The 209,613-nt window shown below is 43.6% G+C and overlaps 7 protein-coding genes across 10 annotated transcripts; 4 read left to right on the top strand and 3 right to left on the bottom strand.

Moving 5' to 3' along the window:
- Window positions 1–5,140: 5,140 nt before the first annotated feature.
- Window positions 5,141–30,444, bottom strand: nup210 (nucleoporin 210). 2 transcript variants are annotated; one of them, XM_062392016.1, is made up of 40 exons: window positions 29,820–30,444; window positions 28,828–28,967; window positions 27,177–27,308; window positions 26,531–26,627; window positions 26,173–26,323; window positions 25,663–25,795; window positions 25,018–25,176; window positions 24,698–24,766; window positions 24,477–24,583; window positions 23,992–24,132; window positions 23,727–23,864; window positions 23,357–23,512; window positions 22,711–22,909; window positions 21,481–21,626; window positions 20,333–20,551; window positions 19,987–20,160; window positions 19,465–19,657; window positions 19,097–19,203; window positions 18,666–18,770; window positions 18,084–18,185; window positions 17,755–17,883; window positions 17,379–17,506; window positions 17,138–17,273; window positions 16,987–17,049; window positions 16,390–16,569; window positions 16,211–16,291; window positions 15,989–16,120; window positions 15,550–15,708; window positions 15,229–15,320; window positions 14,948–15,122; window positions 13,635–13,810; window positions 11,797–12,017; window positions 11,082–11,218; window positions 10,296–10,410; window positions 9,609–9,755; window positions 8,725–8,975; window positions 8,418–8,622; window positions 7,625–7,750; window positions 7,045–7,122; window positions 5,141–6,392 (listed from the first exon to the last, which is right to left on the bottom strand). In XM_062392016.1, the coding sequence occupies exons 1-40, from the start codon at window positions 30,002–30,004 to the stop codon at window positions 6,289–6,291; spliced, it is 5,688 nt and encodes a 1,895-aa protein (XP_062248000.1). In that variant the 5' UTR covers window positions 30,005–30,444; the 3' UTR covers window positions 5,141–6,288. The 2 variants fall into 2 exon arrangements, with proteins under 2 accessions (XP_062248000.1, XP_062248002.1); XM_062392018.1 differs by having other exon boundaries at window positions 7,625–7,747.
- Window positions 30,445–38,947: 8,503 nt separating this feature from the next.
- On the top strand, window positions 38,948–62,117 carry LOC133956465 (fibulin-2-like). Its single transcript, XM_062391528.1, has 17 exons — window positions 38,948–39,059; window positions 41,144–42,593; window positions 48,482–48,596; window positions 49,214–49,343; window positions 50,775–50,976; window positions 51,677–51,895; window positions 52,594–52,707; window positions 53,218–53,319; window positions 54,053–54,184; window positions 56,885–57,022; window positions 58,299–58,439; window positions 58,579–58,707; window positions 59,273–59,398; window positions 59,830–59,946; window positions 60,057–60,185; window positions 60,608–60,731; window positions 61,077–62,117. Exons 2-17 carry the CDS (start codon window positions 41,261–41,263, stop codon window positions 61,432–61,434), a joined length of 3,609 nt encoding a protein of 1,202 aa, XP_062247512.1. The 5' UTR covers window positions 38,948–39,059; window positions 41,144–41,260; the 3' UTR covers window positions 61,435–62,117.
- A 24,624-nt stretch (window positions 62,118–86,741) lies between these two features.
- On the bottom strand, window positions 86,742–94,879 carry LOC133957337 (protein Wnt-7a-like). The gene is made up of 4 exons (XM_062392871.1): window positions 94,514–94,879; window positions 93,672–93,898; window positions 90,947–91,218; window positions 86,742–88,422 (listed from the first exon to the last, which is right to left on the bottom strand). The coding sequence occupies exons 1-4, from the start codon at window positions 94,582–94,584 to the stop codon at window positions 87,940–87,942; spliced, it is 1,053 nt and encodes a 350-aa protein (XP_062248855.1). The 5' UTR covers window positions 94,585–94,879; the 3' UTR covers window positions 86,742–87,939.
- A 709-nt stretch (window positions 94,880–95,588) lies between these two features.
- Window positions 95,589–100,929, top strand: fbxw12 (F-box and WD repeat domain containing 12). The gene is made up of 10 exons (XM_062392392.1): window positions 95,589–95,770; window positions 95,859–95,896; window positions 96,001–96,167; window positions 96,798–96,922; window positions 97,893–98,099; window positions 98,186–98,350; window positions 98,494–98,704; window positions 99,185–99,366; window positions 99,475–99,605; window positions 100,421–100,929. Exons 1-10 carry the CDS (start codon window positions 95,672–95,674, stop codon window positions 100,518–100,520), a joined length of 1,425 nt encoding a protein of 474 aa, XP_062248376.1. The 5' UTR covers window positions 95,589–95,671; the 3' UTR covers window positions 100,521–100,929.
- A 59-nt stretch (window positions 100,930–100,988) lies between these two features.
- On the bottom strand, window positions 100,989–104,715 carry ptpdc1b (protein tyrosine phosphatase domain containing 1b). Its single transcript, XM_062392391.1, has 9 exons — window positions 104,573–104,715; window positions 104,015–104,180; window positions 103,773–103,853; window positions 103,505–103,623; window positions 103,288–103,425; window positions 102,236–103,206; window positions 101,499–101,681; window positions 101,295–101,405; window positions 100,989–101,213 (listed from the first exon to the last, which is right to left on the bottom strand). Exons 1-9 carry the CDS (start codon window positions 104,616–104,618, stop codon window positions 101,082–101,084), a joined length of 1,947 nt encoding a protein of 648 aa, XP_062248375.1. The 5' UTR covers window positions 104,619–104,715; the 3' UTR covers window positions 100,989–101,081.
- Window positions 104,716–108,286: 3,571 nt separating this feature from the next.
- LOC133956478 (protein bicaudal D homolog 2-like) lies at window positions 108,287–150,953 on the top strand. 3 transcript variants are annotated; one of them, XM_062391559.1, is made up of 11 exons: window positions 108,287–108,854; window positions 125,666–125,878; window positions 135,133–135,285; window positions 136,147–136,361; window positions 136,454–136,700; window positions 138,063–138,320; window positions 138,468–138,671; window positions 138,785–139,327; window positions 139,894–140,045; window positions 145,216–145,447; window positions 147,059–150,953. In XM_062391559.1, the coding sequence occupies exons 1-11, from the start codon at window positions 108,615–108,617 to the stop codon at window positions 147,104–147,106; spliced, it is 2,505 nt and encodes an 834-aa protein (XP_062247543.1). In that variant the 5' UTR covers window positions 108,287–108,614; the 3' UTR covers window positions 147,107–150,953. The 3 variants fall into 3 exon arrangements, with proteins under 3 accessions (XP_062247543.1, XP_062247542.1, XP_062247544.1); XM_062391560.1 differs by having other exon boundaries at window positions 108,288–108,854; window positions 148,720–150,953; XM_062391558.1 differs by having other exon boundaries at window positions 145,216–150,953.
- A 5,035-nt stretch (window positions 150,954–155,988) lies between these two features.
- Window positions 155,989–209,307, top strand: fgd (faciogenital dysplasia). Its single transcript, XM_062391849.1, has 19 exons — window positions 155,989–156,226; window positions 189,037–189,207; window positions 191,766–191,955; window positions 192,197–192,767; window positions 195,501–195,590; window positions 197,104–197,240; window positions 197,942–198,098; window positions 198,209–198,347; window positions 200,160–200,218; window positions 201,014–201,160; window positions 201,277–201,369; window positions 201,457–201,536; window positions 202,198–202,228; window positions 202,974–203,078; window positions 203,459–203,512; window positions 204,657–204,758; window positions 204,897–205,025; window positions 206,410–206,550; window positions 207,693–209,307. The coding sequence occupies exons 1-19, from the start codon at window positions 156,205–156,207 to the stop codon at window positions 207,936–207,938; spliced, it is 2,664 nt and encodes an 887-aa protein (XP_062247833.1). The 5' UTR covers window positions 155,989–156,204; the 3' UTR covers window positions 207,939–209,307.
- The last annotated feature ends 306 nt before the right edge of the window (window positions 209,308–209,613 follow it).

Below are 209,613 nucleotides of genomic sequence, written 5' to 3'. Positions count from 1 at the left end.
GGCCTTTCATGAAGAGAACATTTTGCTTAGCAACTATCAGAGTAGTAGTAGCGTCACGGAGAGCGGCTTCTTGTCACTTCCTAGATTCCTTTACAAGAGGCTGGGGACTACAGCTGTGGACCAATAAAGGAGAACCAAATTGATTTGCGGTGACTCCCCTTCAATCTTTCATAACCAATCGTATTAAATCTACTGTTATAATTATATCAAACCCCTTTTGTCCGGGGCCATTATTAACTACCTATTGCTTATTTATTTAGCCTAGGCTGTGATAATTGTCCATGGCCATGTTGTTCATTGCCTCTCAATAAACTCTTGAATTGGATTAGTCCGGCTCTTCTCATATTAAGGATAAACCAACACGCTTAACAGCACACTGAGAAGGTCAACAGGACAATAATGGTTCCCTGTTATTTCCATCACAGCTTAGCATGTTAGCTTCCATTGGCTAATTAGCAACAAACACAAAGTACAATTGAGTCTGAAAGAAATGTCATTGGTTTTTCAAGTATTCAGCTCTAAACCAAAGTATCGGTATCAAGTTTAAATATCTTTCTTTAATCAGAAAAACAAACCAGCAAACAGACGATCAATAGATGACAACAGATCCATCCATTTATCCATTATCTGTACCTCATATCTTTTGAGGGTCACAGGGGGCGCTAGAGCCATCGTGGACAGGTCGCCAGCATATCACAGGGCCAAATAACGATAGATGCAAATCAATAATAATCTCTGACAATAACTGAAGGATGAATAACATAATGACAGCTTGTATCCTGTGATCGGCACCCTCACACTTTAGAGCATGTTGTCAGAAAAACCCTCCCGACAGCTCGACCCCTCCCACGTCTCAAGAGACTCCTTTTCCTTTTGATCCATTTTTCCAAAAGTTTAGATGAGGTTCTGTTTCCCTGGATGCAGCTCAGCCTGAACGCTTCATCCATGACAATGAGGGCTCTCCCTTCATGATGTGCCACCTGAAGGCTGCACTCGGATGATCTGAGATTACTGGGAGAACCGTGGGGAGCAGTGTAAGGACAGAGAGTGCAGATGGAGAACATTAGGTTCCTCTCTGTGGCTCCCTAATCCACATGGCAGTGGACCAAGGAGGGCTGCAAGAGGCTCAGAATGGCACCCAGAGGAACGTGCGGTCCACTGGCAAGAGGCACAGGCTGATGTCCCCAAATTCTTCAACACACAATCGATCTTCTCTCTCTCTGCTGTGGGCCCTTCAACGTCAAAACCGTCACACTCTCCGAGCAGCGCTTGAAGGATCGGAGACCAGAAAGACAGGAAAAGCAGGAAACGGGGGTAAAAAAAAGAAAGGGAAAAGAAAACCACAAAAATATCAAAACACACACTCAGATTCCTCTTAACCCTGATATTGGCATATTTTTCGAGTGCACAATTACACCAGCAAACCACGCAGCTCCATCATCAGTCATATACCTAAAATCTGAGTGTTGGAAAGGCCGGGACTGGTGACTTGTGGAGGAGGAATGTCTGCCACCGCAAGAAAACAGATGACTTGTCGTTACTCTCCTGGGCTCTGTCCTTTTCTCTCTCTGGGTGACCAGTCACGCCGGTGCCAGCGCGGGTGCCAGCCGGGGAGATTTATTTTGTGAAATCGCTCATATATTTGCACTGAGGCCAAACCGCTCGGAAGCGCCTGCAAAACATTTGCCAACTGTGATGGAAGAAAGGCTCAAATCATCTAACCGGCAGAGTGGAAAACTTTTTTTTCTCCCCTCGGAGGATGCCAAATAATCTCTGCTGAGCCAAGAGCCACCTCGTGTAAGACGTGCCTGTGTGTGTGTGATGGATCTGAGCTGAAGCACAGGAGGGGAACTCTGCCGGCAATAAAGTAATTTACTAAATTTTCGGATATTTATGGTCTATAATACATAATTAAAGTCATAAATACCGACCACAAAGAGGGAAGGGAGTTTCCTCAGTGTAGAAACAAATCCAAACAGCAACAATATAGAGGGAGTGGGAGCAGGTTTGTGTTGACTTGTGTTTTTATAGTAAGACTGGAACTTATTTCCACACATGGTCACAAGCTTAAGCACTCAACCTTACAAATCTGATAGAAATCCACTGGATGTGAGTTCATTCACTTCTCCCAAGGAGGGAACGGTCTGATCAGTGTTTGTTTCTTTGTGGGATTATGTACAAACTACTGGGTGGATTAGCAGGAAACTTGGTGGGAGGTTCCACTGCCAGGGTTTGTTTGTTTGTTTGATCGATTGATCGTTGGCAGGATTACGCTTAAACTACTCAAACAATTTCCATGAGATACCGTGGAGCGGTGGGACATGACCTAAGGAAGAACCGGTACAATGTTGTTGCACATTTGGATCAGTGTATGGATCAAGGATTGTTTTTTGTTTTTAAACTTTCTTAAACATTGTGAGATCTTCCTTTTCTCAGAGAGTAATTCACGGATCTTGATGAAAAAAAACAGGCACATTGTAGTACCTCTGATTTTCCCTCTAAACTGAGAGACCGGTTCTCCAGGCAGAGCTTCTCCCACCGTCCTGGAGAACCGGGGAGAGCTCTCCCTCAGCGCCCACCTCATTGATCCCCTCCACTGACAGCACGGTACGCCATCTGGAACAGTGTCGAGCTTTCCCTTCAACCTCAGCTCGAGAGGCTGACAGGTGGGGGGGGCTTATGCAATCCGTGTGCCTTAATGGAGAGAATAAATTGAGTGTCATTTCAGCTTAACGTGGATGAACGCCTTAATGAGCTGCGTTCTGTACGGTCATGTTTAAAAACAAATTAATGCTCCCACATGCCTGTCGTCTGACGGGAGTCATTTAAAAACAGGCATTTCCACTTGTGGGTTTCATCTCATTCTAACTGAGGCAGACACTAAATCAAAACTACTGCCTCTGCTGCCGCTGGTCTGCCCAACAAGCAGCTGCTGGATTAGAGAGTGCACACAACACAACAGGTTTTCTTTCCCTTGGCCTGCCAGCATCTTCAGAATACCCCCGAGCCGTTGTTGGGGCCGCAGCCTGAGCTGTGCATCTGCTGGTCTTCCTGCTCATAAACACCTCTGGGGCATGAGTGGAGCCTCTGTCTGCCTGACAAACCCCCTCTGAGGAATAAAGGGCTGCTGGGAAATGATGCAAAGGTTTTCGATGCATGTTTGTGGGTTTTACATGCCTGTAAACACAATTTCCGAAGATTATCCACGATTAATAACACAGGAGCTGAAATGATTGGTCAATTAATCAAGTAGTTGATCGACCGGGAAACTAATTTGTCACAATTTTTTTTTTTTGTTTTCAAACAAAAAAAAAACAATGATGAAAGATTGTTTCATCTTTGCATCTTAAATTGAATAATCTTCATTGCACTACAACCTTGGTTCCCAAACTGGGGTACATGTACCCCCAGGGGTACGCAAAGTGGTTCAGGGGGTACATGGGGAGAAAATTGTATTTGCATTTTCAAAGTGAAAAAGGCCATTTACATTTTCAAACTGAGTTATAAATAATCATGCAATATTAAATAGTCTAAATAGCCAAGTTGCATTGCCAAAAATACTCATGTATACCCATATTCAGCAAAATAATTACACTGCCAATAAAAGTTACAGGTAGGTTAGTGACTGCTAGTAAAAACGAGGGATGGGCATAATTAATCGACAATCGATTAATTGATCCTTAAGAATTTCCTAGATGACATTTTGTCATAGACGTAATTCTGTTGCGTTCTGTTGCGTTTTCACTGCATTTTACAGAGCCTATAAATAGTGCATTTTAATATAAAATATTAACGATTAATCAAAAATCGATCTTTAATTCTCCCGACAATCGATTAGGAACTGACAATCATGATTAACAACTGATTGATAACTGACAATTGATAGATAAACTCTGTTTGATCTAAACTTCCATCCGAGTCCTGAAATCCCTGACAATTTTAAAGTTTCAAGTGTTATATACTGTATACGTGCGTCGGAAGGGGTACCAGACTGTAAAAAGTTTGGGAACCACTGCACTACAACATTGAATATCTGCATTATATATTTGATCAGTTATTAATATTAGAGTATTTTATATTTTGATTTGCTCCCTCTGGTTTGAACCTGCGTTAAGTGTTTTGTTAAAAGCACCATATAAATATGTTTTTGTATAATTATTTAAGTTAAAATAATAAAAGTAATTTAAACATTTCAACATAGGCATTGAAAAAATTGAATATTTAAACTATTTTCACAGTTTACATACAAAAAAAGCAAATACAGAAATGTTTAATAGTAAAATATTCAATGCAGATGCAGTGAGAATCAATGTTAGTCAAACAGCCGCAGCCCTGAACCCAAAGTGAGGCTGTGGGATTCGTCCACGTTCCACTCGGCTCAGCGGCTCCAGGTTGTGCAGCAGTCGCTGACATGCGGCCAGATGCTGAGGGCATACAAACGAGCTCAGTGACTGGGACCCACCACAGCGCACCCCCGAGCAGTGTCTCAGACAGATGGGAGATATTTGATCAGTGGTCAAAGACCTTTACTCATCCTCAGGGAGCAGGAGGGAGAGAAAGACACCCCCCCCCCCCCCCACCACCACCACCTCCATCATCATACCCCTCCGTTTGTGTGTAATACCCAGTGGTGGGATCTGTGTGTGTGTGATTGCTTTTGGATGCATGGGAGTTCAGCCAGTGCCAACACTGAGAATCACCAGATTCTATAAATTGGAGCTTTAAATTTACACACATGAACTCATCTTGTTTCCTTAGCTGCAAACAATGTTTGCTAAAATAATCTTGTTTGAACTATTGGAACTGGGCAGTTACGTTGGTTTGTGACATTATTAATGAATTTAAAGTATGTAAATATATGAGCCATATGTGACTGAAAGTGCAAACTGACATTGATAATACTGAACAGGATAAAAATGACCCTTCTACAAATTGTATCGAGGCAAACAATGTGTAAAAGAGGAGATAAATGAAACGGCAAATTAATTCAAAGACACGAGTGAAGAAGATTTCTGTTTCACTCTTCTTCAGTCAGACTTCTCTGCTCAATGGACAGTCTGTTGTGAAGCAGTCTGTTATTTGTCAGTTTACTGTGATTTTGTGAATTCTAGCTAAATATAAACTTTTCAAAGCAGGAGCATTAAACATAAAAAGTAAAAACTTTAATTAGCAAAAGGCAAGAGTATATATATACACACACAGAAGCGCACACACCTGTGTCTGCATCTTGTGATATGATTGTAAGGCTCTATTATGAACACAAAAACAAGTGAAGACAATTATAATCACACACGCACATTCTCCTCAGTAAAACTGAATTTCAACAGAAAAAATAAATATTCATGATCAACAAGTGTCTTCAAATACAGAACCTTCTCGTTTAAAACAAAGTCACACTCGTATGTACCAGAAAGTCAACAGCGCTACAGTGAACTCTGGAAACGTGGGCAGGTTTAAGTGCAAACATAAAGAGAACCAGAAACCAGGCCACATTGTGAGTGCTTTTGCAAATGAAGCAACACTGGGATAAAAAAAACTGAATAGCTCACACTTCATAACCGTTTCACATTGATGAATAAGATGGGAGCTGCATGTACAGTGGCTCACAAACTCAGCTATTTGAAATAATCGGGAAGTTAGATTCCACGAGAAAATGCCCCAAAAACCAGAAATGAACAACAAGTTTCCCAGTAAGGATTCTGCACATTTGAAGGGTTCATCACAGAAGAGAACGATGAGTTCAGTGGTCAGTATTTTCACATAATGTTGAATAACAACAAAATTACGGAGGGTTTCTGTTCAAAAGGATAACAAAAAAATGATCTTCAAGTTGTTTGCTTTCTGTCACATGAGACTGTTGAGCATCCTGAGTTATTCAATTTCACATCAAATGTGTTAAGTCGCACACAAGTTAATTTCAAACACAAAAAAAGCATTTTTCTTCAGCGCAATCTAGTGATTTGTTTTTTAAACATTCCTCAAAAGATAAGTAGAACAGAGTGGTCTTGTATAAAACCTTTTTCCATGGCAAATCACAAAATTCAAATGTATAGAGGACACAAAAAGCACACACAACAAAAATAGCCCTGTTGTCACCGTGAAGCTCTTCACGGATTTTCTATTCTCAACAATACTTTTTTTTTAAAGAATCTGTGCCAAGAGGATGGAGTTAGGATTTCGCGGTCATGTCCAACAGCATTCATCCGGAGTGACAGAGGCACATTTAATATGCATTAACAGCCTGTGGTGTTGTACTTGTGAAGAATAGAGACCAGACGGAGCGCTTCATCACGACTTGTAGTCTGGAGAATAGAGCCGCGACCTGGGGCTGCTGTTCGGGTCCGTCCTGTGTAACGTGTGGTTGAAGGAATTTCCTACTGGAGTGTTGAAACCTGAAAAAGAGAAAATAAATGTAGGTAAATTAAGCATTGAGCACATAAGTCACGTTTCTTTAGTTTTTAAACCTGTCAGTGCAAACTTTCTCTTCAGCAAATTCACTTTTTTGTGCCATTTGATGTGTAAAGGTCTTATCAACTCACTTTATGAAAAGATATTATAAACGTTAATTGAGCAATATGTGAGAATAATAAAAAAAGGGAACATAACTTGATTTAAAAGTCTCAATCAATCACTCTGATTTGTATTTATAAACATGAAGCAGCGAGAGCAGAGGCTGTAAATTGTGACATAAACACTGCAGCTTGAGGACTGATGAAACGCTTTTTCTTGCTTTGACACTCAGATAATCTTTAATTTATTACGGGTGATATGGGCGTTTCTTCAAAAACACCATCCTGACTCATGTAATTGTCCTGGAGGTTATCAGACACCTCTCCCATCTTTTCTAATTGATTCTCAGCGGAGCTTTACGGTCGAGTGGCTTCACAGATAAATGGGTTGTTAAGACTTCTACTTACTCATTAGATCAAGTGAAAACAAACAACAAATTGCTGCGACCTTCAGTGGTTTATCTGTCTGACTGTTTGATTTAGTGATTACTGAAGTAGCTGCGGTGGGAAAGGTGTTGTTGCGGGGGTGTCCTACCTGAGTTGGGTGGTGGCGTCCTCTGGATGAAAGCTGGGTTATAAGTTTGTTCCTTTGGAGAGAACACTGTGTGGAGCACTGCAGAGATAAGAAATGAATTTCAAAACACGTCAACATACAGAACAGCTCAATGTAAATAATAACATCTTGCAAGTCATGAAATTCCTTAAATTGTGACAAACACAAACAGATTTTGTCAATTTATGAGAGTGCTTATTTTTTTGAATAAATCTGTTGCCTTCTTTCTGTTACCAGAGACAACCTCAGTCAGCACTGCCTTGAAATACTCTAAGCTCTCCTTTTTTTAATTCTTTCATTTTTTTAATATAAAGATTGCATTTTTTAGGTGACACATTCAAAAACATTCATTATAATGATCGGAAATAAAAGCCTGTCTTGTATAGTCCATTCTTAAACAAAGAATGATATACGATTTTAAATAACTACAGTAAATTCAAACTTTTCCCAGTGCAATGTTTTCATTATCATATAAACTTATTCAGGTGTTTATTAGTATGACACCTCCTCTAACTACCCTGGGCAAACACAGCAATTTTCAAATCAAGTTGAGGTGACGCACCGATGATGATGATGGCTGTACCAGCCATCAGGGCGAACAGGGTGAAGAAGATCATCTGGTAGCAGTTTATGAAGCTGTGCAGGGAGTGGTCCCCCCCCTCCAAGCTAACAACTGGAGCAGCAGCTGCTGGGACAGAGCGGTGGAAGAGATACAGGCTGTCAAAACCTCTTCAAATTACAGACAACATATGACACACTAACAAATGTTGGCTACACCTCACAGGGATAAGGAGGCTTGTTACAGTGGTGCTGAAATGGTTTCTGAAAACATGCCTTGACTGTCAATGTGCTTATGTCCTACAGAAACAGATTATTGACTGTTTTGCTTGGGGGTTATGAATTGCCTCGCGGGGCCGGATCAAACTATTTTGCAACCAGACTTTGTCGACACTACTACGGATATTTCCCCTCTGTTTTTAAATCGCTCAAACAAGCATGCCAGGCCAATAGGTGGCGACAAAGTCTACTTACGTCAAACCAGTATGTAGATGACATTGTTGTTGTGGGTTCTGGTAAATGGTGGTTTGTAAAAATCTCAGTTTAGAGAATTAAAACACTGATTATGTCTGGATGGGGAGGTCCAAACAATAAGAAAAAAGTTAGTTTTTCAAAATGTCTGCATTAGTGTGAACACGGTCACTGTAATCAATGGAAAATGTGTGTATAAAGGTAACAATGCTAAATCTGCGGTTTATTGTTGGAAAGTCTGTTCAAACTTTCCTATATAAGGTGACTACTAACCTACACATAAACAACACTCAAAATGACTGTGTTGCATTGAAAGCACTTCTGACCTTGCATCGCAGCGCTGGGATCCGACACGTGAATCAAAGTGACTGGGATCAGGAGACTCTGGCCTGAGGAAGCGCTGCTTATGGAGATCGAGGCAGACACTGCTGCCTGAGGGTCCACGGCACCGACGGTGAACTTGGAGAAACTGGGAAAGTCTTGGTGCACCTCCATCTCTTGGACAGCAATGTTGGGAGAAGTAGACACTACCTGAAGACCGATAAGTAAATCAAACTTTTTTTCTTTAAACAATCATATTAACTGTAAAAATGTAAGAATTAGACATGATATTAATATCAGGCTCCACGAGACCTCCATGCTGGAAAGGGTGGCAGTGGGGCCGTAGACTGTGAGCTCAGCTGATGGATGCAGGTTTGAGAGCAGCAGCTCAGTCTGGTCTGAGTAGAGGCCCGGCTCCATGGGCAGTCTGGCACTGACTTGTTCCCCAGAGAAAGCACTGCCCTCTAGCCCTGCTTTCACCAGCAGGTTCGTCATGGACATGCTGAGCACACGGGTCTGCTGGTCAGACATTGGCTGCAAGGTCACGGAACATGCATACAGGCCTGGGGAAATAGAAACGAAAGAGGTTAAGTTGATCGTTCAACATATAATATTGATGTGTGTATTTAGAAAAAGACATGTCTAGTTCAGTGTGTGATTTAAGTGTCTCTGAAGTTGCAATGAATCTATATTCTGACTCTGTTGTCTTAATTTGTCAATCACAGTCTCCCAGGAGGACCTCAGTGGGATTCAGCTGAGTGGTTGTAGCCTCGCAATCACACAGTGGATTCCCTCCAGAGATAAGCCAACAACTGGGGTGAAGTCCCAAACCCCAAACACAATTAGACCAGTGCTTTCAAGCAAGTGTCCTCAGTTTAATATGTCAGCCAGACACCTTTTAGAGCCCCTACTAAATTCATTCAATGGCCAAAGCAGGTATTGATTATGCCCTTGTAAACAGCATTTTCCTGCCCCTCGTGCTGTGCATACATATGAGATCTGTGCCTATGTTCGGTTATACAAGGGATTTTAAACTCGATACTTGGTAGGTGAAAAGTTAAAAGATGAAAAAGAAAAGGAGCGTTCATTTTATACATTAAACACTAACTTGTAAAATCAGTAAAACTTAGTGGTTGACCATGGTTCATCACCATGAAGGTGATCTCCATGAAAGTCTGAATTCAGATGAGTCTTACCAATGCTGGGGTCAAAGCTGATGTGTGTGTTGAAGACATCGTAAGCAGGGAAGTCTATTGCGTCGCTGGTGAAGCTGAGATGGCAGCTGACTAAAGTTTCTGGCTGCAGTTGAGGAATAGCCTCAGTCTGGGTAGGGGAACAGGTTCCTGTAGGGAAGCAGACACTTAATATGTGTGCTTCATTACACAAATCAGTGCTTTACTGAAGACTTTTTTAACGTATGTGTTTTTACATTGTGGAAATATGCTTTTGTTTTGACAAATGAAAATATCAATACCAATCTTAAATCTGTACATAAAATAAACAAATAGTCAGCTAGATAGCTTAGCGCAGGACTTAGGAGAGCAGAGGTAAAAGCTTGCACGACTTTGCCTAAGGTAAAAAAATCATTTTACACCCCCTCCCTCAAAAGCTGACTAATTCAAAATCCAAAAATCAAGAGTGGAATATAGATTTTACATTTTTGTCTTTGTACAGATTAAGAAAAACAAAACAATCTTCATATTAGTGAGCTTTATAAGTAAGGCAGGCTAAGCTTATTGTCTCCAGCTTCATATTCACCGCACAGATATGAGAACTATCGATCTTCTCATCTAATTCTTGGAAGGAAAGCGAAAAGGAGTAGTTTCCAAAATGTAGAACTATTCCTTTAACTAAAGTCAACTATAACTGATTCAGGTCAGTACCGATGAGGTTGGTTCCACTTTCTCTGGTGTTGAGTAGGACTTTTGTCTCCTTGCCGTTCCTGATGGGTGCAGGCTGTGCCGTGGCAGTCGTTCTCGTTGCTGCCTCCACTATTATCTACAGAATCACACAGCAACAGGAAATAACCAAACAAGAACATCCAGGTGTGTGCTTGTTAAAATCACATTAGAATATACAACCACAACTAATTGTTTACATCAATCACGCCAGACTGTCGTGAAAGAAACCAATTGAAAGACAGCCGAGTGTTTAATACAACATTACTGCTTCCTCGATCAATGCCGGAGTTTATTTTGTGTTCATGCATAAAAGCCCCTTTCTGTTTAAGATTGAATACAACGCACCAGATCTCATCAATTCTCACTCTGCCCAGAGGAAAATATTTGTATAAAATTGGTTTGCATTCAGCCCTCGTGCAGAACGGAGTCGAACACAGTGACACTCCACTGCACGCTCCATCCCGTTTGAGACCAGCAACAATGGTAGTGTCATGCACAAAATGTTGCTGAAACGTGATGGATGCAATAAACACCTGCTGCGTTTTTTATGATGTTGATGATGATTGTTGAGGGATTGATAAAGTCTCATGCACGGGAAGATAAGATTCAAATCTCTGGAGAATTTAGAAGTGGAAATAAAGAAAGCCGGGAGGTGTGCTGCGTGTACAATTACTAAACTCTGAACTTGCTTCTCGTAGCTCATTCTTCACACCCACAGATAAAAGAAAAAACTGATAGTCTGGGAGTCACTATCTACAGAGGACATACCTCTCTGTAGGTTTTCAAAACACCAGGTATTTCATAGTACACGGTGACTGTCCCCGAGTCTCTGGCTACGGCTGCACCACTTCTCGGATCCACCTGAAGAACCCCATTAGCTGAGGAGCTCCAAGTACCGTGAGCACCTGCAGAGAAGGCAAGATTGTGTCAACTTTAGAACAAGATTTGTACACTTTGCCAAGCTAAAATGGCTTTTTATATGAAGGTACAAATATAGGGCTCTCTCCTCTGCCAAGAGAAATACTAGAATTCCCTTCGACTAAAGATAAAAAGCTGCTTTATCCTTTAAAAGAAATTCAATAAAAAGCAGAGCATGACAGATGCTGATAAGGAAAAACCACAGCAGATACACAACTAGAGCGTCATCATGAGGGTGCTAGATCGAAAGCCATCTGACGATTAAAGTTAAGATGTGGTCTTCTTTCTTTGCTCAAAATAGCTTTTCTTAAAAGTTTGATACACATACACAACACATTTAACACTGTTCTCTTTTATAGAAGGGATGGAGAGGTATAGGCTGCGCTGTGTTGAGGGTGATTTGGGGGTGGGGGGGCAATATTGTACCTAGTGTTCATCTGAGTGTTTTGTTTTTTGGTGTATTTGATGATCTGCATCGATTCATGCTTCTACTTTACGATGAAAATGTTTGACACACACATACACAACACATAAGATCTGTTGCGTAAACATGTAAACCTCTCACCATCTGGGCTGGTTAACTGGGCGGCAAAGCAAACTACATCTCCCACCACAAGTCTCTGGGCCTCCTGTGGATAGATAGCATGCTTGACAGCAAGTGGAACGTAGTCCGCGACTCCCGTGTTTTCACTGTCCCACACGGCGAGGAGGGTGAGGCCGGCACTGACCGTCCGCACTGTCAGTGAGTGGTTACTGGGCCCAACCCCAACCTGCACCAGGTCATCTCTGCAGGACAGAACAGAATGAAAGCTTTTATGTTATAGAATAAGTACCTATCATTATGACCAATTATAATTGATTGTTAAGTGCTACTCTTAAACAGAACCATTTGAATTATGTCCACATAAAGTGATTTGTATGCATTCATTGATGCACATTACTGCTGCCACATGATTAGCTGCCCGAATAATTGCATTGTAGGTGTGTAGGTGTTCCTAATAAAGTCAGTAAGAGTAAACATCAAAACAAATATTATAGAACGCTTGGTAGCTGTAGTTCATGAAGGAATAATTAATAATTAAGGGGTAATTTATTCAGGAATTTCATTTATACGGTTCATCAAAAGGGGTCAAACATGGCCGATATAAAGTTTTTGTAACCTGATCGAATTTTTCCCTCAGATCGTCACTGCTACACTCTGAAGTCCATCCTTGACAGAGTGAGGGTTCAATACGTTTAGACAAGCTTAAAATAACCACTCAACAATACATCAAATGCCTAAGTGTTTCATATCCTGCTGCAATAGTTCAACATCAATATATATTATTTTGTATACCTCTAAAAAAAAAAAAGACGTCTTTCTTTTCACCTCCATCATCGAAGCATCTGGTGTGAACAGATTAACCCAAAGTGCTCAACATAGACGCCAGTAAAATCCACCTGGCTCCTCTGAGACTCAATAGGATGTAATCACAGCCTGGTTCTGTAAGTCCCAGGACTATCAGCCCTTTACTACTCGGATTTTGATACTTTCCCCCTAAAATGGTCTGCCAGCACCCGGAGAACAAGGTAATAGAATCAATTTATTGTGCAGACAGACGAGGGAGCCCCTCGTCGGGAGCGTGGCAATGCTCCGCCCTGCCCGACATTCCCATTAATTTAGCCCACTCACTCGCTCAGGTGGAAACTAGTCCATCTGAAATGAGGAACAGCCCAGTAAATGAATGTTGTGTTCTCCATGTAGAGCCTGCCTCTACACCCCGTCATGACCTCAACTAAACTAGCTGTTGTATTGGGATATTGGTGAACACGATCCAAACAAAGAGGAAATATATAATGTATCACAGCACCTACAGAGGGGAAGGAAAACATTAGGATTTCCAGAGTTATTGATACGTGTATCTAGCATGGATCAATATCATTAAACCAGACAATGTGGTATATATGCTAACTTAATTTTCAAAAAAAAATCAATAGTGTCCAGAAACCACATTTGCCATTTTTACATTCTCTCTGAAATTAATTTTCTGCTTAGCTGGTGGAGGGTGAATAGCTTGTGGGTTGACATGACTTGTCTGGCAGAATCTGAAATGGAAGTCATTAGGTTACGCAAGGCTGAACGAATGGACTACTCAAAAGAAAGGCCCTGATGCTCTCTCTCTATAAATAGCACACAACAGCAGGATAATGGCTTCTCAACCTTGGGGTACGAAGCAAACTGCAAAAACAAATCCTCCTCGCTCCTTACCCCTCTCTAGAAGTCATGTGTCCCTCACAGTGTCACACAGAATGCACAAATCAATGAATGGACAAATTAATGAATGCATAATTATATTAATAAATGACAGCAGTTTATGAAATATAATAATAAGTGTTGAAGAACCTATAGAATGTGCAACCGACCTGTTTGTGGAAAACGTAAGGTGAGAGCTGGAGCTGTGCAGGGCTTCTCCAGTGCTGGCATGAAAATGGACACTGAAGGTGAGTATTACGCCCAGAGGGAAGGCTTTCAGGCTCTCTCCCGTGTGCGTGTAGAGCACTGGACTGGTACTGAAGCGCACGTATGACACAGGCACCACCTGAGGAATTAAAAAAGGAACCAGTGTCACATTCGGTAGCTGCAGAGATAACGTCAGCTGCTATTTCAGGTTCAATACAACTGTTAAAAAATCTCAGTGGCCATATAACATAGGACACTAAACATTAGCCTGTAGCAGATGCAACAACACAGCTCAAAGTTTAGTTTAAGAGATGGTACACGGTTACCATTTGATATACTGATGACAGTCACACAGATACGATATCAAAATCAGACAGAATATTTTCTTGCTCTCTAGAGGAAATAAAGATTGTTCTCATATTTATTGAACCCTCTTTTTTAAATAATTCTACTGTGGACCCTGAGACAAGCTGCATTTTTAATTCAAACACTACCTTTTCTATCGAACATTTGATAAAAAGATCTAGATCTAGATGAGAAAGTTCCACTGCTGCAGGATGAATCCCAAGTGCTCCCTTATTTCCTTAAACTTTTAAAAGAAATGACAGAACTGTGTTACACCGCGTGACGATTTGTTCAAAGGAAGGCAGGGAAGATTTGAAAACAGATCATATATGTGTGGCATGGTGAAAATCTGTGCTTCATCTAGGGCTCAGCACAAAAACAACCACAACGTTTTAAACTGCTATCTGCCATGGGGGACTATTTTCAATTTGTTATTTATTGTGACATTTAGTTGAAATTGCACTTTTAGCTCAACTGAACAGCTCTTTGAGTTTTATAGTTTTGTTTTTGTGGATCTTTGTCAGTGCATGTCTGTCTTTTCTTTTGGTCTTCTTTTACTTGCCTTAAACCAAATTGCCTTCAAAATTGATAAAGTTGCATTGTTTGGTAAACAAAAAGTGAGTCAGATAGATTATGAAATGCCGCTGCTTTGTGCAACTTAAAATCAGTTGGTCACTCTCACTAGCATATTGGTAGTTACGCCACACTTTGACTGATTACGAGGGAAGAATAAGTAAATATTCCTCTGCTCCTTAGCTCTGCAGAACATATCCTCATGTATTCTAATTGTTGCATCATAAGTTAGTGTTAAACCCAGTGGCTTATCAGAGATGCATTAAGAAGGTTTTAATAGTCAGTATTTGTGGGATACCACTTTTAAACAAAAAAGAAATCTAAAAGACTTCTCAAACAGTGGCTCTGAACAACTGACCTTCACAGCAAGGATGAGAGTTTGATTGACGCCAAAGGTCTCCTGTGATGTGACCATTAGAGAGGAGATACCAGTCAGAGAGCCAGAGGAGAGAAAGCCCTGATCATCCACTTGAGCCGTAACAAGCTGGTCGGGGGAGTTCAGCATTCGATAAGAGAGTGCACCCACACCATCCCTGTCAGAAAGGAAACAAATCTCATTCAGGTTTCTCTAAGTGGTGCAAATGTTTCTGACATTTTCAATCATGCAATTACAGCATCTTGCAGCAAGGGGTAACTCACCTGTTTGTTTGGAGTTTGAGGATAGAGTTCGGAGCCATTAGAAACTCCCCAGCTTCGACTTCAGGGTTGAGCATGTGCAGCTTATCATAGACCTTGATCAAAGCGAAAAGTCGAAACTCACAATTATTAAAGTTTTATTCAATCTTTCATGTTTTGACACTTATGAATGCATTCAGCTCCAACTTATCTGCAGTCTTATCACTTAACAGAGTTAACAAGTCCAGATATTACAAAGCTACGCAACTTTAACACTGCTGCCTTCAATGTGGATGCAATGTTTTTCAGTTTTATGCCCAGTAAGTTGTAGCCACAGTGCTGTACCTGGATCTGGATTTCATCTTTGAGCTCCTGAAGCTTCCCAAACAGCTGCCCAGCCATTGGGTTTGTAACTCTGAGCACCACCTTCAGCCCTGTCCTCCCTCTAGTTCTGCCAGTCACCCTCATGCCAAAGTTGTGTTCTGACTGGAGCTCCACGTTAGCCTGAAGGAGACAGGCACTAATATGAGAATGGCAAAAATAGCAGCAGCAAATCAAATAAAAAAAGACAAGAGTGATGAGGAAGCAGGGACGAGGCAGAGGCTGACAAGGAAGTTGAGACAAGGCAGATGCTGGTTCCTAATCATGCTGTTATGCAGGGACAGCACATCTTAAATCAATTTGATAAAAGAATCAAGGGAACAACAGGAAGCAAAAATAAGAGTGGCAGGAAGTGTATGTGACGTAAAATACAGGAGTAAAAACCCTGAGTAGCGCAGGGTACCTCAATGTGTCTCGACTGCACATCCAGGATGTCTCTCTTGGTGGTGGACCAGTGGAATGTCAGCCCAGGCAAAGCATTGCCAAAGGAGAAGGGTGTTAGACTATTGGTCAGACCCATCACATATACAGGCATCTGGAGAAAGAAACAAACTGTGAGTACAATATCACCCAGAGAGAATTTGTTTTTCCCGGAAGTATTATTTGAAAAATCTAAAAATCATACCTGTGCTCCGGTCTTCATTCTTGTGATCGGTGCTCTAATGCGAATGCCTGTCAGAAGCACAACCTCAACTTCCACTTGATCCTGGAAGAAGACAATAAAGACATCATCTGTCAAATTCAGCCAAGCATTTTTCCACATCACACACACACACGCACACGCACACTCACACACACACTTACCTGAGACACGACAACTAGCTTTCCACTTTCGGCATCAACAGCTTGGACCAGTCCAGTCACGGTGACGTTACCAATGGCAACTCCCCTGACATGGCCCATGCCGTTAACCGAAGCCATCTCTTCATTGGAAATTGAGAAGAGGATATTGGACTGAGGCTGAGGGCCTCCCTCAGATGTGATCTGTAAATGAAAAGGGAAGGGATTGATGGAGAAAACAGACACACAGGAGAGAGACAGCGACAGTCTAGTCAGTTGCATTCATCAATGAACAGTTCAATAACCATTTGCTGTAAGCGATTATACTTTGTGTATTAAACTACTCAAGATAATGAAATTGGAAATTCAACAGAAATAATGTGCAGTATATGTTTGTTATTAAGTTTAATGTTCAGCAATAAGGATGCTTCTTGGATAGATGGTAAATGCTTTGTAATTAGGGCAAGAGTTGAAGCTAATTAAAGGAAAGCTGGATGTTATAACCAGGAGCAAAACTAGGCTAATGTCATCTTCCAGAAAAGTCCTGGCAGATGCTCTTTTGAAAGATAAACAGAGGCCAGCTGTTTCAAAACAGAGCCTCACTGTCAATGTTGTACAAACCTGCATCATTGCTCCAATTAGCAGAGTGATTTTCCTTGGGATGAGTTTGAATGGTGGGAATACCTACAAGTTAGAAAACAAAGATTCAATACCTGCAGCCTATGCAAGAGTCCCAATATAAACTGCTCTAGAAAGTCATACAAGAGCATACCTCAATTTGCTGAGGCGGGGATGATATTTTTCTCCCATTTTTATCCATGACAACAGCCGACAGAGTGGTCTGACCAATAGAAGCACCTTTTACCAGGAAGACGGCTGTATCTATCTCTGCAGACTCTGCTAATGGACTGCAAAAAAAGAACAAATAAAAAAAGACATTAAAAAAACTTAATTAAATAATTATTATTTTAATTTAATGTTATTTAATCTTTCAGAAATGTCCCATTACTCACGTTAAAGAAACTATTGCAGAAGCCGCCTTGAGTTTTAGATTCATGAAACGGAAATAGCTGGCCGGGAAGGGCTTCTTGTTATCGTCCAAAACTCTGACATACGCTTTCACGGATTTGCTAATCTCCACCTGTGATGGAAATAAATGACACCCATCATTAGGAAAATCATTTTTTGCTCCACAAGCAGGGCAAACCATGTGATACCACTTCAAAACAGACCATCTTTCATGAAAAATGAGAAGGGGAATATGAGGAGAGGACACCCATATTAATTTCACTGAGGTATTTCAGAAATGTGCGGTACTGATAATAGGGATCAACTAGTCAAGCATTGCCTTGACCTACAAAGATTAGGATCATGGGGATAAAAACTGACCTTGTCAACCACTCTCACATAAACCTCCAGGATGTCAGAAACGTGTACTGTGGCTTCTGCAGGTGCTGGAAAAGCCAGACAAAGGTCGTGAACCATCACCTTCACCACTCCTGGGTGATCGGGAGAGACCTGAGCAGACAGAAAATCCAAGGAAATCTCAATTCACTGCATGCAACGGGTTGATTTTGAGCAATGATTTATTTATATATTATCCACCTGAGAAAAACAATCTTCTTTAAGGTTTCTTTAAAATTAAAATTGTTTTAGTCCTGTTGTGTATTCCCCAGAACTAATCCCTCACAAATCAAAGTCCAGATGTTTCTTCTTACCTGAGCTGCTCCTTGGGTTTCTTGGAAGACCACATCCACAATACCATTAACACTGGTATTGACAAAAAAGTGTCCTGAACCCTCCCGCAGGGCTAGACTCGCCTACAAGACAAAATACATCACTGCATTGTCAAAGTGCTGAACATGAATGGAATGACTCAAATAACTGCATATCCCATATCTGAGGAAAAAATTTTCCAGTTCATGGTCATGTTTTTGTGACATCAAAGAGGCCCACTGCTCACACTCAGTCTGTAAAATCCTCTTACACAGGTCACTAGCTGTTATTTAACCCCCACACCTGCCAAACACTGCTCCTATATCAAATAGGATTAGCAGAGGGAGGCCCACGGAGCAAAGTTTCCACTGTGTCAGGTGCAATGAATATTAAGATTTGAATTCTTTCTTATAAATGAGGTCGAATTTAAAAGGTAAAAGTTTCCCAGCAGAGTAGTCTGAATACTAAAACTTAATATGTAAAATACAGCTATACTTTTGGTAAAACAACAGTTTGTGTCAGCGCTCACACTTAACGCAGGCACATGTATGCAAGACCACAACACTGATGATTTGGTCTCTTACCCGCACATCCGGATGGTTGTATATCGTCAATGCGTCTGGAGAAACTTTCACATCTTCAACTAACAGGAGCTCCAGAGTGGCAGAGACAGGGGTCAAGGGGTCGTACTGTTAAGAAAAGGAAGAGGGGTTGAGGCAGGATTAGTGGTATGGCTGCATGTGTAATTATTATGTCAACTGAATATACAGTGTGCTGCTCCTGCCTGAAACTAGGGGGAAAAAGCATTACAACAAACAGAAAGAGCTTATCTGTAAGTGAACCACCTAAACATTTATAATCTGATAAATAAATAACCTTTATTTAATCTCATTGAGCCCATGTGTTAGGGTTTAAAACTATGATTGTTTTGAATAATGTTTCATTTAGCTGCTTCTGCTTTTAAAGAGGAAGTAAAAATAGTTTTTTTGGTGGTTGAGTCATTGTTTTCACTTACCGGACTGGGAACATTGGCTGCAGTGAGATGTGAAACCTGGTAACCCAGAGCTGTCACTGTAATAGCAGCAAAACCGGTCTGCTGATGGACAAGGACTGTCTGACGTCCTGCCAAAGATGACAAAGAAAATAATAATTACATGAACCAACTTTTTGCTGCACCAATCTATAAAAATACACAAGAACCACATTGGAAATTCATTCCCAATGTATAACTCTCCATCTGCTGCCAATGTCTCAGAATCAAATCCTGTTTTTGCTTCATTCTTTTCCAAATGTCTACAAACCTATTTAATAAAGCCAACAACCAACTCAAAAAGGAAAGAAAAGGCAAGCCAAACAGGTTTGTGCCTGGTGGTGAGGCTTTACCGTGAAGTTTCATCTGTGTGTTGCCATCCTTGAACAGCTGAAGCTCCATGGGCACCGTGGGTTCAATACTGGCCAGCGACACTTTAGACGATTCCCACAACATGCTCAGAGAGCTGAAGTTGTCGAACTTCCTTCCTTGTTGATCAAAAGCAGCCAAGTCCAAAATAGGGTTACGGTAATTTGACACAGGGACCTAGAAAAAAATAATGTTTTATGAACAAGTCAATATTTGACTAAAATTATGAGGATCAGGACTAAGCTATGGCAACTTTCAATAACTATGTTTTTTTACTCCAATAAAAAATTAAATTTAACTATGCATTTCTTTAACGGCAGCTGTTGCTTTCTTCATATGGCAGGTATCTAATTAAAACAAAACTGGCTCCTATCTTTCAAAACAAAATTCCAGTGTCAACAGCTATGGATAAACTTAAATAATCACAGTTGAACAAATACCAGTATAAAAACGAAGCTAAATGTACACAGGTAGGCGATCCTTATTACATCAAATCAAATTCATACCACTTGTTTGTTCTGCTGCAGCAGCGGGCAGGTCAGGTCCAGCTGGGGGCTGGTATACACCGGGACCAAGGTGAGGCGAGACGGAGGAGCACATACGAACTTGACTTTTGCCTGCTCCACAGCAGGATAAGGATTGGTTACACTGGCCTTGTTCCCGACCATCACCTCCAGCACCTGAAACATACAGAATGACATATCAGTTGAGAGCTGGTAACAAGGATGCAGCCATATGCATTAAAGATTAACATGGAATTGAATCTTAAAGTAAAATAAATTAAGTTATTGAATCTAATCATGCAGTTCTATATTTGATGAATAGAAACAGCATGATGTTAGTGGACCCCACCTGCTCTCCCAGGACCCTGCATGTTGCTCTGACCCAGTGCTGGTTATAGTTGTGAGATGAAGGACTGGTCAGAGTCAGGGTCACACTGGCCTCATCCTCAGCAGCCAAGTTGCAGAAGAACTTTGAGGGCTCTAAAACCCAAGGGCGTGGCCCGCCCTCGAACAGCATGTCTTTAGATGATCCCAGAGTCACCACAGCAACAGATACAGGGTCAATAGCCTGCCAAATAAGACTTTTTATTTTTTTAGAAAATGCAATACTTAATGCAGTTACAGTCAGACACACAGAGACCACTTCAGGACTAAATGCTTTTAGAGGCAGCTTTGAGTGACCAAAATGTTATTACACAAAAGATATTTCAAATATAAATGAAAGCACATAATGGTTATTCTAGCGTCAAGAGGAACTTGGCTGAGGGAACGTTACCATTATACACAGCTTAGAAACAAAAAGGGTCACCCTTTAACCGCGAGAAACATCAAACTATGATAGCACGTCTATCCTATAAAACACAATCAAATGATTTAGATACAAAGCCCAAGAAGGGCCATCAAACAGCACCTTACTTAATACTAATATAATATGTAGGAAAACTAAAGCTACTTTTATCTGTGGCTCAAAAAAGATTAAAAACAAATTAATGACAGGAGATTTGATCACCTCATCATATTGTTGAATTTAACTCTCCACAACAACAGTTGAAGTCAAATTAAATCCTCTGCAGTATTATCACCCAGGCATATAAAGCAAATCAGTGTGGCAAGAGTAAAATGCATAATTAAATGCATGGAGCACAGAGAAAACCCAGTGGGTGAACATTTTAACACTCACTGATCATTGCAATTCAGCTTTAACTGTAAGGGGAGACTGTGTGTATGAATTGTGTGTGCACGAGTAAGTTTGTTTCCTTATGGAAGACTACGGCTAATTGGTGCTTTGAGACTAGTTGAAAGATTAAAAGCAAATCGCAAAACAAAGACTTCAAGACTATTACACTTTACAGCGGCCCCATGGCATTAAAAATCTGAGGTAGACGATTAAATATACAACAAGAATCCCAAAAGGGAATTAGTAGTTGGACATGAATTGTAGAGGCCTCAACGTTAATGGTGAGCAACATCCTGGAAAGACAAGACCTGTGGACTCACTTTGAGAGGAAGATAGGCAGCAATGGTGATCTTGGCACTGAGGTGAACGTTCCCATGGGTGTAGCTGACAGTAAGCATGGTATACCCAGGGGCCAGGGCCTTGGCTCTCACCCCACTGCAGTGGCCCTCGCCTGGGGCCAACCTCCCTGGATAAGGAAAAAGAGAAGTAAAAAACTTAAAATTTCAATTTTCCATTAAGTATCATCACCATGGTGGCCCAATATATTCCAAGTTTCATAATGAACCAAAAAAAATGCAGTTCATATAATGACAAAAAAGATCTTTAAGTTAGTGTTTGGCTCCTTTTATTCCTTGCACGGCTGTCTGCTATTTGCCTCATGCTCGCTCAGTCTCACCCTCATTTAGCATTTTAATGTCCACGCAGACAGCCAGACCTCCTTCTATCAACTGCAGATGTGTGCATGGCCGTGAGTGGAATTCAATGCAGTTCTCACACACAAGAACTTATCTTTCAATTAACTCTCTTGTCTGCGTAAGTGTCACTCAGAGCGAGCTGCACCCGTGCTACCGCTACAGATGAATACATTTTGTGGGAAACACTGAATAACCAGGGACATCTCATTTTCACTTCCTGTCCTAAACCCCAAAGAAAATACTCATTTGTCCCCGCCAAATCTTCTGATTAATAATAATATATTTCAGAATGAAGGCCACTAACAAAAGAACTTTCAAAGAGATAAACTTTGTAAAGACACTCTGAAAGCCTTAAATAATTGAAAATGTTTCTGTGTAATAGAGGATTTCGCCCAAACGGTTTGTCAAGCACAGTCGTCTGTTACCCTTTGAATTACTAATACAGATTACAGTATTTGTTATATCTTTAATATTCTTTCCGTGATGTGAAACTGCAAGAGGAAGTGTAAGACTTCGGGAAATGACTGTAATAAATTATGTTTTTATGAGTTACAACTGTAACAGCTACACTGAACAAAAGGCCTGTACCAATGTAAGTAGCCTACATATTATTAATTAATTAATTATCGAACTGAACTCCTCATATAACCCAGCATCACTCCAGCATGGTTGAATAAACCTCTACCACAAATTATTTTCCTGCCAGTCTATGCTTCAAACAACCATCCCCAGGCCAGGAGTCATGACCCTAATTGACATTAAAAACAGTGATTAATGAATGAGTCCTTTGAGTTATGACCCTCACTGAACGCTCTTCAACGTGGGCTGCATGAATGAATTAATGAATGAACTCACCCTCCAACAGCTCAAAGACTCCCTGGCTCTCCTCCTCAACCTGCAGGTCAAAGTGGGAGCAGTCGCTCAACATAACCCGCTCTTTCTCGGCCTCCTCCAGCAGCCCGAAAATTCTGAGAGGCAGATCCAGAACCTGACCCACTGTGGCCTCGACTCGGCAGGGAGCGAAGTCCATGGCCAAAGGGTCAACAACAAATACCTAAAGGGGGAAAAAGAATGGGAAAATTACTCCATACCACTAATTAATTAGCTAAAACTCTGCTTCTTCACTGTGGGGGTGGGGTTTCATCACAATATTATAATGATAATTACATATCAACCCACTGTTATTACAGCTGACTTGCATTTCTTCATTTTGAGTCCCATCACTCATAATAGGAAACCACTTCAATATTACTTTTGAGAGCTTTAACGGTAAAGAAACAAGGTCCACAACGTCTGTAGTTCCAATAATATGCCTCTTAACATACATACTAGGAGCATATTTGTTTTAGCCTGAACAAAAAAATAATTAAGCCTCTTTTCATTCCTCTGGTTTATAATAAAGATTTCAAAACAGATAAAAACAATAAAGAATAATCACTATAGCTTTCGTTATAATATGTAACAGGTGTGTTATTATGTGATAGAATCCATGACAACTTACCTTCATTTGGCCAAAGTGTAGTGGGTTGCGTAGGTCATGAGCGTAAACTACACTCACACCTATGTCACTGACTGTTGTCATCACTCCTTTCACGGTCAATGTGGCAACAGCTTTATTAGAGGAAGACCAGCTAAAGTTTCCACTGCCTCCCGTAGCCTGTCACAAGCAACAGAGAAAAGGAATCATTAACTGTACCAGAACGACACCCCCCATTTTTGATCTACCATTCAGACCCAGTGGTAAAATGAAAAAAGCCTTAATTAAGACTGAATTTGTATTAATTGCTAAAAACAGTCTCGTACAGAAGGTGTCCAATGATTGACTTCTGCATTAGGGAAAACCATTCAACAAGCAAAAAAGGAATAACTACCTTGATTGTGTACTGGTATGCTCCAACCTTGGGTTGCCATGGAAATGTGAGAATACTGGGACTCAGTACTATAGGGTCATAGATCTCCACATCCTGTTCGTTGTGGACCGGGTTGGCGAGAGCGTGGACACTCCCGCTCTGAAACAGAACAGAAGCCACGGGAACTGATCAAGCTCCAGCGGACAAAATGGGCACAAGGTAAATGCAGTAATGATGCTCAAAATTAAACAAGAGCCTTATGGGATAACATCGCTGTTTGACTCACTTCATCCACAACAGATTTTAGGGTTGCATCAATGAGAGTGAGGCCTTCTTTGAGCGCTCGGACATGATGGTACGATCCATTCAGAGACGAGTCCAGAAGTTCAAAGTACTCCGAAGGAAAGGCAGTGACAATACGGACATTCTGCAAAATAAACCACAAAGATGTGTAAACTAACGCAGTGAGCTTTGAATCACTGCAGATAGATGCCTGGTTTCAAACTTTAACAAACTGTAAAAGTATAAAAATGTGGGTAACAGTAGGCGAGAGGTCAGGTCTGGACAGGTTACCAGCATATGAGAAAACCAAGCAAAAAAACAAATTATACACCTCACAAAACTACAACAGAAGCTTATTTGTGCTTATGAAATGTAAAACTTTTGATTTTATCATCACAATGCTGTTCACAGGGTGCGTGTCATAAACATTCTCTAGTTACACATTCCCACAGACATACAAGTGATATTATTATAAATTCGCGCACTTACATCAGAGAGGTAAATTTTGTTGCCAGACTTGTCAAACACTTCGATGGAGATATCATATATTCGGCCTGTTTCGAGAACCCAGCTGTCTCCGGGATGAATTTTAAAACCTACACAATTTAAAAGAGAAAGAAACTGGATGAGTATTTTCTGAAAATAATAAATAAATAATTCACTTTAAGATACGTCTCATTATGTTATTAACATAAGTGCAAAAAACAAACCTAGGTAGCCTGGTTCTACCACAAACAGAGTGCTGTTGGGTAGGCGAGACACTCCTTGCATCCGAAGACCTGAACAAATTTCACTAAGGAAAATTAAGTCAGATACATTCAGAGATAATGACACCTCCAAAGTTTGCTATTTTTATCAAAATGTTTAAACTGCTCCTAGTATTTTAAATCAGATTATCTACACTTAAAAGTATCAGTGTAAAAACCCTTGAAATCAACACATATTTAGTCAACTGAAAATGTCATGGCAAAGTGCATAACATTACAACACATTTAAACCTCCCGATTAGTGTGATTTGTCAAAAGGATACTCTTATGGTCCAGCACCACATTGATGTGTCCCAGCTGAATGGCTGTGACTGTGGAGATGCTCTGATCCAGACTGGATACAGCAACATCTGGGTTTCCATTAGGGCCGACCACACTGTTCTGCAGGTGCAGCTCATACTGATCACAAGGCATAGAGAGCTCTGGATAAACACAACACAAACATCAACTTAAGAGATGGCATTTCTGCACAAAGGAGAGATTTGAATTTGAAAAGGAAATAGGACAGCTTCCGCTCAGCTGGTCACACTGATTGACGTCAATGATAAAATTCTTTAACTTTACCAAGGACGTTTTCGGTGCTGTTTGATTGCAAGTAAGATTATGCAGAAAAACTACTGGACGACAACCACAAAACTTGTTTCAAAGAATGTGGTCAGGGAAGAACACATTCAATTTTGGCTCAGATCCAGGATTTTTTATATACATGCCATAATTAGGAGAGTAATTGTGTGTGCAATTTGTTGCAGCTTGAATGAATTTAAGGAACGTGTTGGGCCTTAATGTATGTTTGCCCTTATAGTAAAGGCTGTCAACTCATGCTAGTGCTGGAAGCTTCTTAATGCACCGTAATTCACAGCATAACAACAGTTAAAGTGAACGTAAAATGATAGACTTTAGAGTAAGACCTGCGATGGAGCCCTGTCTTATCTTCAAGACTTTGTATCGGATGGAAGTTCCCGCCAACAAGTAGACATCATGTGCTGGGCTCAGCAGGATGTTCTCTAAAATGAGCAGTCGCACCTCCGCAGCACCCACATCCTGAGAAACAGAAGCCATAGTTACAGAGCAACACAGCTTCAGCTTCCTGCCTAAACAAACCACGATGAAAAGCTTTGAGTGCTCAAAAATAATAAAAGGAAATCAAACCAACAAATCTAAACTGTTGTTTTTAAAGAGAGATTCTATATGATTACTTAAAATATCATTTCTCACAAGCTTATTTTGTAAGATAAAAGGTTCTACTGATGAAAAGAAATGTGAGCAACAAATTCCTTGACAAGACATAAATACAACTTAACTGCGATTACTGCTGTGTCATCTTTTAAAAGGAAGGAAGGAGCCATTACTATGTAATATTTAGTTACAGCTGCCAAGAGTTAAATATATATAATGGTTTGTACCACTTAGCGGCTTACCTTGTATAATGGCTCTTGTATTTTGGCTTTCAACTTAGCATGTCCCGTTTTCATTCCTGACACCAAAATAATATCGCCCTGTTTCCCAACACGCTCCATTTCAGATATGTAACCAGGGGGCTTGTACGTGGACTCAGAGAATTTAAGTACCCTTGAGAAGAAAAAAAGAGACAGATTAAAAATTACACTACAAACCTAGACATTATATCTGACCTTAAAGATTATTATTTCCAGAGGAGGAGGGTATATCAGTGTCGGGAGAAACATTTCTTGTCAACTTCTGGTTTGCTATAGAAAATTTCATTAAACCAGGCTTGTCAGTAAAGTTTGAAAGATGCATTAAGACAATAAATCTTACCGTAATGAATTGTAAGAGTCCGAGAATCCATTCACATCTACATCTTTCACTAAGGTCCAGTCAAACACTAGACCTGCGAGAGTGCTGAAGGTGTTTCCTGTTGAATGAAAAATAAGTTTAGCATGAAATCTTAAATATCTACATAGAAAAGTTTCAACGTATAATATAAGCCTGGGGTCACTACTGCATGTTGGAGAGTATAATGGAAGCTGAGCACAAAGCTCCTGGGAGTTAAATTAGTTTAAACAAAACCAATAGGCATTTCATTAAAGGATGCAGGCCATCCATCTGCAATCTATTCCAAGAAATCTAAAATGCACTTTTTAGGCCAAAGCAAACAAAAACAAAAACACCAGGCCCCGAAGCCATCATCAGAATGAATCAGGCTGGAGCTACAGCTCATTAAATTAAGTGTGTTTGCCCTAAATGGAACCAGTCGAACAGAACAAACAAAGCTACCATACAGCTGCAGCCGGAGGGAAAAGAAAATGTTGCCTAGAGCCAGTTCCGTCATTAGGCTGAGAAGTCTTTAGAGAACCAAATAAACAATAGGATGTGGACTGCTTACAGAATCAGGATGGAGTAATATCACAAGTGTAAAAAGAGAAAATTTAACACAAGCAGCCAATAAGCTCGTATAAGATACCTTCAGAGTCCAGTGCTTGTATTTTGAGAGCCAGTGGTGAGTCCTCGAGATGGAGTTCTCGGGTGGTCGATACTATTTGGATATCACTGATGATGTCGACGATAGCATCACAGCGCAGTACTTGTCCTGTAACTGCAAATGGAAGAAAGAACAAAACATTAACAAACAAGTACACGATAAATGCTGCACTTTCTCTTAAAGGTTCAGTGTGTAGAATTTAGTGACATCTAGAGGGTGAATATGCATGTTGCAGCTTAATACCCCCAACTTAGACACTGAACCTTAAAGAAGAAGAGGCTAAAAAACAAAAAATGTCAAGATATTCTAAAAGGAACAATAACGTTTATTGAGGCACAGAAATCTACTTCCTGATAAAACCACTTTATTATGAGTAAACGGAAATGGCAACAGAGATTAAAAGCTCCAAAGCTTCCTCTGCTCTTAGTAGACCGTACTCTGCGCTCAATCAAGTACAATGTGTCTTTCCTGGTCCGCTAAAAGGGCTGTTGCATGAAAGACAGATTATATGAGATTATGTTTTGATAAACCTATAACAGCTGGAGCAAGTTCGCCCTCATTCAAAGGTCAGTGACAATAGTCTGAAAAGATTTTATTATAACAAAAAGCCATTTGAGACGGATCTGGAAGGAACGATGTGTCTGATTATCCCGATTACAAAGCAATTGCTCACAACTGCTGGTCGTCCATGACAGGCCCACTGGGCCAAGGGCAGCAGATGACAAAGCATTCTGTCCCACAAATGTGTGTGTATATTTGTGTGTGTGTCTGTGAATATTTGGCACTAAACTATTGAATTGTATTTTTCTTGAAATTGTCATGTATAATTTCTGCTAATTTCATCTAAAACCATTTGAATATATTATATATACTTTTCAGATTTTCCATTCTTTGAGATTATTCACCAGCAGATTTTGATCAGAGTTGGTATAACAGTACGGATATGACTATACTCATAGTGTATATAGTTATAACCTGTTGTTGCTGTAGCTACTATTAGCTTTGACAATTCCATTGTTGTGTTTAATAGTTCTTCATATTATAGGACATTTAAAAAATGTGGCCTTCAAACAACTGAGTGATTCTGAAACTGAAAGAAAAAGCTCCTGGAGGTTCTAGCAACTCCAAAATGAACACGTAGTGAGAAAAAATAAATCAAAAAGTTAAATTCAAATTAAGTGTTTTACTATAACTGATAAGAGCACAGGCTGATATGCAAAACTAGCCATCGGCAGCATCAAACCTACCGACCAGTGCCCTTATGCAATAATACGATGTGCATGCGACCAAGGGACATCATAACCGATAAAGTTAATTTTATAAACAGTGGTAATTACAACTTTGAGCTTATCTGCTTCTGAACGCAATATTATTGCCTCATTGGAGTTAATTCTCAGCAACAAAAAAACGAAATAACAATACATAAATGTTAATTTCAATAACAAAATCATTCCCAGGTACATTAACTATCTGTAATTATCAAAGTGTTATTTCACAGTTTCATATAATAATAAAAATAATAACAATAATAAGTAGTAGTCCCCAATATTTGGGGTTTTGATTTCCTAATCATCATTTCCTGTATGAGCTACTTGAGTTGATTAATTGTTGGATATTTCATCACTGTACTTACCGACATCTTCAGCCAGAATGATGCTGGTCAGTTTGGAGGGCTGCGTGGAGAGCGCCTGGAGAACAGCTTTCCTGGAGCAGCCGCTGCCGCTCACCTCATCCACAGCCTGGATACTTGCCACCTCTGGTCTTGTGGACGACCTGGAAGAACATGACCAGAAACAACTATGTAGTTTGAACTGTTCATCCTAAAACATTGAGTTGCAGCTTTACTGCAGACTTAAAATAAATATCAGATAAAGATTCAATGTAATGAAAAAGAGAAACAGTTCCATTATATGTTGCATTAATTTAGTTTCCCTTTCATTTTTATATATTGCATGTTTCCTATTCTTGCTTTCCCATTTGCTGCTTTAACAAGGCAGATTTCCCAATTGTTGGACTAATAAAGGATTATCTCATCTTAAAACCAATCACATGTGACTATTTTTAACTTCTTGAATAACTTCCACTCATCCCTAATTATGTCAGAGGGAAATACACTGATACAAACGTTTATATGATTATAGTTTTGCTTAGAAAGGTTAGAAAAGTAATATACACCTACACCATCCTCCAGAAAATACTACCAATGTACAGTAAACCACAGACCACTTTGGATTTGACTGCCCAACCTTCTAAACATTTATTTTTAATAACTATCATATATTGTAGTTTTCATGATTATCCATATGACCCAATATCAACAATGTAATCTTGATTTACTTTGCAGCCATAATCTCTCTGCCCTAATTAATTTAGAAAACTAAATATTGATGTGAAGTTTACATGAAGTTTATTACTTTATTGAAAATGTAATAAACACCCAATCCTTCTTCCAGGGAATATAATCCCTGCACAGGTGCCTGCATATGAATTGACCTGTAAGTCAAATGTTGTTGTTCGGTGGTCTTAGGCCCCACACGACAGCCATGAGGTCAGTCCACAGCTTACAGTATAACTGTGACATGTGACCCTCCTGCACCAGACTCGAACACCCGCCGCTTCACTCACCATCTGTAGCAGCCTTCCGTGGTTTCCAGGGTGAAGTTGATCCTCGTGCTCCTGGTGAGCGGCAGCAGCACTTTGGGGATGTTTAACTTGGAGCTGCCGTTCACTTCACACACACTTATTATTATTAATAATAATAACAATGATGATGATGAGGAGGACAGCAGCGACACACACAACCGAGTCATTTCCGCTTCTCGAGACTGCGCGGACTTATTGGCGGAGAGACCGACTTTGGGTGAATGAATGAATGAATGAATGAATGGAGGCGTTAAAGAAAATAATTCGCGAGCTAGCTAAAAACTTCCTCCGTCACATGAAGTTAGCAGCGGGTTCAAAGTCGCAGGTGGGCTAACACCGCTACTTCTCCGCTCGGTGACTTCCTGTGAGCGGCCACATGATGGAAACAGGCGCCTTGTCCTCACTTGTCCTTTGCTCCGCTTCTCGCCCCCCCTCCCGGGCGGCTTCAACACACGCGGCGAGTAGAGGCCTGACAGTCGCCGGTTTCTGCGTCACTGTGCGCGGCTAGCGGTTAGCACGTTAGCAGGCTAAAGCTACACACAAGCATGTTTGGTACAAATACCCGCCATTAGCGATAATTGGACTGGAACGAGCATGCCGGGAGACAGGAGACGTCATCGAGCAGGCTGCGGCCGCTGCGAGGATGACGCGCTTTCTTAAAGAAACAACACGCACATGTTGTTTTGACATGGGGTGTCATGAGAGGTGAGCAGGGGCGGATCGATAATTTTACTGTTGGGGGGGACGTTTCACAGAGACACTTCTCAAGAGCAATTCCTGGAGGGGACACCAAAGGGGACAACTGATATGTATAAATAATGGTCAAGTAAATATCCCTTATCGTTTTATTAAAGTTAATCGTAAAGGGATAGTTCAAAATCCCCTCATTATCTACTCACTACTATGATGATGGAGGGCTGGGTGAAGTGTTTGAGTCCTAAAAACCCTTTTAGAATTTCAGGGGTAACAGCGTTGTAGCCAAATCAAATACAATTGGAGTAACTTGGTATCAATTCTTCAAACGTTTAAAAACAACCCCCCCAAAAAACATAAAATGCCTCCATACTGCTTCTGTGGTGTCATCAAAGTGTCCGTAAGTCCCGACATTCAAATTCAACTCGTGTTTTTTGCCTAAATAACCGCTGTGATCCACAAACAAACGCGGCTCCAGTGAAGAATCTTTTTTTTTTTTCATACGTAAAATGCAGCTCAAAGTGCTTTACAATAAAATCAAAGACAAGAAATAGTATCAATAAGAACACATTACAAACCGTTGGTGCATAGCAAGAGAGAAGCTGCTTCCCCAAACTTTTTATAGTTTGTTGACTATCAAACATCACAGATATGTTTGCAGAAGTGATCAGTTGTACTGCTTTTAAAGGATATTTGGTGGAGGCAGGTTGTTTGGTATCGGCCCACACACACCAGGGCTTCAGGACCAGTTGGCAGAACAGACTCTTTGCTAAAGCCTTGACGCTGACGATGCCAACAGTTGAACAGGGATTATATGTTAAGAAGATTTGGCTCATATTGCAGCTCCATTTCACTTCACTGTAGTATTTGAAGTGAATAGTTATTTTTCTGATTTTAAATCCAAATGTGTTTTGATTAAATCATATATTTTAGTCCCTATGCTACTCCCTCATAATCTGGCATGCCAATGCAGTCAAAGGCCTTTATGAAATCTATTAAACATCAAACATTCTTATGTTTGTTAATGAGAGTGGTGAGGGTAAAGTTACGGTAAGATGTGTGATGGTTTGGCATAAATCCAACCTGACTTTTATGTATCATATTGTGGTTTCTGAGGAATTTGACTGTACACCAGCTAATGATGCTGCAGAGCTCCATCCCATACAGCTGGTAATACATTTTAAATCTCCCACATTTTAAAATATCCCACAATCAATTCCATATTTGGCAGTGTTTAAAGTACTTATGAGTTAGAGATTGTTGGCTTAATAGAGACAGAGCTCCGCTGGTCCCAGGATTAGATTATACACTCCATTCAAGTAGCCATTATTGATTCTGAGTGCTGTTTATCTCTTTGGTTTTCACTGTATTTTTTAATGCAGGATTATTTTTGAAATAGTTTTCTCAGGTTTTTGTCAATTTTCTTTAGTTTGAACTGTACGTGATTTCAATAATGCTTTATTTGAAGATAGTTTACATTTTGGACAGCCTTGTAGTTTTCAGCAGCTGGAGGGCAGGGTTATTCTCTAAACTCTTATTTTAATAATTCAATCCCTTCACTGTTGCTTGCCTCTTGGCGTTACTCAGCACTGTCTGGGGACCATGTGTTGTGGGTGTGTTCAACAGCGTGATAGTTTTTGATGTGTGTGAAAATCTGTTCTAGGAAAAGGGAGATTCGGTTGTGGTTTAAAGGCCAATTAGAGTTCTGGTGAGTTGGTGCCATTGAGTCTTAAGGTCTTTATTCTATTTGAGTTTTTTTATTAAAGTTCATAAATACAGTTTATTCCAAACCAAAATATCTTAAACTCACCCTGTCTTTCAGAATTTTCTGTTTTTATTGACACTGTGGTGGACATTGGTCTTTACTGTAGATTTTAAGACCCTGCTGTGGTATTGGATTGTATATTGAGAATTATTTCAGGTACTTATCAAACTTATATCTGTAGTGTCATACGTTATACATTGTAAGTCAACACTGTCACCAAGTAAGGCCTCAAAAATCACTGTCAAGTTAAACCAACACTCCTCTAGCACTATGTATTTTCAGAGCTGTCGAGTTGATTAGAATGTAGTTTGCACAGGTAACTTTTCTGTCAATTCTTGCTCTGTGGCAGCCTATTAAGTGTTTGTAGCTAATATATGACTACCAGAACATGGACTCCAGCCATTTGTGAGAAATGAAAGCAAACATTAGCCTGTCAAGACATTTCTGCTGCGTGAAAAGAGTGAATGACTATAACATGCAAGGCTTATTGGTTAGCTGGTTAATGTTGGTAGCTGAAGAAAATATGAACCATGTACAGTATGAATTTGCTTTATCAAGCCACAAAATTAACCTGGATAACCGGAAACCAGTATGATGGACTAGAAGGGCACATACCTCCAACAAGGCGCAACAGTCTATAAATTATTCTCTGGGAAATCAATTCAAATGTTAACGAAAGGGGGGAAACTCCCTGGATCCGCCCCCTGGTCTGTATCAACACCGAAACTAAATGAGGACTTCCTCAAATGAGGACTTGTAATGGAGATCGTTTCGAATAGTTTTTTCGTAAACCTGATCACAAACAAACAGAGACTTAAAACACTATGTATATTTAACAGTATGTGTTGTACAGTGGGCGGTGTGCTGTGTTATTTTAGAACATAATGTGTGCTTTGTAAGTGAACAGGTGAAAGCCAGTATTTATTCAGCATGTTATTCCCTTTCTGACAGCAGATGCTGTTTGTGTACACAAATTTCCTTTGGGAAAATAAAGTCTAATCTCTCTTATAAAGGCAACCTTCACAAATGCCTGGCCGCCATTATTGGATGTTTTGGACCTATCCATAGTTTGGCTGGATCTGGATCCTCAGCATTTTATTTATAGCATGCAATGCACAACTTTTCACCCCTAGGTGTCACTGACAGCTACTTTTACATTATTCTCACCCAGGCATTGAGTGGAGTAATTATTAGTGGTTGGGGTCGTGTTTATTTTTGTGACTGGGCAAAGAAGGGAAATGTCATCAGTGGCCTTTAAACAATAAACAGTGCAGTGTAAAACAAAAGCACTGTGTTTGAAAAGGTCGTGGCTGAGACTGAGCTGAAGGGCAACATGTTTGAGGGAGTTTTGCAAAATTAAAGCACAAGCAAAATCCTAAAAGCCTCTGAAATCTAATTTCCCCTTTGGCTGTTTATGAGGTAGATTGCTTTCTGGCATTTAAACGAGTTGTGAGATAAAAGATGGTTTGTGTACAGAATGTTGATCGTGCATTCTGAAAACTATTGGCGGCATTATTTCTGATCCGTCCTCTGGTCTGCTTTGAAGTCATGGCAGCATCGCTCCTCCTGGACTGTGCTTCTAGTTTTGTACACACAGAGAGATCCACAGCTTGATTAGCAGATACAATGTGCTTGTGAAGGCTTTTACATAATGCTGCTATGTTGCCAAATGTGACCTATTGTTTGAGTCAGAGAGCATTAGGGATAAAAGCCCACCACTGCCTGCTGCTTGTTCCAATAGGCTGGTTTTAATAACAACCATTGTGACTACAGCATCTCACACATAAGAAATCTTCGTCTTTTTCAAGTTATTTATATTATATCTCTTTTGTACAATGACGGCAGTTGAGAATGAAACCTGACGAGATGGTACAACTTTCATTTATTTTGTACAGGCCAATCTTCAGTCCTACATTTATTTTCACCTTCGTACCCAATCCTTGGGCAGTGTGCGTACAATTGATGTTAGGAGTGAATGATGTCACGTCTGAGAGCATGGAAAACAATACCTGATTCCAATGAGGCTCGAGTCGAGGAAACAGCAAGTACAGCACCAGACTGAACTCGGTCAAAGAGAAGAGTCGCTTCTTATGGATATCCTCAGTCCAGAACTGGCTGCGTCGTAGGTAATTTTTAACTTTTACGCTGCGACACGTATTAGCTACTAACTGTACTTTATACACGACTACATTCTCAAAATGTATTTTTGTAAACAATAATAAGACTCAGAAATTAATTATTATGACAATACAAGTGTTTTCATTGGCATCATCTGCAGCATACTATGTTAACATGATATGTATTATCATTGTATTGATGCAGTTGGCACAGTTGATATAGTGACTGTTGCATAAGGGAATAGGTTACCCTTGGAAAGTATTTTTAACTTTTAATACTTTCATTTTTAATTACATTTTAATACTTTTAAAGTACTTCTAAGTATATTCAAAAGCATGCACTTAATTACTTTTACTCAAGTAAATGTGGTACCCATACTTTTACTTGAGTTTTTGACTACTTTATTGTACTTTTACTTTTAAGTAAAATGTTTGAGTACTTCCTCCACCACTGAAAGGTTCCGATTGTGGTACATCTATTTTGTCCTGTCAGATTTCCGTTTGTTTTTTATAATGGATACCCTCTCCGATATCAGGCAATAGTGCAGTGTAAAGCCAAATACTGCAGGAAAATACTGTGCCACTATATTATGTATTCTGCACACACCTGAAACCATCAGAGCGTTTCTACTTTCGTGTTATGCTGAAAACAACACATGCAGCCCCAGCACCACATGTGTTGCACATAAAATATTTTCCTATATCACAAATGGCTACAGCTGCTTTGCAATTCCATCCAGTGTCTCCTCATCTGGTATGCATCAGCAGTCACATCCTTCCTGGTGCGAAATGGGGAACTTTTCTTGGCCACCATGCTTGGCTTGGTCCAAACAAGAGGGTGCACAGGGTCGTAGCACTTAACTTATACGCTTACTCAGCGGCAATGTTCTCAGCTGGTATAGGTCAGCTTTCACCAAAAGTCTAATAGGCTTTAGAGGGGTCACTGCTTCAAATAGTTTGTGAGGTATACAGCTTAAAGGCCCCCCCTCTAGGTGTCAGGCACACTAAAGGCTGCTGTAGGTAGGCATGTTAAAAGGTGTTACTATCCAGTGGAATCAGCGTTTTTGCCTCAGGCAGCTATACTTTATGTGTTCCAAGAAATGTAAAGGAGGAGCAGGAGGTTGGACTGGCTGGGATGATCACTGTGGTAAGACTCTGTGATGAGACTGCAGGCGTCCAGAGGGTTTTCACTTATTAATTAATACATAAGCATATACCAATGCACTTAAAATTTCATATTTTCCCTTAAGCTGTAATACACATTTTCCCTTACAGATTAACTTTGTGTGCATGAAGTAAAACAGGGAGAACAGGGGGGAATCAACAGAGCTGCTCTAAGTATTAAATCCCTTTTCACATTCTATGACATGCTTTAAATTCCCTTGCCATTTCCATGGCATGGGCATTAGGTGGGTAGAGCTGGGTGGGTTTATATGTGCAGCTCTGTGCATCCAGGATCATGGACAGTGGGAGAGTATAGTGCTTCTATTCTCGAAGAGCTTTAGACATAATTTAAACTTAATTAATAATCACATTCTTTTGGCTGGTTTGGGACATTAAATGATCTTAACTCCCTCTTGACCATTTTATTAATACCACAGACTATTCAAATGTGTTGAATATTCAATGCACAAGTTATAATGTTGTTGTCCCACAGCTAAACCTGAAACAGTTGCCCCATGGAGCTGCAGCCCTCAGCAGACATGCTATTTAACAACAGCCTGGAAAGTCTTTACAAGGCACAGGTGGGGAGTCACTTTTACTACATTGCATTTGGGGGTCTTATTTCCTATACTGTGGCCCCCCCATGGAGCAGCAGTGCCTTTCGCCTTTGCTGGTTTACTTTAAAGACTCTCTTTAATGCAATTACGAAGGAAATTTGAATCCAAATGAAAAAGATTAAGTCCACAACATGGGTTGGGCCTCAGCAACATGTGAGGTTTATTACAACACCATTATCAGTGGATTTCTACAGATTCGTCTGGGATTCCTGCAGAAATAGCTCAGTGTTATTGCATGATGTGTCAGGAGGATCCACATTTGCTCCTGGAACAAAGAGACACTACACTGACATACACAATATGTCAGTGTAGATCACCTCACATGCCAACTCTGAGATCTAGCAAAGGCAACAACAGACGCTGTGTGCACCTGTTTAAACAGAGACAGAAGAGCAGGACAGTGCATCACACAATTAACACGTGCTGCATTACGAGGCCCAAGAACACAATGATGTCACGATCGCAATCAATTTGAATGAAAGCTCTGAAAGACTGTTCAATCTGTGGCGTCATCAAAAGAACTGAGGCAAGAATGACTTCACTCTGCTCGGAGGAACAAATAATAAACACTGCGTGTTAAACTTTAAACTTTAATTCAATATTCCTTGTCTAAAATAGAGAAAGCACCCATTAGGTAGATTATCACAGGACAGGATTGCAGTCAGTGGACTTGGGCAATTACTAGTGGCATAAGTCACCATTCAAACATGCATGAATGAGAAATTACAACAGTGTGGGGTGCAATTACCTCTCCCAAATCAGAGCGTGTCAGATGACATTATCTCGCAGGCTGAGAGCCATTACTGCACTCAGGCTTTCTCGCCCCAAAGGAGTAAGAGGAGGTCAACTACTGTGGAAGGCACCGGCCATTTGGTCTCTGCCTGCTACATTAGGACATCTCTCTGGACTCACGCAGCCTCAAAGGCTCCAAACCCACGAGGCATGAGGCACTTAAGGATTTATTTCTGAGTTTTATTCCAGCGATGACTTTGTGGTAAGACGAGTGTGTTGAAAGTACACAATTCACAAACGAAAGCAGCATCCACATGTGTTGAAATGGCACAAGGGATGAGATACAACTGAAGTGGTCAGTTGCCAAATTGTTAAGAGCATTGGGACCGACATGTAACTGCAGGTGGTCAACGGTAATTGTGTGTTACGTAATCTTTGTCCTCTGTACAACTTCTGTGGAAGGAGTCTCATGTCATATTTGAATTCCTCGGATGGTGATTTCAGTTTCTTACCAATCTGAGGATCAGCAGCTGACGGGTGGATATTAGGTGCTGAATAGCAGGGCAGGGCAGCACAGAAGAGTGACAACAACTTCTGCAAGGATTAGTCAGTTACAGGCCCCACTTAGCTGATGTATGAAGGTTTTTATTACCGGCTCCAAGGAGGTTATGGTTAAGTCTGCAGTTGTTTGTTTGTTTGTTAGCAGGATTACGCAAGAACTACTCAACCTATTTCCATAAGTTTGATGCAGATCTGGATCAGGGGAGGGATCCAGTAAAGTTTTTTTTTCACTAACATTTTAAAAACATTTTCATTGATTTCTCAGAGAATAATTCATGGATCATGGAGACTGTTGTTTCTTCCTATGAGTCGCTCAACTGCATGCTGAATTTGCTTTCAATTAATTTGTGCCATGGAGTTCTGCACACACATTATAGACAATGTATAGTAGATAGGTGGTCACGCAGAGCAAGTTGTGTGTAGTTATCAAGATTACACAAAAAACTACAGGACAGATTCCCTCAAAACACATGGTATGGGTCAGGGAAGAACTCATGATGGATCTTGATGGAAAAAAGTCAAAATATTTTTGAGTGTGTGCAATTTGGTGCCTGATTCGAATAAAAGATCAGGGAGTGAATTTGAATTTGGTTTCATAAGAGGCCTTGGTGGAGGAATGTATGAATTGCAGTTTGGTTTCTGTATGAATCTGCACCCCCTGATCCGATATCTAATTTAGATTGGACACACACATATGTAAAATAGGATATTCACATTGTGTGACTTGTGCAGTCGTGTGTGAATTTGATAATAGAGATCAGGCAGAGCTGATAATGGGTTCAATGGCTCATCTCTGTCATTGATTAGTCAAGGGAGACCCCTGAAACAAAGTGGCCAATGGCCCCACTGCCCCTTCTGCCTTTCTGATCAGTGGATGAATAGCCACTGAGGCAGCTGTTGTTTATATTTATCCTCACTATGGCGTCTCAATGAAAATGGATAAATAAGCTTTGGGCTTTTGAAAAGATTAAATTCAGTTTGTTTTGAGGAGGCACTTGGGTAAGTGTGATTAACCCATCCCAAAGCTCAGTTGATCACAGACATGGTGTGATGCTTAATGATGCCTGATATGAGTTTGGTTTATTAGTCTGGCTTGTTGGCCTCTCCTGCAGTAAACACAACAATTGCCACCTGGTGTGAATCTGTAAATATACTGAGCTCAAACATTAATAATTGAGAAAATCCAATTACTGCAGTTTGAATAATGAGATTTCCATGCAGTTGTAATAGTCTTAAAAGATCGTATGACCAGAGGCTCCTTGGAAGAACTTGAGACCATCACTTTAATTTCCTCAGATAAGCGCCTGACATCATTCGTTTCCACTGACGTCGCTGCGTGTTAAGTCATTTCTCGTATTTGGGCTCATTACGATGCAGAAAAGGGGAACAAAGGTCATTTCGAAAGAGTTGCAAGTAATTCTATGGAAGTTTGTCCCGCCCTCCCCCTCCTCCGAAAAGAAGAGGGGATGAGGGCGCTCCCAGCAGCCTCCCAGGTCCGAGTGAGTCAGGGCACAAACTTTACGCACGAGTTTTCTCCCGGAGCGCAGCAGCACTGAACGATCACAGACCCGAGGTAGGAAACCATAACTTTTCATGAATATAAACTGTACAAGTTATCGCACGAGTTAACGCACGGAGCATTTCGATATCCACTTGACGAGTCCCTCGGGACAGCTCGTGGGACAAATATTTAGATTAAACTCTCTGTGAAGTGGATTTTAGATCTTGGATCATATTTATTTTTTAAACGTGTTTTAAATCTGGTTTATTTAACTCAGGTTCTGACGTGACAACCCAGGGAATGAAATGAGCCTAATTCCTACATGTCTGATGCGAAGTTCACATGCTGAAGTCACATCGTCTTTTTTCCAACACGCTGAAGTGAAGTGAATCTGAAGTTTATATGTGCGCACTTTCCAAGTTTTTATTTAATTCATTTCTCGTTATTAAAATACTCAGGAATTGAATGTTCAACTTGTTTTGCTCTTGGGTTGATCCCCAAGTAATTGGTAGTGCACGTGTGTATGTGGGTGCGTGCGTGCCGCCGTGCGTAAAAAAGGATGAAAGGTCATTTTTTTGTTTTTGACAAGAGGGCACACAGTGGCTGTTAGAAATACTTTGCAGGTCATAACCTGATCTGAACAAACAGCACCACACGCTCTTTTTTTCATTCACATAAAACAGACCTGTCAAGTTAGGGAAAGTTCACACAGACCAGTCCACATGCATGTTCCTGATCACCTACTGGCTCCGTGTCTGTGTTCAGTGTTCCTTTCACTTGCTCTGGATGTTACAGAGAGAGAGTTTGGGAAGTTGGTGCTTCTTAACGCTGTTAATGCTCCACAGAAAAAAGACTGGAGCTAGATCTAGTATAACGATTTCTTGCCCACATTCACACAAAGACATCATTGATTCCCTAAATGGAGCTGAGGTGCAATTGAAGACACAGTTGTTCTGTGGCTTCGACTGGATTATGAAAGAAGACTTTAGACCATATTGGTGACCTCTATAGAGTTTTATTTTGACTTTCAAATAGAAGCAGGAATGGTGATAATAGATTCCCCCAGACCCATTCACTAGAAATAACCACCTTAGTCTTAAGTCATATACCTGAGTAGCTGTACTGTACCTGCTGAAGCAGCGTCGCTACAATTCCTGTTTCTGTTGAAGAAAACGTTATCTGTGAACAGCTGCTCTTCTCTTGGTGGGAGTATTTTTCCAAGGGCATGGAGTTTAGGACGTGTTTGGGGAAATGTGATAACAAAAGAGGCTGCGGAAAGAGCACTGAAAATATTTAGACACATTTCAGAAGGAAATGTCTGGTTTGTCATGCAGATTTTGAATTAAGCTGTATATTTTTTTTTGCATGAAATCTCACAGTCTCTTGGCAGAAATAGAAGCAGTGAGGAAAAACAGGAAAAGTGAAATAAAAAACATCTGGTTTTCAATATTCTCTCTGTTTTGAAGTCACATCTCTTAAACTCACAGGATGAGGCCTGTCACATCATGACTGTGCATGACAAGAAGAGAATAGATACAGAAATCCAATTCATCCAATGCATTTATAACTATATATGCTTTGTTTTACTTTACACACTATTCTGTGTCAGAGTTGATTACAATAACACCTCGGTTAATTCATGCAAAATGTTATTTCTGCGAGAGAACCTGAAACAGTTTCTGCCTCACCAGCTTTTCTTCAAATGACTGAACAGTAATTGTACAACATCTCCACCAGATTCCGGGGAAGTAGACAATTCTATGACAATGCACATGCTGCAAATAGATAACCCGTATAAGCCTTTCTGTGCAGAACACAATCAACACACTGTTTCTGTAAGGCCAAGGATAATATTGTCCTAAAAGGAAGGGTTTGTTATTTCTTCTCTGTTTTTTCTTTTTTTTTTCACCAGCTGATGATTTTGTTATTATTGTGCATATTTCCATCAGCCAGTCTGACTTATCACTAAATGTCCATGTGGAATCAAATCACAGCTTTCATTCCCTTTTGTGCAAAACAATTAGGCGTGCGAATGTGGTCAAATGAAAGCAGACAGGTTATTAAGTTAAAAATGTTTGTTTTTGATATAAGCTCTGAAAAGCTAAAACAATGACCAGTTATTACTCTGCATCATTAACCACTGTTTACCTCCACAGGCTGAAAGACTCACTTATTTCTCATCTGGAGTAAAACATTTCGCCAGAAGCGAAGATCACTTTGAGGAACTAACTTGGAATACTTCTTCTTTTTGTGTGTATATTTTTAAATGCAAAATGAACATTCAGAAGGCCACTTTGTTTTTATGTTTGGTGACTCTGTGCATGGATTTCTGTCTCAGCCAGAAAGACTGCACAGGAGTGGACTGTCCTGTTCCTCAGAACTGCCTTGAAACGGTTCTGGAGGCAGGTGCCTGCTGTCCCACCTGCACACAGACGGGCTGCACCTGCGAGGGTTACCAGTACTACGACTGCATCCAAGCAGGCTTCCGGAAAGGGAAAGTCCCGGAGGGGGAATCTTACTTTGTGGATTTTGGAAGCACCGAGTGCTCCTGTCCCCAGGGAGGGGGGAGAATAAGCTGCCATTTTATCCCGTGCCCAGAAATTCCCCCCAACTGCATTGAAATTTTACAACCTGCGGATGGGTGCATGCAATGTGGGCGAGTCGGCTGCACCCAGGGCAGCAAGAAATACGACGCAGGACAGTCTTTTCAGAGGGATCAGTGCCAGGTTTGCCACTGTCCAAGTGACGGTGGAAGGTTAACGTGTTCACCGATCCCTGGCTGTGACCTTCGTAGGGTTAATAAGCCCATGGGTACATCCATTGAAAACAACAACCCCATGAGAGACATTAGCGGTCGTCATGGCGGCCAACAAACCAGTGCTGTGGAACCTCTCTCCAAGCTGGAAATGGGAAACACTCTGCCACTGTATAAGCAGGACCCACCCAGTTTTGGCACAGAGGATTATGACTACACAGTGGTTGAGCCAACATCTCCCACAATCCAAGATCTGGCCCCAGCGCTGGAGTCTACTACAGTACCACCAACTCCTCCAGAGTCAAGCTCCACTTCCTCCAGCTCGCAGGACGACAGGAGACAGGAGACGAGAGGAAAACAGAGGAGCCCGACTCCAGCGAGCAGCGGAGAGGATGAAGTCACACACAGCGTTGATCCAACCGCGACCAAAAGATCAACATTGCAAACAGCCACAACCACACAGAGAGTGACCACAGAGAACCACAGGCTGCCACAGGAGGTCGGAGAGAGGACCATTAGACAAAACAGAGTGGTGCAGGACACTTTGAAAGACACAGTGAACACCGTCCACGCTAACAAGGCGGGCAGGCACTTCGGCCATCACAAACGTAGTCAAGACGGTCACACCACAAATCATGGCGGCCCCGTTTCTGCCGGCAATAAGGGACAAGGACAAGCCCCAGTGGAACACCAGCAGACACCCGGCAGAGAGGAGCAGGGCTCATACCCCACAGTCCAGTTCAGTCCCACCAGCAGGGCCCCGGTCCGGATGAGAGAGGATGACGATCAGCCTCAGAGACAGGCGCAGACCCTCCACAACTACCAGACTCAGGATGTTGGAGACTCACAAGGTAAGTTTGACAAAATCCTGAACTTTTATGATCAGCAGTGACATGAATCAGCTGAAAGCAGGTACATTTAAAAGAAATCCGAGATGTAAAACCTTTATGATTAATTCAGATCCCACATCATAATACGTCACAACAAGGATGATATATGACCGAGTAATAACTTGTGTTTGGCTGCTACGTTTTCAGAAGACATCTTCCTCTCCCTCCTCTCACATCCTGTGTTTTGAGAAAGAATTCATAATTACTCCATTCTTGCTGGCAGTGGTCCAGGAAAAACAATTATCTGTGGAAAGTCTGTTTTCCCCAGATAGCATTTATCCACCTTGCTGAAGAGAAAATTACTATACTTAGCGTGGATTCATTTTCATGCACTCAAGTTGAGAGAATGCGATATTTATTTCTCTAGAGGTGTGCAACAGCAAGTTATACTGGTGAGACCGGTCCCACAGTTACAATATTGTGTTTCTAATATGTCTAATAAATCCCCCACTTTGCTCCAGCGAGGTTATTTGGGGTTTTACCTCCTGCCATGTTTTTCATGTGATTATCTGCATGTTCTCGAACAGGTATGTCCATAAATACTCATGGCAAATATAGGCCAATATACTGCAGGCAATGGGATAGAAAGCAGATGATGAGGTGATTATTAAAATAAGTTACACTGCAAAGGAAACTGAGACTTTTCCATTTATCTTCCCTATATTAATCTCATACAATGCCATATCCCAATTTTGGTTGCTTAAATTCTAATGAAGAGTCAGATTTTTTTGCATTTATAATAAGTGTTAATGATTTATAACTTCCTGCCAACGAAAACTCATTATTTTGCCTTAATTTATAGCCCTAAGACACAAGGTAGTCTCATTTTCCCCCCAAGTGAACTAAATTATGAATGAGTGAATGTATAAAACCTGTCGTTTCATCCTGGTCACCACTTTAGAGACTGAATTACTAAAGAAAAATTAGTGGGATTTTGTTGAGCAAACCACAACCTGGCAGAGTGTATAGTTAACCTGCTTTACAACTGTCTGATTGTTGTTGAGACCTGTCAGGACTTTTCTCTCCTTTCAGCAACTGGCCACCACAGGTATGTATAGTACACGCATGCTGAATGCATCCGTGAGGTATGTCTGTGGGAGTGAACTTCAGAGGCACCCGTCAAGTTAATTCACCAGCGTGAATAAGGTTAGAAACTGGCAAATTATTTATTCAGGGAGAGAAAAAACAGATTTGCTCTGACAGACATCCTCAAAGGTTTCCCCACACGATCCATAAATGCATTAGGATGAAGTCCAGCTATTCATATCTAAGTTATAGCTTCACGGTGGAAGGTTGGAGGAGGATGGATTTTCCTCCAGGAATAATGAGCTTAAACTATTTGGTCTGGCGGCCCAGTTTGAAGGTTGGAATGACACTGGCAGGGTTCACCGGTGAAGGTCATTGGACAAAGTGAAGCTCTCCAAAATAAAGTAATGTTGTAGCACAGACAGGAAAACTCCAGCTGATAAGGCCCCTGACTAATGCCTGTTATCGCCATTAGCTGAGTCCGCCAGAGTTATTTGAAGAGGAAAAGAGAAATATCAAGCACAAAACCATTTTCATCAATATATGAGTTGCCTTCGCTGTGGAACAAAGTCAATAAGTCCTTCTCATTAACCCTCGCTCTCTCCAAGCAGGCGCAGTGTGTGCGTGCTCAGGAGGGGGATGGGACTGTTAAGGCTTTCTGATGCCGGGCTGGACCTGGTATAGGATTTCGTGGGGGTTGTACCTGCGAGCGGCATAATACCCATGTGATGAATGAGACCACTGTTGTGGCTTGATTGCCAGACGCTACTCACTGCTCCCTCACGAGCCGGTGTGATTACCCGTCTCCCGTGAGGCCGCCGGCTCCCCAATCTTCCTGGTAATCACCTCATCTGAGAAACACCTCTCCAAGCATGCTATTCTCAGCAACTTCCCTCCCTACTTAACCAACCGTAATGTTGAACTGTACCAGAAGGATACTAGATGGGAATAAGTCGATAAAACACACGGCTGTAGCATAATTACCATCACAAGCACTTGTTTTTTACCGACAGCACTGTCACGACATGCTGCATATGGGAGTGGGATGAGGAGATGTATAATTTTCCTTAGGATGAAACACAGGGTGAATTCCCCGGCGAGGGCCATGTGACAGTTCACTCCAGTGCACCACTCCTGTGAAGATTAATTTGAAGAGCATAGATCATTCTGGTTGAGGGTGCCTTCCGGGTCATTTCCAGGAAATTTGTACCGTCTCCTGCATCTGCAACATGTCCTTAGTGAAAAACCGCCTGGTCCACATGTCACCCGCACTTATAAATAAAAAAAACATCTGCTACAGAAGCAGGAAAACACTCATAAAGAAACCAACTGTGTAAGTAGAGATTGGTGATAAACTGTAACCCAAAAAAAGATTTGCCTCTTGCACTCATCTAATAGCATTAAGGAAAAATCCAGCTGTTTTCAGATGTTTTCAGATCTGTGACACAAGCAGTCGTTCATGTTAACTCTGAAAACAAAATACTGGAAACCTTTATGAAATATACTATTCTATTACGGAAAAACAATTAATTCTAATGGGACATATGAAACTTAGGTAACTTCATTCCTCGTGTCCAAAGTCAGTATTTCTCCTGGCAAGAAATGAGCAAATTTCCTGTGTTCTGGTGTGTGAACAAACCCTGCAATAAATAAGGATTAATAAGGCAACGGGAATCAGGTTCAAATTACAGGACTGGGGAGAATAATTGGTCCGGGGCGTGCAGTGGGCTACACTCTAACATGTTTACTATGCAAAACAATTCTGTAATGCAGATGTTGCATGGCAGAAACTTGCCTGGGTGTGTCAAAGACGTGCGCCATCTTTAGGAAACAAAAACTATAACTTGCAGTAATTCAATACACCATTAGTGACAAGTCCGGACAGAGTGTGTTTCAGTGTTTCAGGTGATCTAACCACAGAGAGGTGTAATTGAAATGGATGTTACCATTTAAAACCATCAAAATACCCAGGCAAGCCTTCAGGGGCTTGCATCAACTATAACCCCGGCTAAGACAGCAAAAATGTGGATCACACGATTGTCGGCTTACAGTCTCAGTGAGATCAAGACAAAAGTTGTCAATAATTGAACCCGGGATCGGACGTTTTGGAAATGAAGTCATGGTGATAGCAGGGGAGGCCTCCCTGTTATGTCACAGCCAGCTGTTCTCGGGCCGTGATTATGTGTTTCAGAAGACACGATATCTCTGCAAGTACTCGTGTCGGAGGTGAGAAGAACATGGTTTTACTCCCTTCTCTACACACACACACACATTCTCAAGCTTTCAGCATCAATCATCAAGTTCAGCCACACGAGTCTGTATGTGGGAGACCCTCGCCATGTGTGCTGTTATCCACATATCCTGTTCTCTCCAGCCCACCTGTATTGTAAATCACTGCCACAAAGTCCACAAAAGAAAAGATACATGAGCCTTCATTAGTGGCAGCACACTGCTCCATGACACCTCCAGGCATGTTGAGAGTTGCCCGTCTTTGTTGTTATTCTAGTTCCATGTTTTCAGAGGGTACAATGTCCCCAGTTTGGGATTTGGACGAGACAAAAGCATCTGGTGTCCAATGGACAGATATAATGACAGGTCTGGAACAGAAAGATGCTCCTCAGTCACATCAAGTGTATATTTTAGATTCCCCAGGCTCAATAAATCAACTTGGCTAATTGATGCCATGAAGGCGATCTGGTTACACTCAAGTATAACTGGGGCCAAGATGGTTCATCATTGTTTTCATCCCCAGTAGATAATTTTTTGAAACATAGTCTCTCTCCAAAGTAATTTCATCCACTAAATGCTTTATAAACATAGTCATGAAGTGCATGTACTTTACCTCTGTATACATTCCACATTCTGGAAGGACACATGGAGAAAATTTGTGTCCTCATAATGACAAGTGAGCTGATACCACCTGGAGAAAATGAGTAGGAGGCAAAGGAAGGAGGATGAATAATCATGCTCTCTGTCTTTTAATATACAGTCACTCAGGCTGGAAGGGACTTGTTTAACTGCGCGGCTGGCAGAGATACTGTAGTTTTGTATGAAAGAGTCATTGTGCTTCTTGGAGGTCGAGACTTTCTCATTTCTAAACCTTTAAATTAAGCAGACTGCGGCCGTCATGCGCTCGGCTCTGAGTAACGGCTTTGATCTCAGTGTGTATAGGTAAGTCGAGGAGAAGTATTTCAACAAAAATAAATGTCTAAGTTAAAATGTGAGCATGATCTTGGGTCCTCGCGCTCTCTGTGCTGTGTGTCATTGATTTAGAAATCCAATAAGATATTTTCTTGATCTTCCCTCGGTGCGGCCTCCACCCTCTTAGGGCTTACGCTGGAAGAGCCCACTAGATATCAATCAAAGCTTTTAGAAGGTTGTTTGAGTTACACAGTGCATTGCAGTGTCAGTTGGTTCAGACTGACACACTGCAGGATGTCAAAAACTAAACAATGAACTGACATGGAATTGAATACAGTCATTCCTGGTCCTCAATATGAAGTCTACTAACTAGGAGGATCTTTTTTTCTGTTGCCACCATGAGGTTGACATTTTTGGTTTTGAGCCAATGGAAGAAATTCATCTGCAAAAAAACTGTCAGTTGAACTTTTAGTGTCAAGTCGTAAATAGCAAATGTTACTATGCAACCCAACTAAACTAAATTTGTAGGCAAGGTCAAGATTACTTGATTAGCTTGATAAAGTTGTAATTGTGTTAGCATACAGACATTAGCATTTAGCAATGTCTCTATTGCCCCAGCCATCCCCTATGAGACAGTGCCAAGAGTTTAGATAGAGAACCTGTGTGTTCAAGTGAACATCCTAAAGACTTGTAGTTTAATTGTTAAAGTTAAAAACACTATGCAATGTCAGGACACAAAGCAAAACAGGAGGTTAGACCAGAGACGTGGTCAGAGTCACAACATCTGCAGCACCAGGAGAAATCCTTCCCCTGTCGGTGACTGTTAAAAGTTCCATAAAGATTTTACTGTCCTCGGTTGGCAGACAGAATTGGGTATAAACCCAGTAAATAAGGCTTTTACTGTCTGCCAGGCTCCCACCTCCGACAAGATAGGCTCCCAAAAAATAAAACAAAAATATTGGATAATTTCATTTAGAGTTAAAAAGCTCAGCAAACACTTAAGGTTCTCGATGACAAAAACATATTGTGTTTTGTGTACATATAGATGTAAGAGCATAACATCCTTTGAGGTGTGACTTTCTGAGAAGTCATGAGTTGTCCTGGGTTGTGACCTCTACTGTAGCACAGGAGCCACAAATCAAAGCCGGAATGCGCTTGCCTGTTATTGAAGGAACACATGTATTTCCCCTGTTAACTGGATGGTGTGTTTTTGCTTTGTCTGCTCCTTGACCCAGTTTGAAATGAAGTGCTAATGTGTTGCTCCTTCACTCCGCTCCAGCTCTGATTAGCCTGCATGAAACGAAAAGGGACAATTTTACTCTGAAGTTTATCGAGTCTGGGCTTTCATACCTCTGCCTGCCAATGAAAGTGAGAGCAGAGACATGGAGTCTGAGAAGAAAAACACAGGTTGTACCTGCTATTCTCAACATGCAGTCTCCAAAACAAGCTCTATGTCTATTTCTGTAACACAAGCCTTCCAGGGAACATGAGATTTAGTTGCTCTTCAAATTTCCTGTTGCCACATTAAACAGCATCTCACTGATGTTATTCTCTGATGGTGTAACTGTCCTGTTCCAGTTCAATTCACATTGTTTTCATTATTTCATGTGATTCCTCTGAAACGCTGGCACTTTACTGACTGGGAATAAATCTGGATCTGGGTGTTTTGTGTTTCATGGCAGTGTCTGCCAAAGAGCTGGTGAAGACCTGCTGTGAGACAGGGGAGAAATGGGCTTCAGCTAATGGTCACTGCAACAACATGGAGCCACCTGCAGGAGATAGACACTCCATCTGCTGGTAAGGCCATTATTAAAAAAGCAGGGTATTGTTAATGTGTCATGATTACGTTGAGGGATACAATTTTGGTGAGGGTTTAAGTCAATGGTAAGTAACAGGGATAGCTGTGCAACCTTGCTAGGGTGTGTGTGTGTGTGTGTGTGTGTGTGTGTGTGTGTGTGTGTGTCTTAAATTACTTCAATATAAAGACGATAGTCTTCTCCGACTGGGGTATTGCACAGTGCGTTGCCCCTTCTGGTGCTTTTCATTTATCTTAGTTCTCGTAATTTAATCACACACACTGTAAATCATCTTCAGTCAAAACTTAATTTACTGTCGATCTTTTTAACTGGACTTAACAAGCTAATTTAAAGATATATTACACTGTGTTCACTCATAGTTAAGTTCTCTTTTCTCTGGAAACACTGAATGGTCCCCTGAGGTTCTCCTTATAAATTATTAAAATTCAATCTTATTTCCCCCCCCTCCATAATTAAATTCATAGAAACTTGAAGCAGTTCAGTCAGGTCAGTATCAGCTCTCATGGGAAGAGCTGTCAGCCCACTTGTAGTTGTAGGGCCACAGCTGTAATCCAAACACTTCTGTACTTCTCTCTAATGTTTCCCTCCCTCTGCCAGGACTGCTCAACAACAATGCTGCCGCAGCTCCCTGAGAGACGGCCGGTGTTTGGCTGGAATGAACGCAGCGCGAGGAGGGAGTACGTGTGAAGAGGACGCCGGAGATAAATGCAGGATCGATTCCTATAAAGCAAGTATCTGTGATGAGATACCACGGCAAAGGCCAAACTGAGTTCACAGCCAAACCTAATGACCATTTCTAACTGAGCCTAATACAGTCGCAATTAGCGGTTGAAATGATATTATTCACTTAAGCATTGAAAACATGTGTTGGTGGTATTTCTCTGTAGCCGTCTGAGTAACTTTCATTCTCCATGTCTCCTCTGAGGATTGCTGCTGCGGTGCCAGTTCTCTGTTATTTAATTACCTTATTTAATTTAGACAAAATGATTTAGTTCCAATTACAACTGAAGATTCCCACAGTCCTGATGCTTCAGGATCTTCAAAGCCGCCCTCAGCAGTTTGAACTGTCAGATGTCGGGCTTTTCTGAAACCGGGGAAACATGAACGAATAAGTAATGTGGTAAAACAGAAGCAGTGGGATTATTTTCTTTTACTGCTCAAGTCGTAGAGACATGTAACTCTATCATGCGTAACTCTACAGTGTTCGTCATGAATCTGAAAACCACTCATCCTGACCTTTGTGTTGCTGGATACTTACTCACCCCCTCCGAGGCCCTTTAGCGGTGTGGGGGTCATATTGACTTTATGCCGCAGTGCAGCTGTTAAATATTGGCTTTCACCACCTTTCTGTGGGACCCCTGTAGATTAAGTAACATTATGCCATCTATAACCACGCCACATCACAGCGGCCATTACTACAGTTTTATGTTTCACCGTGACCCACGTTCTCTCAGAGGTGATCTCGCTGAGAGCTACGGGGAAACAGAGCGAGAGCCTGTGAGCAAGAGGACACTGTTCTTATATCAAAACTTGTAACTAAAGATGGAGCCACAAGCAATAATAACATGTGGATCTAGGTAATGTTTAGTTCGGTGTGTTACCAACGCTAACACCTGCCAATTCGCACCGAGAACAAAGTATAGCTCAGCAAATTATTGAAGTAATGATGGCGTTTGATGAAAAGTCACGTGATCACCAACGTTTTTACCGTTCATTCTGAAATAAACATCAATTTCATATCTGCTTTGATTTGAGTCAAAACCCCAAAAGTCAACCTCATGGTGGCGCCAGAGGAGAAGTCACCCAAAGGATCAGCAATGACGTTATGGTTCGTCCTCTGGGAACCATGTGTCAATCTGTCTCATAGATGTTGTTTTCCTGCTTGAGTCGAATCTAAATATTCCAGCAATCCTCTTATAGAAAGACATGTCAGTGCAAGACAATGTCAGCCTCAGGGTGGCACTAGAGAGCGACAAGGGAGTCACTGAAGGCAGCTATCTCCTTTCCGCTGCAGACCAAAATGTTGTCATAACATTTCATATTAGTCCATTAAACTGTTTCGGGTTGGGCAAAAGCTTTTTTTTTAAGCATCGCAGCCACTCTGTAGATGTGCACGATCCAGGAAAACGTGTTAAGACTCTAACTGTGCCACCGACAGGAGTGCTGTGGCTGCTGTTCACTGGGCCTGCAGTTCAGCAGAGAGGGACATCCCTGTGAAGCCCACCACTTCCTGGGTTACCACTGCAGACACGTCTTTCTGAACTGCTGCAAGGGGGAGGAGCACACGGCCGGGAATCAAGATGGCCGGCACACTGTCCGTGAGAGGCCCACCCAGGTTTCCAGTCCGCCACCTAAAAAAGGTACACTCAAATAAACACTCCCACTCCTGGACAGATAGTCCTGAAATGTCCGTTTCAAGCTGAGGAGAGGGATGCAATGCAATGAAAGAACTGATTTATAACAAAGGCAATCAATTTTCTTTATAGTAGCTGTTAAGAGGAAGCAAAGTTCACCCTGGGACTGTAATACATTCACTTCTGTTTCAGGAAACCACTTTATTATGTGAAGTGCTCGTGTAGTGATTCAGTGCGGCTGCTTTTTTCTGCTCTTAATTCACCTTGCAACGGTTTTGTAAGTGATCAGCTGTGGAGTCACGAGTGATCTGGAACCTTGTATCAGGATGTTTTATACTTTTGCGGTAACTTGGTTTTACCACCACCATCCCTTCCCATGAGGTTTTAAACTGCTCAAAATGACACATCAGAAATTACCAGTTACAGAAATACAAGGTCAAAAATACTATTTTATCATACCTTGTGCTGCCATCAAGGGAAGTGCATTGCAAAGTCATTTAGTATAGGATGGATGTAGTGTGTGTCAATGGTGGATGCTACGTACTTATCTAAGTAAAAAATAGGACAATAAAAGAGAAATCCTTCGTATCATTTCTGCCATCGGGTCTTCCCTCTCACTGCTGAAGCTGTTTTCCTTGAGGGAAATTGATAAAGCTATTTTAATGCAGCTTTCCATCTCATCAGCCACTCTCTCCATGCTCTGCAGTATCTGACAGCCCATACCCCAAGGAGGCCTTCTCCATCGGCGAGGAGAGGGACGTGGAGAACGCAGTGGAGGGTCCTGTTGAGGTGGAGGACATGGACGAGTGCCTGATATACCAAGGCAACATCTGCCACCACAGATGTGTCAACACGCCCGGCTCCTTCCGCTGCGAGTGCTTCCCTGGATACGTGATGCAAGAGGACGCTTTCACTTGTGCACAAGGTGAGGTGGAGCCCGCCGGAATTATTTCATGACGCATGTTCTGCCAGAAGGTCTTTCCAGAGATGGCCTTGCACATTTTGCTCTTTGAAACCTGATTTACAGTCTGCGTTCGCGTCAGGAAGACCCCATTTTGTCGTAATTTGTCAAAACATTCACAGTGTATTATTTCCCTGGTCTCTTTGAGTTCCTTCCTGTCTGCAAGTCCTGATACTGCTTAATAATAGTTATTCTAATCACACACGTACATCCGTTCCTGGAGTGACAGCCCTGCTCCTAAAATCATTTCTCTTTTGTATTCAAAGAGAAAAACTCTTTCACCTGCGTTTGAAAGTCGTTCCCCACTCAAACTAAAGCTGAAGGTTTCACCCAGATGTTTACTTCCGATGTGTTTTCAGGTGATGCCGTGCACCAGGTTTTAATCTGCGGTGGCTTTCACCAACACAAGCTTGTCTCAACAGGATACTAATGTCAGAGCTCTCAGGAAATTACAGTGATGGGATGGAGCTCACGAATAAAACCAAATGTTTGTCTGCAGGCAGTGTTTTTTCCTGTCTCACCTTCACTGCTATCACAAATGTTATCTACGTGCCCTACATCAGTGGAGGAAGATGAAGGAGCTGCACATTCTGAGACTGAGACCGCAGCAGATGAGGAGCTTGAATCCTGAATCTAAGCTGAAATCGTTCATGTTTCTGCAGAATCGGTGGACGAGGAGAACAGACTGAAGGAGGATGACAGAGCAGCAGAGGAGCCCACCTCGCCACTCCCCTCGCCTCCCTCCCACGCCACTGTCCCAGTCGACCCCTGCGAAGGTTAGAAACACGCCGCGGGGCCGTCAGCTCCCGATGAGCACTTCCATTCATCCGCACGGCTTAATCAAATGGGAGCGCTCATCTCGATGTGTAGAGGAGGAGCGGGCGCGGGCTGATACAGACTGACATGTTATTAATTCAAACTTAGCATTTCCATAAAACGCAATTGTGCTGAAAATGTCAAACAGAAGCGGGGAGATGGTATCAAAGGCTGGTTTGATTTCAGCATTGTCCGCTCCAAGTCTGCAATAAACGGCGCACGGTCACATTTAGTTTCTGTTGTTTGGTTTCCATGACCCCGGGGTGGAGGTCCAGCTCACTGTGGGCCAGAAGCAGGAAATACAATGTGAGCAGGTCTGGGGATCGACCTGGGAAATGGGAAATGAGAACATGGCAATGCATTGACAAGTTTCTTCCCGTGTCCCACGCAGAACAACAAAGCTCTCTCTGTTTCACCATATATAGAATTTATATATTTTCCTTGACCTCACTATACAGTATTATTTCCAGGAAACAGCCCCTGTGAGCAACAGTGCACCCCAGTGGGCGGAAGGCCACAGTGCTCCTGCTCGCCAGGATTCTCCCTCAGGGCCGATGGACGCTCCTGTGAAGGTAAGAAACCCTGTTATAATGCAACCGTGCCGGGTAGCACCTGGACATTTTGTGCAGGTGACGGAGGGCCCTCATCTCCGTATTCGTTTTCAGCCTAAAGGAGTTTGGTTCCAGCTGAGGAGAGTTTCTTGGCGAGACTGCCTGCTCCTGATCTGGTCTCTTTCTCTGATCAGCGCCTCTAGATGTGCAGAGGAGATACAGCCCTAATCCCCTTCACTCTCAGCAACACGCCGAGCTGCAGACAAGAAGGAAAACACAAATGGAATACGCTGTTTTTCTATCAGAGGGATTATCCCAACTATCCATGCATTGTCACCGTCTGCGTACCACATGTGCCCCTTTAGTTCCACGCCACTCAGAATGGCTCAGTGGTTATCATGAGGCTGATCAACTATTCTGCTCTGTGTGTCTCGCCGGGGATTCATCTTTAAGTTTGAGCCATAACCGCTGGTCTGTCTCCTGCTTGACAGTAGCCAACTGTGACTCGAGGAGCAGCTGAGTGTGGTGACAAATTTCTCATTGTGTGGAAGTTAGACCCAGTGGCTCTGCCCTTTAACTTTCCCCCAGAGGAAGGTGTGACCTGTCCCCCTTTAATCGGCGCCTTATGCCGACTGCTACACTCACATGTCCTTGTCTGCTCTTCATTCATCCAGCACCCTTTTCTCCTTTTAATTCTCTTTCTTCTCACTCACACATTTGTCTTTTCTTCTTCTTTTTTTTTTATAACATCCAGATATAAACGAGTGTTTGTCCGTGCACGCCTGCCACCTGGACGAGCTCTGCGTGAATACTGCAGGGAGTTACATCTGTCAGAGACCGATCACCTGTCCCCCGGGATACCACATCAACAATGACATCTGTGAAGGTACACCTCACCTCCTCAGCACTGAGCCACATCCAAGTGTTCCTTTTTAGCAGTAGCATAAATATCAGCAGAACAGTGTTTGTGTTATTTTGCGCTCACAATGCAAGGAAGCCAGGTTGTTCAGGCAAACAATCGCCTTTATTTTTAAAGGAATGAAAATGTTTTGTTTTTTCACATCCAGTGATTATGTAATTTCACATGCGAGCACACTGACAAGAGGGAATAATGAGAATTGTGACTCCAGAGAGCGACTTCCATGGTGTTTGCTCGCAGTTAACTCTCAGTCTGCAGAGCTGCCTTGCTCGCCCTTTATGGGTGGCGCCCAACTTCCAGATACAATAGTAAGACACCCCGATACATCTCATTATTTCCATGCATCATAGATTGTTCCTTTTTAGAAGTCTCATCCACGAAGCAGCAGCGGCAGCGATTTTCTTTGGGCCCAGCCGAGGAGATTCGGCTCATTTGCGGCTCCTTGTGAACGTAAAGAATGTTCAATCAGGCAAAATGAGAACTTAACAAGGACGTATGTTTAGCGGGAAGCCTCCGAGCAGCTGGCACATCAGGAGATCCGCACAGTGAGAGAAAAATACATCTTCGTACTCTGCTACCTCTCCCTGTTCTTCTAAGAGCCTGTAATGAAACTCTCCCATTGCCTCCTCTCACAAATGAAATTAAATCGCCGGGAAAAAACTGAATTGTCTTCCTCTCCCTTGTCTAAATAAAATGCCTCAGTTAAGAGCAGGAGTTTATTGTGCAATCTTAACTCGATATTCCGTGTCCTCCCTTACCCGATAGTGTAAAATCAGTGCAAGCTAGTCCAGTCGATTGTCTTTCAATTCACAATTACAGTAAATAAAAATAACTGGTTGTAGAGCGGCTGTGGCCCAGGAGGTAGAGTGGGTTGTCCACTAAGCAGAAGGTCGGTAGTTCAGTCGCAGAAGTGTCCTGGGGTAAGATACTGAACCCCAAATTACCCCTGACTGATGTACCGACAGTGTATCAATGGTGTTTTCTTAGAAAAACGTTTGTGTTTAGAAGCGCTGTGTATATGTGACTTGTACTGTAAAGCACTTTGAGCGATGGATAAGACTCAACTATTTAAATACAGTCCCTTCATCAGAGTAAAGGCAACACATACAAAATATTTGGTGAAAAATATATAGGCGACAGCAAACTCAATAACTCATGGCAGCATTACACTTCCTGTTCCTCATCCAAAACACATTAATGACACACTAAACAGACTAATAATATTCACATTTAGAGAGTGTATGTCTCTACCATGGTCCAACAGTCTCCTTTACTAAACCACATTTAAATTCACTCTCTCCAGATTGTAAAATTCATAGGAGTCCATTTCGCAGGACAAGTGAAATCCCTGTAAATCTTTCATCTACTCTGTATAAATATATATATATAATAAACGTATGGATAAGGAGCTAAAGTGATAAGCCTGTATATAAAGGCAATGGAATCGTGGAGTAAAAGACAGGCCTGGGGTCACGGGTTAAATCCTCCCTGTGTGTTAACTCTTTGACCTTTTCTTGGTTCCTTGAGCTCCGTCCCTCTCCCTGGAAGCTCACTGCCGGTCTCCCACACATTTCTTCAGCTCCCTGGCTTTTCTCTCTCAGTCTCCCTCTCTCAGGTGTCAGGCTCACTCAGCTCCTGCCGACTCTGCCAGGCTTGTGTGAGGAGCAAGATGCTCAATCACTGTGTGCTGTTTAGAGACTACTGTATCCGCGGGGCCCTCTGCCAGAGCTGGTTATGGCCTCTACGCAGCAATTATGCTGGTGAAAACCTGCGAACCTGCTTGAAAACATAAAATACTCATGCATTATGCACAGACACACACACACACACACACACACACACATATGCACATTATTTTGTGTTCGTTCAAGACTGCACTGTCCCTCCTGCTTGGTTCATACTGATGGAAAGGATGTAAATCCCTGGACAGGCAGGTGTAAAAGACTCTGGGGGAGTGGACTGAAGAGTTTGCACAGGAAGCGATTCCTGATAGTTTCACTCATTAATCTAAATCAGATCTATTTTAGTTCATACGTTTCCTGCCAAGGATTTTGAGAAGCACTTTGTAACCTTGTTTGTATAAGTACTATTCAAATAAAGTAATATTATTATTGTTATTATTATACAAGGTGGGTCATTTGGGTTTTGTTGCAGTTGCTCCAACCACAAGTAGAAATATATAGAGACCAAGACAATACAAATAATCGAAATACAAAATATGGACTTCAAGCGTTTGCATTATAATACAATATGTAAATGAAGATGAATAAGAAAAGAAAAAAGCAGTAGGCCCAATTTTGGCTGAAGGTAATTTATGTCCCTGCAGGTTGAGATAAATCCAGCTCTTAATCTGTAAATTAGCAGACCTTTAATTTATACCAAGATTGATTAAACAGATAAGCTCTAATACAATTATTTCAGTCTTGATAAACCTCTGGAGTATTGACCGAGGACAGCGTCAAGATAAAAAGCAGAGAAAGTGACTCACTGCACAATCTGCCATTTAACCACAGTGCCATCCAGTGGTGCACTGTGATATCACATGTATGCGTTGAGTTAACCTGCAGTGGATTATTAAACTGTTTTAATAAAAACTTGAACTGCCTGTTTTGCAGTTTAAACTCTTCCTCGTTCCTCATCAGATCCTGTATTTGTCTTCTACCACAGATATCAACGAGTGTGAGCAGAGGAGCCACAACTGTGGGTTCGGGTTTGAGTGTGTGAACACCGAGGGCTCGTTCAGGTGCAACCCCAAACCTCAGTGTCCTGTGGGCTTTACCCATGATGCACAGGGCAGCTGTATAGGTAAGAGGAATTACTCTTAAATGACATGTTTATACTATTAATAATTTCCCTTTAGAACGGTTTGTAAAGTTTCTCAGTCTTTGGCAAGAGCCGGAGAACGGAATGCATCAATTTGTTTCATAGGGATTACATCACTTCTTCTCACTGATACAGGAAATAAACTCATAAGATGTTTGTTTGGTATAAAACATAAATATCTATAAAGAAAACTCTTCATCCTACCACCTTTATCAACACATACATACACACAACAGATAAAAAAAGTCCCACTAAACACAAACTTAGACACTTTTAAAACCTCTAAATTTAATAAACCTCTTAAAGTGTAATTGCTAGTTAAATACATAAACAACTGGAATGGCGCTCAGTAGAGTGCTAACCTCCAGCAGGGCCCGACGCTCCCATCCGAATCAATCAAGCTGCACCAAATTTCACACATGCATAGATATCAGTTCTGTGAATGTTCATGAATTGTTTCCAGGGGAATTTGTGAAAACTTTGAACAACTTGCAAGTTAAAGAAATTTAAGGAAAGTTCCTGGTCTGCTCCCTGATATGGATCCACTCCAAAATTGGCCGGTTTCTTTTCTGATCCACGTCACATCCTTCCAAGTTTTGTGGAAATCTGTTTAGTGTTTTTTTACGAACAAACAAACACACAAACACTATTAAAATACAGAGGTAATGAGGGGATACAAAAGCAGTTGTGTTTGCATTACAGTCAGTGTTGTGTTGGGTTGTGTAGATTCCCAAGCTGTTCTGCAGCGTGCAGGTGAATCAGTGACACAGGGGTTAAATGCCACACAGACAGGAGATCAGAGCGGCTGCTGTTAGGGGCTGCAGAGGGGTGGATAAAAGCCAATCCTCTGTCCTCCTCCAGTACAAACTGATGCTGTGGAATTAGCCCCCAGGGGCAGGAACTGGGGCATGTCGAGGCAGCCGCCACCACTGGGAGAGGAGTGGAGAAGAAATGCTCTGAGAAATGAGAAAATGGAGAAAATGTCACAGACGCACACAGACAACAAAGTTATCCAGGGGAGTGCAACTGTGTGATGTGTGTTCGCTTTGAAATGTGTGGCAGAAGAAGAGCTGCCCCCCCCCCCTCCCCCACCACCCCGGTCTCTCATACCCTGCCTCTAGTGCCGTTGGGTCTTTCCTCCTCTTCCATCTTTCTTCACCTTTATCTCACTGACTGTGTCTCTGTCTCTCTCTCTGTCTCTCTCTCTCTCTCTCTCTCTCTCTCTCTCTCTCTCTCTCTCTCTCTCTCTCCGTACCAGACCTTGATGAGTGTGCTGCTGTGGCCCAGCCGTGCAGCCCAGCGTTTAACTGCATCAACACAGCCGGATCCTTCGCGTGCCAGAGGAAGATCATATGTAGCCGTGGTTATCACCCCAGTCCTGATGGATCGCGATGTGTTGGTGAGACCAAACATGAACATGTCTTTGGACACAGCCAGCAGTTTATTTTTTCTCATGCCCCGTTATATAAAACCAACAACTATGATCAATAATAGCGTTGTTTCCCCTTTCTCTTCACATTCACGTGTGTCTCCTGTAGACGTGGATGAGTGTCAGAGCAGCCTGCATCGATGTGGAGAGGGCCAGCTGTGCCTCAATCTGCCTGGTTCCTATCGCTGTGAATGTCAAACAGGCTACCAGTATGACTCATTCAGGAGGATGTGTGTAGGTATGTTGGCCGACGCACACGTCGCCCCGCGTGGCTCAGCAGCAAAGTTTCAAAAGGACAAAACTGGAGATTTTACTGTTATTTTTCTTCGTCCCACTCTCCTGCTCATTCTTTTCCCTCCTTCCTCTTCGTCCTTTCTCCCCACACTTACTGTCCAGCTACCTGTTCTTTGTCTGCCCACTCTGCTGCTCCTGTTTATTATTCTGCGGTGGCAGTGCTGCTGCTGTAGTGCTGAGCTCTACAGGGCTACCAATCACGTCTCCTGCCGCAGAGAGCTCTGTTCTGCTGCTGCTGCTGCTTCTCCCTCTGTTTGTGATTCACTGTGTTGTGACTCTCATAATAATGGATTCTGCTCAAGTGTTTAGACTATCAGCAGGCAGCTGGTGTGTGCTCACATCGCACTCTCAACGACTCGCACACAAACAGGCACAGGCATGCACGCGTATACAAAAAACCCACACATGCTTGGCTACACACATGCACTCGCGCACATGGGTGCAGACGAACACAAATTGCAATACACACTGTACACTGTATGTGTAATGATGCTGCTTCTTCCCCTCAGATGTAAACGAGTGTTGGCGCTACCCGAGCCGTCTGTGTGCTCAGACCTGTGAGAACACCCCAGGCTCCTATGAATGCTCATGTACCTCTGGCTTCCGCTTATCCGGCGATGGCAAGAGCTGTGAAGGTGTGTGTGTGTGTGTGTGTGTGTGTGTGTGTGTGTGTGTGTGTGTGTGTGTGTGTGTGTGTAATGTCTGTGTCTGTGGGTGTGTGTACATCCATGTGAGCATGTTGATGCATGTCATTGTATTTTTTTGTGTGAATTTGCACATGAAAATATGCCTGTGGGTGTGTGTGTGTGTGTGTGAGGTTCTCACACTGGGCTCATATTAAAGCTGACCACTGTGCAGTTTATTGCTGAAGAGGCCTGGCTGTTGGAGGTGTAACTGTTTTGTATTGTTTATCATGATGCCAGTGCCTTCAAGAACAAACCAGTAAAAAAAATGTAATCGGCTTAATAACGACCTCTTCCTTACATGTTGTGTTAAAACCATTGAAAAGCCCTCGATCAAATGGGTTGTGACAGTGACGAGCTCTACCCTCTCACCTCATCTCCAGACGTCAACGAGTGCTTGTCCACCCCGTGCAGCCAGGAGTGTGCCAACATCTACGGCTCCTACCAGTGCTACTGCAGACAAGGCTACCACCTCCGGGAGGACGGACACAGCTGCGAAGGTGCTGCCCGCTCTGTGTATACATCACTGACATCAGATCTGTGCCCCGCTGGTGTCTGGGCCAGTTCATGAATCAGTCTCACGGGGATTTGTTTCCCTCTTGCCTCTCAGACATCGACGAGTGCGCCCAGAGCATCGGCCACCTCTGCACCTACAAGTGCGTGAACGTGCCCGGCAGTTACCAGTGTGCTTGTCCGGAATACGGCTACACCATGTCTCCAAATGGACGCTCCTGCCGAGGTGAACCCCCCACTCCCCTCCCCTCCTCCCAAAACCTGGCACACTCTGCACTCTCATTGCTCTATAGAGAGTATTCCTCAGCGAGTTCTGCTGTGAAATAGATTTTAAAGAATTGCTCTGCGGCTGTTAAACTGTACACAGTGTGTAAGGTAATTGTTTTGCGCTCAGATAAATATAATTGGTTCTTTTTCAGTGGCTCAGTATTAACATGGTATATAAAACTTTATTGGCCTAAAAAAATCTTGTCTCACTAATTTTTAATTTTTTTTATGGGTAGTTTTGCTCCCCCGCAAGGACCACTTCCTGTCGTACATGTTTCCACAGCGGGGCTTTCCCTCAAAGTTCAATTGTCCCTCGAGTAACACACGTTCCCTCGTCTCCGGGCGGTAAAGCAGTGCTTGAGAATTAACTGTGTGTGTTAGATATCGATGAGTGCGCCACGGGGGCCAACAACTGCTCGCTGGCTGAGACCTGCTACAACATCCAGGGAGGATACCGCTGCCTCGCCCTCAGCTGTCCACCCAACTACCGCAAAGTGTCCGACACGTAAGTCCAGGCTCCGGATTAAAACCTGCACTGATTGTTCAAAATGATGACTCGTTGATTTTTGTGTCGTGTCTTTGTGATTAATATGCGATGGCTCATTTTAGGACGATTGTATTTTTTGAGATTTAGCTTTTTAAATGTGGTTTCATAAGGGGACTGTTGGGCCATGCTGAAGGTTTGCATGCTACCAATGTAGTTATCACTGTATTTGGAGATATTTGATTCATAAATGTTTTAAATACCATGTAGAAGTACCTGTCTTTATAGCTGTAGGGATAAATATCTAAAAGTATGGTTATATTCAGGGTTGTAATAGTTTCTTCTCTTTATGTCTGTACCACGCAGGCGCTGTGAGCGGATCAGCTGTCCCAACCACCTGGACTGTCAGAACTCGCCTCTGAGAATCACCTACTACTACCTCAGCTTCCAGTCCAACATCATCATCCCCGCGCAGATCTTCCGCATCGGACCCTCGCCCGCCTACTCCGGAGACAACGTCATCGTCACCATCACGCAGGGGAACGAGGAGAACTACTTCAGCACCAGGAAGCTGAACGCCTACACGGGGGCCGTGTACTTGCACCGGCAGGTCGAGGGTCCCAGGGACTTCCTGCTGAACGTGGAGATGAAGCTGTGGAGACAGGGGACCTTCACCACTTTCCAGGCCAAGATCTACGTGTTCATCACGGCCAACCCGCTCTAACAGCTGGAGCTGAAATTGGACCTTCCAGCTCACAAGGACTTTTCATATCACTGTTTGACAATGTCCTGAGATAGGCCCCTGCCTGTCCAGATTAGTTTAAACCTTCTTATGTCCAGTTGAAACTTTGCTGTAGAGTAGTCATGTGAATGTCAGTTTCCATTTTCGCTGCATAAATACCTTGTGTTTCATATTTGAACTAGAAAAAACATTCAACTACTTTACTTTCCTAACAAAAAAGACATTCCTTTTATCAGCTTTATCAAAACTGTAATACAAAATAACACGTATAGAGATATAAGGATATTTATAGAACTGCAAGAATGACCTTTGTTGCCATTGTACTGATGATCTCACCCAAATGTGAGTAAAATATAAAACAGTAGTTATTGCTTAAGTCGTCCTGTTATCAGATGATGTGTAGTTTAAAAACTAATCGTGAAACCAAGAGAAACAGTTTTGTTAGAGTTTCAATAACGGTGCCTGAATGACGGTGTCTGATTTTATCCTGCGCTGCTGTTTTTGTTTTGTCTTCGATAAATTACTAATTTAACGTCACTCTACATGTTGTATTTTTATATATATATATGTCCTGTAATCACACACGTAATAGATGGATGTATCATATTTTTATGCTTGATTTGTAAGGTGAAAAGTATTTTAGTAAAATATATATTTAAAAAATATCACTATGTTTCTGTGAGTATTGGCTAATGTGTGTGTGTGTATGTGTGTTTTTGTTTTATAATCATTTACCTTCAAGTTTCCCCTGTCAAACTTGTTGTGCACCAGTTCTTGTTAATACACAGTAGATGGAGAAGTGAACATTAACAAGCGAAGTTATTAAAGTATATAATCCAATAATCCACTCCTGTCGGGACACGTCAGACAGTAAATATCTAGAACTTTACATACCTCCTCGCACCTTTCTCATGAAATTAGTGTCCTCCGCTGGCACGCCTCGGTTTGACGCATGCACATTTTATTACGGATAATAAAGACGATTATGATGCAGAGATATCGGCAATAAAATTAGTATACTCTTCTAATGGTTGTGTGTAAACTGCAAAGTTGAACTCCCATTTGCTGCAGTTTGTAACATAGGAAGAGTTACACTCCCACCTAGAGGAGGGATGCAGCCCTGCACCTTGAAACGTTTGCAACAGCAGTGCCATAAACAAAACAACAGCCTCCAAACGCTCAAAGGGAGCTACAGGGAATTCTCATTGTTTGTGGAGAATTTTTTAAGTATCAAAACTTGATTATCAAATGAGTTTAGTTGATTTTCTTTCCGGACAGTTTTAATTGGAGCTCTAAATTGACCTGCTCTGGGTTCAGAGATCCTCCCCCATGGAGAAAAGTTGTTTTGTTTTGTAATGATGTCACTAAAGTGGTCTGCTCCTGTTTGACAGAACCTGGCCCGAAGCCAGAGCAATTCTGAATTCTGAAACCAAAGGGGCCAGAGGTGGTCCAAATTTGTTTTCTGCTATTTGGGCCAAATTCACCATTTACCACATGGTTCACATCCAGACAACACTTTGTCTAAACCTGCATGTTTGCCAAAAAAAAGGCCCACATTTGTTTTGGAATATTCGAGCCACAGTTTCTGTCTTACAAGAGGGCAACTTTAGGCCGACCTCAATTTTGTGTGGGCCACTTGTGTGGGCCACTAGAAGGCCAGAAGTGGCTCATCATGCCTGAAGCGACCCACATGCGTGTATATGTTATCTGGGCGGCCTGGGCCTGCTCTAATCATCGGAAAGGGCGTGAGTGTGTCTGTGACAGCTGTATTAATGCACGTTGCTCGTCCTGCTCGCCCGATTCATGCTCCCTCGCCTGAGTTATTCTGTCAAAGGTCGTTTCAGCGGACGACACTGATTTCAACAGCTTCTGACTTGTTGAAAATCAAACCAGCTGGTTAGTCCCAGAAACGATCAATACGGATTTCTTTTTCCTCTGAGACTTTCCTTCTGACACAATAATAGCTACGTGTGTATGAGTGACTCAGTCTCTGGAACACACCCAGTGGCTGAGATGCCACTCTCGGTATGTACGATGCAGAGCGAGGCCCCAGACTGTGATTGATGAGTAATCCCCCTAATTAGCTTTATCTGCTCTTCTAGATTGGGTGGTGCTGTGTTTCAGGGGCAGTGAATCACGCATCCAGGACAGGGGAAGATACACACATCTATTATGGGTTATGGGGACATTGACAGGAAGTTTCGACATGACCTGGACGGAGGAAGGGAAGACAGAAAGAGGATCATCGGACTGGACGGTAAGACAAGAGACAGATAAAGTGTTGACAAATGACATATTCATCCACTGGAATAGGGTAAATTACATATAGCTCACTACGGATAAATCAATTTACTTTTATATTATCTGTACGTGTCCCTTTTTTTAAATTCTAATATGTTTGAGATCTGTTTGTATCACATCTTATATATTTTACAATTCAGTTTTAAACTCTTTACTTAAATGGCCAGCGTTTATTTAAGTATAGTGCTTGATCTTCCCACGTAAATCACTTTGTAAACAAGCTGATTATTGTCATTATTGCTGATGCTGTTAAAAATCATTCATCCTCGGCCTGGAGGGCAAGTGAGAGACATTCTGGGAAAATCTGGGTGAGGAAACTGAAGGGGGAATGGTCTCCCTTCATTTTGTAGTAAATGATGACATGGCCTTGAGCAAGGCACGTTGGAGAACCTTTGTACCTGGAAACATGAGACTGAGCAGAACAAACATCACAAGGTCAATAAAGTCAAAAATGCAGAAATGCATTACAGGATTAATTTATAACCACCAGCAATGTAAGAAAATAGATAACCGAAGTCTATAAGTTGTAATTTTTATATTGCCTTAAATATATTTCACTCAAAGTGTGCAAACAAGCTCTTTTATAGAATTTATTCTGTATTTGTGATGTTCTATTGATCGTTTTATCGCATGAGCCAAACTGCATCAATTCAGAATAAGTTTTAAATTCTTTAATAACACATTTAATGCCCCCAAATTATAATAATAAAAGAAAAAAGTCAAGTCAGTTTTACGTACATATCCCTATATCATAAATCACAAATTTACCTCAGGGGGATTTACAGTCTGTAAAAATACGAAACACTTTGTCCTAAGACCCTTGATTTAGATGAGTATAAGCTTCTTGAAGGGGGGGGGGGGGTAGTATATTACAGTATTAAGTAGTTTTCTGTAAGTGTAAATCTATATGTGATTAAACAAAGAAAAAAAGTATATATTATGATGATGACGACGATGATGATGATGATGATGATGATGATGATGATGATGATGATGATGATGATGATGATGATGATGATGATGATGTATATAATCGAATCACTCTTTCAAATGCCTCTTATGGAGTCCAACATTGACTGTACAGCCTGTGGAGGTCGGAGGGAGCGAAGGCAGGTTAGGGATGGAGTGTGATGAGAGGGGGAGGACGTGGAGGGAGGAGGAGGAGGAGGAGGAGGAGGAGGGTGGTGTTGCAGACACACTTGTCTTTGATAGCTCAGGTGGTCATCACCCGAGGGGGAACAGGAGCGTTAATGGGCATTCTCAGCAGCAGACAAGCTCAGGCTAGCGCTCCCTCTCTCCCCGGCTGCCATAAACAGGGGGAAGTATGCATCATTAGATAAAGGCTGGAGCTCGCCCTCCTCATACAGTAGCTGCAGGAGCAGAGTGCACTAAGTCAACCTCCGAACTCCCGCTGACCATTGGCCCGGCCGGACGGGGGCCACGGAGCACTCCGGTGTGATTGGTCGGTTGTGGAGTGATCAGGAAGTGGCCCATTTAACTACGTTTTAGCAGAGTACTTCTCAAACTACTCCTCATCTTCTCCATACACAACAAAGTCTTATAAAATATTCCTAACAAATTCTAAAGACGTATACTTGGTTGCTCTTTCTTTAAACATCATTAATTGTCGACTCAATCAGGTGAATCAGGCAGCTTCTTTTTAGACATAAGACGTAAATTTCATTGGTATTAAATCCTTTAACTTTCCACATTATTTTGAAAACCTTTCCTTGTCCTAGGCTAATTAATGGAACAGTGGTACAGTGGGGGTAGGACTGGTTCTACTAGACACATTTTCATGCTGATATCCAGACAAAAGAGGTTGTGGGTCTTGTTTTGTCGTGTGTGGGGAGTTTGTTTATTTGTTGCTATATGTGTTTTTACATTGCTGAAATATAAAAGTAATAAAACTTGAGTCATAGTAATGATGTTCTAATGTTATAGTTTTGTATTTGGTTTACTTTGTTCTCCTTCTAAGTGTTTGGAAGCCTGTTGACCTCAAGGGGTTTATCCTGTGACAGTGAATTTCTTAGTACATATGGGAGACAATAGAGCTTCCTATGAGAGCTCAGTTTCCTATGAGAGCTCAGTCCGTTGAAAACCAACAGGAGCGTTGGATAAAAGGTAAAAACACCCTGCAGCTGATGTGATCTCGACGGGCGTGTCACGCTACTTTGGAACGAGTACGATAACACACAGGGGTGAGCACAGGCAACGTGTCAGCAAGGTTCCACCTCGACTATAATAAAATAAAAACCAAAACACTCAGGATAGAGAAGAAGAACAAAATATTTATCTTTGTCTTCACAGAAAGAAAAGGCGAAAACAGAGGTGAGCTGAGACACTCAGAAAGAACGACAGATGAGAGAGAGAAAGAAAGAAAGAGAGCGAGAGAGGAATTTGCCTGAGAGGTGAATGAAGGAAGGTATGTGAGGTTGCCTGTCACTTTGAGGAGCGTGATAGCTCAACCTCGGTGTCATCTTATCGCACTGGAGCGCACATTGCTCTATATCCCTGATATTCCACCTTTTTTCTAAAAAGCACTTGATCAAAGTGTGCATAAAAAAACTCAAACCAAGCAAACAGGAGAAAAACAATCACGTCATGTATCCTCCGGTGTGACCTGTGAGAAGAGGCCAGGGTAGAGATCCAGGTTGGGGTATGAGATTTCACCCCCGGGCCACACGGAGAGGAGAGCGAGGCTCATCCCTGCAGGAGTGGATTGACCCGAGGCGCAGCTCCTCTCCGAGCCTCCCTGGGTGGGAAGATTTACTGGAGTCTTAATCACAGGTCGACACCTCGGCAGCAGGTTCTCAGGCCAATGGGAGAGGAACGGCAGATGATGCGCTGCCTTGTTAACTGCCATTTCTGACAGAATGTAATGCCAGACATCTTTGGCATGCGTGACTTTTGACACCACTAACCGTGTTTTCTGCTTTCGGGATCTACTGTATTGACTCCCTCAGAATTAGGATCGCACTTGTCGGACTGTGTGAACTGGATCGTTACAGGGTCAGCTCATCCTAATCACACAGACGTAGTTTCTCGCTTGCGGCTTCGAGCCACGCAGATGGTTTTTGGTTTGTTAGTCCAGGTTTTCTAGATATTCCTTGAGCTGTTGTTTTCAGAGATGATTACACTGATGAAGTGAACATTAACTTGGCAACCCTAAAAAGTGCATGCTCTGTTTTTCAGCGGATGATGTGGCTCTGTTTGGTTTCATCAGTCCGTGACCTCCATTGTGCACTGGGGCGGTTTGCAGCAGGGTGTGAAACGGGCTGGACCGGCAGGCAGTTATGCAGGTGTTGCATTGGACAGTTGCTGTGATGAAGGACATGAGCCACAGGACAAAACTTTGTATTTACCAGTTTAGTTCCAACCCCAGGGTCGACCAGAACTCGGCTAGGGTGATGGGAGTCTGGAATACCCTACTTGATCGGTTAGCTGTGTGACCCAAGAGTAAGACAATATATGGATGGGTGGATGAAATGTCTTGGACTTTAGCCATATAAACATTCATCATTATTAACATTTAGGTATGTTAAATGCTATTTTATACTTTGTATTTCGTGCTAACATGGTAAACCTTACCCTCTAGATGTCAGCACCTCTCAATGTGATCACAACTCTGCTGTAGACTCTCTAACAACCAGATATGAGACCAGGCTTGAGTTTCTTTGACTGATCACAATCCTAAAAAATAAAGAAATGAAGAAAACAAACACTGTAAAGCTTTTGCAATGTTTGCTTTTCTGTTCAAACTGATATTTATCATTGTTGCCATTTTACGGCTCAGACAACATTTACCTAAACGTTATAATTAAATACCTCTCTGCAGATGATGACGCTGATAACCGGGGTGAGGATGCGTCAGTGGACCAGTGTATCTCCGTCGATCATCTCGAAATCCAAATCACCTCTGTTTATCTAACCGTATCATCCGAACCCTCGTGTTGTGCTGTAAAAAAGGGCCTCCCCAATTTAAGTGGAGAAATTTCACAATATTCAGCAAATGAATTTGCAAGATGCAACAGGCACTGCGCTGCTTTCATGGCTGTCTGCATACCAATGTGACCGCAGTCTAACTATTACTCTCTTTATCTCTGCCCCCTCCGGCACCAGGGTAGATAAAACCCTCTGTTCCCCTTCCAAAAAAAAGCCCTTCTTTAAATCCTCCGTGGGATGTGTACATTTGTTTGTGTTTACCCCTGCAGCAAAGGCTTTTTTATGACAGCTCTTTCATTAGCAGAAAGCAAAGATAATACAGGATTCAATCTTGACTGATCCCGATTAGATGGGGAGGTGTTCACGATATCTGTAAAGACAACATTCTGCCTCGGTTTGCCCGTCGCCCGAACGCGGGCTGGGAAAGATTGATGCCTGTGTTGTTTCCTGCTGAACGTGGCTCAGAGCATCTTCGCCCTGACTGACGGCTGCTCCATATTCTTATTCACACAAACACAAGCAGCAATCAGCATAAATCACGTCACTCGCTGCACTTTATTCGCTCGGAGAAATACTTTTTTATTTTAACGACGGCTTGATTTGTTGTTATTTCTGTCTAATTGTCTTACTTGTCACTGATGCACACGCTTATGACTCGCAAGCAACACGCCCACTTAATGGTCTCGACGCAGTGGGAAATTTCCCCAAACTCTTCGCAATATCTTGTCCCAAACAACTGAGAGGGGGGGGGGGGGGGGGAAGAAGACTTCACCTGACATAAAGTCGTTTCTCTGGCTGACAGGAAGAGGGGAAAAAAAAGAAGACAGAGCACCAGTGGAAATTCTCATCATGTTGAAACAATGTCACGGCGAAGGTATGAAAGAGGAAAAAGTTCGGAGTCCTGTCAGATCAGTTTCCCTCTGTGACGCAGAGTGGACAGTCGGCATCCAATGTTCTGTGTGAGTTCACCACGATGAATGGAAGTCAATACAAAGTCATTCTGTTTGTCTTTATTATTCTTTTTTAAAACATTAATCTCACAATGACAGGAGATGATTTATGCCAGATTCAGCTATCAGCTTATTTCCATCTGCTGATGTCATTTACTTTTATTATTATCTTAAGACAGCAGAGATCTTACTGACTGGTTTCTCAATAATCTCAAAGATATTTAGACAGGTGAGAAAATACACAACCTGGTTCAACTGCACAATTTCAGGTGATCTGACACAACAGGTGAGACACACATTTTTTTATAGCGTTGTTATACTGCCTGGTTACATTTTTTTCGTGTGCTTTTTCCCCTTCAGCTGGACTGTGGATAATATATTAACAACAAATTAAAAATAAAATAAATAAAGACTATGAATTAACGGACATGTGAAAAGATGGAATTACTTTTCCACCCACTCAGCATCTGTGTGTAAAACCAATGAGTCACCATCTTTAACCTGCTCTCTAAGCACAGGTGTCTCTCCTCACCACCTCGGCACGGTGCACCTGACCCATCTGGCCCTGATGTCACACAGCTGCTTCAGACACATGGACAAGACATTTCTGAATGAGTACTTTCTTGGTCTTATCGGTGCTGATGCCATTCTATCTTTTAATGGAAATGATGTGACCTTGCTTCGAGCTCCTAATGTGTAAGTGGGGAGGAGATGGCTGCGATCTGAAGGAGGTGAAGAGGAGTTGAGAGAAAGTTTCAGTCAAATATGGAGTGTGCTTTATCTGATGAGCGGATGCATCCGACATGTGTGATAATGACTCACTCTATGACAATGACATTCGCCTGAGCTTACATGAGAGCTCTTGTTACGGGGGGGACGGCCGCTGAGAGCTTGGCACAGGAGCTGCAGATGGAGAGTGATGGTGAACACGGAATCTGACCACGAAACACAATCCATTTTAAAAATCTAACTGCCGCACGCTACATGTCTCCATCTTCACTGGAGCGTCCATTTTGAGTTTACACACACAGGAAGTTTCCACATCACACTTGCGTGAGTTGCACGCTTGACCACGATAGGCCTCCAAACCAGTGATGTCACCGAATCAGCTCGTACCGACACGTCTTCAGACTTGAGGCGAGGACAGAGAAAACATTTATAACCTCAGTTATGGAGTTATGTTTTCAAGCCTGTCCAATTGTTTCCCGTTTGTTTGTTTATTTGATTTAAAGATTACGCAAAAAAACAAAGGACAGATTTTATTGAAACCTGGTGGAATGGATCCAGTTTAGGGGCGGATCTTGGTGAATTTCTCAAGAATGAATACAGAGAATACTAACATATACGATCAGGTAAAATTCAGTGCATCATCTGGATAATGTAATTTTTTGTTTTGAGAATTAAAAAATGTATTTTTTGGGACCTTGAATATCCTGTACGGTAACTAATGTTTATATCCAAATCTGTAGGTGAGGGAGGTAAAACATTTGAGGGAAGTGACAATAAGTAAAACAGAGGGAGAAATCAACCAAACACGTACATTGATATGTCTCTTCAGCAAATAGACGTAATGATCGGGCAGCACAGGTAACCTGCCTGCACCTCATTGGTGAGAATGAGGTCAAGTTTTCAAAAGAAGCCTTTTTCTAACCAAGCTCCTCTCTGGATAAAGGTGGACACGTTACGTTATGGAGAAGGAAAAAAAAAAAATGCTGAAAAATTCCTGAGATAAAAGTAGAAGAAAATGACATCTCATGAATGTGATCATTGTTTCCTTTCCTTTGGTGTTTCACATCATAAACCTCCCGGAATGCAGCTGCATCAGCATTTGAGCTTTGACTAAATCCATTCAGACTCTTTGTTGTGCAGTCATTCAGATCGTACACACACACACACACACACACACACACAAAAACACACTTACACAACAGCACACCTCACTTATCAGTCATCTACTATGCCTCTGATAACCGTCATCAACACAACAAGACACGATTCAATCTACATGCAAGCTACAGCCATGCAAGCAGCTCCTTTCACTGTCAGTGTCTGTGGTCACGTTATTTCCCACAATGCATAGAGTGGATTAAAGATCTAAAAGTGACCTGATGTCCTCACGGTCAAATGTCACACCTTTACTGGAAGATACAGCAGAAAAACACAATTTTCATTTGTCTTCCTACAGAAACATGGAGGCCAGTGCTGAGGGAGGCCGCTCAAAGCACTAATTCAGCCGTGTATGTGGAAAGAGCCCCGAGTGCGCTGTTCCGCGGCGTCGCCTTTGAATCCGGCGAGGTGTTTAGATCATTGCGGCTGTAGGAGCGCTGTTAGTCTGATCAAACAGCTGCCAATATGAAAAGGACTGCCATATCCTCTCAGCGCCCCCGGGCTGTGTGAAATGAATACAGCCTCTCTGGTTTCCCTCGCTCGCAGACACCTCTCGGGGCTGGAAGCATTTTTTCATAATTGCATTTAATTCTACGTTAGGTGTCCCACGCGGTGCCACTATCCAGGTTAGGGCTAATCTGCAGAGGCTTTTCAACCTTTGTCATCTGGGCTCTCTGCCCGTCTAGAGGCAGCGGCATCGATCTGGCGCTGAGAACACAAGAAAAGACGCGATGTGTAAAGTTGTATCCCTGTTATTTTCGATATTACCGCCACTCACACGAATAGCCTTTTTAATTGAGCGATAATGTGGAATGCCCCTTGATGAATCAGGCTGCTTGGAAAATGGATCTTGTGTGAGAGTCTTTAATGAGAGAGGTAACTCTCAATTTGAAATCCTGAGTCTTTATTTCATTATAGTCTTTCATTAGGTCTGTTTTCGTCTCTCTGCAAAGCTTAAGGAGTGAAGGCTCATTAAAAGCGGTGACAGTGCCTCCTCCATCTCACTTACAGCTCTCGCAGGAGGGTCTGTCGGGCTGCGGAGGTTTCGGTTCGGCCTGATTTCACCGGTAAAGGCAGCGCTCGTCTTGGTAGGTCAGGATTTGGACAAACGCAGCTGAAGCACAAGCAGCGAGCCGACATGTCAGAAACACAGAGTCACACTCGTGCCTCCACTTGAATTCCATGTGTTCCCATACACAACACTCGGGAGAGGGAGTTCTTCTTTCGACTTCAAAATTAAAGGACAGATTCATTATAGGATTATAAAGTCAGCTCAGGAAGAAAAGAATCAACGTTGGGTGAGATTAGTATAGAATCTTCGCAGAGAATAACTAATGACGGGGTAATGCATGACAATAACATTACAGCAATTACACAGTCAATTAAAATTACCCTATTATTATCATCAAATTTCTAGCGATTACTATTTGCATGTTGTTGATCATTTGTTGATGATACCATGAAAATCTAAAAGAACTTGGAGGTGGGCCATGGCGATACAGTTGCGTGTGTGTGGGAGCCCCTAGTAGGTGCTATTCGTCTCCTTCCCTGATCTCCAAAAACATGTTCGGTGCAAGCTAAGGCCCCAAGGCGAGCTGAGGGTACATGTGCATTCCTTTCTGCCTGATTTAAAAGAGAGGTTGCGTCTTTTTTATGCACTTAGTTGAATCGGAGATGAGCACGAGGCATCCCTCCATCAGAATCCTGACTGTAGAAAAAAAACTCAGTTTCTTTCAACACTGAGTTCACACAGTTTCTGCTTCTCAAGGGAAAATGTACAAAGCTTTGACGTTTCTACCGTTTCTCTGCTTGAACTTCTCAATTTCAGCAATTGTTTTAATGCACGGTGCAAGCAAAACACGCACAAACACAAAGAACAACACACACACACAGACACACACACGTGCAGAGACTCATGCACAAGCAGAGGTATGCACACAGAGGGCAGCTCTGAGCCAACAATTCAGGGGAAATGAAGCCCTGCACTGTGGCCCGAGCTTGCAGATGCATATCTACCCTCAGAACCCTGACAACACCTGATTGCACCGATATTCACATGCTGAACATTGTGAGTGACCAGAGAACAGATGGCTTAGACGAGCAGAAACACACAGGAACGTTTGACTTTCTTATTCAGCATCGATCACGTTGTACTTTATAAAACCTGAACTAAGCTGCAGTTCACGTACTGTATGGATGGTTTCAGCAGGTTAGTGTTACAAACTGCTTCAGTGTTGTTTTGGCAAAATAGGACACAGTCTCACTGATGCAAAAACACGTGAACCAGCTGCATGGGAAACCGGTATCCTCCAGTTGCTGAGCTGCCCAGTGAGCAGCTTCAGACCTGCAGCTCCGGGCCTGCAGCTCCACTCAAACCTGGCTCACCTGAGATAAGGAACGTTTACACCTGAGCCAGTGTCCAACATCTCCAGGTAACAGCATCTACAGTTGTCAGACTTCTGCCACCTGCAGGCAGAGTGTGTGTGTGTGTGTGTGTGTGTGTGTGTCTCTGTCTACTTGTACTTGATCATTTGGAGCATAGACCTTACGGATGGAGGAAAAGTGAAGACATGAGGTCATTGTCCTCACTTTTTCAAAGGCTTGTTTGATGATTTAGACCTGGTTTTAGGCTTAGGGTTAGGGTTAGAGTTCGGTTTAGGTTAGATAGAAGATAGAAGTAAGATCATTTGTGTGACTGTGTGTGTGTCTGTGTGTGTTAGTGTGTGTGCATGTTTACAGATGTGCAGATAGGCTTTGTTACCTTTAGCTTCTCCTGGCGAGCTGTTCCAGACTGTCTCCAGTCTCTGTGCTAAGCTATGCTAAGCTGAGGTAAATTAAGGTAAGCACCTTTCCTATACGTCACATTGATGTGCATGAATGAATTAGTGTTTTTATTTGAGTCAAAAAAACTGTGGTGCAGCATCCTGAGACAAAGGGTTGATGCAGGTGTATAATTGGCACAGTGGTACAGTGTTTAGCACTGTCTCCTCACAGAAACCAGTTCCCCAGTTTGAATCCCGTCCTGGCAGGAGTCTACCTGTGTGGAGTTTGTGTGGGTTCCTCTTGTGTCTCCGGTTTGCCCCTTTGAGTCTGAATCGTTTATGAATTGCTGAGTCAATGATTGTTTGTGTCTATGTGTTAACTGGGCCTGTGATACCCAGATGACCTGGCCTGTGTGTAACCCGCCTCCCGCCCAGTGTCAGCTGAGATCTGCTCCACAACCCGATGGATGGATGGAAAGGTAAGTGCTGATAAAACCCAAAACCAACAGAGGCTTTGTGACTATTGAGGGAGTTTTCGTGAGATGCTCTGTATCAAAAAAGAAACGAGAAAATAACAACATGGTGACGCAGTCGTATTTATTTTGGCTTGGTGCTTATCTAGCTTGATGACATTTGTTTGGGGAAACTCACAGTTCTGGGTGGCCCCAAAAGGTTCCTGAGAGTCTTAACCTGGATTTACAACTGTGACTATCTGCCGTACGTCAATCTCAGTCAAGCTTTGAAGTTTCGGCTCCGCAGACATTTTGTCTGTTATCCTATGTTAGTCCTCGCCTTTCAAATCAAGTGACCTTGTTGTGTGTGAGGTAATGGATCTTCCAGCCCCCTCAACACCTCGGTCAGGTATGTCACCTCCGATACAAGAAGCTCTGCTCTGTCTGGCTGATGAAATACAGTATCAATATCTCCCATCTTCCAAAGTTTGGGCCTAGTCTTCTGGCTGAGTTGTGCTCTGTGAGCAATGGCACACAATTATACGTGTAATTTTGATTCCTGTTTTGTTGACGCTGCCTTTTCCCCGTTTGCACGACAGTCTATTCAACCAGTTTCGAGCTTCCTCTTTACATGAGTATTTTTACCTGCAGGGCTGTGTTTTCTGGGTTTTTGTTCTACTCTGCCTCATTGACTCTAATATGGGCTTCCTGAATGGGTTATCTTCAGACTTGTTCCCACAGGAGCTGATGACTCAAATGATATCAAAGATGCATGATGAGAATGCAGATCTCTGTGGTCTGAAACAACTGGATTTGTTGCTATTTATCCTCCAAACCCTAATCAAAACTTCAAACACAGTTAAACGTTAAACCCGGAGCACAGAGGCGAACAGAAAGTGGCGGGACAGCTGCGTTTCTCTCTCCTGTACTTGATGGCAGATTAGAAGCCCGGGGGTCCTGAGGCAAGTAGCGTTTCCCCCCGTCCACACCCAGACTGGTTATACCAACAAAGCAAGCTGAGAAAAAAACTGCTTTAATGACCAAATATGGATTGTTCAGGTATATACTGTACAAACGCCTTGGCCCAAATATCTCAACAGATTTTCAAAAAAGCCAAGAAATAGGAAACTTTCATGGTTACCAGAGGATCAAGACTTTTCCTCCAGCTTCAATGAAAGATTGCAGCCACAGGGATCTTGGTGTAGAGCCACGACATCGACATCCCGACAATCCACAAGCTCGACCAATCGCGAGAGAGTCGTGACAATTCATCCCCTTAGTACATTAAATAATAAAAAAACTGAGAATCCCAAAAAAACTTGAACATTCATTCATCACTTTTAGTTTGGTGTATGTCCAATTTAATAACATGGAGAAGGCCGAGTTTATAACTAAAACCGCAGCCGGCCACCAGGTGGAGATTGAGACGCTTTGGCCTCCCATTTGCTGAGAACTATGTTCTCAGCAAATGTGTCAATTCTTGTTTATCAAAGATGGATAATGTTTGTCCACTTCCTCCCACAATAGAGAAATGAAGACAAAACATCTTGGATACAAACACTGCTCTCTTCCACGTTGTAAGTTAATCTCAGCTGTTTTTCTTCTTAATCTTCACCACAGTTTTTATGACATTTAATAACTTACAAAAAGCAAACCTTCACTTGGATAAACATCCGTGTGATACTTCAAATTAAAAACCGTCCATGTCCCATGTACCAATATGGAGGATGCAGGATTTATGACCTGTACTGCCGCCCAGCCACCAGGGGGGAAATTGAGACTCTTTGGCTACACTTTCTGGGAGGACGGACAGCACAAATTATTCGGCATCACTTATCTGGGATCCAAAGCTTTGGAGGCGGGGCTTCATACCTGACATCTCCTCAGCTGGCACAAGGCATTCCTCTCGCAGCGCTCACAGCCAACCAACAATGGAATGCACACAGTCCCCTGGTAAGTGGATTTCAGTGAGGGTAATAAATATTCTGCGAGTGAGCAATGGGCAGAGGAGAATGATGATGAAGAGTCGAGGCTTGCCGTTGGAAAGAAACGGTGTCACCCGGGTAATGAGCCGGCTTCAAGTGTTTGTTATTTTAAAAGACATTTTTCCTCTTCAAGGTGCAATCGTCATACAGATGTGGACTCTGCTGTGGCATGTTGCGCTCGAAAGAAAGACGGGAGAACAAAAAACACGTGAAGAGGGAGAGACAGATTTGTTTGAGGTGTGTTCCCAAAAATACTGTCGTTAAAAAAAACACACACAGTCCAAAAATAGGATAAGTGAATATGAACATGGTCTTATTTGTGTGAATTAGCCTAGGATTTGTGTATTCATTCAATTTGGGGTTGTACATTAGAACTCAACTGATCTGGTTTAAATTAACCTTCCAGCTGTTATTGTTGAAATTCCTCCAACATAATGAATAATGATTGAATCGGCCGAGCAATGGCAGAGTTCAAAAAGTTCAGTTGTTTTTAGTTCTCAAACCAGAGACAAAATTTGTCACAATTGTTTTTATTTAAATGCATTTTCTCTGTTTGGTTTTCTTTCATCGTCGATGGACTCAACTCATCACACTCAAAACACCACTCTGTGTGTTTCCAGGGCCGAGTCGAGCATTTCCTGCTCCAGATCGTCAACTCCTTCAGAAATAAAGATTTTCCAACACACAAGAACCGACAGGAATCCCCTTGTGTGGCAAAGTTATGACACGCACATGTCAGGAGAAATGCCTTGAAGACACTTGCACACACTGCTGCTTTCCCCGGTGAAGAAGAGGACAAACAAGGATGAATATCTAAATGTGTGGATCGAATTTTTACATGCGTAAGATTAATTGCTGCCGAATCCATCGACCGTGTGCATGGACATGAGATCCCTGCAACTCGACACATCCTTACAACTAACCCAAAAACCTGAGGCAGTTAAAAACACACTGCTACATGCTCCTTGCACCTTATACCTTCTGAGTGTGGCTATATGATTGGTTGACGAGGAAAATAAACAGTTTATGAGCTGTAAAGTCAGCAGCCGTTTGTTTGTTGGCTGTTTCCTTTGCTTCTAGGAGCACACATCTGCAGTTTTGATTTAAATCATTGTGTTCCTAAATGTGACGTGGGAGGATCAACCTGCCATCACGGCAGCCCATTTATTGCTGCTCTCCTCCACACGAAAATGAAGCTTCCATGTGCAAATACAGTTATGCAGGTTGGCACAGAACTCTGGAGGAATGCGCTGCTCTTCTTTTTATTGAATGCATAAATTCAAGGAGTCCAAACATCGGCCGACACTGCTCGCTCACCCCGGGAGAGTTCTCAGCGAGCACGTTACAAAATGTAAACGTGCGCTCAGTCAATCCCACTCATCCGTGATGGGATGATACCTCTGTCAGTGTGGCCCTCTCAGGTGGAATTACTGTCATAGTTGGCAGGAGGACTCTCTTCAGGTGATAAAAGAGGTGTTGATACAGAAGCATCTGGCAGGCTTCTGAGCTCCAGACAGATCCTGGCTTTCACCCACACTCGCCGGAATCTATCAAAGCACAGAGAGCATCTGTTTGGGGCCGGGGATCAGCCTAGTTAGCTCACATTGTGAAGTTCAATTAGCCTCTCGCTTGTGCCAGGCAAAAAATATTGATTTTGTCAATGCAATTTAGGCGAATCATAAATCCATCCGGGAGAGGAGGGTGCACAGTCATCTTCAACATCTCCTCCAACAGCAGGGTTTTTCCTGAAGATGCCGCCCAAGGCCTGTTTTGGAAAGGTTGTGATTGATTACCAGGATTTAGTGAGGAATCTCACACAATTTAACACAATCATGAAAGACTTTGAGGGTAAACCACAAGGATGCTCAAAGGCAGTGGCATTTAGCCTTTTACACGGTCTAAGTATAAGAGTGCAGCTGGTCTTATCCCCGCTGACAGATCCGTTGATTGAGATTTCGCTGATGTCATTCTTATAAACTCGATGACTGTGGTGTGCTTGATATCAAATAAACGCTGACGGCCAATTGGACGGCTTTGTTGGATTCATTTTAAACGTACAGGGGGTAGCTTCGTCGTCAGGGGTTCTCTGGATCAAAACAATAACAAAGTTTCGAAGCAGCGTAAATCATTTTCACGTATTAACTAATGTTCGTATTAAGTGGCGAGCACTGAGTTTTTCCTTTGGCATAAGCCGTTTGCCCTGGACGTCAGAGCAGAGATGAGCAAAGCCACGTACGGCTGAAAGTGGATACGACGCAATTACAAACCCTCCGGAATGAAACATGGTGTTCCCTTTCTCGGATTCTCTCTCGGTTTGAACTTTGTTGGGAACATTTCGGAGGATGTAAGTAGACGAGTCAACACACACAACTCAGGTCTAGTTGTTTATAGACATTTTAGATTTTCTGTTGTTGTTGTTGTTGTTACTTCTCTGTTAAAACTCACAGCACCAGAAACAGGTACGATCACATGAGAGCTGATCATTCACACACGTACACGCTAACCCCTCGCTGTCTGTTATATGTCAGTGTTCTCACACACACACACACACACACACACACACACACACACACACACACACACACGCACTCAGACACACACACCTATGTATAGACATTTCTTCTGTCTCTTAAATGTGGCCAAAACCCCGGAGGGACCAAAGCCATTTTTCATGTAATTACCGAAAACCTGCCTGACTGGCTCTGAGGCAGCTTGTGAAGGGAGGAGGAGGGACCGAGTCTCATACACTGTGCTGTACATCTAACCAGCTGCTATTAGCAAATGGGTAATTTTACTTGTTTCACTTTCAGTCATTGTGCCAGGTTCGTCGGCACATCCAAGAGCCCTTATAGGTGCGCCACAGTAAATTGGCAGGTTGAGCAGCACCGGTGTGACGTAAACTGCTTCCATCCATCATCTCCTGCTACTGTTTTTTTTTTTTTTTTTTATTTGGCTTCAATGATCCACCAACTTGTTTTGTCTTTTCAGACTTTATCTACACTTTGTCTGCTCCCCTGCTTAAACCTGCACGTGTCTGAGTTCGGAGCCTCGCTGCTCGAGCATGGGTTCACAATAGTGGAATTTTTCCATTATAGAAACACACGAATATATCATCGTATGACCCAACACTGACAACTCCAGTCTGCTCGGAGAGGGACAGTGGTAGAAAGGAATTTCCCCCGGGACAGACTCGATGAACTGAGCGCTGTCTCCGGGCTGTGAGCGTCTGCAGCGGCAGCAGAGGAGGCGGCTCTGAGGTAATGTTTGTCTCTGTCTCCCTTCCAGATAAACCTGTCATTACAGCCCTGACGAGCGTGTCACATTGTGCGACTGTCTTCTCTGACTTTATGAGAACACTGGAAAGTTGTGATCTGCAGAGGAGACCCTTTTTTTTTTTTTCATTCTGGTCTCTGTCTGTAGGGGGCGACTGTTGCTTTTGATTCTCTCTCATAAAACGTTCCACCATTATTCTGTCACCTGAATATCAATAACGGTTTCACTGGGAAACGGACACAGTCAGAAGTGACCTTATATCCACTGCAACTCACCGAACATCCCTCACATCTGATCACATGTCCTGCGGCCCAGGCTCCCTGTAATGATAAGTCTCCCTCGGCTCATCTTGTGTGTAAATCCATCAAGAAACTCTATCTTTGCCTTTGTTAAATAATTGCGTCCTGTCTGTTTTAGCATGCGTGTGCCCTCGGGTTGTCTGCTCCTCAGATTTATATATGTAAAACTAAGATGTTATTATTCTCTGAACCTCATTGACCTTGAGAGTCCTCACGACCTCACTGTCTGGCAGCGCACATCCGCCATGCGCAGCGGTGCCGTTGTTCGATGTCCTAACACGTCTCCCAGTGGGGCCTATGAAAGCTTGCCACCTGCAGCAAGCTTCCACCTGTTGAAGGCTGCTGCGGTGCTCGTGGACGTTAGCGCCTCCCAAGACTCATCATGTGAGGGCTGCAGCTCTCCTGCCAATATCTCTGTGATTTGGGCCAATGGTTTGAGTCATGTTTTCTTTTAGACAGTTTGAATATTTCATGTTTAACATCAAAGAACAAAGAATCACGTAATGTGAACGGTTAGAGCCATTTGTCTTCTTTCAGCTCATTCTTTTGTTTTTACCTGCAGCTTTAAGGTTATTAATGTGTAACTGAGTCTTCACTTGTTATATTTATTATTATCAGTATATTACATGAAAATGATAGGCTGCCATTGTCAGTTTGTGAAAGGTTGGATAAAGTTCTGTACCCGTATGTGTACTTTTGGGGGAGCCATATTTATAAGGGTTCATCTCTCCCCTTTCATACTGCATGGAAGAGGTACGGGACATTTTGGTCCTACAACTTCCCGAATGTTAGTTATTTTGTGTTTTATGTTATATTTACCTGCTAATGTCAAAGTGTAATATGCTGAAGTATTTTTGTTTAGTTTGAGTGTGTTTGTGTGTGTGTGTGTGTGTGTGTGTGTGTGTGTTGACTGGAGGATTTTGTTCTTTGTCTCATTGTTTCTGAATAAATGGAAATCATCTCCAAAGACATTCACGGTCTGAACCTTTCCATCAAATAAATTACAAAGAAGACGTCTTTGCAATCCACCAGTTGCCTTTTTTTTTTAGCCTCTCATAATATCAGGCTGCTTGTAGAAGAGGAAAAGTCATCTGACACGTTTGGGAAGAGTCAACATCCTCATTCTTCCCCTCAGTGTCCTCTCAGCTCCGTGCTGTTTCTGTCGGACCAGACGCTGCTCCGTTCGGTCGACCCGGCCCGTCACTGGACACCCATCCTTTGGGGGGGCGGTGATTTATGATGGAAGCGATCACTGTGGTGATCAGGGCCGGCTGACAATGCTCCAGCTGCTTTTGTTCCCTCTTCACAGGTGACATCATGCAGATCATGTTTGCTCTCTGCCCCTCGTGACGGGTTTGGTAGATACAACTCCACGCTCTGTGATCCGTGTTACTGAAACTACTGTCAGTACACGGACGGGTAGTTATTAACCTGCGAGAGAGCAAAGAAACCAGGAAGCCCCGAAACCCTTCAGGGGGTGTGTCACTGTCTGGCACAGAGTCGGGAGTCACTGCCCACTAGGCATTCTTTCTGGTTTCAACTCTTCCAGGGGGAAGACAATCACTAATGAATGGCCAGCCCTAAAGAAAACTTCATTTGTGTTGCCTGTTTTCCCTATTGTGAACACAACAACAGCACTATAACATTCCAATAACCATAAATCAACGTACTGTAGGTAGAAAGCCTCTGCAAAATCATTAGAGGCGAGTGAAAGTGAGATTCTCCGGCCTTTCATCACTCTCTTTATGCACTTTCCCTTTTGTCCCATTCTTTATCTCATTACCATCACTGAAGCTCGGCATCCAGCTGTGCTCCCCTGCCCTACAGACAAACCTCTGACCCTGCGCTGAACCGCAGGATCATCCACCACTGTCACTCCATGACCTCCGGGACTCCGAGGTCATTCGGTGCACAGCCCGTTTCCATTTTTAGTTTCTTTCTCTTTTTCTATGCGGTCTGGGGAATTTAACAGTGTACGCGCATGCAATGTCAGGGAAAAAGTAATGAACGGAAAACATGAAATATGTTGAGATGGAATGAACAGAATGACCCGAGATACCACCTGTCAGACATCTCCACAGAGGCCGCTACCTTGTTTACAGCCAACACCGGCTATTATTTACAGGGAGCCACAGACATAAAAACTTCAAACAAGTGGTTATTACAGTTCATGACATCATTGACATGAAGTGTGTGCACAATTAACCGCATACAAAGGCCCGTTTGTGGCCCAGGCCCCGGTGTGTGTGCAGAACACGTTCGCCGGGTGTCACAGAAGCGTCTGTTTCTTTCCTGTTGCTTCCTGGAATATGCATTTCAGTCCAGCAGCAGGAAATGAAATGGAGATAGCACGATTGAAACTGATGTGGCACCGACTTCAAAACACTTTTGTCACCAGCACTGCGGGATACATATCAAAAGAAGGTACTTTCAGGTGTCTCTTTACCTCGCTGGGTTGAAGGTGAGGGTGTTTCCATGTCTTGTCAATGCATGAGCGGAGCGGGGGGGGGGGGGGGGGGGAGATTAATGATATAATAGCTCTGACCACACGGTTTAGATATTTAAACTGGCAGCATCAGCTCAAATTGTTTCATGGCTTTCTGCAATGATACATTTAGGAGCGTGTCTGGACAGGTTGCAAGATGCTCGAGGAGAGAATTCATTGCAACTCCCTCTGAACTGTTCAGCCAAGAGACAGGGAGCTTGGAACCTATGACACCATCGGCAAAGTACACGCAGAATGTTTACTTCCCGCCAACCTGTTTGTGCACCTTCTCTGTTGACAGGCTCGGAAATAAAAAAAAAAGTGAGACGCCGTCGGCTTTGACTGATAAATTGATTGTCTAATCTACGGATAGAAAAGGGGGAAAAAAATCACCCTTGGCACAGTTCCCTGTTTCCTCTTAAGTATTCTCTGTGCGAGGGGAAAAGGTTTCGTAATCAGGAAAGAGGAGTCAAGGAGTGCAGCTTTAAAAAATGAGACTCTGGTTTATAAAGAACCGGCGCTCGTGTCAAACCAGCGGGGAGCGATCGATTCGAGGAGAGAAGATGTCAACCCTCCTCCTGGGATCGATGGAGAAGCTGTGACAGATTAAAAAAGAACTGGCTGTGATGACACTGCAGGAGGAAGATCAATGTTCCCAGAGCGTCCTCGGAGTCTGACGGGGTTGTAGTGAGTTTGGTGTTTTTGTTCAAAACATCCCGTGTCAGGACGACCGAGACGTCGGGAGGATTACTGTAAGCTTAGCTCAGGTGACGTCTACTGTGGAAGGGCTGGTGTGTGTGTGTGTGTGTGTGGGTGGGGGGGACAGGTATGAGGGCCCTCCATAGCCCTGTTCCAAACCACTCCAAAAACAGGGAAAAGTATCATATGTGCTTTCTCAGATCATTTGAAGCACGCCAAGCGCCATCAAAAGCCGCTTTTAACTGACTCACTCAAAGCTCTCTTTACCCCGTTTCCCAGATGCCGTCGCCATGATTACATATTTCCAGAGCTTTCAAAGGCAGGTTAAGTGGACGGGTATGTTCATTCAAACCGCGGTAAATGGCTCCTTCAGAATGCCCCCAGAGAGCCCTGGGTTCTTAACTTAATGCCCCTGACAATGCCTGGAAGCTATTTGACCACTGTGTTTACCTGCAGAATCAGATAGACCCTGGGAAGTCAGATAGACCCTGTGAGGGCTCAAACAGTTGTGGATCTCTCTCTCTCTCTCTCTCTTTCTCTCCCTCTCTCTCTCTTGTGGGGAGTGGATGTCGTCGGCTATCTCCGGCTTCCATCTCAAGCGGCGTGCGGTTTAGAGAGTGCATGAATGAGCTCTGCGCCCATACAGTATCTCTGGAATCACATAAAGACAACCTTGTGCTCTGCAATTTACTGTGCAGTGCTCAGGTGCTTGTGCGTGTCCCAACCAGAGGGGAAAAACAAAAGTATGACTGACATAATCATGTGTCAGAAGATTTATGGTCGGAGCGAGCGAACGGGAGAGAGAAAACCTGGAGAGCACATTTTGTCAAATCCTCCTCCTCCAAATTATTGTCTTTAGGGCCGTCCACTTGTTTGAGAGAAACGTTGGAAGCGATTGAAACGCGGCCGTCCTCACACGCGGAACATAGTGTTCACGACAGCCCCCGTAAAATATATGATTTACCAACTCCTAACTGGGAAATGATGAGTCACTTCCCTCTTCACTGGTGGCCTATCTTCTAGATGTCGCAGGATTTTCGAAAGGAAAAGTGAAAGAAGGGAGCGATGTTGGTTCTCAGTTGGTTTCAGTAACATCTGAACAGGTAAGACTAAGAAGAAGATCTTAAAATCAGCTTCACGTTGATCTCTGGTCTGGACAAACTTCGGGATCACCGGTGGGAGACTTTTAATTCCGTCCATAAATCTGGCCACTGACAGGCCAATCTAATGATAAAACAGAAAGCAGGATGGGTCTTGCTTAAATAAGTTTTTAAAAGACTCGTTGCCGGCTGTGACACTAATTGCCGGCTGGGGCTCACTGCCGGGCCGCCCTGATGTAACAGGTCATGAGCGCAGATAGGGAAGCTGTGGGCAGGCCTCCAGCGACAACAGAGGGAGGGAGCCAGACTACCAACCATAAATCTGCTGGAGCTACCATCAATTTCCAACCACCAGGGGTGATGGGTGAGAGCGCGTGCGTGCCTGCCTGCCTGCGTGCGTGTGTGTGCATGTGTGTGTGTGTGTCTGTGTGTGTCTGTGTGTGTTTATAAACAAAACTCCAAAGGACACTGCAACCCCACTTCAGAGCAACATGGATATTACACCCCTGTACATCTTGGCATGGGCCTGCTCCTGTTTATGGAGAAACACGGCTAAGAGTATAATTAGCACTGCAGTGATCCTGCAGGGTGTCTGACTTAGGCTGCGATATCAAAGAAGGTGGTATTTTGTTGCTTGTGACTCAATGGAGATGAAGTGACTGCGGCCTCGGTGTGTGGGGGGGGGGGGGGGGGGTGTTCTTCTGCACCTGACTGGAGAACACTGCAGGTGGATTAGCCTGAGACAGTGGCCGATCTGCAGATTTGATTTAAACCCCCCACAGAAGATTTTGTTTCGCTCCTGTCTGTCTGTTTGTTGTTTGTTTGTCGGTTTGTCGGTTGGTTGGTTTGTACGCAGGATTATGCTAAAACAATTTTACGAAACCTGAGCGAAGGCTGTGGTTATGGGTCAGGGAAGAATCCATTAAATGTCAGTGCGGCTCCAGACGAGGATTCAGATCTGACATTTTCACTGATATCCGAGGAAATAATTCATCGATATTGTTGAAAAAAGTCAAAGACAAATTAAGTGAACTGACATCTATGAGTGTTTGCACTATGGGGGCACCTTGACTGATTTAAAAGGAATCCACTCTACCACTTGATATTCTGGTTTGTTAGTAGGTTTTATGCAAAAACTACTGAATGTATTTGCACAAAACTTTTTTCAAGGCATTTTTGCCATTTTCAACAATTCCTCACCAAATAATTGGTTAATCGTAGTGAAAAATAATTGGGCATATATAGGATTGTGGTATCTTTGGTGGAGGTGTTTGCTCTTTGAGTATCTAGGTTGTTTGTTTGTTGGTTGGTTGGTTTGCGTAATGTTGATTTATTTGCCAGTAGGATTACGCAAGAACTACAGAATGGATTCCCATGAAACTCGATGGGAAATCGGCCAAAAGAGAACCCATTCAATTCTGGCACAGACAGCGTGAGACGTTCTGTAATTGAGATTTCCAAAAGATTTCCCAGGGAATAATTCATGGATATTAAGATAACTGATATTTATGAGTGTGATCAATTTGGTGCAGCTGGATTGATTTAAGGGGACGGTCGGGTTGAGGTGGTTGGTTGGTTTTTTTATTGAGGGAACTGATATCTTTGTTTGTTAATTTATTTGCCAGCAGGATAATGCAAAGACTACAGAAAAGATTTCCATGAAACCCGATGGCACAGGGGCCAAGAAAGAACCTATTAAATACCGGATCCAGACGTGGTGCTTTACTGAGTGTTGTTATCATCTAAAACATGTTATCTTACAATTACTAGTATCAGAAGTTTATTGATGTAAGTATTGGTGATTGATCCACTTTGTGAATCCTTTTAACTTAACATCACGATGCTAAAGGTGTCCCCACAACCCTGGTAGTTTGTCATTCCAATGTTTCAAGTGACAACAAGGTAACACACACACAAAACGAGTGACTCTGGAGTGAATGTGTTTTGTTCCCGAGACACTGTGTTGTGTTTCTCACACACAAAACCCTAGTTTAGGTTTAACCCGAGCTTTTGGAGCAGCTGCCTTTTCTTATGTGAGAGTCTTTTGTATCAATATTATGAAAGCTGAAGGCTTTTGTCAGACAGAGACAAGCCTCTATTATTATCCCCCTCACGCCCTTTTCTCTTTATTCTGGGCAGATTATCTCAGCCAATGACACACGATACGGTAATCTACTGTAAATTAAACCTGAACTCGTGTGATTCAGCTTCTTCCAAAGGTCGCGGTTCTAAAAAAAGGTATTTTACTAGTAAAAACCCTTCAGGGGAATGTTGTAAAGCGCAGCACAGGTGAAAACTTTACTGGCCACATTTGTCAATCCCAGGAGATTATTGGGAGCAGGTTTTCCGTCAGCACCTCCGAGCCCGTCTCCTGACTGCACTTCCAGGCCGATGAGAGCGGAATCCGTAACGACCGTGGGCTTCAGCATCGTTAACATTTCCCTGACACGTTGGCCGGCCTCTCTTGGAGACTGCCCCGCATTTTCTCGGCTGCGCTGGAGTTGTTGTAGCAACTAGCGGCCCAGGAGTGAATGAAGCAGATGTGCGAGTCATCTATCAGCTGACAGCTCCCACTCCCCCGACTGAGCAAGTCATCACCGTGACAGTCTGCCCGGCCAGTCTCATCAATTACACTGGTACCCTACCATTAGACCACAAACACTATTTCTCCCCGGACACATTCAACTGCTCCCCAGTCTGCGAGACGGGCCCTCAATTAAGCCTGAATAACTTTCCCCTTCCCAAAGAAGGGACCTCTTTCTGAGGCCGGGTCCGAGACACATTGTACGTGTGGGATAAACCCATAGAGACATGATTTATCTTCACCATGACCATTTAATACTAAATAACATTTATGACACTTCACAGGTGCCTGATAATCCCTTATCACTTATTTAATGGGCAATTTAGGTCATTTATGTCATAAATATGTATTAACTCCACTGCTAGTGGTTGTTTATATAAAGAAATAATAAAAGAAAGAAAGAAAATACCCGCATTCTTGCATTATTCTTGTAGTTCTCTCACCAAACTAAATACTCTCCATGGGTTTTCGTTTTCTTTAAATCTTTCTAATAATGGATTAATCATCGCCACTTGTGCTTTTGTTTGTGATGTGAATGCATGAAGAGGCAATAATGGAATCCACGTCTTGTTAGTGTTATTCTGCTCCTGTATTCCATCAGTAGTAGTCACGAAATGCAGCAAACACAGACATGTTGAACACAGACACATATAATCAGTTTCTATCACTTACAATACACAACTATGGCAGTGACAGCAAGGGGCCAACATACACACATCCGCTTGTTTTCTCACAAAGGTTTCGAAACAGGTGTCGGGAATCAGAGCTCGACATTGAATATGCAAAAAAAAAAAAAAAAAAGATATAAATAAGACATTCATATAAAAATAGGCTTTTACAAAATAAACTCTATCAACCAATATTTACCAAAAGGTGGAGAATGTGCCCATCTGTTTGATCAGTGAATAAGTCCAGTTAAGCTAAATCAGCTTGAAGTGAGCAATGCCATTGAAGACGGTCAGCAGAGCGTATGCGGGCCTTCCACCTCGACCAGTGGGATTCTCTAGACTAGCAGCGAACAGAGGGAAGACAAACTCATGAGCAGGTCAGAGGGTCAGTGTGAGCGGCCTACAGCAGTTTCATGCGGGACAACGTTATTCTACAAGGTATTCCAGGCGGATCCCAATCCAGTGTGTCAACCGCAGACAGAAGGGGTCGATTGCTTTTGACAAACTAAAACCTCCCAACATTTAGTTACTTTCGATCCAAAATGGACAAAACAACAAAACAAAACAAAAATCAGTAGTTTTCTTTATAGAATAAATTAATATTAATCATTTTCATTCTCTAAATACAGTGTGTTAAATATTCCAGATGGCTGTGTCGTTTTGTCCGTGCACAGGGAACGACAGCTACGTGCTCCGCCCCCGAATCACATCCACCGCAATTCATCTGCATCGGCCGAAATGTCCGTCCACGTCCACGTAGCTTAAAGTCGTGACCTTTTGACCTCGGTGCTGTGGTCACCCGGTCCCGTATGCCACAGCACAGTGTCTGTCCTTTAACGGTCGCCCCCCCCGACAGACACACCAATCCAAGAAGAGGGGTGAAGAGCTTTGTGTGCAAAAGAATGGCGACGCCCCCCTTCCTCCGCTTCCCGCCTGTAGCTCCACGTGACGTACGAACTGACTGCGATCACGGCCTCCTCGTTAGGGTCAACAGTTCCAGTTTGTCCGTGACATCACAAAGACATGAACACGCACGCTCCCAAACACACAAACAAACACACACACACACAACAGACACACCTTTCCGATAAATATTCTCATTTGCACGTGTACACCTCTGTCCTCTCGCTGCAGGTGTTGCACTTGACGTAGCAGCACCACAGGAACTTGCAGTTGCACTGCCACACGCGCGAGTACTGGTGCGTGTTGTATCCCCGGCCGCAGCACATGAGGTCGCAGCCGCTGATGTGCTGCATCATAGTCTTGTTGCACACGCGGCCCAGTGTGCCCAGGCTCCCCGTGACGTGGTCCGCCTCACAGTAGTTGGGCGACCGGTCTATGTACACCAGGTCCGAATCCATGGGCTTCCGGTAGGAGTGAGGCTTCTTGATCTTCAGGAATTTGGGGCGCTTGTGGCGGCTGGCCTTCACCGTCTCCACGTGCACGGCGTGGGCATACTTCTCCTTGAGAATGTAGCCCAGCTCGCGGAACTTGGGAAGTGTAGTCCAGCAGGTTTTGGTGGTGCAGGAGCCGGAGACACCATGACACTTGCATTCCAGTCGCATGTTCTTCTCCAGGACCTAGACAAACAAAAACAACTTAGAGGGGTAGTAGTAACTGGCTACTGTGAAAAACACATTACAGTGATGAGTGATAGTCACTCTCTCATGATGGGATAATAACATCCATACTACTAAAACAAAGTATTATGTAGATTTCACTGCTTCCTCCCTCAAGGGAATATTATTATTCTTAACTTTTCAGAATAGTTATGGTTTCTGTACGTGCTTCTACAACCTCGAGCCCCATTTCAACCCGTGCACTTCCAGGTAAGTGACAGACGTGCAGCCTAATAACAACGTGACTGACACACACACTGCGGTCGTGGATTAAATACAGCGCCACTGTATAGCAGTGTGATACCGTACACACAGGAGCCAAAATAATGTATCGGATTTCAGGCTCTGTGTGTGTAGTTACAACACACAACACACAAATGTCAAGAGCGATCGTACAAGGCGTCGAGTGACTGGGATTACTGCTAAACCCTGAACCGATGACAATGAGAAGTGCCACTGACTGAAACTGGAATTCTTTCGTTAGCAACAAGGTCAATTGCGATTTCCTTTCGCTGAGACACTCGGCGTCAGGGATGCGATACGTTCTCCTTCGGCCACCGACGGGAGATTTACGCCTCCGAGTTCTTGGCGAGTAGACTGTGACCATAAACCCAAATGCAGACATGAGAACAAGGAGCGAGAAAAAAAACAACTTCTCCCCGAGCAAACCACTTCATGAAAACCTCCTGGCAGCTCCTCCCTAATCCATCAGTTGTTCTGTGACCAACACTTGTGACAGCCTTTGTCCCGACGTCTTGGACCGGGGAGCTGTGACCGGCGCTCCTGCTCAGTGTCACTGCTTTTGATTTGCATAAATAAAGACGGAGGGGGGGGGGACTATCAAAACAGAGAGTCTATTTATCAGCAGGGAGAGAAAGGGGACAGAGGGAAAAAGTGCTCAAAAGTTTGAATCCACAAGTATACACTTTTCCCTGAGAGGCAATTCAGCTGTCCAGATAAGTCAATTTGAATTCATGGGCCTGAGATGCTCACAGAAAATGATCTTCTCTGCCCAATTGTGTGCGAGGGGGCTTTTCAGCCACTGCTGGACATGTTGGTTTTGTGAATGAGGCTGGTTTGGCACGGCGCGGTGGGGAGAGGGGATACGAGTGAACACGGGCAAAGCTGTTTCTTTATTCTTCACTAACTCCGGCCTCACTTTAGCTGTTTTGGCACATTACCCCCTTCGATCTCTAACCTCCAGACTCACTGGAGTCTCTTTGTCACTTTGCAGTCTTCAGCAGGTCAGGAGCTAATCATGAAAATACAATTTCCTGATGAAATAGACATATTTATACAGGTGTTTTCTTATTGATTGTGTAGTAATGTCTCTTTTATTTATGTGAGGCAGTGAGAATAACATGGTGTGTACAATACCAATCTGAATCATGATAAAGATCCAGTTTTTAGTTTATTTCTGACGATTTAATTCAAACTGTTTCCTACCTCCACCAAGGAGGTTTTGTTTTTGTCTGATATTTATAAGGATAACGCAACTGATGGTGGTTAAATTAACATGAAACTTGGTGGAAGGCTGCGTTGTGTGTCAAAGTAGAATTCATTTAATTTAGGAGCAGATCCGCATCACGAGTGGAAAAGGGCGTTTTCCACTATTTTAGTTGACTTCTCAGAAAACAATTCTTTGATCCTGAAAGAAATCAGGGATACTCAGGGGAGTGATGTTCATGAGTGTGTAATTTGGGGCGGATCAAAATAAAAATCTTGATCTGGGGAATTTAAGCCTTCATAAAGGGACAGTTGGGTCTATTTGAAGCCTTTATATTTTGTTTAGATGTATGTTGTAATGCCCTTTGTAACTTTTCCTTCAATTTTTTTAATTTATTACAGGCTGTCAGTGAGCATGGCTAATAACATGATATATAAAATACCAAATTTATACTTTGTAAAGATCCTATTTGAAACTTAAAGCTAATGATTCCATTAAATCTATTTATTAGAGCTGTTATGGTGGACAGCATGTAACTGAACTACTCAATGACGATCCAACCCAGTATCCAAACAGCAAACAGCCATGAGGTGCATGTACAAGCACATTGCACCTGATGTGGGTTTATGATATTAGAGAAATTGTGGGTGGGGATGGGTATAAAGGAAACTGTGTACTGTTCCCAGTGGTGCACAGCATGAGGGGGACTGGGCTAATGCCTTCTTGTACAGTGTCAATCTGTTTTCCGACCAGAGATCTGGGTTGTAATCAAACCCTGCCACTTAGACGGCTCTTCCCCTAAAAGCAGCCCTTTATTCCGCTGCTTGTTTCATCTCGGCCCCTTTGCCCAGATCCCTGGCACGGTTCACCCAGGCCACGGCCCGGTAGAGACCGTCAACAGGAGCTGAGATCAACCACAGACTAGTTAACCCGTGGTTCAACTTCACGTTTTTCTTGAGACTGGATAAGATACATTCACAACTTTATTAAAGTCAATATCCTGAATAAAGACACCTAACCCTGTTGTTCTTCACTTACCTTGCGTCCAACCTCATTGTTATGGAGGTTCATGAGCGTCCTTGCGTTCTGCTTGACCTCCCGGGCATCGATAAACACTTTGGAGAAGCCCAGGCCGTAGCTGATGTCCGCCGAGCAGCCCCCCCACTTCCAGCCCTGGTCCTTGCTGTAGAAACCCTGCTTCTCCTTGTCACAGCTGCAGTCACTCAGGTTACCCTGTGTGCAGGCCGCGGTGATGGCGTGGGCCACTCCTGCTGCGATGATGGCGTAGGTGAACGCGGCCTCTTTGCTTCCTGTAGTGAAGCAGGAAATAAAAAAGGGGTGATGAGTAAAAAGTAGCACGTTTAGATTTCGATTTTGTGAATGTCCAGGAGGATTTTCAATTAAGAAAAGTTGCTTAATTATTAATAGTATATGTGCTTACATCATGGCCATCACTCAAGGCCTGCAGTGTTTTGAAACCTGACCTGGGAACTGTCCTGCCCGTGAACTAAAATGGCTGCTGGCGGCACAGTCAACAAAGCGGCATGAATACGAGGGTTGTCGGCAAGGAAGGGCTATTGATCTGCTCAGAGAACTGTCCCATTCTGTGGAAACCCATAAGGCACTGACATCAGAATCTTCATTCTGCCGTTATCTCACCCAAGTCCGGCTCATAAATCATTTACACACATGCGGAAATATCGACAAATGAGTAATGGTTAATCTGCCAAGACTCATAGACAGGTCCTATGTAAACAAGGCAACACTTTTTCCTCCTAATGTACTCTGTCAAAACAGCCCAGGGCCAAATAAATGTGCGTGTTCACGAACATAATCACCAAGTAGCATGTTTTCATTCTCTGATGTGTGATTCTTTGTTGCACAAACAGGAAAATCACGCTGTATTTACTTGTAAACAAACTCCTCTTGTCCCTGTTTGTTCAAAACAAACATCGTGTCTTCTTCTTCGTACCAACCCGCTGTCACGATGTCAAGCCGCCGTGTTTTTAATAAACATCTTGGATCTGTGCCCTTGCCATTGAAAAAAAAAATCAACTCATATTGAGGCATCAATTATGTGGACGTTTTTATAGAGTCAATGGGCTCCGAGCCAAAAAAGAAGGTGTGTCCGCTCTGACTGCACCGTTGTTAATTTTTTCCCTTTCAGTTCTGAGTGCGAGAGTTCACCGCAAGAGACGGTGTGAATTCTTCATAACCCTAACGAGAGGTGTACGATATTGGAAAGAGAGAGAGAGAGAGAGTCAGAGGCATGTATAAGTTGAACTGGGAGTGCCGGTTCACTGTTCTTCTGCCACGTCTGCTTCTCCTTCATCTCCACAGTGTCAGGGACCTCGCTATACGATCTTTATATGGACCTGGGCCGTCTCGCAGCTTAGTGCAACCACAACGCTCAAGTGCAAACTCAGTTGAAGCCTAAAATCCCCAAAACGCCAACGCACCTCGCGTTGCTCATGAGCATTATGTCAGTTCACTGGTCATCCCTCGCCTTTTGCTGCGAGAACAATCACAAGCAGCAGCTGATGCAGAATGGGCATCAACAATGGCGTTCATTTACAACCTTCTAGCCCTCTACGCTAATCTGAGCGGTGAAACCAATCTATTCGGTATGGCTGTCCAGGCCATAGACTTAGACTCCCCTCTTGGAAACACAGTCTCTTGATGGGATAGAACTACTCATTCATAAAGGAGCAGATTGTCGAGCACCACAGTTTTCATTTCAACACTATGAGGAGATAATCCTTTTCTTCCCAATAGATCTCAAACATCTGGTCCAAGTTGCTGACCATTGTGTGAAAGAGTAAATAGAGCCTGTTTGGAGGTTTTGGTTTATTTCAATAACAAAAAAGTATTAAAACCCCCTATAATGTAGCCTTCAGGTGTAATTGGAAATATTCTTATACTCTGAATATTGACAGTCCTCTATCCACCTTATCAGTGAGTAGTAGACACAAGATCTGCAAAATCCCTGCTTCGATTTCAGGTTGGGTTTGTCAAGTCTTTTGTTTCAGCAGGAACACTGATTGTTGCTTTAATTTTATACTTTCAAGTTGTGCTCTCCCCTTGTCTTTCCCCCCACTGTAACTTATACCCGTGGTAAGATCGACATCCTTACAGTGGGAGCCACAGCACCCATCACTAGACAGGATAAAGACCAGTGAAAATGTGTCTCCAGAGGCTCCGTTTGGCTGAAAAGAAAGGCTGCCAACATTCACAAGAGCTCTGTTACAGCGCTGGCTTCAGATACCTTTTACACATCCTCAGAAAAGCCCCCGCTCAAAGAAAAGTCAGGAGCAGAACTAGGCCTGATGTAAATGACACTGGTTCTATATGGGATGCTCCCTTTATACTGGGATGCAGTGATACCAAGTGGATGATCATGGAGAGGAAGTTGAGGACTGATCTTGACTGCAGAGGGGGATCGGATATATAATTCATTTTGTGAGACATATATAAAAATGTATGTATTTACAAACAAATCCTTTGCATTTGTTTAATTTTTTCACAAGCATCAGGTCCTATTTCAACTTATTAAAACCCTAAATATTTTTAGATCCTTCAATTTACTTTGGCTTGGTAAATACAAACCGTTTTCCAGGAGATTATAAGAAACGAAGGGTTTTACGCACAATGCGCACAAATACGCACGGAATAATGAGGTGATAGACAAAGTGTGTTTAGCCTTTTGATGTCAGAAAAAACAACATTTCAAACTGTAAACAAACATTAACAGACAGCAACATACCCACTTTCAACTCTTTTCCGAAGACCGTCCTCTCTCCAAGCGCAGAGCAGTTCCAGCGCCCGTTTTTGAACTGAAACTGACACTCGTTGATGCCCATTTGGGCTCCCTCTCCGATGACGATAATGGCATCGGGGCGACTCTGGCAGATAATCCGTTGTCTGGGAGCCAAACCGGGGATCTTGTTACAGATTATGCTCGCACCTAGGGCCACCACGGACGTGAAGCCACTGTGAATGGAAGATGGGTAGAACTGAGGAAAGTGACCCACCGACAATTTTTTATTTCCTCTTATATGCGAATGTATTTGCACGTTTTGGTTTTGATAAATATAATCAACACAATCAGTATTTCCCCGTTCAAAGTAATGGTTTGGTTTGGATCATTTTATTTTAGCATTAAAATGTATGATATCGGTATTTCACTTTACAGGTGAAAAACATGTGTGGTTAAAGTGCACAGTTTTCCAAATTGCAGGCTGCATTTAAGTTTTAGATACGTTTAATTTGCTAATTTCCCCATTGCGGCACTAATAAAGGACTTTTTATCTTATCTTATCTTAAGACAGATAAACACAAAACACAAAAGTTATAATAAAGGAAACGTCGTCCTTTAATTATCACGCAGTTACCATAGGTATACGGGAACTGAGACCTTTACGCACATATCCCCAACTTTACGCACGTCGCTAAACTTTTGATTTGTCGTATTTAACATCAACTGAGGAAATACAGGATATGATCTGCGATTATTTTTAGAAGGAGCAGATACGTGTTAATATCTTCAGTGCTGGAGGACAACGTAACAAGCTCACGAGCAGAACAAGTCAAGTGAAGGCAACTCACCCAATTTTCAAATAAACAATTCCCAGACAAAGTAAAACTCTTAGAATCCAGCGTCGTGTTCTCCGACTCATTGCGGCTGCGCTCCGGGTCTCATGCACCGATCTGCGGAGCTGTGGGTTCACCTACGCGTAACGCTCGTTCTCCGGTCGGTCACAGGTAAGTCCAACGGAACTCCAGAAGCACGGAAAGCATCAGGGGGAGAAAAAAAACACACAAAACTATCGCGGTACAACCTCAGGGAATGTTCACAGGCTGCCGGCTACAGGGGTATCATCCAAACTCCCTTCACTTGCCCCCCTTCCACTGGGCCCTCTTGTCATTGCGAGGCTGTCACAGTCGCAGGCAGGTAACCCGTGGGGTGAACAAGTGCGGTTATCTCGTTCTCACAGTTCCTCTGCAAACCCGCAGGTCCTGGTTATATATCTGCCTCATCTATCTGGGGCGTGTTCTCAGGAGACTTGCATGGGGCCCTGCTGAAGAAGAAGAATCCCGCCAGGGCTGAATATCTCAGCAACACACACACACACACAGACGCTCGCTCACACACACACGCACACACTTTGACTGATTGAGATGGTTATTTATCTGGTTATTAAGTGGGTCAGGGCTCAGTTGGATGCTCCTATAAACGTTTACATTTTACGCACGTGTTTCCAGGTTTACTTCTCTAGATGTATCCAATATGTCTCTTACTCCAAAGATTCACCACAAACCACAAAAACCTCCAGAAATAATATTTAAACAAAGAAAGTAAGACTACTTTCTTTTAAGAATCATTCCCTCGTTATTAGAATGATTCCCAGACTCGTGCTGTAGAAAAATTCCTCCAATCACTCTTACAGTTATATCACTTTATTATGACATTGATAAACATTAATTACATTTATGTCTTATAATGTATATAATACATATAACATCACTTCTCGTGGTTCCAGTGGACCTGGTGCGCTCCGCCACGCGGTGCGCCTCCATCCTGTGCCATCTTCCTTTTATTATGGCGACATCTGGTGGCAGAATCCGGATATTACATCCACAAATACTCACCAACCCACTTCATGTTTGACCCTGCGCGCTTTCCGTAGCTTGTCAAAACTTGATACCGCCGTGCCCCTTCTGGAGATTGTTGATGAAGAGGTATATTAGATTATTGATTTCGTTATGGATCCTCATCACCCATACCTGATCGGGGATTGCCTCATTCATATCTACTCTTTCCTAACCGAGGAGGATTTGATCGTAGCTTCGCATGTGTGTAAGGTACGTGTCCAACTCGCGGAAGTAGTCGAGATAACAGTTTGTTGTTGTTGTTGAAATAATTCGGACATGTTCCCCTGTGGTTCTCCAGGACTGGCACGAAGCTGCGGACACTCCGTGGCTGTGGAGGTGAGCTGGTTTCAATCTGTATCTCACTCCTCTCTCTGCACAACTTGTTAATAAAGATTGTTGTTGTGTGAACGTCAACGATCATTGTGTGTTCTCCCCCGCAGGAGGCTGTGTCTGCAGCGCTGGACCTTCTGTAACCTCGCTGTGTTGGGCAGTGACCGGGTCAATCACTCCTGGAAGACCTACTTCCTGCGCCGCCGCCACCTCGAGGAGGAGATGACGCAAGGACGCTCAGGAGGTTACACCTGCATCAGCCTCAGAGGACACACAGGTATGCACAAACACACACACACACACACACACACACACACACGTAGTTATTACTTGCCTAACTCTTGCCTTAACCTGACCCTAAACCTAACCCTCACCCTAACCTAAAGGCAATCCACGTTTATTTGTAGCACATTTCAACAGTAAGGCAATTCATAGGTCTTCACATAGAATAGAATATAAAAGGCATCTCGACAAATTGTAAAAGCAACACAAGACAATACATAAAAATAAGCATTTGATAATGAATCGTTAAAGTTACAAAGGAGTCAAATGTGAATTAAAAAATAAATTGATAAAATAGGAAATAGCAGAGTGAAAAAAACACTGCAGTTTAAGAAATTAAAAAGTTAAACTGACCTTAACTTCGACGTTACCTTAACCTTACCCTAACCCTAACTCTAACCCTTTCTTTAACCTTAACCTAACCCTAAATCTAACCCTTAACCTTGACCTGACCCTAAACCAAACCATAATTTTTGTGTTCACCTGAAAATTTACGTTATGTGGACCTGATTTTGTGAAGTCAACTCCCCATAATGTGACTGTTTAACTCTGGAATCCACTTCACTTGACTCCATAATGTTTCTCATCCTGTTTCTTTGGGTCTCACGTGTGCCTTGCCCATCAGGCAGGGTGGTAGGGCTGGTGTACCTGCAGGGGAACTCAGCCCAACTTCCTGAGCTCTGCAGCAGCAGCACCACAGTCTGCAGCGGCTCCGCTGATGGTACAGTTCGAGCATGGAACATCCAAAATGTCAGTGCAACCCCCGTCAGCATCTTCATGCATGATCTGTGCTCACATTTTTCCTGTTTAGATTCACAGAGGTTGACTGAAATTTTCTAATAATGTCTGTAGGTTTTGAAATGTGCTTTTCCTTTGAATTAAATCGGGCTTATAACATTTTTACAGAGCAAAAGAAAAAGTAACTGACTCAGAAACTTGTGAAGCTCAAAGTGAATTGTCTCATGTCTGTCCTCATCAGTCCATGATTAGCTAAAATGGCACTCATAAAACCACATACCTTTTCCAAGGCCCAGATATTTAGGCTGCTTCACCTCATCTTCAGTTATGGTAGGTCTGTTACACAAATTAATTTATTTTTTAAAAACCCTGTTTAATCAAGCTGCACCCAGATGTACACATAGATATAAATCCCCTTAATATGCCTCATTTTTTTCCATCAACATCCCGACATTTTTCAACTGGGAATTGGTGAAAAGAGAGATGAATAATAAAGGAGAGGAAAATAGAGTGCCTCTTTTTTCCAGATCCATGAAATCTAAAACGTAATTGTTGCTTTCTTAGCCCACGTCCCATCCCTCCACCAAGTTTTGTGGAAACCTGTTAAGTAACTTTTGCGTAAACCTTGTGATATCAAACAAACAAACAGGCGGGGTGGAAACCACAAAGAAATAACTCTTCGTGGTAGTAGGTGTCACCTGCTGTCAGTTTTGTTATCAAAAATGCATTCACACCTGTTATCTCCACCGCACCTTGTGACATGTACCGCAGTCATGTGCTACTGTAGCCCACATGAATGCAGTTTTCATTCCAGCTCCGCTCCCCTGAAACAAACTCTCTAGTAGCTTCCTCTGCTTGGCTCGCAGATGCAGGTCATTGGAATCAATCCTCTCCATCAATGCTGACGAGGCAGTTTTCTCTCTCTCTCTCTCTCTCTCTCTCTCTCTCTCTCTCTCTCTCTCTCTCTCTCTCTCTCTCTCAGGGGAAGCCTGTGTGGTGCAGTCCTGTGCAGAGTCCCTTGACTGCGATCGTAAAGGATGAACAGCATGGCGTCGTGATCACAGCCGACTCCACGGGCCTCATCAAGACCTGGCGAGCCAGCAGCGGCCAGGAGGTGGCCTCGTTTCCAACCGCATCCCCTCACTGTTCATTGCTCCAGTACAGCTTCAACAACGACTGGTTTCTCAGTGTACGCAACTTCAGAGCAATATATCAAAGTGTATTATTTTTATCATTCGATGTTTGACACCTACTTTCCCTGATTTCTTTATCCAGGTGGGAACCAGTCAGGGGTCAGTGCTCACACTAGCTGATTCAACTTTGACTCAAAAGTCCAGCATCAAGGTTTGGGACGAGTTTAAAGTCGACGTACTCGTAGTTTCACCAAACAAGAAATGGGTCGCAGCCGGAACCAAGAACAATGATGATTTATGTCCGAAGGTATTTCTTATTGTCGTTGGCTTCATTTGTTTCTCCTACTCTCATCCTCTTGTACCTCATTTACCTGCGTCCAAATTCCTCGATAAGAACGGGGAAACACAAATACACGTTTAGCAGATTTCTCTGGTTGTCTTCGTCACCAGGTGATCTACACTGAGAGTCTGACCTCTCCGTCTGAGGACGAGGATCCTCTGTGCCAGGCCGTGCCCGTCACCGGGTGCCAGGCAGCTGTCTTCATACCCACCCAGCCCGCCAGACTGGCCGTCATCCACTTCACCACGCTCTCAACCAACAAAGCCCTCACTGTGTTCGATGTCAGCATTAAAAAGACAAAGTACAAGGCGGATATCCAGGGTGAGGACAGAGACTAGTGATATGAATCTCATAACAGCCATTAAAAAAAGTAGCAGTCAGTTGGTGAATCAGTCTAGAAAAAAATCCATTTAACTACTGAACAGCTGCTGGTAAAGAAGCCGCTGAATTTAATCTTTGCTTATTGTGGAGTTCTACTGCATTTCATCACTCCAAGAAATGTCTGATGCAATATTTCACTCAGAGAAGGAAATAAAGCTCCACCAAGACCCAAAAGTCTGCTTATTAAACCACATTTAAACTCAGTAGATCCGGTTTCAATTTATTTTGTGTTGATCCTTGACTTCACACTTGTTCTCAATTTTCTGTCAAAAATAATTCTAAGAAATTGTTTGAAATTTAATTAGATGTAATTTAAGTTGCTTGAGTGAATTCATTCTGTAACTCACCATCACAGAATAAATTCTATAAATCTTTATAATAGCGTGTACTTTTATAATCTTGATTCTCTTCTCATTTTAGTCCAGCAGGTGGAGTCCTTTCACTTGACTCTGAAGAATTGGTCCTCGCACATCCTGCTGGAGGCCAGAGACAGCAACTGCTTAGTGGTGGCAGCCGACCAGCAGCTGTGGGTGTACTCTCTGAAAGGAGCCCTGCTGGCTAACTTTAAAGAGCACATCATGTCCATTTCTTCTATATGTCTGGTCAGCTGTTCCCTCAATTGGATTTTAAAAGAAAAGTCCACTTCACACGTTGAAATAGTCTCTCTAGATTTCTCATTTGTTTTTCTGTGTGTGTGTTGACTTTGACAGGATAACTTTCGTGTGGTGACGGCGTCTCAGGATCTGTCCTTACGAGTTCTGACGTGGACAAAAAACCGAGACAACGGGCTGAGTCTGGAGAGCAGATACCACCTACTGGGAGGCTCGCACACCATGTCCAGGTAATGGAATCTGTGAAGGGTTGGCGTCGGTCTGCTGCAATCAAGTTAGAGGCAATAGTAGCTAAGCTTGTAATGCAACTCATCACTAACAGTCTGAATACATCTATCTTCTGTGAATTTGACATAACAAATATTTGGCATAGCAGGAACTAAGGGAATAGATTTTACCCCTATCTCTGTGTGTGTGTGTGTATGTGTTTGTGTACCAAATAACTCAACTGTGCATGAACAAACATTCACCAAACTTGGTAGGATTATAACTTGGGAGGGTGTCTCCAGATGATTAACTTTTTGAGCTGATCGGCCTCAGGCCAAAGTAAAAACAAATATGGTGCAGAAGAACAAGTCTCCACAAATAATAGAGCTAGCGAGACAAGCTAAAACTTATGTAAATCCGAAAATGACTCCTCATCGTATGATAATCGATGTAATGTTAGTACATAGTTCAAAAAAGCATTTTTTGAGGAATCTCAGTATCCTACTGGACTATAGACACAACTTGAACTTTATATAGAACAAAAATGTATTTATAATGCTATGATAGGAATGACATCGTCACAGTGTCACCATGAAGTCAGAAAAAAATTTGCAACCAAGAAAGATTGAGGACATGATCTACAATTTTATTGAGATGAACCAATGATTAGTCATCACATGGTATAAATTATGTCTTGATGGATTCTATATATATATATTTATATGGTATTACAATATAAAAACATCAGAATTGTCTGATTGGAATATAAACAGCGTTTGCATCGCCCCTTAGCTTCTTTTAATCTACTAATTTTGTGTCTTTTGTGCCCTGTCCCCAGAGGGTTCACTCATGTTGCGAGTGACTACACCAGCATCGTGGCCTCAGTGGAAGGGAAAGATGGGAAAGACGTCTTGAAAGCTTATTTCTTCACCTCCTGAGCGTCACTGCTTCACGGAGACAAGCGCCTTGATTTGCACGACCCTCGGGAAGGAGGAACTTTTGCTTTTATTTCTAACTGTTCGTCAAATACTTGTTATCTTGATGTTCGTTGGTAGGTCTGTGTTTACAAAAAGAAGAGAATGTAACATAAGTTACAGATAAGAAGCACTATTATATGGGAAAGGCATTGATACGCTGTGTGATACAATATGGAAAGAAAGTGTTTTATGATCATGGAGCTGAGGTATGTCACTGTTGTGGATGAATATGACCAAGCTCAAGGCATGAAGTATTGCAAAGTAAATATTCTGGTGTGCTGTTCTTCATAACGTTGCCTCCACACTCTACTTAGATCAAATAATACTGAGGTGAGCTTTGTATTAGTGGCAATAAACTACATACCATGAATCTTTTACATTATATACCCCCCCCCCCCCCGCATTGACAAATTAGTTCTTGAACATTAAATCGATTTGTCACAAGGCACAAAAAGCTTCCTTTTCCTCTTTCTTGCCTCCACATGGAGTCTGAGTGCGCCATACAAACATAACCTGGTCCAATCATGAAGAGAAGGGAGACGAGTCTGTCTCATCTGCGTCCATGCTCGTACATCTGGTGTCTTCGAGGACACACCTCAGGACTGGAGTCATGGTCTCGTATACTTGCCTCCCCTCCTCCGAGTTATTCTCCACCTGTTTAAAAGGCAAACACCATTCTTCAGTTTTTAAAAAGGAAATGAGTTGAAATGTCAAAATGTTTGTTGTGTTTCTTACCCAGGTGAAAGCTTTGATAGTTCGATTCAGGAATGCATTTTCCACCTTTTCTGGTATCATCAACAGGTTGGCCATGCAGTCCAGTATGCACCGTAGTGTCTGTCTTGGAGCCTGGGAAGAGGAGACGAGGAAGGCGGAGTCAAAAGAATGAATGGTTGCATTGCTGTGGTTACAGGGGGGAATCAGCACAGAGTCACCTCTGACCTGGTCGAGTGTGTTTAGGACAGTTTGAGGATCGGTGTTTTCAGGGTTCAGGGCTTTGACGTCCTGGACGGAGATGACAGGCTCTTTAAGTTGCTCCATCCAAGCCCACATGAGCCCGGTGAGGATGAAGGGGTCCCGCTCCATTAAAAGCCTCTCCCAGGCACCGCCTTGGTTCAGCTCTGCCTACACACATTCAGCCGTCAGACATATTTAACCCAGTATGTGACTGGGGCAACTACTTCAGACACTTTGTACTGTTAAAGCTGCTGGGTGTTGATTTGTTTAGACACTAAAGCATGCTATGATGAGGATTATGGATAGTTCCATGTGAAACGTTTAAGTTGCTGCTGTTTGTCCCTTTGGAGAGGAGTTCATTGACTCCTATCGGCCATTGTTCTACATAAGACACGTATGTAGCGTAACAGGTGGAGTATCCTCGTGCTAGAGTAGCGTGAGAGGTCTGTGAATCCAGAGAGTGATGTACTGTTCAGTTGAACTTGGTTTTTTAAAAGTGAAGACAGGAGCAGAATAAAACCCTGAGTTTTGAAGAAGACGTTACAGCCCGCTTATTACCCACAAGCCCAAAAGACCTCGAGCAGGCTACCAGCAAAGGTAGAACAAAACTTCATTGGGGGGGCATGCACCTTTAAGATTGGATGTTATGTATATGCAAGAAAGCCTTTGTTGTAACTATAAACAATAGATTGTCTTGAACCTCTGACATGGGGGTCATTTACCTGCCAGGCTAAGACTTTGCTCTTGTGCTGTTCTTTCCCATCGAGGAACAGATCCACTGCCAGGGCCTGTGCCACCAGCAGCCTCCTGGCATCCAGGGACAACTCTGACTGCAGAGTGATGCAGGGCACCTCCGACATCTCCGATTGCTCCTCCTTTCTATCTTTAGGTTTCGTGCCGTTCATCCCCAACTCCTTCCTCTGCTCTGCCTTCCACCTGGTCAAAATGGTTCCCTTCTGGGTAGGTTCCTGGTTCCCAAAGGACCCGCTGCGCTGGATGGATCCATCTGGGATTTCTACGTTCTTGGTTTGCCACAGTGAGCCTGATGAGCCGTGCAAGACCTCAGTAATTTTTTTATTCCTGTCCTGACACTGGGGTGCGACAGGCTTTTCTAAGTTTTTTTGCGACAGGGATTGGAGGGGTTGCGTGAGAAGGTTGAGCTCCGAGCCCAGTCGTCTCAAGTCGGACTCACTGTAGCTCAGACTTTTGCGGTGGTAGAAGATGGGCGGCTCGTGGAAATGCCTGGGTAAGGTTGGCGAACCAGGTAAGCGGGGATGCTTGGCAAACATGTCAGGGCCCAGCTTCTCGATGACGCTGAGAGTCATCTCTATGTCATAAATGTCCGGGGCCTCCAAAATGTCCTCCTCGATCATCTGTCGGTTCTCTGCAATGTCCTTCAGAAGTCTCGACACAAGCCGGACGATCTTCGGTAGGTGCCGCAGCTCCTTCCTCTCGTCGCCATGCAGAACGTGTCTCTGGCGGTGCAGGTACTGCGACAGTGTGACAGGGTTGGACTTAGGCTCGGCACAGGAGAACACACTCCTCAAAGGGGTGAGGAACTGGACAAAGTCTCTGACACAACGCAGCTGACCTCGGGTCTGGATAGAACCGGGGCGTTTAGCTCGCACATACGAAATAGCCTGGTTAGCCGTCATCCTGGTGGAAAAGGCCAAGAAACATGCTAACAGCACACCTGGAGGGAAGCACAGAGAAAACAGTTTGTTGAGCAATGGAAATTTGAAAGTGCTTAATGAACCATTCCACATGAATCTACCTGTTCTGCCGAGACCAGCATGACAGTGAACGGCCGTCTTTCCCTCCTGGTGTGCGAAGGCCATGACCTTCACCATGTCCAGCACAGAGGTGAGATTGGCAACTCCATAGTCGCTCCAGCCAAAATTGTAGAAATAAACTGAAATGACATGATGTTTTCAGGTACACTTTAGCAAATGTTACAACATTTTTAAAGGACTCTCACATCAAGCACTTACTGTTGTTCTCCATGAAGACCTCTGGGCGGTATGAGAAGCCGCTCTCTGGCTCCAGAGGGTTTCCACAGCTGGCATGTTCGCCAGGTATCTGTAGGTTGATCACTGTTTTAATACTGTTCCTTGACACAAACACATCCAAAGAGAGACATGTTATTATTCTCATCTCCAAAGATGGTGCTCATATTCCTAGAGTTTTGTATATATATATATATATATATATATATATATATATATATATATATATATATATATGTACATACATATATACCTTCTGAATTGATCAATAATGTCATATTTCTCAATGATTTCTGTCGAGGGTCTGGACATAGCAAGAAGATGATCAGTAACCCTGAAATAATACAAAAGAATGTTAGTGTGATGTAGAATAAATAATAAGCTGCCTCTTTTTACTTCAACTAACACAACTTCATAAAGATATACACTTAAGAAAGCTGCTTTTTTTTTTTTTTTACTACAAACTAACTACTGAGGTAGAACAAACAGGTGTACCAGGATGAGTAGAGGCCTTTGATAGCTTGCTGGTCATCACTCCAATGACTCGGGTTGTCATACTTGCAGGCGTGACCTCCGCAGCCGATAGAGCATTGCATCGGAGCAGGGATGACAAAACGTATAGCTTCTCCTACTATTGTGTAGTTGGCCCTGGGGGCTCTGACTGTTATTGATGTTAAGGGGTGGGAGAAAGGAAGAGAAATCTGACATTATGCAAATAATCTTAAATTCGAAGTAATATAATCAATGAAATCGTACTACTATTCATGTTATGTAAAGAGAGAGATGTAAAATACTGGTAAAATCCCATGAAAGGTTTGAGATACTCCCGAAAGACTCCAAATCAAATGCAGGTTGTTCTGCAAGGCCTAAATAATTAAGATGGTCAGTGCTCGCGTCGAGGTGTTTAATCCTCGCCTTGACTTTAAAAATAGCTTCCCTTGTGGCACATTCGACTTGAAGACAGCAATAAAAACCTGTAAATGCAAATCTGAGCAGCTAACTGACCTTCTACTCATAAACGTCTATTGATCTGTCTTCATAACTCTTACTCACGGTATTCCATCAGAGCTCCACCTCTGGTATTTTCCTGGAGAGCCATGTGAGCAGTCGTTCAGGCTGACATCCACAGTCATAGCAGAGCCTGGACACATGGATACCTGCTTTGTTACACCACCTCATTGACGCTCACACTCAAAGTGGAGCAGATGGATTTATCTTGAGTCTGGAATACAATCTGGAAAACGCTCTGAGTCCTCTGGATTAAACCTTAGTTTTCCAGTTTCAAACGAGGTGACTAATATGCCTGAGCACCTGAAAATGTGCTGAACCATCTAAGATCAACATCATAGATCACATGTAAGCAAATGTAAAGCAGTCATAAGACATTAGAAGGGATGTGTCACTTGCCTTTCTTAATAGCTTTACCTCGTTAGAGTAAAATATTCAGAAATCACCATTCCACTGTGCAGAAAAATAAACCATGTAGCTACCAAGGAAGGAAATACAACTACCCTAACAGTAAATAACACAAAATGAAATGCATTTGATTGAAAACAAAGTAAGTATTCACCTGTTGTAAGTGGGACGAGGTGCCGGTGACCATCTCAGAAGACAAGCTGCTCAGAGCGGCGGCTGCCAACATTTCTGACATCAGCCTGTGACGTGGTCTCTCCCTCTCGAGGTCTTTGGGAAGTCAATCCCGTGGCCTCGCTTGATTTGATTGGTCTCAGATTATCTCTGTTCAATGGGGTGGGGTGATAACAGGTAGCCACAGGATCCACGGCCAACTCACCATCCAACTCACCAGGATCAAATGAAGAAAACAAATGAATGTGGTGAAAGGTTGCAAGGTGTGTTTCTTTGTGATTACCTCCATGCACGGTATTCCTCCCTGTGCTCTTTGCAGGGGGGGGGGGGGGGGGGGGGGGGTTCTATTCCTGACTCCTCCTGGATTAGACTGCTAATCTTATTACTGCTCGGGTATAAAACAGAGCTCCCACTCCTCAACATAAACTACCACTATGACCACACCCCCCAGTCCCTTCTGCTGGACTGTTCAAGGATGAAACACATATTCTGCTTGTTGAAGCCTTTATTGTCATCAGGAAACATTTCAACAACATCCACCTCAACAGATTCCCATCAGGTCGATGTGTATTGGTTGTTAACGAGCACAAATGGAAGTGAGTTTTTTTTTCGTGAGGGGGTATAGATTGAGAATTTCTCAAATCTAAACCATACTGTCGCTCTCCTGCCCTGCTGCTACAAATAGTGGGACCTGAGAGACATGGGAAGTCGATAACATTTGATTGGCTTACTGCGCGCCTTGCAAAAGCGGGTTAGGATGTAGGTTACCACAGAGAGATCGGGTTATGATGTACAGCATTCAGAGAGACTTACAAGACGATAATCTTAAAGCAATGCCCTGCACCTTTTCACACTTCAAAAGATCTGTCAGGTGTGGAAGTAAGGATTATAGATTTCTGCTTGTTATAAAGCTGCAGAAGGTTTGTATCACTTGATTCTGATCCTGTATTTTACTACCCTTCTTTTTTTATTTTGTAATCTGCCATTTGCTTTCACAGATGAGGCAGACACAGGCCACTCAGGGACAATCACACTGTGTATTCAAACCAATATAACCATTAATAAATGAGTTAATACAAATAAAAACAATAAGAGCAATAAAAAGAAAAATTAGACATTAATACAAAGAAAACAACTAATAACACAAATTTTTAAAAATGTAATCTTGAATCTCTGAAAGTCTGTTTTTCTGTTCTAACACACAACATATTGCCTATCAATTAAAACTGTGGAGCTCGGTCTGGCTGTGAAGAGGAAAGAACCAATCAGCTTCATGATAACGAGTATCAGAGGAACAAGGACAAAAACACTCTGTCATCACAAACCTATTGAGTTGAGTGCAGGACGTGTTGTGTATGTGGGACGAGATAAGGCCCAGGGTAAATCACAGGCTTGAGATTTTTAAGGCGTGTCTCGTTAGTCGTTCTACCATGACGAATACGGAGTGTAGAGATAAGAGTATATCAAGAGTACAGGCATTTGATAAAACACATATAGAACAGAGAAATCACAATGTTTGAATATTAATTTTAGCTATAATGATGTTTTAACAGCATTAGGTATTAATGTAAGACTGGGAAGATAGTTTTCATTTGAATTTACAGTCAGGAAAATGTTGCACTCAGCCTGATTCAAACACAAAGAAAGAAACATGAGCCGGACAGATAAGAACAGACTCTGGCAATAACATGTGCACATTTCAGTCAAATGTGAAGGGAACAGGTAAGAACTAAAAACAGTTTGCACCGGTCTTCATCGGCACAAGTGAGAAAAACCTGTATCTTTCTAAGAAATGGGTTGTGTGATCTCTGAAGTAATGTGATGCTCTAGATTTAATCTGTAAGGTGAGTCCACACTCATCTGTAACCATCAAAAATAATAGTTATCTTCCATATCAGAGACAGTCAATCACCAGACAGCCATGAGGAAACCAGCTCTGTGTCACAGGTATAGTCAGTTAGGCAAAAGTAGTAATACCACATTATAAAATATCTCTTTACAATTAAAGGTATGGCATTCAAAATCTTATGTGAGTGCAAGTAAGAGTATTCTCAACTGAATTAACTTTCTGTGTCAATAGTAACTTAATGCATGAATGCGGCATTTTGATGCTTTAGTTGGTCAAAATGATGCAAATTGTATTTACATTATTTATAAAATGTAATGTTAGGAAGTAATGGCCTTTAACACATTCTATTATATTATTGAACAAAATACTTTTATCTTAGATTTTAAATGAAAACCAAACATGTGATAATATTAGCGGTTCACCTAATTTTGTAATGTTAATTTTGAAGACAGATATAAATCAGACAGTGTCATAAATCCTCTTCTGTGTGAAAAATACAGTTTTTCTCGATTGTTTGCAGTAACAGAAAACATGAATTCATGTTTATTCCAACAGGGGGCAGCAGAGATTCGCGTGGCAGCTGCTGACCGACCTGTCAGTTTGATCTATTTCTATGACAACCCGCGGTTTGGAGAGAGACTTCCGGGCTCCACATAAGCAAAGAAGCAAAGCCTGATGGGAAATGAGTTAATTTAGTGGCGTCGCTGGGTGACACTGCCTTTCCTGCCAGTACTACTACACTACATTTCCCATGAAGCACTGCGGCTCGGTAGGAGCAGCCCCAGCTGGTTGCGTAGGAACGTTCAGCTGTTTCAAACGAGCCGGTGTCCGCAGCATAAAACTACCGGAAATGAGCAGATGTGCCTTCAAAATAAAAGACACGTGTTCTGATAGATTGTGAAATATGTTAACACATATCAACACAAATTTGACATTATCTGTCTAACACATATTATAATAAAATAGAAATGTGTTGCACTATACATTTTTGCTCAGACTGTATATTTTCTTGCTGTTATAGTGCATGCTTACTTATTTATTACATTAGCCAATGTCTTACAATTTATTGGCTATCACCAATACTATTGCAACATGGCCAATTTCTCATTTATTTATTTGTGAAGTCTGATATAAATCTTAACCAACTAACTAACTAAGTAGCTAGATAACTTACTAACCAACATACTAACTAACTCTACACATTATCTCTTTACCATAAATGGTATAATTTCAATATATATCAACAATACAGAATAAACAGATCTACTCAAGGCCTGACATCGGCCAGCCTTTTATTCTGAAACTCTAAACCCGGATGTGTGACTTCCTGTCTGCGGGGTTCGATCTGCTTGCTGGTGCTCTGCGGCTCTATCGCTCCGACAAGCCGGGGAGAGGAGAAGCAGCCACGGGACGTCAGCGATGGAGCTCTGATAGAAGATACGACGGCGAGCTCCCCCCGTCGGAGAATCGAACCCTCCTCCCCACATGACCAAAGAAACCGGAACGGCCACGAGAAACGCAGGCGTAACAATCATGCAGTTCAAATACCGACGAATCTGAGCAGCCGCCTCCTCCTTCAAGGTTACGCCGCTCGAAGACGCCCCAGCATCCCTCGCCTCGCCTCCCACCCCCTTCTCACACCTTCGCCGGTTACCCACCATGTCCGTGGAGGAGCGTGGATACCCCGACGCGATGCTCCTGCCGGAGGCCCGGCCCGAGTGGATGCGCGCCGAGATCGAGCGCCTCGCCCGGGAGCTGAGCGAGACCACGAACGAGAAGATCCAAGCGGCGGAGTACGGGCTGGCGGTGCTGGAGGAGAAGCAGCAGCTCAAACAGCAGCACGACGACCTGGAGACGGAGTACGAGGCCGTGAGGCAGGAGCTGGACCAGCTGAAAGAGGTCAGCAGACACGGGATATCACTCATCAATCATATTACCAATCATAATACACAGCTCTGACACATCAGCCATATTCCCTGTGTCCGTTTTCTGGGTGTTTTAGCTAATTGCTGCAGTAAATACTTACTATATATATTATTTGTATTCTCTCATCACTTCAGTGACAGGGACATTTGACAGGCATCAGTCATAAAGCAGCAGAGGTGCCCCTCATCCTACAAGGTCATTCACTGCAGGATGAGGAGGGGGTGCTGCTACCCCCCCCCCCCCCTCCTCTCTTCGCACAGGGTATCCCCTCATTCCACTTGCCACCTTTATTTATTAATGCAGCTCCTTCTTCAAGATAGGACATTCCTGTCTGACTCAGAGTGAGTCTTGTTCTGCTCTGTTTCCTCCAGTCCCCCCCCCCACTGCTCTATAATGTCTAAATCACAAGTAGATCTGCCATCTGCACATAAATAAACATTTTTAGAGGGAGGTTTGCTGTGCATGTTCGGTATGAGACGTTAAAATCTGACTCATTTATTTGAATCTGTGATTTTGTGTTTAAATCTGTCCTTCAAGCAGATTTGGACTTTTTAAAACTATATATATACCTGTTCCGCTGTCTTTAAAAGCAGAAGTTTAATAGGGACATTAGATGATATCTTGTCTTTCAGCTCCGCCAGGCGCTCCTCTGCGAACAGGCCATACTAGTTTAGTGTGAGGGAGGAGGAGGGGGCGGCAGCAGGTTTGAATTTTTGAACCTTCCCGCTCAGAGCAGAGGAGGAGATGAGTTGCAGAGGAAACCAGACGAGTTGCGACCCCGTGGGAATGGAAAGAATGTTGAGAGTGACGGTTCAAGTTGGGCCGGCGGAGTCGGATAAAGGACGTGTCTGTTTTTCCTAACAGGGGTCTGACTCACTTCCCCCCCCCCTGTCATATCACACTGGGTCCAATTTTCCTTCCTTAGTTTGTCAGTGTCCTGTATGAAAGTGTGGCTTCAGAGTGACGTGAGGCAGAGAGTCGCACAAACGTCCGTGGCCACTGATTCTCTGACACCGGCTTGTTCACGGTTGCACACGTCCTTCCTTTGACAAATGGATTCCTCCTGTGTGAGGCAACCAGCAGCTGACGGAGCTGACTTCGTGGTAAAGCCCTTCTTGGCATGCCAGAAAGCTGCTCATCACTCTCTTGGTGTTTTTTTTTGTGCTTTTCAGGGGAGAGACAAAAACACAGAGAGTTTCAGCTCTTGGCGTCGCCCTCCTCTTCCTGTCTTGTTTTCCAGCAGCCTTCTCTCTCTCTCTAATGGTTGTTGTTGCAGAAAGGAGGAGTTATCGGGGCTGTCTCAGCAACTCCTGCTCTGATTCCCATGCATTGCAAAGCTCTGAATAGAAGAATCAGACTGGGAACGGTTTTAAAAGTAACCAAGGCTGCAAACAAATAAGTGAATAGGGACATTTTGAGGAGATTATTGACCTTTCTCTAAATATGGTTGTTCGTATGAAAGGAGCTCCCATTGTGAGTCTGGCTGGACTCTTTGTGTTGTGTCTGATCTTTCTCTCTGTGTCATAATGGGCCACAAACATCCATCTGTGGGAGTCATAAACTGGATTTTTTGCTCTCAGCTGGGGCAGGGGTTCTTTATTTGGCCTTGGGTTATGCTGGCTGCAGATCACTGATCAGAGGTTCATATTTTTGAAAGACCACAGTTCTGCTCCTTTTATCCTTCTACCCCTCCCCCCTCAGTCCAGCAGCTTCTGGACGAAGGGCAGAAGTGATGCTATCAGGAGAGCAATGCACACACATCCTCCTGAATCCCCCCTCTACACTTCCTCTGTATTGTGTGTCGTAGAACAGATAAGCACAAGATAAGCTACTGTCTCCACAGTGTCTGAAGTTAAAGCTTGAAGCAGCGATGGCTTTCGAGTCAAAATCAACCTTTCAGAGCAAAGCAGTGACCAGTCATCCACTTTTAGAGCAGTTCCGGCTCCAGAAGTAAATTTCCCCTTCATTTTCTCCATTGATGTTTCAGAAAATCCCTATAAAATTGTTTAAAGTCTGGAACCTAGCCGACCAGCTATTTGAAAAATAAATAGAGGTACGCGATTGTGTGTGCAGAACTATTGTTTTGTGGTCTAGTGGCAGAAACTTGGACTAAGGGCAGAAAAGGTCTGTGGTTCATCTCTGGTTCGACTTCACAGAGAGACAACAAAAGACGGACGTGGATTGATCTGCCCAAAAATCCAAGAGGATTCTCCCTACCCTGTCTAGTGCCCCTGAGCAAGGCACCTAACTCCCCCAACATCTGCTCCCCGGGCGCCGTACTCTGTGTGTCCTACACTGTCACATGTCCTGACTGACTTTCACCACTTTACACTTTCTTTTCCTCATCTCTTAAAATATCCATGTTAACAAGACAAATCACAGTTGCTCCGTGGTAAACATAAGGCAACGCTAAACGATCTGATTGTAGCTGACATGATTTTCGTTGTGGTAAAATATTTCCATGGAAACAGCCAGCTCCACCAATCAGAGACGTTGCTACACCTGAGGATTGTGGGTAGTGGCAATCCAAGAAGTGTCGCAGCTTCTCACGCTGGCTTTTATTTTTTTTTAGGGTGATTTAGAGTTGACAGGTCAAACTAACCATGTGTGACTTTTTCTATAGCTGTTGGTAAAGAGTGTATTTGTCTGGTCAGGAACAAATGTTGTGTTGCCTTAGGTGCACGGCTACTATTTGCACTATTGCCAGCTATGTTTGGAGGTCTCTTCTCTTTCAAACAGACTGGAGTGGATTGTCTGAAATTTACAGAGTATCTCAACACGGGATTCTCTCCAGTGACCCTAAACCTCTCCTTTCCCTTACAGCTATGTGCAAACACAACACAAACAAGAAAAGACAGATTTATGTGTATTCGCAGTGAGCAAATTTCCCGTTTGGCTAGTCCTCATCTTCTTACTTCCCATTGGACAGGACACTAATGTTCACACTGAAACACACCCCCGCACACACGCTACTCCTGAGGCTTGAAGATGGAGGAATGTGCTCTGCTGTTGCTTAGTAACCTCACGGCTCTGGGCCTGAATTGGAACCGCGGTGCTGCTTCCTCAGCAGGTGCTGCTTTCTGGTGTACTAACAGCTCGGTATTATAGTACATATAACCACGATTGTTGGAAGGAACCCTGCATTGGTTCATGGTATTAATTTGACGTCACACTCTAGCATTGGTCGACTACTATATGTGGGCATGGATCTTCCACCCACACTTTTCCTTCTTCTTATCTTTATCATTGTTGTCCTATCACAAAATAATTCTGAAAAGTAATTATTTGTGTACATGGACTTCTGTCACTCGGGTTATTGATACAGATGTAATTGATTCCTCAATCCTTATCCATCTTCTCCCACACTGGACTCCAACACTGCTAAGATGTAATATGTCCAGTCACATGGTTTTATATTGTTTCTAATATTTGATTTCCCTCACACTATCTAATTTATCTAGAACCTTCCGATATATCAGCTGATATGAATATAAAACAAATTGTCAATGATTCCTAATATGTCTCTATGACAACGCAATGTAATTGAGGGATGATATGTCACAGTTTGACCATAAACCTTATTTGAAACAACCATAAATAAGAAGAAAACCCATCTTTTCAACATTGTTTACTCAGTAAAATTAAGGTTTTCATACTGACTCATAGTAAACATCAACAACATATTATATCTAGGAAAGCCGGGTAAATCAATTGAGCTCTAATCATATCTCAAAGCCAATAAAGGATTTCTACATAAAAAGCAGCTCACTCCTCAATCAGTTCACTGATAGAAGCACCCTGGCTGCTAATGAAGCTGTATGGACTGTCCCCTGTTATCATGCTGGCTGAAGAGTACAGTTCCATTCAGTACGTACTGTAGATAATGACATTATGCTACATTACAGCAGTGGAAGAGCATGAGGTCATGTCTCCTCAGCGGTTGTTGATATTCTTAAGTTAAGCCACTCACAAATGACATCCCGTGCCACACCTACGACTGTAATTGCGGTCCTGAGGGAAGTCCCTGTTCCTGCATATTGTGGACCTGTATGGAGGCTCACAGCAGAACTGCAGAGCATCTCACTTCTACAGACAGTCTGTGAAGGAATGGACAAGTATCAGACCCACAAAAAGTGAGGACTCTGGATTCTAGGCATTTCTTTACAGACACCTACACAGTGGCCCAGAGCTTCTTGAGTCCTTGCTGCATTTCGACAAGCATTAGAGGCCACACCATCATCCAGTCACCCACAGACCCTATTTCTCTCAGTGTAGCAGCAGCTGTGTTGTGGAATTCAACCAGACAATCAAAACCCTAAATATTGTTAAGCTCAGTAAAAGCTGGGTTCTCTGTGCTCGTCTAACTGGCTCATTGTGTGGTTGAGTCCACTGGGGTTAACAGGTCTTGGGTGTCATAGACGAAGAGAGGGTTAAACGCCAGCAGAACACAGTGGATGACAAAGAGAGGCGTCCCATTGTGATTACATTTGAAAGGATTGGTCACTTTTGTCCCCTTTGAAATGGCAGATCACTATAGGATATATCCCTATGTCCTTAAACAAAGATATCTGGTGTGACTGTAAGCCCTCTCTGTGGTGTTAAATGGGTTGGATGCTGGTTGGACGTCACTAGAATATACAAGGACACAAAACCCATACGGGCTGCTTGTATTAGGAGTCATAAATATAGTCAGGCCACACTGTGCCATGTTTCATCCACAGCTGCTCATTTTCAAAATTTTAGTTTTCCCTTTTCTCACTTACTTCTGCCATTTTTATAACATACCCCAAACTCCCAGTCCCCCCTAAATACCTCATTCAAGCCATCTTACTCTATCAGTCTCTGCAGATATGCTTTTGCCTGTATTTGGACAGCACCTGCTAAAGCTTTAAGCATTGTTTCAGTTTTTCTAATGAGCTCTTTTATCCTTAATGTATTTTGTCGTGTGGCAAAACTGCAGTTAAGGGGTAATCTTTTCTAAATGGCACTAAATAAAGTCCCAAATCCTCTACGCTCTGGGTTGTAAGAGGATGAATCCCAGCCACTATGCTCAGGGCTTACAGAGGTCTGGGAGTCTGCCAAGCCCAGCCACACTCATCAGGCCCATTGCTGGGGACAGGTAGGTCCATGTTGGGGTAATGCTGCAGAGAGGTTGTGTTTCAGTCTTGGGAAACTGCCCTCTTCTCCCTTGCCTGTTCCAGTAACAGACTCCAATGGCTGCAAAGCTTAGCAGTCTATTGTGAGTGTGCAATGCTGATGCACAAATTATTTTCAAGATCACCAGTGCAAACATTTTGGAATAACATTTCAACCAATTTTTTAAGTGTCCAGACAGGCCGGTGTATCCTTCTGTGTCACAGAGAGACGACCATATGGTAAAAGAAAGAATCATTCCATCTAGTTTTAGGTTTAGTGGCCCACTGCTAATCCCTAATGATTTTAGGAGCTTTTGTCCTTCACTCTAATACAATAAAATGAAATCAGCATTAATCAACAGTTCAAGCAGAGGCCACATTTACTCTCAAGCATTAGTGGGTGGTTTTATGATGACATGTTTGAAGAGTGGAGTGTTTGTGCAGTGTGTATAAATGAAAAGAATCATGCCTTTGTTAAGTCCTGCTTGGGCAGGAGCTGACTTCGCAAAGAACACATTCAGCTCTCATGGTATGTAGTTTATTGGCTGTTTACATGACTTGAGTTCCTTAATGAGACAACACACCAAGTCTGTCCACAAGCAGTTAAAAGAAGAATAAAATTGTATTACTTTTCATGGAAATGTTTCTCTTGTGTAATTTTGTGTGCATCATCCGGTCACACTCTGAGACACTACCCTCTGGCCACAGTCAATATGGATGAGGTTATTAGTTAGTTTAACCCAAACACAGTTGAACATCAACTGAGTGGAATATTTTATTTTGAGTATTACTTGATTCCACATATCGCAAAGCCTGCTGTTAGTACATTTATAACATAGTTCATGTGTATTCACTTTGAACTACCCAATATAAAGACTTCTATCAAAGGTCCACTGAAGTCAAGAGGGCATGTAAGGAAAGCGGTATGGCTGCCCAGCAGGGTCACGATTCTCGTGGTGTAATCCAGTTAGTGAAGACTAGGGCTGGATCAGGCAGGGACCCAGGCTATAAGCAGGAGATGAGGCCATAGTAGTGACTGTAAAACATGGTTCACTGAGGCCAGTCTTCCGATTTTCATGCTCTGACACTGGGTTACAACTATAAACTGATATAAATCTATAAACAAACAACCTGTGTGCACTCACCTGGGTTGCCATTGTGTGTGCAAGTAACACATCCAATTACATCACAGATCCAATTATCTTAACAACCTGAATTAGCCCTTTATTTTACTTTAAACACCACAAATAGGGTGTTTCTGGTCCCATTAACTATGTCCACCTCTATTCGTGTATTTGATTGATTAGACTTATCAGTGTTTTTTGTGTGACATTTTTATTGTGGGTGAAAAACACATTTGCCCTTGTGTTAGGTAATTTTGGTAATACTTCCTGTCTGTATTGACTTTTTGTAACTGGAGACGTCCTGTTACATCACGTTTGAGGTGGACTCTGAAACACATGCCCTTGTAAGCTGCAGGCCTATAAACTACTATTCAGTTCAGGTCAGCATTTATTTGTATTGAGTGTAACCAATGAATCAGTTGGTGGAATGTGGGTAGAGTCTAAGTCAGTGACTTTTGGTTTTGAACCCTGTTAGTATATTTTTGAAGTATGTGGGCGCCATCAGATTGTCAACCTATTAACTTCTCTTTAACAGAAGCCAAGCAGCGTGATCGGCTCATTACAACACCCTCATGTGATGTCAATGGCCTTTTTTATGACTTTCTGTTTTGATATGAATGGTAGTCTTTGCTTTACAGTAACAATAAGTGCTCCACATCATATCTTTCCTGTTCCTTCTATTGAAATCAGTCAGGACCGAACTCCTCTGCCCCTCCTGCTCTGCATCCTGTTTACTTGTGAGGAGTCTGGCTGAGGAAGCATATGAAATATGACTCTGTTTCAGTCCGGATATCTTTTAATGGATCAGAGGAAGTGATCACATGAGGTTCATAAGGCCAGTCACCACTGTCACCTGCGTTTAACAACAGACGACAGGGAAGAAGTCTTGACAATAAAGAAATTATCAGAGGAATATCCTGGCCTTTCCTGCTGTGCTAACCTCAACAATCATTGTGCTCCATTTCCTTTCCCAGTGCTCTACGCGTTACCACATGAACAGAGACAGAAAAAGACATTCAATAGTCTTGTGGAAGCTCCTGGCTTTGCACTCAACTTTTATTTTGTTTCTCAAAACCTCCAAACAGTATTTTTTTCTATGTCTATTGGTTTTGAATATATGTATTGAACTCAGAAAATCTGTAGTTTTTATAGTTTTGTTTTATTATTGATCATTTTCTTTGAAAGCTTTTTAAAAATGTGGATTTGCAATTTCATGTCAGCAATCTGTAAGCGTAGTCTCTCTATACACGCAGTAAGGAATAAGAAACACACAAGTTGTTGTCCTTTTGATGTCCCCTTGAAATCAACACAACAAAAGATGGGGGTGACATATATTAGCATACATGACAAGCAGAAATGAACTTGTGGTAGCTATAAGTGGACAGATGGTGGGATCCCCGACCCCCAACCCACACAAACACACACACACACACACACTACCATAAAAAACACACACACACACACACACACACGCATATCCGCCCTCTAAAGAGGAGTTTGTTTAGTCCTGCAGTTTCTTCTCTGTAGTATATGTTCCAGAGCATTTTTCCTTGCTTGATGCTGTAGATAAAGAGATCAAGGATGAGATGCAGCCTCGCAGTGTTCTCTGTTTACATGAGTACATTCTGCCACACCCATCTCTGGTTCCTCTGAAATTCTACATAGTCTGCTCATCTCAATTATCCCCTGACTGGCAGAGGGGTTTCTCCCACCTCACCCAAATCAATTAGACCACAGGGCAGATTCTGTAAAGCATCTCCTCCTTTTAATAGGCCATCTTTTCAAACATTAGCAAAACTCATTTCAAAGGGTTGTCCTTTAGCCCTGGGGGTTCCTTTTTATCTTCAACACCACGGTGCAATGATAGAACAGCAGTGTGTCTACATTCTCTCCACAGTCTATACCCACTCCCTGCCACCATCCTCCTCCAACTCCCTCCCCAGGCTCCTATTGTAAATAGGCTTGTGGGCCTGGGTCTCCCCGTCGTAGTGTTCCTGGGTCGACCTTTTAAAACCTTCAGGCATGATGGAACAGGGGAGGGAGGAAATTGGAACAAAAAACGGGGTAAAAAGGAGGGGAGATCCAAATACAAGAGTCAGGCAGGAGGCTGGTGGTACAGAAATAACAAAATTAAAGTTTGGGCTCAGGAGGCGCAAAGAGAGGAGGGGTTTTAATTGGATGTGTGCCAGTCTCTCAGGGGTCCTTGAGAAATGGGGATATAGAAAGGGGGAGAGGTTTGGTGGGAGGGGAACTGGGAAATGCACGGGATTCCTGTGGGAACCAGCTTGGGCTCTTTAAATGTAAGAAAAACAGAGGTTGGTCTATTAAATAGCTTAATGAGTTTAAAGTGTAAAATGGAAATCTTTTTATGATATCTGTATAAAAATACATACATATGTATAAATGTATAAATATGAATCGTATACACAGGACTGTTTTGCTGATATTTGTGCAATATTCCCTTCATTGTGTTCTGGCTTGGCTTTCACTTTCTTCCATTATTCTTCCTTTTATACTGTCCATACATCCTGTTGTTGATGGAGATTTGGGCTGTATCATGGGCTGTATTGAGCACAGAATAAAATAAGTCATTGTTGAGCAACAAAAGACAAACAATGTGTGCTATATTCAGATAGGGCTTGTTGTCTTATTTAACCTTCAGTACTTTATTTGAACGCAGATGTGTGGTAGTGAGGCAACCTCATTGTTGACATGGTCTCGTATGGAAGGCTTCCCACCCTGACCCGTGACTTAACCTCAGTGGTAGAGAGAGGGTCAAACAATCGCATACAGGTTTTAATTATTGTGAATGGGGGAGGGGGGGCATTAGTCCCCATCTGGCTGGGAGCACGGGCAGAACCTGCCAAGGGACTGTCCTCTGGGTTTGGGAGGGTGAACTGAGAGAGATAGGACTGGGGAGGGATGGCACAAGGAAGAGATTAGGACCCTTGTTCTCAACTGGGATGGCAGAGGAATTGAAAGAGTAGATCAGGAATGATAAATAGTTGTATTTGAAGTGGCACCTAAGATTGAAAACCACAGGAGAAAGGCTCTGCAGTCCCAGCCCCACCCTGTCAATCCCTCATCCTGATTGATTATATGTGTCTCAGCGCTAATGGATGAGTTTATGATGACGAGGGGGAAACACATTGGGGTGTAATATACAGTATTAATCTAAAAGACGGTTATTGGTAAGGTGACTAACTGGATACAGTTGATAGTGATAATACTATGATATTATTAGCTATATATTGCTTGTTGTTTGTCTTTTTCCTGCTATGGTAACGATAATCTTGAAAACTGTGAAACCGCTTCCTCTAACAATAATCTTTACACCAAAATCTCATATCGTGTTTTCCCAAGTGTTAAGTCTAAGTTCATAAATGCATGCACATGTATTTATGTTTGTCTCGCCACATCTCCCCTCCTCTGTCATTTTAGGCTGTTCAACTGGGGATGACACATGCACCGGTTCCACAGGGAGCAGTGTACTTTGGGAAATTGTCTGAAATCGATACTATATATAGACTATATATCCAAATCTATACTAAATGTATATAGATTTAGTATCTGATCCGATTCATTTCTTGGTTTTAGCAAAGAGTTAAAACAAACAAAAAACTCCAGTCAACACAAACAAGTCCCTGGAAACTGGAGATGTACAGGACACGGGTGAGGACTGTTGCCAGAGAGAGAGGGAGGAGAGCAAGCTGTGCTGGGCTCAGCTCTGAAACAGCCATCTGTGTCACTCGCACCCGTTTGCTCTGCCTTTACTGGCTGACTCCCGCTGCGTCACTGTAATTGGCATCGTAACCATAAGGACGCAGTTCCCCCGGAGTGCGGGCGCGTGGACCTGGGAGATCTCATCCAGACTCAGAGTGTCAGGCAGAAGGGGGGACGGACAGATAAGGCTAACTTTGCATTGCAAATGATCGAGGTTTTGAATGACTAGAACTGGAGCTGTTATGTGATGAGCGAAGATAAAGAGCCCAGGTTCTGGCCCAGAGGAGATATGGTGGTGCCATATATCAAATCCATTGAGTTTCTGCTTTCTCTTGAGTTTTTGAGTTTTTTTTTACCCGTAGTCTGGAGCAGATTTAGCAGCTGAACTATAGAGACAATAAACAGATTCCATCTTGTGATCGTCTCTAAACAAGGATGCCAGTTCACAGATTAAAGTCAGAGGGAAACTCTATTGCAGTTTGCAGAGCACCCAAGGTTGAGTTTGGAAGCTAAATAGATAACAAATTAAAGAAGGTACAAAATATATCTGTGGGCAGACAATGTGACTTCCATTGGGACAGATAGAGAAGACATAACTTTGTTTTGGCGAGATGAGCCAAGACTTAGATGTATTTGTCCAATATCTTAGCTCCCTTGACCCTGCAAGATTTCTCTCGAAAAAAGTTACAAATGAGAAACAGGAGGGTATTGTTGGCCCACCTTCATGCTGGAAGAGGAAGTACTCAAATTGATTTATGTGTAAAAGTTAGAGCTACAATGGCAGAACATCTGAAATCATGCACAGAGGCAGTAGTATGCTTGCTTCTTCAGTTCAGTGTAAACAAGTGAAAGGGGTCTTCTTAACAATAATAACATTTTCTGTATTAAAAGTGCTTTGGAAGTGAGAAACAAAAACAGTAACCCAAGTCAGGACAAACCTTCTCAGGAAACGCTTAACCAAAATCTGCTTTTTCTGTAAATGTTGATCCACGGTTTGTTTTCAGGCTTACCTTGGGTTTCACATTACATTACATTACATTACATGTCATTTAGCTGACGCTTTTATCCAAAGCGACTCACCCCTGAGGGGGATGAAAATTATCGTTTCTGATTCTGCGTCATGTAAATCCGTCTCGACTATTATATATCACATACTCTGAAGGCTAAATAAACTGTGCTCAGATCCGAGTTCTTTATCCCTCTGCCAGGGGCATTATGACCCTGTTATAACACAGGAGCCTGTTCATGATCACCCATAGTACAGAGCATTCAGGCTGACGCAGACTGTATAAAAGCAGAAGGCCGTCCACCTCTTGCATGTGTTTCACTTTTCTATAAAGGTTATATGTTTCTCCGAGGTCTGGCCTTTGTAAACGTGTGATGAATACAGATAAGGCGCCTGTTTGAACATGAGGTCTCATCTGACCGGAGACAAACTTCACACAGAATATCTGATTTGGACTTCTGATGAGTTCCCTATGTGAAGCTGGAATTAAATATATAGTTTTTCCTAGCCAGATCTGATTAAAGTATCAACTAATGCTCAATAACTAAAGCCTGATGTAAGGAGGGCGAATTTATGTAGAGAGTTTGTATCACTGAGCTCCTGAAGCCCAATTAAGCACCTCAGATTTTTTTTCAATAGTTGAGGACGACTTATTAAGTGAGGCGTGTAAAGGGCCCCACGAGTCTGATTAGTACACTGCTCATGTGTAGAAACTTTAATGTGTCTACCTTCGCCCACTGGCTCCATCCCCTCTGGCATTTGCTTTGTGGTTGTTGCTTTTTTAGACGTTTTATGTCCTTCAGGCCTCGTCATGACGGTTTTATATTCAGCGAGTCTACTTGAGGCAATAAAGTTTATTTTCAAGTAAACACATCTTGTAAACTCACATGTGGAAGCGTTTCTCTCACCTTTCTGTTTTCCTATATTCTCTGTAAAGCGCTCCTTGCCTGCGGCGTGCAGTTCACGGCCTGTATGGTTGAAAACATAGTTTTACTCAGTGTTGGTGGAACTCCTTTGAGGCTTTGAACACTCGCCTCTCGCTCCTTTATCTGCGAGTGGAGAGCAAGTCTCGACAGTGCTGGAGTGCCAGGTGCTGCAGTATGGCTGACTGCAGGGCACAATGGGAAAATTGAAAATGAGACGTGTGTGTATTTGTGTGTGAGAGGCTGTGAAATTGTCCAGGCCTGTGTGTGTATAATTGCCCAACGGCTCTGTGCTATGCAGAGTGAATCAATGTGGGCGATGTGCCAGGCAGCAGCTCATATCTATGCTTCGCTCGTTCACATTTCACTCGCCCTCTGTTCCCTTTTCTCCTTCTCTTCGGCACATATAACACCTTGCATGCCTCCAACTGTTTATTGCAATTTCTTCTTCGTTTAATAGAATTAATCTACTAGAATAATTATTTAGAAAATCCCTGCTCGAAAAGTTTAGAGTGGCTGATGTGATTAGAAATAGTCAGAGGCATAAACAGAGGAGATGTCAGACCAGTGGAGCGTTAATCGTCATACCTGGATTTCTCTTTTACTTTTCTATCCCACCTTCCACTGTAGAGTAAAGTCTGAAGTAAATAATTAGCTTGTCTGTTACACATCGTGGCGAGTAGTATCGGCTTTGGCATGACCTGCTCTAATCAGCAACAGAGCTCGGTGCAAATGTTAACTCAAACAACTATTCACTGCCACGTGAGGCGGGCAGCATTTCTCACAGAACCCAGCAGTTGTTGTATTTATCTGGTGTAGTGAGGCTGTTCAGTGTGGAATACTGGGTCAGCCTTTAGTGCTCGGTCAAACACGTGCTGCTGGTTCGCCAGATGTCTTTTCACCACATGCCCCGAGAGATCTGTGATTATAAAGAGTTGATCGTAGTCCGCTAAATATAGAATCAAAAAAAAAATCCCTTTTGTGTTGCTGTCTGTGCAGCGGCCTGCGAGTGGAGGCAGAGAAGAAACGTGGGGGGGGAACAAGCATGTATCCGCTTATCACCACAAACTGGGAGTCCACGTGAGCTGCGCTTCACGAGGCAAGGGAAGCCATTCAGTGTGTCGTCTTTTTCTTTCCGCTCCACCCCTCTTCCTCCGCAATTCGCCCACAGTGACATCACTGACCTTCAGACTTGCAGCAACTCTGCTTTGGAATCCCGGGTCAACCTTCAGCACTACTCACAAAATCAATCTGCATGACTCAGTGTTACATTGTTCAACATTCGTCATCACAGGATGCCTGTGCCATAAAAAGAAGACTGCTTAACTGTCCTGAAATCAGATCATTCTGTTTTCTGCAAGACTTGTGATCCAGTCTCATATCACAATTCTGCATCTCTAGGGTATGCTATCTGATTTTGCACGAAGGCATGTTCTGTAGTGCGTGGAATGTCCTGACAGCTTTATGGCCTGAAGTCAGTGTTGAGTCACTGTGCTATTTCATAATTATAATGTCTCGTAAAATTTGAAAGTGCATTTTATCTATGTAGATGCCAAAAACATTCTCAATGAATTAGACTTTTCTCTTTATTGTAGCATTTACTCTTCCCTGGATGTCGTTCCAGCTTGTTTTTATCTTTGCAGGTTTCATTTTTATATATTTGTCATGATATTTGCCGAGAAACGACTTTACAGTAAAATGAGTATAAGGCATGAATGGAAAGAGCAGGTTTTGACAATCTGGCTCAGCAACAAAGATGTTTTTTGACTCCTGTCTTATCATGTTTCCATTTCTTTTTTTTCTGTCTGTCTCTTCTACTGGTCATTTTTAAGCAAGCTTTACTTTTCTATTGGAGACATACTATGAAACCACAGGGGGCTAAATGGAAACTTGAACAATGAGATGATTAGAGCTACAGCAGAGATTGAGGAAACAAACCCAAATCCAGAATGCTCTCATGGGTTCTGCTCCTAATGCAGGGCTTTTCAAAAGAACCCGCTCTTACTGATTGAAATGCTCTTGGCCTCCTGCCTAAATCCATCCCAGCGTTCAGTTCATCTGTGGGTGAGTTAACTGTACCTATTGGATTTATTCTCCAATTCAGGGGGTTTGCAATAATCGGATCTCTTGAGACGTCTCTACCACTGTCCTCTCTTCTTGCTTCAACAAACACTTTTCTTTGCTAGCGGAAGAGAAACTGAAAATAGAATTTTAGATTTGGTCGACTTCAGCTCCACATCACTTCTGAGACCAGCACTATTGATCTGTTGTTGCTTGACAGAGACCCAAAGCTCTCCCCCCCCTTGTGATCTTGACTCACCGGATTAAAGGAACATGCACAGTAGAATTCTGAGCAGGGGAAACCGGTGTGAACTCTGTTACCTATATATTCTGTCTGCTTTAATTTCCAATACCAAGTAAGGTATTGACTATATGAGCAGCTGGGCTGTTGCCTTCAAATCCCAGTGTTTAGATTCCTCAGTCCTGGTTTGTCTCACCTTTTAATCAGCACACTTTGAAGTCTGTGGTCAGATTAGAGGACAACGCAGTGATCACACCACACTGCGTTCGAAACACTTACACAAAGAGAGTCTTTGTTAAAGCCTTTCCAGTCAAAGAATGCACTTTGTAGCAACATTTGTTTTGCAGAAAGATAAACCCACAGAAAGGTAATTCAATTTAACACCCTGTGTTTAAAATAAGTCCCATTACCAGAGGAACCAGTGTTTAGATGTCGACTCTGCCTAAGATCTCATAGCAACATGCTCCTTCCTTAAGTTAGCGTGCGTTCATGCAGCCTCTCAGCTTCTCTATTTACACTTGTGAAGTTTCATGCAACAATCAGGCAATTAGACCATTCAGATCCTCCGTTATGGTTCCAGCAATGTAGGGGATGCTGAGTATAAAAAGGCGAAGTAAGATCTGAGGGGGCTCGTTTCATTGTATCAACTCCTCCGTAATATCATGCTTTGATCACAGTGATTATGTGCTGTGATCTCCATATGGCGGCTTGGAGCACAGAGTCCAGCCCAGCATGGTGCCTAACCTCAGTCCATAATGTATGCACTCATCTGGAATCAGAAACTGGCTTCCACCAGGGATAAATCTCTGAAATGATCCACTTCTCATTCTGTAGCACCATAATGTTTTGCCTTAATCGTCTGTGAGGGAAATGCAGTCCAGACAGCGTGCCAAAGACTAAAGAACTACCTTTGATTAGCTTTACAAGGGATTAATAATGCACGCTCACATGTCCAATGTAAAAAAAGCAACATATGCCAAGCTAAAGATGAATTATAAATTGGGTAGGCGGCTCAGTCCGAGATTATAGGCCTGCGGTCGCGTGCGGCCCCAATTTACTCTCCCCATAAAGTAGCCTAAGGCCACGCTTGGGGAGCTGAGATTAAAGACCTGGGGTCAGTGGGTTTGGGCTGCAGCGGCCTCTACTTTTTGTTTGAAGGACAGGCCTCTTAGATGGGATTGATTGGAGTCCATCCTGCGGCTGATTGATGCTGTGGTTTTTATTTTTTTTATTTTTTTTAAAAGCGAACGGAAATAGAGCGAGGTATGAGGAACACACTCACCACTATCAGAGGTTACTGGAATTAGTTGTTTATTGACAGACACGTGTCAGGAAGGACCTGTGCGAACTTTGGTCTGATTACCTAAGCACCTCCCAGTGGTTAGAGCACTGGGATTACAAGTTTTTATATTTTGAGGATGACTGAGGTGTATGTTTACATCTCTTTTTTATTTTACTTCATTGGTTGTGAAAAGCAACTAAAAAATCTTCATATTGCTTCCAAAACTCAAAGATGAGCATCCTTTGACTAAAAAGTTACTTACATTATTAACAATTCATAAAAAAAATTTGTTTAATCATGTCTCATTCAATTTAACAACTCATTTCAGCTTTAGTGTTGGGCCTCAATAGGTATTTGATCTAACTTGGGACATAATGAGGTTTGCTTTTAGAAAGATGAGTGTTTATGCTAGAGCCTCATTTCAAACTGCCGTTGAGTCTAAATTAAGCTTCTCGTGCCTCTGAGTGAGAGTTAAACTGTTCCCTGTCACTATCTTTCTGCTTTGACTGCCATCTTTCCTCGAATATGAGATGTATCCTAACCACCATGCACTAGACATGATGTCACGCACTCCTGTAACCCATTGAACTAGTTTTGCACGTTTGCATATTCGTCTTAAGCCTCGCAAGTAGGTCAGTTGGAGTAATAGAAATTTCCAGATTTTCATTTCTATAAAGGAATTACTGGGATTAACATGATACCCAGTCAAACAGTAAATCCTACCGCAGCCTCGTCACGTGCAGATGTGAGAGGGTAGCAGGTCAGAGAGCAGAGACAGTGTGGCGCAGATTTAATCCAGCGCCTCAGGTGATTTCTGATCATTGGCTGCGCTCGAGCTGCGAGCATCGGGTGATTCCATCGGATCACTGGCGGTTACAGGATTGGAAATAAAATCTGTAATCAGTGGCATGCTTATTTTGAGATGGGAGAGAGTGGCCTAACCTATATTCTGCTGCAGTGAGGGTCTCTCTCTACCTTCCTCTGTGTGTCTCCATCTACATTTGTTGTCACTCCTTTGCAGGCAATTTGCAAATTAAGGTCAAAAAATACATAAGCACTAATAAAATGGATACATCACTTCATATTCACAAGGCAATGGTAATATATGGTGTTTTTGTCGGCCAAGCCTCCATCCTAACCACAGGAGACGAGATCAGTGTCACTTTAAAGGAGAATTGTCACTTTAGTCTTGATATTCAGCATTTTAATCATCTGATTTATATTATATATCTTGTGTGGCCATTGAAAGCTATTAACAAATATACAATTTGTTCCTATTGTATCTTTAGGCCTTTGGACAAGCTTACTCCAACCACAGGAAGGTGGCAGCAGACGGGGAGAGCCGCGAGGAGTCTCTAATCCAGGAGTCTGCGAGTAAGGAGGCCTACTACGAGCAGAGAGTCCTGGAGCTGCAGACCGAGCTCCGCCAGGCACGCAACATCCTCACCAACACCCAGTCTGAGAACGAACGCCTGGTCACCATCACCCAGGAGTTGAGAGAGGTAAGAGAACCAAAAACACATCGATATATTTTTGTGCCAAGCTGTGAAAGGATTTTAAATGTAAGATTTAAAAAAGGATGCCAACACTGCATGTAGGATATTGGAAGCGTCAACACGAAAGGGCTGGTAACTGAGCTTCAAAGATTATTCATCAGAAGACATCAGTACTTTGAAAATGAACTCACTTCAGAGTTTAAGGGGAGTGCTGTGTCTTGTGCTCTTGTTTGCCTGTAGCGTGTGAGAACAACAGGTTTGTTCATGCTATCGTGTGTTTTTTTTGGGTCTGAGCTCCCGAACACCTGACAAATGCTCATTTATTCAACCTGTTCAAGGCAGTAGTTTTCGGACTGTCCTCTGTCTCGTGTTTCGGTGTCAATACTACAAACATGGAATGGGGGGGTATTGAGTTCATTTATAAAGCCAAATTAACTGATGAGCTGATCAGGAAACCAAGGAATACTTTACTTTTATCTGTTTGCTGGGTGAAAACATGTTTCAAATGAAGAGGAAGTACTCATCCTTGACCTCAGTATGGTGTGAAAGTCCTGTATAAAGTAATAGGGTGTGATTGAAAAGTCAGCACCTGCTCTGTTTTTGACATGTAAAGACAGGACTAATAACTGTAGGACAGATTCCTGGTTGATTAAAGCAACACCTTGCCTTCAAGCCTAATGTGATGTTCCTCACAGTTTATTGTGATGGAGGGTGGAGTTATAATCACGCGGAAAGATGAAAAACACTTAGACCATGGGAAAGTTTTCATTTACCAAAAAGACAATATCGTGCGTTTGCGTATTGGCTGGATTAGTATCTTAAATTCGGGTGAACCTGTCCCTCAAGTTGTGACATTAGTGACAAAAACACTCCACCTCAGACATGCCCTGCTCTGTTCTGTTTGACTGAAGCACAACTTCATCAAAGCCAACCCACACCCTTTACATATATGTCAGTATTTTGGTCACAACTGTCATAATGCAAACCTCTGTTGTCTGCGCTCCACTTTGGACAATGTCTGACCTCGCTCGCTGCTGCCATTTACATACACTCACAGCTAATTGACCTCATTAGACGGGAAGCGAGTGAAGTGCAGAGTGTGGGTCGAGCCTCTTTGCCAGCGGGCCGAGCAGGCAGGGGGTTGCGTGATGGAACTTGTGATGAGGAGATTTGGAGATTGAATTAACAGCAGCAGCGGCACAAGTTGAAATCCCGCTGACTGGGGGATGTACGGAGCTCTGAGGACGCCGGCTTCGACACAAATACTGAGAGACATGAAGAGCTGGAAAGAAAATATGAAATCTGACGAGCGAGCGCTGGGAGGCTCTCACCTTTGATGCACTGGTCTATGCTCCCTTGACAGCAGAGTAAAGGCTGGAATAATAAACAGGGGGCGATTGAAGTAGTAACTTGTTTGAAGGTTAGGATTATATTAAGAGAAAAGCAGCAGACCAGACTAATGATAGATTTAACTTCATTTGACACTCTCAGCTCCACGTAGCTGTGTGATACTCCATATATCAGAATTTATTTTGATCGTTGCATCACATCTGTATTTTGTGAAGGAATTCTTTGGTGCAAAAACATTAGTAACTGCATCTCTGTGTTCAGTCAGATAAAAACCAACAACACCCTCGCTATATTGGATTTTTATTATTGGGAAAAGTCTTACATTATTCTGCCTCTTGCTTGGCCCTTGTTCCCTCCCCTCTGTATTATGCCCCTGCTGTGCAGTACTTAAACCCATCAGAACTGCAAATCTTGTCGTGTTTGTGCACGGCAGATTTAGCTGAGTCTTCTGTTTTGCAGGTCAAGTTGGTAATTCCAGTGTAATTGGGGAAAGGGGAACGAAAGGTCCTTCCCCCTGCTGGGTGAGTCTTTGGGCTTACAGCTGCAGGAGTGACTGCTGTGTTCTGAGTCACTGCTGGAAACAGATGTCAGCGGCATTTCTTTCTGAGATTAGTGAAACAGGCTTGAAGACATGTCCCTCACAACAACTTAAGTTCCGGAAAGCTCAGAATTCCACCATAATCAGGTCAGCTGCTGCTCAGCCCTGAATCCAAGTTGGTTTTAGTTTGGCTTTATGGCAGCCAAATATCACCAGACATGTTTTGGAAATAGAACACAAGTTGATTACTTAAAAAAAAAAAGGGTTAGGGTGTTTCCCTGATCTACAGCATTATTGGTGTAAGCGGGTGTTTCACTGGTGGCCTGCATGATGGCTTGTCTGCAGGTGCCAGTCTCATAAATACCCTGCATGGTCGTTGCCAGCTGTAATTGGCTGAATAAACGATGGCGGAGTGTGAATCACTCCATGTATGGGAGATAATGGCACCCTTCTGATGGTACTTCTGTGGGTGCTAGGAGGAGCGTGTGTGGCAGGCAAACGGAGGGAGCCTGGGCACTGAGGCTGGCATTGTGACCAGACTGACGGGCCTGAAAGAGGGCTTTGTCTCCAGGGTTTCAAATTAGCCCAACAGCTCAGGCTGGGAGAGGAGGAGGAGGGAGGAGAATGAGGCACTAGGAGACGACGAGAGTGGTGGAAGAGAACGAAAAGAAGGGTGACAGTCCGTTAGAGAAGCAGAGAAACTTAATGAAAGTAAATTCAACACCCGCGGTGGATGATTGTGCTGTTTTTCTGGGGCAGCATTGCAAAACATATTGAGTCAGGAGATTGAATAACTCAATTTCATCATGGAAGGAAACTGACAGTTGGGCTGTAACTGTTGCCTTTTGTGCTCGGACCTGCATATTTACAAGGTTCCTCCATAAAATAAGGATTTGTTTAGCTTGAGAGCTTTAACAGCAGCACTACAGCTGTTAGTGCTGGCAAGTCAATCAGAAGAAAGCGGCGTAATTCCGCAGATAGGGAAGCTTCACTTGGTGTGAAATGGCTTTTGTCTCTAAACACAGATCAGTGCATTCACAACCATTTAGTTACATCATTTCAGCTGGTTAAATATGTCGAGTTTAAACCCTGCCGGGCTGTTTCTCGTGCCAGATTCTCGAATGTTCGCCCCCGAGCACTGATAAGACACATTTCACTGCTATGGTGCAGTCTACAGGATTAAACCTCCACAAAGAGCCTGTAACATTGTAAGGAGGCGCACTCTAATAGGCGTGACTTCATTAAATTCAATCTCCTGTCTGGAGAGGAATGTGCCCACAGTGATGGCTGCCATTATCCTTACAGAATGGGGATTCCCATTGATCGCTGGTATATCAAGCAAAGCCGAAGATAGAAATGTAAATTGTCTACTTTAGTCCGGTTATTTACACAATATAAATAAAGGAATTGACCTGTCACAAGTTGATGAGCTGGTCACCTGTTAAGTCAAAGTTTATACAAATTGAACATGTTGTGTCTACTGCAAGACTTATAGTTGTTCAGATATGTGTTCCACATGCAGACAGCTGGGATGCAGTGATGACGCAGTCACTGTCTAAGACTCCTCCTTCATTTGCTCAGACCATTTAATGCTCACAGGCACTTAGATGATCGCATTGTGGTTTTTGTCCATCACCATGATGTCGCAGCCATTTACATGTTAAACATGATTCTGCCTCATTGACACAGAGGCTGCAGCTTGATTGAAGTGCTGCTTCTATTGGTTGGATTAAAACACCTCGGGGAGAAATGGGGGATTGGGAGAGGGAAAGTGTCTGTATTGATGGGATGAGTTTAAAAGGTTAAAAGGGAGGCAGAGGGTTTAAGGTCATTGTGAGGAAGGCCATTGTTGTTATTGCATCCAGGAGAAAGTGCTCGGCTGCAGTTTTTCAGTGATGAAGCAGTAGATCAAATGGACGTGAGGACAGGATTTCAGTGGCCACTGCAGCGCTGACGCTTCACTTTGATCATTGAAAGGTCAGAGTTGAGTGGTAAGAAGATCCAACCTCTTTCTTCCTCTCTCTTATTATCGTCTGATGTGAGGGTAATGTGAGGAGTCCTCGGGGCTCTGGGGTGTTGGTGTCGAGGAAGTTATTATGTCTTGTGACATTAATGCAGAGACCGATCACCTCCTGTCCTGTGGGAGTCGGGGGGGGGGGGGGGGGGGGGGGGGGGGGGGGAAGGGAGCAGCATGGAGAGACAAGTGGAGAAAAGTCTCGAAGGAAGAGGACTAACTGAAATGACCAAGGAATATAATGAGCAGAGGTAGAGAAGAGGTGTGAAAAAATATTCTACATTCACCGTCAGTTTTAAATTTTACGGGAGAAATTTTTCCTGCTGGTGTTGCAGATGAACTGTGACCTTCACTAAACCGTCCAGATGTTATCCGCTTTATCTGCTCGCAGAACCCACCATCACCCAATCTCTCACTTCGGCTATTTTTAGCCCTTAAGAGTGTGAGTCGCTAAAATACATTTAAAGGGATTTTCCGTTTATTCCTAATAATGTTTATCGCTTTTGTATCAGCTTAAACAAAGCTCTGAAAAATGTGCCGTTCTTAATTTAAGCCCCTGGCCCCGCCGGTCACAGCAGCAAAGGGGTTTTCTACGCCCGATCAATGAATCCTAATAAATCAAAATCACACACGCAAACAGGCCTGCACACTGGAGCCTGACCGATGTGGCTTTCTGGCGGCCGATATCAAGGGAATGAAACATTTCCTAAACCGATATATTAGTCAATATGTTAATAAAATAGTTAACTGTAATTCCTAAGTGCTATATCAAACCTCATGACTTAGAGGTTTGTAACTGAGGCTGGATAATTTACAGTTTAACCATAAACTTAAGAAATGTAGAACTTAAATTTAGAAAAAAACATATTTTTATGAAAAATATAAACCCTAATCTTTTCTTCATTATTTATTCTGTAAAACCCAATGTTTTTGTTTCACTGCATAAACAGCAATAGCTATATGTCTATGAAAGGCTCATTATGGGACAACTGATGCATCAGCCTGGCTCGTCTTGACACTGACTTCAACTAATGGGTTTAAACATATTCACATGTACATTACTCCCCTTCCATCAATATGACCTCAAAATCACTGATTCACCGCTAAGTGCATGTGGGCACACTGGGCTTTTCAGCCATCACACACTGTGGGCAACGCACCATCCAATTTTTCCTTACACTTTTTTATTTGTTAATTGTCTCATTGAAACGTGTGACCTTGATGGTGTTTTCTCCCCCTAATGGAGTCTGGAGGAGCTGAATAGAACGACAATCACCGGCAGAGGCGAGCAGGATAAAAGCAGATCTGCTTTCACCCACATTCTGGGCTCTGACAGCAGCAATAGGCCCCTGAGCGTCATTATTCCTTTGCTCTGTCTAAAGCTACACTGTGGGGGTTGAGCTTCGCTGCATCTGTGATTCATTTCCTCGTCTCTCCTGAAGGTAATCCTGAGATGGGTTAGGCTTTGTAAAGTTAGATTTAACGTGGGCTGGCGTGACCTTGATGTGCTGCAGAGCCTTACAGGACAGTTAAAAGTTCCTCTTTTTTTTTTATTCTTTAGTCCAAAAGTGCTTTCCACAGCACAATATCATGAGAGATCTACAAGCAGAAGTGAACAGGGCTGTTCCTTTCCACTTCTTTTCATCTGATGGGTTGATATGATGGAACCAAAGCTGAGTATGAAGAAGGAATTCAACTGTGACTGATGCACAGCCTCTAAAAGCACAGTGACACGCTGACACGGGAGAGCGGGGAGGTGGGGTTGGACAAAACGAGAGCGGTAATAGTGTTTGGAGAAATGGCAAAATGGAGGTCAGACCGAGAAGCTGAGAGGGGGTTAAAAAACAGTATTGAGCTGTGGTGCACTTGGTGTCATGCCATCTGGGAGCCACTCTGCACTTTGCAGGAATTGTAATTCTCAAGAAAGTGCATTTTATGGAGGATGGAGAGTGAAATGTAGGTCAGCGGAGTAAGACGGACAGAAAGAGGAAACAAATATTCAGTCTTTTGCCATCTGGGAGTCTGGAAGACACTTTCAAGGGAAGCAATCCAAGAAGTAAGAAGCCAGAAAAAATGGATTTGGCAGAAATGCAAGCTGGATTCATCTGGCGTTATGAAGCTGCAGAGCCTTGAATAAAGCATTAAAACATTCCTAATCTATATTTGTGCTAAGCCTGAGACTTTGCCACCGAGGCTCAGTAAGTAATTGAGCCGTTTGCCGCAGACGTCGGAGGTTATAGCCGCTCAAACACATTGAGAAATTACTCCGAGCCTCGGTGAGATTAAAGCAGGCTCAGCAGCACAGTGCTGTCAGAAGTGGTGAGAAGAAAGCTTAAGAGATGAAAGTGAGAGTTCATACAGTTAGATGAAACTCTGACCCACAGAAATGTGCAAAAGGGACAGTTTTGCAGCACTGCATCATCAAGAGAGACTTCATTAAAGCAGAAAACTACTCATATACTATATACACGTTCATTACTTTGTCTCATATGCTTCACTATGTTATCAAACATCTCAGATATCATGCCTACAATTGCCTATCCTGTAAGTTTAGAGTGAGGGAGAACAGCCTGTTGTATTCACTGCCACCCTCTCTGCATGGAAGGGACGTGGAAGTCGTTGTGTGTGTGTGTGTGTGGTGTGTGTGTTTTTTCAAGCAGCTGTCCAGACGTCACCTGCAGTGACAGCAGGCAGGGGGTAATCACAAACCACACACAGGCCTATGTCCATTAAAGGACTCACACTGAGAGGCTGACACTGACAAGTGGGACGGCTTTCAGAATATCACACCCCACCCCGGTCTCTAACCAGCCACACAAACACACACACACACAAATCATCATCGTCGTCATGATTTATTTTCCCAGGAGTGTGTCTCCCATGCATGATTAAATGTTATTACACACACAGTAGCACACAGGACTACACATGGCCACGACAACCTCTGTTGAAATAAGTCGAATCTGTGAGGCAGCAGGACAGAGTGACGACCCCCCCCCCCCCCCCCCCCCCCGCGTCTGTGAGGGGTGCAGTGAGGCGGAGGATGTGGAAACAAGGTGAAAGGTCAAAGTCCTGCCTATGCATTGTAATCAGATTGGAGTCAGATCTTAATCAGTCTCAGTGCTGGCCTGTATTCATCGGACCAAATGGCACTGACCCTCCAGCTGAGGCACATCATCATAACCCAGACCCGGAAGAGACCTCACCAAGCAGCTGGCACAGAGTTAAAAACAACAGATGACTCCACTGATGAGATTATGTTAAACATGTCTTTCATATAATTGTATACATGTAGTTCAATTAATCTGTCACTGATTCCAGCTCTTCTTTTAAGATTTGCTTTAAATCCTAGAAGTCAGGACCACTGTATAGAGGCTTAGCGGCAGGACTGATCTATATTGTGAGCTCATGCATTATTCAGTAATGCACCAACATCAGGGCCTTCGCTCTCCGCAGAGACGCCCACGCTCATTAGACATGCGCACAACCCTGATGAATATTAATACAAATTCAAACCTCATCGACTCAGCACCGCTCATAGCGATTAATTATTACCCAGATTAAATGAAGACTGTGTACTCTTCATCAGGGAGGGTGGAGCATCATTAGTTAGAGCATTCTGCTCGTTGTAAAATGAGGGAGTAAATTACAATTACAGTGAGAGTAAGAAAAACAGATTGCATTCTTGTTGCACAAGTCTCCAGAGTCACATTATTTAGATCTCACAGAATCTGAATTATTGCTGTTTACTGTTAAAGCTCACTTATGAGTAGTGGGTGTCATGGAAATCTGGCTGTTTAAGCTGGATGTCTGAGCACAGCTCAGGTAAAGGGATCAAACCGCTGACCCAGTTATTGTAAGGTGTTTCAAACCATCAGGACACCTGATTCCACCAGCTCATACCCACTCTATTTCAATGAGAAATATCACCGATGTGTATCAGGTCTGGAGGCAGCGCCGATTTGTGAAAGTCTGCGAAGTGAAATCTTCCCGGGATTTGATTCCTGCACAGGTTGAAATGATCGCAGAGCGGGAGCAGGGATTGTGATGCGGCCACGTGGCGTCAGCATGAGAGGAAGGGGCCACCTGACAGGGGATTGGGAGGCCAGTTGTCCCTTTGGTATTAGGTTATCTCTGCCAGCTCCTCTCAGAGCATCACACACACATGCAAATCCTAACCACAATACAGACACTCTTCTAGTCTCACACATGTAAATCTACACATAATAACACAAAGAGTGTGATAGGAGCATTGGATTCATGCGAGCAGACTGCAGGGTGCACACACTCTAAAAGGTTCACACCCGCTTGCACACATAAACATTCAAGGTCAGTTCAGACACTGCTGAACAGTGATCTATTACAAATGCCGACCCATCTCTTTCTCATATTACACACACACAGAGACACACTCGTATGTTTGTTCAGTCAGTTCAATAAGAGTGAGAGGCCCACGCTCCTTCAGCGAGTATCCCTTTACTTCAGAGCTTTTATCCTTTCTCTAAAATGTCTCCTACCCGAATGTCCTGCGGGACGCTCCTGTTTTTTGGGATGGGGGGGGGGGGTTAGGAGCCAGCATGCAGGGATGGGAGGATGGTGTCAAACCTCAAAAGAAGAGGACAGAGGGTAAAACAGGGCAATAGATCACGGAGTGAGGACACAGGTGGCTCAATGGGGCGGATCAGATCCTTCTGGCTTTCGGTTTGTAACAGTGTCTGTGAGTGGGGGAAGGGCTTGTCTCTTACCTTGCTCACCTTTTATATAATTAATGATGCCTGAGCAGCAGGAGAGGGCCAAGTGCACTTTCAGTACTAGATCTGGTTTGTAAAAACTGCAAACATGGTGTCAATGTTTCACATGTTTACTTCAGTTTCAAACTATCGAACGATGAATGTGAAAATGTCAAAATCTCAGTTTGATTTGAATACCAAATTTCTACAAGTCTGTCATTCGTGCTGATTAGTCCTTGTAGGAGAATCAACTGTAATCTAACGCCTCTTTAGAAAATTAGACTGTGGAAGCGCTTTGTCGCCATTGAATAGATTGCATCATGGGAGAGAAAATTAGGTGTCTGTCTCATTGGTGTCATGATGGCTGGCAGGCAAGCGCACTTGTGGCCTACTGCCCGGAGAGACACCTGGCACCTCCCTCTCAGACACGGACAGGCTCACACACCGAACACACACATGGCGGGTTCCACCAGATGGACGCGCTTTCTTATCTTGCTAGTGTTTACGAGTCGACGTGACACAACCATCACAGCAAAACAAGAAAAGCCAATCAATCGCTGTCTAGACTGGGTTGCTCTCAACCTAGATTGAAAAAGTGGTCACAGCTCTCCCTCCTTTGGCCCCACAGAACAGCCAGATGGTGGAGCTGCAGAGGAATCAGCTGCGGGATGACATCAAGGAGTACAAGTTCCGGGAGGCTCGTCTGCTGCAGGACTACACCGAGCTGGAGGAGGAGAACATCTCGCTGCAGAAGCAGGTCTCCGTGCTCAAACAGAGCCAGGTGAGGACAGAGCAGTGCTGCAAGTCTCGGTCATACAAGACCGGGAGAAAAAGGAGAAGCGGGTAGGGAGACGAAGGAAAGCAGAACATCCCCTTTATTAATACATTTCCCTCGGCTGGTTGTCATCATCATCAGGCTATCAATAAACCGGTTGCTTCAGGCAATGCAGCCTACTGTTTTTCATAAACATGTATACTATCCTACAGAATCCTGGTAGCCCCACAGGGCTGCCACCTCCCTCACACCAGCTCTCAGTCTATATTGTACTGATTAGACTGCTTAAAGTAACACAAGCCCCTTAATGTGCAGATTCAATTACGATAATAAAACATCCTCTGGTACAGTAAAGAGATAATTAGCTTATTTGTGTGTTTTATTCCAGACTCTTTAACAGCTATCCCTGTTCAAGCCACAGATTCTAACACTTCATGGTACAAAACACACAGTTTATTCAAATGAGCTGAAAGGGGAAAAACACACTTTGCAGATCTGCAAAAAACGAAGCAGATGAATTTCCAAGTAGGACATTTCCATATGATGGGGGCTTTTATGCTTGAGCTGTTAATTTTCTCTGAATGCCCCCATCGTGCTGGATTAAGTTTGATTTTTTCATCATAAGGGGCATGAAACAAAAGCAGCTCTTTATTTGAACAATATATTAAAGACCCCCAAATCCAATCAACTTAAAACTAATTAGAAAGCAAATTAATTGGATATTTTCTTAAGTAACATTGTCTTGAATGTCATTCAGGGTTTATCATATAGCCTGACAAGCTCATTGTCATTTGTGCTGCACCTAGTTGTATTTGATAGGGAACACATTAAAGAGGCTCCTTCTCCTCCTCCTCCTCCTCTGTCCAGGTGGAGTTTGAGGGTTTGAAGCACGAGATCCGTCGTCTGGAGGAGGACACTCAGTTCCTGAACAGCCAACTGGAGGATGCCATCCGCCTGAAAGAGATCGCTGAGCGTCAGCTAGGGGAGGCCCTGGAGACCATCAAGACTGAGCGTGAGCTAAAAGCGTCCCTGAGGAAAGAGCTTTCCCACTACATGAACATCGGAGACAGTCTGTATCACAGGTAAACAGAGCACAAACATTGTTTTCCCTCAGCTGCAGCATCTGGTCTATTAAACACTAAATAACACATTGTTCACTAATTTTTTTCCTCAGCCCACTGAGCATCTCTCTGGATGGCCTGAAGTTCAGTGATGATGCCGGCACCGAGCCCAACAACGACGAGGCTCTTCAGGGGTACGAGAACGGCTTCATCAAACTGGCCAACTCTATCGCTGAAAACAACCGCGGCTCCACGCCCAGGATGGACGAGCTGTTCTGTCCTATCCCCAGCCTCGTGGACGACCTGCTGAGCGAACTTAACATCTCGGAGATCCAGAAGCTCAAGCAGCAGATGATACAGGTTTGTCTCATCACCATTGTTTGTGTCTTCACAGTGTGCTCCAGAGTAGCTCCCAGTAAATAATCTCCATCCATTCACAGGCAAGAAACAATCAATAAATCAAAGAGCCTCTTGTTGGGACTGTGATGTAAAATTTTAGTTTCAGCAGTAAAGAGAGAAACGATAGGAGGTTGATGAAAGTCAAATAGAAATAAATCACCTTAACCATTCCCGTAGATTTTATTTTCATGTTCTAATATATTGGTTGCAGGAGTGTGTGAAGGAGGGAGGGAGTGAGTCAGTGGAGTGTTAGGGCTCCATCCCGACTCAGGCTGGTGCAGGGATCTAAATCCCCTTATGGCAAAGTTAATCCAGGGAGACACACACACACCCTCCAGGCTCGACGAGCCGCCAGACAGCGGGTGGTGGCACCGGAGGACCTGCCATCTGCTTGCTCTTCACCCCACGAGCCCGCGGTTACGCCTGACTGGGCACCTAGGTTACCAAAAAAGTACTGGGAACCTGTGGATAATGATTGTTTAGAGGATTTTTTCCCTCCATCTCCCTTCATCAAACATAAACATGCTTGCTAGATTAATGTGTGAACTTGAGGTTACCTTGGTGCTGCCTTGCTATGATCTCTGTTTTGGTTCTTGACCTGACCATTGTTCTGGTGAAGCAGGCGGACTGTGACAAAGCCTCATGTTTGATATGAGCCGTGTCACACTGCCTGCTGGAGCCTTTTGCCAAGTCATTCCACAGATTCCTGACAAGATCCGAGCACAGGAAACAGAAAGCTTCCTTTACTCATTCAGCCTTACTCTGCTGCCCCTCTACCTTAACACTCTCTATTGATTTGGTTCTCAGGTAGCCATCATAGACCTATGTGAAAGGATCAGTGGCTGATTTATCATATTCTTAAGACAATAGTATGTGATACAGCCTGGTCGTCGACATGAAAACCTGTCTAATGAAATTTGCGATCTCCTCTTGAAAGTACTCTGTAATACACTCTGATATTATTTACAGATCTGCCTCTGAAATACCTCAGTGCTTAAATCCGCACAACTATGTGTATGTGTGAAAGATGAGCCTCCTTGTGTCTAAGCCAGCAAATAGTCAAGGTCCACCTGACTGTGATGCCGGGCCACTGAGCAATGAGCATCACATACCTTGGCAGCACAAGCCTGACAGTGGCCAGATAACTCTGGATTATCTGTCACATGACAGATAATCCCCTGATTCAGTTTGATCTGTGAAGTTCAAAGCAAGAACGCTTCCGATATCTAGTTACCAAGAAATAAAACGTGAAATTAGGTTTGTGCAATAACCTGAGAAAGGACTCATATGTCTGTGCTCTTTGTGTTTGGATCCTTGTCTCAGATGGAGCGTGAGAAAGTCAACCTGCTGTCCAACCTGCAGGAGTCTCAAAAACAGCTAGAGCAGGCTAACGGTGCTTTGTCAGAACATCAGGAGAAGGTCAACCGCCTCACAGAGAACCTCAGCGCCATCCGCAAGCTCCAGGCCAGCAAGGAGCGCCAGTCCGCCTTGGACAACGAGAAAGAACGAGACAGCAACGAAGATGGAGACTACTACGAGGTGGACATCAACGGACCTGAGATACTGGAGTGCAAGTACAAGGTAATTGTCCCCCGGTAGTAGAGAATGAGCAGCGCAGACTGTTGGATTAAGCTGTAAATTGACAGATAATTCAGATAAAATCAAGTTAAGTCCGAGCAAATCAGATTTGGGTTTATTTATACGCCACAATCGATCTTTCCTTGCCAGGTTGCTGTGTCTGAGGCAGGAGAGCTGAAGGAGGAACTGAAGACTCTGAAGGCAGAGTACCAGGCCTGTCAGTCGCGGTACGATGAGGAGCGCACCCGTCTGGAGAACGACGTCACAACACTGGGAGCCAAGCTGGGGACTCTGGAGAGGACCAGTCAGGCAGAGAAGGATGAGAAGAACAAGCTAGAGAAGGAGCTTCGCAAGGTGGGATGATGTGCTTGATATTGACGTCATCCTAAATGGTGGATGTCTGTGTTTTCATAACCACTGTGAACCAAACAAACGCTGCTAACTGATTTTTTTATTTGTATCTCCAGATAAGCGACGTGGCGGGTGAGTCCCAAGGTAGCCTGAGTGTGGCACAGGATGAGCTGGTCACCTTCAGTGAAGAACTGGCCACCCTCTACAACCACGTCTGCATGTGCAACAACGAGACGCCCAATCGTGTCATGCTCGACTTCTACAAGCAAGGTAAGGGCGGTCGGAGCAGCCCAGAGGGGCGCGGCCGCCGCTCCCCCATCCTGCTCACCAAGGGCCTCTTCCCCGAGCCCAGTAGGACCGATCTCAGCGACCCTTCATCACTCTCCCCCCTGCCTTCTCCTGTATCCGACCACCGCCGCGAGCCTATGAACATCTACAATCTGGTGGCCATCATCAGGGACCAGATCAAGCACCTGCAGCTTGCCGTGGACCGCACCAGCGAGCTGTCGCGCCAGAGGGTGGCCTCTCTGGAGCTCGGCACTGTGGCTGACAAGGACAAGGAGGCCTGCATGCAGGAGATCCTGAAGTTAAAATCTCTGCTCAGCACCAAGCGGGAGCAGATTGCCACCCTGAGGACTGTCCTCAAGGCCAACAAGCAGGTCAGTTGGTCTTGTGTCTTTTACACGTTCAACATATCTTTGGACCAACAGGGTATCACTACCAAACATTTGTCCGATTCCCTTGAAAGACAGACAGACAGACGACAAAAGTGTCAGCTATTTCAGGTCGATTCAGCTGCTGCAGCAAATGCGTCGCAGACAAGATCTGTAACAAGCACTGGTGGGGAGAGCAGCCTCCGTGGTGTCAGCTGCCCAGAGAGTCTGTGTTTAGGTTTGAAGAACAGCCCTCCAAAGCACAACAAACCATAACCCAGAGGCGCAGTGTGTATGCAGTTGCTCCAGCAGCCCTTTAAACTATGTGTGTGGTTACTCACTGACTGGTAGAGCACCAACATGAAAGCCCGTCATAAACCACACACCTTTGATTTTCAGAGCAGCTAACAATAGTAGCTATAAAGGGCACAGGGCTAGTTTAACGACTTGCACGTGACCAAAATAAAAAGGTCATGTTCCTTATTATAGAGGTAGTCATCCTAAAACAGGAATTACACCCCCGACGTCTTCCAGCTGCTCTGAGCTTTTTTATCCCTCTCGTCCACCCACAGACAGCTGAAGTGGCCCTGACCAATCTGAAGAGCAAATACGAGAACGAGAAGGCCATGGTGACCGAGACCATGATGAAACTGAGGAACGAGCTCAAAGCGCTGAAGGAGGACGCCGCCACCTTCTCCTCTCTCCGAGCTATGTTCGCCACACGGTAAGGGACACACCGCCACCTGCCCCTAGTGGACAAAAAAGATCCTGCTTTTCGCGTCGCACTAACATTTACCTGACATGCCTTTCAAACTTTTTTCAATGTTTGCCCACCTCACACTTCCAGAAGAGATTGCTGGATAAGCAGTCTTTGTATTTTTGTATACACCCACATGGTCAGGTATGAATCCCAACTGTGCCTTTATGCTTTAGATGAACTTATGATCTTCCTATAACTATTGTATGTGCATCATACAAAGACAATGTAACCAGGTAAGATTAAAAAAAGATTATTATCATAATATAATCCCTGATCGCCAGATGTTGACTCTGTGTGTGTTACTGTATGTACATTGCATCTTAAAGAGGATTTTTGTTTGATTTTAAGAATCACGGCCAGAAAGGGATTTTAGTAGCTTTGATAAAGACAGAAGGTATTTAATCTGGGTATCATATATGTCACTTAAATCGTGTTTTTGACAAGTGTTTTGATTTGTCTATGTGTTTGTGTGTGTGTGTTTGGTAGTATCAGATGGGCTGACACACTTGCTAATCTTTTCTGATTCTAAAAAGAAGCCGGTCAAAGGTTCTGTGCATAATCCCACCTCAGCTTGGTCTGGATTACACATTCAGCACTAAACACATCGTAGACTAAGTGCTCATACACAGCCTGTTTGTTTGTTTGTGAATGAATATTGAGGGTAGTAAGAAAACGAGCGACAGAAGATAATATTTATCTATATAATTTAATAAAAAATAATTTTAGACAGGATTTTTTATGATTCCACAGTGGATGAACACTCTGAGTGGCTTTGCTCTTGGTGGATGTGTTTTTTCACTTGTCCTGTAAATATCGGCTCTGGTCCAGATGGCTGAGACGCTGAGACAGTCTTTCCTGCTGCATTTAAGACTCCTCCGCAATCCACAGAAAAGCTCAAGCTGTGCAGGGGGAAGGAGGAGGAGGAAGAGGAAGGAGGGGATGGTTTTATAGAATGAAGGTTACCGAAGCTGCAGGGAATACGTTGGAGGCTCAGCATCCCCTCTTACCCATACAGTAATTCGATACCTATCTCTGAAGTGAATTACGCTTGCTGGTGTAACTCCATATACCTGCGGCGTCTAATTAGCTATTAGCAGGAGGATAACCCCTCTGTCTGCTGCCCATGTAGTTGGTGCGCTGCAAAAATAGATGGTAAGAGGCTGTAGATGTAATGCTAAACTATAAAGGGAACTTGATCCTGCTCGAAACAATGATGTTTTTTTCACCCATCATTGTGACATGAGTGTGGTGAAAGTGTGAGAATCATATGGATGACGCAGATCCATAGTGAAGGGTCTTTGTACTTAAGCATCTTTTGCTACAGAGACTTAAGATATTGACAACACATTGGAGCTCGCTCTTTAGCGCCTGCATCATCTCGTGTGTTTTCAGTCCCCGTGCATCGATCACCTCCCCCTGACGATGATGTTCCCCAGGCTGCAGCACCACCACCCTGTAGCCCCAGGTCTGATTTACATACAACTTTGTTTTTAGGGATTCACGCATTGGTATGTAAATTCTGTCCTATACGGCACAGAGTTGGGTCAGGGAACTCTTTGAGAGGCAGGGGGGACTCGCCTTAGAGAGGTTTCCCACACTCCCCCACCTCTTTGTATCTCGCCTTCCATCCTTCCTCAGATCCAAACAACCGGTTCTCTGGTCTATCTGGGAAAGAAAGAGAGGAAGGGGGCAGGCGTTCAGTTAAAGCCCACTACAGGAGCCTAATTTTACTTCTCTTTTGTTCTTTTTTTCATGATAATCACGTTTCTGACAAAGTCTGTGAATGTGGATTTGGGAGAGTGTAGAGTACTCGGATACAAATGTATGGTCTCGGACAAAGAGGAAGAGTGGAACTGAAAGAACGAGCAGGTTTTTGTGCGAGTCCTTTGTGGGATCTCACGCGGCAGTTGAGTGTAGATTAATAAAGTTACTTGAGATGTGCTACGTCCTTTTCGTTCCTCAAGGATTTCATGAGAGAGAAGCAGATTGAATGTTATTCAAGTGTGTGTGTGTGTCTGTGTGTGTGTTTCTCCAGCTGCAGTCTCTGGTGTCATATTAACAGTAACCTCCTCCTGCCTCTAGCATTCCTCAGACATGCCTCTACATGCCCCAGATCCTGCATAATACTGATAAACAGTCAAACCATTAACCCAGGTCACGTTTTCTCCTCGAACACACACACCCTCAATCACCCTGCTCTTCTGTTGTTCCTTATATTTTCTCACCATCACTGCTCCTTCCATTCTGTTATTACTTCTTTATCCCCGTTCTCTCTGCGTGATATCCATCCCACCATGACCACCATGACCAATCGAGCTCCAGACGGGACCAGAGTGGAGGAGGCTGTGTGTGTTAGTAGTATTGTTGTGAAGGCAGTATTGTTTACGAACCATGTCTGCATGAACGTTGCAATCAGTTGTTTCCTTTTGCAGCCACAAACGCCATTTGCTAAAGTAAACCTTCACAGAAAGATGCAGATAGTTTCTCTTTGTGGAATATGGTGTTCACTCCTCAAAAGGCGACTGGCCCCCCTCAGCCATTGTGCCCCCCCCCCCCCACACACACACACACACACCCCATCAACAGCTCAGAAAGGTTCCTATTGTATCCCTCCAGTCCCCAGAATAGACTCGGGGGGTTTTCCCGGGAAAAATGCACACCCTCTCGCCCCCCCCATGCAAAAGCTGCTGAGCTGTCTGCAGGAGGACCAGCCATCCCCCTTGTACCCAGGTCGCCCCCCCACCTCATACTGGGTTTAATGAAGCAACACTGATCCGTATTGTCTGGGTGTGTGTCCCGCTGGGAATCAAACTGCATACACAAGAGGGGAGGGTATGGTTAATGTTTGCATGGTGGTCTGGCAAGGTCCGAGTTCACATGGCTCCCAACCACGTGCAGCACCACTCACAACAAAAACATCTGATGTCACTGAGACTTTTTGAGACTAGATTCTACCTTCAAGACTTAATTCAATTAAAACAAGAACCTAAACAATAATAGCACTCAGAAGAGCGCAGACCTCCGCCAAGGGCTAAAGTTGAAATATAATAGAACTGGATTTTTACTTCTCTTTTATTCTTCTTCTTAAAAATCAAGGAAAATGTGGAAACATTACACAATGTAAGAGAAAGTAGAGAAAAAAAGATCCTGGATCCAGCCCCTGAGTTGTTATATGGTAATCCATCAAATGGCCTTGTTTAATTTTAGTTACAAAACAGACCATCCGACCAATACACAAACAAACAGAACGGGATGAAAACACAACCCCTTCGATGGAGGTAATTACAGGTTTCACTCTGTTCCTAGTGCATTTTGCATTTACCAAAAACACATTTAATATCTTGAAAGAAGAAAGACAAAGGAGAACAATCATGAAATAACACTGGAATATAGAAACTTATCAAATCCAAGTCATTTAAAGAAAATTAAAATCCATTTTTGCAGTTATTTGGTCAACATAATTTTATGACTTTACCGATATAGAAGGTGGAGTTTTATTTGGGGATTAATCAACTCACTTGTTTTTACAGTGCAGCTGCTCAAACAGTCACCTTCCACAGATCAGAACAATAACACAACTCTCCTGCGTGCTGGGAAAATGACAGTTGCAGACGTTTGAATACACTGTTACACCACTTAAGAGAAAGTTGTTGTTGTTTTTGGGACCAACACCTCAGGTAAAGGCGGTCCCACATAAAGTAAATACTTTAATTCCCGACAGATAAAGGGAGCAGGGTGGGGCCACGTACCAGTTGAACTGTTTCTAAATGCGCCACAATTGGAGAACAAGGCGACACTCTCCAAAACACCCCTCCCTTCATAAAGGTGTGTTCGTCAACACTGAGCCATGTCGCTCTTACTGCTTAGTCAGCAAAACACTTGAGGTATAGGGATGAGCAAGATGGAGAGAGAGGAAGTGACTGATGCAGGCAGACGAGATGCAGACAGCAGCGAGGAGGGGGGAAAAGTGATGGGGAAGATAAGAGCCAGGAGAGAGAGTGTTAAATGAGAGAGCAAGGTAATGAAAAGGAAAAAGGGGGATAGGTGGAGGAGAGAAGCAAGAAAATAGAAGGTTGGCATGCTAGCAGATGGTGTGTGGAGATATGAAACCCAAACCCCAGAAAGCATTTTGGTGACCCAGTTTCCTACCTGTCCACACACTCGCACAGTCACACACACACACACTCAGTCAGAAGGGCACAGGGAGACGGGTGATAATGCCGCAGTGCAGCACCCAGTATCATGTGCTACAGTCTCACTTCAACTGGAAAAGTGGCAATCCGGTGTGAACAGCTACAGCCCAGCACAGTGAACCATATTCCTCTCTTCACCATCTTCAGTTCTCTCCCCCCCTGACGCTCGTCTTCAGTCGGCTGCTCAGGTGACGCTTAGAGGATATTGTCAGTGATCCCTGGGTTAATGCTCTCATCCTTTGTTTATGTTATCTATTCTTATCTTGCTCGTAATATTCAGAGGAGCTTTGAGCTACATAGAGTTGTGGAGCACAGACAGAAGTCTCATCTGCTCATGAATGTCAGTCTCACCCTGATGCAGTGGTCATACAAACCCCCAATGCATTGATTTGAAAATCATATTCAAGAAATATGTAATGAGATTCAACAAGTGAAGAGAAGAGAAGAGTAGCTGCAGACAGATAAGGAGTTGTTGTTGTTTATGTTATATCTGAAAAATTAATATGAGCTGTGAACATTGTAGTTGGTAAAATTTGGTGAAGGGCCCTGACACAGCTCATGAATTCCTTGAGTAAAAGAGCTGGAGCTCTATCTGTCCTGTGTGGCTCAGGGGTTCCACCTGGTGGTGGCAAAAACTGTGCAACCAGGGGAAAGGTCATGATGACAGTTATTGACTCATTGAGTGTTTGTGGCAGTATCTGAAAACATGCAGCTCGGGTCTGTGTGAAATCAGTCATAGTTTTACAATAGTTTATTGTAAAAAAAACTAAATCCTGAATTATTTTCTCCATTGAGTTCCACTGTTTCATATTCCTTCATGTGACAGTCCCCCCTAGTGGTGTGACACAGTATATATATCTTCCTGACACACTTCATTACCAGTTCAGCGTGAATGAATACACATCTGACCCTACAGCTTTCTGTGTCTGTGTCTCTTGCAGTTGTGACGAGTATGTGACCCAGCTGGATGAGATGCAGAGGCAGCTCGCTGCAGCAGAGGATGAGAAGAAGACCCTGAACTCCCTGCTGCGGATGGCGATCCAGCAGAAACTGGCCCTGACTCAGCGCCTGGAGGACCTGGAGTTTGACCACGAGCAGACCCGCCGTGGAGGCACCGCCAGCCGCGTCAGGAGCCGCAGCAAGGCCGCCAGCTCTGCCATCAACCACCCCCACGTAAGTCAGAGTCTCTCCTGCTCTGGCACCGGCCGCCCAGAGCCCAACAACGCCATGCCCAATGGCATTCTGGGAGGCCCTGTGGTCTTCTGCAGCGAGAAGTACAAGATCTACTGCGACTGAGGCGGACAAGGCTTCCGCAAGGGACTGCTGTGTACAGAGGGGAGGGCGCCTGTCGGCCGAACCCTCCCTGCCTTAGTGTTTAAGAGCCCCACTCGCTCGCTTAGCTCCCTGGCCAGCCTGCGCTCCTCTAGGGACTGCTGTGTGACTAACCGGCTGCTCGTGTGTGCTAGTGTAAACGCTTAGGGGAATGCAGATGTATGTACAGTGGTGCACTAGACATTTGGACTGTAGTAGACATATATGGCATGTGGATTTTAGGGCCCCGTTTATATGGGGGGTTTTGTGGATATTATGGAGTGTCTATTCTTTCCGCTGTCAAGGTGCCGTACGTATGATGTATAAAGGCGGCCGCTTCTGTGCTGGGTTGTTCTGCCCCCTGAGTGTATTGCCTGGTATCAGTAACACATTGTGGGGATGGGGACTTGTAAAAGGGGATGTCAGTTTGATGCTCTTGCAACCAAATATGACATCCTCTGCTCTACGGCTCGTCCGTTGGCATCGGTGCTCCTTTCGAAATAAAAAGCCCTCTTCTTTCCTCTGCCTCTCCGTCCTGGTCCCCCAGGACTGACCTGTGTCCAGTTGCCCACTGTCTAATCAGGTCACTCTTAAATGTTTACAAGAAGAAAAGAAATATGCAATCTCCCCCTGCTTTCTTGCACGGGGAGCACAAAATGATTCTACACAGAGATTCTAAAACTTGCCAGTGGGTTTTCTGTGGTAATTGTTTTTGGGCAAATAAGGAGCACCTGTGACCACGGGTGTTTATTTCAGGATGGTTTCGAAGCTGTGATCGTAGCACACCAATACATTAGGGTTGGTAGTATCGCATGGCTTTGCAGCTAAAAAACGCTTATGAGCTTTTGAACTGTTTGTAACTGTGTGTGGTACAAGACAAATGTACTGCAGGGCTCTACATTGTGAAAAGAGGAGTTATTTGGTGTCGGGTGCGATGCAGGAGGGCTCTCTATTTCATGTGACCCACTACGTTGAGATGTATTCCTTCAGACCCATATTATACGAGAAGAAGAAAGTTCGACGAATCGGTCTCCACACCCAAATTAAGTGCACTTCAGCATAGGTGCCTCCGGTTGCTACTTCTGCTGAAATGATATAACGATTGCTGTGAACAGAGATACAATATAGTTTTGATCAAAGATGATTTTTTAAATATGGTGCAAATCCTAAAAGAGCACAAATCAATAAGAAGCACCCACATCTATTCTGGATGTTAAAGGTGCAAAGAAAACCAAGCAACCACGCGGCAAAAGTGCCTGTCGACCCAAACTCTCGATATATTTATCTATCTGCTGATGTAAAGCCCTGTCCTGTCCTGTGTCTCTACTTGAGCTCACTATGCCCCCCCCCCCCCCCAATCCTCTCTCTGTTTTTGAAGAGCTCTGTGTGTTGATGTGGATGAAAACACTTTTTCCTCACGTCTCTAATCTGTGTCTTGTCACTCGGTCGCCACAACGGCCCTCTCTCTTGTAGATTGTCAGCGGCTTGGCCCTGAAGCATCACCACTCACCCTTTAAATAGAATGAGGACTTGTGGGCAAAATTGCCCACCGAGTATATTTTTGGTCAGGTAAAGTCCTCACGTGCATTGTGTTGCTGATTTTGTTTTTGTTGCCTGTTTGTATATCAGAGTTGAAATGAAGCGCCCTCATGTGTGTCTCATGTTTCTAGCCTTTGCAAATGGAGGGTCGCTCATTTCTTTTTGTGTTTGGTTTGGTGAGTGAGGACACAGCGACGTACGGTTTTAGTATCCACACAATAGCTTTAACCCCTCGCAAGCTAGCATTACGCAAATAGGAAAAAACTACAAGTGGGGCTTGTGTTTAAATCCATGTATTTCTTGTGGATCATAGACACACTAGCTTTATGATGCTGAAAGCAGGGTTGATGTGAGGAAAATCCTGCAAGATTGATCAAATTAGAATTTTTCTACTACTACTAAGCTATATATTGTACTCTATATTCTTAATATGATCATGTTCAGGTTATAATCTTGCAGGATCCTACTACAGTATTCCTTCCTCTCAGATATGAAGAGAGGAGAGTTCCTTTATGCCTCCGAAAAATGGAACGACATCCCCAGTCAACCCTGCTTGAGTGTGCATTGATAAGCCACAGCACACAGCATGGGCGTTAGTGATAGAGAAAAAAACCTAATGCAGCCTCCTTAGAGGTCAATCACTCACTTTGTGATTCACTTAACTTACAAGTGCGATATATTCAGTTTCTATCAGTTTGCGCTGACAGAGAAAAGGTTTGGGGAGTAGTCGAGGGAGAACTACTCGTGGTGTAAACCAGCTCCTGGGAGAGAGAGCGAGGAGATAAGAAAAAGCTAGACATGCTGGTGAGGAGAGCCAGATGTCCGACTGAGAGCCGACTCTCATACTGTAGTGAAAGAGTTTCCTGAGGGAGAAACTCACAGTGGAGGAAGAGACTAGTTGAACAATCAACCAGAGGACATTGATTCAAATTAGTCGAGCCCCTGACCCCTCCTCTCCCCTTGTATAGGCTCAGTGGGATCACTGAGCAGTAGATAGACCCCAGGATGGGATTGTTTCTAGAACCCCCTCCTCTCAACCACAATGAATCCCCACTTTGCTCCATCTGGTTTGAAATCAATGTCTGGCCCCTACCTCTGTTTGCAGGCTCCGCCCACTTCACCTTTCAGTTCTATTACCCATGATGCATTTAGTTTCTGATTTCATGTAAGCCTGCATGTGTAAAAGAAAAAAAACATTACTCGTTTTTCATGTACTTGCATGGCACAAGGAAAAAACCCATCTCCTCTGACACCGGGTGGCGGGATCAGGCTTCAGCTCTGTCCTATGAATGAAAAGGTCGTGGTACTCGTGAGTCTTTGGCTTCCTAACTGCACCTGCAGGGGGACTCGTGTTGACTGTGCTTTCACACCAGCTCCTCAGAAACGTACAGACGAGGTCGATTTGACCCGAACGCTCCTGACATGACATCACTCGCCTCCGGGGCTCCTGCCTAGCGTTGGCTTCTGTTCCTCTGACTAACCACAGCCGCCCTTTTGCTTTGTGTTTCTGTGTGTGTGTGTGGACTCGTGTTAACAGTTGCTCTAAATTGATCAATAGTTCTAACGCTGATCATCTGTTTCTTAATTTTTTGCAGTAAATTTAAATATCGCCGAGCGGATGACGAAGCACCGACACAAGGTCCATTCTCACAGCCGATAGAGTTCACCGGGAAAGGGTTATTAGCACTGTAGATGATTTGGACTTATAACACAATTCTAAAATTGTTAAAATTTGTAGGTCGGATCAACTGTCCTTCATCTCAAACACTAAAGGGATGCATGCAATACTTACTCTCATCTGTGCGAGCTGTTGCTGGAAGCCAATTTCTCACAAGTTCAATGAACTGGTCGACCTCCTAAACCGGAGGTTGTGATTGGCTAATCACAGCCTCCAATGAGAAGCCAGGGGAGATGGGTATTTTCTTATGTAAATCACAATCTTGTGTTTTTTGTTGTTTTAGTTTATTATTTTCTTAATCTGTGCACTTTCATTATATAGGACTATAACAGACTATTATTAACCAATAGGAAAGCGTGGTAGCACTATGGTTTGTGAGTAATTCAGTATAGATTACACAACTATAGGATTATACGTCCTGCTGAAAATCGGAATTAAAGAGACTATTGACTCCGGTAAGGGCTTCGCAAACCATAGGGCGACTATTACGTCTTCATCCTCAAGATTTTATCCATGAAATAATCTTTTATTGTTTTGTTACATCATATGTTATGCTGTTGGTTTCTCTCTTGTGTTTGTTCTACTGCCATGTTCTCTACAAAAAAAATCCAGGGTGATCAAATTCTGGGCTTTTTTCATGTATTTATTATTCCTAGGAATAGTTCAAAATAACACAATGAAACTTGACAACGCCCTGACTCAAATAGGTAAGTTGTGTTTTGGGGGGAAATTCAAGCAAAGTGAAAAGCTTTTCCTATCTTCCTTCCGAGGGCGTTCCAACTGAAGCGGGATCACTGACTCTCAGAATTCTTTGCAAGTGCAACAATTAAATTCCAAATTGGAATTGTTTCATTCTCTCTTTGTTTATCGTGCCAAATCTTGGTGCACCGTTTAGGTTGAAAAGAATCAAGACAGAAAGAAGACAAGCCGTCAGTTACAAAGGTGTAATTCGGGCCACGGCCGGGGTTTTTTGGTTTCTTCAGTTCTTCGTTTCTGACCAATAGTGCCTTTCATTGTTTCAAGGGAGAATCTTAGACTAGTGTTTTTATGTTTTCAGTTTTTTTTTATATAGGTGAGGACCTCGGGTTCAAAATGACTGTGAGCAGCAATAAGTGCAAAAGGGAATTTCAACCCTTTCCGCATGAGTGAGGTAATAGTTTTGAAATTAGCTCAAAAACTGAAATTGTTTTGAATTCTGCCGGTCAGTGATCCATTCAATAAATTCAGGGGTATTAAAAAAGAGGTTGTTTTTTTTTTATCAAACGTTGGGAACCAAACGAAATCCCTTTGGCCTCCTGTTTTTGAACAAATGTGTTGGGGTCGATCGGTGTACTATTGGAAACATCTACGTATCTCTAGCTTTGTTTGGTGAAGGTAATGTGATATCAGTAGTATTGTGGAAAAAATGTGCAGAGGGCGCATTTTATCCTTCTTTTCGTCCAATTTGTTTTGTTTGTTTGTTGGTTTGTTTCTTTTTTTATTCTTGAATCTTTTTTTACGTCATCTTTGAGCATCTTGTGTTTTCAGGAAACAGAAAGCGAAATGGGCATCAACAAGCATGAATAGTGCCATTACAGCCAATGCTTGTTTGTTGAGGCCGTTAAAGTTACCAATACGGACGAGAAGCTAAAAACTAAAAGTGCAATTCAAATACAGTTTTACATTTAAAAAAGAAAAAGTTTTCTGTTTGCTGGAAGCGATAGCACTGTCATAATAAAATTAGCTGTGCGAACTTGATATTGTCATATTGTGTTTCAGTATTGATCCCTAATGAGGGTTTGATATCTTTATATGAAATAACGACTTCACCTGTACGTTGGTATTTATTTGAATTGTCATGCAGTACTGTATTCTTATCAATAATGTGCATTATGATTACAGCTAAATGTCATATGCATGTTGCTCAGTCATGGGACCTTTACACAGAGTTGAAAACAAACATATTAAATCTTTTTTTCAGGGTGTTCGAAAACAAATAACGATGAGGAAGAGGGAAAAGAAAAACGAAAAGACGAGACAAAAGTCTCATGTATTATTGATGAATTAATCCCATGAAAGTGTTTTGTTTGTTTTGCAGGAGGGAGGTGGTATGTCTGTGTAAAGGTAGTCATACTGGCGAAAAATCAATAAATAAAAATCAATAAATCTCAAGGCCTTTTTCAGTGTTGTTATTTATGGCTCCTCTCCCACCGCAGCAGCGGCACATGAAGGGTTAACCAGGAGAGTGTATGGTCTGCAGCCCCCGAGTCTCCTCAGAGTGTTCCCAGCTGGAAGCCAGGGGCAGGGGGAACTTCCCAGCTGTCTGAGCACACAGCTCCAGGACATGATCACATTTCACACAATGCACAAAAAACACTTTGACCACCTCCTCCTCCCCCGCCGCTGCTGCAGACCCTCATTCTCTCCCTGCCTGTTCTCTGCTGTGTCGCTTAAACCTCGCTGCTCCCTCTCCCCTCCTCTGCCTTTCTCCGATTCCCATTTCTTTTCGTTTCCTCCTCTCTCCCCCCTTGCCTCCTGGTGATACGCCCACGCACTGAGAGCCGCCCTGTTGACCTTCGGTGCACCCAGCACTTCCTGTCCAGGCTCTGGAGGCCCGAGCACTGTCTAATTAATACTGCAGTGATTTAAAATGTAAGATAAATGCTCACAGGCTCTTTAACAAGCTGCTAAAATACTTGAATTAATACACACAATGCAGTTGCTCCTGATCCAAGAGTGATTTATAATGATGCACATGAGATCAAATATATAATTTCAGCTTTCAAATGTCAAGTTGATTAGGATCAAGTAATAGCAGAATAGCCTTCTGCAACTAAAGAAAGATGATTGAATATTCCACTTACGCACAGATAACGTTGCATGATTCATATCTGTGGTTTCCACCCTTTTCTCTCTGATGCAGCCGTGTCAGATGAGATCAAGAACACTTTATTAACACCATCTGTCATGATGTTCGACTAAAGACATTATTTAACACTGTGCATCCAAGTGGATGTTTTCTTTTCTTTTCATATTTCTTTGTACTTTTTCAACTGTAAAGTCTAACAGGTTGATCTTAACCTAAACAGTCTATAGTTAACTGATCTGCTTGAAAAAGTTAAGTTCGTATAACTATTAGTCTGAGGTTACGTTAACTGAAAATATCATTAATTTCACTTACAACTTAGTTCTATGTACTTCATTTATTTCGAGGTATTACAACTTAACCATGACAATTGAAATGAAATAATTCTTTCTACGTTTAAATAGTTTAAGTGAAAAATTTGTCTGACTTAACTGAAAAGATCTGTTTACTCAGCAGAATTTAGGAAAAAGATAAACAAGGTAAACACAAGAATTGTGAGTTCACAGGATTGTAGCAGATTGTTTTTATGATTATTGGGAGAGATAATACACAAACATCAGCCTCACACTAGTTCTTCATCCTTTAGTGAGGTCATTGTTATTACTTCTCACTTGCTAAATATCAGATTTTTATGTCGAAAATTGATTGTGTGTTTACACTGCAGACACTCGGGTCCAAAGTGAATTCCCCAACGGGACAATATACTCCCTCTTATCTTATCTTGTGTTTTCAAACTGGATGAGCTCCTCCACAATCTTTCGACATACTTCCTGGTGAATGCAGAAGAGCCTCCCGGTGTTTCTTACAGTCTGGACGCTCCCCACAGAGACACAGCAGACACAGGGTGGTCCGTGCTCCTCTTTCCTGATGAACTAAACACCATGTGTGAAATATTGTTGGACTTTCCTTCAACTGAATGCACTGGAACGTCCTCACAATCATACATAAGTTCCAGTTATCGAATAATCAAGCTTAATATATCTTCTGTTAGGGATACTGTCGCCCACCCACACGCTGCTGTGGCTGCAGCATTAAAAGCGGTGAAACAGCTTTTTCACATGTGCCAGCCCGATTGAGCTTGAATGTCAGAGTGTTAATGAAAAACTGTCAATGTCCCTGACAACCAGTGACATCACTGTAGCCACAGAGGAGCCCTTTGTCGGTGCCAGTCTCCTCTCACATCCTCCCCATGCAGGGCTGGACTGGCAGAGGGAAAGACATGGGTCAGTGGGGTTCGTTCCTCCACATCAGTCCTCAGTTATCAGTTAACATGCAGGTGCTGTGGTTTTATGCTCTGGACGCAGGGGGAGCGGTTCATGCTGCAGAGCTGCTGTCTCACTTAAGATGCACTGTTAAAATCCACCACCTGGGGTCCCTCTACTACAAACGGTGACATCTCCATGGGCAGTTTGTCAGTGGGTTCAGCATTGGTCTTAAAACAGAAGCAAAATGTGTGTGTGTGTGTGTGTTTGTGTGTGTGTGTAAACTTACAAAGAGTCTCCTTTATGTGCCTGCGCTGTCATGTGATAAAGTCATGTGGAGCCTGAAGGAAGCGTGATCAGCTGCTGTGGATGAGGAGATCCACAACTTCAGCACCACCCAGGCCCTCACATGGAGAAACTTCAAACACACACACACACACTGACACACACACATGTTTCTGAGCAGCCCTACTGGAGCAGAAAGGATTCCAGAGGACGTTAACTCATTTATGGCCCGTGGAGGAGTGTGAGCTCAGCCTCATGATGCATTAAAAACATTCCTCAGTCCTGACACTGGACGTGGGGTGTGAGCGTCCTCGTGACTCACGGATCTGTCAGGATTATCGAAGTCCCTGAAAGGGCCACAGCCACAGATCAGTGTGGATTCAATCAAAAGGAGGAGGAGGCTTTCATTTGCACCTGAAAAGGAGTGAAGGAGTAGAACCTGGCACCTCAGTACAGAGTGTGATTAGTCATCTGATTCAGGCGTATACACCATGACGGTTTTAGATAAGTGTTAAAGACTCATCTCACACGTATGCGTACCGGGTTCACACCTATTCTTCATCTCGACTGCTCCTCTGCCTCAGTCTTTTTTCTCTTCTAGTCTCTAATTGTCTTATTTTAAATACTGCTCAGTGTGTCTCTCGCCTCTCCCCCTCCAGCTTCAACTCCCTTCCCCTGTCTCTTCCTCCTTCCTCCTTCCTCCTCTCTGTGGATGATGTTGTTCCTTCTGGGAGGATGTATCCCAGGGGGCTGCTTGGTGTTCTGCTTTCTGCGGACCAGCATGCCCCAGACGCACTGACAGGCAGCTCCGTGCACTCGGAGGCACTAACAGGGGCACCGGGCCCCTGGTCTATTTAAAACACGAGTTCAGTCATCCACAAAGCTCTTGGCCTTTCCGACTCCGCACTGACATGTTCAGAATTATCCTCCTAAGTAAAGAGGGAAGAGGTTAAAGTGAAAAAGGGAGAATGTGTTTTCTTTTCTTGTTTTTGCTTGGGTCTGCCAAATGGAGTGAATTTGTTTTGCAAATGAAGTGATCAGAGCAGATATAGAAGAGCTCATACATGAGGTGTGTATGTCAATGGCTTTGTGTGCACAGCAGTCAGGGAGCAAGGGGGGGGTTGGGGGGGGGGGGGGGGGTGGCATTACCATTACAGACCCTGCTGTTGTCTGTGTTGATCTGAGACAGATGCAAAGCGTGCAGCAAAAAGGGGTTAATGACGCGTGGCCGAGTCGACACGGGTTTCATAGAGACGGAGGGCTGAGGGAACAGGCAGACACAGAGAGTGGTGAGGAGGGGTCGCGACCACACAGTCGTGCTGCTGCTTGAAAACTTTACTGCTGACACACACAGACTGACAGTGGTGGAGGAAGCACACGGAGATCAAAGTGTTTTAGGTAAAAGTCCAGAAGGATCATTCATTTTAAATCTGTATCAAGTATTTTTGCGTTATACCGAATTACAACATATATACTCGAGGTACTTTACATATGAAGGGTGAGACTTTACAACCTTACAATATTATACAGAAACCCAACAGTTCCTTTTGTACTTGCATTCCTCGAATAAATGTATACATAGTAGATGTACTTCTACCACCAAAGGTTGTAGCCCGTATAACCTTGTATACCCCTCAGGAAATGAAATGGAATTTTATATCTATAATGATCTGCAAAGTCAATACTTGTTCTCCTGCTGCTGTGAGTTTCTTGTTACAGTTTGCAGAGATTCTCAGAGGCAGCTGACAGAATCCGTTCAGCTGCCTGGGAACTCAAGATAATCAATTAAAAGAGGAGCAGCGACATGGAAACGCGTCGCCAGTTAGAATTTGTGTTCCGGCCTCTTTCTCCACACCAATGGGCAGCTGTGGACTTCTCTCAGCAGAGCCATCTCTGGAAATAGGCCTCATCCCTTTCATGACTTCGCGTGACGCTGTCATGTCATGTCATGCCTCTCTGTGCCAGTGGGCACATCATGGCTGTGAATGTAGCCTGGTAGAAAACTGGCTCTGAGACTGTGGTAGCTGCTTTAAAGGGATATTTCAACCAAAAACGAAATTATCTATACACCACTATGCCAATGGAGGGTGGGTGACATTTTTTAGTCCACAAAACCCTTTCAGGGGTTCAGAATTTCAGGGGTAAACCGCGTTGCAGCCGAATATAATAAGGTTTTAATAAATGGTGAACCCTTCTACAAATGTTAAACAACAATAGAAACAAAAACATTAAGTGCCTCCACACTGATCCTGTGGTTTCATCCAAGTATCCGTAAGCCTAGACCTTTAAATCGGACTCAAAACAGCGTCATTTCCACCATGTTTTCAGTCCAAATGTCTGCTGTTGTTCTAGAGCCGGTATCATGACTACTTCCTGTTGAGGAACATTGGCCTTTGGCTAAAACATGGTGTCAATGAAGCTGTTTAATTCAAATACCGGGCTTCTGGACCCTTGGATGACACCACAGGAGCAGTATGGAGGCATTTTATATATGTTTATATATATATATGTGTTGTTTTTACACGTTTGAAGAATCTGTGACAAGCTACTTCAGTTGTATTGGATTGGGCTGCAACATTGTTTACCCCTGAAACTCTAAATGTGTTTTGTGGAGTCAAGTGATGAGTCCAAGAATGATTTTTAATAGGTTACTTTCTTTTTTCCAATACATATCTTTCATTTTACCAGTCACTCCAATGAATGGGGTTGTCGTGCTCGCGCGTCACAGCGGCGGGGGCGCGCATCTCCCTTTTTTTTGTTGCTCCAGTGGCTCGGAGAGGAGGCTTCTCTCTTCAGGAGGGAGGAGAGAGGAGCGCACGGAGGAAACTACCCTGCTCGCCACTCGGCACAAGAAAAATGACCCGGGCACAACTCGCTGGAGTCCGTAGGGAAACCATGAAGCGACCTTAAGTGTGTGTGAGGCTCGGTTCTCTCTTTTTATTTGGGACAAGAGGAAAGGAGGAGAAGTGGAGACGCTCCGTGCGCAGGAGCTTCTGTTGTTGCCAGTTTCTCCGAGAGGAAAAAGGACGCGTTCCGCAGAGAAAAGAGCCGGAGACGAAGTTTGTGCAGGATGCAGGGGGTTTCAGCTACTGGTGAGTTGTTCACACACAGACCGCTCTGCCTCTCTGTCTCTGTTTAATGAAGGAGAAGAAGAGGGAACTCTCTGCAGGGAGAGCTTTTCTGAACTTGTTCCCCAAATGGCCACGGCTTCCATTGCGCACAGGATTTGAAATTCCAAAATGCTTTTGCCAGCTGTCAGCGGGGCAGCTGCAGGCCTACAGCAGCCCCACAACAACCGAGAGAGGGGCTGTTGCTCGAACACACACTCACACACAAACACTCAGACACACACACTTGTGTTGGGGAGCTGACATGGCAAGAAAAGGAGCAAAGCTGTGCCAAACCCTGAGGAAAGGAGCTCTGACCTCACAATTGCCCCAGACTGACGCAGGGCCCCCTCCTCACACACACACACACACACACACACACACACACACACACACACACACACACACACACACACACACACACACGCCACAATTATATTACTGGTTTTGAGAGGAGTCATTCATCCTCCTCCCTGCTCTTGTGTGTGTGTGTGTGTGTGAGCTCTGTAGGACCTTGTCCAGCTTTAATACTCCTCCTAATGAGACAAAACTTTATTTGTGAACCCCTGGTCAAGGTCACACGTGACTTGTGGTTAAGTTAAGTAAAGTTAGTCCCGGTTCAGGTTAGAGTTAACCATGAATTGGTCCTGGTTCAGGTTTGGGCTACAGTTTCGGTTAGGCTGTCCAAAATGAGTGGAAGTCAATGAAAAGTCTTAATAAGAAGTGTGTGTGTGTGTGTGTGTGTGTTTTAAATATAATTAGAGTGGAGGAGAGTGGTTGTATATGTGATGCAGAACTGTGTTGACCTTTGGGGTTAAGTGTGTGTATCAGTGGGTCATTTCCTCTCTATTACATACACGGGTCATTTTGATGATGTTATGCTTCTCAATTTGTATTCTACCATTATCAAGAAGACAATAATTCCTTTTTGGTCTATAATCAACTTTCCGTGTCCAGATGTGTGTTGCGTGGTGTTGAGATGACACATCTGGGGCATCTGGCTTAATGTTCCCCTCCAAGTAGCCACAGCAGCACGTTGCAGCAGGAACCGAACTCCAATTCAAATATCAGCTAAATCTGGAGCTTGTTCACAGGAGGCCTGAGAATACAGTGCTAGCATGCAGACAAAGAAAGGGGGAGGGTATAAGAGTGATAGGGATGGAGTGCTGATGGGGCGATATCAGGCTGCAGCAGAGGTGAGCTATGCAGAGAGAAGAGAGAGAGAGAGAGAGAGAGACAGAAAAAAAAAGTATGTTTGTTGTGAGACTCGGGGGAGGAATTGATCTGCCGTCCTCCTGGCTGACTTTCTTTTTTCCGGCAGTCCAGCGGTGTATCGTTTCTCTCCCACACACACATTCATTCCCAAGGCCTCGGTCTCTCCCTCTTTTTTCCCTGCACTTCCCTCTTTCTCTCCCACACTGTCCCAGATCAATCTCGTCTGCCCCCTCATCGCCCTGCCTTGCTTAAATCCCCTCCCCAACACACACACACAGACGCACACACACTCGGGTCCTCGCTGCAACTGCTGTCGGATGAAATATATCAAATTTTTTTCTCCTCTCAACTCCCCTCAACTCTCCTCCTTCCTCATGGGAATCCAACCAGCCCGTGCACTCTCTAATGCGTATTTTTATGTTTACGATGGGAGGGTCAAAAGGGTTGTAGGCTGCTCACATCAAATCATCGGAGAATCTATTAAAATAGACCACATCACAAATAAACTGCGGTCGGATAGATAGCATGACTCTCAGTTTGAATCCCACCTCAAGCCTCAGACTGGTTTGCCACTCCATAAAGTTTTCTCGACAGACTTCACTCTCCGCGGACGTGTCTCATTCGACAGATGTGGGACGACGGTGGTGGACGTTCTTTGGCAGCAGAGTCCTCGGTGCAGCGTGGACGTCCCCTGACTGGCTGTTTAGGTTATTTATTATTAACAAAAGCTATTGGGCCTGGCTGTGTTTAACCAAGCCAATGTAAACATCTCCCCTCCGTGTTAGATAAACACAGAACACGGGAGTTGGAGGAGAGGATGGTGAGAATATGATCTGCCCGGCTCCCTTTGTTCCCACTTGGTTTTCAGCTCAGGTTCTCCTGCTGTTTCTCTCACTTCCAAAGTCTGTCTTCTTGCTTAAAGTCAAATGGAAGTCGATTGGCTTTTAGGTCACGAAAAACTGTTTTTCCCTTTTCGATACTCATTCAGTTATTGGCTGATATCAAGTCCCGAACCGATACCAGTGATTAAGGAAACAACAACATATATATTGTAACAGCTTTATGCGACTAGCCCTGTTACACAGTAATTATGTCTTCCATTGTTGTCTGGCCCAGTGCTATAGTGTGGTTATTAACAACACGAGTGTCACTCCTCTCTACAGTTCACATCGACATTTTACTTGTGGGACTCATTGACAAATTTGGTCTTTACAGCTAGCCGTGGCTAATGCTACAATACTGATCTTGGTTTTGGGGATTTCAGGGGAAATAAATGGGTGAAACCAAAGCTGTTTTCAAACATGAACGCCAGAGAATAACCGAACAATTGGGTCTGACTTTTTTTAACCCTTTATGCAGCAGGAGATCGTCCCAGGTCAGACATGATCACAATGATAGGAAAATCTCAGGAATGTCAGGAGAAGGTCCGCAGAAAAACTGACTCGGACATTAGCGCTCTCACATATGGCCCCTCCGAATATCTCCTGAAAGTTCAGTCCATGTTTGATAGTTGCTAAATATACTTTAAAGACTCGGTATTGGATCGGTACGTAGACTTGCTACTTGCTGAGTCATGATCCGACCTCTTCAGCAGTAGCAGAGGCATGATTCCGATCCAGGTAGCAGATCATCTTTAATAAGAACAGAGGATCAAACATGATCTATGAACCAAAGACTCCACTATAACACTGCACTGTCCAAATCACCAGGCACGATTTATTCATTGATTGAAGTGGACATAATAAATTAACATCTACTTTAAAAAAAAAAAATGTATGCCAATGACATCTGAGTAAAAGACAGTAATATAAAAATATCAATGGACTGTTAAACTGGGAAACTGTCTCCCTCTCCAGATAAGAAGTAAATGTGTTGGGTGATGGAAGACTTCCTGTAGCCAAACTTCCCCCCCGGCTGTCTTGGCTTGTATGGAGCCCTGTGATTGTTGTGGTACATTAGCTCAAGAGCTCAGTAATTCTCAGTAATGGATATATGTATGGATGAATAGATAGATGGATAGATGGATGGATGGATGGATGGATGGATAGATGGAGATATGGATGAATAGATAGATAGATAGATAGATAGATGTGCTTTATTTATCCCATTGAAGCACTGCAGCTAACAAGTCACTGCCTGATCTCAAGGTGACCAGCAGACCATTCTTCAATCACGTTGGTGTATTCCTGCAAGCACCAATGTCTACCATCCCCTACTTGTGTGTGTGTTTGTGTGTGTTTGTGTGTGTGAGTTTGTGTGTGTGTGAGGCAGCATGAGTCAGTTGCAGTGCCTTTCTGAAGCTTCAGGCTCTTCCTCGGATTGTCTGAGTGTCACATTGATTTCCCCAATGGTGGTCATGTGTGTGTCTTCAGCTAAAACAGCCCTGCAGTGTGAGTGTGTGTAGGTGTGTATATATATGTGTGTGATCAGGGCCTCTGATTTGTTTGAACCATTTTCTAACACCACATTTTGAGAGAGTTTTTTGTGGCTTCCCCCCCTCTTGTCTTTTCCTGCGCTCTCTATCAGACTGTAAACGCCCTTTCTTTGTGTGAAGTTGTCACAGTGATTGTGTTAAATTACCTTGCGTCCGCCTTTGCACCAGATAAGACAGGGGGTTATTAGCTTTGCTGGTTTAACATTAGACTGCAGGTAAACATCTGACACATCTACAGGAGGATGATGACTTCAGGAGTGAGACTGATCCAGGGAGGATCAGAAACTGGTTTGTTTTGATATTTCTACAACTATAAGCTGGTGTGGAAACAACGTGGCGTTATATTGACACTCCTGCTCAACAGGTACTTCAGTCACTGGCAGGCACGCTCCTTTGAGAGGTGTGTTTCCAATTGTTCTGCATGAAATTGTCATAGCATATGCAATTATAAAGCAATGTTAATTTTCAAAAAGGACATTGTGACAACTTCTTACCACACCTAACTGTTCTGTGTGGTGTGACGTAGTCCACAACACTGGGCTTCCCCACCCTTTGGACTCGAGGTCTAAACATGAGGTCATATCTGCTTGTGACGTCTCGTCATAAGTTACGATCCTGAGTTATGAGTAGTTCAAACAAAGATCTCTTGTAGTTTTACTTGAAGGATTGTACATTCAAGAGGTGAAAGTAGGTTATGTTTTCACCTCTGTCCATTTGTCTGTTTGTAAGCAAGATTACACAAAAAAATATTTCCTTGAAACTTGTTGGAAAGATGCGGTTTGGCTCTATGAAGGACTCATTCATTTTTTTTGTGCGTATCCAGATCAGGAGACTGTTGGGCTTCAGAAGAGGTATTCACTCTCTGAGTGCCCTTCTAAGTTGATTGTTAGTTAGCAATATTACACACAAAGTACAGGAAGGTCAGCACAAAATCTGGCAAGAGGATGTGGTATTGAACAGAGAAGAACACAGCATACTGTATCCAGATCACCAAGGATTTTACCACAGATTTCCCTGGGAAATATTCATTGCACATTAAGAGGAGTGTCTGCAATTTGATGCAGATTGAATTTAAAGGAGACAGTTTGTCCTTAGGTGTCATTGTTGCTGTTGATTTACTTTAGGACCCCATGAAGGGACTTGACAACCTCATTGAGAACCATCAAAATAAAACGTGCCATTTCTTTTCATTCAAATTCCCTCAAATCAATACAAATATTTTTTAATCTGTGACCGGAGTTTGGAGAATAATACCCTGTAGTACAACAACCATAGTTGGAAAGCCTTATAGTGTTGGTGTCTGAATCCTTGTGATGCAACACACAGGCCACGTCCGTCCACACCAGAAGATCACACTGACACTTTGAGTGTTTCGAAAGTATTCGCAGATTAGTTGGAACGAGCGGGAATGTGACAGCAGGGGTGGCAAGAGTGTTGAGTCGAATGCTGTTTGGTATTAGGATGTTTCTGTTCGGAGCAGCGGTCCTTCCTGCAATATGTGTTTATACTGGAGATCGCTTGGCTTGAAGTAGGGTCTGGCTCACACACACACACACACACACACACACACACACACACACACACACACACACACACACACACACACACACACACACACACACACACACACACACACACACACACACACACAGAAGGCGGAAGTGACCTAGATTTCCTAAATGGTACCAACTGTTGAGGCCTTCGAGAAATGAACAGAATTATACTCAGTGTCACCCAATCAGGGACAGGCATGTCAAACTTCGAGTGTTCCCCATGAGAATAAATAAATCCCATCCGGGTCGTGGAGGTAGATCCAGTTGGAAGTCAGAGGCTAAGGAGTACTGGGTTCAAGTGTGTGAGAGACGGGAGTGTTCCTTCAGGCCTTTTTCTAAAAATGGGAAAAATAATCAGAAATCAGTACAACAGAGAAGAGAGAGGGTCGAGTTCAGTAACCTTTCACCCTCTAAACTCTTTTGGGGCATTAGTCAAAGGAAGAGAAGGTCAGTGTCTCTGCACAGCCGTCTGTGTCTGTCTGTATCGGAGTGTCTTCTCCAGTCTGCTGTCTGTCTCGATTGGACCGACCCTGATGAGGGGGATTTTCCTGGGAAAGTCATATGGAAAAAAAAAAGTCCTTAATAGTAAAAGCATGTTCCATTCTATTTCTCTGTGTGTGTGTGTGTGTGTGTTTTATGAGTGGAGCTCCTTTCTAGCACACTGAAGGCATTGTGTTTTTCCTCTGATCATCAGAAGAGCAGGCTCTCCCAGAAGCAGGGCTTCCTGCACACACTGGGGTGAGGCAGGGGAAGGGGGAGGCAGGGAGGAAGAGGAGGAGATGGAGGCCAGGTGGAGGTCACCTCTAGGTTCGATGGTGAGCATTGACTTTCTGGTTCACAGCAACACAGAACCTTGGGCTCCTTGTCTGTAAAAAGTCCTCCTCAATGAGTCAATACCTTGGTCCCAATCGTTCAATAACCAAATCTATAGGATGGTTCCTGTGACATGAAAACCACTTCCAACAATTGATTGAACCGAAGAGTTGTCTTTATATCAAAACCTTGATTTAACTTCCTGTGTGATAGAAGTCCATTATTGTCCAAACATGTGCAGAGCCTGCGCTAAACCTGCCTAATTGGAATGGGCTGTTTCCTCGGCCTGTGTTGATGCTGGTTCTAGTTTTCGTTCTCAAACTGTGAAAGTGACCTGCAGTAATTGAGACCCTGCAAATGAGGACTCGGTTTCACAGATCCCTGATCTGCAGAATCTGACGTCGCTGCGATGGAGTAGAGCAGTTTGCTTTGGGTCTATTCATCTGATTTGTTGACATTATTATTAGCAGGATCCAGTTTGTTTATCTTGTGTATTTGTTGTTATTCATGTTTATATTCAATGTTTGACAAAATGTCAAATATTGAAATAAGCCTATACAGATTATATATGTTATTACGTTTTTGATTTATTATTTTTATTATGTCCCATGTCTCCATGGGTTTCTCTCTAGGTTTCTTTCTCTTCCAGGAACTGACTTCAGCTTATTATTTTTATCAAGGTTACATTACTTCATTTGGGATTCAGTTTTTTTTATAGCAGGAATAGTTTTAGTGAAACTCCCTGGTTTTGAATTCAAGGACACTCGTCTGAGATTTGAGATTTGCAGCATCCAGTAGCCAGGCGTGGACGGTGTGAAGACGGTGTTTTCTTACATTATGGAAGCTGTCTGTCAAAGCAGCTGCGATTCCTCGTGCTGAGGCTGTTCAGGCCTCCAGACACTGAAATGATGATTGATTATCAGATTTCCAGTGGTAGATGTTTTACACCAGTGTGAAATTTAAACCACGGGCTCGGGGGAAAAAAAATCTATCTAAAGAAAACAACCCTTCAAACTGTTCTTCTTGAGAACTTAATGTCCTTAATGTCTCAGCTAAGTTTAGTTCGCCCCCCCATACCCCCCCTCCCAACCGACCTTCCTTAATCACAGCACACACTCCGCCATTCACGTTGGCTCACCTGATAGGGTCATAAACCATGTTGTAAATGTCTTCCTAGTCTGGCTGATTGCAGCCAACAAAGGAGGCTTGTGTGGAGTTCTCCACGCTCTCTCCCCTGGGTGCCCTTCCTCCCCCCGCCCCCCTCTGCTCTGCCCTTCTGTTGTCATTAACCATTGTCTCTCTCCCTCTCCTCTTCCTTCCTGTAAACCCTGCGTATTGTTGGTACGGAATAAATCTGGGGTAGAGTGGATTTAGCCGCTAAGCCCCAACACTTTTTGTCCCCTCTTGACATTTACACACGATTATAATTTTTTATTTTAACACTTAAAAAAATGTGCGACGCAGCCTCGGGGCCTCTCAGTCAGCAGGACACATTTCCCTGCTCTGTTCTTTGGTCTCAGCCTGACACAGACGAGCTCCTTTTTCCAAAAGCCAGGCTGATGCTCGAACAGGCCTCTCATTTAGTTCCCTACAAGACACTGCCAGATAGTGAGAGTTGTTCTGTTAGCAGCCTTTCTCTTTTGGCAGCATTCAGTTTATGGTCCCCCCCCTCGTTCAAAAGTCCTAACTGCCACGAGTGTGCCTTTACGAGCTTCTTGTTATTCCTCCTGTAATTTGCTGTTTTGACGAGGAAAGATGCTGCTGTCAGTGGAAACGATTTGTGGTACATGATGAGTGCGGATTGGTTCTCCCGTCTACTGAGCTCGTGAGAATCTTCTTCTCGCTCTTAAATCTCAGCTCTTTTTTACCGTCATTCATAAAACGCTGATTCAGTAGTTCATGTAATAAAGCAGCAGAAAAAGCCTTTACAACCCCGTCCATGAACCCTTTCTTCTATTCGTTCAAATGTGATTTATATCAGATGTGGATCTTATTGCCGACCAGAGCAGTTTTCCATAGAAATCTCTCTGATGCTGCTCTGCTGAGTGTGCAGCCGTTATTGTACCACTAGATGGCACTGTTATGTCATTCCTGTAAAGTTCTTCATCTCACCCAGCAGCAGCAGCAGCAGAAGAAGGAGTCAGGAGACTATGGACTTCCCTTAACGTTAATTCATAATCACTAAGGACTAAAGAGTCTTGGGAAGGAACTCCCACAAGGTGTTGCAAATAATTGAAAGGGGTTGTTGGGTTAAATCATTTCTCATACATTAAGTTGTTTATTTTCTATTTCTGTTTTTCTTGTGAGTTAATAGACGGCTGAAACTATTCAGTCCTGTAAAATAAATATTGTACTATTGAAGAAAAGACGATGGAAAGGCTTTTTGTTTTAATTGGTGCATCCAGTGATGATTTAAGGGGTCACAAGCCACAAAGACTTGGAGCCGTTAGTTAAGCTTTCATGACCATATTTTAAAAACAACTTTGAAACAGCTGTCTTATTGAATGTGTTTGTAAAGTTTTCTGTCCGTCATCACGACTCTGTGTTGGTTCACTGACTCTCTCTCTCTGGGCTCCAGACAGAGGTGGAGCTCAGCCGTCGAGCTGCTCTCAGTCTGGGGACATCGAGGTGCTTCACCCTGGCCCTCGGCTATCTGCTCTGCTTTTTCCTATTATAGTCTGTTCTTTTCTGCAGCCATTTATCACCCTGTTCTTCTCTGACTCTGTGATGACTTTGTGAAACAAAGTAGAACTGTTTTATTATGACTCCAACCCGGCAACTCACGATATCTCAAGAATCACCTCAAATTTGCTTACAGCTTGGTGGTCACAGGTCAATTCAATGTCAATTTGATTTATATAGCACATTTAAAAACAACTTGGTTCACCAAAGTGCTTTACAGGTGTAATGGTACAACCACAGGTATCAGTACACAGGAACGTCCAGAGAGGATCATTTCAATCTGGTTAGAATTGTTCACTTTTAATCAAGGACGGCCTGATTATAATTCGGAGGTCAAAGGTCAAGATAACCTTGACCTCACAAAACCAATTTTTTACCTTGCGGGTTGTCAAAGGTCACGATTGTTTGGCCTCTTGAACAATTCATTTTTACCACTTGTCACTTGGACTTTGAGATTAGCTGGCACCTGGAGGGACTGACACTGCGCTGGTTGGCGGAGACATACGACCGCATGGCAGTAAATCTAATCGGAGCGAGGTGTGGACTCTGATTTCAATGGCTGCAGTTTGCGATGACTTGCATTTTTTTTTCGACAGTAGTTAAGAGCTTCCCCTCTCCTCGTGTTAAGTCGTGTCACCTGAGATCCTCCTTTTGTTCTAAGCTGTCAGCCAGAAATTTGAACCTGTGGGCTTCTGCGGCCACGGCACCGCGCCGCTCCCTCTCCCGGCTCTCATCACAGGGCGGCTGCACCACCCTGCACCTAACGAGGAGATGAGAGCTACATCCACACAGATGGATCCTGTTCCTGTGGCCCGCTGCAGATCATCCTCCTCGATTTCAGGGTTTCAGCATTTTCTTTTTTCATCAAGCTCCTGATACACTAACAAACCCTTCATTGGGTAAACATTGATCCTGAAAGGTTCAAATGTAATAAAACAAAACTGCCACAGGCGACTTAGGATCTGGATTTGATGGATGTGTGTGTTTGTGCGTGTGTGTGTGGTGGGTGTGTGTGTAGATGCAAGCATACATGTCAGCTGGTTTTCTGAAAAACTGGTGCTCTGTCTGCTGCTTTTCATGCCTGGAGCTAAATCGTTGTAATTAATTTCTTCCAAAAATACCCTTGGAATATGAAGTACATGGGCTGGAGGTTGTTAAACTGCCATCTATCATCGCCGGACACGCGCGCACACACACACACACACACACACACACACACACACACACACACACTATGCTGGTCTCCTGCAGCATGACTCTGCTGCTGTGCCGGATACACAAAAACAAAACAGCCAGACGCGACTCATCCTGCTCTAATCTACTTGACGTCCGGGTGAGAGAGCCAGCAATACACTTATAGGTAAAGCACTCATAACCACAATAAGATTCAACCCTATTACAATAAGTAGCTCATGGGCCTGCTTCTCTTTACCGACTCTCGGTGCAGGATGCGTCACTGCTGTATCTCATTCAGTGGAAGAAATATGAGTGGAGTGCTGATCTCGGTTTCAGCTGACGGAGGTATGAATGTGTTGATTCATTCACAAGAGCAAGCCTGGGATGCTTTTCATTCTGCCTCTGCTCTCACTGTGAGGCATTCTTTGTCTTGAAGTCACAGGCATGTCGCTGCATCTGTGCCCAGTAGGAGACTACTGTACAAAAGTTTTAGATGAAATTCTGCAACATGGAGTTTTTACGACTCAATAAAATGTTCACACGCTCTGTCTAGAGGCTCCATTCAAACAGATATCAGTGTAAATAGCATAGATTCCCCTCCAGAGCAAGTCAGGCCAGTAAACACAGCGAGAGTTGAATATTGTTGGTTCAGTGAAGCATTGATAATTTTTCACATTGCTCTTTAGGGTGTACTTTGCTTTCCAGCGTGCGATCAATCATGTCAAATGTTGCTGGTGATAAATGCCCTTGTGTGTATTCCTTGCCTGAGATATTCCCATCAGACACACAGACACACACACACACAGACACACACAGACACACACACACATGCACACGCACACTCAGACCTTCGTCATCCATCACCTTCTACCCCCTTCACGCCTCGTCCCCTTAAACATGATGCAACACATGAAATCTGAGATTATAATTTTGTTCTACAACAAAGCAAAAAATCAAAGAGAACAGTGGAAATGATCGGCAGCTGAAAGGTTTCATGTTTCTCTGCTGATGGAGTTGTTTGTGCACGTTGGTCTTCTTTTGATGCTGCACTGGGTGACGCTAGCCGCCCTGCATCATCTCACATGCTGGTTTTCTTTGACCCTGCATGGCCGATGTTCCCAAATCGTTTTGTGCCAACCGTTTCCTCATTTGAACTATTTATTTTTACTCCCTTGTTTCCATCTCTGTCTGTGCTTGCACACTAATCTCTACTGAGCCGTCCATAATCATAGGCCATCTGGGCGCTGTAGGGAAAGATGAGCCTGCAGCTCATCAGATGACCAAATGCACTGTGGGTGGACACACACTCACGTGCAGGCACCCACACACACTGGCATGCACACAGTCACACCTTTAATAGGTACAAACTATCACAGGGAGGTTCACTCGAATCACACCTCTGAAGACCATACTCAAGGACATGCACACCAGGGGGTAACAGTGGAAACTACAAGGGCACTCAGTACAGAGCACATACCTCCACCCAGGCCCAACAGGCCCCTTCATTACAATCAAGCTGCAGCACATTTCACACACCAGTCCTCTAAATATGCTAAAGCTGCTTTTTTCGATCTAGATCCATGACATATTTTATATAAAGAAAGTAAAACGAAATTCCTAGTTCCTGGTGTCCTGGTAATCTATCCGGCAGTTTTTGCGTATTCGTGCGAGGTAACAAACCAGCCAACAAAAACAACAAACACAACAAACACAACCAAGTGCTGCAGGAAAAATCAATCTCCAAAATCAGCGGTTAACTATTTCTGCATTGTCCATATAGGCTTTGCTTAAAAGATAAAATAATCTGACTTCCACACAGAGATCCCATTCATATCACAACCCCCATGTATTTATTATCTGCTGTTTCTCATATTGCTCCCCTGTCTGCAGGACTGCCTGCTTTGTGTTGTCTGTGGAGCTGAAGAAGAGCTCATCCAGATCATTACTGAACTGCTGCGTGCTGGTAATTCTAACCTGCCCCTCTGGTTCAATAGATGCAGCGTTGTGAAAAACAGGTCATACAATAAAAGATGTGTGAGACCTTTGTAATTATGTTAAAATTGTTCCACTGGGGGTGAAGTTTGAACTGGGGCAAATCATCACGTGAATATGTAATGAATTGAAACAAGCGAGGTTGAAGCTTTTTATTAGAATCTCATGGCAGCAGCTACAGTATCAAATCTTGACTAAAGATGTATCTTGAAATTGTATAAACTAACATAAGTCAATAGCTGCAATAACTACAATGAAAAATAGATATGTTATACCAGTTTTTAACTGATATCACTAGAACAGTTTTCTGGTATTTTATTAATAAAATCAGATTGTAGAAGCTCAACAGTTCCTTGAAAATAAAACCTGCAAGTCTTATAGCTAAGGCCATTTTGTGTCTCTCAGCTACACATTGGTGGTAGTAACAGATTTCTAACTCTGCAGGCAGCCCATCAACCCCATTTAAATCCACTAGATCTCGATTTTTTTATTTAGATCTGCATCAAATTGCTCATAATAATCAATACCAACCCCCATGTTGTGTTTTTCATCAACACTCACACATAATGCTCTAAGAAATCAAGGAAATTGTTGAAAATATTATCTCTCTGTGTTCAAATGAATCCCAGATCCGCCCCCTGATCCAGATCCCAACCAAAATGGAATGGGTTCTTTCCCAGCCTGTAGCGTATCCTTCTACTAAGGTTCGTGGGAATCAGTCCTGCAGACAAACAAACAAACAGCAGTGAAAACCCAACCTAATAAGCAGAGGTAATCATTGTATGTACATTTAAATCCGACGCCCTTATGTCACTTTATTGATATAGAAACATATAGACACATTCTTACAAATATTTATTATTGAATTCAGACTTTGTGGTTGAAGTTTTTGCGGCAGACATTTCTAGTTTACTTTAAATAATAAATTCAGGATCATTTTCTCCTTTATAATTTCTTTGCTCTTTCGGTGAACCATTGACCTCTCCCCCCTGTTTCTGACTCCACCACACACCCCAGGGCCAAACACCCACAGACGACATGGGAGCAACTATAATTTCCAGACCTTATACCACCACCAGTTAGCTCCGCTCTCACAACGTGCAGCGGCATCTATAGTGTGTTGTCTTTCCATGGGGGGGTAACACAGATACTGGGATTATGCAGATCCCAGTCTCTTTGTAATTCAGATACGACCTCTGTACTCCAGGAGGAGAGCTTTAAATATTAATAACGACTTTAAAGATTCTCCTCTGGGTGAAATATTAATGAATCCTTCTTTAAAGAGAGGTTCTGACGCCTAAGAGAGGGAGGAGGACTCGAGACTAATTCAAAACATCTCCTTGATCTGTATATCTGAATGTTTGAAGGGTTAAGGTAAAGGTTACTGTCTGGGAACATTTATGTGAGCGGACAGATGGAATGACTGCTGAAGATATTTTCATTCAAGGACAAAAGAAGTACAGCATAGCATTTCAATCTGACACTGGAGATCACCTGTCGTTATTCGGAACTCCGACCGAACCCTGTTTCCGTCTGAAAGCTCCGATTGATCCGGAGCGCTGAATGGTTGTGAGTGTAATTCCCCTCGGAGGAACCTGATCCACGGCCTCAGTGAGTCGACGTGAAATGTGTGTCAGGAACCGTGGAAGACTCCGAGCAGCTGAGTTAACGGTGTCCTTCCTCGACCTCTGTCCTCCGCTGAGGGTTTGTCTGGATGTTGTGTCTCGCTGCCACTCGGGGACCTTCACAGACGTGTGAACATTAGAGCTTCTCGTCTTCCCAGCGTGAGCTTGTGTGTCTGTGTCTTCTGAATGTGTGTGTGCATACGTGCGCCCGCCTGTGTTGTCCTTCTGTGTGACGGCTCTTAGGAAGAATCCTGGAGTCGGGTCAACATGCTGTGGAATGTGAATTGTCTCCATGACAACAGCCCAGTGTCCTCCTTCCGGCTCTCGTCCTCGGGTCTCACGCTGAGGACGACAGACCAAGTGTGCCGAGCCGTCAACACACTGATCTGAGCTATTTAAAGACAATACTTATTTATCTATGCTGATTTCTGTACCAGGTCCGTCTGACTCAAGCTGGACTAATAATGCAGTGTGTGTGTGTGTGTGTGTGTGTGTGTGTGGATGAAGTGTTTTGCATATTGTTGAACCCTGTGACATCATACGCTTCGATATCTGGAGTGTGATCCACAGGCAGAAGAGCAGAGGTAGTTTCCAGATTTGGTGTCCCTGTCTCATTGGCTGTCCTCGATTCTGATTTTAAACAGGGAAAGTATATACACATCAATTTTTAATGTATGAACACCAGGCGATGAGTCGTATTTCGCCTCCCTGTGTAATAGAGGGATCGAAGGGTGTGTGAGTGTGTGTGAGTGTGTGTGTGGTTGGTGATCCCACTGAGCAGATGGGTGGCAGATGCCCTCCTTAGGTCAGTAGAGCGGAGAAGGTTTAGACTAGTCGTGAATATACCACCGGGTTTGAGACGGAGTCGGCAAATAAACACACACACAAGTTCCCTCTCAGATGAACAGGGGTCATCGTTGTAATTAGTGAGTGTGGTAACGCTCGACAGACGGACAGAAGAACTGTGCCAGCTTGTTTCATTTCCTCTGTCGGTTATTTTTCTCCTACTGACCCCCCGTCTGTGTTTGTGAGCTCATTCCAGGCCCCCCCCCCTGTAAAGCCGAGTTCTACCTTGAGGAGCGACCTCCTTCTGCACGGAATAAAAAGCGGTAACAAGGTGGTGAGAGGTTCGACATTCCTCCCCAACCCACAGCTCACATTCCTCTCTTTGGTGTAAAGAGGGGGCACGAGTGCCATGCTTCATTAGATAACCCACAAAGGCAAGGCTCTATTCTTATGTGAAATGGGTTTTCCCCGGTATTTGGATTTGCCCCTCAGGGCGGCCGCGGTGCCGAGTCTCTATCTCGTCCTTTTTTCCCCTGATGTGAGAGTACTTCACCTTCGGCTCGTGGATTGAGCAGCCTGCTTTATTGCTGTGGAGAGCAGCACCTGTTCCCCCCCCCTGTCCGGTGCGATGCATAATTCACTGTGTCGAGAATTTCAATCAGTTCAGCAAGAGGTGGCCTATATAACAAGCTGCTGGAGGTGAGTGGGTTTACTCTGGAGGGTGTAGTTATTGCCGCTGTTCTCAACAGGAGGACAAGAGGATCAATCAGGGCCCATTTCAACCCAGTGTCAGTCGCACCCGACTCGCCTACAATTTTTTTAAGCTTCAGCATTTCCTGAATCTAAATCCAACCCAGCCCACCCATCCCCCTCTTTACATTCCCCCTGTCTTCCGCTCCTCTCCTCACACTCAGCGTTTAAAGCTCTGTTATCATTTTGGAACAGGGGGTCTTCCAGTGGTGTTTCCATGGTTATCGGTGGCATTCGCCTGCAGGTTCAGAGCCGGTGTCGGGCGATGTCACCCCGTCTTTCAGGCCTGTGTCACCCCAACTATTGAGCAGGATGAGGGGGAGCACAGTGAGATATGGAGAGGGGGGGCTGTAATTATATGTGCATATGAAGTGGGTTGGAGCAGCTTGGGCGCGTCACCCCGGCAGCTTTTGTGATCCTCGTGTCTGTGGGGGGAAGTCGCACACGGATGTACTCCCCAGAGACTCGTGGTGAAAAATCCTCAAGGGATACGGCAACATCACTCATCTTCATATTTCAGAAATACAAATTATGTTTGAGGAAAGAAAGAGTCAACACAAACACAAGTTGACAGTACTTTTGATCTATTGAGGTATTTGCTATTTATATTAGTATTTACAAAACAAGTAAAGGCATGAAACTGTCGTTTGATTAACGGATTGCCTGAAAGACATGAACAATAAGCAACTAGAATCTTGATAATCCATGAATCAATTCCTTCATTTAACAAGACTTAAATCTGAGTATTTGCTGTGTTTATTGACATTGCAGATTAAATGTCCTTATCTTTCAGCAAAAAACCATTGATTTGAAAACAAATTCCCTATTTAATTGATTTGTTCTCTGAGAAATCAAGGAAAATGTTGAACAACACCAAGTTAACACAAAGTTCAAGTACACCAAACAAAACATGGACACGGCCCCTTACGGCCCAGAATGTAACAGATCTTCACATAAACCAGCACCGCATCCTCCCACCAAGTGTTTGGGAAATCAGTTGTGTAGTTTTTGCAAAATCCTTCTAAATAATTAATAAACAGTCATAGAATACAACATATCCTCCTTGGTAGTGTTGAGAATACACACCACGTTTTCAACAATTACCTGATGATTCCTCCAACACGCCCCCCCCCCCCCCCCCTCCAGACACACACCCACTCTCTCGTGCAACAACTCTGCCGACACACCCACTGATACTTGCACACACTTCCCCCATCTCTCATGCAGCCACTTCTTTTTCCCCTCTCCCTCCTCCACTCATCTCGCTCTCTCTCTCTCACTTAACTCTCCCCTCCCTCTCCATCCACCCCTCTCCCCCCCGCTCCCCGCCTCGCTCCCCCTCCTCCTCCTGCCGCCAGGCCGGGCCGCCATTAGTTTCCATGGTGACAGTTGGGAGGCATTATCCCGGGTCTCCTTTGAGAGCGGCGGCGGCGGCGCAGGAGGCATTGTTCCCTCCGCTCCTCTGAATGGTGTGGGGATCAGGACAGGGAGAACGCAGGGAAAAGGAGGAGTGCATTCTTTTTTTGGGGTGCTGGGGGGGGGGGGGGGAGAGAGAGAGAGAGAGAGAGAGAGAGAGAGAGAGAGAGAGAGAGAGAGAGAGAGAGAGAGAGAGAGAGAGAGAGAGAGAGAGAGAGAGAGAGAGAGAGAGAGAGAGAGAGAGAGAGAGAGAGAGAGAGAGAGAGAGAGAGAGAGAGAGGCAGGGACAGCATAGTGGTGGGTGAAGGGGAGGAGGAGGAGGAGGAAGGGAGGAGGAGAGTGAGAGAGAGCGAGAGAGAGAGAGAGAGAGAGAGAGGCAGCGTGGTGTTTGGAGAGAGCCGCTGAGGGAAGAGGAGGAGTAGTAGAAGCAGTAGCGGACTCATGTCGCCTCCCTGAGAGCTGTAATGAACCAGGCTCCTCTCACAGCCTCCTCGTGGCTCGGTGCTGAACCCGATCGGACTCTGCTTTGATTTTTTTTTTTTTTTACTGTTTATGTTTGTGTCGCGCTGCAAGAGCCGAACAGGATCTGCAGGGATTTCAGACGGAGGCTGAAAACAGAGGCCCCGGAGGCAGATGGCAAACTGAGTTCAGTTGGTGAGTTCTGCTGCTTCATCGTGTGCCTGCAGTGGATCTGCATGTGTGCTCATGTGGGGATGAACGTGTGCAGACTTGAGCTTTGCATAAAGATGCTTTTTGGTTTATACCTATTTCAGTGTGTGTGGTTGAATGCAGGTGGTGCTGCCTTACAACAAAATCAATGTGTTTGTGTGTCTGGGTTCTGTTTGGGTGCGTGGGCTTGCAGCTGTCTGCTGAATGTGGGCTAATTCCCGCTGCCCTCTGAAATATACATGGCAGTCTGCATGTTTTATTTATTCAGAACCTACATCGGGGGCAATTTTCCGCCGCCTCGATTTTCCTGGATCCCCTGCGATGTGGTTTTTATTTCAGGGAATTTGTGCGAGGGACAGCGTCAGTGGTGTTTTGGTTCCAGTTTGTTTGGTTTTCTCTTTCATCTGCAGCTCGGTGTGTAATTAGGAGTGAGAGCTGAGAGCCCTCTGGCTCCTTGAACCAGTGATGTGCAGTGAGTAATGTAGTGGGAAGCAAACAGCGCCGATGTTTTTTCGGATCACTGCCCTTGAGGTGCCGTCCCGATAAAGCTGAGCTCCAGATCATTTTTTTGCATCGACAGTTTTACAACTTCCAGTCAACACATGGTGATGACCACCGGCAGCTCGATGATGTCATAGCGTGACAGCGTGACAGTGATTTCAAAGATGATTTCAAGCTTCACCGATTAATCAGCCAGTGCCGGTGAATTGTGTTATCTTACTCACCTCCGCTAGTATGTCCGTGTTTGTATTCAGCGTCTTTTCTCCTCTCTTTCTGGCGCCCTATAATTTAGCTGACTAGGGAGTTGTCTTGAGGAGCAGGGAGTCTGGGTGTTGCCATGACGACCGGCAGCAGCTGTGCGAGTGTGTGGCAGACACTGTGGCATCGCCTGGAGACGGCGAGACTCGTTCTAATCAACGACCTTTTGACCCAGATCAATGGGGCCGGTGCTGAGCCGAGCAGCTACAGGATCTGGATGACACATATATACATGTAGCACGAGGCCAGGGGTGCACAGCTGCTGACGCTTCCTGGACCGTTGGCTGGCGACGGAGCCGCCTGATCCTCTTACTGTTGGGGTAGAGTTTGTGTAGAAGCGGGCGTCTCATATATCCAGGCTAATCGTGTCCATTAGATGGATTTATGTTAAGAGTAATTGAATTACGACGTCTGAATATCCAAGACCCTGTTGGTTATGTTTCCGTTGAAGTGCCCTGGAGGCAGGACTTTGAAAGAAGACGTCCCCAACGTAGAGTAAAAAACTGGAAAGCCAAACTATAGCTGAATACGTGTTTAGCATCTATTAGCTTTAGCCTACAAGTTTCCAAATGCTCCTAAACACCAGTGTCCAAATGACTGATGCTTTCCTTCAAGTGCAAAGTTCTTAAATCTGCTAAAACATGAACAGCATGACATCAGCAGAAGAAGAACATCGGTGGCCCTTAGTCGAAAAAAAACGACCAGAATCAGCACCTCTGCTCCAGAGTCTAAACAAAAACAGATTGTCAAGCTACCGACCCAGTTAGCTGGCATTTCTGGCTGCCATGCAGAGGGCCTGCACTCAAGGCCGCCACACAAAGACTCCCACAGTTAACCTCGTGTGAAAGGCAAAGTCCCAGAACCCCTGGGCCCTGGAAAAAGTAGTGAGTCATGTTTCACCCTTTTTTCCTGCGTCTGCACAGGTTTATACTTTTTTTGAGAAAAAACCAAAGGAAAGGGAAGTCTTCAGCCCACAGTGTCCACAACTATTTCATACTTTACAGGGGCTGGTCTGTTATATGTGCACACACCCATGATATAGGAGCTATTAGTTCGGATGATTATCCTGGATCCTTAAACTTCAGTTATAAAACTTCTTTCGTCCACCTCATGTAGATGAGGTTATAAACTTCATTAAACCCACGTTTGAGGGTTTCTCTTCATTGGTTGGTTAAATCGAAACGAAGGATGAACTTCCTGTTGCTCACAGATTCCGGAGAACTTGTGGTGATAGTGATCAGGCCGCACACAAACAAAATGCAAATACCATGTTTAACAGTCATCCTGATTACTGTGCTGCATCACACTGGTAATTTAAACCCACGCCTTCCTTTTCAACTCAGGGCACGTCCGCCATGTTCCTCTGATGTTGGCACGATAAGTATAGGCATCAAACACCAAGAAGAGTCAAGCGATAAGATGATGGTGCTGTTTTCAGCTGCTGGAATCGAGACTGGAGATGACAGAGCAAATTTTATGTGACTCATCTCTCAGCCAGTTGAACACAGCACAGTCTGATAGTTCACCATTTACAAAGATGTTTGCATACTGGTTCCAGCGTACAGTACAGTATGCAAATCTGTGTATTAACGCAATTCCATGTAATATTGTATTATGTATTTATTATATATTATGTATAGTACGTATTCGTTTTACGGAACTGCAATTTTCTTTGATCAGAAATCCCTTCTTCTTTGCAGCAGTTGCACGTTACTGTTGCTGGCTTTTTTAGCTATCACACAGCTCGATGGTAAAAACAGTGGCCTGTACCGTTTATCTGTTCTTTTTAAACTCGATGATGAAAGTTCTTTGCCGTTCATTGTCACTATTTGTATTCCAAAGGCTTTAACCTGAGCTGGACATTAATAATAGCACTCATCACTTCCATACAGGGTTAGCAGCATACAGCTGTTATCATATATTGGATAAGTTGTTATTTCTCCAATGCATCTGTATCGGATCAGTACTGAAGGGAAAATCATCATCATAACATCTCTACAGACATTCTTCAGGCTTAGACAGTGAAAAGTCACAACAGTTTTGTTTTTCGAGTACCGTGTGTGTCCTGGTGTGTGTCCCTTCCTTCTCCACTGGGTCTGTGCAGCCAGTCAGAAAGTGTTAGGAGCTCTTTCGTCTCCGCTGGAGCATGTGTGTTGTCTTTTGTATGAGAGTTTGTCATTAGACAGGAGGAGTGAATAGAAAAAATCACACACACACGCTCACAAACAACACTCCCCTCCTGCCAAACTCAATCACAGCACTAACTTACATCTTTTAATCTGACCTCCGTCTGGGGAGTCTCAGTGTGTCTGAGGGGGGGGGCTGTTTGCATCCTAAAATGCATTTTAAAACCCTCGCTCACTTCAAAAGCTCATAGGGTTTCAGTTTTAATGCTGAAACCGTCTTTGTAGTTTGTGTCCCACTGCTGTGGAGAGGATCAGAGATGGCTTCCAGTGGCCAGTAACAAGATATTTATTGAATTTCTGCTTCAGGGCATAGTGGGAGTGCATGCACAGTACACGTGTGCATCTGTTTGTATGTCCCTGTGTGCTTGTTTATGTGCACTCGCTCATGTGAGCTACTGTTTTCTTCTTTAAATATACTTTCCTTTTGGGGATGTTTGACTGGAAAATCCTTCCCTGCCACGTTCACATCGGGGGGGAGCATTACCGTCTCCTCGTAAAGTGGAAAGTCGGTACCTGCGTACACAGGGAGCAGGGGAGCTACCATAAATGGTAAATTTCAGGACAGTAAGCTGCTCCCAGTGATCTTGCTGGTTTTTTTTTTTTGTCCTCTAAGCTTGAGGGAAAGAGAAGCAGAGGAAAAGAGAAGGAATGTGATTGGCTTGTTATTCATGAAACATTTACTGATTTCAAGCATTTTGTTTTAGAGAAAATACTTTTTATGTAAAATTCCCCCCCCCCCCCCCAGGGATGTACAGAAACAGCTCTCGCCCGGGGCTGTTTCTGTACATCCCTGCCGTTGACCCACAGTCTCCCATGTAGCAGCAGTTATGGCAGTCCTCTATAATTGGCCGCTCTTTGATCAATCCTCGCCTTTCCCTTCAGACCCCCTTCAGAGACAAGCTGCTGCAGGTACCTCAGGTAACAGATGACAGAGCTGCAGGCGAACGCAGCTCAGTCTCAATCCTGCGAGGACGTGTCCACGGTCAAAGACAACATAAAAGAAAGTTACGAGCCGGGTTAGAATGTAAACGATCCCACTACAAAGTGTATTTTATGACAAATGTGTGTGTAAAGTTTTTGGTTCTTATACATTTTATATATTTCTTTAAAACAAGTTGTAATTTATTCTCCTGCTGTCCCTGATGTTGTAGCCTTGTTTTAATGCAGTGCAAGCTAAAAGGAATCATACCTGCTATAAACAGAGCATCCCAGGGGTCGTGTGGCAAAAAATAGAAATCCGTGTGCCTGCACAGATTAATAAACCGCGCGTGCTTTGGGACATGCACATAAAGCAGATTAATCACATGCACCTTAAGCAGATTCATTGATAAAACAATCTTTAATAGTATAGCCTTAAACTAAGATCCTTTATTTTACATACAAGGTGACAAAAGAATCCCTAGTTGTGACAATACAGGAAAATACATACTGGATGGATAATGGGTTTTACACTCATGTCAGGTGAGAGGGTCAGATGGATTACAGCACAGCTCATAATAAACTGAGTTCCTCTCTCTAGCACAGATACTGTATATCTAAGTTCTATTAGCAGTGGGTTAGAATACCCACAATCGGATCCAGCTTCCTATACTTGACTGTAAAGATGTATAAGAGGCCGACTCTGGCAGAGCTGTTGTCTCCTGTGTGGGTAAATTAACACGTCTGTGAGCTCTGCATTGCGCCGCTGTAAAGGGGAAAATACTGGAGCCATTAGAGAGGAAACAGGAGCCTTTATTAGTCTGTCTAGTGTACACCTGGCTTCTATAACAGGCCTCTCCTTGTACAGTGTGTGTGTGTGTTGTGTCTGTCTGTGTGTGTTCCTGGTATGTCTTGGCTCCTTGCTCTCGTGTCTTAGCTAATTCTGTGTTTTTCAAACCTCGGCCTGAGAAGCTTTCTGTGATTTAAAGTTTCCATTCAAGACTCCACTTGCACAAAATGTTAATTTCGTCTTCTCCCTCTCCGGGTATAAAAGTATTCTCAGCTTTCAAAGCGGAGTGACTCATCATTTATAAGTGTAGCCCAGTGAACTATTGTGTCAAGCACTTTGTCCACGGGTTGACGGGAGCTGCTCGACTCAGAGGCTCCTTGCCGTAGAGCTCCAGTTGCTGACGCTGGTGTTTATCGAGAGCCAAGTGACATTTTGAAAATGATCCTGACGTCAAAGAAGACGCATCTGTGTCCAGTGCACAGTGACCTTTTTGTCTGTGTGCTGTGTTGGTCGGAGTCCAGTGTGTGTCAGCACAGAGGAGCAGTGACAGGGGAGGAGACGGAGCTTAACCCCCTGTTCCTCAGCCTCAGCGGCCCAGCCCTGTACAGCAACACACCCATTCTGCATCAGACCAACCAGACTGGACGGAGCTGGAAGGGAAGGGGGCGACATGTTGACCTGTGCTGGGCAGGGCTGTCCCGCTCTGGGACCTTCTGACTGTCAGCAGCCTCATAGTCACTCCCCTCCACATGCTGACATCCATCCTGCCTGGAACAGATGCAGGGGGGGTGCGGTAGCGTCCATGTCACCTATACTACCTCACAGCTCACAGGATGGAGGCCGAGCAAGGGTTGGGATTGAGTTGGTCAAAAGTAGGATCAGAGGAGGATTTAGAACAACAGGTTCAGGGTTAACATCTCAGAAAACATTAGAATTGTCCACTAACCAAGGTGACATTCTCTGAAGATATGCATCATGTTTAAAATCATGTATTAAAAAGATAAATATAAAATTCTCACATTTGAAAAGCTGAAAAATCATAAAAAGGGAATATTTTCAGATACATTGTCTGTCACCTAACTTTTGTATATTTGTGACTCATACATCAGTGGGACCAATGAGTGGTTTAACTAAACATCATGGTTCAGTTTTAGCTGTGGACACACGCACCATCAGAGCAATAATCACATTACACCAGGGACCTCCTCCTCGTTCTGAATACAGTACAAACGCCTCTTTTCCAACAAACACATTCGTATGTAAACTGGAAAACTGAGCCCAGTGGACGTGATCTACACAAACCACTTCCCCTCTCTGCTGGGGGAACCCATGGTTTTCCAGAGGTGTAATTCTGTGTTTTGGTCGCCCAGTGTAATGTTCTCTCTGGGTGGGTTTGCGTTTTATTTGGGAGAGGGAGCGATTTGTTCGGCCGCGTCTCTCGTAGCTGCTGAGAGTTTTTCTGTGGTCGCAGCACTTTGCAGCACGCTGTAAAACGTTAGCAGCAACAATGTTGACATGAGCCAAAGTGATTTTGTGGTGTGTGCTGCAGATTGGGGTTGTGTAGAGTTAAGCAGCCAGACTGAGCGACTCAGGCATGTGCATGTTTACGTGTGTATGCATACACATGTGTTAATTTGCATGTAAGCATGAGGTGGGGGGACTGTTGCTTCCCTCTGGAGACACTGTATTTAACATACAGCAACGCCTCCGTCATCAATCAGTCAGCAATTAATCAATCCTGCAGTCCGCCACATGGTCCGTTTTTTAACTGGTTGTGTCCACCGTAGTGATTGGTTGATCCCACCAATCAATACATGACAAAATAATCAATACACCTACACGTCAGCACAAAGAGTCATCGAGGCTGGATCCCGGATATTAAAAACGCGTATTCCTCATTACAATATGGTTTTCTTCAAACAGCGGATGATTGAAATTAGTTTTGAAAATGCTATTTCAGGCTCTGGGGGCTGGTGACTCATGAAGCAGACCTGTGTTTGTCCAGACCTCCCCCCACTCCCTGTGGGGATGGAAAGAGCTGGACTGTTTTTTTTCCAACACCAGTGGTTAGATTTTTTTTTGTCTTCTGCTGGTGAAGGAAGGTGTGTTAGTGTTTTAGTGAAAAATGGACTGAGAGGAAGAGAAGGGATCCAGCTCGGTCGTTTTAGTTATTTTTTTCTGTCAGTTAATTGTTGTGCAAATCTTCCAGTAACACAGTGAAAGCCGCCATTGAGAAGGGCTACAGTAAGCTTCAGTAGTTTCTGGGACAGTGAGGCAGTCATCTCCACGGGCAGGTTTGCAAACCCCCTTGTTCTGCTGTGTGTGTGTGTGTGTGTGTGTGTGTGTGTGTGTGTGTGTTGCCCTAATTGCCAATCTGTGGCTGCCTCCTTTACAGTAAATGCTCTGGGCTACCGTGCTGCACTGCATCCAGACAAACAGAGGCCCACCTCTCTGCACCAAGCTTCATAAAAGTCCTGTTGTGTGTTTGTGTTTGTGTGTGTGTGTGTGTGTGTGTCTGTGTGTGTGTGTGTGTGTGTGTGTGAGTGAATGTGAGAGGCCGGAGGGCCGAATTTCAGAGGCCACTTGTTAATGTGCAGCGAGTCACAAGTTCGGTGATAAACATGAAATTTGAATCATCCCCCCACTATGTCCTCACATCATCACGCCAGTTGCTGTAAACTCTGAGTGTTTCTCACTGATTTGTTCTGTATCTGTGACTCTGAGACTGTGAGGCTCCGAGTCACTCTGCAGGAACAAGGTCAGCGACTGTGTCATCGCTCACCCACTGCATTTTTTCGGTCAGGCCGACAAGGACACTGCAGCGTCTGGGGAATAAAGACGAGAGCAGGTCCGATGATGTATAAGAATCAGATGACAGGAGCGTTTCACAGACAAAAGGTTATCAGAATTTATATTCTCTGATTTCTGCTGATATCAAAGGTTTTATTTTACAGAACAAACGATAAAAGGTGAAACACCAGAAAGAAAATAGATTAATATTAACCACCAATTACATTTCATTCTCATAAAGGGGTTTGACAACTACATCTCAGGACTCATTTGAAATTATACGAATATATATAAATCGCTGTAAGACTCACAATTTGAGAATATAGAAACACCATTCGTTGACCCAGGTGTGTGTTGGTTTTACTGGCGACCGTAATGACCACTGAGCGGTCAGAGGACAGCGGCCACAGTTGTTTATTCATTTGACATTTTTAAGTCCACCTTTTGTCTGAGCTGTACGTCCACTGAAAGAAGAAAGTCCTTCTTTATGGTTCACTGTGACCCGCTCGCTATATTAGCTCTATAGATCAGCGGGGTTGCCATGGCAGTAGCCTCCTCTTGGCTGATGGAGAGTCTTTCTCCACTAACTGGATTTTGTCTGAGCTCTTCCAGGATGATGCCTCTCTGATATTAACTCATCCGTCTTGATGTGTTGAGCTCTCTGCACTTGTTGACAGTTACAATGTGTAGTTACAGGGACAGAAAACAGATGGCTCTATTTTTCCACACTGTACTTACGGGTTTGTAATGTGCTCTCATCACTTTTCTTATACCACAGCCATCATCCATGCTTTTTATCAAAGCCGCTCGACTGTACTTCAACTCGTCCCACAGTTATTTTTCGCTTCTGCAAGAGCAGCCTGTGATTTTCTTCAACACTTCCAGCCGTCCTCCGCCTCCTCTTCCTCTCTTCAGCCTCTCTGTCTCATCATGGCGTTAATCTGTGGGAGCTGTTGAAATCCTCCTATTTAGTGTGGGAGACATGTCAGTGAGCGTGCTGTGCCCACTGGCCTGATTTAGGGGGAAGAAGACAGACTTAACAAGATGACTTTCCCCAACCACCCCCCTCCTCCGCTTCCCCCCCAGCCCCTGGGAAGCCATTACACAAGAGAAACTGGAGGCACTTCTAATTCCTCAACAGCACAACACGTATTTACCACAGGAGGCTCCACACTCAGACACAGATGGACAAACAGAAAGTGACTGGTTGTGACAACAGAGTGTGAAGAGAAATAAAAGAATGTAGATCTGTAATCTGGGGCCAGATGCTGGGACGTGATTGCGTAGCTGTTGATCCTCATGTACTTGTGATCTTGTTTGCTTGTGGTTGTGTGTGTGTGTGTGTGTTTGTGTGTGTGTGTGTGTGTTTGATAGTCTGTGTTTGTGTGTGTGTGTCACTCTAAGGGGAGTCTGCTGATTGTCACAGATTGAGGATCTGTCCTACAGCAGATCCTGGAGCAGCTGTTTAACTGACTGACACCAATATTTCCTCTCTCGGCTCCTATAGTATATTCAACTGTGTGTTTGTGACATAGATCCTCTTAAAGTAGATTTCTGTCACTCTCTAGTTATAGAGCTGCAATGATCTGTCGACTGATCAACAGGAAATTGATCGGTAACTACTTTTTATTTGAAAAAAAACAACCTTTCAGATTCATCATTAATTGAAATAATTGTTCAATGAAAATAATTATTCCATTGTTAAAGTCTCATCATCCCCCCCTGCAGGCTTGTGAGGTGGCTGTGACAGGTTTGTGGGTTTGTCCTTCGCTGAGCTCAGCTGCTGCGTTCAGACTCAACTCTCTCCCGATATGATGGATTCCAACACTCATCAATTTTTATGATGGCAAAACGTCCACAGCAGCTTCTCAAACCGCTCACCCGGCAGCTCAGTCTACTTCTCTAGTCTGCGGCTGAATGCTTTGTGTGATACGTGCAGACAAAATGACTTTCACACTGTGGCTGTGTAGTAACTGCACAACGTCTGTCTCTATCCTTATGTCAACTGTGGTCTCTTGTACTGGCCCATGTGTTAATGTGACGCATGACCTGTTAGTCTGACATTTTAGAGTATGGATTCCAGTTCTCATAGATAGACAATTACAAATCAAAATTACTACAGTTTCATCCTCAAATCAAATTGTGTCTGTCTGTAAAGACTCACCGAGGAAAATATTGACAAAATAAGCAACTATTTAATAAAGCATGAATATAAGCAAAATAATAGAGTACAAATAAGATGCATTTTAGTATATTAAGAAAGGATGCAAATATTAAAAGTGACTGATATGCTATCATTAAAAACTTTGCACGGTTATATATATATCATGATTATAGTTTTAGTTATTGCGGAGAGGTTTAAGGTGACATGATGACGTTGATAAAGAAACGATGCACATGAAACCAGCAGATCGAGGTCAGAGCACTGGTTCCTGTCTCCTGCTGCACAGAGGAGACCATGAGTCGATACAGAGCAGTCGATATGGACCAGCAGTGGACAGTTCATCACTCGGTCATCTCTACTTCCTTTCCTAGCTGTTGTTTCAATTTAGCTTTTTCCACTCGTCACTTTATTTTGCTGTTTTCTTCATCTTCCACTTGCACACCAGCACTTAGGCATGCCCTGTGTGTGTGTGTGTGTGTCTCTATGTGTCTGTGTGTGTGAGTTAAGTTAAGTGGCTCAGAGCCATTAGATGAGAGGCTGCTCCTCTTTCACTCAGTCCTTCAGGGTAACAGACTGAGAATCCAGATCAATGTGTCTCGGTGCAGCGATAGAGAGTAAAACAGACGCATGGACACAGGTGGAACGAGAGGAGCAGATACAACGCTGGCAGAGAAACTGGGAAATCTGTCGGTGGCGTGGGAGTAATGAGGTGTCACACACAGAAAAAGTGTCATTTGGAATTGGGCTGCGTCTTGGGGGGGGTTGACGTGTTGTCAGCTCAGCCTGCACCAGGGGTTGGTTTGCAGGGAGGAGACCTGATTGACTGGCTGCCTGACTGGGGACACTCTGCAGAATCTGAATGCTCAGTCTCCCAGACAGCACCGGGGCGAAGAGGACTGTACTCAAGGGATGATGGGTAATAAATGACTGTGAGGGGGTCGCCTCGGGGCTGACGGTGACTGACAGCCAGCCACGTTTGTGCAATAGTGTGTGTGTGTGTGTGTGTGTGTGTGTGTGTGTGTGTGTGTGTGTGTGTGTGTGTGTGTGTGTGTGTGTGTGTGTGTGTGTGTGTGTGTGTGTGTGTGTGTGTGTGTGTGTGTGTGTGTGTGTGTGTGTGTGTGTGTGTGTGTGTGTGTGTGTGTGTGTGTGTGTGTGTGTGTGTGTGTGTGTGTGTGCGTGCGTGTGTGTCTTGTGGATGCTTGTGTAAACGTAGGAGGAACAAATGAACAGTTTGTTCCAGTGTGAGACGTTCCGGAGATTTTAGAGAAATAGCAGCTGCTGTTGTGAAGCAAATGATTCAAAGTAATGGAAAAGAAGCAGATGGTCAGAGGTGAGGAAGGTCAGATGTGGAGATTATCCTAGACAGTAAGACAAACGTGGGTCTGAGGGCTCTGATCTATTTATTTTTGCATTTTCCACTCAAGGAATTTATGTTTTTAGTCTCTTGGTTTCTTGGTTGGAATTGAGCAGCAATACGCCAAAAAACTACTGAATGGAGAAAATTGAAATATCTACAACAAGACATATGTTCTATATTTTGTTGACTTGTGAACTTGCACTATCCAAAACATTGTCAACCATGTTCAAACCCAGAGAAATCCTCAATTCAAGGTATCAGGACATGTATCACATCCGATTTTAGCTCTGCCGGCTCTGCTATCATAATAGAACAAACAACGTATGATGAATGACAAACACGCTGCTCGTAACATTTTTTTCTTCCACTGTTTGTATTAGCAATTCCTGTTTGCTGTGCAAAGTGAATAAAACTCATGACCTCATCCATGCACATGATTTGCACCTGAGTCAGATCAGGTGGATTGTTTTATTGCCAAAGGCATGATCCCACACTGCTTCATGACATCATCAAACTAGGTCTTTTGTTATTGTTTTGATTTAAGGACCCCTAATGGGTGAAGCTACTAATTTTATGCTTAACAGTGCAACATTGGGCAAGTTTTTTCCGCTGATATCACAGGGAATGATTTATGGATCTTATTTTGAATAGTGTCAATAGTTGGATTATTGTCCATGAGTGACTGGTGCAGATCTGATTTTGGTTCCTGCTATTTTAGCACTGCTTCCAAGCATTTCATATATATTGAACCTCATAATGTGACTTATGAGGTTTATATTATGGCATAAATTGGCGTTCAGAGAAAGAGAGGATCTCAAACTGCAAATGAAGTGAAAGTCTTCAGTGACATAACAGAGACATTCCTCTGGTCTTTGTCTTGTGACAGCATCACCAGAGAAGCTCAAAGAGGGAGGGTGGGGGTATCACGACGCACCGATTCGTCCCCGTCACATACCTGACAGTGTCTGAATACTTCTGGGAGTCTCGTACACAGCAGCCTTTCACTGTCTAGGGCTCCACTGTAATGCAGTCTGTCAGGTTACAACCCAAAACATTCACTGTGCTCTCCGGGTGACGTTTGTACTGTTCGATCCCGGAAAGCGTGTTACACCCAGGCCACGAGTGCACAGGTAAGATGATGGCGGTTAATCTGACACTCTGACTAATTGAAAGGATGTAATAGTCACAAACAGTGGCTGTAAATAGTTCCTGCAGGGGAGGCTTGTCACAGTATCACGCAGCCTAAAGGGCGCGTGGTGATAATGTCCTATAATTGTGCCACTTATCCATCCTACAGTAAATGGAGCTGAATGATTAATGAGTTCACTCTTCTCCTGTGTGTTTGCACAAAAGCATTTGAAATCTACATATTACAGTGTTAGTCTAGGGTCCCGCCGAGAACAAATCAATTAGGTGACTGATCCAAAGCTTCAAGTATTGCCATAACCAGATTATGGCTCAATGCAATACATCACCTACAAAATTATGTCTGATATAATTCTGGCCCCAAAAGTTCAATGTAGGATGTGTCGTGGCAATTTGTACAATCCCACCTTATCAACGAAGATCGAGACACAAATATCTCACAGTATTGTCGCACTTTAATGCTCAGAGCATGGTGCACACGACAAAGGTTAGTTTGTAATATGCACACCGATGGTACACAGTTCTTTGTCTCACCCCTCCCACTCTGGTTGGGGATGTTACCAAGTCGAAGGTCAGGATCTTCTGATCACATGAAAACAACAATGCCCTAGTTAAAGCAATCAGGCCAAGATTCATTCAGTAGCACAGGGTACAGCATGATCAAGATTACATTGTATGAGATTCATTCATGATCAATCAAAGGGGAAATAAACATGATCATATTGTGGAACATGTTACATTTCACTTACAGATGCAACCATTTAGCATTTTTTCTTTCTAATTTTGCAAAAGCTACGACTCGTCCAGGGCATTTGTTACCAAGCAGTGACTGTGTTATAGAGCAGACTGCTGTGAAACCTCCCAAAGGACATTATAATGGGATTAAGACATATACATGTCTACATAATGTGATTACGCTCAGAATATGCAACTTCTCTTAATTTGATTATTCTATGTATGATCGTATTTGAGTTAATCAGAAAAAGCTGTTTAGATAGTTTACTATTGTATTAATGGTGTTAATATCAGACTTATGGTGCCCCGGTGAACGTTGTTGTTCTTACAACACTGTGTGTGTTGAGGTATGAGTGCAGCTGCTGTGTGTTTGTGTGTGTTGTGGGTCTGCAGTAGAGTATGCCCGGATCGTTGGGCCTCCACAGTTACACACATGTTACTTTGGCCCTGGGAGGAGGAGCTTGGATCAGGTTTGGCAAGTGAGCAGATAGGTGCAGCTCCTCAACACACCTGGGAAAGGAAAGGTGAATGTGTGTGTGAGGCAGAGCTGAGCTTTGACGAACCCTGTAGGGTGTTTGTGTGTCTGTGTGTTTGTGTGTGTGTTTCCCATAGAGACTAGTCTCAGCTGCACATGCGCACTGTGGCAAACTGGGAGGTGCAGGAGCTGTTTCGGTATTTACCGGCTTGAGACTTTTCTTCTTGGTCTTTGGACTTTGGATATGTGAACCTGAACAGTTGGAGGCAAGGTAACGTTCGTTAACCAGCTCCTCTCTCAGAATACATTCACTGTTTATCTGTTTTATTCTGTTCTGACTACTTGTAAACAGCTTTCATTGGCAGCCGGAGCTCATTGTGTCGGGAGTTATTTCCTCGTACTTGTTTTCACTTTGTGTTCTTCAGTTAGGGTTGAATTTATGTCACATGTTATTTTACTTGGTTTGAGAGATTTTAATCAAGAGAAGCTGTGAGCGTCAGCGCTTCTCTTTCTGCTGAGTCGTCAGGTTCCTGTTTGGTGTTAGTTCGTCTGATATGAGGGCCAGGTTCTGCTCTCAGGTAACCATGGCTACGCTGCGTCTCCATAGGCCCCTCTGTGTTCGAGTCCCGCCGCTGTTTGCTTTTCCCAGGAACGACCCGGCCCGGTGTTGGGTCAGAGAGTTCTTCACCAGGCAGTCGTCCGGCTGAAGGAGCTGCTTGTTCACTCGATCACAGGTCAAGGTTTTCCTCTGACTCAGCTTACGAGTCATCTCGGACGTAGAGGAGCAGAAACCAAAGCAAGACAATACCTGTGTTGCTAGGGGCCAAAGTCGAGTTCACTCCGAGTGAACATAAAACCTGTACACTGTAGGATTTGTGATCGCCTAGAGTGAGAGAGATGTTTGCACGGCACATCTCTTCCTGCTCTCATTCCTTTGTGGTGCAGACATGGTGGGAAAGCCTGCAGTGTGCCACATGGTGGCACGCCGGGTAATAAGACTCATTACAGCCTCTATTGTCTCCTTCCGCTGCAAGGAGCACAGCTTGAAACACCAAATTAGATGTGCTGGGCTTCGTGCATCCAAAACAATTCTACACATAGAGGACGAGTCTGGCAATATTGTCTGCAAAAATCCAACCAATAGACTAGAACCAGAAAATCCCCTGTGCCAGAAAGTTTCATAGATGTTCAGGAACTTTTAAAACACTATTCCATCATCAGCTCCTGGAGGGTAAACACTCGCTAGAACTCAGCAAAATAGTAGCTGATGATAGTCCTCAAGAAATGCATGGTTTTCTGCAGTTTGAGTAACGTTTGCGTGAAACTCCAGTGCCCGGCCACTTTCTGAATATATGTATCCAGCTTTAATGATGTGTTTACCTCCATTAAGGAGATTATGTTTGTTTGTTTTAAAGATTAGACAGAAACTTGTGGTGGGATTTGCACGGAACTTTGTGGAAGAATGTGTCCGAGAGAAACCCATTCAATTTCTTGTGATTCTGAATCAGAGGCTGGATCCAGGATTGTTGTATCACCTTATCTAACAATACAATATTTGGTATCTTTTTATATTTTCACTGATTTCCAGTGCACTGATTTGGATGAGTTTGCGTTCCGTGCTTTTGGCACTACAGTTTTCTCTTTGTCTTAATGTTGCTTAGATTCTCTTTACAGTTAGACTCTCCATTATTCTCTTCTTGTTTATGTAAATGAGTTGGTAGAGGAACGTTTTTTCTACTGAGTAAAACTTTTTTTTAAAGATATTTAGTAAGTAAAAGGATTCTAGCTGTTTGGTTTTGGTATTTTTTGGAAACTTGTTGACAAAAAAAAAAAAAGGGGCAACAGTGTCTAAATCCATAAATGTGTAAATGAATGAAACATATTTCACTATCTTCCAAAAACAGGTCTGACTGATCAAACTAAAACCAAACTGGATGCAATCAGAGCACTTTACTGTCCATCACAAGTTTATGGAAACTCCTCTTTCAGAGCAGCTCACACACAAGTCTTCACACTCTCACTCGAGCTATTAACAGACAGTGTGCAGAGGAGATTAGATGTAGTGGGTCAGATACAGGCCGTTCAGACAGCCAGAGGGAAACCAATCTGTCGCCTGCTGCCTGAGGCCGGTGTCAGGATCGATGCTGCAGAGCTCCTCTTCTCCTCTGTGCCCCCCCCCATCCCTGCTCTCTGTCCGGGGGCGCTACCCTGAGCCCAAGGTCGTTCACCTTTAGCTCTATCACTGCACAGTGTGCACTGTTGCATTGCAGTAAGGATTACACTGGGTTGTGCGTGCGTGTTTTTAGACGAATCCAATTATATCTCGATCAATACTTGACGATTGTGTTTCCTTGTCCTCCGCAGACCTCCCTGCCTCCGCCCTGCAGTACCAGTGTGGATCCGTGGACTACCTGTGTTCTCCACAGCTGGTTAAGAAAGGTCCGACCCCCAGACCATGTCACGACAGGCCCGCCATCAAACCTCGGCCCCAACCATCCTCCTCACCCAGACCGCAGACCGCACAGAAACCTCAAGGTAAGACGGCGGGACATAGTGTGCCCCCCCCCCCCCCACCTTCATGGCCGGTCTTGACATTGGTGCTGTCATTATAATTGAAAGCTGCAACAGGATCAGAGCGCTGGGATCAAGCTGTCATTTATTCTGCTCTGACAAACCCTTTTCTATAACGTGGTACGTGTCAGCGGACTGACCTCACTCTGTCACTCACACTGCTCAGTAGGTCACCTCGGTAGGAGCGGCTGGTGTGAAGCAGGCCAGGCGCTACACAGTGTTTGTGTTCAGGCATCATATGAGGGAAGCTAAATGGAATAAACTTGTGTGAGGCTCAGGGGGAAATTACTGAGAAACATGCGGGCACACAACACACAACGATTAAGAGTACCAGGGTAAGAGGAACCAAAGAGGTTATGCTTTCACCACCGTCCATTAGCTTTTGGTTGGTTTGATAGTGAGCAGGTTTATATAAAAACCACGTGATGGAGTTCCAAGGTACTTGGTGAAACAGTGGGTATTGATTCAGGGAAGAACCTATAACATGCTGGTGCAGATCAGGCTTAGGGGGCAGAGCCAGGATTTGTTTTTACTTTCTGTAACATTGTGAGATTTTTCAACATTCTCAGTTGGTCTCAAAGAATAAATCATATTAATAATATATTTTCATTAAAGTATTTTTTCCACACAGAGTAATTTATGTTTAGGGAACTGATATTTATGAGTGTGTTCAATAAAGGTCCAGGTGGTGGAGGTATTTGCTCTTTATTCTTGTTTTACTATATATTGTCAGTGTTGTAAAGAAGATCATGGTAAATATTATTTTAAATATGAAAGGGTGAAAAAGGAAAGCTAACTTCAACTTAAATGTTTTAATAAAGTGTTGGACCATCACAACTCTCCAGAACGGCCTCAATGCTCCTTGGTTTAACTCTTTGTGTCCTGATTGATGACAGAGAGACACATCAGTCCACCGGCGAATTCAACATGATTCTAAACAGGGACAAGCCAGCCCGTCCTCAAAATGGAGGAGCTGTGACACTTTGGGTTTGATACGTGACTGCGGGAATTAATCAAATCATTGTAGTGTCTTGTGATGAATCAACTCATCATGTCAGCTTTAGCCAGAACAGATGAATCACACAATTTTCCTGCGAATCAAAGCAGTTGCCTCTCGTTCTCTGTGTGGAAGCGGGTGCAGTCATTTTGTTTTTCTACTCGTCCTGCATCCACACAGTTCCTGACCAGTGTTCTTACACAAAGTATAAATGATATGGTTGTAAAATTAACGCGAAGTAGGAAACACCTTTATGAAAAATGTGAAATTAAAATGCTTAAAGACAAGGGAATGATTCTATGTTTCCATTCTGCACTGGACAGAAAGAACCAACCTATTTCTGAGCAGAGTTCTTATACTCACAGCTTAATACGGACACTGTTTCCCACCTGACAGGATGACAGGATGAACTTCCTCTCCAAAGTGGTTCTATTTCACTCATAGCTTATCCTGAGAGTAATAACCCGGGAGCAGGAAGTTTTCAGGGGCAGGAACTGGAGTTGGACCTCGGTGGTCACTGTTCAAAAAGCTGAGTTCCTGAGCCTCTCAATGGTTTTACTGGGAAAAACTCTGTGGTCAGAAAATGTTGATGCATGTGTTCGCATCCCTTTGTTTTGCACTTTTGCTTGTGTATGATTTGCTCCACAATTCGTTACCTACCAACCCGTTTACTTGTATCATTGAATTCAGCTACCTTTAAGTTTATCTACAGGCTACAAAATATATAAATTCAATGCTCATTCATTCATTCATCATTCAGAGTAAAAGTGTCAAATAATATTAATGCCTTTTTAAATGTCTTTGCTATATATTCTTACATTTATCTTTTCATATCATTGATGATAAATACTTTTGCTCATCAAAATAAAGTACCAATTGCAAAGACATATCCACACTTTATGATCATTTGAAATGGCACAATATGTATCAGTGGAATCACTGGTTACAAAGTCTAAATTATAAATCCCCTGGTTTGTCACAACATTGTTTGAAAGTCTCTTCAACATCTTTTGTGCTGTGTGACAGTGACAGCCACAGAGGAAGTGCTCAAACTAACAGGTGTAACTTAGCATTTCCTGGTTTTCACATATTTAAGTGAAGGAGAAAAACAAGCAAATGAAAAACTACACGATGAAGTTGTGTGTGCATGAATAACTTCTGCTGCATGTTTAAAGGCAGCTCGGTCATTTCTCTGTCTGTGCTTTTATTTTAAACCGACTGGAACCACAGTAGTGTCACGCATGTCAGCATCCTGTTCTGAAATAAGGAAGTTGGCCCCGAAGCTCAGAGTTGTTTCGCACGTCACCACCGAACAGACGTCTCTTTCCTGGACTGTGTTTTTTTTTTTACTATTTGGAGATCTTACGAAAAACAAGCGGTCTTTACACACAGACTCGGCCATGGAGGTTTTCTCTCTCGGATGTAATCGTGCTACCTGATTGGTTTTTGTTAACTTCTGCAGCCTCACGCATCTCTCTTCCTCTTCTCTTCTCTTCTCGCCTCGTCTGGACTTCTGCATCTGTAGTGCCCCCTAAACCTGCGCACCTGCTCGCCCTCGGGCAAGACAAGAAACCTAAGAGCATCCCCCCGGCGCCCTCCAGGCCTTTGCCAGCACCCCCTCCTCCACCGAAGCCAAAGCCGATTCTGCCCCCTCCTGTCCCGGGAGCACAGCCGCAGAAGGTGGGGCTGCTCATCGAGAGGTTTGAGAATTCAAGGTGAGGAGGACATTTGATCACAAGCTCGGTTTGTTTTTCTTATACATAGCTTGTTTCATTATGTTCCACATGTCATGTGAATTTTGTTGCTTAAGGCTTGAGAATAAAACCTTTAAAAAGATTCTCAGTGTGATTCCAGTGTGAAGCACAATGCAGTGTTCTGAGATCTGTGTTCTTTACTAAGCTCTGACTGCTGATAAGAGCTCCTCCTTAACTGTGACTGTGTCTCTTTCTCTCCTAGGGTCCCAATCCTGGGGGTGCTCCCACGCTCCCAGCTGCACCTGTGCCTGAGAATGGACGCCGCGAACGACATCAACTCCTCCTGCGGCCAGGACACGGCGGCGAAGGCTGCGAGGGACTCCTCCGCTGTGGACAAACTTGCACTTGGCAACTCGGAACTAGCTCCGGAGGTGTCTGAACTCTCCCGCCTGGCCTCCGTGCACATCGACGGCTCCGACGAGGCCGCGCTGGACGAGTGCGCCGAGGTGGACCTCACGCACGGCATCCTGGACAATCCGGACTCCTCGGAGCAGAACGGGAAGATTCCCAACCGGGACAGCGGCATCGACAGCCCGTCGTGCGCCGCGGACGGGGAGGCGTTCCCCAACGAGGACGCCATCGACGAGGAGGACCACTACGACAGCGTCACGGAGACGGAGAGCGTGTCCTGCTGCGTCACCCTGGGCAACAAGCGTGACTCCACGCAGGATGAGGACAGTGACTTGGACGAGGGGAGCAGCGGGGACATGCACCCTCTGACAGACACACAAACTGGATACACGGCAGACACAACGTCGTCAGAGGCGCACAAAGTGAGTACCGCACATTCTTAGGCCTCATCAAGTCATCACCGTAAACCTGAAGAACCATAATTTAATATCTGATTAACCCCTCTGTGCATCAACGGTGGTCATTAGCTCTCCCTCTACCCCCCCGCAGCACCTTCACCTTTTTAATTCATGAGTCATGTTGCATCATGAGTTTCAGGAATTTTCATTGCGTGCTTGGATTCAGTTCATCGCGCTGGTTGAGAAGCCTCACGTCCGACAGTCACACTTCCTTTCATGTAGTGGAAAGAAAAAAAAGTACCTTGTTTCTATTATTATCATCTCAGCCTGGGTGAACAGTTTCAAAGAACACTTCTGCATGAAACGCTAGACACGGCCGCGGCCTCAGTTTGCAGGTCACAAGTGACGGGCTGGTTTCTAAAAGCAGCTCCATCGTTCCATAAAAGGATGAATACCTGCCCGACAGCTGTAAGAGGAGCGGGGGAGGGCTGAGAGATGAAGAGCCCCGGGACAAAAAAAACTCCCCAGCAGATGATCTTCTGTTTCAGTTTTTCTCTTGTCCTTCGCTTCGAATATTGATTGTCAACAACACTGATACTTCCAGCTCTGCACACACTCTTCCCGATGGCGGCCTATATACAGAGCGTGGCATCGCTGCTTCCGTTATTGGAGACCGACAGAGAGTTCTGATCCAAAAGCAATCGAGTCTTAGAATGAACCCGATTGCGGAGGTGATGACAGAAATATGAAACAATGTCAAATGGGAAAAGACAAACAGCTCAGATGACCAGAAAATGATCGATAGCGCAATAAACTCAGAGAGGAAAGTTTTATTAAAGACGCACAGATGCAGACGTAGAAAACATCGTTCAACTCAACCCCATCTCACTTGAAGGTCACATGGACACAGACCTCTGCTGACTCTCCACAGAGGGTTTCAGGGAACGGTATCTGCACTCAGCAGTGCTTCCTGATGCCAGCCATGCTGTGCAGAGGGTGTGTGCGTGCGCTTGCGTGCGTATTTTGGTGCATGCTTTTTTAAAGGATCTTTTCAAGCGTAAACACTGACCTTGTCATGACAAGAAAAACCTCACGGAGACTAAAGCCTGATCAGGCTAAACATCAATTCCCAGCTCCTGGTTGGAGGTTATAGATAAGATGTGAAAAGTGGTTAGGATTAGGATTAGGCATGAGCTGCACAGGTTTTGGTTAAACCGTCGACTATGAATGGAAGTCGATGTAAAGTTTTTAGAAGGGTAGCTGCATGTATGTGTGTGCATGCTTGCGTGTGTGGCTGCACAACTCTCTGAGGCTTCAGTCGACATGTTGAACACACACAGTGAAAACCTTGTCACAGAGGATGTGGGTTTTCTGTGATGTGCGTTGCAAGAGGGCAAGAGATTGAAAAAAATAAATCTTCTGCTGACTGAGTTCCAAACAATGAGAAATGTTGAGTTTCACAGAACAACCTGTGTTGACAATTCCACCCTCCTGTTTCGGGTGTGTGCCTGTGTGTTAATGTGTGAGACGGCAGTTGTGAAACCGACAGTGTTGAAACAGGCTGAATGTATCATGACCCTGATGTGAGTCCAAGCGTCACTGAGATGAACTTTATCAGCAGCATCATTTCGGAGTTGAATCCCACAGAGAGCGAGGGCTCTTCTACTTGAACCACACCAGCTTATAACTTATCACTTTCAGATGTTACATCCTCTGAACTAAACTCATGGCAGAAATAGAGCTTCTGTGAACATCACTTCCCTGTGAATCTGCTGCTCGACTATTAGCATCAAATCTGCTGATGAAAATGTTTGTTTGTCAATAGATACCATTGGAAAAAAGACTCAAAACTGATGATAGTTAACTCCGGAGGGAGGAACTAACAAAAGTTCTTTCTACACATATTTGAATGTGACTAAGAAAACATCGAGCCTTACTTTTCTTTAAGAAACCAAGACATCTCTGAGACATTTCTTGAAGAGTTCAGTCTTAAGGAGCCAATCGGCTGGAGGCTGAGAGCCACACACAGACTCAGGAAGTGGGAAAGTTCGGGGAAAGTTTTCACTCAACCTCATTGTCGTTCTAGGTTTTTTCATGGGATCTGTTGACAATGATGAAAATTATAAAAGAATATGGAAAACTGCCCATCTTATAAATATTACATGAAACAGTGTTAATTTAGTTTTTGGGGAGATGCATACAGATCTTTAATAACTGTTTAGAATGAGAAAAAAAAGGTTTCAAAAAGTAAACTCATCCATTCATCACGATCGACCATATCAGACTTTTTGTTTCCTAAGCTCTCGAGTCATTTATCCCATTGAAACAGTACAGATTTTGCTTTTCTTTGTTATAATCAATCGATTAATCGTTTAAAAGATTTACTCTTGAGATCTGTGAAGAGAAACCCGATCCTATCATACGATCCATTTAACGCTGACCTCGTGGTTCTCAGTTTAAAAGTTCACTGTGACCTGTGCAGAATCAAAGCTTCGAGCTCACAAAGCAGCAAAGGTCACAGTGTTCAGCTGATACAGAGGAATGACGTGCTCTGTTGAAGCTACATCAAATAAATGGACGTGAGACATCGGCTTAAAGTGAAAAAAACAACTTGAAGGCCACACAGCCGAACAAAAATATCCTCCCTGACTAAAACCAACCCTAAGCAGTATAACGTGAAGAACTGGAAGGTTTCCTTTGTAATGTCTCAGGTGTTTGTCTCAAATCTAATTCTTGGTGTGTGTCTGTTTCCCTCAGTGCTCAGAGGCTCAGAGACTCCTGAACATCGCCAATGAGCTGCTCCACACCGAAGAGGCCTACGTCAAGAGACTCAACCTCCTCGACCAGGTAACACCGGGCCTCTGCGTGTGTGTCTCCTCCTCCTCCTGTCAGTGGGGTTGCTGGTTATATCGGGCTGTTTGGGTGCCTCCGGTCCAGATTTCAATCTCCTAAATGAGCCAGAGGTCTTAGAGATTGAGATCAGGGCTATGCTGGATTAAAAGTGGCCCTGTGCTCCACTGGACAACAACCCTTCCTCTGTTGACTGGATTACTCAGAAGCCGTGTAAACACAATCATGTGAGGAATTGTGTGTTTGTGCATGTCTGCGTGCGTGGTTTGTATTTATAGATGTGCAGCACGAACAAAGTGTGTGTCTGTCTTTAATGGGGCACATACATGTATTGGTGTGAGTTTGTGAGTGTGTGAGTGTGTTGCAGTGTTTGTGTGTAAATGTGTGTTTCCTGACTCTTAGCTGAGTTTATAATTAGAAGGCGTGTCGCTCTCGATGATGCTGCCGAGCTTTATACATCGAGAGGAAGGCATCATTTTTTCAACACTACACAAATATTATAAAAATGAATCTGCATCAAACATAAAATGAACATCATAATAAAACTAAATCCTATGCTGTAGATATTTAAACAACATTTAATGAGTTTAATTCAAATATATTTGTTGGTGTATTCTCAATCGGCTCCTACACACAGGATTGTTTTTCTTATTTAATCCTTAAGTCATTTTCAATAAGGGCCATTACAGTTTCTCATGGTGGAAGTGGACATATTCAAATCCCTTTTTAGTGGTAGTAGTTTCAGCCTGTGTTTGTGATGAGCCCGTAGTCGTGGTTGTTGAGTCTTCTTCCTCTTTGTTCGGCTCATGTGGTGGAGGAGCTGCGCAGCCGCCCTCTCACACAGCAGCTTCGGGTTTATCTGCTGCAGAGGACCGCGATCAGTCACAGTTCACTTCCTGTTTTGACACGACACTTTCACGCCGAACCGATGTGCGTTGGAAACACAGCTCCCACCCGTTGTTGTGAATAGGAGAACAGCATTGGGTGGATGGAGACAGCAGGACTTTTCGACCCAATTTAATGTCTTAAATTTGCCTGCAGCTACTCAACTGTTATGAACTGCTTCTTTTCTCTTTTTTATATTATTGCAAATCCAAAAATCTTTAGGTTTTCAACTGTTTTCAACAAGCAGGGGCAGTTTTTTTTAAATAATTTTAGAGACTAAAAATTTGAATGAAGAAATGATTGACATTGCATTGGGTCATTATAACATTGACATTTGTCAACAGTTGCTTTACAAACCAAAGTAAACTGAGAGTAAGTTTATATTTTACAGTTTATCTTAGTTTATCTGAGAGTCCTACAATAACAAATGAGCAGCGAGGCTGCAGCTGACTCAGATCTACTTCTCTCTTAAAGCCGGAGCTGGAGAAACCTTCATGTTTACTTGGATCAACAACAACATGGAGATATCTGTGTCTCTGTTTACCCGCCTGCTGAATAAACAGGAGTCGGATTCAGGGTGTTTAGAAATAGCCGCACTAACACAAGTGTTGTTATCTCTCTCTAGGTATTTTGCACTAAGCTCACAGAGGCTGGGATCCCTCAGGACGTCATTACAGGGATCTTCTCCAACATCTCCTCCATCTACTGCTTCCATGACAAGTTCCTGCTGCCCGAGCTCAAGACGCGGATCACAGGAGAGTGGTAAGGACGAAAGCTCTCCCGTCTGTGTGATGTTATTCAACAGATGGTTTTGGCTCAGCTACTGGTCAGTTGGGTCCGTTGCTGTTGGCCGAATCTCTCAGACAGCTGGGCGGCAGCGGGGGGGGCATCTGCTGTCAGGTTGTGTGTTTGGTGTGTGTCAGCGTCGCCGATCAAGGGCGTTTTCTGTCTCTTTTTCACACTAAGCCTGGTATTTGCCCACAGTGTGTGTAATCTTGCCAGCGTCAGCCGCCCTTGGTAGATAATGACTCCTCCAGAGGCCTGTGTTTAGGGAAATCACCTGTTATTTTCTCGAACTCATTAAAATGCATCGGCTCAGATTGGAGAAAGAGAAGAAAAGTGCACCATGGGAAGAAAGTTCATGAGAGGGATTAATTTGTGCAAATGTTTCTGAGATTAGTCTCATCTTTTATGAGCCGGCTTTAGTTTCCTGCTTGGAAAGTAAAGATGTAATTGAAACACCAGAAGGAAACTTTTATTTAGCAGCCACACACTGCAAGGAGATCTTATCTCCCAGGATGCACTGGGGATTCTCCATAAAGTTTCACACTTGCAGTATTTGCATCTTTATATCGACAAGTAACTTAATTTCAACACAATATAAAATCCTGCTGCTTCTTCTCATGAGACAGAATAAAAAATACCCTGTTGTTTATGTGGTTGTTTGTTTGTGTTTGCTGCAGGGACTCGAACCCTCGTATTGGAGACATCCTCCAGAAGCTGGCTCCGTTTATGAAGATGTATGGAGAGTATGTGAAGAACTTTGACCGAGCCATGGACCTGGTTAACACCTGGTTGCAGCGCTCTTCACAATTCAAGAGTGTTGTCCAGAATATACAGGTATATATACTCCTGCTTGAATTTTGTTCATCTTCCTAATCTCTTCTTTTTTGTGATTAATCTGTTCAAATAACCCCTAACCCTTTTGTTTTTTGTGTTGGGAACATCAGAAACAGGATGTGTGTGGGAACCTGACGCTGCAGCACCACATGCTGGAACCAGTCCAGAGGATTCCTCGCTACGAGCTGCTGCTCAAAGACTACCTGAAAAAACTGCCCGAAGACGCCCTCGACCGGAAGGACGCAGAGAGTGAGACACTCAACCTGTTTTTACTGCAACACACAAACACACTCGAATACAGCGTTCAGAGAAGTCTTCCCACTCCCAGTCCACTCTTCTGACAAACTTAGGTCGGGTGTCCACACCCATGGTGCAGCTCACTGCTCAGTACTGACTTCATATTTTGATGTACTCCCAATACTTTCATACAAAGTTTGACTGAAATCAAAATCTGACTAAATCTATATTTACCCCTCCAGCCTTCGATTTGCAACAGTTTTTTTATATTTAATTATTTTAGTGTTTAAAACTGAAGTTTTCCTTATAGATTTGGCTATAAAATGTAAGAATTGTGTTAAAAATACATCGCTAGCTGAAAAAACCTGTTAACAAGAACAGAACAACACATTTCTAGGTGAGCGTGATGTGGAGGGGATAGTTCATGAACTTGGTTGAACTACATTTCTAAAGCTAACGTAGAAGCGCTACCATTCAGCTCAACCCTCGACAATAATTAGATGTGACATGAACACAAAGAGGTCAACAGAAAGACCTGAGAGAGGGTGAACCGATGCAGAGCCGCATTCCAAAGAGCAGCGATGGAGCGGAGACGCGTCCACTTGAGTTGATAATGAACATGTGTGTTACATGACTCCATGACTGTACAAGGGCAGGAGGAGAAAGTGGACGGGAACTGCTGCTCTTTGAAATCGGATTATCTGAGTCGGGATCTGTTCTCCCGGCAAACGGCCACTTTACCCCCGACTGAGTCAAACCTCTCCAGTTGTTGGGAAAAACAAAATCACGGTGGAGCAGGTGAACACTACCTGGCGTGAGAACAGTTACTGTTGACTCCTCGCTGCTCCACTTTTATGTTTGCTCCAACCTTGACTGGGAGTCAGTTGTTGAGTTGTTGTGATCTATGATATCGTCCCGTTTTGCACAGACACATGTGCGAGGTCACGTGCTGCAGATTAAACAGATTAAATCAGAATCCTGAAATTATTTGCAGTGCTTTTAAGGACGTGTTAGATTTCCCCCTGGCTCCTCCCACACAGTATATTTAGAAAATACCACGTGCAGAGAAGATGCTAAGTGGAGCAAACAGTTGGGTGAAGGTTTGGCGACGCAATGTGTGACATCATCATAACCAAACTTTGAACCTTGCTTTTATTTTCTCTCAGTTACTTTAACTCAATGCAGACATGTCTCAGAATCTTCTTTTAAATCTCTCTGAAAGACATATTTTTATAAATGGTATTGAATATAAACTTTTATCTGTATTAGTATCATTGAGATATTGTGTGTATGGCACAAATTAATTGTTATATTTAAAGATAATCCTCTGATTTGTGTAAACTGGTTCCTTTGCTTCAGTGGTTAATTTAGATTTGGATGCGGGTCCTTCACCGGCCTCCTGGGACACAGTTGTTAGTTTGTCCCCTGTTGGACAAGCACATTTCACCCTGATGCTTTAAATAGACCTTTGTGCTGTGTGTGTACTTTAATCCTCTGCCTCATGACACACTTCATGTTGATGTCCGACCTTTCATGCCCACGAATGAAATTAATGGAGTTTGGAGTCCAGGGGAAAATGGGGGGGGGGGGATCTCACCCTGCTCCGGTTAGAAATCAGTTTTATCGCAGTTGTCACGGCCTCATTTTCCCAGAGTGTGTGTCGCTGGTGTTAATGTAGACCTCCATTAAAGGGGCTGATTCAGGTGTTTTCTACTGGGCTACTGCACCCGGGGTGTTATAATGTGAAGAGTTTGCACTTCTGGCGCGTTCTGATCACGCAAAGGTCGTTTTCATCATCTCATCTGTGTTGGTTTTGTGTTACAGAGGCGGTGGAGCTGATCTCTACTGCAGCGAACCACTCCAATGCAGCCATCAGGAAAATGGTGAGACTCTCTTTAACACATTGCTTCTCTTTTCTTTCTTTTTGCTTGTCGTCTCCTTTCAACACTCTGTCGCGTTGAGCTTTCGTAAAAAAACAACAGCCGCGTCAACCAGCCAATCGGAGAGCTGCTGATGCCCCACTGTCTGTCAGCAACATCTTATGTGTTTGTCTGACGGAGTGAACGAGTCGAATCGGCACAGACAGGAAGTTGCCGTTTCCTGCCTCGGGTTTGACAGCTCGCGGAAGCCGGACTGACTTTCTTGAACGCTCATCCTCCTCATCTCTCTCCTCCGTCTGGCCATGATAATGCTTCTCACATCCTTTAAATTATTGAAGTGCACAAGTTTACGAATCAATAAAGACATAGTAGAAGGTTAAAAAAGAGTGCGTACCTCAGTTGAGGCCCAAGAGTCCTCTTAGGAAACCACATTTAAAGTCTCTACATCTGGATATTTACTTTCGATTTGCACCGAATTGCACAAACTCAATTACAGTCCCCCTTATGTGTCTGATTTTGAATTACACTCTGGGAAATCTAGGAACATTTAAAAAATGAAAAGTTTTAAGAAAGTGGTGAATAAAAATCACTCCCCCTGATTCGCCCCCTGATCCAAATGCTGCTGTAACACGTTCACCTGCTAACAGACCAATTGAAATGAGATGCTAATACCACGAGTGAATGGAAGCCTTAGCTGATAATAAAATGACTCCATCTGCTGGCGTGTGGCTCACACTTCCGTCTCGGTCTTTTCCCTCTCTGACTCTTCCTCATCGTCCTGTGGCCTCGTGTTTTCAGGAGAAGATGAACAAGCTCCTGGAGGTCTACGAGCGGCTCGGGGGGGAGGAGGACATCGTGAACCCCGCCAACGAGCTCATCAAAGAAGGACATATCAAGAAGATGTCGGCCAAAAACGGAACGGCACAAGACCGATACCTCTATTTGGTGAGAGGGCTGAAGGGTTTTGATAAGAGCGATAGGAGAGCTGGAGGGGTGTCTGTGTCTTTCCATGTTGTTACCTGCACTGTTCATCATCTGCTGTGTTTCTGTCCCTGCTCCAGTTCAACAACATGGTGCTGTACTGCGTGCCTAAACTGCGACTGATGGGACAGAAGTTCAGTGTCAGGGAGAGGATTGACATCGCCGGCATGGAGGTGCAGTGCCCATGTCCTTCTTTCTTTTCTAATTTTATTTTTTTCTGTTAGTGTGAAAACTAAATGACCCCTGTCTCTCGTCCTCAGGTTCAGGAGAACATGAAGCAGAACCTTCCTCACACCTTCGCCATCATCGGCAAGCAGCGCTCACTGGAGCTGCAGGCCAGGTAAAGATGACTCATGGAAAAATATATATATATTATATATTCATCCATTATTTATACCGCTGATGCTTTGTGGTGGAGCCGATCCCAGCTGGCATTGGGCAAGAGGCGGGTTTATCACAGGGCCGATATCCACACACAAATAACTATTCACACTCACGTTCACATTCAGGTTCAGATCAATTTAGACTCTCCAATTAACCTAACCCCAATCTGCATGGATGAGGGCAGTGGGATTCTAACAGGCAACTTTATTTTTGTGAGGTTACAGTACTAACCACTTTTACACCGTGTTCCCCAGATCATATGTATAAAATAGAAATATATAAACCAACCAAAAACTGTATTATTGAAATTATTTAAGAACAATTATGAATATGTTGTTTTATTTCATTTTGATGTAGATGTTTATTTAATCACTTGGACTCAAATATGACCTGATTCGATTGTCAAGGTTACGGTGGCCAGATACGAGTCTGGAAAATGTTGTATGAAGACTGCACTGCACTGATTGGTGGAGGCAAACAACCACAGGGCTAATTCTAGTTTATTTTATAATGTCCTGCTTATTTAATATCTAACACCCTTGGGCTCCATACAGGCTTATTTTAATGTGGGTCTACGTCTGACAAAATCATTTCATCTCATTTTATTTGCTTTACAGGACAGCTGAAGAGAAGGAAGATTGGATTCAGGCAAGGATCTGACACACACACACACAAACACACACACACACACACACACACAGTCCACCCACACACAGTCTGTCTTGTGCACACGTGCAGCTTATTGGGCCTATGCCTTCAATAGTTCTAGTCTGTAAAAGAATGGAATTAGCACAAAAAATGTCCCCACACTCATTCAGTGTGTCAGGGAACTATATTTCCTGATAAAGCCCCTCATTATTGTGCATTTAGCCCAGTACAGCAGAGTAAAGCTGATTAAACCATTTTCACCAGCTGGAAGCGTGGGCGGGCGTGTTGCAAAGGGCCTGAGAGCTTTTCTTTTGGTTTTCAGTCTGTAAGATAAGAGAGGGATGGAAATGAGTGTAAACTAAGGGTAGAGTCAAAGTCTGGACAGGGCTCTGGACTTTGGCGTTGAGGGTGTAGCAGTAGGACCATGATGCTTTGCGAGCTGTGATGTCATCGCTCTTGTAATTCGTTTTATGCATGTTCAGATCAGACTTTCGCTTTTTTCTTCAATAAAGCGACGTTCAACTTTCTTTGATCTCTTCTCTTTCACTTCAGTAAATCCTTTTTAAGTGGAGAAACAGAATCTGTGGGACACTCAGCATAAGATCAAACATTGTTACGTCACAAGCACAGAAAGAATGAATACACATAGATGCTCGTGTCCTATCAATAATCCTTCTCTTCTCCTTGTTTTTTTCTTCCTCCCTCTCCGTGACCTCCTCTCCTCTGCGTCTCCTTCCACTCGCAGGTGATCCTGGCCACGATCGAGAGGCACAAGCAGAACAGTGAGACGTTCAACAAAGCTTTCAACAGCTCCTTCTCCCGAGAGGACGACCACCTCCCTGACTCACCGGTCAGTCACCCAGTTCCCTGATCCCTCCGTCCGTGGCTCATCCTCTGAGATGAATCACGGGAAGCTAGCACCAAATGAGTTTGTCATCATGCTTTCCTTTGTGTTCAATCCCGACTGTCACACACGTAGCGTCTGCGAGTCTCCTCTCCCAGAACTCTCTCAAGACCTAATAGGGAAAGTCAAAGTATATACAAAAGTCTTATGGATCTGGTTTGACCCACTTTGTGCTGACCAGAGCTGGACCCTGTCCAAGTAACTCAACACAAGCCAGAGGAGGAGATGAAGCAGGTCAAGACTGACACCTAGTGGTGAAGACGTCTGACTGCAGGAGGACGCTTCTGTCTCCAGTACATGTAATCTTTGTTGGTTCTGCTCCTCAGGGTCCCTGGTGCAACCAATCCATGGACTCGGACAGTGAGAGACTGCACGAGAGGGTAAGATACTAATAACATCTACTGTCCCCTGATGTGTTGGTGGCACCTGAAGGAGTGCTGGTTTAGAAAGTGTGAGCAGCGTTTCTAAAGAGGTTTTTTAACATGAACTCCCGAAAATTATACATATGAAGACCGCAGCTGGAGATTGTCTGGGTCAGATGCGTTCACGACAACAGGAAAATGTACGACAGCAGGAGAACGGCCCATAAATATTTTGTTAGCAGCACATAGACTTTGGCCCTTATCCCCAAAAGCTTGTTGTCTTTCCAAGTTGACATCTTGGTCTTCTAGTCGTCTGGCTCTTCTTTTTCATCCTGTGCTACAAAAACAAGGTGAAACGTCCTGATTGACAGATGAGACTGGCCTCCTATTGGTCGAGCATGTGATTCGCCAGGATCCTTCTACATTGACTCTATTCCCCGATTGCCACTGGCTCTAATTGGTCAAGAGGGTGGCCTTCAGGATATTCTGGCCTAATTTCTGGATATTGGGATGAAGTGGACCCACGTGGTCCATCTTTATACACAGTATATGGCGTGCACACGTGTGTTAAGGGACTTACAGTAGCTCAACTGCAAATGCAAGTCAGCGTCTGTCCTTATTTTAAGTACATCTGCTCTTAATAACATTAAAAAGGAAAAATATATCTATGTAATTGTATATAAAAAAATCAGATTTTTCTCAATAGAGATAATGAGTTGTTAGTATTTTTATGTTCTTTTCTGTGGTTAATCTCAGGTTCATTGATCTCAAGCTGAAGGATCGTGGTGATAATAATAACGGCAATCTGTTTCTTTTGTCTAAAAAACTGTTTAGCTCCCTTTGACAAACCCACTCCCACTCTCATGTTACCTGTTTAAAAGGAGATGAATTTCACCTTCAGAATAACCACCTGGCAGCCTGCTCTCTCCGTCTGACCCCCGCTCCAGTTGTCTTTCTGAGAAGGATAGTGTGTCTGTGTGGGTGGCCGCCTGCCTGGGCCTTCTCTTGACAAGAAACTTAAGATGCACAGCCAGACACACAAAGGATGGAGCGAGACGAGCCGTCAGACATTCCTTCATGTTCAGCTGTGCTTTTTAAAATGACCGGGCTGACGACCTCGACACGTGACTCCTGTGTTGTTGTTGTTTTTTTTCTCCTGCAGAAGAGTTCCAGGAAAAAGGACAAAGAGAAGCAAACATGCAAAGGCTGCAACGAGAGCTTCAATTTCACCAAGCGCAAACACCACTGCAAGTCCTGCGGAGCGGTGAGCACACACGGAGGGAGAGAGATTCAGGCACTGCTTGTTGGAAAAACAAGTGGAACGTTTCTTTCAGACATTTAACCGTTCACAACGGAGCTGCTTCTCAACGCTGTCTCTCTTCTTTCCCTCCTCCTTCTGCAGGCCATCTGTGCAAAGTGCTCAAAGACCCTGGACAACAAAACGAGCCGAGTGTGCCCGGAGTGTTTCGAAGCCAGCCTCAGTCTGGAGAACCTCGGCGTCAGTGAGCAGAAGAGGAAAGCGGCGCCTGAGGTGAGACACACACTCGGACACAAACAAAACCTAGAACACACACAAAGACTCACACACACACAAAAACTCACACAAAGACTCGCACTCACGGAGAAAGAAGGCACAGCATGTGGATTGTAGTTTATTTTCCTGCCTCCGTTCCGGCCAGTCCAATCCATCTCTCTGTGTACGTCAGTGCTGAAAGTCAACCAGGGTTCAACAGGACCAGATTCCTCTGATGGCAACAAAGAGAAAGCACAGAAGTTTAGTTAAGTCCAGTGTTGAATACTGGACTCCCTGTGTGGTCTGGAGTCATTGTATGCACACAACACACGCACGCACACACACACACACACATTCTCCATTTGGACACTTGTGTATATACAAACGTTCACATTGAAAGATCAACTAATCCCTATTTGACTAATATCATAAAGAGATCTGGAAGCTTCAAGTTATAAATAAATGTTTCAGTTTATTCAGTTAAAGGTTCTGTGTGTCAGATTAAGGTGAAAGTGAAATTATATTTAAAATAATCCTAGTGATGTTTTCACTAGTGTGTTTGATCTAATCTGTACTTATTTTATTTACTCTTTATATTTAAATACTTTATATTAACATAAGGAGCAGCTCCTCTCTACAGAGGCCGCCATGTTTTTTACAGTAGAACAGAATGGAGAAACTAAACAGCTGAAGGTCTGACCTGCAGTGACATTAGACACCACAAGGGGGGGGCTGTGGGCCACAGAGGTGTTGGAGCTCAAACACCTGTCAATGTACAAATCTGACTGTGTCCTACATCCTGGTTATGTAACGGTGAACACACACTCATCAAATTTAAATCTCCAAGATGTGATTCAGACGGATTTCAATTACACACTAATTCCAATCAACACTGATACGTATAATGATTAATGCCAACACCTTTCAAAATAAAAGTAAAAAAGGTAATTTATAAGATAAGATGAAGTTTATTGATCCACATCACGGTGAAATTCACCTGTTACAGCAGCAGGCAAGTTAGAATGAGGAAGACATGGTAATAAATGAAATATAATATAAAAAGACTATAAAATAAAAATATATGAAATAAGGAAAGTAAAAGTGTATTTGTGCCAAAGTATGAGGTCCTTATATGTGCTGATTAGACCGGTCCAAGGTATATAGGCAGATATGATATACAAAAATAATATTATATATATATGGATATAAATTCACTATAGTAAAGTATAGAAAGTGGTTGATAAATGTATAGGTATCAAATAAATATATAGGTAAAAAAAAATGTGTTCTGATCTGTTTTTTTTTCTTTTTATCCCAGTTGGAACAGTTGTGTTTATTTCATTTAACATCATATGGACTTGTATTCATTTGTGTAAACATCTATATTGTGGTTCCTTTTCAGAGACAGTCATCTCTAACGGGGGAGAGCTGTTTAATGTGCGGCCAGCTCCAAGTGCAGGAGAAGGGGAAGAGCTGGAACAAGGTGTGGGTGGCTGTCACCAAGGCTGAGCCACTGGTGCTGTACTTGCAGAGCAGTGGGCAGGTACGAGTTAAAAAAAAACACACACACACACACACACACAGCAATATATAGACAAAGGGGACAATAAACATTGCAAAAGTTCATCCACATGAACACAAAAAGAGTCATCTCTTATAAATCTGCAGCACCCACTGGGACTTTTCCTACACATCCTGTGAGCCTCTTCCTCTTGAGGTAGGACATCTGTGCAGTACAGCCACAGAGCACATCCCAGAGTTAGTGTGTCTGTGTCAGTGTGTAAATCAGATCTGCTCAATCCTGCCTGTGCCGGGTCTGTCTGTGCTCTGTAGATTTGGGCCAGGAGGATTTGGTTGTCCTGGATGTGACCTCAGGTGTAGCCTCTGCCTGTCTGTGCCTGGGCTTTAGTTCGCACCGAGCAGATGAAGCAACTTTACCGTAATTCCTTGAAATCTTGGGTTTGATGTGTTCAACTCCATCTGCTCCGCTCATCCCGAGGAGGTGCGAAGAACGATCGGTTTACACGATTGCTTGAAATAAAATAATAATAAAAAGATATCCCGTAGCAATCATGTTTGGAAAGCTTTCCCCGAGAGGCCATCTTTCATATCCTAGTGGACGGCACAGAAGGGAAGTCAGGCTGTTAAAGCCGCCCCGGGTTTCATTTCCAAGACTAATATCCCAATCCCACTGCAGAAAGCTGCCATTCCAAAGATTAGGATTAATGGGAGTTGGATGAGCATTTCCTGATTATACAGAAAGGAAGAGGGGGAAGGGAGGACAGGGTTTATTGTACATGCCGGACGGAATTTATTCTCGTGCAACTGAAATGACAAGCTGTTACTTTATTGTTCGAGGCAAAATCTATTTTAAATACCACGAGATGATTCTGATTTGTAGATAAAATATGAAAAAGATAGAGTTCATTGATCCCACGTCAGAGAAATTCACCCGCTACAGCAACAGAGAGTATGTGATTGTTTAAACAGAACAAAAAATACTCAACAATAATCAAATAAAAAGAAAAAGAAAGAAAAAGCATTAAATGGACTTATTCTGAATATTTATATATTATAGGTAGAGAAGATTACTTGAGTAAAGTGCAGTGGCACAGGATGATTGCACGAGGATGTAAAACTGTGTTCTCTATAAGGAGATAATGAAATGAGCTTGTGTGTTTGTAGGACTCTAAAGGAGCGCGGCCGGTGCCTCTCCCTGGGTTCGAGGTGAGCGCGTCGCCGCCATCGGCAGCAGAGAAGTCGGAGGGGAAACACGCGATCCGGCTCACTCACACGCAGCAGACTTTGCTCCTAAGTGCCCAAGATGCAGAAGTTCAGGCCAAGTGGATCGAGGTCCTCTCCAGAGCTGCACGCGGAGAAGCGCCAACGGATTCGTCCACCAGCCTGACGGAACACAGGAAGAGCCAGTAGTGGCCGAAAGGAGCCAAAGGACTCGTGCCCACTCCTTCCCTCCTCCCTCCCTCTCCTGTGTATAGAGCACACATTACTTGAATTCACTTTACCTTGGCACTTTTTTTTTTTGTTTTGTTTTTGTTTTGTATTTGTTTTGAAAGGACCACTCGATCCTTCCCATGCCACTTCAATCTTACTTTCATCATCACACGGCTACTTCTTCCTCTCTTTCCATCTTTCCCGCCCGTCTTGGACAAACAAACGAATAGAAGGACTGTGTTATGGTGCCGCCGACACCACTGTATGCACACGTACGTGTCGTTAGGATATTTTATTCCTCTCTGTGTTTTCAGCAGCCGGAGAGGAACTCTGAAGGAGTCATGTTTTATTTGTAATATAGCTGAATAAGGTTCCTGTATGATTTTTTTTAATTAATAATGAAGTTCCTTGTACATGATGCGACTGTGTTGTGAAGCATTAACTCTTCCATTTGTGTGTGTGTGTGTGTGTGTGTGCATGTCTGTGTGTGTGTGTGTGTGTGTGTGTGTGTGTGTTTGAGTGTGTGTGTGTGTTTGAGTGTGAGCCCACTCCCATCTTTATTAAGTATTGAATGTTAGTGTAAGAAACCTGCAGCACCTCTCTGTCTCCCTCAGTCAGTGTGCGGACACAGTGGCAGCTCAGTGGGTATTGTACAGTGTGTAAACTATAGTGTGATGCAAGGAAACAAAGAAAAGAAAAGACATTTTAACTTAAAAAATAACGTTGATGGATGAACAGATGTGTAAACTTGTGGCTGGCCACCTGATGCTCCCACTGTCTGCTCCCATCTGACAGACTCTCGCCTTATGCTCTCCTGTCCTTCCACCTGAGTCCCATCGGCCGCGTCTCCTGCTCGCGTCTCCTGGGACTCGTCATGAATGGGATCGAATCTGAGCCCGGTTCAGAAAATACATCAGTAAAATAAACCCTCTCCATGTACTTCTCTCTTTCTCGCAGCATAGAATCAGATTGTCTGCTTCTCCCCCCCCCCCCCCCCCCCCCCGTCAGTGATGTGATGGAAACCAAGTACTGTACTGTAAAGCTGTTTAATCTGCCTTGCCCCCCCCTCCTCTCAGCAACAGCCTTTAAGCAAAAGTAGCAAAAAAAAACTTGTCATTGGATCTTTGTGCATGTAAAATCACTCATATTTATGTGCCGTGCTTTGAAATATCGCCCCCCCCCTCCCCCTACCCCCTTTTTTAATGCTCCAGAATTCATTCTTGTCGTACTGTAAGTGAGCAGCGTCTGCATTGAGTGTTTTTGAACATGGATTGTGCACAGTGGAAAAGCAGTCAAGCATATCATCAATAAACCGATGTTGTGGTTCATTCAGTACCACGCTGTCCGAGCAGGTCTTCACATGTTTTCTATCTGTGCTAATGCTTCTGTGTGTGTTTTCTGTAATGAAACACACACACACACAAAAACACATTAGTACACGTAAGTGAACAATTGATCCACAAACCCACTCGAGCGCTTAAAGACATAAACTCATGTTCATTGCCTCCAGTCGCTGATCTTGTATTGATATCACCCACCAAACAGCATATGAAATCATGTCAGCAGCAGATATTAGTTTTAATATGCTGATGGTATTTAAGAGGATTAATGTTGCACATTCTGTGTGTGTGTGTGGATGCGTGTGTGTGTGTGT

Source organism: Platichthys flesus, chromosome 7 (genome assembly GCF_949316205.1).
Source record: "Platichthys flesus chromosome 7, fPlaFle2.1, whole genome shotgun sequence".
NCBI classification, from domain to species: Eukaryota; Metazoa; Chordata; class Actinopteri; order Pleuronectiformes; family Pleuronectidae; genus Platichthys; species Platichthys flesus.
The sequence above is the reverse complement of the archived record's forward strand: the minus strand, read 5'-3'. Positions and strand labels throughout refer to the sequence as shown.

Excerpts from the sequence above, each read along its gene's own strand:
- nup210 (XM_062392016.1), bottom strand. The coding sequence starts at position 30,004 with ATGACTCGGTTGTGTGTGTCGCTGCTGTCCTCCTCATCATCATCATTG. Across the intron at positions 21,627-22,710 it reads AGTCTTTGAGCTGTTGGAGG|GGAGGTTGGCCCCAGGCGAG; the intron begins GTGAGTTCATTC and ends TTCCTTATCCAG. Across the intron at positions 17,507-17,754 it reads ATGTGAGAGTGGTTGACAAG|GTGGAGATTAGCAAATCCGT; the intron begins GTCAGTTTTTAT and ends TTTCCATCACAG.
- fgd (XM_062391849.1), top strand. The coding sequence starts at position 156,205 with ATGCAGGGGGTTTCAGCTACTG. Across the intron at positions 201,537-202,197 it reads TCACTGGAGCTGCAGGCCAG|GACAGCTGAAGAGAAGGAAG; the intron begins GTAAAGATGACT and ends TTTGCTTTACAG. Across the intron at positions 206,551-207,692 it reads ACTTGCAGAGCAGTGGGCAG|GACTCTAAAGGAGCGCGGCC; the intron begins GTACGAGTTAAA and ends GTGTGTTTGTAG.
- ptpdc1b (XM_062392391.1), bottom strand. The coding sequence starts at position 104,618 with ATGGCTCTCCAGGAAAATACCAGAGGTGGAGCTCTGATGGAATACC. Across the intron at positions 104,181-104,572 it reads TGGAGCTCTGATGGAATACC|TCAGAGCCCCCAGGGCCAAC; the intron begins GTGAGTAAGAGT and ends CATCAATAACAG. Across the intron at positions 101,214-101,294 it reads CTATCAAAGCTTTCACCTGG|GTGGAGAATAACTCGGAGGA; the intron begins GTAAGAAACACA and ends CCTTTTAAACAG.
- LOC133956465 (XM_062391528.1), top strand. The coding sequence starts at position 41,261 with ATGAACATTCAGAAGGCCACTTTGTTTTTATGTTTGGTGACTCTGTGC. Across the intron at positions 59,399-59,829 it reads CGATGGCAAGAGCTGTGAAG|ACGTCAACGAGTGCTTGTCC; the intron begins GTGTGTGTGTGT and ends CCTCATCTCCAG. Across the intron at positions 60,732-61,076 it reads TACCGCAAAGTGTCCGACAC|GCGCTGTGAGCGGATCAGCT; the intron begins GTAAGTCCAGGC and ends TGTACCACGCAG.
- LOC133957337 (XM_062392871.1), bottom strand. The coding sequence starts at position 94,584 with ATGAGTCGGAGAACACGACGCTGGATTCTAAGAGTTTTACTTTGTCTG. Across the intron at positions 93,899-94,513 it reads ATTGTTTATTTGAAAATTGG|TGGCTTCACGTCCGTGGTGG; the intron begins GTGAGTTGCCTT and ends TTCCATTCACAG. Across the intron at positions 91,219-93,671 it reads CGGAAAAGAGTTGAAAGTGG|GAAGCAAAGAGGCCGCGTTC; the intron begins GTATGTTGCTGT and ends GCTTCACTACAG.
- fbxw12 (XM_062392392.1), top strand. The coding sequence starts at position 95,672 with ATGGATCCTCATCACCCATACCTGATCGGGGATTGCCTCATTCATATC. Across the intron at positions 98,351-98,493 it reads ATGATGATTTATGTCCGAAG|GTGATCTACACTGAGAGTCT; the intron begins GTATTTCTTATT and ends CTTCGTCACCAG. Across the intron at positions 99,367-99,474 it reads CCATTTCTTCTATATGTCTG|GATAACTTTCGTGTGGTGAC; the intron begins GTCAGCTGTTCC and ends TGACTTTGACAG.
- LOC133956478 (XM_062391558.1), top strand. The coding sequence starts at position 108,615 with ATGTCCGTGGAGGAGCGTGGATACCCCGACGCGATGCTCCTGCCGGAG. Across the intron at positions 125,879-135,132 it reads TCACCCAGGAGTTGAGAGAG|AACAGCCAGATGGTGGAGCT; the intron begins GTAAGAGAACCA and ends TTGGCCCCACAG. Across the intron at positions 140,046-145,215 it reads CGAGCTATGTTCGCCACACG|TTGTGACGAGTATGTGACCC; the intron begins GTAAGGGACACA and ends TGTCTCTTGCAG.